This window comes from Trachurus trachurus, assembly GCF_905171665.1.
Source record: "Trachurus trachurus genome assembly, chromosome: 17".
NCBI classification, from domain to species: Eukaryota; Metazoa; Chordata; class Actinopteri; order Carangiformes; family Carangidae; genus Trachurus; species Trachurus trachurus.
In genome coordinates this window covers 29647273-29896243 of record NC_139900.1, presented here as the reverse complement: position 1 = coordinate 29896243, position 248971 = coordinate 29647273, and the positions used below count along the sequence as shown (strand labels likewise).

At 42.0% G+C, this 248971-nt stretch overlaps 5 protein-coding genes across 6 annotated transcripts; 2 read left to right on the top strand and 3 right to left on the bottom strand.

Moving 5' to 3' along the window:
* Positions 1–18446: 18446 nt before the first annotated feature.
* LOC311000922 (A-type potassium channel modulatory protein DPP6-like) lies at positions 18447–81341 on the top strand (the record flags this gene model as incomplete). The annotated part of the gene is made up of 26 exons (XM_083991827.1): positions 18447–18638; positions 55208–55322; positions 57588–57686; positions 63340–63434; positions 63556–63630; positions 63725–63777; positions 64261–64342; positions 68484–68604; positions 73339–73493; positions 73803–73900; positions 74025–74151; positions 74805–74843; positions 75028–75135; positions 75228–75319; positions 75412–75459; positions 75562–75674; positions 76553–76600; positions 76707–76805; positions 76921–76990; positions 77707–77901; positions 77985–78039; positions 78182–78284; positions 78393–78448; positions 78582–78660; positions 78766–78839; positions 81195–81341. The coding sequence occupies 26 exons, from the start codon at positions 18447–18449 to the stop codon at positions 81339–81341; spliced, it is 2538 nt and encodes an 845-aa protein (XP_083847953.1).
* A 1439-nt stretch (positions 81342–82780) lies between these two features.
* On the bottom strand, positions 82781–122749 carry arhgap21b (Rho GTPase activating protein 21b). Its single transcript, XM_083991074.1, has 24 exons — positions 122553–122749; positions 121287–121493; positions 114282–114464; positions 114086–114107; positions 108784–108876; positions 108180–108258; positions 108039–108093; positions 101961–103545; positions 94265–94411; positions 93928–94030; positions 93763–93808; positions 93258–93383; positions 92854–93153; positions 91250–91311; positions 90975–91120; positions 90751–90893; positions 90337–90495; positions 90119–90197; positions 89954–90027; positions 89776–89865; positions 89492–89659; positions 88846–88951; positions 85999–86030; positions 82781–85882 (listed from the first exon to the last, which is right to left on the bottom strand). The coding sequence occupies exons 2-24, from the start codon at positions 121356–121358 to the stop codon at positions 84305–84307; spliced, it is 5448 nt and encodes a 1815-aa protein (XP_083847200.1). The 5' UTR covers positions 121359–121493; positions 122553–122749; the 3' UTR covers positions 82781–84304.
* A 2309-nt stretch (positions 122750–125058) lies between these two features.
* prtfdc1b (phosphoribosyl transferase domain containing 1b) lies at positions 125059–131789 on the bottom strand. The gene is made up of 9 exons (XM_083990787.1): positions 131701–131789; positions 131331–131437; positions 130226–130409; positions 129650–129715; positions 127112–127129; positions 125959–126041; positions 125681–125727; positions 125466–125542; positions 125059–125321 (listed from the first exon to the last, which is right to left on the bottom strand). The coding sequence occupies exons 1-9, from the start codon at positions 131746–131748 to the stop codon at positions 125274–125276; spliced, it is 678 nt and encodes a 225-aa protein (XP_083846913.1). The 5' UTR covers positions 131749–131789; the 3' UTR covers positions 125059–125273.
* Positions 131790–134556: 2767 nt separating this feature from the next.
* pbx1a (pre-B-cell leukemia homeobox 1a) lies at positions 134557–188618 on the bottom strand. 2 transcript variants are annotated; one of them, XM_083991941.1, is made up of 9 exons: positions 187938–188618; positions 187052–187125; positions 145729–145973; positions 143689–143879; positions 143207–143342; positions 142142–142301; positions 141128–141240; positions 139820–139909; positions 134557–136469 (listed from the first exon to the last, which is right to left on the bottom strand). In XM_083991941.1, the coding sequence occupies exons 1-9, from the start codon at positions 188120–188122 to the stop codon at positions 136377–136379; spliced, it is 1287 nt and encodes a 428-aa protein (XP_083848067.1). In that variant the 5' UTR covers positions 188123–188618; the 3' UTR covers positions 134557–136376. The 2 variants fall into 2 exon arrangements, with proteins under 2 accessions (XP_083848067.1, XP_083848068.1); XM_083991942.1 differs by lacking the exon at positions 141128–141240.
* A 36816-nt stretch (positions 188619–225434) lies between these two features.
* glula (glutamate-ammonia ligase (glutamine synthase) a) lies at positions 225435–229257 on the top strand. Its single transcript, XM_083991943.1, has 7 exons — positions 225435–225568; positions 226309–226496; positions 226609–226770; positions 227336–227482; positions 227579–227706; positions 227828–228027; positions 228151–229257. Exons 2-7 carry the CDS (start codon positions 226331–226333, stop codon positions 228461–228463), a joined length of 1116 nt encoding a protein of 371 aa, XP_083848069.1. The 5' UTR covers positions 225435–225568; positions 226309–226330; the 3' UTR covers positions 228464–229257.
* The last annotated feature ends 19714 nt before the right edge of the window (positions 229258–248971 follow it).

The window sequence follows — 248971 nt, the reverse complement described above, 5'->3', positions numbered from 1 at the left end:
GGTGTGACTGCGGGGAGAGCGGAGGGCAGTACCAATGGGCATGTGGGGGAGAGAGGGGGGGGCGACTTAGTAAGTAATGTTGTAACATATTATATTATTACTTTTTAATAGGTATTGCTTTGCATTTAAATTAACGTGGGGTTATTTTTTGTATTAAGAAATAATAGTACCAACTAGTTATAAAAATCGTGAAAGTTACACTTTTTTTTCTTCCCATTTGTGGCGCTGGCGCCCCCTGGATGGACGGCGCCCTTAGCATTTGCCTATACGGCCTATGCCACGGGCCGGCCCTGTCTCAGGTTCACTGTCTTTATAGTTCCTAAACACATACCAATAGATAAAATATGGCACCTCCGGTGGTTCTGCCCAGTCTCACCACCAGGACACAACAACCCCTTGTAAATTTCCACAGGACACTCTGTCTAACCTCTAACCTGTCCTGAGTGCACTCTCTGGTGTATCTCACACTGGTGTCATCAAAGGGATTAACCAAGTACCACATATCACAAGGTGAAAATAAGTTCAATTACAACCATGATTATTCAACACTTGTAAAGCATAATATGGGTTGACATCAATTTTTTTCATTACATTCCACCCTTTTTAGCATTCTTATGCTAAACCACAATTTATGGAAAATTTTACATCTTACTACCTTATGCCCCACGAGTTCTGCCCGTACCAGCCAAACGCCAGTATAGATCTCCAACACGGGAGTTAAAGAACCTCAGGCAGAAGTCACAGGCCACAAGCACAGACGAGCCAAACGTCTGTGCCCCCCCCTCGTTTGGCCAAGGAGAGGTTAAAAGACTTCGAGTTGCAAAGCTGAGAATTAGTGTAGGTTAAGAGTTGGTTTGTCATTTGTCATTTACCCTAAATTAGTGTGTTTTTTTAATGTGAGTTAATCAGCTACAAAATGCCCCTTTGTCTCTGTCAGTAGAATTTGACTTGAAAGACGTTCAAGTGTGAAAATGTACTGCAGAGTTTAATGTGACTTAGGTTTGATACCTTCAAGAAAATAGTGCAGCACGCAGCTGTAAAATCACAAGTTGCCGTTTTTACATGTCGATGTGAAAATTGAATAAACAAGACGTAGAATATGAATTAACAAGCTTTTAGAGTTTTATTACTGTTCTACAAAGCCAGGCCATTTCCAGACTTTATGCTAAACTAAGATACACTTAATCTATGTAATTCCTTTGTGATATTGAGCTCTATTTTCATCTAGAAGCCATGAAAAGCATTAATGACTAGAGTGTCCAGCTGTTTTAGGAAATTATGCGGAGAAATATAGGCTACCCTCTTTTTTAAAAATAGATTAATGTCTTCAGAAGGAACAAATGGGCTTCTGCTGAGAGTGTTTATGGGGTGTTTTTGGTATTAGTCTTTCTGTGAGAGACGCTTTTTCTACTAGTACTGTAGAGAACATTTGAACTTTTACAGTATTATGGACCTTTTTTGTCTTTTTAGGTGTTCTGCCACACTGTTATGAGTAAGATTTTTGGAAAGTGGCTCACCCTGTAAGTGCTCTTCACCAAGTCAGGCACTACAAATGGATTTTTAGAGTCGACATATGACCCATGTTCCTACAGGCAAATGTATTAAGTAATTTCAGGCAGAGTGGAGGAGTGCAAATGAATGTCAGGGGCAGGGTTGTATGTACTGGTGCCTGTGTTCAGCCTCCTGTCAATCCAACCTCATGTAAGCCCTTCAGCAGCCCACACATCATTAAGTGGAGGAGCTTTTTAAGCTGATAGCGCTGCTTCCCCTGGTCATTCAGGTCATTATCACTATAGGGCCTGGTTTTCCACACGCCGCCAGTGATCCCCAAAACCTGCACTTCTAACCCCTGAGATCCTCAGGTCCATTAAATCGGTGGCGCTCAGAACAGAGATTTATGTATCGCCCCACAGCTCATGTGGCCAACTTGTTGATATTCTAATGAGGACAGGGCAAGGCCAACTGGGAGAAAAATGGATATCCAGCGAGAAGTCTATGATTCACTGTGTGTCTAGACTGCTGTTTCAGAGCTGATGATGGAATAAATAAGTCATATGCAAATCCGTGAAGCCCATTTTTAAAATAAACTCTCTAGCATACATTTTGGTTTCTTGTCTTGCCAGTATTAAAAACGTTATAAACTTTGGATATGTCTTCCAGATGAAATCCCAGAATATTGTTTATATGTCAAAGATTTTCATCTTATTAACTTTTTTGAGCTGAGCTCATCTTGTTTGTTTTTAATTCATTCCTCCGGATGACCTATATCTTGCTGCGCTAGAAGTCTTTTTTTTGTCCAAAGCATATTTAGCTTCATCAAGTGCTCGTAGACCAGAGGGACTGAAACAAGATCTGAAAATGCAGCCCAGGATCCACAGCACTCTGACAGGAAATGTCTTAGTGATAACAGGATCTTGGGAACACTGATACTTTGTAATAGTCATCTTATTTCTTGATGTAAAGATGTTATTCAATCCAGATAATCTTACAGCATGCTGGAGCAGGGAACAGAGACCACAGCCATTTTTTTAATGAAGTCTTCTAAGTGGATGTGGTGATTATTTCAATCATTATCACCTCAGTGCTGACCTATAATTTGGTTTATTTTGCAGGGGAAGCATGGAAATGAACAATGAATCTATGAATGGAGGGTTATTTATAAATTTAGCAAATTCATCTCGTAGAAAGAGAGTCATAAACTACCACATTTTACTCCAACCTTTTAGATATTACAGTAGATTACTAAAGTCCTTTTATGAGCATCCAAATTACTTACCCCAAGTTTAGATCACCATGGTAAAGCTCTGTTGAACATACTCTGAGCTTCATTCATACTGCTGGGTGGCAGTCTGTTGGTGATAAAAACGACAAAGCTCATCCGTAAACACAGATGAAACCAAAAAGAGAGGAGCATTCGTGAGGTGTGTTTCTCATGCAGATTTCCGTCATTCAGCCCCTCCACTCCCCCCCCGTTCTATTTCATTTGGCCGATTTCCAGTTTATCTGGGTTCATCTTGTAATTCACTACCTGGTCGAAAACATCCTCTTCACTCGAACATTTCCACAACAGTATAACAACTGTAATTGGTCTCCTGTGGCTTTAGAGCCCCTTGCCTGTTCTTCCATTAACACCACCACAGAGCTGCCTGGCTGCTGTCCATGGTGGTGATCTGTAAATGATGGCTTTGTGATGGAGGATGCCGCCATGCTGTTCAGCCCTCTGTCACACACACACTTCTTCTTCATACTTTCTTCTGTCTCATGTGGCATTGTCTGTTCTGTGGTTGCATGATTTCAATATTTGGATAGAAAAAGGCTTTAAATGTTGAGTTAATTTCACATGAAATTTAATTTTACATCTATTTGCAACTGGGACTGCATGGGACTTTACCTCTAAAAGGCCACATGAGTTCATTTTGTGTTGCCTTGATGCTATTTCGCCAACGCAGCCCAGTTGGGAATTGCCATACCTACTGCACACAGTGTCTTTGGGTATTATATACGACATTTCACTGTTCAATTATTTATGGTCCAACACCAGTGCAATGCGGCAAAGAAAAACAGAAAGAGAAAGAAAGTTGAGGGTTGCTGCACAGACTTTATTGTTCTCCCTACATTTCTTCAAAGCCCCACAGAGAGCAGAAGGTTGTCTTTACTGCCCACTCGCTTTAATCAGTCATGAGCCACTGTGTGATTTCAGCTCGGATATATGTGATGGCAGGCCTGTGTGGAGGGAGGAGGAAGACGGAAATTCAGGACTATCCTTTACTGGATTTGCACCGGCACCTTAACTAAATATCAATCTTATATTTCCTGTTAACAAAAGAAAACTCTGTCCTTTGTTCTTGCTAATTAGCTGCAGCAGAAGTTGGAGGAAATTCCCCAGCCCGAGATCATTAGTATTTGCAGAGTGCTCTGTCGCTTAGCTCCCTGTGGTTTCTCTAAATTCACACTTTACTCTCTATAATGAACCCCTTCGCATCCCCTTTCCTCACCAGGCCTTTGCAGGAAAAAAAAAAAAAAAGAACTGCTGAGGGGGCTAAAGAAGAGTGCCATACTATCTTCACCTCTGACCACCACCTACTGCTAAAAGCTTCTAATCCCCTGTGGAGGGCTGTGCAGAAGATGAGCAGGGTTTATATAGCTTCATAACCGGATCAGAGAGACCAACAATTCATAAACTAGATGTGAGAGCAGAGTCAGGACCTCTCCAGATAAGCAGCAGCTGTAGATGCTTGTCTGGACTGATTAAACCATTTGCCCCAGAGAAGATGTTCTGACAGTCCTAGATGGAGCATGAACGTCTCACGCAAGGTGGCGAAGACTTCTATTCAGCTAAGTGGATTCACGCTCCACACTTAAACGTGGATACTTTGAGGTTCGCAGCGGATCCCTTCATTCTTTGGAACAGAAACGCATGTGCAATTTGCCGATAAAGCGGCTGCCTTTCCTCTCATCTTCTCCCTTTTTTTTCTCTGTAAATGCATCTGGAGCACGGAAGAAGAAGAAAAAACTGGCCGTGGATCAGCTCATTTCGAGCAACACATCTGCACGAAAACTACAAAGGAAACTTCAGTTGCCGAATTGAAATCGCAGTGACTCGGTGTCATCGCGCGGAAACTTTCTGCTCATCTGCCCCAGTGTTCGCTGCATGCTGCAGGCAGACGGCTGCACTGTGTAGCCGCTGTACAGTGGGGCTGCGCCTGTAAAGCAGCTCTGATTACCCAGCGGACAACTCTTTCTTTCCTTTTTTTTTTTTTTTTTTTTTTAATAGCCCTACTACAGGTGGGTGGCGTTTAATCTGGATGGAATAGCTGGAGCTCGACTGCATGCAATTTTCAGTCAGCGACTGTCGCCACATGACGCGTTTCAACTTGCAGGTTGCGAGAAATGTAAGATGCAGATATTCTGGTGATTACTGACTGCTGTGCGTGCGTGTGTGTGTGTGCGCGTGCGAGAGAGAGAGAGAGAGAGAGAGAGAGAGAGAGAGAGAGAGAGAGAGAGAGAGAGAGAGAGAGAGAGAGAGAGAGAGAGAGAGAGAGAGAGAGAGAGAGAGAGAGATCAAAGTTGTTTGTTCGGGCGTCTTCAGGTGAATATTCTTGTATTGCAGACTATTGCTATATGGGACCATGAACTCATCAGCAGGTGCCGGAAACTACCGTAGGGGATCAGCCAAGGGAGAGAAGGTAATTCACATAACCTATATTTTAAACCTCCTCTTTGCACTTCTTGTTCACGTGCGCTTCTTTTCTTTGCCATCAGGCGTAAAATGGGCAAAACGGCAGTGTTGTTGGAGGACTAGTTCTGAAGGCGCACAGACTCTGTTGGCACCATGATCACAATCTCGGTGTGAGATGTGGAAGTTCACGTACTCTCTTGTCTTGATCTAAATATTAACTTTTCAGAGCAGAGTCAGAGTTTCCATGTTTCAAAGTGATCAAGTCTCACTCAACTGCGCAAATGTTGGAGTTATTTCAGTGTCACACTTGACACACATTTATTTCCATGGTAGGATCATTTCTACAACGAGTTTTCTGGAAACACACACACAAAAAAAAACAAAGCCCTCTGCTGTAATCAAGGCACAGACACTGGGGGTTTATATTGGTCTGACCTCACTGGTAATTTCCCATTTGGTTTTCAGTATTAGATATCATTCAATGAGAGACTTGTTTGTAAAGTTTGTGGCCTAAATGGAGTGACTGTTCACAGTTTCTCCATGTGCAAACAAAATTAGGTTGTCCTGATTAGAGTCTGCGTATCATTTCCTATTCCCTCACAGCTCTGGGTTGCTGTGTACATCTGCCAGATCGTGCTGCCTACTTTGTTTAGCAGAAGAGATTGCTCCTTTTTTTTATGTTCCCACAAAGAAAACATCACACCAACCAACACACTAGGGGGGCGGAGGGGGGGCATCTTTTGTCTGCTCAGTAATACCCCAGCAATAGCACTCCCATAATGCCATTTCCCAACAGCACTCATGCACAGAAACGATCCAAAGTTAACTTGAATTACACAGGGGGCTGGTTATCGATTGTGGTCGTCAATAAGGGACAAAAATATGTTGAGGCGTGAATCAGGTTTTCCCTATGTGTGACTTTTGAGGAGGAGCTGTGAAATATTAAAATTTGTGACATCTGTCTGCCTCTAGGGGGCATATCATCCCCCATAATGTTTTCTATTGCAGGCTATTTTTAGACATTTCTAAAAGATGAGTCAGACTTAACGTGCCACAAATAAGGCTTAATTTGTTTCAGGATGCAGTTTTTTGTTATAGCTTTACACACCTTTCCCTAACACGTCACTAATGTATATCAGTCCACATACAGTATACTAAATCAGTGTATTTATTTAATGTGATTGTAATGTAAAGAAAATTTTGCTTTACATTGTGTTATTATAGTGTGTCAGTCCGTCTGCAGGCTGATTTTTGTGGGCATGGACTCGTCTGTAAGTGCTGCTGGTTTGCCTATGGACTTTTAGATTGGCTGGTGTATGGTGTGTTCAGGTCAGGCCGTGCTGGAGTTAGTTTGCCCTCTGCTGGAAGCACAAAGTCACACATTCACTCAAAATCAAATTCCCATGCCCAAGCTTTTCCAATTTGTCGGCATCTTGACAGATTTCTTTTTTTCCTTATTGCTTTACAGGCTTTACAAGCCTCCAGTCAGTTTCTTTCAAACAAATTTCCACCACTCGGAAGAGAAGCCCCACCGCTGTATGCGACACATTTCCGCTGACACCATATACAGTACGGCTGAGTGTTATAAAAGCTTGCACCCTAAAGTCATGAAGTCTTAAGTTTCTGTGACCAAATTTTTTGACTCTTTATGGACTCCCAGGCACAGCCTATTAAATTCTGCCATAATCTGTGGTCAATTTGCATAGAAAAGAAATCATTAAGTCTGGCTGTGGATATCCAAGCTCCCTCCCCCTTCTCTGAGGGCAGAACAAATTTGGAGGAAATGCAGACATGTCTTCACTAAAACTCATTACGTCTGATGTGCTTGTTATGATCCTGCCCTGAGAACGAGGGAGCACTAACTTACAGAGACATACATAGTCGTAGTTTCCTTCTTGTTCTTTTCTTCTTGTGCCACATTTTTTTCCAACTCCCTTTGGTTTTGTTCTTTAATGGATGTGTTGAGTAATTGCAGCAATCATCAGTATTATAGCCACAGCCAGGAATAAACCTGCTGCAGGTCGTCAGTCACTGTGTTTCATGCTTATAACCCCACCGGTCCTTTATGTTGTTACCTATCACAACCTTTCACTAAAGACATCTGAGGGTTTCACTTAAAAGTTTAAAGGTTTTACAACATAAAAATTGGCCGGGATTTGAACCAAGCAGAAGAAAAATGTAATTATTTTTACTGTAACATTGCAATTAGTCGCTTTTATTATGTGTCATGTGCTAAAACGCATGTGTTCTCCATCAACCTATTTCCACTGCTGCATTTGGAGCCATTTGAATATCCCAAATTGCCTCCACACTGGGGTGTAAATTACTGTTGTTTATAACCACGTCGCATTAAGCTTTTTGCAGTGTTTGTTGTCAGTTTGTGAGCTGCTTCTGCAGTCAAGTGTTTTTGATGTTTTTTTCTGTGGAGATTATGTCCATGACAGCTTTTATAATGAAACGTCACCCAGGAGGATACAGAAATCCAAAATAGCCCCCAAAAAACATTGCTCTTGTGTGTATAAGCGAGGCTGTGACTGTCGCATGAATCGGTGGTTTCTACTATATTGTGGAGTTTTAGGACGTCGCACATTCAGTGGTGTTGTAACGCCACAGAATCCGATTAGCAACGTTCAAAGTGCATCTGCCTCAATTTTAAAATGCACTTGACTCACTACTCAGCATCATTTAATCACATTGAGACCTGGCCTTGATTGAATCATTGGCATTCATTTGTACTGCGGATGTCGTCTCGCTTCATACTTTGCCTCGCGGTGTCTGGGATCTCATCTGTTGTGCTGGCTGCTTCTGGTGTTGCCTGATGTTTTTCGAGGCCATTGCCTTTCTCCAGAGTCTAGACTTCCATCATTTGCATGTACTGCGAGAGACTGAGAGGCAGTCAGTCAGCTGACAGCTTGCTGTCTCCAAGATATGAATGACATTGTTTCTCTGTCTGCAAAAAAAACATTAGAGCTGCAGAACTGTTGCAATTGTTCAGGCGCACAGGAGTTCAGTTAAATATTTTCACAGGTTTTTTGGCAGATTTGCACAGTCATGTTTAGCTACGTGTTATTTATTCAAGTGTATTGTTTATATTGACGGTACAAACACGATCATACCTCGAATCTGTTTCATTTGGTTAGTTTGGAGTGAATCTGTATCGGAGCTGCTTAAGACTGTGTCAAGGATTTACTGATACCTTGAAGCTGAATGTTAAAGTTCCCTGGAGTAGAATCACATAGGCAAACTTTCCCAGAAACCATTTGTATGCAGCTGGAATATGTACGGATGAAATGCCTTTCAAAAGCATTCTGTATTCATCTAGTGAGCCCTCTGTATTTCTGCACTGAACCATTGCACTTTGAATCGCCTGCTTAAAATGTTTGTATTGCTGCCCACAGCCGCTATTAGCTGTTACAAAATGACTTTCATTTTCCTGATCTATTCTGCACATACACACACGTACGCTGTTCACATTTCGATACCATCTGTTTATTTTATCCAATGACCGTATTGAGAGTGATAATGCAGTGGCGAACAATAGCACATTGTTCAACGAAATGAAATTCGGAGACAGAGTAACAACCAGGGACGCCCGGCAGCCAGGGACAACACCATTCAACAGCAGTCATTTGTCACCGCTAACTGCTGTGCTGAGGTTTGGCTCTCCAGGGGAGGTTTGCTGTAGATGAGAACCATGTTTATGAAAGCTGTACAGGTTTTGCAGCTCCTGGCCACCCTTGAGCACCTAGAGCTCTTCATCCTGGACCCAATCATGCTCTTGCATCGCCCCCCCGCCCCCCTCCTCGGGGTGCAGGGTTCATCTTCACCTGTCACCTGTAACAGATGACCTGATACAGCTCTGTCTGTTGAAAACCCTTCGCTGATAAAGACGCATCGTCGCACCAATATACATGTATTCCCGGACTCATTCCTATTCTGACAAAACAGCGTTGTGTTCTCTATTCATATCCTTGCACCGCTGCCCTTCCCTGAGCTCAAAGACGAGACGTTCTGAGAGGCATACCAAGTGCAGCGGTGTGTACCTATGGGATCCACAGGGAGCAGCGATAGAGGAGGAACGGCGGGGCCCTCAGAGTCACTTCGCCGGGGACAGGTAGTGTGGCTCGGCTGAAGGTCAAGATCAGAGGTGGGGGTGAGGACATAAAGGTTTGATGCCATCACGGGACGAGGTTGTGAGCTGCGATCAGATTTCGCCCTCTTACTGCGCCGAAGCACACACAAAGAAGCACTAAGGCGCACCTGCACACACATACCCTCATGCACATAGTCACATAAATCCAGTAAATGTGTCCATTTGGGTTTAGACCTCTGGTCCATGAGATTGTCAAGTCTAATCTTTGCCGCAATGTGCTGCTCTCAGAGAAAAGGTATTAGGAGCACACTATCTGGGATTATTTGCCCTGTGCAATTCACATGGAGTTGTCTGATATTCACCAGCCTTTATTTATTGATCAGTTTATGATTGATCAATTTAATTCAGTAGATAGAGACACACACACAGGTTAGGCAGGCACTCTTAGATAAGCCAAAACCTAAGCTGATGCCTTCATTATCCCCTCCCTATTGAATAATAAATCCAACTTTCTCTATGCATCTGGAGAGCCATATATGCTTCAGGCATTTACCTTGAAAATGCTGATGTGCTTGATTTGTAAAGAACAAAAGGCACAATTATGATATGTTTCAGATTTGATATTAACAAATGCATCTCCTTCACCTTGTCTGTGACATCAATCAAGGGCTAAATTAATGATTTTGTTTTGACGTCAGCCCTTGAACTGCTTTAATGGCAGCTCACATTCTGCGAAATCAGCAGGAGGTGACAAATGGAGGAAATTAGTAAATGGGTGTAAACGCTGCTCTACAGGAAAGTAAATAAGTAAAGAAATTGGAGTCGTGCGTTGTTAATCTCCTGCCAGTGTGATAAAACACTGCGTCACCTCCGTGCTTTACAGCAATAACAGCGCTGACCTTTTTACACTAATTGCAATTACCATGACTTACTGTGAGCCAGCAATGTCCATGATCACAGGAGTGTACGTCATGGCTGTAAAATGTGACAAAAATGAATGCGGAAGATGACCAATCAGGGGCCTGTTTAAAAGACTCTCAGGGGAAATGTCATGGCACAGAATCAGCTTGTTAACAGCAGCAGCTATAACTACAACCAGCATGTACTGCATTAGCTCAAAAGACTTTATTATTCCCCGGTACAGTCACCCAAGCAATTACTCTTTCAGATGAAACCTTATCTCCTGTGGTGTGCATGCAAATATGTACTGTAGTTCATCTGTAACATCGTCGTGTATGCATATGGCTTCACATGTAGGCTATGGCGTGATTAACACAGGAAAAAACCCTGTAAATGCAGATGTTCTCGTTTTTGTTTGTGTGTGTTTTTTTAATTAGATTATATATTTTTTATCATCTCATGTTCCGTGACTTTATTGCCCACCTTTTAACGGAGTGTAGCTCTTTATCAACTCTCGGCTGTCACCCTGGGTTTGTTGTCTGCGTGCAAATCAAACATGTAATATATGAGCCGAAGCCAATGCAGCCATTAGTGATGAACGGCCGCAGCTGCAGGAGGCAGAAGACTTAGTTTAAACGGGTCCATGAGTCACAGTTGAAAAGAAATTCTGCTGACTTTAAATATAAGTATTTATGAAGCGCCGTGAAATCTCAAACCAGCTCCTTCCACAGGATATAAAACATACCGCTGTCCGTGGAATAATAGGCATCCCATCTTTACTTTCCCCATGAATAATTGGCAAGGTCATATTGAAATAGTGCACGTTTTGCTCATGAATGTTAAATTAAATCCCAACTTCCATAGCTGTGAAGAGTAAAAATGTGAGGCGCTGTTCTGCAATGTGATAGCGCCTTGATGACCTTGCACCGCATATGTCTTCCACGCTCACACGCCACCGCCCGAGCCGTCTTGATTTCACACACAAGCCAAAAAGCTGGACAGCAGCATCGATGCACGCCATGATTCAGCCCCCGAGTCCATAACTGACCGGGGATTGACTGCGGCTTGTCTCGTGATTCACCGCTCCTGGAGCCCCGCGCCAACCATTTTTAATGAATGAGTTATGAATGTTTTCCTCTGCATGTTGGCCTTCTGGAGGTGCGGTGCTTCTTTCCTCCGGTGTGTTTTGCATCCAGTTGAGGAGATGATATTAAGGAAGGAGAAATATCCCTACTCACATTTTTATTTTATTTTTTTTAAAGGCATTTCATTCTCTTTTTTCATATCTCTTTTTTCATATCTCCATGCTTTGGTTTGGTTAAACAAACTGGGGCTGAATACACACGGCACCAAAACCCTTCATCAATAAAGCTGCAGTGTTGCCTGTGCCAGGCTTCTGTCCTGTTAGCATGGCTTGATGGGCGTGTGTGTGTGTGTGTGTAGCAGAAGGGTTGTATTTTATGATGTGGAGGACAGAGACCATAAATATTACTTGTGCTTAATCACAACCCAGCTGCAAAGCCGACTTCAATTGATCCATTTCTTGGTAATATGTGCACACACTCAGATTGGGGGAAACACACACACACCTACTGTACTTACACACACTACTCACACTGGAAGGGAAAAATGCCTAATAGGCAGTATTGGTACTGATGTGCTGAGGAGCAATTTGTGTTTACTGTTGTTTATATAGTGTGTGTGTGTGTGTGTGTGTGTGTGTGTGTGTGTGTGTGTGTGTGTGTGTGTGTGTGTGTGTGTGTGTGTGTGTGTGTGTGTGTGTGTGTGTGTGTGTGTGTGTAAAATTTACTTACACTATGGACTCCCACCTTCGCTGAGAAAAGTCTTTTTGAGGAAGTTTACGTGTGTGAGAGAGAGAGGGAGTAAATGAGCAAAGGAATGAGCTGGGGAGGGAGGTAGGGATGAGGGGTGTTTGGAGCAGCTTGAGCGGAGGAGATGCACCCACACACACACCCCTTGCTCCTCATGCTCCCATCCCACCCTGCCGCCCCCTGCGGAGGTAATGCCCGTGTCTGTGTGATTGATTCGCCCTGGAGGAGAGAGGGGGAGGCGTTCTGGTCGGACCCCCAGTTCATCTTTTCTCATACAGTAGCTGTAGAGGAGGGAGGTAAGAGGAGAGGAGGAGGAGAAGGAGGAGGAGAAAGGGTGGAGGAGGTGGGAGGGGGTGGGGGGAAAACTTCTCAGACACCTCCAACCGCCCCCCAACTTCACATAACAGCACAAAGGTGCGAGCGCATGCAGCGAAAGGGGGGGAAAGGCAAGTGGCACTTTTCACCATGTCTGTCCTCATAGCCACCCAGCTGAAGATAGACACCAGCACTCCTTCCAGAAGGGTAAGGGGGCCCGTTTTAGCATGCACGGCACGCTGTGGGGGGATGTCTGTGTTTATGGGAGAGTCTCCTGCTCCTGACAGAAAAGGCTGCTGGCGCTCTCTGATAGCAGCTGGACAAGGCAGGAAGGGAGCGGCAGGTCCTGATGTCCCCTCTGAGGATCTTGATGGACAAACGCTTCGCCCGTTTAATTTTCTCTCAAGCGCTGACTTCTAATGAATGGTTGGTAACATATGCTGTGGAGAATGCTTAGTGGCTCATTGTAATTCTTTGTGATGTGTTGCCATCTAATGACTTCAGTGAGCACTGGCCATCCTGGGTGGGAGGGTGGAGAGAAGTACATACATATCATCATATGCATTGTTGTGTCAGAGATTCGGTTGTCTCTAAATGATTGGTTTGTGTTCCTCGCCCCGCATGATCTGAATTTCAACACTTTGTTTACTCTTTGTTCTTGTGGAAATCCATTTGATGGCTTTGAGGTCAGCTAATTGCTCAGCTTTGACTAAATGCTGACTTTATGCTGTTCTCATGCTTGCATGCAAATGGACTGCAAAGGAGACTGATGATGAATAGAAGTTTTTAGGACAACTTTTGTTTTTCGCCCAGCAATTAAAGTAATCGAAATGACAAAGGGGAACAACGATTTTATTTTATTTCTCGTTGTATTTAGATAAAAGAAAAGCTAAATCCATCTTCAGCAGAGAAACATTTGCACGTATAAAGTAATAACAATCGGGACGGTCAACGATGCACCGGGGATCACGGGAATGCCTGTGAATGATGAATGTATGAGCTGTAAGGATTAATAACTGCCAAGGGGATCTAACTGCACATTTGGAGGAAACTGAAAAACCGTGCGACCAATAACTTCCTCTACCTCGTCATCTGCTGCTGCACCCACAATCCCACAATTGTGGGTACGCTGCTCCCCTCAAACGTAGCCACGGTCTATTCTACCACATCAGCTGACATTAAACTCCATTTCCTCAGTGACTTATCTGCTGCCATTTCAATTACTGCTCACTACATGGCGCCCCTTCATCTGTAATGTACTGGAAGATTCAGCACTGATTCTCTGTAGAAGATGATAATATGCCAGCTCCAATTGACAACATGCTCAGCTAGTTTCAGTTGTTGGAGGCAGCTAACAAAGGTTGATTTTTACGCTGAGAGAAGTGAACTTCCAGATCTATCTATCTATCTATCTATCTATCTATCTATCTATCTATCTATCTATCTATCTATCTATCTATCTATCTATCTATCTATCTATCTATCTATCTATCTATCTATCTATCTATCTATCTCTCTATCTCCACGCGTCAACTTGAAAAGTTACCACCTTCTCTGCGTAAACAGTGTCACAGCTCTTTTCAATCGGATTCATTTGTCTTTTATGTATGGATAGATGGATAGATAGATAGATAGATAGATAGATAGATAGATAGATAGATAGATAGATATATGTAACTGTTGGAAGTATTCTCAGTTACCTCTAAACATCCCCACATCTACAGCCAACTACCACTGGACAAAATAAATCATGCTGATTCTCAGGGAAGTTTTGTAGTTATGAGGAGCATCTTTTTTTTCTATGATTTCTAAGTGGATCTGTTGACATTTCTTCAGACAATGGACACAGGAGATGTGGCTCATGTCTCTTTGTTCAGATTTGACCGAGTCCTGATTCTTTTTTTTTTGACAACCATGACTGGATGTAAAGTAAACTAACTGATTCCATGAATAATGTGTCACAGCCACTGCTGCTGGTGTTGGTAAGTGGGATGCATCAATGGGACAAACTGAAATACCTAAAATAACTTGCACATAGCATGCTTCGTCCTCTTTCACCACATGCGGTATCTTAAACTCAGATCCCCCCCCATTCAACTCAACCCTGCCCCCCTGAGGGAGCAGCCTCATATCTTTAAACGCCTCTGATCAAGAAGCACTATGATGATTTACATTGTGCAATTCCTGCTTGAAGACTAGTTCTGATAATTGGACAATTCAACGCACAAGAGTAATTTTTAACTTGACTTATAATTATTTCTATTCAGTGTGAGAGGAAAATACATACAGCCCAGTAATAGACTGACTGAAGATATGTGTCCACAGTCCACAGCAAAGCCGAGCATGTAATCCGACACAGGCAGCAGGGTGATAAAGAAACTTGTTGCCATGGTTGGCTATGCTCAGCATCAAGGGAAATCATTAATGTCTGGCTAATACCAAATGGAAAATTGTGCAAAAATGCGATTATGGCGGGCTGTAACTAAATCCATTTTGCTACATGCATGTAGAGAGGCGCAGTCATTACCTTGTTCAGCTGAGTGATGTTTGGGGGAAATTAGATATTACGGCGCTCCCCCTACATTGATTGATCTGTTTGCTCTTCCATCCAATTAATTTTGTTGTGGTGCGTAGCATGCTGATGGAAACAAGTTGGCTCGTAGTGACATTTCAGTTAATGCAAATGCATTAATGTGTGCATTTAAAGTAAATTACACTGTATATTATGAATCACGGACGTGTGGCTGCAATATGACACTGAGGTGCACGTCAAGCACCTTAATCCAGAGGTATTGTACTGTCTTCACAACGTGTGAAAATGGCTGGCAAAACATTAGAAAAAGCTTTGTTTGTTAAAACATAGGTTTTCAGTTTTACTCTCCATGTTGAATGACAGCAGTGCTGGCTACTTGTGTCTTACCTGCCAACAAAATTGACATAAAGGTTGGATTTTACCTGCAGGCTGCCTCAGAGTATTCCAGCTCTCCACGAAGCGCATGATCACCGGTATTTTGCCATTATTATTCATTTCAACAACGAGGGAAAAGTAAATGGCTTCCCTCTGGCCCCTTATATAATAAAAAATAACATCCCTGCATTTTCAGGTTGTAAATTCTCCGCTAACTTTTGAGCATAAATCCCCCACTGGAATCAAGAATAAACTCACCCACAGGAGTTTATTGCATAGCAGAGCCTAATGGCCATCGTGTCATTTGGATTAAAATGCATCTGCCATGTCCCACATCGCACCCAAAGTAAAGTTTTTACTTGTACTGGCTCCAGCAGCCCCATCAGTTTCCCGCAGAGGTATTATGCATGCTCCAGCTATCATCACCGTTATAGCTGTTATTACACGCCTCTCCAAATTTGTACCACCTATAATAATGCGAGGCTTGTCTGCAGCAGTGATGTTTGTGAGATGGGGGACGAGGGGTGGGGGGTGGTTGGGTATAGCTCCAGTCAGTCAGCTGTGTGGAGGCGATATGGGGGAATCAAGCTGAGCCCAGGCTCCCCGGCGTGGTCCTGGGGGGAGCGTTAAGAGCAGCTAGGCAGTTCACAATGGCTCCCCAACAAGGTGAGGGAGATTACAAAGCATCTATCAGAGGGGCTGAGATGGATGTCAAGTGACTAGGACCTATTTCCCCAGGGGTGCCAATACCCAGGAAAGGCATTTATGAACTACAGAAACAAATGATGACAGGGACCGAGGCGAAGCCACTGTGGAAGAGGAGGCTGCTGGAAGCCCAGATGTTCATCCCCCGCCATAAATCTGTGCTGGAACTCCAATTAACAAGCACGCGGCGGCATCAAACCAAGTTGGGATTCAATTAATTTATGAATCCTACTCACAGTGAAAGGAGGATTGATTTTAAAATGTGAAGCAAGAGAAGGATGGGGATTAACTTTAATTAGGCAAAGGCAGTGATGTCCTTATGTTTTTTGAATAAATGACCAAACCTTTGAAATCAATATTCTGTATTCCAAATACATATCCTTTTATAAAGGTTACATTCATAATTCAGGCCATGAATCAATGAGCCTCCGGCATCTCTTTCAGAGTTTGAGATGACTCACCATTCGGAAGAAAAATTTAATTGAAACCTACTCTTTGTTCAGAGTTGAATACAGAATATTTCCATCTCTGCTCTTATATTCGCCGTGCCGTGATTATTCTTACTCTGCAAAACCATTACGGTATGAACTTGATTGCGCCGAATGACAGATGCAAAGCAGTGGCACTCAACTCTGTGTGTGTGTGTAATGGGGAGGGGGGGGTTCTGTTTTGAGCTGTGCTTTAGTGCTGCTTTGAAGTTGTACCCCTGTGAAGATGACCTATTTCCCAGAAATACAGCTCGGGCCCAGGCGGAGTGATGGTTTTTGAGCTGTCACGGTGAGAAGCTGACTGGTGTTCGCCCCTGTGGCAATCATGACAGGGATGGTACTTTGACTCACGACTACCCCCCACCCCCCAAACACACACACACACACACACACACACACCCACAACACTATCACCACCACATATAAGCCAATATTCTGCATTTACCAGAGAGCGGCGTTGCTGTGGCCCCTGTGAAGACTTCAAGCTTGAAATCACTTGCAGTGTATAAGATGAATAGCACTTGAGAGTGTGAACTGACTGATAATGTTTGACAGAAGGAGGGAAACCGCATAAATTAAGGGGAGGAACAGACCCTGTGATGGTTTGGATTATTGCTGTTCGATGGGATTTGAAGAAAAGTATTTATCAGACTTCAAACTGCAGCAGGAGGGAGGCTCATGTCAGTTGGAATAAACACCAGAAGTACATTTCCTTTCTTCATTTTTTTTTTTTATCCTGTTGGAAGAGAAACGTTTTTCTTTTGAATAAGGGGAGAGTGTATACTTCCCGGATGTTTTAGAGAAATTGGAAGAATCTATAGAGGTATTCATTTCTTCTTTAGCTTCACATCAGTCACTCGATTTGTGAGAAAACAAGAAACAAGAGCGAAACGAAAAAATATTTGTTGTTTGACAAGTGGAGCAAACCTCTGTGGAGGTGTGTGTGTCCGCGCCTGTCCTAATACAGTGCGCCACGGAGAGGCACTCGAGATCCGTCCTGGGACCGTGTGCAATCATCTTGGGGGGGTGGAGAAGAAAATGTATGACCCCCCCCCCCGTTCCTCAAATCATAAATGAGTGCGATTTGTCAGTGTGAGGAGGGGGTGGGGGGCAGGGAGGTCATGAAGGTAAATCCAGGTGAATGTTATGCAGATGTGGCACACGTTTGTGCGTAAAAACGGCGCGCGCGCGCACACACACACACACACACACACACACACACACACACACACACAGGGAGAGGGGTGCTGCATGACAGTAAGCGCTACAGTAAAGCTGCACTCAGCGCTGGTCACTTCTCATGCAGAGCGCGTCTGCGGAGAGTACACACGCCGCCGGGCTCCCTGCGTCTTCACACACACACACACACACACACACACAAACGCGCGCACGCACACACACACGCATAGAGACGAAAGTGTGGACACCTTATCTTCCTCTTCTTCCTTCTCTTCTTCCTTTTTTTGTGGCTCTTTTTGTTTCGTGGACAATCGCTGCGGGAGGGAGGGAATCGAATATCTTGATCGGAAACTCAGCGCATCCGCTTCGTAATCTCGCTGTGGAGGAGGCATCAGGAAACTGAAGAGGGCAGACAACGTGTTGTGAATACAGAAGAGAGCAACTATTGACACCTACAGCCCACCAGTCTGCCGTGCGCCCGGACAAAGCCAAAAAAAAAAAGGAGCATCGGCAGCGAAGGATTCAGCTTTTATATCGGTCCATCACCTCCGGCTGTGACTCATCCACCATCTATAGAGGCTTATTTACTAATTGTCTACACCTTATCTTTTTTTCCCTTCTTTTTTTGGGCTCCATCCCGGAGGTGAAAACTGGCTGTCTGCCATCGGTTCTCTTCGAAGCGCACAGAAAAGCAATAGATCTTCCCAAATAAAACAAGACAGAAAGAAAGAAAAGAAGGACAAACGAGATCAGACGAGATCCGTCTGTGGCATCTGACATGCTGTAACTTGTTGTTTAATTTTTTTGTTTTTTTGTTTGTTTTTTTACCTGGACTGGATCTTTTATTATGGCTTCGCTGTATCAGAGATTTACCGGGAAGATCAATACGACCAATTCCTTCCCGCACCCACCTGAGGCCAGCCATCTCCTCGGTGGACAGGTCGCAGACGAGGAAAACGCAGCGAAGACCACTCAGCAACTCGTCGATGGCAGACCTCACGTCCAGTACCGCAAGAAATGCTTGCGAGAGGATGAGGATGTAAGACACTTTACGCTTTACTTGCCACCATAACCCTCCCCACCCCCACCCCTTACCCCCATGTGTTAAAATCTCCACATGCTACAGGCCTGTACACTGTGTATCCCTGGGGATGTTGAAGCTCTCCCATTGGTTTCACTTCTTACAGGCTGTCCGAGAAAGTTTTAAAAGGCTGGGTTTTTTTTTTAATTCCATGGCACAGGAGATGTTTGCACGCTTTTCTTGCTTATTCTTCAAATATTTGTGGGACAAAAACAAAAACACCTAACTAAGAGGGTGGCCTTGGTGTGGGGTCGCTTGTCTGTGCAGCCTGAAATCAAAACTGGTTGAAAGCCATCTGATTATTGCAGAGCTGGATGATGTTTAACTCCTCCCAGCCGCCTTGATGAGTCGCTGGAGTTTTGTCTGCAGAAGAGACTGTTGCTCTGGCGCTGTCTGTGGTGCTGAAATCACATTCACACATGCTGTGGTTGTACAAAACATGCAGGGATATGACATCTAGTAGTCACATCACGAAAGGATCTTTGTGTATTGCGTTGATCAGGGTTTGATGCTGAAGCCCAGAGAATCAAAACTAAGGGGAGGAAGCCTGTGGTAGAATGAGTCTGTTGGGCGATGATGAATCCAGAAGCCTTTGTCTTAATACTTCTGGGTGTCTGCTGTCTATTCTTTTGTTTTGTTTTATTTATATGGTGCTAGAAGTGATAATGAGAAGACTGTTAGTGTTTGGTGATTGTGTTTCGGCTTTGGTCCAGAGTGTTTTCGAGAATTAGTCACTGTTACATCATTGCTTGTTGTGGTTATTCTCTTGCTGAATGTGAACAATGAAAAATACTTTAAACTTTCATACTTTGCATCAGCCAGCTGAAGATTCGAACTCTCAAACAGCTGCCAAAGTGAAATCTGTTGCTCTTGTGTTTGTTTTCGCTTGAAAACTCTCAGGCTGTGCCCTGCAGGTCCTGTGAGGCTACTTGTTAACGCTTGTGCCGCCTTGTTGCAGGTGACACCAATTTCAGACCTCCAGCAAACACCGGTGCACTTCACTGGCCTTTTTTATCTTCAAATGGCTGCCAAATCGCTGCAATCATCCTCTGAATTATTGATATCTGCCACACCGAGAATCAAGCGATAACGTTGGCAGCAGCCTGAGCGCTGACACCGCACGGTTTGTCAACAACACCACCACCGAACCTCTGTCGTTCATTTTTTCTGAGACATTTGTCATGAGGGAAAAAATCGAAATCATGACAGTTAAACCCTGCAACCGCACTTTTTTTCTTTTTTTTTTTATACCTTTGTGACCTGTTGTTATTGTGCTGGTGGACTCCTAACATATTTATTAGCTTTGCACTGTTAACCTTGAGGTCACCTTTCGTCCAGATGTCCCCCTGAGTCGTGCTGAAGCATGAAATTGCCTTTCGCCTCAGGAGGAGGGTAGACCATTTGAAGGAGTGCTATTTCCAACCCCTCTCTCCCTCTGGTAAAAGTTTGAATGAGCTATTGTGGTTCCATTCATTCTGCAGAAGGAAAGTGTAAAAAACAAATAGACTTGGAAATGACATGTTTATCTTTATTTATCCAGATATTCACCTGCACAGTTGTTCAGTGTGTTTTCTATAATTCTGCAGGTCCAGGTGGAGGTTGGGTTGTGTGAGGCCCAAAGCTGGGAAGATGGGGGGGGGGCAAATAGAAAGATTTTTTTTTTGTTGTAAACAACTGTTTAATTTGTTTACTGCGGCATTTTTCTGAGTTCACAAAATGCAGGCACTGCATCTTTATTTGTAGGAGAGGTGAGCGCATTGTAGCATTGATTAATTGTTGCTGTGCTCTGTGTGCAAGCATCAGTATTTATTGTGTGGTTGAGTTTGAATCACAGAGGGAGATATCAGCGGCGGTCCTTTACTGCAAATAGAAACTTGGATCGTCTTAATTTATTACTGTTTCATGTAGATGTGAGTTACAGTGAGATTTGGAACCTTCAGACTGGCGCCCAGCGACACCTCCATGATCCCTCCTGTATTGAGTTTTCCAGCGCTGACGGATGACGGCAGAGAAAATGTAAACACCTCTGTTTGTGCTTCACGTTGTGGTGATAAAAGATGACACATGACTCTGCAGGAGTCACAGTCAGCACACTGTATGCCGAGTGACAACATGGCAGCGCAACACTTCCTCGTGAATGCCTGCGAACCTCCTGCTGAAATAGTCTGGTTCGATTCGTTCATGCTGTTGTGATTCTAGTTCTTATAGCAACTTTTCCTACAGACTGTGAAGCGACACCAGATGACATCTTACAGTAAAACAAACTTGTGTACACAGCACCTAATGTCATCATCATCATCATACAAATGAAACATGATACAAGAACAACAAATGAAGCAACAGGAACGTTAGCCTCTATTGCATTTACTTCTTTATTTCAGTGAAAAAAAATAGATCCAACTTGAAATTCCCTTTAAAATCATGAGAGTTTCTACACAGAAACTCAAAGAAGGCGATATCTCTTGTTTATTTTAACCACTCTGTGAAAAAAGTATTTGTCTGACAGAGAAAAATAAAGAAAATAATTATATAAAAAAAACTAAAAAAAAATCACACACACGCACAAAAAAAACCCATAATCTTTGTTCTCCTGTCAAACCTCCTTTATCTCAAAGAAATGTTCCTCGTTATCCTCCATTGTGGAGTTATATTTTTAGGATGTGGTGATTTGAACAGTTTCTCCTAAGGGAGACTGTGTTTTTAGACTTTTGGGATTTATGACCTTGTCAGTTTTTTAATGAGTTAAACATTCAGCTAATTAAGGCAAATCACAGATTCCTCTTTGGAGCTACATTTCAAAGCTTTTAACACCTTCTTTAGTTTTAATCACAGATTTCAGCTACAGGCTCGTATCAGTAGATACGTTTATATCTGATTACATTATATTGATTCTTACACCATCACAGACGTCAATTATACTGTATATTATAAACACACACACAAGCTTTTTTCTCAGGCTGCTGCCAGCTTATTCTGATGCATGTGAGGGGAAGTGTGTGTGAATTCATATACGCACTAGGCAGGAGAGAAAAGCTCATTTCCCACAGGGCTACCTTAATCTGAGACATGCATGCTGCTCTTTAATGCACTACTTATTTTTTTCTCTTCCTAGGCCACAGTTTTGATTAAAAGTGCAATCGAAAAGTGTTTTAATTTTACTGTTCATCAGCTGCTCCTGCGTAAAACAAAAAAAAAATCCTAACCCCATACACCAATGGCCCTGTAACACAGAGAAAGTGTGATATTCTCCCTGAGGATGCTGACGGCAAAGACGTGGTTTTGAAACGTCAAAGTTACACAAGCTTCATCTCTGGGGACACACACGTATACGATCTCTTTTTGGAGATGACGCTGTGAGTGTTGCAACCGTTGCATTTTTATGATGTATTTCTTTGCCTTTAAAACATTACTATTGTCATCCTTTAATTAACTTCATATTCAAGTTGGTAAAATTGTACTTCATCAAAGATAAATTTCCTGTCTGCATAATTTTTGTTATCCTGTTTTGGATCTCAGGGAATGAGTTCAAAAGAAGAAAACCATAAATCACCCAGACTGTGTGACTTAAGTGTAAAATTGAATTCACATGGGTTATTCTTCTGCCCAGGGCTGACACACACACACACACACATATGCACACACATATGCTCTGCCCATGCTCCTATGCTCTAACTGTGCCTTCTACTTAAAGATACTCCAGATCGGACTTGGACAGTTTGGCCCGGTTCCCAAGTCTCAGTTCAGCCCTCTGCCTCAGCCTGTGTCTGTAAGGTCTGGTGCTCGTATAAATCAGCCAGACGTAGCTCGACAAGACCAGCCAGATAAAAGAAAGAGAGCAGCGAGATGTTATAGTCTGTTCTCATTAGTCTCTCTCTCTCTCTCTCTCTCTCTCTCTCTCTCTCTCTCTCTCTCTCTCTCTCTCTCTCTCTCTCTCTCTCTCTCTGTGGCCACGCTAATTGTGTGCTTCAGGTGATGCTGTCTGCTTACTGAAGGCTGCCACTGGTTTTATTACCTGCTGCACTCATCCGAAAATAATGATATGATGACCCCCTCCTCTTATACAACACAGGCAGGGCCGAAAAGTCAGAACGTGCTTGTGTTCAGATTTTTCAGGGGGCAATTTCAGGGGATTTTCATGGCTTTGTTTGCAGTTGAGAGATATTACAGGAAATTATGGGAAAGAGAGATTAGGAATGACGTACAACAAATGTGCCTGGTAAGATACAAACCATTAGTGCAGCACAACAAGATGCGACACACACGCAGATGCAGCACGTAGCACTCGTGTGTTCAAAACAAACCAAATGAAATCACGCACACGATTCTGAAAACAAGCTGCCAGCTCACCATTAGCATGTCATCATGTGAAATTGATCCGATCTCGTTAGCAATCAGTTGCCTATTTACGTACCCAGCAATTACTGAGCAACATTAGAATTCATTTTGAGTTGAATTTGCATCTGTAAGACTCACATGAGTCTAATATTCTTCCTCCTTTTCTTTCCATTTCGGTCCATGGGGAAATATCTGGTTCTTCACCCTCTAAATGCTCCACTGTTTTCACCAGCTAGCTGCTAAGTGTGTTTGTGTGTGTGTGTGTGTGTGTGTGTGTGTGTGTGTGTGTGTGTGTGTGTGTGTGTGTGTGTGTGTGTGTGTGTGTGTGTGTGTGTGTGTGTGTGTGTGTGTGTGTGTGTGTGTGTGTGTGTGTGTGTGTGTGTGTGTGTGTGTGTGTGTGTGTGTATACTAATGGTTCTGGGCAGGTTGTGTGATGAGAGCTGCGAGACTGAACTATAACAGTAAAGCTGCAGGCCATAAAACCTAAGCAATCAGCCGAAAGACGGTGAAACACTTCATAGACCTGAGAGGAACTATAGAGTCAAGTGATGATTCTCTGTGGGTTCTTTTCTGTGAGTGAATCCTCTCCCATAACATACAGTCATCTGATTCATTGTTAATAAAAACATACAGACTGCAGCAGGGATGAACGGAACTGGATCTTAAAGCCCATCTCAAATCGTTATTGTTTGCAATAGAAGATACAAAATGATGCTATTAGATAAATAAAAGGCAAAATAGACAATATTAAAATATATTAAGTTGGAACTAATTATGAATTAGGAGAATTAAAGTAATTAAAGTAAAAATGCACCCCGGTACAAGGTCACTGACCATTCAAACCAGGAAACGGCAAAGGCCACGAGAGGCAAAATCTGCTGTCACCCAGTGCCGCTCCTCCCCTCAGGACAGCACAGCATCCTCAGCAGGACCTCTTCCCCGGCGTTGCCATGGTTGCAAAGGTGGAGAGGGTAAGGCTGTAAGCTCTGGGAAGGCACACACACACACACACACACACACACACATAAATACATACACACACACACACACTGCTGCTGCTGCTGCTGCTGCTGCTGCTTGCTGGTGGCTCTGACAGCCATCTGGAGATGACGCAGGTCTCGCACTGCACACTGTGCGTCCTCAGTCGCCTCGTGTCACGCCGCTCGCTGCGTCCGCCGTAACGAGCATGACGTGACGTGTTTATTCAATCTGAAAACAGTTGTTCTCCCCTCTGGCTTCCTGATGAATATGAGCCTCCACTCCTGTTTCGGAGGGTGGCTAGTGTTGACAGGCTTATTCACTATCGACTTTCTCCTGTTTTCCCAAAGGGCTTCTCCACAGGTCATCCATCCCCCTCCCCCCTAAGCCCCCCCCACCCCACCCCACCCCCCGCCCAGCACCTCAACCCTCTGCTGACACGCCATCGATCAGCCCTCTCGCCACACTGTCCAACCTCCACCACCACCACTACAGACCTGTCAACAGCACGTCAGCAGGCTGCTGCTCCGCCTCCGAGACTGTCCCTCTTTGCTCTTGATGATTTACTGTATTATTACACAAGCTGACAGTGGCATTAGTCAGTGCTTAAATACAGAGAGTCTTTATTACCCCGTGACGAGACCAGGATCCTGCTCGAACGCCTGATGCTGAGCTTCGGTCTCTTGTGGAAGCTTTATTTGCTCTGAAGATTCAAAGACATCTCCAGCTGTCATTAAGCCTCGGTTTGGGCATTTTGATTTTTTCAGTTTGATTCATACAGCTCTTTTAATCCTTTTCACGGTTATATTAATTTCAACACCAACTCTAATCTCTGTGGTCGAAATTTAGCTGATTAAATATACATGCGGCAAAAAAAAAAGAATAGATTTTTTTTTCTAAACACCCCTTTTTCTCAGCCTTTGTTTTTGATCATCTGCTTCTGGATGGCAGTCACATCCTCTCCAGCTCCACAGCAGCACTCCACAGACACAACTGAACTGTGGATCTTAAAGATTTCTGCTTCTTTTAAAACAACTGTATGAGTGTGAAGCTAAATATAACCGTCTTTTAACCCAGCTTGTTCCCATTTTCTCTTCTCCTCATGTTCATGGCTCTGTTTTTTTCTTATTTATAACTTCAGGCGATGTTCTCAGTGTTTTCCTTTTGAGAATTAGCTTTAGTAGTTGCGTGGTTGATTATCAGCAGTGCAGCTCCTTTTAAGATAGGAGGAAAGAGCAAGTGAGCCACATCAAGCATCGGTTTAGCTCTGTCTCCTGTTTGTTAAAGCTATAGAGTTTTTATTCAGTGTCATTTCATTGATGTTTTAAAAAACCCAATGATACAAGAACACATTTTTATCATTGTTTCTCATGCACTGTCTCTGTTTTGCCACTAGAGACTGATGTGTTCCAGTCATTGCACCAGCTCTACACTGCTCAGTCAGTACTCATAGGTGAGCTCAGGCTTCAGTTCCTGTGAGCATGTTGAATTAATGAAGGACTGTGCATCATTCAGTACCAATACAGTCAAAAAAAATCAGCTTGTACTGAAAAATAAAGAGGAAAAACAATGTAAAAGAAAACTCAGCCCGTGTAACTATAACCATAACCAACCAACTGGCACAGCTATAAATGTCTCATACACATCCAAGAGAAAGAAGATAATGTCACTTCTCAGTAGGATTGGAAAAGGTTATACGGTCACCTAGCAACATCAGCCACATTGAGGGATTGCTCTGACCTGTGAAGACCTTTTTCTGACAGAGAAAGATAAAGAAAAGAATCATCAGGAGCGTTTCTTAATTGCATTATTTAATTCAAGAGGGAGGAAAAGATCAAATGATCATATTAGTTGTAGACAGATGTTGTAAAAACCACAGGGTGCATCCTGCTCCACTGATGTGTCTCTGAGCAAGGCACTGGATCTTCCCCTTAACGTCTGCATGAGCTAAAACCGAGACTCTCATCTCATCAGCAGCACTTCACACACATTTAGAGATGTTCGTTCCTCCTCTAATCAAAAAAGAAAATCATTCGAAAAATAAATCATCAATAATGAAGACGGATCTTTAAAGCGAGTGAAGGAAACTTCTGCTACAACATTTCTGTCAGCTGGAATTAGAGCAGCAGCAGCGTGGAGCTACCATCTCTCCAGAGTCCTCTCACAGCCTTTTTTTCTGGGCTGAGACCAGGCAGCAGTAATCTGTTGTGTCACACAGGCAGATTCTCTTATCGACCCCGCCATGATACAGCAGTGACACACCCGCGGGAGACGCACAAAACCCCATCCCCCCACCTGTAGTTTAACGGCTACATTAAAAAAAAAACATGCAGAATTCAACGTTGCAACAACATTGGGTCATACTAAACCCTGTTGCAACAAGATCACTGCACAGAAAGATAAAGTTCATGGATCCTGTTGGATCTCTGTCCTGATGCAGCGGCTTTGTTCAAACACAAAAGCTTGAAGCTGGGGATGGGCTGGTCTGTGCTGTCATTGTTTGTTTTTTCTGCACACACCTATCTCCCCATTGCCTCATGCAGATAGATAGACGTACAGCAAGAAACCACAAGCTAAGCTGACAAGCTGCTGGTAGTAGTTTTATATTTACTATACGAACATGAGACTCGTCGTATTTCTCTTCTCGTCCAACTCTTGGCAAGAAAACAAAGACATACCCTTTCTGAAAATGCTCCAATATTCCTTTAAGCAAAGCTCTCTGAATGAATTAGGCGTAAAAATGTGGCACACACTTGTAGTGCAGCTCCAGTTGATATCTTTTTCACATCAGGCTCTTTGCCTTGTCACTACATAAAAGACACAGATGTGACTAATAACATTAGCAAGGGCGGCGCAGCATCAAGGCATGCCAGTGATCCATGCCACCGACTCAACATGCTCAACACCAGGCCCCTCGAGCTTTAACGCCCCAAATGAAACGCAGCCATTGTGAATGTAGTTAGTTACACCTGTGTTTGACAAGCCTAAACGTCTGCTGTGACAGAACTCTGCCGGCATTGGTTCACCCGCAAAATGATGCCGAAACTAAGCGGGCCTTCTCCCGCCTCGGGGCTCTGGTTTAGTCTTCTGATGAATAACACATGAGATTGGTTTTCAAGTTGCCTCCTCGCCAGACCTCTTGTGCACTTTCTAGTCTGGCAACAGGCGACGAGTGAGAAAAGTTTTGTCCCTCCAGTTATGAAGGTGGGTTTCAAGTTTGTTACTTCTGCTCAGAAGCTCGGCGTGAAGTTGGCTTCGGCTGGGAGTTACAAGTTGTTTGCTGCATCTCGGCTAGCGTGTTGTGTTTTGTTGTGTGAGGGTGTGTATCCGCTAGCTTACCTCCTGCGTACACGCACATGTAGGTCATTGTCACGCTGGAAGTTTTCTCTGTCAGGCGCATTCGGTGTTGTGGAGCTTTCCCTGCATGTACATCATCATCTCCAGTCAATATTTCTCTCCTGTTCCTCTAAGCCAGGAGTCGGGAGTCTGGATGAACCCGGAGCTCTTGGGAACGCGGGGAAGAACATTGCTTTTTCCCCGAGCTGGGAGTGGAGCGCGGACTTCTGTGATGATGTTCATCGTGTGGAGCTCACATGGAGCAGAACAGAATTGGGGGAGATAATGATTGTTTGATGTAGCAGAGGTGGAGAGAGCGGGAAGCGCTATTGAGTGATTCGCTATTCTGAAGCTGGCAGCCTGTCAAATCGTAGCTCACCAAAGATGGGGAAAGCCAGAGCGTGATGATTGATGTTGGTGCCCGCACCAGATTGGCTGTTGCATCATGGGAATAGAGAGGCTTCATTGCAGGATGTGTTTAGGAAAGCATCTTGCTGCGCCCACATTATGGTTTGTGTGTTGAGATGAACACACTCGCATTATTGGATTCAGCGGTTGATACTATTTTGGTATCGGATTTTGGACATTGACTGCGTTTACATAGACTTCAGTATCCCGGTTTTGATCTGGGTTTTTAAGTATAGCCTACCGTTTTTGTGTTTGAGCATGTAAACACCATATCCCAAATTTGATCAAAATCGGGATAACCATCAAAACCGGGATACTGAAGTCCATGTAAACGCAGTCATTGATTGTTTGGCCTCCTGATTCTCGAGTAAAAATAGTGTAGATAAAAATACAATTATACTGGCCTATTTATATCATCTACATTTTTCATCTACACGTTTTGGTCTCAACTGTCCCCTTAGGGACATGTCTGGTGCTTTAGCAGCTGAATGTTTAATTGTCTGTGACTTGGTCCATGTTGCATATTTATATTTTGCAGTGACTGGGGGAATTGAACTGAAACCGTGGACTGTACAGATGATACCATACAAAATACTTTATAAATCCCTCAATAAATCCGAAGAAATATTGATTTGTGCATCTTAAAGTTACAGGCATCACATCTGGGAAAGTAGAATCAGTTCATCCTAACACAGGTTGTTTTTTTTTAAGTTCACAGAATCCAGTATTTTTCTGCCTGCATTATTATTTTTTATCATTCACAAGTAAAAGAAGCTCATCATAGGGAGAGTACAGCAGCTGTCACATCTGACACCTCATTTAGCATTCCTGCGAAGCCTTGGGGGCACAGATAGTATGTGCACTTAATGACGCCTTGCTGGTGTTAGCTTAACTGGGTCATGGTCCTGGTCCATTTGATCTCCCCCAAAAACTTTTTTTTTTTTTTTTAAATTGTAGACCGCACCAGCCCGTAGCTGTATGAGCAGCACTTTTATCAACCCAGGGAGGTGGTGTTGTGGATAAATTGCTCCTGGGAGAAAAGAAGAAGGGAGACAGGATAAACAACTCAGGGTAAAAAGCGCTATAAAGTGGCCCAGCTCTGCATGCGGTGTGTAATGCTGATCTGTGCTGAACGGCAAGATTGCAGCTAATGGCCCAGGTAAGTGGTTCAGTGCTGATTGTTGTGAAGGGGGCCGATCGCTTCGGCTTCATCCCTTCTGTGGGGGTTGTTTTTCAGAGTGGCCGTCGGATGCCATGTCCTGCCCAAATCGCTCCCCCCTAAACAATGATCCGAGCTGACCTCCTCTGGTGTGACAGTGTCAGGTTCTTCTGGGGTCTCCTCGATGACATGGTGGTCCACTCCATACTTGAGAAAGCAGGGAAGTCTTTCAAGTTGGAAAACGTCGACTACAGGCACACACACCACTCACAGGGGCGCTCGCTGCCTACAACTTAATGTGAGGAACTTAGTGCCAAATTGCTGACCATGGGAATCTTCTTACTGAGAGCTGAGGTGTGTCTTGTTTATGGCCAGGTCATTATTCACCGTCTCTCACTGCAGCCACATCACTCCTCGCTCTCCGTCTCTCTCTAACATTGACACTCACATTGCAGCAGCTTCCGACACAATGAAAACACGCAAGTTGTCCCGCGTGGAGAGACTGTGGAAGGTGAGTGTGTCAACTCTTTCTCGGGGACACATGCATGTCTTGTGTTCCCATTTGATTTAGTCTTTGCCATGTGAGGCATGTTGGCGTTTCTCTTCTTTCTAATTATGCTTCTAATCAATGTGTTAGTGAGCACTTGAAAGACATTTTCAAAAGAAATTACAAGCTGTTTCCCAGGCTTGAGGAGGTGTCAGCGCCGTTTATTTATTTATTAAGCTTTCAAAGTGTCTGATGGGAACTTCAGATGACAGCCACTGTTGTAGGTTGTTGTTGTGTAAGGAGTTTGCAGCAAAATCACAGTCATTATATATAAAAACTTGTCAGCTGGTGCATTTAATCACCAGGCTGTCTCTGGAGACACGCTGAAGGGCAATTTGGTGTTATAAACATGTATTTAGTAGCACTGCATTATAGTCTATATAAAATTTTATGCAGTGAAATGAGTCTTTGATGGAGTCACTGTTAACACTCACTTTTTTTCTTTACTGCATATAAATCTCCATCTTAGTTTATAAATGGTATTTAATGTATCTTTTTCCTGAATGTCTTTCTTGACTGTTGCCGTCAGATGTAAGATGTGGAACAAGACAAGCGAGATCCAACCCAGAAACCCTTTAATGCACTTTCCTTCAAGGCATTAACTGTGGTTAAGCAAAGGTTGCTGTGTAATGCACAGAGTGCTTCCTCATTCTTATCATGCATCATCAGCTTTTTTTTGCTAAGATATATACCCCATGAGACAGAAATGGACCGCAACTTGACAAAGATGGATCGCAACCACACAAACAACAAGTATGAAACAACAGCTGATGGGAGGAGGTGATTGGATTTACTGCCGTTTCTGATAAAGATCAACTTTTCGCATACTGTTGAATCTTAAAGCATCGTGTACTTGTAGTGAATAGTTTCACCAAAACACAGTCCTTTGGCGCGTGAGTCCATGTTGTGTAGTGATTTAAGATGCTGATCTGCGATTACAACATTCCTGCTTTGTGGAGGGAACCTTTACAGCTTGATATTCTTTCTCCATTTGTCTCTCAGTCTGTGTTTACTCTCATTCCTGTGTTGTCCTCTCTCTTACAAAGGGGACAAATCTGCCCCTAATAATAGTAAAAAATGAAAACAAATGTCAAATTATTTTTGTAAGCAGACCAAATTTCTTTTTCTGCATTGCACCTGTGGTACATTTAGCATTGCTTGGTGTTGGTACACACTCTGGAGCTCAGCAGGGCACGGTGTTTCACTTGATGCTATCAGCGTCACACAGGGAGCGGGAGGCAATATAATGAAACACTGTCTGGCTTTGATAGACTCAGGCTACAGCTTAGCAGCTGATACTGATCTAGTTGGGCGTCGTGTCCCGGGGTTTTGTTTTTGTGACTGCCTTGATGCCTGAAATATGCATTCGCTTTGACATGATATGGGTTCGACACGAGTGTTTCAAAACTGCATCCAAATCCCCTGAGAGACGGAGCTCCGGCAGACAGCTCACGGTGCACAAGCTGTCACAATATTTTCTTATGTTATGTGTTTCAAGGATACAGCTATTACTATCACTATTGCTGCTACTACCACACCAACTGCTGCTGCCAAGAAAAATATAATGTGCATATTTACACTTTGTAACCACTTCAGTGGCCACTGAGATGACATTGTCAGCCTGTGGGTGTGCGACTTTTGTCCAGGCTGAAATATTTGAATAACTATCTGATAAAGTGCCATGAAATGTTGCACAGACACCCATGTCGCTGCAATCATAGTTCCTACTCCCCCGGCTTTTCCTCTTCTCCCCACCATAAGCTTGAAATTTTGTGGTTTCATGTGAAACGTCTCACCAGCCACTGCACGAATAGGTCCAATATGTTTTTGAATGGTGGCCCCTTGATTTAATATCTCCTCATCATCCTAAACCAACATGCATATTTGCATTGTCATGGTTAGCATGGTAGCATACTGATGTTAAAGCAGAAGTAAGCGGAATGTTTGTGTTAATATAAGTCTTAAATAGTTATATCTTCCGACAGCAATCACTTATATAGAGTGTTTGGTCCGAAACACGGGTCTGTCAGTCACTCTGCTCTGCTGTAAGCCAAGGAGAAAACTTTCCTTGTATCCTACAACCTTTATCCAATGAGGAGGAGGACGAGGGCGGGGACTGCTAACTCCATCAGCTGACAAGAAGTTAGCCAAAATGACCAGATCGCTTACTTCTGCTTTAACATTTAGTAAAGTCACAGACATGCTAATGATATATAAAGTAGCACCTAATATTTATCAAATTGTTAGCCCCCCACCCCCCAAATCCTTTTAGCCCTATATTTGAGGTGTGGGGGCAGAAATCTGAGCGGCAGAAATCTGAACACCTAAGCTAAGATCAAAATGTGCAACTAGCTTTTTTCCTCTCATCGGGGTGAAGCAGCAAAGCCAATGATGGCCAAATGACATTAATAACACAAGGGGACCTGGCATATTGCTAATTCTTGGTGGGATCTTATTGGATTTGGTTTTAATCACTGTAATTGCATTGTGTGAGAGACAAAGATACAGGTTTATGTGTGTGTGTATAAAATGCCTCATTTAGGGCTGAAACTCTAATAAAGAGAGATAGAGAGAATAATTAAACATAAACTAGATTGGAAAATTTTAGTTAGTTGCTGGGGGTCCTTGGAGACGTGGGGTAGCCTGATGATAAAAAACCTTTTCAAACCTGCACTGAATAGAGCACTATTCATTCAGATGCTTCTAATTTGCTTTTAATCACTCCCCTCGGTATCTGTATGACACCCATTCTCAAGAAGAACAGAAGAACAGCACTGATATATTAATTACCCTACATTGTATCTGATTTATTATCATTTTGTTCAGCCCACTAAATCACATTTTTTACACCTGTGACTTTTGTTTATTTGATGATTTATAACTCCTTCCTCTGAATATATACGGCACACGTTGCTGCTAATTCCTTCTTTATTGCCATTGTGGCTGTGTTTCAGCTCCAACAAATTTTCATAACTACTTGCAATGTTAACTTTTTTTTTTCTTCTTCTTCTTTTCATTTTATAATCCTCTTGTAAGTCATTGATGAGCACACATAAAGTTCATGGGGCTCATAAGTCTTCTTTATGAGGACTGGATCAGCAGATGGGTTAATGCTCTGTAAATGCATGCTGACTCACCCTGCTTGTATATATATAAATATATACCAGCTGCCTATGTGCTATATACTTAATGATCAACTTTAGTGTTTCCTTGTTGACATAATTTTCCCGCTGTTGTGTTTTATTACCTGAGCCGTAACCACTCAGGGAACCTGCACTCAACTTTTGTTTGCTCAATTTCTTTCAGTTTACATCAAGGTGCTTTTGGGTGTTTTTGTGAATTAGTGCAGTCTTTAAAACACACACTGATGAGAAGGACTCATGAAAGACACTAAGTTTTTTTTTTTTCAGTTGCTGTAATTTTCCCCACATTTGGTTTGGATGATTTACATGCAGGCTGATGTGCAGATTCGGAAGCTCGAAGGCTGTTTTCACATTCGTCTGCTGAATTAGCTTCTCTGTGCTCTCTGTAAATCTGAGTTTAACGCCTACACAAGAGCAGGATTTTGTGATACAACTTGTTCGGAAGAAAAGAAAAAGAAATGTGTTCAGTTTTAACTTTCTAAATTAAGCATTTCCATATTCACCGACTCCTTTTTAATGAGGGCCGGGAAGAAGTATTTTAGGAATAAAGAAACTCATGCAACGTGGAGCATTTTTCTGCCTTAAAACATTTCTTCTGGGGATCATAATGAAGAATTCATATAAACAAAGCATGTGTGCAATCAGCAGCCAGAATCGGGTTCTTTGAAAACTGGTGATAAATCCAATAAAACCTGTTGTAGGAGATAAAAAATAAGTAATCAAATAAGATTATCAGGGAAACCGATGTGACAGTAGTATTAAATGAAGAGTTTAGGGTCTGGATGTCCAGGACTGTTGACATCTGCTGTGGAGGCCAAACTGGGACCACAGTGTGAGCCTCTATTATTTGGCAACTGTAATACTGTTTCCTCTCACTCTTATTTTCTCCAGGGGTGCAGCTCTCCCCTGGCAGGGTCCCATTTTGATCCCCGAGGCTGCTGTTTTTGTCAGGCAGTGTGTATGGATCTTTTATTTCCGCTTGTGTTCGGAGCCATTCGCTGAAAAGCCGCCATGCAGCTCTGTGTCGTGTTGTGCAGACGGGATAATCTTGTTCCTCAGGAGAGAGTCGTAGGTTGAAAGTTGTGATGTGTGGGTTGCGCCGACAGAGCTGCTAGGATCGTGTTGTTGAGGTTCATAGGATCGAGATACTGAGGGTTACTGCATATGAGATTATTTCTAAGGGGCACTAGGCAACACAAGAGAAAGTGGAGTATTAAAAGAAAGGGTAAGTCATGAACCCGAGTCAGTCAAAGGAAGGGAATGTGAAGCTGACATAATGTAAACGCAACTGGAGGAAAAAAAAAATATATATATATATATATATATATATCATTTTATCTCCAGAATTATACAGAGCTTTTCAACAGGGGATATTCTGTGCACTGGGTCTTAAAAAAGCAGCTCTAACAGTGAATTAACATTTAGCACAGGGAATTTAAAGCGTTACCTGCCAAGTGCTTATAATTAAACTGGAAAAGACAAATTTTCAAACACAGGAATCCCTCTACCTATTGTGTAACATGCTCTGCTTTCTTGCATGATTTGGATCTTAACTTTTTTTTTTCTTTTTCTTTTTTACCATCAGATGGGAATCAGGGTAGAAGTGGGAGGATGTCGGATTTAGTGCAAATGTCAGACACCAACTGGGGAAGAGGAACATGTTGGTCTGCAGAGGAAATTACAAGATGGAGGGAATGAACAAACAAACATCATTTTTAAAATAACACCCATACAGTATTACTGTAACACATTTTAGAGTTGACGTTGCATGTTCAGCATAGCCTGGCAAATGAGTATAGAAACAAAGTTATTTGTACAGTGTGTTGTACCAAAGCCTTACAGGTTGCTCCTAGTCAGCTCTACTAACTGAACAGATTGTACCGACTACCTCCCAGAACCCAGGGCTCCAGAGTGCCCCTATATGGGGGCATTTATCCCCTAAAATTTGAGACAAATAAATATTTAATCTACTTGTGCATGTACAACCAGTAAAATTGCCTCTTTTTTTTAAACACTGGTGAAACATGGAATCTGGTATCTGTCATTACAGGTGGCAAATGTGAATATTTGCTTTGCAAGTCGATTTATGGTGTGCGCCCCTAAATTTTCTGCTTGCACTCCGAGTAAAAAAAGTTAGTCTGGAGCCCTGAAACCACACGTCAAAAAAAACCAAGCAGTCCCTTTAAGTATTGATAAGGGTGGAGGAGGGGGGAGGCTCAGAGCCTAAGGAACGATTCAAAATTAATGTAATCTTTTATAGTGCGTGTGCGTGCGTCTGTGTGTGTTTCCAAACAATCCAGACGAGACAACGGTAGATTAATTGTTTCCCCCTGAACATCCTCTCTTGGTAAAAGACCAATAATGAGTCTGATTAAAGACTTGTGCACTTGTTAATTACCCGGCTGTAATGTCCAGACAGTGAAGAACTGCCTCCGCCTACAGTCTGAAAACTTCTCTGCCTTTCATCACTCCGCGACATACGGAGGCGTGTTTTCTCAGGGCCCGGAGTGATGACCTTTAAGTACAGTAATGATCTGCGCTGACCCATAAAGCGTGTACAGGGGCCTCCATCCTTAACCTGTGATTTACAGCTGCAGCTGAGCAGACAGTGAGTGCAAGATGTGAACCAGCAGTATTTACATTCAGAGAGGCCGCTGCGCTGCCAGTTGGACAGCTGAGGGGAGTCACGGCAGGCCAGAGGGCGATGGGGACGTGACTGATGATTGAGTTGGCCCGGGCTGACAGCTGGCACCACGGCTGAATGGAAACAGCTTGTTCCTAAATCAGCAACTATTGTTGATGGATAGGATTGTATTGGCACTGCATTACAACAATTTAAACTTACACTAATGCTTATTTATTTATTTGCGTTTTAATAATGTATTCAGTTTTTTTTTTTTTTTTGCATTCAAGCAGATGTCAAAGGGTCACCGTGCTTCACAGAGCTGGCCGCCGGTCACTTTTAAAGTTTCACTGGCATCAGTGTCTGTGGTCCAAACTTTGACACAGTCCCTCCCCCTACACATACCCCACCCCTCCCAACCTCGTGAAAAGCTCTAAAATGTTTTATTTGTATTGTCCCCTCACTGAGGACTGTAAAATAAAAATGATTTTTAATGGCTGCAGATCCAGAGAAAGTCGTCCATGCCTTTATAACTTCTCGCATGTATTACTTTAATGCCCTTTACTCGGGCCTCGGCCATAAGTCTGTTTGCCACCCCCAGGCACACACAAATGACTGTCTGCAGCTATAGGCTTATAACAAACTCTAGGACAGCACAGCTCAGCGATCACATCCGTGCATCTTCACACTGACTCACAGTGTGTTTTACAGCTCCTTTCTTAAACCATTAAATCTTTGTATGGTCCAGAGCCTGGTTATATTTATGGCATGTTGTAGATATGAGCTGGAGTTCAGCCTGAGGTCGGTAACGGGCCATGAAATCTGTGGACTTCTCTTTTCTTGATTTCACTCAGCTTTTTTTTCCTTGTTTTTTTTATTTTCTGTTATACTCTTCAATTTGTCTCGTAATCTAATACTTTTTGAATTAATGCCATTCATTCTGTTTGTTTTCCTGTTACGCTCTTTGTTAATCTGTTTGGAAAAGTGATTTATTATATTATTATTTGTTGTGACCACATCATTTAGATAGATAAACAGCTTTAATTGTCACAGGAGGGAAATTTGTTGCCACGAACCCATTGATGAAATTTCTTAATGGCCTAGACAAACTTTAATATAAATATTATACTACATCTAAAAACACTGAGAAAATACAAGAAAAATACAGAGGATTTGACCTCAGTGGTAGCTGCAGCTGTGCTGAGAACAAAATATACTAAATACAGTGATGAAAAGATCCACTTTCAAAATACTAACTGTGGGTTCACTAAAAATGTGGGCTGCTGATCAATAATGTATGAAACATTAACACTACTTCTTCAGCCAAAAACTATCCCACAAATGATGTTTCTTGCAAAGCTGTTGCATTTTAATTGCACTATGTTGTACAGGTGATGATAATATAAGATGATGATAAAATCAACCCCCCCTCCCCGTCATGCGGTTGTACAAAAGCATGAGAGATAATGGTTTGTTGCCTGGTGTTGTCGATCTGAAGTGGCTGTGGCCGTGCGAGGCTTTTGGCTTTCTGCTGTTTGGTCTGTGGAGAGAGAGCACAGCTGATAACGATCGGTTATCAAACAAAACCCGCCCAGGCCTTTGTCAGGTGTCCTCATCTCGCTCTCGCTCTTGTTCTCCGCTCTCATTCTCCTTCTGGTCGGAGCTGACAGACTGATGGCCACGGGCATCAGGGATTCAGACTTTTATATCCTCTATTCACAATCACCATCATGAAAACACTTTTTCCTCCATTCATAAAGTGAAATGATTTGCATTTTTACTGACTGTATGGCCCTGCCAACCTGGGAGTTAGTGTCTTTATATACAGTAAAACCTCATTTGTGTCAGTCTTTCTGTAATAAAATAAACTCGTGCCCCAGGGAGAAAAAGAGGGCCTGTCCTGTATTTACTCATTTTTGACCATGCAGCATAAAGATGTCAGACAGCTAGTGATCACTGGGGGGAGCTAGCATGCAGTTGAAGACTTTTACACTGTTTACTGACAGTTGAATAAATAGCTGTTTGCTGGTCCCCCAAGAAAGAAAGAAAGAAAAAAGTAATTGCCAATAACTTCGACAACCCTTTGCATACATTGCTTGCATGCAGAGTGCTGGTTTTAGGCTGTGGAAGACGGTGTTTCTTTGACAAGTGCTGCCTGGAGATGTCGTCTTGGTCAGCACATAGGCCATTACATTATAAGGGGAATATAAATGAAAATGATGTCAATTACCTTCTATAAATGTGGTGTGATTGGTGAGCGCGTGTTGTAAAAAACAAAGTCTCTGCTGCTGCCTGGGAACTGACCCCACATGGCTGTGTTTTTCTTTTGCTGCTCCAATTAAGCCTGATTGTCTGTTGTTGCCAGGAACCTAAGTGTAATGTGTTGTGATGATCAGTCTTCATACCCCTCGCTGTGTCCAGGGTCCCTCCTCTTGTTTATTAGAGCTTGGCTGGTCGCCTGGTGCAGCTCTTAATACTGGCCTGTTAGCTTTCATCTCTCTTAAAAACTTTGTTCAAATGTTTGTGTGGCTAATTGTCGCTCGCTCGAAACCTCTGACAGCGAGGTGAGTTCAATCTTTCACCGGGCGAATTAGTACAAGCAAAAACAGATAACAAGTAGAAGGGGAAGGGGAAGGGGAAGGGGAGAGAGAGGTCTGCCACAGATCAGAGGATTAAACTGTAATCGTCAGTGGTGAAATTTATTTGATTCAGTGCAGTTTTCTGATGTATTGCGCTGTCTATGCAAAAGCAGACCCAATTACACGTGATTTATATCCGAATTAGATTATCTGAATGCAGTTTTTGGTGCGAGGTAAACAAACGTGCTTCCTTCCTGCTCACGTCTCAGTGGAGCTGTCCAAAGTCGTGGTGCTGAAATCAGTCTTGGCAGTGAGCTGGTTGAGCAGCTCCCTCAGGCCGCGTGTGTAGCTTCACAGTGACAGCACAGCCAAATGTTGTGCTTTGCTACGATACATGACCTTTTAGGGTTGACTGCCTGAACTCGTCCTGCCGTGAAACACGTTTCACCTGCAACATTTTTGACAATTCATCTTTGTATCCAACCTCAGTCTTAAGATTTGTTCCTCTACATTGACTGTCTTTGCACTTTTAGTAATTTTAATATTGTTGTGAATGATTTCTCGCATCTGCCATTATGTAACCTACAATTTTGTTATTCCTGACTTCTTGACTCTTTTCTGGATTATTTAGGATTACATACTTCCTTTTTTCCCCTCTGGTACTGATTTTGAAATCTGAACTCATGGTGTCTGATACCAGTGCTCTTGTTTTTAAATTTTAAAACTAATTGAGATCATTTTTATCTAAGAGGACAGGGATTTGTTCTGATTGTAAAAAAAAAAAAAAAAAACTCTGCCAGTCTCCCTCAGTGACTGAACAAATGTAACCGATAATGGAAACTGATTTTTTTTTTGACACGAGGCAGAAATTGTATTTAATGGGCATCATTCCCAGCAACACCTGATTCAGTGTTAGATTGGTGTATCACATGAACCTCTGCAGTCACATCATCTCCGTACATGTTGCTACTTTTACATAATTAGACATTGACCATTAGAGAGAAACATTACATTTCATTTACATTACAGCTGTATTGATGGTGTATGATTAAAGCACATGGTTCACTCAGCTTTGGTGCCAGATTATGTGATGATGATTGGAGCATGAAAGCGCAGCAATATTGAACACGTGAATCCTTATAAAGATTTTAGTCTCACCTTGTGAAGACATTATCTCTCAAAGACAAAGAACAAAATCTTCATAATAAACTTGCTTCTTTCCTCAGTAGTATAACCTCAGTCAATAGCAGATACTTTTTCCTAATCTGACTTTATGATCTGGCAGCACCTCGTATCCCTCATGTTCAGAATTCCCAAGTAAGTAATGAACCAAGATGTAATCGCGGACTGCACAGTTTAATTTCCTGGAGCAATGAAAAACATTTTGCGATTCCCTCTATCATATGTTATAATTGTCACGCACTTGTATGGGTTTAAGATAAATGGATCATTTCCTGTAACGTTTAGAGTTGGCTCTAGTTATTTCTGTCAACTTTTAGATCCACAAATGGCAAAGAGAAACTATACAACATCTCATCGCTGTCTGTGAAAACAATCATTAGCCCCTTCGGGTGATAATAAAGGCACTGCTACACATCACCACTGAAGACATTATGTTAACAAAGCCATCTTTCCTTCGCACTGAAACACATCCTCCTCTCAGACAGCGACACACATCACAGACTTCCCTTATTTTCTTCCTTATATGAAACTGTTCATTTCTTTTTCCTTCCAACAGATGACTAGTTCAAGAGGCCAGGAGCTGTGCAGAGACTGTGCATGACTTCTAATCTGAGGAAACACTCTCCAGCACCAGAGCGCTGGGTGTGTGTGTGTGTGTGTGTGTGTGTGTGTGTGTGTGTGTGTGTAGCACAAATAGGCAGACAAGCTGTGCTAACAAAAATGTGTGTGTGTGTACAGAGATGCAACGCACAGAGAGTAGCAACACAAACACGGTTTTGTTAGGAACTGGAACTATTTCTGCTCTATGTGGGAGGACGGTAGCACTGCTTCTCAAGAGCCAGGCCAGCAGCAACCCTTTGTTTTATTGGCAGACAATACCAAGAGCACTGGTACAATCTAGTGGAAATGAATATGATTTTTTGGGGTAGGGACACATGCAAATCTTTTCTCTTCTTACTCCCTAAAACTGCAGTGCACAGAACATTGTCAATCATGAGCATGGTCTATCTCCAGCAAGATTAAGACTTAAAAATCCCTTCGGAAAAGGAACTCCACTGGCACCTGAAAGTATTTTGTTCTTCTTGCATTGATTCCTGTTTCCATTTCCCGTGTAATGGACTTGCCAGTAATGAGTGCACACAGTGATCTGATCCAAACTGACGGGTCTCCATATTATCAGTTTCTGCGAGCTGCATGTGAGCTGAGCGGTGGAGCCTTGGAGCTGGCTAAACTAAATATAGGTGTCCAGGTGGAAGGACGAAAACCATGAGCTCTCCTTTAATGTTGTGGTATGGAAGGGGGGGAAAGCAAAGAGATGAATTGGTGAAGCTTTGCAGGTTCAGACCAGACTGCAGATAATGGCGAGGAGACTTATATACATTGCCTGGAGCTGCTAAGTTTTGTAAATTAAACTATTTGACCTTGGTTTATTTCAGTTTCCGGTTTGAATCTGATTTGTGTGGCTTCACCTTGCTGTAAAAATGGAGCACACCTTTTTGGTTGATAGTGATGACTAAGAAACTTGACATTTGATGTGCACTTGCCTTTGACATGTGTTTTTTTTTTTTTTTTTTTTTTTACTTCCGAGAGGATGTCTAATAGCCTATTTGCTGAGAAGTGTTTGCTACACCTCGCAATATCTCTCCACATGAACGCAACACTCAAGACTAAATGCTAAAACACAAAAGCATTAAAACGTACAGTTGGTTTATGGGAGGTGTGGGGGGAGACACTGTCACTCTGAAAGGTGATCTGAACCTCCCACATCGCAGCGGTGCACAGTTTCCTGCACATCAGCTGCTGATCCCCGCTGCTGTCTGCACACCCACCCACGATCTCTTCTTTATTTTAGCAAATCACTGGATACCCTTGAACACTTTGCACGCCTCTCTCTCTCTCTCTCTCTCTCTCTCTCTCTCTGCATCTCACTCCGCTTCATTATTCTGCACCTGTCAGCAGCAGCGGACGCCGGCGCGCGCTCCATCTCTCCTCTTCCTCTCTCTCTCCTCTTTATTTATCATCATGACTTCTGCCAAAGAGGCGAACGGGCCGGTGAAAGCAGCCCAGCAGCAGGAGCAGGTAGGACTTCAGGAGAAGAACTATCTCCTAATAACGTGTGTCCATATATTTTTCCCGTGTTGCGTTTCCCCCGCACGTTTTTCTCTCCGTCTACTGTGTTTTATTTGTTTTCCCACCTCCGTGTGCGAAGCAAACCGAGTGTGGCATGTGTTTCATCTTTCGCACCTTCATATTATAAGTCTTTATCTCAAGTGGAAATTAAACTATATTCATCACTATCCTCATGGAGCACTTGACGACTCGTGAAATGAATAAGTTATTGTTAACTGTGTTGATGCTATGTTGTAGCCATAGACTGTAAAAAGGATGTAGCTTAATTTTACAGTTATAAACAAAAACCTAAAGGCTATATAGCCTATAATTTCGTGACAGTGGAAGGGAGAAAAATTGCCAATGTTATCAACACAAAAGTAGTAGAAGAACTTATGTAGCCTAATTTAATTGAAGAAGCGAGTTTTGATAAAGTTGCCATTACCAAGATCACGGCTAGGTTAAGTTCAGTACAACTTGGAAACTCGAGACGCACCGCGCCAGAAAAAACAAAAACATGGGAAACTTTGCATCCAAAGTGCTTCACGTAAGGTATTAAAACATTACATAGGGCACAGACACTTTTTTTTAAAGAAGCATTTTAGAATAATGAAACAGATAATTTAAAATCGAAGAGAAATAATCACGATATGAATTTTGCGGTTACATGCTGTCATTCCGACATCCCACCATATAGACATACCTCTATTCCGACAGGCGAAGTCCCACCATTCCGACAAGGCTTTCAATATTAGGAAATGTGCGTTACTCAACAGGTGACTCTCTTTAAGACATGCTGCTAGAGGAATTCCCCACATGGTTGGTTGTGCGTAATTACGCAGCAGAGCGCAGACAGGCACTAGACTAGTCTGCCTGTCTAGCCTCTACCTGGTCTTTTTTTTTTTTTTTTTTTTACTAAACTTACGTAACCAACTCCTTTCTTCAATGCCTAAGCCCAACCAGTGCAAAATCTTTTTTGGGGAAAAATACACTATTAAAGGAATTGTAGGTAAGGCAGGATGTTTAAAAATAAAAGAAAAGAAAAGAATACGGTCATTCCGACCATAGAAGGCAAAAATTGTCGGAATGATGGGACATTTGATAGAAAATTAAGTGTTGCCATTTAGGTCTATGGACTGGTGGGATGTCGGAATGGCGGTTTCCTCCGGATTTTTGCGCGGGTGCGGATTGTTGCGTGACCTCTGACAACTGATTCTAGGAGAAGTCAGGTCGATTTTTTTCTACGACTTTCCGGAGTGGGAGCTCCGAGTTTCGACTTGCCTCGAAAGCAGCACATGGATGTACAGTAGCCTATATATTATAGTAGATCCATGAGGCAGCATAACATCCACAGGCTAACAACCTAGCTGCTGACATTATACGGAAGCCTCGGGAGGGGTCAAGACCATATGTCCATCTCAGTCTCTAAGCTGTTTTAACAAGCTAAACTTTGTCAGGATGCAACAAGGTGTCGTTAAAACTCTCTTTAATGGTTGTTGTGCTTTTATTTCTTTGTCTGGCAGTTACTGTATTTGGTGGAGTTGGTGCCTGTTTTCTCAGTGTTGGGGCTGCTTCCTGAAGGGAATATGCTGGGCCTCTGTGGGGAAAACTCAAAATCTATTCTCCCATAAACAGCCATATGTTGAAGCAGTGGAGCAAACAGCTGATTTTAACAAGATAAACTAAAGTAAGATATTTGAGAATATAGTGTTCCTCTTTAATTTTTCCGCTGGGAAATGGTTGAGTGCAGCTGTTTTGAATGTGTGCACCAACAAGGCACAACTACTAAACTTCTGCCTAAATATTTAATGACCTGCTATTGTAACCTCAGCCCACAGGTGAAGTCTCTATACCAATAACAGTTTGTGCGGTGTCTTGTTGTCATGAACAATTTGCCTTTTTGAAAACAGCTTCTAGTCCCAACAGTCGTGCACTTTGAATATTTTTTTTTGTTTTAGGGGCAAAACTAATATTTCTGGTCTGGAACTAAAGATAATGTTTCTGCACAGGAGAGAAATACTGTAGATGTAGAGAGGAGGAAAGACAGAGAGTGGGTGTTAATTGGTCTGTATTGTTTTGTCATCTCATTGAGTTTAGATTGTTGTGCTCTGTATGAGGCCATAGGGAAAGCTGTGAAGTGATGTAAAAACACGTAGACCCATGATCCTCCTCTGGGTTTATGTAACTGAGCTTCTAGCACTAATATCAGAAGTTGGGTTGAAAGGTGCTTCACTGAAATAAACTGATGTTTACTCTGCCGGAATGAGAACAACTTGACAATACATTTAGTTGCATAACAGGTGTTGATTCTCGCGTATTTGGCTCTCACAGTGCATTTTCAAAGGCTGCACTGAACATGTGAGAATCCAAAAAAGGTTCATTGGTTGAGGTGAAGACTCCCCGCTGAACACGGGCTGCTTGTTACCCTAATGGGATGTAATAAAGTTTTATATTTATCAAATTGGAAGAGGTTTTGCCACAACATTTTCAGAACCTCACTTGGATTGGCATTTTTTGCCTCTTAGTGCCCTAACCCAAGATGTGACTCCTCTGTCTTGAATGCAGTCAGCACCTTTAAATATTTTAAGTGTAAAGACTTTATTTTGTGTATTTATGAAAGCTGGAGCAGAGCTTCACCAGCAAAGAGGCAGATCTTTAACCATGTTCTGATTTCTTTTTCCGAAAGAAAAAAGAAAAAGAAAAAGTCGGGGAGCATGAGCTTTTGAGAGGAAATAGGATGTTGGACTAGCAGAGAGAGAAATGCACATAATGCTCAGAGGATACTGTAATACATAGTTAGTGTAATGCTCATGCAGCTATCATTTCACCTTTGTCAGTGAACGGAAGGATGCATTTTCAATTGCTCCAAGGGATTTTCGCAAGTGACCGACTTCAACTTCCTTTCCTCTCTCTTGTGTGTGAGCAGTTTGCACAAACAACACAATTTCCTGTTAGATTGGAAGTACAAACCCCCCCACACCACCCCCCCCCCTTATATACTGACACTGTAGCTTCAGTAATGCCCTTGCACAGTGGTAATATGAGTTTTAAATGCGAACAACCAGTCTGTGCTTCAGCTCTTTACTGATGCAGAGAGATGAAGATATCATAGCACAGGAAATACTATGCAGCTAAGACGCACATCTGAGAGTTGAACCCCTGCCCTCTGGACTGCAACATTCACTGCTGCTGCTGCTGGAGATGGAGGCTATAATGCATTCGGGCAGTGTATTGCATTTGTCGTATCCAGCTCTCATCTGAAATATAAGTAGACTGAAAATTCAAACCATCTTCGTCTCCATTTAAAACGCTGCTGTCTTCATTAGTGAAGTCATTACAGGCTCAGGAAATGCATCTCCATGTTCCTTATCTGATACGCCATCGCTGTCACACGCTTTTGTTGAGCACCACTGTAAACAGCTCTCGCATTGTTCCTGATCATGATGCTCAAAAAGTGTATAGAAATTGCCACCACACGCTTTGTTGCTGTACTCACCTCCCGGCGACTTCAGCTCGTTGTCTTGCTCAAGGTAGAATCCACTTTCCCTGCATTTCACCTCCAGCAGCAAGGTAGTCGTATGGGTTACAGCGCTGTCATTGAAAACAAAATCGGGACTGTTGAGAACGGAGGTGACTAATGCAGTATAAAGAGACCTGTTATGAAACGGATGAGATGAGTGCACCTACAGTACACCCAGGTTCTCGAAATTCAGCTGTGATTAAATTCAATTTCAATGTTTTGGGGGATTTATTTTCCTCTAAACTTTCATCCTGCTACGTCCATTTATTCTGCAAATAATTATTCTGAAAGGATGGTGAGTGTCTTATCTTTCATTTAGCTCAGAATGGATTTTAATTGTCAGGGAAATTTTCAGGGAAATGTTCAATTTAGAGAGAAAAAAGAGAAACAGCAAGGGTTACCTCAGATTGATCCATTCTTCAGTCGTGTTGTTGTGGACTATGGTTATTTGATGATTAAAAGATACTGTGTCAGTTTTGTCCAGAGGCAGGCAGTAATTCATATCCTCTGAGAAATCACTCCTTTTCCACAGTCCTGCCTTTTTCCTGTCAATGGAGTCAGCAGGAGCTGAACACCTCCTCATTTTGACTTTCTGTATTTCCATCCCAGTTTCACATAGACTCATTATGAAATGTTATTAATTCTTACAAACACCAGTGAAAAGCTTCAGCAAACCCAGAAAATATTTGCTCATATCTCAGTGTTTTGTTGTCTTTTGTTCAGAGCAATTTACATTTTCAACTTTTTGGCATCTCTTCCCCCCATCTTCTCACTTTTAATCTCTGAAGCATCCACTCAAATATTTATTTATTCTACACAGATTGGGTTGGATTTCATCCTGATCTGTTTAGTGGATTCTTTCAAGCCATTAACTCCAAGAAGGGTCACCAAGGAAATTTACACACTTTCAATTATAGCAACACACTCAGCCTCAGTACTTACTCTTACTCTACACCACTTTGCCATTGCTTTCTTTGTTGGAATAACATTACGGATGGAAAATTTGGTCGCACAGACTCATGACTGTTTGTTATATATGTGTGTTTGTGTGTTTACTCAACACTCGCCTACTGCAAAATGTTGGAGGACAGTGTCGCTACCCAAAAGAGCAACAGACTTTATGAACATTTTGTTCTAGTGCCAAAATAGAAAATGACTGAACAGTATTATTGTTGAATTTTATTAAATTATTTTCTCCAGAGCCCTTTGGACATTAACTAATGGTTTTTCCTGGCTCTCTGCTGTAAATGCAGGATTACCCCTGTTTTGACATTTTTAATGTCACGCACAAGTTTTTTCAGCTGCTGTTTTTTAATCATGATAGTATCACCTTATGCATGTTTGATTCACCGTAAGTTGCTTTGTATACAGTATGTGTCTGTTGCTGAAATTGATGTTAGTTAAAGGTGTCACAGGATTATTGTTCCCCACATGATGAATTGCAATGACTTTGATTGCCCCTGACTTTTTATCAGCGCCATCATCAGCTCAAAATTATGATCTGCAAAACATTTGGTGTTAATTAGCAAATGTTAGCACGTCGTGGACAAGCTGATGGTGAGCATGGTAAACACTGAACATGTTGAACATCAGCATCTTAGCTCAAACAAAGCACAGCTGTGCCTAAATGCAGGCACACAGAGCTGTAAGGGTGGATTTAGTCTCCTATTTACTTAATAATGGCTTTCACAATGCAATTATTACTGTTGTGTATGTTATGCCGTGTACTGTTATGTACATATTATAAAATGTGTTCCTGTTTTTAGCTGAAACACAATAACAAAATGGCAGCTTTTAAATCTCAAATACCAGGAATAATTCCAGCAATTTAGTAATTTACACACACTAGAGCAGCTGCCGTTGAGCGCCAGTCTAATAGGCTAATGTGTCCGTTCTGATAACAAGACGGCTGCTGCATTTATGGCGTTTTTAAATGAGACCTGCTTACACTGGGTGTAATTCAATTTAATGTTGTCAACATTCAGATTACTGAAGCTGACTGGAGGAATTAGAGTGTCTGAGCCTTGGAGGAGCAGAAAGCATCTCATCACACAGTGAATAATTTATTCCCAGGTGAAATCAGATAATGGTATAAAAGGCAGCGGTCTAAATCATTTAATATTATTTTGACTCATTGTGAAAGAACAACACAATGCACTTGTCTTCCTCTCACTTATCTCACCAGTGTATGAATTGAATCAGTCGTGGTACTGCTGCAACCACCACCACTACTACTACGTCTACTACTACCTCTACTACCATTCATCAAATAAAGTATACCCCACCTTTCAGGATATTATGTTTAAAAGCTAATCAATATTTTGTAAATTAACAGCAGGTCAGATGACGACATGTAAAGTAAAAGAAGTTGCTCGTAGAGACAACCCAACAGAGACGTATTATCCGACTCTGCAGTTTCTCTCTGCTCTATGAAGCGTCGACGACTTTTCCTGTCATCGCTTCGGTTTTATGGCAGTAACTTGACTTGTATTGGTTCACTCTCCCCGCTCTCATTAGTGCTGTTTCCAGCAGCTTTTCTCAGTTGATAAACCTCCAGTAAATCAAGCATACAGTACTCCTGGCTGTGCAGCACCAAACTGCAGACAGACAAAGTTAGCGACTAGCCGGCGAACGTAATGGGGGAATTTAGCAGCTAAAAGAGCTTGATATCTCCCTCAGTGCTCTGTGGACCTACATTTATCAGTGGAGACTCTCTCAACACGACCACTATGCCTCTCGAGCCGTGCAAGGTCAAGTTACAGATGGAGACGTGCTGAAGCTATTGGTAGGCTAACTTAATTTTCTTCAAACTTCAAAGGGAGAAACGCTGGAGAATGTCTGGAGTGTTTCGATTATTCTTTCACCTCTGTTTAGTTTTGATACTTTTGGATTCAAACAGAGCAACAATTTTTGAAAAGTAAAATGAATGATCTGGAGAGAGACAAACCAAATACTCATAGCGACACAACCTCCCTCCAAAGTATTACATTACACTCATAGCATACTTCAAGAAAATCAGATTTCGAAAGACACATTTAAGGATCCATTATTTCCCTATTCCTGTAATACAAATGTTAAATTTTCCCTTAAAGTGTGGGTCTGGAACCGAGCCAAACACTTTCACAATCAGTGCTGAATATCTGGAGAAATATCCTCAGCTCGGTGCCAAAAGAAACAAAAAGACATGCCATAGCTGAATTAGGAGATGAGGATTGTGCGATCCTTGTTTTGTCTTACAGTTTCACTCTTTATCAGATTATAGCTCAGTACTTAGCTTCTTGTTAGGTCGTGATGGAGCAGTGTAACAGTGTAAGAAGAAGTAATGGTAATGTTCCTCAGCTCTGAGATCGCTGTGCAGAAGACCACAAGTAAAGATGAGCTTTATGTAACTTCATGTACTCTCAACTTACACTTAACATGAGCAGCAGTGATTATTACACTGTCTCCTTTTCTCTGTACATCACTTTTTTCCTTTTCCTTCAGTGTCTCTATTACGGCAAAATGTAACAGAGAACGTAACGTCCCACAGCTTCTTTTTTTTTCCTCCACAATTTACCGTCTTGTATTACTTTTTCCTCGATGGTAATCATTTGGCAGATGTGTTTATCTAGTTGATGCGGTTTACAGCTACATCGCTTCAACTCCTTATTTTGTGCTTAGCTCTGCTTATCGGAGCTGATCCCTTATCAACGGATATATGTCTGCAGGTCACAGTATCTCATCCAGAGAACATTTAGTTTTTCTTTGTCTTGTCTCAGTTGAGTGTAACCCACACACTCCACGTTTTCCAGAGTGGACAAAGACCGGCTGGATAGACGGAGAGCGGTTGATGCTCGGCTATCTATGAACCAAAAGACAGTTGGCATGAATTCTTAATCTCACTCATGAATGCTCATGATTTATTGATGCCGTTCCAGAGGAAAAGTTTCCCCCCCGATGTCCAAAGGCTCCTACACATTCATTTGAGTTTGACTGCTCTTCGACAGCGACTACATTACAGTAGAGTCATATATCGTGTGTCGAGTGTCCGATGTCTTTACGCACCCAAAGTTTGCTTTCGTTTCAAATGTCTACATCCCCTCGTGTTGTCTTTGCGAGCCTCTTGTTTTCTGACTCCTGAGTTAATTTCTTGATACACCCCCAGGGCAATTCTCCCACAAGGCTCTTACAGCACTAGTATTAGTCCCCACCGTACTGTACTGTACAGCAGCCAGCACCGTCTTCACTGCAAATGTGACTCAAATGGCTCTCTTGGTTCCCTTGGAAACCAGGTGCTCAGAGATCAGGAAAGATCCATTTCACACTTCAGCTGCAAGCAAAGAGACAAAGAGATGGTTAGACAAAGGGAAAGTGGAAGGGAGAGAGGATTAGAGAGAGAGAGAGTGTGTGTTTGGAGGTGGGGGGCGAGGGATAAAGAAAGCTTGACCTTAAAAGATGCTTCATTCTTGCGGCCTAGAACAAAAATAGTAGCAAATGGATCGAAAAATAAATGTTGTTGCTTCCCCCTCTTGGGATTTTTCTACCATTTTTGAGTCGTCCGTGCTGAAATGCACAGGGTTTGTTTAGATTTGGGTGTCTGTGGAGGAGAGGGTGAAAATAGCAGCAGTTGTCATTTATTGATGCAGCTTTTATTGTTATCGGCTGTAAGGCATGCATGCCTGCTCTCCGCGCAGACTAACAGGAAGCGATGGCTAAATGCAAACCGCCAGTGACGTCTCGCCACGTCTGAAACTGTTGCCAAAGGCCGAGATCTCCTCTTGCACACAGACAAACACTTGTTTTTCTCTTTTTTTCCTACCTTGTTAAGAGCTCTCGAAGGAAGGTCAGCATCCAGAGAATTCTCAAGTTTACAGCAACACAGTTTGTGTTGTACAAAAACATGAGCTCAACGTCAGGAAAATCAAATCAGAGGTTAGATTTTGTGCGGGGTGTCTCTTTATTTGCTTGAAACAAGCAGGTGCTGATCATTTTCATATGTTTTATGAGAGTGAATTCAGCCCCAGTCTGGAGCTTTCTGTTCTTTTTTGCGGCTGAGTAGGTATATGAAAGGTTTCAGAGGGACAAAGCAGCCTGCAGGGATAAAGCAATCAGAGCTAAGACGCTTTAATAACAGTGGGTTGTACAGGAGAACTGATGTTTTAAAACAAATGGTATTACTTTTGAGGCTATGTTTAACACATTATGCTAGCGTCTTTAAAGGTCCAGTGTGTAATGCCGTAATTGGCAAGGTTTACTGACGGTTTCCGTAGCCTTATAATTATTCTTTTATATAGCAAGGGTCTTGCTTTAGAGAGTGTCGCCATCTTGCACCGCCATGTTTGTACGGCAGCCGAACGGAAAATCCAGCCAGCCAGAGAGCCTGTTTCGCCTTCATAAATAAACCAACGAAGATGAAGGCGGAAGGAAAGAAGAAGGAGTAGGAAACAACCGACATATCGTAAAGTGGTTTGGATCTTCAGCTTATCGCTCCATGCTCCTGAAATACTCTCAGTCGCCCCCAGTCGTGGTAAACAAGTTTTTTTGTCCTCGGAGGCCACCGTCACTTGGCCGATGGGAGGGGCGAGCGTGAGTGAGCGCTCCAATCTAGAATCTCAACGCTCGATTTTCCCCCCATTTTACACACTGGACCTTTAAGATACGTACATGCACCAAGACCTAAACTGAAGCTTTTACTTGACCAAAGCAACTAATTTATTTGTATCTCAATAAAGACAGCTTGATACTTGGATTTCATGTTTTTATATTCATATTCAGAAATGTTAGTCGCCATGAATTTCAGCAGCACATTCACTCCTGTGTGTCTGACACTGGGATATTTCTCCACTTTTCCAAGAGTCCGTGGTTCCTTCCCTCAAATTGGATTTCACTCCTCAGACAGTTCAACCATTTCTATCCAGCCCACTAATGGGGGTTTCAAACTGGCTGACTTAGCAGTGAAAGGGTCAGTGAGGAACCTAATCTGCCGCCGTTTTACTCGTAGAACATGGAAACTATTCTCAAACCTCTCCAGCAGCGATACTGATGGGAAATCTTCCTCCGACATTTTTAACCGTGTTATGTTTTCTTTTTTAAACACCATTATTGAATTTAGGTGGCGAGGCCGTCAACATAACTGAATGTCACATCTTTAAGGTTCAGCTGATGCTCAGTTTTAATGTTGTACAGCCACTCTACAGTAGCTTGTGTTAATGTAGGAGGTGGTTTAAGCAGCAGTGACAGCTGCTCTTACGGCTCTGTTGACCACTGCTTAGCCTGTCACGGGGAGGAACCATAAACATCGATCTCATCTTTCTCAAGGCGGTGTTACTATACACTACCCAAGACGTACTGACAGTGAAGGTTAATGGTTGTATCCATTTCAACCGGACGCTCTTTTATTCTGTGTTTTAGAGTGAGAAAAAGGCAGACGTCCCACAGCATTTGACTATTGATTTGAATTGTGGAAAAGCTCCTTGACTTCTGATTGAATAATTGGGCGTCTATTTATAGAAAATGCCAAGCACAGAAGGGAAGCTCATCAAGTTGTCTGCTTCCTACATTTCCACAGCTTGAATTAGCCCTCAGGGCCTGTGGGAGATGTATTTAAGATTCAAAAAGTTGGCTGTCTGATATCATTTTACCTTGTGCCTTTTGTGCTCTGGCACAATGAGTATGCTGGTTTTGTCATGGGTGGTAAAATGACTGGAACTAAATATTTACTCACTTGCCTCCCAGGCTGCGCATCAAAGTGCTGAGAGATACTCTTGCTCTGTCATGTGGCATGAATCCAGCTGTCACATTTATAGATCTGCATCTCTCAGTCGGGTACAGTCTGCACTGAACTGCATATGGGATATGCATTTAAATCACCTGCCTGTGCTAAATAATAATAATAATAATAAACTTTATTTATATAGCACTTTTCAAAACAAATGTTACAAAGTGCTTTCCAGTAAAAACAATTAAAATGACAACAAAGACAAATTAAGTGACATCAAATAAAATCAGGGAAGGCTTTTCGATAGAAATGGGTTTTGAGTAAGGATTTAAAACAAGCTACTGATGAAGCTGACCTGATGTCCTCTGGCAGATCATTCCAAAGTCTTGGGGCCCGGACTGAGAATGATTTTTCCCCTTTTGTCATCAGTCGGGCCCCAGGGACAGCTAAAAAACCTTTATTTGAGGATCGCAGAGGGCGGGCAGAAATGTGCAGAGATAAAAGGTCAGCAATGTATGCAGGACTAAAACCGTTGAGTGCTTTAAAAGTAATCAATAAAATTTTAAAATCAATTCTAAAACGTACTGGAAGCCAGTGCAGGGAGGCTAAAACAGGCGTGATATGCTCGCGTTTCCTGGTTCTAGTTAAAAGCCTGGCTGCAGAATTCTGCACTGACTGAAGCCTGTCCAGGGATTTTTGGTTAAGACAGGTAAAAAGGCTATTGCAGTAATCCAGACGTGATGAAATAAAAGCATGTAAAATCATTTCTGTGTCTTTAAAAGATAAAAACGATCTAATCTTTGAAATATTTCTGAGATGATAAAAACAAGACTGTACAAGTTTAGTCGTATGTTGTTCAAAGCTTAGATTGCCATCAAACCAAACCCCAAGGTTTCTAGCAGAGGGTTTGATGGCGTCCGCTAGCGGCCCAGCAGATGGCATTATTTGCTTGGTTATCTGCTGGGGGCCAAAAACGAGAACCTCGGTTTTGTTGTCGTTCAGCTGAAGAAAATTTTGCGACATCCAGTTTTTGACAGCGGTGATACAATCTAGTAAAGCACTCAACTTCCCAGGGTCAGTGGCGTTTACGGGCAGGTACAGCTGAGTGTCGTCAGCATAAAAATGGAAAGACACGTCATATTTTTGTATTATGTGCCCCAGGGGGAGCATGTATAATGAGAATAGAATTGGTCCTAGGACAGACCCCTGGGGCACGCCGTACTTTAGTGTGGTGAGGGAGGATGTGTAATTGTTTGCTGCGACACAGAACTTACGATCTGAAAAGTATGAATAAAACCATTTCAAAGCTGTACCTGAAACTCCTACCCAGTGCCTCAGACGATTTAAAAGGATCCCGTGGTCGATTGTGTCAAACGCCGCACTGAGATCTAGTGGTGATCTAAATGGTTTGCCATTTTCAGTGCAGGTAGATGCAACAAAAAAAAAAACAAGAGTAAGTGAGCAAAAGCAGACACCAGGCTGTTATCTGTGTGCCTGTCAAGACATCTGATTATTTTATTTCTGCCTCGGTCAGAGGTCTGAAGTGATTGCGGATATCAAAGGCAACTTCAACAGCGTCTTTCCTTTTAGAGTGTGATAAAGCACGGAGATTAATATCTTATGAATCCAGTACACAAGTCCGTACACGTTATCGTGAAAATCCGTACCTCTGCAGCAATAAATCAGCCTATTGATGCTCCTGCTGTTTTTCTACGTGTACTCGCTGCCTACACTATTGATTTGCTTTGTTGTGAGAGTCAAACTGTGAAGAGACAGTAGTTGCACAGATAACGTGGTTGCAGACACACACATACACCGGTGGTACATTTTAAACATTTGAATAGAAAGTAATTAGCAATCTGGCCATTTAAGGTCTTCAAGGATATAAAAAGCATCAACTGTGCCCGAGAGTTGAGCCGTCTGTTTCCCTCTCACATGCACATGCGCATGCATATTCACTCCCACAAACACACAAATGTACACTACACACACACACACCCCTCATTAACTTGTAGATGGTCCACTGAGCTGCTGCGTGCTGTATAGACCAAGTCTAATTGGTTACAAGGGTATCAACAGCTGGCCTGATACGGGTGGCTGGAGCTGCTCAGTCTCTTCACTGAATGTTACCAGAGATATTAATGTGTGTGTGTGTGTGTGTGTGTGTCTGTGCCCACACACACAGTCTGTGAGGATAAATTAGGCAAGAATGACACCTGATGCTAAATACTGAGTTTCTGAACTTAACTCCTTCAACCCCTTAAGGGCAAACTTCGTGAAATGTATCCCAACCGGGGGTTCACAGGTTGTACTTCTGCTGTCACCAGGAGGTGCATGGAGAGATAAAGATATAGAAAAACTATATCCACATCCTTAGTAAGCTGTAAATCTAAAACACCAAATCAAAACTGCACTAGAAAAAAATGATTGAAACATGGAAATAAGGAATTGACAGCAAAAATAGGTGTACATGTAGAGGATACATAGATAAAACAGATTTGAGAAGTATTAGACCGTAGGTAAGCAATGTACTGTATAAACTAAATAGAGAAGTCATACTGATGGGAACTGTAGAAACAGAAAGAACTGAATATTTTATAGCTGGACCTGGTTAAAGTAAACAAACAGCTTATGGCTAATAGTTGGCATTGTGAGTCAGAGATTGTGTATCTAGATAGATGCAGTTGAAAGAAATGGATAAATAGTTCAAACAGTGAATAGCATGGAAGTAAGACAGAAGGTATCGAAAAAGAGTAAATGCTAAAAAAAAAAAAAAGACCTAAAAGCATCAATAAGCAGCAGAAATGAAGAATCTAGCTAATGTCCTAATGTTAAATTATATAAAACCTGTACCAATGTACATTTTTCTCAGTAACAGGGTTTAATATCATAATGTTTATAACCAGTCGGAGTCACATGTGGACTGTGTATAAGCCAGGAGGTTCAAAGGATCAACAGGTGGTTCAGATGACGGTCCGTCTGTAGTGTCAATCAAAGCCGAGTGATCGCATTTCCGAGTCACCTAACCCGCCCCTGAACATAACAATATGACACGTGTGGCTGAGGAATGTAGTGACAAAGCCACAAGCCTCCGAATAAAGGAAACAATGTGATGTGATGTGTTGCTTTGATGCAGACGCAGAGCGTTTCGAGGAGTAGATGATGATAGTGGGGTGTTTGTGTGTGTGTTTATGCCAGAAAAAAATCACACAGTAAAAAACCCTAAAAGGGCTTTCGGATCACAAAGTTTAAGATAAGCATTTTCGAGCATCGGGCAGTCTTCAAGGGCACCTGATTGCTGCAACTTCTGTTTTGTATGTCCTGTGGATATTTGGAGTATATGTGTTTAGAGTGGCGCTGATTAGCCTTGTACCATCTGCCGGGCTGTTTGAGGAGAGCAGCTCATTATTCTGCCTTTTGTTGTCTGAATTGAAGCCATAGCTCCTCTTCAGCTCTCAGGCAAAGCTGCAGGGACTCTTCGTATGCGAGCAGCAGGGAGCAGCTAGAGGATGCAGCGTTACTGCACACGAGTGTCTGAGCTGTCGGCATCTGTCTGACGGAGAATGAGCTGTCCTCCGGCCACTCTCCGTCTCCAGCTGTGATAGTACAAAGTACATCTGTCTTATGTAGGATGAGATGAGCTCAGAAACCCTGTTGTATCCATTTTGAGATCAAGCTCACAAGAAGTGAAATCTATTCATCTATTACCACGGACAAGTGGATATTTTGTCCCCTGTGTGTGTGTGTGTGTGTGTGTGTGTGTGTGTGTGTGTGTGTGTGTGTGTGTGTGTGTGTGTGTGTGTGTGTGTGTGTGTGTGTGTGTGTGTGTGTGTGTGTGTGTGTGTGTGTGTGTGTGTGTGTGTGTGTGTGTCTGCACAGGTGTAATGTATATGATGTGTGTACTTTTTCAGGACCTGGTGGGCAGTGCTCCGCCTCAGAGGAACTGGAAGGGAATAGCCATCGCCCTGTTGGTCATCCTCATCATCTGTTCCCTGATTGTCACCTCCGTCATCCTGCTGACTCCTCGTACGTACAACACACACACACACACACACACACACACACACACACACACACACACACACACACACACACACACACACACACACACACTCACACACACTATGCCAGCAACAGGCTTGTATAATTTCTGGTGTGTATGAGGTGATTAAGAGGCATCAGGCATGTTGTGCATTCACTGTCCTTCACATACCTGCAATTCATGTTCACCTTCACATTATAAACACATAATCATTCTCTTAGTTAATCCAAGTGTTTTGATTACCTAACACCAAGTTTACTAAAGGTGCCCTGCTGCATGTATATTGTAGAAGGCAAGAATTTGAGAGTATTGGAGATAGAAATAATCTTGATAATCATGGGTTTTTGTTTGACAGCACCGTTGCCAAATATTGAAAGTAAGAGACTTTTTTTTTTTAATGTTGTTCCACTACCAGATTTTTTTTAATTTTTTTTCCCTTTGACTCATGGGAAAATAGTTGGCTAACAACTGTTATTATCCTGTAATGAAGGACAGAGATAAAAATATTCAACAGCAAATCATTGTTTCTCAGGTCGTGACCTTGTGTTCCATCAGATTTTACCACAGGTTTTGAGAGTTTTGTTCTGGGAGCAAATGAGAAACAAATCACGATTCCCCTGACGGAGCCATCAACACACACAGTATTGTCAACACACACAGTATTCAGTTGCTCTCACGTGGACTTGAGCCCGTGTGTACACTAGTTGACACAACCTTTACTTAAACAGCGTTTGTTAACAACTCTGCCAGGAATCTCAAGTGATTAATTTATTAGTGACAAAATGCTCAGTGTGTTTGAAACTGCGCATCTGGAATTGAACATGCATCAAAATAAACAACATGATTAACAGTCACAGGATACAGCGTGCCAGGTGTTACAAATGATGCAAAGAATTTGCAAAAAGAAAAACAGCTGGATTCTCGTCGTTGGGAGCTAATCGCTGATGCTCTTGGGTTATGGCCTAGCGTTGCACCAAATTCCATTAAAATGTGGGATGTTTTTAGATTCCCTGCTAAGTAACCAGGGCCAGCAGAGAGAAGAGTATTCACACACACCTGTTTGGATGTTTTCTGCCTCACTACCGCATATCCTACACACATGCTGGGCTTTAGATTGAGTATTGCAAACACACCATAGACAAATCCTTTTTTCTCTCTCCTCTTGGCAGCGGTATTCAGCTTTCTTTTCGCCGAGCAGGCAGCTATTTTAATTTGATAACCTTGTTTCAATGGGTTCAAGGTTTTACAGATGACATGGTTCTCCGGGTTGGTGATTGTATAACAGTTTTATATAGAGGCAGGGTCATCGTCTCACTAGGTAATGGGCCTTTTAATGTGTAATGCCATTCAGGCCTGTTTAATGGAGATGATTACGCTGTAATAGCTCCAGCCATTTGTCAGATGGAAGCATCACAGATACCATTTGCCTCGTGTTGGAAATTGGCTCCATCCCCTCGCCCTGCAGCTTCTTGCCAGACAAGAGAATTTCTCCCAAGTTTTCAAGTCGATAAACACTTGACAATGTCTGACATGGTATTTACACACTCAGATCCCTCCTCTCAGTCACACCGCGAAGCCTGCCGAAGAATCTGTCAACTTACCGTTTTATACAGTAAGACTGGGCTGTCAGCCGTCGTGACAACTTGTCTCTGACAGTTGTTTCCTCACTAAAAGGTGAGGTAGAAGAACAGTTAAAGGGCTCACACTCGCTGCGTCTCTTTCCTCACATCCACGCTAACTCATTTGCGTTCCCCTGGTGTCTGCTCCACCTGCAGTTCAGCCGTCAGCTTCAGATCTCATCTCCAGTTTTTAGGGATGGAAGGAGTTGCCCGCCTGCTGCTGAAAAATGAAGAAGGCAGATGTGATCTGATGCTCTCAGATCAATAGAGCAATACCAGGGGCCCCTTACTTGTTTGTGCCTTGTTCGAAATTGCTCTACCTATGGTGGGGAATAGCTGTTGGAGGTGCTATCTCCAGAGGTAGAGGAGTGTATTATAGTGAACTGGTGACAGTCTCTGGTATATCCTGAGTAAGGCAACTTACTGATAAATAAGTCAAAAGATTTTCTTACCTAGACACTAGTAAACTTACTTGCTTGAAATGCTAATAAATCTTACAATACTGAAAGACATCTTGACATTTCCTTCAAAATCCACAAGATGCTTTTGAATATACTATATGTGAGCCTCTCTGCGTATTCGTGTTTAATTTATGCTTGTTTATTTGTCTTTTCTTGATACACTTGACAGGTGAAGATGACAGCCTTGCCCTTAAGAAGAAAGTGACTGTAGAAGATGTTTTTGGTGCAGAGCTCCACATCCATGACCCAGATGCCAAATGGCTCAGCGGTGAGTGAACAGTTTGACTTTGACATTTAGGATCTGGCTCTCGTGTCAAAATACAGAACACCTCCAGACACATTGTGACAGGCATTGGTGTTGTCCATGATTCACAATATACAGTTTGCACAAGTTTGGGCTCTACTGGACAAATTTCTTGAAATGAAAGTAAAGAATTACACCCCCTTCAGCAAACAGGCATTAAAAATGTATATTTCCAGTGTTTTAATGAACTTTAAAAAAAAAAAAAAAAAAAACTGTTATTGAGGATTATGAAAAAGTTTGAGCACCATCTTCTCGTGAATCTCAGAGCTGTCATCAGGATTATCAGCTCGTGGTAAATTCTCTCACTCTTCAAACCTTCTGGTAACACTCAACAACCGCAGGCTGAGGATCTGAAGTGAAGCTAATTGATGCTACAAAGCAGCGACAGGCTATAAAGAGACTTCAGAGTGCTTCCAGCTTCTGCTGTCCAAAATGTCAGGAAGAAATAGCAGCTATGCGGGAAACCGTAGGAGTCAAAACAAGATCTGGAAGATGCAGAAAATGTTCAGATATTCAGCTGTGCAGAATAGATGCAGAACCATGCTCGCGACATCATGTCAAAAGTTAACATCAGTAGTATGTAGAGACACATCTGGATTTGGCCACTAATGGCATGGCTGTGTTTAAGTGGTCAAGTGTTAAGTATGAGGGTGCTGTGCTGTGTCTGTTTGTTGTAGGGGTTGTATGTATTTACAGCTTCTTTGTGTCAAAGTCAACTAAATATAGACCGACCCCAAGGATGCCCAGGCTCTTGTGCTGTACACTGATTCTGCACCTCTAAAAGTTCTTTCATGGTTTATCCACGCAGTAGGGGAGACTCGGGTAAGTTGAGCATAGGGGCAAGTTGAGCGTAGGGGCAAGTTGAGCCACCCCTTGTTGCTAGGAAACCATAAGAAAAATTGAGCATATGACCAAATATTTAGGAGGAAGGCATCATTACATGGAGTCAGTGACGGTAAGAACCACATGGGTAAAGTTGTTAGACATTTATGTCCAAAAAAACATTTTTCACTCTCGAAAGTGAATGTAGTCTATCATAAGATTTATGAGAATTGTGTTTTTAGACCAAAAGAGATAATTATAAATTTGTTTTATACATGAGTTGTGGTATCTGCACATGAGCTACAACATAAGGTAGTAAACAGCACCATTTTAGCTGTGGGGACTAATAAAGTCAGTAGCTCTGGGGTAAGTTGAGTCATACACTACAATACACTGAGTGTATTTTGTCTGTTAATGTCCTAATTATTAAATCAAGATTCTGGATGTTTATGAGAAGCAGATAGAGTACGTTCCTGAAAACAAGCAAAGCTGTTTATGGTGAGCCAACTAACTGTCAAAGAGAAAGATGTGGGATTCTTCCCAAGATGCGACGTAATCGCAAAACTCCCCAAACCTCACTGAATTATTGTCTCAGCAGCAGATCCCAGCAGTTTGTGTTATTCACCTGCAACTTGGACAGGTTGGATATTGAGTGAAGTGGGAGGTGGGAGATGGATGGAGGGGAAGGAGGGGGTGGCTCAACTTACTATACCCCATACACGGGGTAAGTTTTGCCATAAGACTTTTTTTTATGGACATGATATCATTTCAGAACAGTTTTGTTTACACTCATTCTGTTTGTTATTAGTTAGCAAGAAAACTATAATTGTCTTGATGTAGTGATCCTGAATATGAAAAGTGGCTCATCTTACCCCACTCTCCCCTACTTGTAGTACTGTAGTTAAAGGTTGTGTAAAGCACAGCCCACAGGAACTAATATGACACAGAGGAGCGATGCTGAATCACACAAAGAACCCGTCTCCTTCAAAATTCAACAGAAAAATAACTCACCTCCAAGAAAGGAGCTAGCTGAATAACACAAAAGTTTTTTTTTTTCTAATCATCCAACTTGATATAGGAATTTGAACAACAAAATAAGTTTGATAATGAAAAATAATGGGAAATAAAGCTTTAAAATCTCCAAGAGGAAGAAAAGAATCTGTCTCAAGGTTGTTCACAGTTGATTCCACATAAAAGGTGCACACAGTACCTGAAACTAGTTCAGCTGGAGTTTATGTAAAGACTCGATGGGATATCTAAGGATGAATAGCTGCTTGGCTCAAGATTTAAATCAGGGAAGAGATGTGAGATCATAGGAGATGAGAAAAAACATACATCTCAGTCTTCTTTCTCACTTAAATCACAAAACAAACAGCGCCTGTCCCCAGCAGGGAGATCATTAAGCCTGTCTGTTTCTGTAGCTAATGTAGGTATACCTGAGCTGAGCACACGCAGATCTGTGGCTGTTACTCTCTGTGTATCCTCGTAAAAAACATCACAGTAGCAGAACGAGAAAAAATAAATCACAGCTTTAAATTTTTTTTTTTTTTTACAGTAACTGTGATCCTCTTTCAAAAAGACACAGATGTTATGCAACATTATGTAGATTCACAGTAACTCTTCCTGGCTGTGATTTTTATCCCTCTCTACATCAACAACAATTGCACCAGTTTTCCAGCTCATTTAACGGCTTGCACAAATACAGCATGCTGTGCAGCAGGCGAACAGTAGGATGGTCTAAGATGAACAGATGTTTTGTAGAGCGGCTTTGCTCTGGCCTCTCTAACCTTGACGAGGTAGCAAGGAGGAAGCTCCTGGCCGGGCTCATAAATGTTGGATCAGCTGGCTCGGTGCCCCCTGGCGTTCGGCTGGAAAAGCACTTGAAATCATTTTCAGCCTCGGTGATCAGTGATGCTTTATTGTTCGAGGGATTATGAGATTTTACTGCGCGTTGGGATTAGTATAACTACTGCAATGAACAATATGTTCTTGTTAGCTGTATTTTTTTTAATAAGGGGTATTAGCAACTCAATTTGCTTGTAGAGTACCAGCAGTGTTTTAAATCAGCTCTAGGGCAACACTGACATTTGGTCTGGATGTCACAGTTCAGCACTCGCAGTTTAGGATCTGGGATATGAAGCATCTTTACAAATCAATGCTGAAGGAAAATTGAGTTAAAAAGTACATCATCGTCATCATCGTCAGAAATTTAGAAATTCAGAAAAATTAAAGATGCGAGTGAGCAGTTAGTGGCTGCCTGAAAATAATATTGATATATCTGTCAAGTGAAGAAATCAACTAAGTGGTTTTCGTGTTTTGAGTGTTAAAAATGGTCAATACAGGAGATGCTCATTTCAGCATCTCAATTTGACATACAGTATCGTTTGAGGCTCCAAGAATTCACATTAACGGAGCAGACATTGTAAACCAAGCACTCTTTGTCATCTGAATGGTGAATATTTTTTTATCATAGAAAAAAAGCACTGTCCACTTATTAGCTTTTCAAGAGTTTGAGCCTTTACTTTTTTTTGTAAACTCTCAGAAATAAAATGGTGAGAAAATCTTAAGTGAAGTTTTGTCAGTTTTGAAAGTTGAAAATTAACTTTCATGCTTAGTATTCTTTCAGACTAACCAATTTGGGCTTTGTCTTTCATCTTGGTAACAAGGACGGACTTAGTTTTAACGAATTCACATGATAGATTTTTTTTTTTAGTAATTCATTCCCTCCGGTCTGAATTACACAAATCTGATCTCAGAAGTTACTCAGTCTCAGGTTTAAACTGCTGCCTTCACATGTACAGCAGCTGATTTTAAAGATTTCTTTCATATTGTTTTCTGTAAAGCAAATTGCGTGATGTAACACTTTGTAAGTTTGAGAAGAAGAGGGCCAGACGTAGCATAAGTTAGCTGCATTATCAAACTGTTTAATCATGTTTCAGTGGACAAAAAAATTTAATTAAAATGAAATTAAAGCTTCATTGCCAAAATCAGATGGTTCAATAACCAGACTCACACATTCAGAGACAAACAGCTTGTGCATGAACACACTTGGCATCTCACATGTGTATGTTTGAATGTATCTGTGATAAAAATCACATTAGCACCTGCACATATGCTAACTCACAGCTCCTCGGTGCTGACAGACACATATTGACCTTACATCTGTCCTTCTGGTCTACGGAGCGGGCTGCTCCCCTGATTACTTACATTACAGGCTCATTAACATATAATTAGTTAAGTTCCAGTGTTCCTATCCCCTTCACTCACAGCAGTGATGAAAACGTCCTCAGCACCTGACGAAACCCTGGCAATCAATTGTGTGACATTGCATCTTGTCAGTTAAGTTAATGCAGTCGGCTCCCATTTGGTGCTAATGACCTTCTGATAAGAAGTCCAGTGGGACAGCTTCACACTTCAGTAGTCCTCATCAATATTTTGTGGGCTTCATTCACAGCAGTGCGTAATTGATCCCCGTTGCTCTTTGATCACCGTTTGCCTCTGTAGTCTTTGGACTCACCTCTGAGTTTCTCACACACACTCAGATCCAAAGACACAGGATTCGACCTTCAGACTGATCTGATGCATTCATGTTTTTGAGATGCAACAGAATATTATATTGCCTCACAATGAAAACAGGACATCAACATGGAGCATCTGTGGCTAAATCTACCAATGAAACAAAAGCACCAACTTAGGCAACAGTGAATAACCGTCACTTCTCGTTATGACTCCCCAGCTCAGATCTTAGGAAATTGGTTTGGCTTAATTACAGATCCCATCACAGGCCCAGTTTGCACCAACATTATAAACTCTTGTTTGGTAATCAAGTTAAGGTTCATCTGCCGGATGGAAATTTCCACCGTCACCAACAGCCGACACCAGATTCGTTTGGCCAGCGTGTCGCGGCCTGAGCCAGGCACTTTAACAGTCTCATTGGTTGAATTTCTCTCCCTGAGTGCCTGTGTTTCATCACAACACCACAAATCTGAGAAATTTCTGGGAAAATCAATCTGTGAAGGAAAACGTAATTAAAAAGAGAATTTGTGTTCCAGAAAGTTTAGTTTGAGCCCAAGCTTTAATGAGAGCAAAACATGCACAACTGTGTTTAACAGTGTTTAATCTTGTGCCTTCATTTCCAAAGCACTGTTGTTGTTGTTGTTGTTGTTGTTGTTGTTGTGCTAAAGTAACCAGAGAGAGCGTGACTGACATTTACCGCCTCTTCTTCTCCCATCTTAACTGTTTTTAGCTCTGTGAAGCACTTTGTGACTCATGTCTGTGAAGTGCTATATAAATAAACTTTACTTACTTAACTTTACTTCTCATAAAGGATGAGACAGTTTTGTTGTGTACAGAGCAGGATGCTGAGGATAGCAGCATTACACTGAGTGCTTAGGAGGATCACACACTCACAGCTTGTTTAGGGTCTGTCTTCAGATTGGAGTGGTTTTAGATTAAAAAGAAAAGTATGTTATGTATGCTTCCTGTCCAGCTGTAGAAAAACAAAGTGGAGCATTTAGCAGAGATATTTACTCTGCGAGTCGGTGGAGACCAATATTAGAGCTAAAAAAAAAAAGTGCTGAATATTGTACTCGGATTTTCAAGGTGGTTAAAAATGCGTCTCTGAATAAATGATGATGTTGCTTTATGACTGTTGGTTCAGTAAATGAGCAACTGTTTGCTAACAAATTAGCCAACAGGGATTTTGATGAAGGTCCAGGAGGACAAGACACTATAAATAGAGAAGTGGGAGAAGTTCCTATACCTAACACTTGTTTTTTTTATTTGCTGTTTACAGACAATGAGCTGCTGTATCGTACAAGGGACGGGGACGTTGTCAAGCTCAACGCTGACACAAACGAGAGAACGCTTATCGTGCCGAACCAGTTCTTTGTGAGTATAACGATATACTTGAACAGCAGTGAGTGTACTTTCTGCTGCCACTGAGCTGTGTGTGTCACTATGATGAGTGTGTGTGTGTTTGTTTTTTTTTGTTTTTTTTCATCCCATCCAGGACAGATCCAGAGCCGCCAAGTACCAAGTGTCTCCAGACATGGAACATGTGTTGTTTGCCTTTGAAGTGAAACCGGTGGGAAACAGTCTGCTCCACTACCTCGCACTGCACCATATCATTTCCCCCAGAATTTGTCCTTCTTTGACTGTGATGCTGTTTGTTTCCACAGATCTATCAACACTCCTATGTGGCCAAGTACATTATTTACAGCCTCACGACGCAGTAAGACTCATCTCTGTTGTGCCCTTTTTGATTGTCTGCTGTGTTTTGGCGCTTTGTGTGTCGTCTTCCCCTCACCCATCAATTTCTACCGGACAATTTGTCCTCAGTCTGAACTCACGCAGACAGTCCACTCATGCCGGCCCCATTTACCTGTTTTGGCCGCGCCGCGCTGTGGGAATGCATTTAAGTTCAATTTAGTTTTGTGTGCTGCATTCAGCCTGGCCTGTTTTTAGCCTTTCATCCATCTATGTCTGCTTATTTCCCCACTGTTCTGTATTTGCAGTGAGCCAAGCAAAGTCAGCTTGTGCTAAAACAGGGACATGGATGATTGATGAAGCCCACAGTGAGGGAACAAGGCAAAAAAAACACACATCTTCCTTGCTCTGACTGTGCATTTGTATCGACTTAACACATCATACATTGTAGTCGGAGCGAACGTACAGACAAAAATTGAACTTATTGTTTAATATGTCGTCTCCACAGGGAAACTTGGCCTCTGAACCCCCCCGAGGTGCATGAAGCCGCCCTGCAGTTTGCTGGATGGGGACCCCGCGGCCAGCAGCTGGTAAGGAGGCCGTACCCTTGAGATTACACTCACTAAATGCTGGCACACTAGTGGACATCTGTCAGGCATGGCGGAGGAGGCTGAGCAGTGATTTATGGGTTGTCACAGCAGAACAGACAAATGTCTTGGCGATAAGAGGCGTACGTACACTGTAATGACTCCATTAAGGGTCCTAGGGGTGAACTGTCCTTACTTTGACCTCCATCAGTGCCAACATGAAGCCAAAATGTTTGGTGGTTTTGTTTGCATTTAATTTCACCGCTTCACGACAAACACATGAGCTGATGAGAGCCACAGTGGCAGATGGCTTCTCGGCGGCACAAACCGTGGCTTGGACAGTCTGGGGTTTCTGAGAGGGAGCAAACACATGGCACTGAGAAGGAACAGGGAGACTTTGCAATGCCAGTTGATTGGAGACAGTTTATCCAATTGTGCAAACAAAATGGGTCCCTTGAATTCGATTTTCCATTCGTTCGTTTTTTGTTTTTTTTTCACTGTGCCATTGGTATTAAGAAATAAAATGTTTTTGTTGCTTCGAAAAGTTTAAAGAGGGCAGAAATATTTCGAGGAGAATGCCTGACAAACAGTTTGGCTGCCGTCCTTGGATTCAACATAACTGGCCTCTCTCCATCAAAAAAAGTGACTACTACTTGTTTATTTTCAAACCCTCATCGCTGACTGTGTTTGTAACGAGCCGCACAGGAAGCCTATTTGAAATAATGCAAGCTATTATAAACTCAACAGCAGCGGTAGAAAGCGTCTTTGGTAAACTCAATAAAACATGATTTCATGAGGTTTTTCAAGAACTTCAGAGAAGGTCATTTACATGGAGATGATGTAATGTAATTCTTTGGTGAGGTAGGAGGAGCACTAGGTGTTCACACAGGTCCTCAGTCACAGATTTAAAAAGGCAGTTTTGCAACGTAAACATGAAAATGTTTCACTGCTTTCCTTAAAGGTTTGGTATTATTAGATGAATTAAGGACATGTCAGTCAGTCTGGACGTGAAAGCAGTTTTCCAGTTTTCTAAAATCTAAATTCTGGTCAGTTCGACTGATGTTTCCTCCAAAGCAAAGCAACAGCATCTGTAGCTAGCAAATGTACACCAGTGACATTTGCTTATGATCCAGTGACGACATGTAGCAGCCACTGGAATAAGACTCTTGTTCATCAGCAGCAAAGGAGGAAGCGTAGTTACCTCACTGAGGAGAAGTAGGTCTGGATGGATGTGAAGATCAATGAAATGTGACAGCTTCTGTTAATCATGGTTTTAATACAGCGGTTATTCAAACCCAGACCACCTCCCTCGCCACGTCGTTTTTGTGCCTGACCTGACTAAACCTTAACCACATCATTGTCAGATCACAGAACTGTTTCAATTTTAAAACAATTACGGTTCTTATGACGGTTTGAGATATCACTGACTAATTATCATTCAGAAGCAAAGGCTGTCAGATCAAAAACATGTGCGTACAGTATGTGGCTCCGAAGGGACGTTACAAATTATGTATTTTATTGTCTCGGTTTGAGGATGTATTTGTTCAAGAACTCATTGATGTGATCTCCATTGTGTTATTCTTTATTTGTTATTTTTGGCAACAAATCCAAAGAAATGACGAAAAATCAATCAGTTGTTCTTCTTAAAAAAAACACATCAGTCAACAACTCTACTGCATCAGTGACACATTTCTTAGAATAGTCAGATACTCAACAGCACACCACAAAAATAGCCCCAAAAATGTATTATTTACTCCCGTCTGAATGAGGCTGGCTAATATCCACAGTGCCCGGTTGTTTTAAGAAATGCCCCTATTTTAAAAGACACATACTCAGGGGTAGAAGTAGCAAAGTATTGAGATATAACGAGAGATGAGACACATTGTTGGTTTTTGTTCATGTGATTTGTTGACGGTAAGAAAAAGACAGACTTATGCTTATCCTTTAACAAAGTGGATTTGTGGATTTATTCTCCCGCCTAATCAGATGTTCAGCTTTAGTTTTACTTTGTTGACTTGAGTAGTTTCTCTTTGGATTTCTTTGCTTAGACAACAGTTTCATCAGCTGTTACTTAAAAGCTTTCCCTGCCTCCGTAATTGCTCTTACAGTACTGTATCATTTTCTTAAATTACAGATGCACTTCGGCGAGAAAATATTAACATTTTAAGTATGTGATGATGCTTTCCTGGGGAAGAAAGCAGATTCATTTGCATATGGTAATATTGTACCTGATTGTTCCTTTCACAACGCTGTTACTGTAGCTCAGCGTTTGATTTAATGAACAGCAGAGGTTAGGCGAAAAAAAAAAGAAAAGAAAAGAAAAGCAATGAGCTCTCGTCTTTTGTCTTTGTCTGACCTGGCAATGTCGGACATGTTTTCTTTTTTTTTCTTCTCAGGGTTTGTGAATATAATGATTTCCCATTAAGTTTTAGCAGAATTGGAGCAATTTATCATCAAGTGTTTCATCAGTACGTATAACTGAAAGGTGTGTGTGGGTGTGTGTGTGTGTGTGTGTGTGAGAGAGAGTATTTGTAGCAGTGTGGCTGTGTGCAGCGAAGCATCCGATGTACAGTGAGAGGAGCGGGGAGATGGATCCTGCGACGCTCCCCTCATTAAACCGCAAGCAATTACTCTACTGTGACAGAGCAATCAGTGAGGCTGGGTCAACACACACACACGCACACACACACACACTTGAGGAAAAGGTTTTATTGAGACAAAAAGGGAGGAAAGAGAGAGAAGTGGATTTAGGGAAGAAAAAAAAAATTAAAACAAACGAAGGTATCATTGTATTTCACATAAAAAAACACCCACACACATGGAGATGCAATGAAATCCCAATAAGCAACCCTGCTCTTTGAGCTCCACAGGTATCTTTGATGTTGCTACTTTCATTTCGCCCCCCTTTGGAAATGGCTCTTTTTTTCTTTTCTTTTTTTTTTTTAGCCTTTTGCTCATTCTTCTTTTCTCTCTTGTTTGAATTGCTTGAAAATTTTAAAGTCAAGCAATCACCACCTACTTCACAAATTATTCCACTTTTCAGGGGCCATTCAGGATAATTTACAACTAAATACTGTGGGTTCTGTGCTGACAATGAGTTCTTTTGAACCTGAAGTCTTGAGGCAGCTCTTGCCAAAGTGTAATTTATAATAATTAAAATACTAAGAATTGAATTTTTATGTAGCTCTTTGAAAGCCGCCTATGCTTTTCATTATGTCCCATGGCGGTACTGCAACATTCGCCACCCACCAGCTTCCCTTGCTTTACACAGCTCTGCATTGATCTGTTTTCCTCAGATGTTGATCCCACAATATAAAACTTTGATTTTCTCAACAGCAGCCATAGATCAGAGTGAAGGGAATCACATCTTTCGCTTTTCTGACTCTCGTGATGGCGATTTGAGGCTTAGATTTGAACCGAAGAGGTTTCAGCTGACAACCCAGTCACACCAAAAGAAACAACCACAGCTTCAGATACCAATCAATCCCACATTCATCTCCCTCTTAATGGCACCAGACGAAGCAGCGAAAAACACTGGAGTGGATTGACAGAGGGTTTCTTTAAGCATCACACACCCATCTGCCAGCGGTGTGTCTTCATTCTTTCAGCTGATGCCATCTTTTGGTGCTGAGGGCTTAAATCAGCAGCCTTAACCCGCTGTTTAGCTCAGACGTCGTCCACCCCAGAAGACAGCATAATGTCTCAATAAACACAGGGGGAAAATGGTGTGTTTGTGCTTGGATATGTTTTCAGTTATTCGTCTGTGCCTGCAGGGTCTCAGCCAGCTCCAGCGCCTCGATTAACAACAGAGCAAGTTTCATACTGCTTCGGAGAGGAATCCAGCTTGAACCGTAGTGACGCAGACATTCATTAATACAGCGCTTAAGGCAGATGTTGACTGAGACTATATTAGCTTGTAAGTGTTGTTGAGTGGGAAGCTGTGTTTCCATCCGGATTAGGTCACGCCGTGAAAAGAGCCACAAGTGAATTGGCACAAAGGTTCGTACAGTACACAACAAATATGTGAGCTGCAGAGCCTGAGGAAAAATGCACCCAGCTTTGCCCTGCAAGGAAATCAAAGTTTAGGTGTGAGTTAACAGAGCAAACACTAATGACAGCCACTGCTCTGCATTCCTCTGTCCAGCTCTTCATATTCGAAAACAACATCTACTACAAAACGACGATAGAGAGTCGAGCAATCCGCCTCGTGTCCATTGGCCAAGAGGGAGTTGTCTTCAACGGCCTGGCTGACTGGCTGTATGAGGGTAAGACACATACAAACCTTCACACCAAAATACAACAGGATGATGTCTGTCATTTCTAATGTTGCAGAGACAGAGTATAGATTTCTGTCACTACCAGGATTAATAAAAATGAAGACACAGATTAAAATTGGGTCAAATACTTGAGTCTAAAAATACATTAAATGGTTTAAAAGATGTGCACATCCATTATCATTTGATTACTGAGCATATCATTTCAAACTCATGTGCATGCATGCAGAGGTGTTGGAACAGGGTGGGCAACCCAAGCAAGTACCTAGGGCCCCGCACTGGAAGGGCCCCTCCCCCGAGACGGCAGACATTGGTTCATATCATATGACAACATGACGTTGCCAATGGCTGTGTTCATACATAGTATTCACAATGTTATAACAGTAAGTTAGTGCTACCGACACCAATGTTAATTTCTCCCATAAGCAATAGAATAATGCATATGTTGTCAAAGGCTACTATTGATACAAACATCAATTCTTGCGCTTTCTGTCCAAACTGTTACTAATTTGTATTTGCAAGAGGAAGTAATCATATATCTCCTTGCATTTTCTGGTATAAATGTTAACATGAAGCATTCTTACTGCAAAATTGAATAATCAGTGGTTTGGGATTTATAAACAGTTAATGTTTGTGGCCTTCGGGGTGGGTGGTGGTGGTGGGTGGTGGTGGTGGTGGGGGGGTGCCTCTTGCCTGGGGTCTCCAGATTGTCTAGAAACGTCCCTGCATGCATGTACCGACAGAACAGCCTCCACTCCTATGAGAAAGTTTTCTTCTAGAGTTTGCACGCTGGCTGCGGGGATTTGCTCGCTTTCAGCAACAAGAGTATTAGTGAGGTCAGGGACTGATGTGGGGAGATGAGGCCTGGCTCACAGTCTGCATTTTAACTCATCTCAAGGTTGCTGGATGGGGTTTAGGTCAGGGCTCTTTGCAGGCCAGTCAAGTTCTTCCACATCAAACTGGGAAAACGGTTAACTTTTTTTTTTTTTTCCACGGGAGCGTCACTATGTTGAAATATTGAAACACTTAATATGGCAAACAAATGTATGTATATCCAGCAGAATAGAACAAAATTAAAATGTATGTGGGGTCATGTTTTCTGCCACCTAGTAATTGTAAATCCAATATTCAGTCTTCTTTTAGCCGTTGTTGTTTCCTACCCGCCCACCAACAAGATATATGGCTCCATTATGTTCTCAAGTTAGTTGCAAAGTTTGTCTGCTATTCAGTGGAGAGCAGGTCACCTATAATTTGTTTTTCCAGCGATTTTAAAGAATGCTAAATATTGAAAGCAAATCGCAGCGTAAATCAGGACACCCAGAAAACCAAAACAATGAGCTAAAAGATGCAACATCTGTGGATTCATCACTACACATGACATCTGTAACATAGAATGTGATGTTTTCCATCGGTCAAATAGAAATATAAATTAATGCAGCTTTAATTAGAATCCACATGCCGAGACCGAACCATGAAAGACGGATACAGAGCACAAGGGTGCGCATTTCCTACTGGTGGGACGTGTCCACGAACATTTGGACACGTACTGTAGTGTAGTTAACTACATTTGAAGACTATTTTAACTCAGTCTGTGACACCTTCCTCCTCCCTGAAGCGTGGCGTTTGTTTGTGTGCATGATTCCATCTGAAAGAGCACAGCTGGCTACGTTTCAGTGCTCCTCCTCCACGAGACTTCCCATCCTTGTCTTTGTGTTCAGGCAGTTTTTAATTAATTCATGTCTGCGGTGCTGCAATCTCACTCAGCAGATGTTCAAGTTTGCTTGTAATTGAGTATGAAACATTTTTCTGCATATGTGAGACTGACATTCCAATTACATACCACTTGAATATGGCTTTGTTTACGCCGCCACCGCCTTATTTGCGCTGTCGTTTGTGATGCAGTTTCTAGGTGTCTTGTTTAGTAAGTGAAGGCCTCAATTTCTGTTATTATTTGATTCAGTCTGCATGTATTCAGAGGGCGGTTTGAGATAATAATTGCAGCGTAATTGTATAATGTAATTGTAAAATGCCAGTTATTATGAGAGAAATTCTGTTACAGAGCATGAACTGCTTCAGGGTTGCCTCTAATCGGTTTTTCATTAATGGGATTATTTCTTTGTTGCAGACACAGAACATGACATGAAAGAAGTAATCCATTTTCAATGCTAAAGAAAGATTTGCCTTGCTATATTTTCCCACCATATTTCATGGATTTATCAGTGGATAACAGACTGTCTCGCAAAAAAAAACAGAGATCACGCAGCACATAGCTGTTACACACAACGCTTACAGTGTGAGCTGTACAAAGTGTATTGTTCTGGCGAGACAGATTTTGCAAAAGTTGTTTGAATGTGGTTCAAGGTGAGGCTGCCTCCTTTTCTCTCAGGTATTTAGTGCAGTTCAGCCAAACATCCTCATTCTTGACTGAGAAAAGTTTAACTTGGATAAAGCAGACGATTTCAAGTCATCCACGCTTTTCATTAAAACAAATGTTTTTCAATCCTATCTCTCTGCCTCCAAAACTGTGTTGTATATAAACTCAACAATCCACTTGTTCCACGGTTCATTGAAGTTACTGTACAGCATATCTTACTATATCCAGTGAAATATTCAAACTAATAGTGCCATTGTTAGAGCTGCACCATCAAATAGAATATCTTAGATGACTGACGGCTTCTGAATCAAATGATTCATATTTTTTATGAAATATTTAGCTGCTAACAAAACTTTCAAGTCCAGCCCTGTGTGTCTGAACAGTGCTTTGTACATCTGCAACTAGGCTTTGAAGTTCATCAGTATTGATAATTATATCCTCGCTGATAATAAAGCATCACCAAACACACACTGGCTCTGGCTTTGATCAAGAAGAGTGAAGATAGGGAATTCATGGGAAGGTCTCCTGATGGATGAGATGAGATGAGCTGAGATGAGCTCGCCCAAGAATCCAATGTGTAGCTTTGTCTTTCCAGTGCAGTCATCCGTTCCTACAGTGTGGAGCTCTGGAGCTTTTGTTCTGTGCATGTGGTCCGTCTCCTGCAGAGGGACGGCTTAGACAACCGTCGGCCTCCGCAGAATACACAAGAGTGTCACATCAAACTCACGGCCGATCGCCACAGCACGAGCAACACAAAACCACCCCCGTCTTTCTGTGGAGTCCTGACATGAAATTGAAGAGTTTTTTTTTTTTTTCAATCTTGTACTCTGCGTGTCCTGTGTCAACAAAGGCAGCCTCTTATAAGAGCAGCATACCAGGGGCCTTGCTTAACACACCAACCTTCAGATAATAATGAATGAAATTTTATTTTGTGCTGCTCCTACAGGAGAATAAGAAGGTTAGTTATCGAAGAACAAGTAAAGGCTTATGTTCCTAGGACGTGGGCCTTGAAATCCTTTGGTACTGCAAGTAAAGAGCTAAATCACCTGTTGAGAATGCAGCTCTCAATAGTCTCTCATTTGTCCATTTCGGCCCTGTTATAACACACTTCACCTTCACTGTAAAAAAAGAAAAAATGAAGTCCTTCTAAAACATTATTGCCTGACATCATCAGTGACAAGAAAATAGCAAAGTCCTCAGTGAGGCAGAGAAGATCAGGAAGAGGCTTTTGTTTGGATCTCCTCATGTCGGGTGCAGTGAGGCGTCGACTGCGGCTGCTTTTCATAGAGCTCTTCTGCCCCCTGCTGGATATAAAAGTAACTCATTAGGAATCTGCTGGAAAAACAAACTAATCATTGTATTGAGGGAAAGTGGTTTGACACTAAAATGCCAAGCGCAGCCTCTTCCAAAAAATAATCCAGTTTTCCTTTTGAGTAGACGTTTCTGCACCTTTTGTCTTGGTTTCTTCCAAAAATGTTGACTCCCTCAGTTACAGTTCGTTGATCAATCGATCAGAGTCCAGTTGTGTTTTCCACCTCCACAAACAAAACCTTAAAAACTAGAATTAGGCAGCAAGGAAATATTTATTTATATAGCGTGATTACTGATTATGAATGGAAGAAAGAAAAGGGGAAAAGTGCTGCTGTGGGGTAGTTTTGATAATCATGACATAGCAGGTGTAGTAATTATATATTTATGGTTATTCCTATTGATTTGTCAGGCTTTACATCTACATCAAAATATATTGTGTGACATCCAGTCTCCTTTTTTTCAAGTGTTTGGATTTGGAGCTGTCAAAATTTGATATGAGTCTTTTTTATTTCTCTTACTCAGTGTCAACACAGGGATGGGGCATCATAAATCACACAGGCTGAAAATATTAAAGTGGTGTCTGCTCAAATGGTGACATATTGGAAATATCTTTATCAGTGTCACACTATTAAGTACATAAACACAAACTGATAGACAACCAGCAGACAGAGCAAAGTAAACTTTTTATCTAAGGCATTGCACTGCAGTGTCTTGGCAGCAGTAGCAACCTGAGGCAAACATTGCATTTTTTAAATGGATTGTCACATGGATTTGACTTTTTCTAAAGTGGATTCTTATCTACCTGTCTGAAAACATTAAGTCAGGGCCAAGGTAGGATTCATTGTCATTCTCTTCATGTACAGCACTCAATACAACAGTGGAGCCAAATTGCATTCCTTCAGCTCAGTATTGTTCATTATATAGAAATAAACAGGTTTTCCGGGTAGAAAAGATGGTGGCGTTTTGTTCCACATCTGGTCTCCAGTTTCATGCATTCTTCACTGTGTGTGTGTGTGTTATCTGGTTGTTCTGTATTTCAGAGGAGATCCTGCAGACCCAAATAGCCCACTGGTGGTCTCCAGATGGGCTGCGGCTGGCCTACATGACCATCAACGACTCGCTGGTGCCGAAGATGGAGGTCCCGTTTTTCACAGGAACGCCATATCCTACCAACCTGGAGTATCACTATCCGAAGGCAGGTTGAATTCAGCCGCACTCTCACTCCTACTCTCCTTTTAATGTCAACATGTTGGTAGAATATCTGTCAGAAAGCGGTGGAAGACGTGCTGTACAGTAGCAAGAAAAGAAATACTCCATTACAAATACAAGTGGTACATTCAAAATCTTCCAGAAGTATTTGCAGCGAAGTGTACTTCAAGTATAAAAGTTACATTTTATCCAAGTTCACACACTTTTATGGAGCTTGTTAACGTCAGAAAGACAATGCCTCTATCTTGAACTGAAATTCAGTCTGACATATCTCATTTCCTCTTGGCCCTTGCAGGCTGGGGAGGAAAACCCTGTAGTGCATCTGTCTGTGGTGAGCCTCAATGGTCCCCTGCACACAGTGGTGATGAAGAAACCTGATGACCCCCGAATAGGGTGAGTGACAGCCCGAAGGCGCCTCATTGAAAGCACTAAAAATAGCCGCAGTGCATTTTCTTAAGGTAGCTGAGGCCGAGGTGGTCAGTGGAGGTGATGTGTCCCCGCCCTCTGCTTTTTCCAGAAGGGAGTATTATATCACCATGGTGAAGTGGGCCACCAGCACCAAACTGGCTGTGAACTGGCTGAACAGAGCCCAGAACAACTCCATCCTGACGCTGTGTGAGGCTACGACTGGAGTCTGCATAAAGGTGAAACTCTCGGCCAAGAGAAATTGAAATCTGCTGCCAGTGATTGGTCTGTTGTTATTCGGTTTTTTACGTTCTGTCAACAAATCCCATGAAAAGACCAAACCAATGACGATTTCAACAAACAGGAACTTGTGCAGCCTTATTATGGCATATTCCTCTGTCATTGAAAAACCTTAGCCCATTAGTTTGCCACGTTTTTTCACGCTGGGGTGACATCTTCCTTCATTCTGCTGAACAGCTCCATAACAAGTTCTCTATTTGGTCCTGCCTGTGTAATATTTGCTTTAAAAAAAAAGTGTAATATTTGCTACTTTTTATAATTGTTCTGCATTTCGGGTAATAGCTTCAGGCTCTTTGTGCTGAAGAGTACGAGAAAAGATTGATACCACTTTCATACTGTCCATTAAATAGTGTGGCACAAAACCACTTATTTCACAGACACAAATAAAGTCCTAATCTTCTCATCAAACTCTCTGCCAGAAAGTGAACAAGCATATTTATTTAAGTGTCAAAGAGACGGACTAGCAGACCTTTTTTGGGGATCTTTTCATGATTATTTGTTGACAGTAACGAAAAAATAAAGAATCTTGACAGATTTGTCATTTTTAAAGAGATTTCATGACTTTCAACTCATGCCCTCTTATTATTTTCAGAAACATGAGGACGAGAGTGACAGTTGGTTGCACAGACAGGTATGTGATCAAAACGCTGCCACCCCGTTGCTATGCAGTTGGCTCAAAAAAAAAGAAAAAGGCAACAGTGTTTGGTCTGTGTGTCTGAGTTGGAGCAATTAGATGCAACAAAAGACGCCCTGCAGGAACATTTTGGAGACAAACTTTGTCTATTTATTTTTTCTCTTTTTGTCCTCTCCTGCAGAATGAAGTGCCACTCTTCTCCCAAGACGGACACAAGTTCTTCTTCACCCGAGCGATACCTCAGGGTGGGAGAGGAAAGTTTTTCCACATTTCCATGTCCACCTCCATGGTAGGTAAATGGCAGATTATCCCCATAAGATGTGTCCTTTGAGGCTCGGTACAGAGTGTTTATTGGTCTCCCCTGTGTGTTTTACGGCCCAGCCCAACACCAGCACAGACATACTTCAGTCCCTGACGTCTGGGGACTGGGACATCACCAGCATCTTGGCGTACAATCATCAAAGGAACCTCATGTAAGGACATTTTGATATCTTTGCATATTTCTAACAGCTGCTTCTGCTGCAGTTGTTGTTTGATGATGATGTTTGTCTGTTTTTTTTTCCAGATACTTCCTGAGCACAGAGGACAACCCCAAACGACGGCACTTATACAGGTAGGATGTTAATGAAAGTTCAATCGGCTGCTATGTTTTCTGAGTGTTTTATTTTATTTTATTGAGTTTATACAATGATACTCACCCGGTGCCATCCCACAGTGCCGACACAATCCCTCCATTCAACCGCTGCTGCCTGTCTTGCGAGTTCAAGTGTGGCTATGTGGACGTTTCATTCAGCCACAATATGCAGTACTTTTTACTCAACTGTAAAGGTGAGCATCATCGACCTTGAATCACTTCAGTCAAGGATCTTTTTTTTTTATTTTTTTTTTTTTAATAGCAGCAGAGTGAGAGTGTTTTACATCCCAGCGCTCCTGTGAAAGGAAGTCAGTCCTCTGAGGGGCGGGAGGGGGCCGCAGAGAGCCGTGATCGGTGGAAGGTATAATTGAATTAGTGCTCTGTGTCAGGTTGAGAGCTTATATCGAACTGGACATTAGCAGATAACCTCAAACCACTGCTGGATCCCTCTGATTAGCCACAGAAATAAATGTCTTGTCTGACTGCGTGCCAGCGGTGATGTGAGCTCTGCTGAGCTGCTGGCGAACACAGCATGGCTTTCTGCTTTTAGGATTTGATAAATGGAAAGGAGACGGAGCCCAGTGGTTAGCGCCGTGTCGTTGTTTACCAGATGTATTCCTCGTAGTCCTCCGAGACATTCTGTTATTGTGGGGTTTTTTTTTGTTTTGTTGTGTTTTCACCCTTGTGGCTTCAACTCTGGGGCACAACAACACAGTTTCCATGGAAGCTGATTTGTTTAGGGCGCTCACTCCGGAGAGGAAAAGTGCCAGTGGCTGTCTGCATTAATTGGATCTTTGGAGAGTAGCTCCGCTGTGAAATAATAAGCTACTTCCTCATGGGACGGAAGTGGATTAACTGTGGAGCTGGCTGAGAGGCCTGTTTGTGAAGTCTGTTTAAGATAAGAGATGATTCCTGTGCAGCGGAGGCTACTTTCACTTCATCATTACTGGTTTGTTGGAGTCTGTTCAGCCTTTATTCTGGGTCTTCTTAGATGATACTGTATCATGCTAATCAAATTATCTTCTATTATTATGTTCTTACTAATTGTTTTTCCCTTAATTGTTCTCGATAGGCCCAGATATACCAAGTGTGGCCATTTATAGGACTGAGGACAAACAGAGTGAGTGTGGCCATTCTGCGTCATCACGTACAGTAACCTGAACTGAATTCACCGTAGAGATGTTTCCATGGACAAATTTGTCACGGAGTTTCATCTTTTGCTGCAGAGGTGTTCGACGTGGAGACGAATGAGAGCGTGAACAAAACGTACAACAATATGCAGATGCCCAGGGTGGAGTACAAGACCATCACCATAGACGACTACAGTACGTGCTGGGGCTTTACCAAATATATATACTGTATATATATATATATACTGTATATATCTTTACCAGGTACAGTTACACGTTTGTGCTCAACCCCCCCTGCTGTGTGTTGCAGCTCTGACGATGCAGATCCTGAAGCCAGCTGCATTCGTGGACACCGCCCACTACCCCTTACTGCTGCTGGTGTATGTATGAACACACGTGACTGTGAATACCATTGACTTTCATGGTTGTTTAAAGGGACTACACCAGAATTCACTACTGTACATTTGGGGTCAGATTAAAAACAGAAAAACCAAAAAAAGTTATTAGTATGACTTAAACTGTGCATTTCCCATAATGCAACGCAATAGTGTGTTTCGATGGGTCATTAGAAATAATTTCAGGTCACTTGACTAATGAAATCAGGTATACTTTGAGTACTACGATATAATAGTACTACTTCTTTTTATTGTTATTTACATATTTTGATCTTTTATCTCTTTGTGACATTTCCCTATTATTATTGTTCTTTTATTATTATTTATACATTTCTGATTGTTCATTTGTATGTTCTGTTTTCTTTTTGTACATTATATTTAATTGTTAACCTTAGGTGGAGGCATCTAATAAGCTCTTTGAGTTTTCTCCTCTTCCAACATTGTAAATGATCAATTTTGTGTATTTTTAACTGTGCAAAATAAATCAAATCGTATAACATATGCTAAACTTTGTGATGGGACAATTATGAAAAGTACAGTAGAACATGTAAGCACTTAACAGATTTATTTGCATGATGTTCTTGTTATTTTATCAAGTATTTTTATAAATCCTGACCTGAGGTGTTAAAAGCCCACTTGACTAGCTGTAATCAGCAAAAAGCGAGTCGTCCCTCATCATCATCCTGTGGTGTTTTCCACAGCGACGGTACGCCCGGTGGCCAGATGGTGACGGAGCAGTTCCAGGTGGACTGGGCCACGGTCCTGGTCAGCAGCTTCAGCACCATCGTGATCCGCTTCGATGGCCACGGCAGCGGCTTCAGAGGAACCAACCTTCTGCACAAAGTCAGGAGGAAGCTGGGGAAGCTGGAGGAGAGGGACCAGCTGGAGGCCCTCAGGTCAGACTGCTCCTCCTGGAACAGCGAGCATCACCAAGTAGCAAGGCAGTTTTGAGTTTGACACGTTTTCCTCCTATTTTCAGGTTCATATCCAAAGAGCCGTACATCGATAAGAGTCGAATGGGAGTTTACGGACGGGTAAGGAGGAGGAACATGTGGACAATGAGAGGGCTACATGTCTTCATGGAGATACAGCAGCTGCCTGATATGTGCAGTTATTTTCATATTGTGTTAATTATCAGATTTCTTGATTTGTTTTGTATCCTCATCCTTTCTTCAGGCCTATGGAGGATATTTAGCCACGATGCTTTTGAGCTCTGCAGAGTTCACCCAGCTAAAATGTGGAACAGCAGTCTCGCCCATCACAGACTTTGAGCTATACGGTACCACAGCCTCGATGTTATTCCTTTAAGGACACCATGGGACAGTGTCTAAAGACTCCTGATCTTTCTAAACCTGTATTATTGTTTTTTTCTTCTTCCAAATTGCAGCATCTGCATTTTCAGAACGATACCTCGGCTTAAAGACAGATTCCCGAGTTTATTCGGTAAAATCTCGCCACTTCTGTCTCTTTATCCACATCACGCAACATTATGTTTTTCTGGGGCTGGATGAGAGGGTTGTTATCAAGAGAAGATGTTGATGACATGGGGGATTTTCTGCTTCCTCTTTTCCTTCAGATGACAAATTTAGCACACGGAAATTTTGCGGATCAGCTTAAGGACAAACAGTACTTGATAATTCACCCGACTGCAGACGGTAAGGGACACAGCATCGGATGCATTTGTTTCTCAGTAATATAGAGTGAAATTATTCTGAGAGGTTGGTCACTAATGTGCCTCGTCTTCTCCACTATCTCCACAGAAAAAGTTCACTTCCAGCACACGGCCAAGTTTATCAACTATTTAATCAGCCAGAGGGCCAACTACACTCTACAGGTGAGCCACAGAGTCTGAGAGCACAGGTTCATGTTCAGTGAAATTTGGGGGTCCAAACTATTCCACAAAGGGCCGAGTGGCTGCAGGTTTTCTTTCCAACCAAGCAGCAGGAGCACCAGACTTGACTCATTTAATCAACTGATCTCAGTCTTCAGGAAGTTGATTGGTCAAACTGTGTGCTCTTGACTGGTTGGAACAAAAACCTGCAGCCACACAGCCCTTTGAGGAATAGTTTGGCCATGCTGCACTAAATAAATATAAATATATGATGGCAAAGATTAGGTTTCAGTGCACAGGTATTATGTCAAGTTGGAAGTTCGGAAAAAATGAACCACTACCATGGGCATCAGGTCAAGATGCATGGGAAGTAAAAAAAAAAAAAGAAAAAAAAGTAACACTAACCCTCAGTTTAGTTCAGCTCAATGTAGGTCATTTTTTGTTTTGTTTTTTACTAATAATTGTACCAGTGGAGACAACAATTAAGTTAAACACGACAACTCAAACTAGCGTCATTATGTGCTTGATAAAAGTTCTCAGAGACCAACAGACAAATTATAAGAAAAAAAGAGTACCGGCGGTAACTAACTTACTCTTTAGGTGAACACACTCAGGTGAATGAGGAGTGGTGAGGGAGAACAAGAGTCAGTGGAGAGGAAATGAGGGAAAGTGAGGAACACAAACCTACACAAGAGATGGGGGGACAAAATAACATGTTTTGGCCACTTGGGGGCAGCAAAAACAAGCAATTCAATATTTATATTACTAGCTGTTAAGTTGATATGAGAAACCTGCAGCAAACTTTTGCTTAATTAAACATTCAATATATGTGGAATTACATTAGCATTGATGTATCACGCTTCTGCACGTATTGAAAATCCATGAAGGTCACGATTGATCACATTGACATTGATCCACGAACTTGAGGGAAATAGTTTAAAACATCTTGCTGAAAACAGCGCTACACTAGCACTGAACCAGAACAGTCAGCATTCAGCCATAAGGTGTAAAACTAAAACAATACGCAGTAGGAGGAGCTGCTGTGGTTGTCACAGCCACATGAAATTTAATTTCGTTCCAGGATGAAATTCTGTTTTTGTTACAGTTCGTTCCCTCTGCTGCAGCTCAGCAAGTGAACCGAGTGAATATTTCATTAAAAAAAATAAACATAAAAAGAAAAAGACACCAGACTGGATTGTCTACTTCAAACTGCTGAAATCTCAGTTGGCGTCTTCACTTTTTCCACGAACCAAAAACTTACTCCAACGCAGGGCCGGCCCTAGGATTTTGGTGGCCCTAAACAAGATTTTTGTTTGTGGCCCACTCTAAGCGCAAACACCAAATCACTGGTTAAGACTGAATACAGACATGTTTATGCCCTCTGAGGTTTGAGGCCATTTTCTCGACTTTTACATATTTTCTTAAATTTATCTTTTTAAGATACTTGCAGATGTAGCAATACTCAAGTGTTTTATGTCTAAATATTAGAACCTCCGCTGTAAGCACACTGAGGCCAATTTGCCCTAGAACAGTAAAGAAATAATTTAGTTCTGCTTTAGGTCTGCTTTTTGAAAAATTTCAAATCCCTTGTGAAAACACACCTTCAGTCATGAGAATGAACTGTTTTGGTGCTTGAAATAGGATATGAATACAGTAATATATAAGTGTAGAAAACAAGTCTAAAATGAAATTTTGTAAGATTGCTTTTTGAGCACAAATGTTGTCATTCTGCCGTTCTATTTTCACCAAATGTCTCAAATGTGAGATAAAAGAAGCTGAATATTGACTTCAAATTATAAAGCTCATAGCGTGCGTGCCCACCTCAGGATGTTTAAATGACTTGAATGAACCCCGGTACTTTTCTGATCATGTGGCCCCCCACCTAACGGCTGTGGCCCTAAACAACCGCATAGAGTGTTTATGCCAGGGGCCGGCCCTGCTCCAACGTATATTGTATTAGGATGTTTCAGTGGACAAGAGCTGGAAAACCAATACAACCACAAGGTCCATAAACTTGAGACTGTGTGATTCAGTCGAAAGCTCCACAACAGTTTGTGGTGAGAGATTGTTTTACCGTCTGCTGAAGGTAGTATGAAATAAGAAATATATGAATCTATTCTTTTTTTGTATAAGTTTATGACAGTGATTTACTATACATAGATTCATATATTTTTTTATTTTGTCCTTTATATTACTACAAAATTAACAGCTTTGGGTTTTAAACAAAGTATTTTATTTATTATTTGTTATTTTAATCTCACTTTTACAGACTACACCAGTAAAAGAAAAGAAAATCAAAAGATGAAGTGATTTTGAAAGACTAAGGAAGTTAATTAGTGTAAATCTGTGTATTTCCAGATCTATCCAGATGAAGGACACTTCCTACACAACGATGAGACGCAGCAGCACCTCAGCCAGTCGCTGGTCAACTTCTTTGCCGAGTGCTTCCGGGTGATCGAGGTACCGACGGACGACCAGCAGGAGGAGGACGAGGACGACAGTTAGGCCTGCTCCACTGTGAGCAGCCTCCCTTCCTCCTCCTCCTCCTCCTCCTCCTCCTCCTCCTCCTCCTCCTCCTCCTCCACCACCCCAAACCCCCTCACCCCTCCAACTCCTCCTCCTCGGCCAGCTACTACAGCACAATATGCAACAGATCTTTCAACCCCAGTCAATCCACGACGCCCTGCACCTGTTTCCAATCTGATTTTAGCTCTACTCTGAAGCGCAGCACCCGCATGAGCAACAAGGGGCCTCGGCCTGTCTGTACCCCCCCCCCCTCCCACCACCACCCCCACCGTGCTGAGCAGGAAACCAGTCTGAAGGACATTGAATAAATCTCAGATGTGAACCAGTCTTATTGGATCAAACGGACTAGCACTCCCTCTGGTGGACAAATAGAGGATCAGCATCACGTCTACTGAGCAACAACAATGTGTCTCCAGGTTCAGTAACCGAGCGCTTTGCAGCACAAATTCTCCCCCCACGTGAAGAAGATCAACTCATTATGTTGAGGTTTCACTTTTGAAAGGCTGCCACTTTCTGATAACCTTTGCCAACCGACTTACTGACTATTGTGTTCATGAGTATGATTACTGCTACTTGTTTCCAGAAATTTCTCTGTTCAGTGTCTTACGATAGTACCGTTGTCTATGAGTGGATGTCCGGCTGCATCAGTCCTTAGTTGCTTTAACGAAAAATGAGGGCACAATGTTTAAACTTTGTGTTGTACTCCAGAAGAAAAAGAAAAAAAATGAGTTGTCTATACAAACATGAGATGAAATCACATTTTCCCCTCCTCATATATCTGGATCAAACTCTTCTTTTTAGTCACTGTGCCTTACTGTGGGTGGAAATGTTCATGTTAGGAGCCCACATGATGCTGAAAATGAGTAAATATGAGTAGGCCTTGTCTGAACTGTGCATTCCTTTGAAAACTCAAACACAGATTGTGATTTAATTTTTCCTGAGCGGATGACAAAATTACAAAAAAAAAAGATCATGGCACATTTGAATTCAGAACAGGGAAAGATTTGAATACTGAATAAGTTGGCTACTGATGGAAATGTAAAGAATATTTAGTTGCAAATGCAGTTCTTGATATTTACCCTCCAAACTGGTGAGTTTACTATGCTGATTTTATTTTTTATTTTTTTCATTATTTTGTGAACTTCTTTGTGTGTTTAAATGGCTTGACTCTCTCCCCCATGTCACTTCTGTTAGTATTGTCAGTGGTTTCTAGTCAGCTGATGTACAAAGTGTATAAATCTTATATTGTTTAAGTCTTTATGTTGTACGTGCAACTTGTATATAAAGCATTTTGAAATGTATCGTTTGTCGGCTCTGTTTGTATCCAGTGTTGTATCCATCTACCGGCCTTTTTTTTTGTGTGTGTGTGAAGTAACAACATACACTGAGAGTTTGCCATTGACAAAATTTATTTCCAGTGTTTCAGGAGTCTGTGCACACCCCTCTCACAATCAGAGGAACACAGCATTGGTACAAATGGTCCAGCTCAATGAAGTGTTTTCCTCCTGCGGCGGCGACGACCTCTCTCCACAGAGAAGCGACCCGGCTGCCCACAACACCCACACACACACAGGCCTCATGAGCATCCTCCTCTCACAATACTGTACTTAATCCCGCAAATCTGATGGAAATGTAAAGCAGCTAAAACATGGCATTTATGTACATTTAACTTACTTATTTTACAAGGAATATTTAAAATTCAAGTTCTGTTAAAATCAAAAACATGAGGAAAAAAAAACCAGGAGGAGAGAAAAAAAAAATGTATAAAACATGTTAAGACCAGAGTGGAATGCCTAAGGAATGGAAGCTCGGCATTTTGTTACGTAACCTGTAGAATGACTGAGGGTCGACAATAAAAATGTCATTCACAGTAACATCTTCATGTGTATCAACAAACACAATATGGCACCCTTAACATTTCATTGTGAGGCACTTCCTATTGTGAAGAAACATGATTTTTTTTTTTTCCTGATGTGATTACCCATTTTTCTTTTTCTTCCTCTTCGCCTGTCACTGACAGATGTGTGAACCACAAACACTAAAAACACAGCATAACACTTTGCATCAGAGGGATGTTGTTCACTGCTCTTTAAACCACATAGCTGGGATGTATAATAACTTGGTTTTTTTTTTGTTTAGTTTTTTCTCTTTTGCATAACTCCAGTGTCTCCTTGTCACCTCTTGTACCTTTGGAAAGGCCCCTTTGACAGCAGAGAGCTTGTAAGCAGTCCACACACAGGCTGTACCAAAAAAAAAACACTATTCAAGTACACAGAAAAATAGGGATATGTACACTTTAGAATGAAACACAAGCATCTAAAGCTTTTAGTCAGTATTACAGCAAGCATGTCTGTACATTCTTCATTTGGTTACTGAGAGACTCACTGACTTTGAACATCATAACTTTCTTTACACAAAAATAGTTCCTCTGCAATACTAAAAATCTTTTTTCACTACTTCCTACTCATCCTAGAAGTCAGTTCATCCTTAAAGCCACTTTGCTAAACCTTTTTATAACAATCTTAACTGTGTTCCACGCTTCCTTGCACGTACTTCACAGACTCATTGTGTCACGAGCGACAGGTCCTCTCTCAATCCTCAGCATAACAGGGATTTGTACTAGGAGGGAGGAAGTCCTCCTGCTGACCCATCCCAAAGTCATTTGTCATTAAAAAATAAAAGAAATAAAAAAAAAATGGTATAAACAACATTTTGTTCCATGCCGTATATGTGAGCAAGATCAACAATCCCTGTGTGCAGTAATTCTCTTTTCACAAGCACACACACCACTTACAGACGCACACTTCAGACTATTTTTTTTTGTTTTGTTTGTGCAACATGCTCATTCACTAACATTGGTCACACAACAGACATTATACTGACAGACTCCCAAGTAGGTACACATCTCACAGACGAGGAACACACACAGTCACACACACTTCTCACAGGTACTGATAGAATCGTGAATGGACCACCTGGGAACTGGCGAGTTTATGTGGGTGAGCGGTGGCCGACAGGCTCAGGTTTTTGCTCGGGGGGGCGTCGCCGTTCAGCGCCTCAGCTGGATGATGCGGGAGTTCAGAAGAGGACGAGGCTCCGAAGTTTTGGGAGTTGGGGCTGCACGGCCCCCCCTGCTGTTCTGGAAAGTCCAGGCTGACCTCGGGGTTGCTGGTGCGGTGGCGCTCGCGGGCGATCCAGTCCCCGATGGAGAAGTCCTGAGAGCTGCATTTGGGCTTCAGCCGGTCCACGGCCGACAGCTCCGACCGGGAGCCCGAGCCGATGCCGATCTGCTGCGGCCAGTCTCCCAGGACGGACAGCTCCGCAAAGTCCCTCTGCCCGCCCATGGTGTGTCTGCGCCGGATGTTCTTCTTCTTGCTGCGGCCCTCCGGGGAGCGGCTCCTCTGGCTGCCCACGCCGAACATGTCGTCCACGGACACTCGCAGACGCACCTTCAGCCGGTCGGTGATCTTCAGTTTCCACGCCGGCTCCGTCTTGTCCAGCTCGCTGCGGGACGAGGAGCTGAGGCTGCCGGTCGAACGGCCTTTGACCGACCCCAGGACACGCGACAGTCTGTTGGAATCTTTGTCGCTGCGAGCTCCGTCCAGCGAGGACTCGCTGTCGGTCTTCTGCTGGGCAGCTTTCTTTCTGGACAGCGTGTCGCATTCGATGAGCCTGTGGGAGGCGAGGGGCCGCGGAGCTTCCTGCAGATCCCTGTGGTCGGCCCTCCCGACAGTAAACACAGACATGTCGCTCTCGCTGTCCGTCTCCATCGGCCTTCCCTCGCTGATGAGCTCGCTCCTCTCGTCGTCCGCGTCGTCCCCCCCTCGGCTCTCGGCCACGGACTGCACCTCGGGGCTGAGCGTGCTGAGCTCGGCTCCGGTCAGGAACGTCATGGAGGAGGTGGTGGAGTAGTCGGAGGTGATGGAGCAGACCTCGGCCCCCAGCCCGCTGGGCCCCGCCTCCGGCCCCTGAGCCGCCGTCCGGCTGCGCCGCGCCCTGGGCACCGAGGCCTGAGAGCTGGTGCTGTTCATCGTACCGAGGTCGGACACCGTGTCGTCGTAGTTGGAGGGCGGGTCGGACAGAGAGGACTGGTGGGCCATCGGCATGCGGTAGCCGAGGTTGGGGGAGTGCGGCGGCGAGGCGTACGGGGAGCCGGTCCGGAGGGCGGAGGACATGCGCTGTGGAGGCAGCGGGGGGGAGGGCGCCGACATCCGACCGCTGGAGAGAGACTCCTTCCTGTCGGTTTGGTCCAGCTGCTCCTCCGAGCCGTTTCTGTGCTTCTCTTTCCCACCGGCCTCGTCCGTCTCCTCCTCCTCCTCCTCGGTCCGGCTGTCCGGGGACCACAGAGGCTGCTGCTGAGTCTCCTCCGGGAGCTCCTTCTTGGGGAACACGGCGTCCAGGTCGTCGTCCGAGCTGCTTGGATGAGCTTTGTCCTTGGGCTTCTTGCGTTTACGATTGACAAAGAAGGAGGAGCGCAGCATCTCTTTGCTACACTGATCCTTCCCCGACCCCCACAAGCCCTGATGAGACAGAACCAAGACAGTTTTTTAACAAACACACTCATCAAGACAAAGACAGAAGAATGAGAATGAAACAAAAACAGAAAAAATGGAGGAATGGAGGATTTATTTATTACCTTTGATTTGGAGGAGTCACTACATGCTGAATCTGAATTAAAGAGAAGAGAGTCATTAGTAAAAGTCTGTCACCTCTGTGACTTGCTGCAAACAGACAACAAGAGATAAAGAAGGAGAAGAGGCAGATTAAAGGTTCACAGTGAAACTGACGGACATGATGAGAATAATGAGCAGCTCGATGAAGGCAGATGACACTTTTTCAGCTCAGAGAGAAAGAGATAGAGAGAGAGAGAGAGAGACAGGAGGACAAGTAACCACACTAAGCAGTATATGGAGAAGTGGACAAAGCAGCAGAAGAGGCCTGAGATGAAGGATGATGAGGGAGTGAAAACCCGGCAGTAAACCAAGACACAAGAAGCGGCTCATGCTCATGTTTCGATGGGACGACGGCACATCACAGACAAACACGCCAGTCACAGAGCAACACATGTAGCCACCAACCAGCTGTAGGCATTCTTTCCCAACTCAAAGACGTCACAGAGGAGAGGGAGTGATGACTGACTGGGAGACTGAGAGAGAGGGGCCTGAGCTGAACAGATCAGTGAGTGTGTGTTGCGGTGGATACAGCTGGCGCAGGCGAGCCGACAGATTTCTCTTACTCCGAGCTAAACTCCCGCGGAAGCCCCCTTTAACATGTAGCCCGTCACTCTCTCTCAGCAACATAAAAGAAAAAGCAAAACAAAGGAGTTCACAAAACCTTCTCGGCTTACTGTTCGAAAGACGAAAACACGCAAAACCTGCGGCTAATAAAAAAATAAAGCAGACAGATAAAGCCACTTTCCCAACAAGTTGTTCCAGCAAATATGGAACCACAGGAACTAAATTCAGGAACTCAGAGTTGCCTTCGGCCGCTTGTGTTCTGTTTCTCCACAGCAGCAACTGGGAAGATTAGGCTAATTACACGGGTAACCAATTGCAATATGACAGCCGTGTTTGAGGAGCAATTTTCACACTTGAAAAAACAACAGAGTTATTGTGTTGCTGTTTGTCTTTACTGCGGCTCAGGAGGAGTAGGCTCAAATGTTTAATGGTTGTATCTTAACGTTTTCAAATGTGACTATGATAAACAATCAGCATCTTTCATTTTCAACCTGACAAACAAATGTAGCAAATTTTTCTGACACAACAAATGTCCAAACCTCAACCTAACGCTGTTAGAAACATTTAGACACTGGCTCCTCTGTCCTGAACTTCCTGGGCTCCTGAATGAGTTCCTGCAGTGGAAGTGGGCTACTGAGGATCTGAAGTCAAAGTGTGTGTCCGTCAGTGTGTGTGTGTGTGTGTGTGTGTGTGTGTGTACAGTGTAGCTCTGGGTTGGGTTAGGGAGACTGTGAGAGACATCAGTGAATCGATGTAGGTGCTGTACATTATGTGACAGTAGGAGATGATGAATGTGTTTGTGTGTCGTTGACAATGTGATGTTTTATAATGTTGAATGGCGACAAAGGACGTCACAGACAACAAACCAAACAAAAACACACAAGGAGGAGGCACTTGAAATTAAAAAATAATAAATAAATAACGACCTGTTGCGGCAAACACTAGCACAGCTCCCTGCTCCTCTGCTATATGTGCCTCTGCATCAGTCACTACACACTTGTCGGTCTGGGACCTGGTTGTTGTGTGTGGGGGGGTTTCGCTGTTGTGTAAACGCATGTGTGCTGGGGGGAACATCCAGCTCAGTCCCCACCACTACAACCCCCTCCCCTCCCCTCCCCCCACCCCACCCTCAGACATCATGACACATTATGCCACATGACCGGGAGAGAACCTGAGGTTGACCGTACCATGCTACTTGTCCTTGCGATCAGCTTAAGAGACAACAAGAGACAGCAGAAGGGCTTTCAGAGAAAGTACAGCAGCATCGCTCTGTATCCCCTCAATTTAGGGTATTGGTTTAAATATGAGACGTGCACACCACAGGAAAAATGACAAACATCGACTTCTCTTTCTTTCTTTTTTATCTTTTTTCCTCCTTTTCGCCCAAATTTAAAAGAGCTGCGGGTTTCTGCAGACTAGGCAGCTACACTGGGCACAACACTCGTCCTTCTTCCTACAGTCCCAGCTGTCCATCACTGACAAAACAGAGTCCATCAGTGACATCATCGAGTGATAGACGCCGCCCACTTGGCCTGTGTCAAGATTGGGTAATGTGTGAGTGCTGGACAGGGATAAGGGAGAAAAACAACACACTACACACAGAAGGGCAGAGGTCAGAAGGGTTAAAACTTCCATCGTTTCTTTTTGTTCGTTAGGTTTTCTTTGGGAAAGAACATGCCGGGATTATGTGAGAGACGAGGAGGAGGGGAAGAAAAGAACTGAAAGAAAAGGAGTCGTCGTCTCAACACAGGTAAAGCACAGGGAGAAAAAAATGACTTGAGCAAAAGGAAATAAAGAGTAAAGCAAAGAAAGGAACGGAAATAAAACTTGGACAATTTTATCTCGTTGGGCAAAAAAAACGTCAACATCAAAACAAAACAGACTTTTATCCAAAAATAGATAAACAAAAAATAAAATAAAAATATAAAAGGCAGAACATACTGCAAAGTATTTTTCAACAATTTTCCAACGGTTAAAAATGTTTTGGTTGAAAAATGACTGAAAAAGCTTGCTGTAACAGAAACACAAATAAAACTTGGCAGACTTGTTTTTTTTGCTCCAAGCATTTCAAATCAAGGAAAACAGGCATGATGCTCTTCATCTTAGCATAAACGACTGAGACACGGCTAACACTTAGTCTTATATAAGTCTACATATATAGCACATGTTTTCTATTGTAATAATGGCAGTTAAATACAGTATTGCTGTCAAGACTGAGTCCTGAGAGAAAAATTCCAGTGAGTTACCTGAGACTTCGCCCGGTGATGCCGCCGTCCGTCCAATGTTGGAGAGCAGGTGGTCGATATTGGGCACAGGCTGAGACTGCACTGTGCTCTCCTGCTCAGCTGTGGTCTGGAGCCACACATGCAGAGAATAACAAAGAGACCAGAGAGAGGATGAATGACTGAACACTACACATAACTGTGGGGGGAAAGGAGAGAATCACCACAAACAGGGAATATAGATGCATCGAATTCAAAGCTGCATTAATCGATAAACTGAAAAAGATTCATTTAATGGTTTGGCTCAGTCATGAGGGAAATATCTGGCTGTTTAGGTCTCTGCTAGTTAAATGTGTCTGTCTGGAGTCTGGCACTGGGGATGTAGTATACACTGGGTTTATCAGAGCTTTGTCCCTGAAATGAAGGGAAATAAAAGAAGAACCTAAACAGTAAAGTTGTGACATGAAAATCTAAAATCACGAGCTCAATGATGCTAAAATGTTTAAGTCTCATAATTTCATCATCATCATCTGAATCACCGTTCATACGAAAATACAGATTAATGCAGCTTTTAATACCCACATGTATAGAATAAACATCTTGATTTCAGGTATCTATGATAAACATGATGGAGAAAATGAAAAAAGAAAGAAAGTGAACGGCCACATACAACAGGGTCCTCATCACCGTCATCAGTGAAGAACCAGTCATATTGCTGGATAAGGTTCTCAACTATCTTGCACTGGTCCGGCATGTGATTGACCATGTTGGTCATGTTGTCCTCGGAGGTCCGGACCAGCGTGGGACCAAACACTATGGCCAGGTTTCGAGGCTCCATCTGAACAGAGGTGAAAATGAATCAGATGTAAAGAACTAATCCTCAAAGGGATCCTGGATTTACACAGGAGTGGAGGTAACGACATCAGCGCTGACGGATCCTGTTAACATTAATACCTTGTTCTTTTCACAGTTGTCAGAAACCCTCTTGAGATGAGCACAGAGGAACTTCAGAGTTTCAAAGTGATGATCAGGTAACTCGTAGATCTGCAAGAATCGACGGTAACAAAGTTTCAGGGTTAATTGAATGCCGAACTGTAAAGCTATAAATCCTTCATATTAGATTTTTACTCACCAGCTTCTTAAGCTCCTTTAATCTGTCCACCGAGTCTTCTGCTCTGTTAGCTTCTATGAAATCAGCGTACTTTTCTGTTAAATAAAACAGAGTTACTTTTTAAATGCTCACGTCTTTGCTGGGAATTTTTTTGTTATCATTTTCAACAACATTAAAAGATCCTACCGTTTGTAAAAAGAGGTTCTGGAAGTTTTCGGAAAAAAGACTTCAGTAGGCTGCTGATGACATTAAGGTCCCTCCATTTCTGCAGAGGAGTAAAAGGGTGGAAGACGGCATCATAAGCACAGTCCTTACAGTCTGAAATCAATCACTGCTTAAAGCTGCTGTCAGTCAGTATGGTCGATGGTGCACTGCACTGTGCAACCCAACCGTCAGTCACTCACGTCTTCCTGGATGTCGATGTCAGTCATGCCTTTGCTGTTGAGCTCCTCCTGCATGCTGGAGATGGCGGCGTTGTTCCCAGGGACCCTGTAGATGCCCGTGTACTCCAGACCGCGCTCCTCCACCACGTTGCAGCACACCTCCACGATCAGAGGAACAAACTGCGCAGCACAAAGCATCGACGGTCACATATGACAAATCACTAGTTACATCCCAGTCATTTCAACAGAAACCTTCATATTATGTGGACAGTTATTTTGCAGTTAGGTTTCACACACGTCAATGTGAGCTGCTCTGGCAAGAAACAACCACCACTGTGGCTGACGAGTTGATACAAAAATCTATATTTCAGCAACATGCTAACCTGAGCTGAATGCTAAACCATACAGAGTTTTCTGTGAAATGCATAAACTCACCCTGTTGTTCTGCGCAGGTGGACAGTCGTCAAGCCGCACGCCGAACGTGACGCCAGCTGGAGTCTTCTTTTCGAAGGGCTTCCTCATGATCCCCGCGATACCGATCTTCCAAGCCGCTCTGTCCCTCGGTGGACTGGAGTCATCTGACAGGACACGTGTATAAATTAGCCAGGTGAGATTAGACGCGTGCTAGTCTAACCACACGATAAGGAACTGGTAACTACCTTTCAGCGCCCTTCGATCCTCTCCGGTTTTAGGTGAATGGGGGCTGTGGATCTTGCCGTCCGCTTTACCTCCTAGGAAGGCTTGTTTGATGCTGAGGGACTGACGGGAGGTTTTCGGGGAAGGCTCAGACCTGCTGCTTGGTGCGCTGATCAACACAATTTACAAAAATACACACAGACAAATATCAACATGAGTTTGCTGTTGAATTAAATTAGGTGGATATGTGGCTGATGACGGTGGATGAGCCCCGAGGGACAATGTGGAGTCAGCATACCTCATCATATTATATTCTTTGATCTTTCGACTGATCAGGTCCTGGCTTGTTACAGTAGCGTTCTGCAATGACAGAGAAATATAGTTAGTCTGAGAAAGCCTGAGTCAATGATTTAAGGTAAAACGATGATTCATCAAAGGAAATCCAATTTAATTACATTCATATTCCTATTGCAACACATCAAATTCATCAGTTTCTTGAGATACACAAACACAAATGCTGTAATATTCCAGCAATAACTGGATATTCAAAAACATGCATTGTGTGGCCAGCAGGAAGTAGCCACAGACAAACAGACCGGGACCAAGCCCAAAGATAAAAGCAGAAGGCAAACTGCAGACAGGCTAACAATTGTACAAATGACATCAGTTTGGCTTCAGGGCCAAGCGTCCAGCTCTTCTGATCCCATGAGAAAATAAACCAGCATCAACTTGACAAACTTGACAAATGTCCAAAGAAGACAAGTCTGCCTGTACTGTACAGCCTCACAGCAGACTTAAATATGCCATCATCTGATTGGATTTCAATATTATTTTTCTATCAGTCGTCTTAGCTGATAGTGCCATGTCAATACTATCAGTGGTTCTACCATGTATCTGCAAATCTTTAAACTGTTTAACTATTTCTTCCAATATCTGAATAATTGTAGCGTGGTTTTAGTTTGTTTTTACTCTCTATGTTTTTACTGTACTAGCCATTGCTCATATAATGAAGTCATGGCTAATGGGGATCCTAATAAATAAACTCATGTACACTACATTTCCAATCCTACCTAACCACATGCTGCCAGGCCTCCATCTCAGATACCACAGTGAATTATTGCCAGAAGATATCAGCTAACGAGGTCTCACTGAAAGGCAGCTCACTGATTGGCTCTCAGTGTAACATGGAATTTTCCCCTCACATGCCAAGAAGTGCCACCTGCTTTTTTCTGCTCTGTCAGTGACACCTTATTGTACCTTTTGTTAGGCTGTATGTAAATAAAGGCTATAATCCACATCACTGTATTTCATTCACAAACAGACTCTGGTTCCTTCTGTTTTTAACCTGATGGGAGTGCCTCTTTTTTTCTTTTAAACTATAGTGGGAGTCTGGTTTAAACGTTCTTGTTTTTCCTGTCACTATAGGCAAATGATCTCAAGCGCTAAGCCCCGCCCTGATGACAGTTTACTGGCTGGAGTGATGATGTCAGCCCGAGGGGTCACCGTGCTTTTGAGATTTAAGGATTTCTTTTTTTTTTTTTTTTTTTTTTTTAAAGTATATTTTTTTCAGCTTTTTGCCTTTATTTGATAGTGATGACAGTAGAGATAGACAGGAAATGGGGAGGCAGAGAGAGGGGGAATGACACGCAGGAAAGGTCTGCCCGACGCGGGATTCGAACCGGGGACGCCTGCGGTGAGGACTGTAGCCTCTACATGGGGCGGCCGCTCTACCCACTGCGCCACGCACCGCCCCAGATTTAAGGATTTCTGACAAACGTCTTTAAATATCTGCTTGCCGTATCCGTTTGAAACTGAAGGTGACCTGGAGGTGTGGCGGAGGCAGTAGTGATGTTGACTCGGCTACTCGGTTAAGCACACATCATGAGTCTTACTGGAACACACCTCTTCATCTGGGTTACTGTTTTCCTGAATGACTCTGATCCAGGTCAGCATGTCGTCCCTCCCTTCTGCCTGAAACAAATACTCGCAGTCCGAGGTGGTCAGTCGCAGCACGTTCTTGCGCCTTGTATCGCTGTAGGAGATGTCAATCAGACAGGCCTTGATGCTGATTTGCAGCGGGTCCTCGTCAGATTGTGACGTAGCATGAGAGTGAGCATCCTTTCTGTCTTTGTACAGGGTCAGGGTGTGACCTTGTAAAACACCGTACATCTGCTTCCATGATCTCATTCCTCCACTTACACGCTGCAGGGAGAGAGAGAGAGGCAAGGGAAGAGAAATACTTAAACACAGCAGAACACTGAGGGTATGTATGACTGTTAAATGAAGGCAGGACTGGACATGTTTACCTTATTTTTATCTGTATTAAGCTGCCTAAAGTTAAGGAACCCTTCTTTGGAAGAATTAGCAAAGATCTCTGAAGAGGAATCCCTCCGAGATCCAGAGTCTCCAGATGATTTATGTCCATCCAGAGCCTGCAAATCGTGAATACATGTATTATTTCTGGCATTAACAGCTGACAGTGGGGTGAGACATGAAAAGTAGGGAGAGCGAAAGACAAGAACTCAAAGATCTCCAGGTGGACTCTCACATGTTGCGACTACATGTTTTTCAGCAATATAGAAATAACTCCAAACATCTGTGTCTCAAAACACATTCCCAGGAAGCAAGTGAAGGTTAATTGAGGATCAAAGTTGGAGAAAGTTCAAATTGAAATATTTCTGTTTACATTCGGCTGTCTTCTGGCTTTTATATTTAGGACAATTTTCTGGTGTTGCATCCAGGTTTTTAGACAGGTTTCTATAGAGATGCATTTCAAAGCCAGGTAAGGTCGGCACATTGTTAGTTTCTCACCTTTCTCAGGCCCCTGAAACTGGGCATATGCTTACTGGAAGATCTCCTAAATATAAGGGAGAATAATAGACAAAAGCAGATTTTAAGTCAGAAAAACATGTTTCAGACAAATTCAGAACTCAATGTAAAAGACTCAAAAAAAGAGAAGTGGACTAATGCACTCACCCTCTGCCCTCCTCCTGATAGTTATCCAGACCTTCATCGTAGGATTTGGACCGCTCAGTTCTGCTGCCAGTATCAGACTCCAGTAAAGCACTTCTCAGGGACTCTACAGGGATAAGAAGTAGGAAATTATAACCTGATGTATGAGTGCCAATAAGGGTCAAATTAAGCACCTAGAGGTGGCTCCGCTCACCACACACTGAGTTAAGATGATTCATCTGTATTTACTGAGCATGTGAAGGTGGGAGTGCCCCAAATAAAAAAAAATTGAAAACAACACAACACTAAAGCCAAAAAAATGACATAAAACCCTTCATCCAGCCAACCCAATAATGTTCACCTTGGTCATGTGATAGCTGACGTCGAATGGTGGGGCAAGATGAGCCTGGACTGGAGGGACCTGTAATTATGGATGGTGCGACCGATATCACGGCAGAAGGTGGAATAGAGGCGGCCTCCCGGTCGACGCTGGGGCTGACTGGCTCATCTAAGGAGAGGAAAACATTCAGCTTTAGCCAAGAGGTGATATACAAAGATGTAACTTTTATACATTTATGACAGTAGTGTTTCTTAAACTCAGCAATACTGTATTTCCATGAGTGACTCAGAAAGAGAAGAAATGCAGGCCTGCTGTAGTAGGAAAATCTTTGATCTTTCGTCTGTGGGAACAATTAAAAGAGTCTTTATGTGACTCCCATGGCTGACATGCCACAACACAGCTGAGAGTGGGAACAGATCGTCTTCTGACATGATTTTTTTTTTTTGAGTGAGAGTAAGAGAGAGAGGGGGAAGTTCTTTACTCTAGAGTACCGCCCACTCCTGGCTCTTCAAGCCAGAAACAGCTCAGAGTACAAAGCTGCTCTCTGCAGCCGAAGGGCTTTTGGAGCTAAATTTGAAAGCAACTGTCCTAATTCCAGCCTGTACCCAACTTTGAAATGGGGCAAAGGAAACGATGTCACCAACTCCCTAAAAGGCGCACGAGGTTCGTCCATGACTCACAAACATTATTTAGTAGTTACAACTTCAAAGTCGTCCATCTTTATCCGCTCTCCAGAAATATAAGATGAGCAGTTTCCTCTGCTGTCAAGTCAATAACATACCCGAAGGATCTAAACTCAAATACACTTTTACATAAGAGGCACAAGTTTATCATGAAGAAAAAACACCGGTTTCTTCAGCTGCAGGTCTGATGTTCACACTCCCCCTGACAGGCCTGATATCAGGCAGCTTGGCACAGCAACACCTCAGGCCCAGACTGGCCATCACTAACACTTCTTCAAGCGTTCAAGACATGCTCACTTTCCTTTTCTGTGAAGTGAATCTAAAATGAGAATGTGTAACTACAAAATTTCATTTCCAAGCAAGGGCCATATTCCAGGTACACTGCAAAATAGAGGAACCGTGTCTGTAGATTAGCTGAATAAAAAGTGATAATTTGGGTTGAAGGAACAAATGACCTCACACGATTAAGGCCCAGACCAGTGGGTAATTTCAAACAGGTCATTGATGGGGGCCTGGGGATCTGCTCAATCAGGGCACTGTTCTCCTGGGCCAGGGCACCAGTCCCAGAGTGGTGGTGTAGCGGCATCATCGTTGTCACTGACTGCTTTGTCTGCACCTGTTCAGCCTCCTCAACAACCAACATCACACAGACCGCCACAGGAACAACGGAAACCCTGTTACTTAACCACAAAGTGTGGTGACCTCACTGACACTACATATACTGACAAAAATCGCGCGCGCGCAAATGAGATCCGCGTGCGCGGAAATCAAACACCCCCACGCGCATTTTCCCCCCGAGCACTTCTAATTTTTACTGTTTAAAGGTGTACAGAAATGGCCGTTTGTCCTGTTTGTCGCGCCGAGTTGTCACGAGCTGCAACACGAGTTTACCCGAGTGAGGAAAACGAATTTGATTGGTCGTTATCGAGCGGGCGAGATATTCAAAGCTTGGGGCGAGACCGAGCTCCGTGTGTGTGTGCGTGTCTCAGACGTTTGAATGACGGATGACGGATCCAATATCAGTGGCTGGTGAATCGTGTACAGGCTGACGTATAATCCATGCGCCTGCATTATCCAATGCGAAAAAAAAAATACACACTTTCATCCCGGATTTACTCAAAAATAGAATTTTGCACAAAGTTTGGCCTACATCGTCTGAAAGATGAGTTATCCCATTAATTTTATGACCCAAAGTGGGCTCAAATTCAATTTTCTTTTCTGTACACCTTTAAAAGAGTAATAGAGGGATCTGGAGCACACATTCATTTAAGTTAACTAGTGATTCAATTTCTAAATAAATGTGTTGCTCCGGCCACAGAGCTCTTGATGGTCAGGCCGAACAACACTGTCCGGACGTGCTAAGTTTGGAATCTAAAACATTAATAACCTCTGGTCAGATCGGAACCACGGCCTTCTTCTTATTTTTATTTTTTTTTGCTGCAATCTGTATGCACAACTCCGCCACTTAAAGGAGTCATCACCCGGAAATCGCATTTTTCCTTGTTAAAACATGTATGCTGGTGTTGGACCTCAGTGGAAACTTGCCTGAAAACCTGGGGTTTGAAAGTGGCTGAGTTTTTTTCGTTTGGGCTCTTTGTTTAAGCCAGAGTAGTTCATGAGGCTGCACACCACAAACTTACGAGATTTTGATTCTGCTCCTACGGTGACGTCACTGTGGAGACTGCTTTCATAAACACACCTCTCTTCCACCACTCCGACTTCCGCAGCGCCGCCATTACGTATTATTTTATTTCCCACTGTAGCGCTGTTATTTCGTCACTTTATTAAGTTTTAATAATTTTTCATGCGAGAAAGTAAGGGTTTAGATCCCCAATGTGCGGTTAGTTTATCCAAATGACGGCTGTTTAGAAGTTTTCTCCGCGTTGGGAGAAGTGAGGTGCAGCGAGCCGAAGCGAGCCGAGCACCAGACAGGAGCGGAGGAGTGACTCCTCAACCCGCCTGCAGCGCTCGTTTAGCCGGCCGAACGACATCGTCATGCCGCCGGAGGAAACGGTCGTTAATTTATTAAGTTTTAATATTTTTTCGTGCGAGAAAGTAAGGGTTTAGATCCCCAATGTGCGGTTAGTTTATCCAAATGACGGCTTAGAAGTTTGCTTCGCGTTGGGAGACGTGAAGTTCCAGCGAGCCCCAGCGAGGCAGAGGAGCGGAGAGGGACTCGTCAGCAACCCGCCTGCAGCTGCTCGTTACCCGGTCAAACTACGTTGTCATGCCCGCGGAGGAAACGGTCGTTAATTAACTTACCCGCAGGTTTGTAGAGGTTTACCGCCGACTTGTTACATTCTCTTTAGGAGATAAATGTTGGTCTCATTGATGAAATCTAACAGTTGTGGCAGTCGTATTAGTTTTTTGGAATGAAAAGTGAAGCTTCACAGAGCAGCAGCAGCTTTGCCCCGGGGCTCTGTAGCCTACGTACAGAAATCACCACATTTGCATCAATAAATGCATGTTTTACAATGAACCGATAAAATGTTGTTTTATTTTATGAAGTTATAACATGGTTACGGTACGCGACAGAGAGCAGCATAGTATGCGGTTTCCAATACAGCCTGCATGTAGCCCACTGGGCCAGCCACCATTCTGGCTCTGTCCTTCCTGCGTCCAATCAATGCGCGCCTCATTACATATTAATACAATGAACATCCGGACTAGTCAAAACCTCGTGCTTACTCTCACGAGAGAAAATTGCCATATGAAAAAGTGTCAGAACAAGCTCTGTGTTTGAATTAAAAAAAAAAAAATGTTTCCAATAAATTTTAAGAGCTGATTAAAAGCAATTTAAGGGGGATTGGATACATAAAAAACCAGGTGATGACTCCTTTAATGAACTTAATCCAGCTTCTTTCAAGTTTCAAGTCAAGACACGAAATCACAATGTCATTCAGGGCTGTGTGGTTTGTCCCGTTTGTCCTAGTGATGTTGCCGTACAATTGGCCAATATCCCCAACCAATTATATTGGGGGATACAATGGTGATTGGCATGCCCCCAGGCCCGCCCCCCCTTACTGACAAAAACCGCCCCCTAAAAATAATCACTGGCGCGCGAGCAGGGGACAGTTTTCCGCAAGGGGGTAGATCTGACTACACGCAGGCGTAGCTCACAGTCGGCCATATGAGGACGGGCAACTTGCTCTGACTCTGGCTGCAGTTACAGTGCAGTAGATAGGTGATCCACTCATCTTCACTAAAAAAACGATTCATAACTCAGTGAAAAATAAATCAGTATGTAGCTATTACTTTAACTATTTGCATAATGTCACTATAATGTTACGTTTACAAAAAAAAGTACATGATTAAAATGATCCGTGATTTTAAAGGATCATAGGGCAGGATTTGTGAGAAAATACCGGAAAATACCCATGCGTTTTACGTTTTTTAAATAATAATGGGTGAGGAAGCGTTCAAAACCAAAAAGAACGAGCCCATCCGCGTATCTCTCCATTGCCCTGAACGGGGTCTGTGCTGCAAAATGCGCTGCAATTCAGGGGGTGAATTTCGCGCGCTGGCCGGCGGACCTGACGTCAGCGCGTCCACGACTGCCTTCGAATGGAGACATGAAGAGGGCAACCGCGGCAGAGCGACTGATATAGTAACAGAGTGGCGATACTCCCCGTTATATCAATCGCTCTGAACCACGGTGGATCAAAATTACTGTTACTGCCAGCAAACGACCCAGCACAACTGAAAGCCCTGTTAAAAGCCCCCCCCCCCCCCCACCGCCACTCTCTCTCCCCCTCCCTTCACACACGCACACAGCAGCAGGCAGGTCACTGACTTACACACCCTCTCCCTCATCACTAACGCAGCTAGCGGCTAAAAGCCGACGTTATAACTTTAACAACGTTATCAGGCAGGTGGACAAACGTCCTCTTTTGCCCGGACACGTCCACTTTTCACGTCCTGGCCGGCGTGTCCGCGACGCGTCCGTTTTTTTTTTTTTTTTTTATGAAATCATGAATGTGTCCGGTGTTTATTGGTTTTCATGGGACCGCGGACCCTGACAGATGCGGTCCGACCATGGATGTATTGGGTCCGACACCCGGACCCGGCACGTTAATTCTCAGTACCGGCCTGTAGGAGCCCATACAGATCCATGCAGAGGAGCTCAGAGGAACGGACAGCAGCCCCCTGCTGCAGCACAGTGAAGAGGCAGGTGGTGTGTGTGTGTGTGTGTGTGTGTGTGTGTGTGTGTGTGTGTGTCTGTCTGTCTGTCTGTCTGTCTGTGTGTGAGAGAGAGAGAGAGAGAGAGAGAGAGAACCTACAGAAAAAATTTCTCCTCACAGGCTACAATATTGCTCCAGGGGGCAGAGATGCAGGATACAAAATAGCTCGCGAGTGCTTGGAAAAGTGCTCGGGGGAAAAAAATGCGCGTGGGGGTGTTTGATTTCCGCACGCACGGATCTCATTTGCGCGCACGCGCGATTTATGTCAGTATTCTAATCCCATGATACTGTACATCCAACTTCAAACTGTCTTATGTCCTTTATTTCAATTAAAGCAGATATCAGCTTCACGGCCGTTTCGGCTAATGCTGCGTTCAAGGCAGGCTTTTGAAACCGTAAGTTACAGCTTCAAGTCACAACTACGACTTGGTAGCGTTCCAGGTAACCCGTAGCTCGTGTTTTTACCATCCTGTTGTCTGTGAAAGTTCCCTATAACGGCCACTCGTAACTTCCGACCCGTGAACTCGTACCAGATCGAACTGGTATGACTTCACAGGAAGGAAAAACACAAAGTACGAGTTTCTTTGAACGCACCATGAGTTAGCAGCCCCCGCCCTTGTCAGGCATCAATTGGTCCTCGTGCTACGTCACCACATTCACGCGCATCCCTTGGCTGCACACACAGCCCTTCATGCCGTTCTCTCTCCTCATTGGATAACACTTGTATCCCACAAGGAAAATTTTCTCCTCGGGTTACAGCAGAGCAGAGTGACGGAGAGACTCGTGTTTAGGCTGAAATACTTCATGTAAGTGATTGCTGACGGAAAATAGGACTATTTAGGACTTATATTAACAAAAACATTCCACTGATATCTGCTTTAACATTAACACTGGTCATAACTTTTGTGATCTGTCAATGCCCACGGAGTCTAGAGAAGTGTAACAGAACAAGAGTAACATCTAAATGATTAATGAAGGCTCAGTTTATTAAGATGCTCACACTTAAACACCGGCACAAGGTATTCCTCCTCCTTGAACTTCATAAATGGGAGTAATACCTTCAATGAAGGTATTACTCCCATTTATATGAATAAATCAGTCAAAAATTAAAGAACAGATACAAATCAAACATCAGAGCAAATTAACAACAAACAAGGTAAATCTCTACTTTGTAAATCCCTCAAGTGCGTCTGATGGTGCAGGTTTAAATTGTCTTTAAGCTCAAGACAATATGCAATAAGGCCATAATCAATCCAACCTCTAAACCTGCTGCCATATTTACTGGGTATAAAGTCTGGGTCACAGGAAAACCATTTGAAGATTTCAACCTCGCCCTTCAGGCGTTGCCCTTTAATTATGTCATTCCATATCTTTAGGGAGCTGGTATCATAAGGTTGTTGGGATCTGACAGCAGACTGTATAACTAAGATGCTGACTGTAGATTAAAGGTCTAGAAGTATGAGAACTCGGCAGATCTACCTGAGATTTGTGAATTAGAAATACTCTCAGAAGAAATTTGAACAACAACATTGAATAGATGTAAAAAGAAAAGCTGAACTTGGAAACAAACTTCTCTCCCGTAGGTCAACCTAAAACTTGCAGGACTGTCGCTGCTTGTGACCTAGTTCCTAAATACAGTCTACCTGCAAAGTACAAAATGTTTCCTTGTGTCCTTTCCAAAACAAAGTAGATCAGCTATCAGAGACAGTTTACTTAAGTTAGAACCACAGCAGTATGCTGACTTCGGACTTTTAGTTTAAAAGTTTCTTTGTGCAATCTGGGACTGACTGCATCTCTGAAAAAAAAAAAAATCAGCTTACGCATGCAGAGGTAACACAAACATTTAAAACAAATATAAAAATAGCTTTGAATAACTCTTATAAAGCTCTCCTTCTCTATTTTTCTATTAAGTGGTTTCGTAGTCGGGGAGATCAGTGGATGTAACATCCATCCATAATACATATAATGAAGAAAGGAAAATGGAGATAGAGTAAAGACAACACAGAGGCATCTAAACATAAAATGTTTCATACTTTTCTGACAATAGATTTAAAACATTTAGGAAATCTGCAGAACTCCTCATCTAATATTCAGTTTAGCCTCCAGCAATGTAACTATAGCAATGTTCTCATCAGGGCAGGCCAATAAACACACAGTTCCTATTAATTATGAATATTTCTCACTGCTGAACAGATTCTCTCTAAGAAGCATACATTTGCTGAAAATCTGAGCAGTAAAAGGCAGACAACATTTTGAAACTTGTGTGCTGCTGTCTCAAAAACCTGCTAGAAAGCAACTACAGACTAAACATTCTGATAACCTCACAAAGGGTGGGATATTTTTGAATCTGCACTGCAAAAACGGGCGGAATGTGGATGATGAAACTGTCGTTTTTGAGATGACAACTAATTAATCACCAGGAAATGCATTATGGGACTACTGAAGCATAATGCAATCCATTCAAAATTCAATATATTCCAAAAGGCTTAAGCCATCCTTTACTCTGCCCCAGTTAAGCCAAACATCCCACAAACCCTCCCTGAATGCCACATAACCCAATTAATAACATCTTCCCAGGAAGATTAGTTTATTTGTGAACATCTCTGCAGCACTATATACACGCCAGTGATGAGCTGAATCAGATTAACCATGAAACTATGTGGTCTACAGGCTCAGTCACAGTCATTTTTCCATCCATCTATTTTAAACTGATTTCATTTTGCATCTATGGTGGAAGCCCTTTAATTAGCTCCAGCGTTAGCTCTATCCAGTCTGCCTCATGTTACTACTGCCTTTTGCCGTTGCCATGACAACGTGGGCCGGCAAAAGGCTTACAACTGATTATTTTCTTACCGATGAATGGAATGGAGTCCAGAGACTCGTCCAGGTTGCTGGAGCAGGAGGTGTGACGTTGCTCCCCGAGGCGACGTATGTGTATCTCTCGACGCGCATCGTTGGGGAGCCAGCACGCCACCACATCTGCTGAGGAATCTGCTGTGTCGTCGTTCACAGCCAGGATGTAGGAGGGGTGACGCAAAGGGCTGGGGTTCTTTCCAGAGGGGGGTTTCTCCCGTAGCACCACGCCGGTCTCCGTGGGGCTGCGCCCGTTGACCTGACTCTGGGAGTCTGGGTGCGGGGGTTTGAGGATGCTCGGCCTCGGAGGCATCTGTTTTGAGGCAGAGCATGAAGAAGACCTGTGTGCCGCCAGCGCTGCTTCTCTCTTCGCCTCGGCAGGCAGCGTGGTTTCTGCCCGCATCCTGTTCTGGCCTTGCTGTTGGGTCGGGTGGCCTGAGAGGTTTCCTTTGGCCGAAACTCTCGGCTCGGCGAAAGAGTGTTCAGCACTTGTGCTCTTTCCAAAATGCGAGGGTCTGTCTGAGAGCATGGGTGAGGAGCGGGTCTGAGGAGAATCTTGTCCTTTGGAGTAGAGCGAAGGGTTGGGCGGCCCCCTCATGCCGCCGCTGTATCCAGCCGACGGCCTGTGGAGCATCATGGCGTGTCTGGGGACGGCCTGCCTGCTGGGTCTTGTACCTTGGTCTGCCCTTCCATACCCCCTACCCCTTTCGCTGATTCGAGCCAGCTCTGCGGTCTCAACGTAGTCCATGGAGTGTGTCCGAGCTTTGTGCACGAGGCCGTCTTGGGATACGCTTCGAGGGGCCCAGTTCCTGGCGTGGCCCATCCTCTCTGTGCCGCTCATTCGGTCCTGCGAGGCACTGCGTGGAGCAATCTGAAAGTGGGGTGGAGGTCCTTGGTATGATCGTTCATGCGACGTACTCCTCCGTCGTATCCCCTTAGGACCCCAGTCTCCCCGGGGAATGTGATGAGCAGCGTTAAAGGCAGTCTGACCGGTAGCTCGCAAACTGTCCAGCCTCTCCTGGATAGTCCGACTGGCGTGGGAATGGATTCCTTTGTTGTCGATGTACTCCCTGTAGGTCTGGTAAGTGCGCCAATCGATGTTTTGGTGGTTGCCTGGGAAGTGAGGCGGCTGACCTCCGTACGGACCCATCCCTGGACCACCCGGGTAGACGTCAGCTTTCCGAGGGTGAGGATACTGGGCCAGCGACCCGGGTCTCGCCCCTCTGACGAAGACGGGGTCCACGTAATCGATCCTGTGCGCTGGACCCATGCGTCCCAGGTGGGATGCGTCGGGAGGAACCACCACAGTCCTCACGCCGTCGTTGCGCATGCACACTGCCATCTGGCTTTTTGGATACGACTGAGGTGGAGGAGGAGACGGGGGCACGGTGATCTCCTTGCGGTACCCATGGTCAGGAGGCGCTGCTGGCGCTCGGCAGACCTGCCCCGCCGAGTCCGTCGCCTGGGCCATGGCCGGAGGCTTACAGTCTACTCTGGGGTAGCATACTTGGGGTGGGTCAGGAATGTGACGGGCATTTCCGCTGTAGCTGCTTTGGCCGCGGATGTAGGCATCCTGGGAGTAGGCCTGGAGACAGAGCGACAAAGCGGTGTTACAATGGATATAGTACAAACTGCATTTGCAAGTGTGTGTAAAATTCAGCATTGTGCTACTAGATGCTTGAAGAGAAGTCAAGCGTGATATTACAAATGCTACTGGATGCATGTGTGTGGGCAGTGCATGTTGCGGAAGAGCGTACGGAGGCGGTTGCAGTTTAGGTGTCAGTGGTCTTCATCTGCTCCTTATTTAGAGTTCTCATGGCTACGTTCACAGTGAAACTACACTAAACAACCCAAAGTACATCATATTTTTCACTAACAGAGACCTAAGGTGGTCCCTCAGTGAAACTCTTTGTGGTACGACAGTCGTTCTCCAATATTTCTACCTGTGCTCTCCAAAGAACATTTTGTTACAACCCAACAGCTGTGAAGGAAAAAAAAACCCTCATCTCTGACAAATGCCTACAACCAGGACCAGATGATGACAAGACGATAGATACAAGTGAAAAGGTGATGATTTGTACCAAATTCATCTGTAGGCTGTACAGTGACAGTTTCTGCTAAAATTGTGTAACATTCAATACATATGTTAGAAATCAACATATCCAAATAAAACATTATAACATCAAAATGTAGATAATAAACGGTATAAATGTGGACAGGTACTCAGTGTTTCCATTTACCCACCTGACCAGGCCAACGGGCTGTTACCATTTTTCTTTGAGTAATCATAAAATCCTTTTTGATGTATAAAAAATTAAAACTAGAGCTTCTTCCACTCCATGAGATGTGCTCTTCTACAGCTCACACTACATGTACCTGCTTTCCTCATAATCGACTGTACCGGTACAAACTAAAAGCAAGGAGCGTGTAAAGGTATGAGGACTTTGATCCTTCCACAACCCAGTGTCATATTACAATCTTACATAAAGCTGTGTGAGCACCTGTGATTACACCCGCCAGACGCTGTCCCTCCCTTTGTAAGCATGAGGAAGAGTTCAGAGGTCACCGGCCTTTATCATACTAATGACATATGGCACGGAGGATGAAGAGGGGCGAGGCTTCACCGAGATGCCAGCTGGATGCCAGCTCCAGTGCTCAATCTAACAGGTACTGCAGGCACGGCCATTTCTAGTCTATTTGATTCACCAACACAGGGCTGACCATTAAACATTAATCCAAGGCAAGTCAATGGCAATGATGTAAAACAAGATGACCACATCTCACAATGACGGTTCTGACATGCATGACATATGCAAAAATGAGACGGCAAACACAACATGTCAACGTCAAGTGGCTACCCAGTCTGCTGTTTGCTTACCAGATTAGTAGTTTCCAGAGAAAAAGGCTGCCGTTACAGCAAGTGAAAAACGGGAGCGTTTAGAAATTGAGGGAGAGAGGGTGGAAGAGAAAAGGATGCCAGCAGAGAAAAATCCACACATTGCAAAAAACAGAGCAGATTCAGAGAGGACACAACGTTTAACAGCCACAGCATTGCCTGGGCTTGACATGCTAAAAATACACTGGAGCTGCAGCAGCAGTACAGAGGGATGAAGAAGCAGAGATGTAGCAGGGGTTGCCACGTTACAACCTGCCTGTGCCAGTCTCTTCTGTGTGAGGTGGCAAGAGCAGAGGCTCGCCTCCCGTGCTGCTGTTATATCTCCATGGTTTTATCCATCTTCAGCCAGAATATTACGCTAACTGAACAAGGTGCCTCCAGTCTATGTCTCTCCCTCTCCCTCCCTCTGCTATTGCTCACATGACAGAAGCAGCAGCTGCTGATTATACATTCAGCTGTGATGGTACCGCTCCCCCTCCCACTCCTTCCTCCTCTCTCCCTTCCCCTCAGCATCAACCTGTTCTAAACACAGGGCGGTCAGCTGATTTTATCTACCGGTTTCAGCTCATCATTCATGCTGTTCCCTTGTTTTTCCCCTGCTCAGTATTTCCTCTGCTTTTCTAGCGTACGGTTCCCTCCCTTTTCTGCTCCATGAATTCACACTCCCTCTCTCCGTCTCTCTGCCAAGCAACTGCCGCCTGTCTCCAAGCAGCCAGTGTGTGCTGCCTCCTACAGTGTAAAGTCATCCTGTTAGCATCTCTCATAATCCTCTTGTTCATGTGAAAAGCATTCATCAGTCTGTCTGTCCCCCTGCCTACATTAATAGATAATTGTGTGTGGCTGCTGGACATTTACTATGCAATACCGTCACCAGTGTTATCACTGCACACTTGTAAGATGCAGTACTGTAGATTGGGTACAATGGGAAAAACAGTCAGAGAGAGGGAGGACCCAACTGGGCAGAGAGGTGGAGTAACAGTCAACTGGTTATCACATAGCAGAATATTCACTGATATTAAGGCCTCAATCGGAAATCATAATATTTTATTTTTCTGTTAAATGACGTGTCATTTAATTAAAGAAACTAAGCTAAATAATCAAGAAAAATGGCATGTCATGTTTTGAATAAATCACTGCTTGTATATATTTAGAAGGATGTTATGTTTACACAGAGAGATGACTTGTCTGTTACAACTTAACATACTGATATATAATGCAGTGCTGGATGCCGTACTCCATATTCAATTGTATTAGTTAGCAGATTAACAGCGAGGACTCATCGCAGCCATAAAGAATCCACAAGGGAAAATTTCAGGTAAAGCAAACAGCCTGGCTCTTTTATTACATAATTCATAAACATGCTGTCAAATAACAAGAAGCCCTTGGGAGAGGATCCCAGAGAAGCCCGACAAAGCACTTACTGTGATTTGCTATAGATATGGAACAGATGAGTGCACCCTCACTTTGTCCTGAATGTGCAGAATTTATAGGAGCTGCCAACAGCTGCCGGCATGTTCATTAAAGGTTAATGGTGAGATGTTATGCGCACACATGTGTGAGGGGCTTCTATCTGCACCTGTCTTCGTTTTGGGGACATGCGATGCTCACAATAGTTTTATAAAAGAGACAAATATAGGGACCAGGAAAGATGACCAACTTCTTGGGCCATCGATATACAATAGACTATTAATGCCAAATATCTGAATACCAACTTGTATGGATGAATGTTGACATTTGTAATTTGACATTTGATGTAAGGATAATTATTTAAAAACATTTTATTTATTGTGGCATAACCACATTAAAACCCTTTTACTGGCTAGACTAAACAACTAGAAATGACACATTTGTGCAAACTTCACACCAGAATTTGAAGCTTAATGGTGCATTGCAATGACTTTGTATAGAGGAAGGTAAGGTAATTTAATTTGTATAGCCCGTTTATACGAGCAGTTTGTCTCAAAGGGCTTTACACAGCATCATGTCAACATCCTCTGCCCTTAGACCCTCACATCGACTGAGGAAAAACTCCCAAGAAACCCCTTAACAGGGATAAAACGGGATAAACCTCAGGGTGAGCAACAGAGGAGGTGTGTGATATGGGAAAAGTTGGAGATGGTTAACTAGAGCTGATGAAGGCAGCTTCTGGTGGGATTTTACTGCACTGGCAAACTGTCTTCTTATAAGTAGAATTTGATTTAATTTGACATAAAAAGGATATCTATGTATGACAAAATTCCCAGTTGGGTTTTAATTTAGATTATGAAACTTGGACCACAGCACACATATTGTACATACTGACCAATGGACAAGCATAAACAAAAAATGTAGTTTGCTCTTATTATCACTTGAAGTAATCATGTTTTTTCTGACACCTGACATGCAATATTAATTGTTTTCTTTGACATTTAAGTAATCATGGAGAATGGGGATTCAGATTTAGCAATACTGAATCATCGCTTTAACAATCGGGATGTAGAAACATTGTGAGGAAACATGACAAGAAAGAGGTCACAGCCGTGGGAAAGTTGGTTTCATCCTTCATCAGGACATCATGCCCGTAAACTGTGTTTTTTTTACCTGAGAAAAGATTTGCAGTACTTTACCACTCTCTTTATTCACCTGACCTGACACTGCGTGGCTTTTTTCATTTCCCCAAAAATTAGATCTCCCTCAAAGTCTGCTCCAGAAGAGAAGAACGACAGAGCTTCTGAGACAACTAATAGACCTGCTGCACTGCTTTGATCAGTGAAAGACCAGAACACAGTGGTGTGTAGTTGGAGAAGGGAAATATACTAAAAGGGGAAAGAAACTGAAATGTGAGTTTTCTTCAACAAATTGAATTACAGCTTTTGTATCCTTATCTAATAGTCATGCCTCATTTGTTGCCCGATACGTCTGTATATGAATTTCTGGTGGCTTTTACTACTTCAATTAGGCCATTTCAGCAGCAGTGTCAGCAGCAGTTTTGGAGGACAGAGATGCTGCTCTGGCCTGATTAGGAGGCCTAGATAGAGAGAGCTCTGATGGGATAGGCAGGCTGCCTGCATCTTATGACTACTGTCCCAACATGAACACCTTAAAACTAGAGCAGCTCCAGTTTAAAGCACCAGGCTCAGCACGGGTGGTAAAAGTATAAAGTTTAATCTCCTTGAAAAACAGGAGAGTGAAGAGAAACTTACCAGCTGAAGTATATCCTCATCTTTTGGCATCACGCAAAGTTCTAGAAAGTCACCGCTGTTAGGAAACAAAGGACAAACTTAAAAAAGGAAACAAAACACCAACCGACCAAGAATCAAATCAAAAATCACACTAAAACTCACCTGTCTTGAATCAAGGATATAACCTCACAATAGGCTTTCCCAATGATGCTTGCTCCATTCACCTTTACTATGCGATCACCTGATAGGCAATAAAGAAAAAAACAGTAGTAATGATGTTGGTGGTGACAGTGAGAGGCAGCAAAAGACTGTAAGCTATTTGTCTTTGTAAAAAAAAAAAAAAAAAAAAAAAGATTCCATGCTCATGACAAAAAAAGGAAGTGCGCCATCAGACAGATGGTGAAATTGATCAAATAGCCTGAAGTCAGTCACCTAATGTTGAGGTTTCCAGTAATTATATTAAAAGCTTAGCAGGTATCAAATAAAGGAGCAGGAAGAAAGAGATTTTCCCTACAACCACGTGTCTGTGCTAATGTTTTGTTTAACAACAAGAATAGTTTCAGGCCACTGGTGAAAACTGCTCCTCGCAACACTCAAACATGAGTGAAGCAACTCAGGGGGGAAGTTTTCTGTCCTGTATGATATCATTTACAGGAATAGGACTGCATGGTCATAATATTATGACATCTGAATTCTTAGGCTCCCAGTCAGTCGCAAATAGGTTTTAGTTAATGAAGGAGACTGATGGTTGTTTTAGTTTTATTACCTGTGCAAAGCCCAGCTCCATGAGCAGGGCCTCCTTCTTTGACTTGCTTCACGAAAATGGTGTCCATCGGTTCTAGCCTATTCCGCGGTCTCCCTGATAGTAGAGACAGAAATATCAGTTACAACCAGAACACAATGTCACACATCACAGTCAGTCTTTTCTGTTTTGTTTTTTTCCTGGTTTCCAACATACCAAATAAAGACTTACTTTGGCAAAGTGCCATCGCTTAATTTACAAAATATCCCAAGGCCCAAGCTCCTAAACCTATCATTGAGTACCAGACAGTAAATTGTTTCATGACATTCATGTGAGAGGAGAGAATGGCTATGTATGAAAATGAAAAAGAAACTGGGAGGTTTGTCACAAGATTTGGAGGCAGAGTGAATCAACATTATGACAGCAGAGCAGGATGTGTCCTGGCCAGTGCTTGCCCACATTGCAACAGTTTTGAATAGTCATGATCATTAATTGGCTCAGAGAAGAAGAAAAAACTCAATAGGGGGAAATTGTGTGGTTTTGGAAAGGAGGATAAAAGCAGCTAAAGAAAGGAAAACCTGTTTGCTCATGCTGCTCTTGTCTCCTAGCAGCTGCATGGCTGCAGAAAAAAGAAGGAAAGAAAAGAAAAGGGGAGGGTGCGAGAGAGAAAGAGACTAAGAGAAGGTAGAGTGACAGTGTGCTCAGCTGCACAACTCCCACTCTTTCCTTATAAACTGAGAAATAGCTCTGGGCATAGCCAAAGAGCAGCTGAAACGCTCCCCTAGTAGTTAACATCCTGGTTGTGAGTCAGTGCACGATGGCTCGCAATCTACACTGGTCAGCATGAGAACAGGCGTGATGGTTGAAAAGTAGTTCAAGTTGTTTAAAAACCCCTGGCTTGGTCAGTGGAAGAGGTTAAGTATTTTAGCTGTCACCAAAACATAAGCATTATTGAGAAACTTGACTTTAGGCCCAGTGGCAGTCACAATATCACCAGTTACTTTTAACTGTTATGTGTACTGGGAAAAAAAACTACTTGATGTCATTGATTGTTAAATCTCTTGAATACATCATATCAAAGACCTTTTAAATGTTATGATCTCAAACACACTTGTGCTTCGATTTCTTTCTTCCACACATGAGATTTCTCATTCAGAATCACAATCTGGAGACTCACATTACATAACACTGCAACTGGAGTCCAGTACAGCTTCAGCCCAGAGAAAGGCTCCCTCTGGTGGTTTACTATGGTACACTACATCTCCTTTTTCACTATGGAGCCGTTCATGAATTTTTATGAGCCACCTTATTTATTTAAATGTATGCATACTTATCAACTTAACAAGAAATAACTGTACATCGTGTGCAATTGTCCTTTGTGTTGTTACAGTTGTATATATCACTTGAACCAGATTTATCTTTGCTCTGCCACACTGCTCTGGGCAATAAAAATGTCTTCACTCTTTACACTTATTAAGCGCCACCCAACCATAGAAATCAAACTTACTCACACTGTTGGCACTTGGCACATTACAATCTTTGCACAAACACTCCCCAATAGCTTGGGAAATGTCTGCTTACCAAAGGTTAGAGGTGTAGATTAAGACCAACTTCACCTCTTTATGCTCAGCACTGACACCTTGTTTCATTTGCACATTTTTATTCACTTGGTAAATGAAAAAAAAAAGGGATTTAATGGAGAACATGATTTACCTAAACTTCCTATAGCTGGCTCATGTTTATTCCCATTCCCTGTAAAGCTAATGCACGCATCAAACAAATATTGTAGAATAATTTGTGAGTCAAAACCAAATTTACATCAGCAAACAACGCCTATATGTGATGCCACCACTTACAGCAAACGACAAACTGAATAACAGCTGCGATCGAGGTAAAGGACAGTTTTTCAAATTGTGAAAAAGAAAAGGCGTTTAGAGTTGACAAGGGAACATTAGATCACAAGTTCACCTAAACTTGACCCAGGAGTTTTGACAGAAGAGCTTAGTCTTGGGAAGCACCGGACTCTAATACAATAAGTGAATTGATGGTGGTATGACACTGAGGAGGGACAGGGGTGGTTTACTCATAACTCTGATGCAATGTTTCCATGCTTAAATCCATATTTTAGCACATATCACTGTATTCAAACAAATATTCAAACCCAGCCTCGCCTCCGAATGATTAGTTGCGTCGGTGGGGAATCAGCACGATGACATCATTGACCTTTCTAGCAAAGCAGGAGGTCTAAATTTTGCTCCCTTTTTTCATGACTAACACTGTAGATTATACAATACATACGGGACTGTTCGAAGTTGTTCATTGAATAGAATATTTTCTTTGGGGATCTTCTTGGATGTGTTTTCGATTACAGCTATGAATTTATACCAATCCCAACACGCCACCTGGGGATCGCATAGGTGCCGCCTTTATATCCTGTTTGAAAATCTGACTCATCGTATGAAAAATCCTTTGATACATTTTTCCAAGTCTTCAGTCTTCAAAATAATCAAATTCTCAGACGCACACTTAAGACACCCATGGATCGTATGTTTATTACTTTTTAGATGGTATGTAAAGTGTATTTTTATTGTGTTGATTTACTTTATGAATAAACAAAACTGCATTAGAAGTATTAAGGGTATGAGAGTGCAGCTCACTTATTCCTCATTTTGCTTTCTGCCTGTTGTAAACAGTGTGGTATTGTGACCAGTCTATCTTAGCCCGGACTGAAATCGAACCAGGTTGTCTTTTTCTTTTTCTTCAGTTCTGGTCTCATGCCTTCAAGCTCCTGTGTCCAGCATTATGCAACAGCCAGGACGTTTTAATATTCTCTCTGCTTGCTCAGTCCGAACGGCAGGGTTCCTCACAAAAAAAAAAAAAAAGTCTGTCTTCTTCAGTGTTTCTGTTTTTGGATGAAACATAAACGGTGACTACTTTATTAGGAGCTGGCTCTTGTATACTGTTTATGAAGGTTAAACTGTGACCGGTGAGCAATCTCTGTGTAGGCTTTCCAGCACTTCCTTGTTGATGCATGACTCAGAAAGGGGATCACAGAATGAGGATTAAAAAACTGGAGTCGAGTCAAGACATTAAAGTCATCTGCTATTCAGAGCAGTCACTATCAGGAGAGACAGCTATGTGTATCCAGTGATATTTAACTGCATTTCAGTGCGTCTGTGTGCATCTATCTACACCACTCAGCGGGTACATGCATCACATACGGTCCATTCAGGATTTTAATTGGATGAAAGCAATAATTATCATTAGCACAGCACTGGAAACTAATTCGAGCATGTGTTGGCGAGTATGTGCACGTGACTGTGCACTCTGCTTTCTAATGAATGGCATCTCCGTGTCATACTACATGATCTGCTGCACCGTTCCACTTCATTAACCCACATCTATAGCAGTGTTGCATCAATACTGTGCTGTAACACAATATGACTTCATTTAGTATTTTAGTTATAGTATTTTTGTGTTTGTTGTTAAAACATAATAGTGAGCGGAGACAGTAACCACAGTTCTCCGTCTGTGAGAACAGTTTTTATCAAGCTACTATGAGGCCGCCTCAGCAGTATCAGTTAATTCAATCAAGTGAGTATTTCTAAAAGTTTGACTCTTTTTAGTATGAAATTTACTCCGTGCTACCGTCCCGTTAGCCTCGTAAACCAGCCTCTCGCGGAAATGCATTTCATTTAATTTCTCGGGAGAGTCTGGCCTCATTCCCCCAGTAAGCGTTTGGGGTGGGCGGGAGCTGGGCTGGAGTAGTAGCGTTGACAGACAACCCCATTCAGCCAATCAGCAAGTTGGTGTAGTGACGGGGCTTTGCACCAGTCGGTCCCTGATTGGCCAACGTGCTGTGTCAATCACAGCGACGACACTGATTGGCTCGGCCTTCTGAGGGTTTCAGGCCAAACGGTTACAGCGGGGATGAGGCCAGACTCTCCCTCAGAAATGAAATGAATTGCATTTCCGGGAGAGGCTGGTTTACGAGGCTACCGTCCCGTCCCTTCAGTAAAGCTCACAAAGCCAACACCGTCTAGTGAAACTTTTCTGATATAGTCAAATCAAGTTGATGTCTTCCACAGTTTATCTGCTGGACTTTGTTTACTTCTGATAAACTTTGGGATGTTTTTCGCAAAGACCACGAACCTTCACTTTTATTGGAGGCACATAAAGAAAGGATCTTGAAAGGGAGCCAGAGCAATGATTACAGTGTAAGTGATTAAACTGTCTCAGTCTAAACACAGGCACCTGACTGTCCCTTTAAGAGAAAGTTGAACAAACTGTAATCACTACTCCCTAGTCATTTATATAGGCAGTTAAAAATCTTGTCCTACTAGACAAGCACTTTCAAAACCCAACCAGGTTAGGAATGTTGAAAGTTGATTTATAGGATGTTTAGTTGTCCCTACTGCATATCAATTACTTCCTCAATATGTGTGGGATGAAGCATCATGTTGCTTTTCTACCATAACTATCCTTTCTGAGGAATCCTCTAATGGAATTACTGATTTCCATCTGGACAATTTCCAGTCACAGCAACCTCCTCATGGTCAACACACGGCAGCAGACAAAACAGAGAGTCGAACTCACAAACAAGCTGCTGAGATACCACCTCACAGTCATCACATCGGGGGATGGGGTAGGCGGCCACACGGCTAACTCAATCAAGGAATGGAGAAATTATAAATGAAGTATGTCTACATGGGGAAACCCAAACAAGTGCATGACATCTTTTGCTTCTTTCATGAAGAATCTCATGCAAAACTTCAAATGTCTTAATTGCTTTCTTGGCAACAATACAGGGTTAGAAATTCAATTCAAATAACTGAAACTGAGTTACATAGTATGAGTAATGGCTTACATGATAAATAGCTTACATGATAATAAAACAGCTTCTCCCAAACGTTTAATATTAGGTGTCTACCCGAGAAGATCTCTTATTTGAAGTGAGAAAAACAGAAAGTTAAATATTGAGGCTAACATGAAGAAAGAGGGCCAGACTCACATAACCGGGTAAAAACTGAGGCTGTCTCTTTCTGACAGCTTTCTAATGGTGAGACTGAAAACCAACAAGTCCAACAAAGTGAAACAATATGAAGAGGTGGGTCAGTGCAGGACAGAAACAGGTGGTGCTGACCAAACCTTTCATGCCTCCACAAAGGTCAGTGACACACAGGCGCTACATTGTTCTCATCGCATAAGGAAGCAAAAACAGCCAGAGTGGATGGATTAAGAGTCATTAGGAGTCAGAGGCACTGCTCTGACTCAGCAGTGTTGAAGGGCAAGCGTGAAGAAGAAAAGGTGAATTTTTTCTGCTTACCTCTGAGGCCATAATCTTCCTCCTGTAAAAACACAAAAACATCCATGTGACTTCGATGCTTATAATCGCAGCAATGGGGTATAAGGCTTTTTGTTGATTCAGTGTTGTATCTTGCACGACAAACGAACAATACTCAGGTGTATGAAACCCATGACAGCTTCTGACAAGTTTAATAATAACAAAACTGAAGTTTTACCGGGAACAAGTGCATGGTTGATTCTGGTGGGTATACGATGAAGTGCCGCAGGGTGAAGCCGAACCCCTGGGAAGTTCGACGTAGGCGCACGGTTTTAGGTCTTGGCCATGAGAACGGCTCCTCCTCTGTTTGGTTTTGCGCCGCAGGAGAATCAGCCAAGTTTCTCCACTCTGGACAGTCATTCTGCAGGAAAAGGAAGGTGGGAGAACAATTTCAGCTACTCCTAATTTCACTTTTACACACCCACACAGAGAGATTTCTGCTAAAAGTGTAGCTATGAAATCTTGAAATTGAAAGTAAAGATTCTGGAAAACCCCAAATGCTACAATACAAAAACAATGTTACTGTTTCTGAACCTCATGTGAAAGCCATCAATCTAGAAATATCAACAAATTACCTTTTCATTAAAGTTACTGCACATTATCATGAAACATCAATCAATCATTCATTTAGGACAAGGTTTTTAAAAACATTAGGGGCTGTCCAGTGTTTACAGTCAGGAGGTGGTTCCCATTTTCACAGCTGGAGAGCATGCCAGGCTTCAGGCCTTTGGACACCCACTCCTGTGTTTACTGACTATTTATAGCCTGACACCTTTGTGGTATCATGTGTGCAGTAACACCCCCTCCTTTATTCAGATCGCCTCATATCAGATTTCTTGTCCCAGTACAAATTTCAGGAATGCCTCTCTTCAAATAATCTAGTATTTCAACACTGTAGAACAAATTTCACTGCATCCTGTCTCAAACAGAATCCTCCCCCTTCCCCCGAAGCACAGACTTTCCCCCACAACGTGAGGAATTTGATGAGCATGCATTTGTACTATCTCTGCCTGGGCAAATATGTTGAGCAAAACGTCAGAAGATCTGAGTGAATTATCTGCGTGCTATCACATTAATACAAGCAACATAATAAAACAAGCATTTGTAAGAGTTTTGTCCACTTGTGAAAATAAAAACTCTGTATATCTGACTCGCTTCTTTTATCTAAACAAAAGAGAAAGACAGAAATATTCTGAACAGCTGTCTAGCTTCGTACAGCTGTTAAAGTACTAAAAGAGCCAAACAATATACACATATATAACATAAACAATAGTTTGTTCACACAAACTTAAAACAGCACCATCCCATTAAGTTCTTTAGAGTGTTTCCCTCTATGAACACACTGTATACAGTAGCTATGTACTCAGTGGCTCATTATAAATATACTGTGTGCCTGGAGGTCAGTACCAAGTTAAAGCATGTTTCACTGTGCTCTTTACAGAGTGTTTTGCTGCTTCTCAGCTACCAGGGCTTTTCAGCTTCTCAACTATATATTTCTGAAAGAGACAATAACATAAACCACTGGAATCAAAGCACATTTTAAGTGGGAACCTGAGCTGATGAACTCATAAAAGGAGCTTAATGGGCTTACTGTAGAGGGTAAGGACCCACAGCACTACTTTGGCTCGCTGGGAAACAGAGCTGCAGGTGCAGCTGACACGCATGTATTTTGATGCAACTAGCAGAACAGGTTTTACCGAGTATAACCAAGCTCCGGCTGTGCTCTGATACCTGCACTTTCATGTTGGTGTCTGCGTCTGTATGCGCCTTTAGGTGCCTTCACGTAACTAGACAACATGCAAATCTATAGCCAGAGAAGTGCTTGTGGTGATGACAATAGATCAACCGAATGTTTGAAATGCCAGCGTTGCTCCCCCTTATGTCTCCAGAGCGAGCCAAATCCAGTCTACTGGATCTGATTTAGCAGCCAGCGCACAAGGCAATCTCCAAGCCGCTGATCTTTAGATGTAGACGGCAGACGGGGGCGTGGGCCTCCTGACAGACACATGCCAAGCAGTGTTATCATTGCCACTTGCATAGTTAATACTGCTGTGACATTCCAAGTCAATAAATACCAGACCCCCATATGCCCCCGAGGTTTCCCTTTCCTCTTGTTTGAAAGCAGCAACGTGCATGTCTTGCTGTTGCTGTTGATACTAGTGAACGTTAGCATTAAAAGCCGACAGTTCAGCATCAAACTTCAGTTCCTTTGTTTGTCAATAACTGTCTCCAGTTTTGCTTCCACATAATATCACTTACTTTCTTACTAATCAGCAGGCCAAAACCGTCCCTTCACTTCCCGATAACAAGTCACTGTGACATACAGGCTGTTTTTGAAAAGCTATTATAAAGAAGATAGAACAAAACAAGAACCGTATGAACCCTAGATCAGATTAATAATAATGCTTTTAAATAATCATTACAGGTAGTAAAACGAGAATCGTCACAAAGGGGATGAAATTATGAGATTACGTGTAATAAAAAAGAGGCTAAACAAAAAAACCACATGACAAGAACACCCACATCATGCCTGTGCTCTCCCGGGCCACAAATGAATGACTGCCACCTATTTATGAATCACTGGGATGCCAAGCTGATATTTGTACTGGGTGAGGCAGCTGGGAGAGAGGCTCCAGCAGGCATTTGCTTCTCTGCTGGATTGCTCTTGGATTTAAACAGCGACTTTGCTTTTGTCTTCAAACAGCGACACTGATTTCAACCGCTAGATCACAGTTAGTCTCATTATCACCACTAAATCCCACATAAACACCCAAACCAGAAATAAACTCATTGCTACCATACAAAAGCCAAGCGTTGTTGTCAGCCATGGAGCTGTGGTTATTATTATAACCCATAGGAAGCTCCTCAAATTCCTTTTCTTTCCCTAAACAAAAAGGTACTGTTTGTTTCTGTGTGCTTGTGGTCATTTTCAGAGAAGCTGTAAAGTGAGACTACATCAGTGGTTCCACGGAGATTAAAGGGCAGAGCGACCGATACCACCCACCAACATCAGAAACTTTAAGGGATGCACTGTACGTGCACAGCTGTTTACACACCACAAAGGCTGCTGTCTGCAGGCGAGCAACACACTGAAAAAAAAAAACTGGAATTTCCACCTTGCTCATTTTAACAAATATTATGAAACCAAACTGTACGGCCTATATGTTTAAAGAAAACCTCTGCTGACATCACTAAATGACACATTACAGGGACCACATGACATCAGCTCTAAAAACATCAGACAAGTACAGAGGCTTAAAATGTGAGGAAACCTCGTTCTCTGCGGGCTGCTAAATTCTACACCACATCCCGTCCAAACCAAGCACTTAACTGTGAAAAGCCTAAGATAATGATACAGAGGGCCACTGGTGAGCTCTGGGCGTTACAGTCATCTAATGCGGGAAGCTAGTAGGTTAGCAGTATTATTATTACTCCCCCTATAGATAGATATATAGACGTTATTCATGACTCAAGGTCCATACAAAAACACCAACGTAAACACGTGCTGTGTTTTACATGATCTTCTACCTGGGACATAAACAGGTTTCCCGCCGGTATCATCTTGGTCACACTTTATGACACCATTGGAATTTTTTTATTACATGTATTTCTAAATACCAAGCAAAAACATGACTGTTAAACATAGTGGCTCTGTAACACTGGAGAGCGACATGTATTTTGCCACTTGAGTTAAGCAATAAACACATTTCATAATAAAAAATACATATTTTTATTCATGAAATGTTTTTTTTTAATGTTGCTAAGAAAGTAAACCGTAATATCTTCAATGACAGAAGCTGATTATGATCTATCTGCCCAATACTGTGTCATTCAATGCATTTGCCCTGAAATACTACCTTTGCGAAGCTAATAATGTACCTTTATACTATTAGAAACACTGATTCAATTCAATAAGCGAGCATGTACATGATGGTGACGCTGTACTAAACAAAAACGTACAGTATCTCCAAACTGCCCATTTTCACAGTCACCAGACAAATATGGAAAGTACATTTTCAAGAGTAACCAGGAAGGACAAACCAGAAACTAACGAATAAAACATATGGATGCCACATGGCAGGTCTTGGATGAAGTATCACTGAAAAAAATTCAGGCTGTGCATCACCCTCGCAAAAGTCTAAACGCAGAGTAAAAACAGGCCGACAACTTTGCCTCCTTTAAGAGCATTAGTGCTGTAGACAAATCTGTTGTCTATAGCAGAATTTAGCGATCGGACTGGACTGCTGATACATCCCACTCTCCTCTGTGGGATGAAATAACTATTTCCTGATGGGACTGATTTCAAAAACACAGTTATCGAGCTTTTTCTCTCACAGAGCTTTGCCAAAGCTGTACACTGACTGAACACATACTTTTTGTCTATTATGTATATATTCATGTAGCCTACATGTTGTTTTTGCCTACACCACCTTTATCTAATGTGTCCTTTATTTGTAAGAAACTGATTAAGTGTGCAGTTGTTCTGACTAAAGTTACACTGCTGTCAGCTCACTAGAATATGGTGAGCTACTGAAACAAGACATTAGGAGACGTCACAGTGGCTTTTCTACCTAAGATGACATGGATCTTCTCACCAAGCACTGCACAGAAATCAGGGGGAAAAACTGAATCACATAGCCCATCTCTTATGCCCTCCCCTGAGACACAGCAGACAGACACAACCATAAGGCAACAGGAAGTAACAGACTTCTTCTATCCAATTTAAGACCAATTTTCCCTTCCGATTGCCATCAGTCAGCCATATGATGCCTGCGCATGGCTCTGTAAAAGGCAGGCGGCCTAAATGAGATAAACACTGAGCTTTAATGAAGACTGTGCGGCCAGGGGGGTCTGTTTGTCAATAGCTCCCTACAGTGCTAAATATGGATCATGCTTCAGCATCAATAATAAATATCACCCACTCTCATTTCTGTTGTTTTACTGGAGCATAACAAGCAGAAATGCAGGTGGAAATATTAACTGCCAGTACTTATCACGGTGATGAAATTTGCGCAGTAGTAATGATGTAGTTTGACACAATACGTCTGAGCAGAATGATCAGCACACTAAAATCTAAAACCTGCCCTGTGAACTCAGTGTCTAACCAGAGGAATCCACACAGAGACAGAAGAAATTAAGCCAACTCTGCCTGTCATTTAGATTTACATACAATGTTTGAATACCGTGCACTATTCAGCTGAGCAGACAGACACTGCAGTGTGCAAAACCCAAAGACAAAAGTCCTAATTCAAATAGCAAATTATTACTCTATTAAGCTGTTAAGTTATTTCCAGCTCCAGAATAATTTACTGGGTTTATGGTCTTCATGGTTGTGAAAAGGTCAGAAGAGGAGAAAAAAAAGAAAAACAGCATGAAAACACCCATTAAATCTTATGTTCTGTGGTGCAGCACAGTGAAGTTGTGGTTATTAAAGATCTCTTCTTTATTTGTTTAAGCTGTTAAGTTAATTACTGCAGGTCTTAAAATGCGCTTCACTTTGTCTGTCTGAGACAGTAATCCATCCTTTTTTTTTTATAATCCCTACTACTTGTTTACAGCAGCAACAGGGCTATGCTTTCTCCGCATCTAAACAAAAGCCACACACCCGTTTATCATCTACATCCTTTGACAATTCTTTGTCAGCACAGACCATCGAAAGCTGCTTTTGTACAAATTACACATTTAGAAAGAGATTTTTTTTTTTTAAACATCCACTTTAGAAACTTTTTCAGTCATTAGATCGGTGGTGTCATCATTCCCAGAAAATCCCAGGACCAGAGACTCCGGGGGGTTTCCGGCTCAAAATTAGCACATGAATTGGTTTGTGTGGTAGCCTTATTAGATGGTCTGCTAAAAGAAGGATTTCCACTGCTTGCAGTTTACCCAGGCTTTCCCTCACCCCCTTCTGGCGTTTTTGCAACAACAAAATACTTTTTTCTTGTTTATTATGTGATAATTCTATTTTGAAAATACAAGTTAATTCAAAAAACATTTCCCACAATAACAGGCACTTCTAAATTGACAGCAGTGATAAATGATCTGTATCAGAATTGTTATGTGCCATTTGATTCACTCATTACGCTCATGTAAAAGTGCATGAAAGTCAGACTCTATATCCAGATGGTCATAATGACCAAGGTAAGCACATCATCTTAGTTTTTTTTTTTTTTAGCTGTGACAGTGAAAAAGGCTGTGTGTGGTTTAGTGTGTGTTGTTTGCACAGGGCTATGTTCAAATATCATGGTGCTTGTTTTCTGCTGTTTCTATGTGAAGGGTGTTATTTTTATTTTATGCTTTTCGTTGCTTTCTTACAGGTAATATTACAAAACATATGACAGCAAATAAATTGAGAGGAAGCCGTGTACCATTATGCCTGTTATCGGCTTACAGAGGGTCCTTTACCCCTATGTGCTTTGTCTAATGACCTAAAAATCCAATTCAGTACATCTAGCCTGTTAGAGGTGAGAACATAAGGGGCTTTACAGCTCTCATTTACAGACTATTCACTCAGAAGCAGGGAAATTTAAGTGAGGAATGAATATTAGATTAAAGCCAGTGGAGGAAAATGAAAGAAAACTACAGATTCTATAAATAGGTGGCCTTCCATTTCAAAGAGTACGAGGTTGCTACTTCATTCACCACGGAGGTCTTCATTGAGGCACCAGGCTTTCAGAGGAGCAGATGGTGTCCTGTCTGGTATTATAGGGGTCACAGCTTAAAAATCTAGGAGACGGGGCTTCAATAAACTACTTCAAGGCCATTGTCCACCAAGTCCACCAGTGATAAGTTTGAGTAAAATTTCAAATTGAACCAAGTGCTGTTCTGCAGTCAAAACCTGTTGTTTCATCTATGATGATCAAACCTTGCACTCATGTGGGGGGGAAAAAAAAAGCACTGAGACAACCTTGTGACATAAATCTAATGATGGCAATTATCAAAACAACCAAAATAATGACACACTGGTGAGTTAAAGAGCAAAACAGCCCAAGAAGAGCTGTTACAAGCACAAACAGCTGGGCAGAGTGTCAAACATATTACTCCCCCTCCACACCAGACTGAAGGGGGCTGGGTGGGCATTGAAACCAGAGTCTGTTGTCCCCTCCACTCCCCAACCCCCAAAGCCACTTTCCTGATCACCATTTTTTTTTTTTTTTAAATCTGAGGTTTGCTGTGGTTTCTTTACCTCACAGAAAGAGGATCTTGCTTGTTGTCTCTCATCATCTTCACAAGAATTAACCCAACGTGATGCCATCATTCAACTTGACTTAAAATCCTGTTATCCGTGAACGCCCACATCGAAAAACGCAGCTCCAGCAGGATGCAAGAAAATGTATTATGTTCCACTCTGTCCAATTTACACCTCCATCCTAGCTTGATTTTTTTAGTCCATCTGTAGGAGAGAGAGAGGGACAGGGATATAGATGTTATTACAACATTTGGTTTTGGTTAATAACAGGCACATTTGTGAATTAACAGCTCAGATACAGCACCTCACACTGCCAAACAACATGGCTCAATACCTCAGTTGTTTAAGGCATATAATAGTGAGCCATCCGTGGTTAATTTTGGACAATCAACATTATGCAACAGGTCCTAATGCTATTTTCTACCTGGTGTTCGTGTGCCTCGTCTTTTACAAAGTTGACTTTGTTATAACCGTGGTTGGTTTGCTCAAATACTAGTCAACAAAGCTGTTACACACAGTTTCACACAGGACTGAGTTAGTTTCAACAGATGTAGATGACAGAGAAGTGACACACAACATCGTTGCCGCATTATTCATGCAGCAGCAATTTGGCCTTGTTGTTGTCACCAGCTTGAAAAAACAACAACAACAACGTGGATACTCAACACTGCATAATGAATGACCAGCAACAAGTGAACTACAGACGGGGAAGGCAGGGCAAAAATAAACGTCCGTCACACTTGGAAATTGTGTTTCAATAAAAAATCAGTGGACTGAGGTTAAGCAGTTCAAGGCGCTTAAGTTCACTGTTTGGTTTTTTTTATTTCAACAATGAAACCACAGAGTTTGTGACTTCGAGTGAATTTTAATTCCTCTTTTTTTTTTCTTTTTTTTTCCAGACCGACGGTCAAACTGAGGCACGATCAGACCACAGCAGCGTGTCGGGCTGTTGTTCTCCACCACCGACCAAATAAAAGTATCTTCTCTTGTGTAATTCTAATGAAACACCAGCACAAATAGACACAAAAGTCGAAAGAGTACCACGGCACCCCTGTGGGCATTTTCCCATGTTATACACTTTGTAAACGTCGGCTGTAATAAATAAATAATAAATTAAAAAAAAAACACGTTTTACACACGTTTAAGTTTGGCCATCAAAAAAAGGCTTGAACCACGGAGCCGACTGCGGCAACAGGCTGCTGCTGCTGCCGCTAGCGCCGCGGTTAGCCTCGGTGCTAACGGCTGGAGTTTAAACAAAGTTACCTGTGTAGTTGAGCAGTGTCGGTACGGGCGGGCAACGGCGGCGGCGGTGGTCCGTAAAAGCGAGTAGACAAAGTAAAAACATAGCGTGGGAGCTCCCACGGTAGTCAGGCCGTTGTCATAATTTAATATATTTTGAGTACAAGCGGCTTCCCGGTGATTATTTCCGAGCCCTCTCTCGGGGGTGGCGCATGGTGCAGTTTGGTAGCTGGAATTTTTTTTTTTTTTTTTTGCTTCCAGCGTTCCCGACTCTCTGGGAGTCCACCTTCGGGCAACTGGACACTCTGAGCCAATCAGAAGCGACGTTCTATTTGAGCGGACCAATCAGGTGCGAGTTTACAAAAAGTCGTGGCTTCTCTAGTAAAAAAAAAAGAAAAGGTGGCTTTTTTTTCATCTTTTTTTAAACGTTTCACATTAGATGGATCATTTTAGTCATCCTCGGGAGTACAAAGTAGAAATGACACAAACACACATACACACACACACATGAGGTGATGTTTTCAATTGTAGAAGTTTTCACCACTACTACAACCACTTTAGTTTCACAACAACAACGCTGAACTGGGGGGGGTCACATGTCCTGGTTCAGTGCGAGGTCGAGCAGGGCTGGCTGGCATGCATGTGGATGGCGGTGGATGAGGAATGCGAGTTCACACATACCACACACGGCATATAATCTGTGCTCTCTCGTGGTGCTGCCATTATATACCCATCAGAGCAGATAATTCAAATTACATGCTCAGACGTAGATACACCTGTACTGTGCCTGTAGTGTGAAACAGATTGGAGCAGTAGTCTAAGATAAGTGCTCATTCTCAGGGCCTCTAACAAATGTCCCCTTTATTCCTCTGGAAACATAAGGGGCCACCTGTTCTTGGGATTGGCAGCTTTTGTTGCAGAGGTCAGTTCAGGGAGGAGACTTTCACAAAGCTGTCCTGTCCTGCCTGTTCTACTTTCAGTGGCTCTAACTGTGGATATAAGCCTGGAAAAATAAACAAAGTAGCCTACGTTTTTATCACTGTACCTTTTTGTACAATTTTAAGGTACTTGGACTTGGCTGGGGTCTCCCCATTTGGGCTTCTATAGGTTCAGATTTTGCAGACAAAACATAAAAATGATAAATCAAACTACCTAATATTGTTAAAAGTGAATGAAATTATCCAGGTACAACAGTAAAATGGTACTTGCACAGTGTGAGGAATAAGAATCAAATAGCAGGATATATAATAGATTTGGAGAGGACGATTTTCTGCCTACCTTATTATAATTTTTATATTTTCTTTTACTCAAATGTAATGTTTTTTTTTATACGTTTCCTGCCTACTTAAGTCAGGTATTGTATAAAATGGTTACTATGCAGTCCTCTTGTAATAGTTCATCCAGACATTATTCTTGAAGCTAAGTTATGTAAAAAGTCAGATTGTCAAGTCACTGTGCAGACCTTGGAGCCAGAAGAAAAACGGTTTTGCCACATATAAAGACTCAGAGTCATATGTCAGGTGTACAAAGAGCGCAGCAGCTCAGCGCAACAAACCCTCTTTTGTACTTTCTACCTGTTCATTTGCACATAAGCGCTTTTTTTTAAACCTAACAATGGTAACCTGATGTTTCAGGATGTGGCTTTGGCCTTAAAATCAAACAGAAACAATCATAAACCAGTTGATAAAGAGTTTTTTTTTGTGGGGACAATTGGGGAGTGTACTAGGAGCCAATTTTTTTCAACAACAGGATCATCTATACAAAATCCCAGCAGCGTAACATCCGGTGATACCATAAAACATGCTATACATAAAAACAAATGACTGAAACCCTCTATTCAACATGTTTTAATAACCCAAAGCCCTCCTTTGTATGTCACAGCTCTGAGAAAAACATTAGGTACACATTAGTTGTTTTTTTTTGTCTTGTGAACTAGGCAAAGAAATGACTTTAATCAATTTAATTTACATAAGGAAGAAATGTGAAAATGTGTTGTGAATCAAGATAAGATAAAAAATAACAGTGATAGAAAACACTTAGATCGGACAGAGAAATATTTAAATTACTTTATTGTGTGTTAAATTAAAAAATGAACTGACCCAAGCACACTTCTACACCTCAAATACTACAGAGACAGAGGTAGTTAATGCACTTAGTATTTAGAGCTCTACTTTGTTTGCCCCTGAGCATTAGAAGTAACAGCAGGAGACCTACCTAAATAAATGTCAAAAAAGGCAGTGTGAAAAAAAGTAAAATTATATCACTAACTAGGAAGAAAAAAAACTCCTTTCATTTCACAAGAATGTAACAATGAGTTTTCCCTGTTGACCTATCATACAGTGACCTAAGAACCTGTATGAATCTCATCACATTCATACAGGTGATTATCAAGTCCTTTGCATTGCATACAAAAAGAAGTCAGACAGTGACGGCATTTTCATTGGAAAAAAAACACACTAACTATAGCATCACACAATCTTACACGAGAATCAGTGTTGTAAACCTAAAAAAATGAGGTGGCAGCTTTAAAACATGGTAAGACATGTAGTTCCTTGCTAAAATCAGTTAAATACTGTTGTCTAAACCCGATAAACATTTCAGAGGAGGAATGTTCTAACAAAACAGGGATGCTTGAGATCAAATGTCACAGATAGCAGCTGTAAGTGAGCGGCATCTCTAGGAAAATGTTCAGGCTTGCTGCGAGAGGACATCTGTGTGACAGTCGCCTCTTTCGCCGTCCACTCCTTAAACCTTGTATTTCATCTTCCCATTTTCGCTGATCACACAGATATGCTAAAGAAATGGGGACAAAAAAAATCAACAGTCATCAGTCAAAATGGTGAATAAGAGGGAATTCTACTGCATTCAAAAATATATACTGTATGTATGTATAGTACTTCAGACACTTATTGTTAGTCACAAAAAACACGGACTTACATCGAGGTCTCTAAAATACTCATTGTAGTCTAGGGCATATCCAACCACGAAACGATCGGGTATCTCAAAGCCGACATCTGAAATCACAAACAGTAACATTACTTACAAGTATTTTCCACAGCCCACTGACTCACAGACTGACAAGCTGCAACGATTGTTTTAAATGTGAACCAACTGACTCATAAAAAACATAAAAGGGGCGGTCAAGTACATACAGTCAGGAAGACACGCCGAGTTGTGTGGCAGTCTCTTCACAAGCAGTCTGGGGGAAAACACAAGCAGACATTATTACATGATATCCATTTCTACCTGTTGTGTTGCGTCAAGGGGGCAGCATTCATTTTAAAACAATTCCATCTGAAACCTGCATCGTTTTCTTTTTTCTTCTTTGTCTCTCTTTCTCTGTCTAGACCGGGAGGTGGAAATAAGAGTGATTCACAAAGCCGGACAACTGGGCTGGTTTTCTTCTGATGCCTTCACAGCCATAACTTACCCCGCTACTTTGATCATTTTGGGCCCGAAGGCTCCAACGTGCTTCAGGAGAGTTTTCATCGTCTTTCCGGTTCCTACGATGGCCTGTAAAAAGAAAAGGCAGAAAAAATGAAATGACTAAGAAAGCACAAGAATAGATTCATCTACTGTAGCACTGGAGAAGTGAAAAGTGAAAAGGAAGAAGTTGGTCACACTGGACTCAAAATACATAACCGAGTTGGAATGGTTAAAATGAAACAGGGAACTTAAAACCAACATGTTGAGGTTTCACACAAAATGACTTTTTGCATCAGGAAGAGGGAAACCTGTTGTTGGAATGGACAGAAATATGCCTTGTCATGTTTGTCACATACAGGTCAACATATCCTATATATTTCTTATAAGGGAAAAAGTGTTTCATAAAGGCATCCCAATTTTGACGTGTATTTTCTTACCCATTCAGATAGGATTAATGCATCCATCAAAGGTGATTGAGTGTTTAGTGCTAATATCAGCCCCCTCCTGATACTGTGAATGATGCTATGTAATGATGCTGTGAGAGAGTGAACCAAAACAGGCCAGCTGCAAGACTGCTGAAAGATGCTAAAAAGCTCAATGGCAGGATCGAGTTTAAAATTACATGTGGGTTCATCACTATCAGAAACTGCTTTTACATTAAATAGTAGTTGTTGTGATTGAAGATATTATCCAATCTTAAAGATTTTTGTGTTACTGAATTAAAAAAATCAAAGAAACACTCGATTCACTTAAAAAAATAACATTTCTTGTAACAATAGGGGCTCAAGACAAAAATGACTACGAAGACAAACATCTGAGCACTCAGTTATGACTGCAGTTTTAAAGTGCCGTGTTTGCATTCAAATTGTAAGTGACTGAACAATTTCCCTTCCTGTAAATGTCATTTTTCCCCTGTGTACCTATTACCACTACAGGACTGAAGTTTATGATCATATTGGAAAAAAAACTGCTCTTATTCCCCAAATATAGGTCAGCCAATTAAGTTTGCTCATGTTGAACTCAGGTCCCACTAGAAGAAAAATGAAAAAACTTTTAAATGGCTCCTTCTGACCTGGATAACTGACCACAGCAAGTAATATAATCAGCCCATTTGGAGAAGAGGGGAAAATAGAGAAGCAAAAACATGCTTGACTCACCTCCACAATCAGTACGTTCTTAGCAGAGTAATGTTGGGTCAGGGAGAGGGGAGGAAGAAAACAATCATTCTTGGTTAGAAACAGATAACAAAGTTACAGTGTCTTCTATAGTCTTCAACAACACACACTTCACTATACAAATGTAAAAATAAAAAAAGAGAACAATGGAGTTTATGGTCTGAACAGCAACAAATTATATGTGAAGTAAAAAATAAAAACATGTTCTGAAAACTTTGTATTGTCGAGCAACAGAGAAGTAAATGAAAAACAAGTGAACGCCTGACTGTGAGCATCTTACTTTGGAGTTATGTGAGTGGAGGAGTGTCGAAACACGGGCTATCAACAGTGCCGTACCCAGCTACATTTATTAAACCAAGAGCTGTATCAGGAAGGCTTTTATTACATTTCATGATATCAGTGATTACGCAAGGAAATGAACACAGCAGAAAAATGTCCGTCTCACCCAGACTGGAAATCTGTGTTCCTTCAGTTCTGCGTTGAATGTCACACTAAAATAGCTGAAATTCTGCAAATGTTTGCCTAATCAACTGCAGACAACTGGGCACTATTTATACAATGAGCCACAATCTAAGCTTCACTGGTCAGGATAATAATAATAATAATAATAATAATAATAAAAAAAAAACTTTAACTGCCATGTAACTGTACGAACTTTACTCCACTTTTCAAACAAAGGATTCATCCAAGCATGTAGTCATGCTTTGTTTCGACCTCATTATTCATACACATTTATTCAAGTGCAGTAAAAAAAAAACCCTGGAGAGATATGAGAAAGAATGAACTTTAAATTAATGTCCAAGAAAGGGGATGCTACTCTCTTTTGACAAGACTGAGGGGAGGGAGGGGAAGGCGTAACGTGGACTGTGTAATATTTTCCCCGTCACACAATTAGTTCACTTCTTCCAGCAAAACATCGCAACATTCAGTTCCACACAGGCGACTAAATTTAGTCGTACATCACATCACAGGGAGCTCAGGGATTTCACAAGCACACTTAAAATACTGGGAGAAAAGCAGCCGGCAATGACTCAGGCTTACTACCTCACATCCTATTCATGTTTCAGGCATGCCACGCCCAGCTACAGGGTGGATTAGAGTGTGTGTTTGTGTGTGTGTGCGCGTGTGTGGGTGCTATACTGTGAGTGTCCAGATCAGCTGATTTATATTAGCTACAAATACACTCACTGACTTATGACTTCTGTAGTAGCGGTTGAGTAATTAATCTCTGTGCAACACAGACATACACATACACATGCACAGATGTGCGGAGTAAAAAACATACACGCTGGGCAAACAAGTTGTTTTTTTACTGATTAGCTGAACACACACACATACACACACTGTGATCATAAGAAAGGAAAAACTGTATTCATTTGTAAGGGGGCTGTTGTTACGAGTTTTATTGAATAGGCTGCTGTTGTATGTGTAAAAAGAAATAGTTACAAAAAAACGAATTGATTATTCATACATTTGTTGATTATTTAAGTCTCATTTATTTCCAGCCCAAATATTTCCCTCAAATCTTAGTATTAGCTGTTTTTATACTGAGATGTCACTTTTCGTCTACAGGATGTGGAATTGGGAGTTTCTCCACAATTCTTTTAACATTTAATGTCCCTGGATTTCAGTATTTCATCATTTTATATATAATTATCTTATATACAACCATTAATTGATAAAACACATGACAAATTCATTAATGATAAAAAAAAGAACCCATCCATCCTGCCACAGTGTTTAGGATCTTGTGCTGTGCAAATGTTGGGCTTCACTTTCAGTATTTGTTTTTGTGTCATGTTTGTTTTTGTACTGTGTGTTTGTTTTTGTTGTCGTTTGTTTTCCTTGTTTTTGTGACTCCTTAACATGAAGCAAAGCCTGTTTTCTACTTCCTGTAACAGTTAGGAGAGGTTTAGCTCTTCTTTATTTGACTGACTTGTAGTGGCCCAAAGAAAAAAAAGCAAAAGCATTGAGTTTTGTTGAGACTCGTTCAGTAAATAATACACATCCTCCTAGGAAACAGCCACCAAACCCTTACACACACACACACACACACACACACACACACACACACACTTTTCACTTCACTGAGGTCTGGATTTTGATGACATGATAACAGGCCAAGCAGATGAATAGTGAGCCTGTGAGAAAGAGGCCGCTGTCATCACCCCGATCTGCTCTGATAGCAAATCGGCAAATCCTCCCGTTTAGATTTTACATTTGGTCTTCCCTTGACAATAAAGTGGAAAAAGCCTTAAAACAATTATATGACAACATTTGGTATCTGATCAGCGCTGCCATCTTTGATCTCCTTCACGGAAGCACTGAGCCAGAGAGATAGCAGACTAGAGGGAAGGCCGCCCTCTTGAGGCTGCCACCTATCAGTGCCCACCATCTCTCTGCTGTTTGTGTGCGTTTGTTTTACAGTAATGAAGCTGAATGATGATGTTTTATTGGACTGAGATGGTGTCGTTTATGTATGTTTATGTTTCCAATGATGCAGAGAAGAAGAGCTGTTACCTTTCCTGCTAGAAAAGACAAGTCCTCTGCTCCAACTATGTGAAGATCCTCCGTCGACTGGTCGTTCTGCAAAAACAATGATCCCAGATAAGAAACATGTTTTCTTTTCCTTACTGTTGTTGATGTGTCAGATGAAGCTGCAAAATTATCAGTGAAAATGTAAAAGAAGTGTTTTCTGCTTTGATGTCAGGGCGAAAAGTAAATCACATTATTTAACGAGACTTTTCCTCATATTTCTCATAAATAATTCCTAATTTATAGACAGAAATCATCTCTATGCATGAAATAAATTATGATTTTCAGGTCAAAGTGTATTTTATATCTTCAGAGTGCCCATTTTATAGTCGGTGGCTTTGCTGTGAACATGAAAACAACATGTTCAAGGCACAGTTGCACAAAGATACCAGTGTAGTAATGCTATATGAAATATAACCAACACGCATGTCTTCTGACTAGATCATGGGACTCGTCATGACTGATAATCTCAAGCATGAAGAGTGCCTCTCCATTCTCACACCAGGCGAGGCGGTCACAGCATCTTGAGCGCTCTCTACGTAGCCGCGGGCTGAGACTCACCAGGTAGCTCTTCAGACGGATGAAGTGGACCCTCATGGGGATGGTGCGGCTGGAGTTGCGGCTGAGAGCCTTGATCCTGTCCACCAGGTCGGCGCAGAACTGGTATCCTCCTTTAAGCACGCACAGCACCACGATGTCATGGTCCCCCAGGTCGTCCATGATGTTTCGAGCGAGACGTTCTGTCCTGCAAAGATATAAAAACGTGAATTTTGGTGGGAGGTTATAAGTTGGTTCATAAGTTGAAAACATGTGAAAACAGTCTAGATTTAGACAATTTAGAGGATTTTATACCATTTTTTCCACGCAAGAAACTGTATGTTTGAACCTTTTTACTTCACTACAAGCTGCCATAGTTGTAGATTTACTTAACTACGTTATTTTTAAAAAATATTTTGGCCTGATGAATGATTCTCAGTAGACCGACAGCAACTAGCAGTTCAACAAGAAAATGTATCAGCAATTTTCATTTCTTACATGTGAAGATGTAGGCTAATATTTGATTTGTCAGAAAAACAAGACGTTTGAGGTGTAATAGATACATTTCATAGTCAAAACAACTAATCAATTAAACCAAAGAACAATCAAGAGACTGATCAATAAGGAAAATAAGAAATTTAATGTTTTGTTTGACTGGTTGTTCCTTCAAGGTTTAGTGCTTTGGACTTTGACTCGATTGCATGTGACTTGGCAAAGCATGTCCATGATAGGCACAGTATTGATATTTTCATATTGATTCTCAGTGTTATCACTAAGCCCTATACAGCATTTGATTGAATGCCAGTGTTTACAGTGTCTATTAGAGATGTCGATCACGATTGATTCAGATTCCCTTTAACATTTCTGTGCATTTTCTCCAATCAAGATTACATAAGAAGTTATAGGGATCTTGTGACACATAGCTCTCTCAGAATTATTGTTTATCACGTGGGTTTGTTTCCTCTTCCTAACAATCATTCAACGAAGGAGTCAGGACAGACCAAACCCCACCTGCACACTTCCTGAATCTCTGCACAAACAGCTACAGCTCATTCAGTGTTGTTTTGTTAGACAGCATGGGTTTGTGACACGAAGATTAATCTCGGTTAGTTTCTTGTTGTACCGGTACCTGTCCATAATCACGCCATGAGGAATGATGACACAGTCTAAGTCTCCGGTGTAGTGAGCTGGGTAGCTGAAGAGGTCTAAACTGTAGCCTGGCCAGTCATCGTTAATCTGGGAGGGAGGGAACACATAAACGCAAGCATTACACATAGCACGACTTTATTGCTGAGTTGCACACTTCTTGGCTGCACGAGATCAGCCTGAGAGACACATGTGGCGCTGAAGTGAATCCAGCTGCGAGGTGTGCTGCTGCTGCTGCTGCTAAAAGTTGGCTGATTGCGCAACAGCCGCCGAGCTCGTGCAGCCACGAACCAGACAAACTTTGCAGACACTTGTCTTCTCCTCCTCCTCCTTCTCTCCCTTTATTTAATTACCACGATCCGGCCGGTTCCTCCCTCGGACTGCACGGCATGGGCTGCCATGTTGTTTTCCGTCGACGCACACTCACGCACAAAAAGGCTCTTGTCTCAGAAAAAAAAAAAAAAAAAGTGGTCAGGCAAGTTTTGAGGAGGAGCAGGCACCGAGAAGAGAGTGATGGGAGGAGGAGGAGGAGGAGAGGAGGAGGAGCATCGTGGTGGAGGAATGTCCCCTGGAAACACCAAACTGTTTGCACCCCTCTTTGTGCTGTGTTGTACAGCGCTGCCGCCGCCAGGGGCGCCATAACACAACACACCACTTACATGTTACTTCACACAGGGCTGCTGCTGTGAGGAGGAGGGCCATCCCCACTTTAATGGTCAGTCAGTCAGGGGCCACTGGGACTTGAGGGGGGCTGGGTCTCTAAATCAATTCATAATCCACCCTTTAATTTATATAATAAATATAATAAATAGATAATAGATAGATAAATAGAAATTTGATTTTTTTTTAAATATATATAAATGATGTGTTTTATATCTATAACCAGACTTATACATACAGATATCATCCATTTGAAACATAGTACTAGGCTACTACTATAATAAATATATAAAAAGACTATAATAATGATGAGAATAATAATAAGAACAACAACAACAACAACAGATAATTTCTAATAATCATGATAATAATAATAGCCATTATGTATTGCATTGCATCTATCTATCTATCTATCTATCTATCTATCTATCTATCTATCTATCTATCTATCTATCTATCTATCTATCTATCTATCTATCTATCTATCTATCTATCTATCTATCTATCTATCTATCTATCTCTCACTCACTCTGACTCACTCACTCATTCACTCACTGTTGGCCTACATCACCATGACCACCAGACAGATACACAGAAGAAGCATATGCACAATAGCTGGTTTCTTTGCCAGCGAAAGTGATTGCTAAACTCCCAGTGAACATATTTGATATTTGCACTTTACACTGATTTACAGTAAATAATGTAACATCTTGTAAGAAGTTTTTTTTTTTCACAGATGTGTTAACATTGCCATCTTGTGGAGAGAGACAGACACATCTGGCTCTTCACTGCCTTTGTTCTAATCATTTTGAGCCTAATCCAGTTTTGACCCCCCTGAACATTGTCTCATCGTGTTGTCTAAACAAAGTGAGAAAAACTCTCACAGGCCTGTAATTTAGTAAAATCTTGATGCCACACACCGTCTCACATGCACAACATAATCTGCGTCTGCGTGACAGTGTGTGAATGAGTAAATTTGGGATGAACCACCCAGGGACTCGTGTGGTCAGTTAGTGCGGCTGCAGCAGCAGCAGCAGGGTCTGGGCTGTTGTGTCACTGCACATTAGAGCAGTCTGCCGGGCTCTGCTGAGAGGGGGAGACAAGGTGTCTGGGCCACCCACCCATGCTCCTCCTCGGCAGCTGTAATTATAAACAGTGGTACAATGACAGCTGGGGAGGCAGATGTCAACAGCAACATTAGATTTCAATCAGCCTGCACAGTGCCATCACCTCAGAGGAACGAGGAGGTGTTGTAACTACGCTGCGTGATTGCTGTTGTTATTTTTCTTTTTTTTTCTAAAAGCATGTTATCATTCCGTGTGCAACTTATTTTAAAACGACGGTTTTGTTTTGCATGATAACGTGGCAGGCCTGATGCTGGGAGAATCAGTGAGAAATGCTCCACAAGCCAAAAGATGTTTTTAGATGAAGTCTTGTCAGATTGTTTTTGATGCCCTCTCTGTTGGTGAGAGCAGGCTGGCTCCTTCGCTGCCCTCAGGGCGCAGGGGAGCAGTCTGGCTTTGGCATTTCACACTCGCTCAACAGTCAAGGCCTGTGACCGTCCGCAGACTTTACCGCCAACTGCTCCCTTATACCCTCGCCCCTGTTGTTTGTCCAATTATGAATATTCACTTGCTGTGAAAGTAATTCTGTCAGACATGTAACTGTCCAGCCAGATAACGTCAGGGGTGTCGTTTGCAGTATTTGAGGGGAGGATCTCAGAGGGACGTGACAATTCTTCTTCTTTTCCTGCAGATTTTGAAATTAAAAAAAAAAAAAAAAAAAAAAAGCCAACAGAAAGTGTGTGCACACCTAAATTATTTGTTCTTTCTTTCTTTCTTGTGCCCCATCATAAACCTCCAATATTGACAATACATTTATTAATGCCTGTATCAATAGTAATAGCAGTCCCATACACCACCATGCTCCAACATGAGCATCGAATGAATTATTGATGTTTTTTGCTCAAGAATGCAACTTTATATTTGTGACCGGTTCTTATAGGTTTGTTATGAGTGCAACTGGAGTGAACAGGCTTAGGTCTGAGGGAAAATCTGAAAGTGTTGAGAGACAGAATAGTGCAATTATCTTTTAATCAAAACGAATAGTTGGGGGAATACACCTACCACCGTTTTTAAGTGATTTTCTATGCTTTGCCTTGTTTTGGGCGATGGTGAAGTTGCAAAAGACTAGAATAACCTTTCCACCCTTTCAACACAGTGTGCATGTGTGTGTCTCGGTGTGTTTTTGTCTCAGTGCAGATACACTATTACACTGGACAGGAGCCATTGTGCAAGGAAGGAACATGCACAGCCGGAAAAGGAGGCGATGTCTGCTGGCTGTCACTAACCTTGGTTGACTTTCACCTATCACTACAGTGGCGGCAACGTCGTGCCACTGATGCGTTCGTGTGATGGTGAATTTTTGCTCTCTTGTAAACTCCACAATAAAAAAGAAAAACTCTGCTGATGTATGGTCTCGCTGTATGACATATCATTTTTAATGTGTTGAAAACCCTTTCCAACAAAGCAAGTCAAGCACAATGGTGCACATAAACACATGTTGAAAGTTCATGAGCTAATTCACGAGAATAGGAAAGCAAAAAGTAATAGCCTACATTAAGCATAACAATAATAATAATAAAAAAAAAAAAATACAAAAAAACAAATAGGCCACACAACATAAAAAGTGTCTATAAACAAGGTTAGGCTGCTCAGAAAACACATTATTTGACATGATGACTTGTCCCTTTTTTAGTGCTTAATGGTTAACATTTACAATCTTCATAAATGTTTGGTACTGAAAAAAAATCAGTTTGATAGTACGGAGACAAGCATGAGTTCAAATGTCTACATTTGTTTTGGTGTCAAGTCTAGGGTAACTAAAGCAGTACCAGCAGAGTAACATATTGATTTATATGTAAATAAACGCCCAGAAGGAGGACACCATTCACCAAAATGTGGAACGTAACATTATCTTTACATTTACATGCGTCCTCGGCTGAGCAGCAGTTCAGGTGCATCCAGATGCTTCTTTCATGGCGATGATCAGTGGCTCCGCGCTACAGGATCCACTGTGTAAGCACGTAAAACTCTATTAACATAATGACTTCCCTGTTTAAGTGGATTGTGGTTCATGTACTGAAAAACAAACTCAGTTACAGACGTCCTTGACAAACTTTCTTTTGTGTAGAAAGTGATATTTCTTCTCATATTTCTTTCAGTGAGACAGTATCATTCACTTGATTGTAGCACCAGAGCTCAATGAAAAAGGATGGTGATTTAAATTAGAGGGGAGGTGGGGGGAGAAAAAAAAAGAAAAGAAATAATGTTGTACATACGTGCTAAAATAATATATTAAAACTGGTTTCATGTTGATGCACTTTTCATGACAGACTTGTTTTGGTTACATCAGCATTTTGGCATTGTCAAAAACTTTTTCTCTGCAGTGGTGACGGTGGAGAAACAATGAAAAGGATTCAAGTAAATTAAAAACAGAAAAAATATTTTTTAAAATCCTGTTTTTCTCATTGCAAATCGATGACTGTCACTACCAATATGCTGCAGAACCAAAACTCGAGGTGTAAAAATAATTTGTTTATATCCTACGTCTCAATGAATGATGTCAAGCTTGTCCGATTTGATGACAAGTATTTATTTATTGTTTTACAGATAACATACTTCACAGGGTTACCTTAGAGGTAAAATCTCCTGACAGAACTCTGTTTTGACTCGTCAGAGACAGAGGGGAAGATGAACATACTTTTATCAAGCACACATTGTAAACAACTGAGCAATATTTAAGTCTAAATGGCGTACCATAGAATAGGTGAGAGACAACGAAATGTAAGTAAGAAGATGTGCCTCTTGCTTGCAAAGACAAAAGTTTCATTTTTACAAAACAAATGATGGTCGCTGAAATTTTTTCTACTTTTTTTAGTGGCTGAGAGGTAGAATGAAGTATTTTCAGTTAAAACCAATGATTTGATTTTCATTACTTTATCATATCATTTCATCATAATGAGTGAAAACATTACGAGTGAATAAGTAACCCCAGCCCTCTGAATATAATGTGAAATCTGTACAAATGTCGACATTCCCCACATAACCCCATTCGCGGTATTGTTTTGACTTTTATTGTGAAACTCTTTGTTTGTATCCCAAATGTCCAACGTTATAAGCAGAGGAAATATCTTTCTTTTTTTTTAGTTAGGATTTCACAGTAACTCTCCAAACCGTGAGACAGTGAATTCCTTTGTTTAATACTGTGAATAGCAAGGTCAGTCCATGTTTTTGTGTTTGTGTGTGTCTGTGTGTGCATGTGTGTGTGTGCGTGTGTGTGTGTGGATGAGGTGTAGAGATGGATATATTCAGTTGGAAGTATCCGAATGAACGCTTCCGGGTCCTTCTGTGGGCGATGTCACTGACGAAGGAGTCGGAGCATCTTGCCAGCCACCATTTGTCTGTGGATGTAAGACAGAAAATAGTTAGCTTAATGCTAACAAAGTCACACAAAGCACACAGAGAAGTATATTTAATGAGTAGGCATCAATACTATTTCATCACAAGAAAAAGAAAAAACAAATCCAACAATCAAAGTGTTGTCTGTGCCACTGAAGTCTACTATAGCTCACTCCTCTGTGCCACTGCTGTCCCAAAAAACTATTAAAAATACATCAATGAGCCGCGCTGTTCCTTCATTATGATAAACACAGGCACTGTAGTTTATCCAAACCAATCGAATGTCCACCGTCCTGCAGCTGTAAATCCTCACTAGAGCACCAAATGTCCAATCCATGCCCGAAGACAGTCCCCAACAAGATGTCCAGTTTGCTCTTATTTAAGCAACATTTGCTGTAAACGTCAGTGTCCGGCTGTTTTAGGACAATGCTGAATTTATTTTTAAGAGTATCACCATAAACTGAAGCAGGAGCTCCTTTTGGGAAATACAATTATTCACTTTTGTGCAGAGAGGGAGTTTGACGTCACCTCAGAGTCTGTAACCCAAATATGAAGCTGGAGCCCAGAGATGTTTAGCCTGGACTGACTGAAGACTGCTGGTCTGGCTCCGTGTGTAATCTACTCACCAGCACCTCTGCAGTTCACTAATTAGCACTGTATAGCTTCTTTGTTTAACCAAAACCTCGTAGTGATGACAAGACTCTTTTGTGTGAATAAAACAAACAAGATATTAATGATGTTTAGTGAAGTTTGGTGTGCACATTTTTTTCCATTGTGGACAGAGCCAAGATAACGCCCCTGCTTCATATTTGATATACGGGAGTGGCATTAAGCCTCTCAATGTGTTCTCAAGAATATGAAAAAGCTAATAACATATCAAAATCTCACAATAGTCCTTTAAAATTAGAGTAGATATACAGCATCACATGTGGTAATAATGTAGAAAAATAGCTTCGAAATCACATTGAGGGTCAGACTCAGTCTTTAAAGTAAAGGGAGAGCACATAGATCCTGAGTTCAACATTCAAAAAATGAAAACTACCAGACATCTTCTCCAATAGAAGTTATGTCCAACGGCTACTTTGACAGTCAACACTAAAAACTGACAAAACACTCCTTTTTCATGAGGCTGTTCATTAGAAAATATTCTTGTGCCACTTCCCTCACTTCTCCTTCCAAACGGCTGACATAATGTGAGATAAACAGAAGAGATGAAACACAGAACATGCAGACCTTTCATATATCTCAGAATATACCCCAGGGATGGTTGATAAAAGAATAAATTATCAAAATGAAAAAAAATAGCTCTTTAAAATGGAAGCCTTCTCAAATCATGATAAAAGGTTGACTAAAGACCATTAAGGCCATTAATTGCAATTTCCACGCTATTAGTGAGAGCTGGGAATGTGCTTTGGCAGCCTCTTATTTCCAAACCCTGTTATTTCGTGTAAAGACTGTCTGTCATCTTATTCTTATTCAAACATTTCCAGCCTCTGAGAGAGACAACACCCACCAGCAATTTGAGGGGTGTAATTGCTGTTCAGTGATAAAGAAGGAGAGGTGAACCACGAGAGTTCAGTCAGTAGATCTTAGAAAGAAAGAAAGAAAGGAAGAAAAAAACATCATCTGGCCTCCTTGAAATTTTAGTTTTGAGTGGGTTATTACTATAAAAACACTTTAAGAGCCTCATCATCAACAATATCCTCTGTACTTGTTTTTATTGTTACTTTCATTGTTTATATTAAAATTGAATCATGAAATGTTAAGTGTTCATACTGGGTGTGACTGAAAATCTATTCACAATCAAACTGTCACGTTTTATAGCACAAAGATAAGTGTAAAGTATTTTTAAAGCATCACTCCCTGATATTTTAATTTCTCTCAACAGTTCATTTCATTTCTTTAGTTTTACATTAAAATGACTAAGAGACCTGGACTGAACTTGAGGCATCTGGCTGTATAACACTAATTGTTGTGCCCATTTTTAGTTTAATTACAGAAATTTAGACAATTTAATGGTTAATGGTGGACTGGTAGAAAATTCATTAGCTCTATTTTCACTGGTCTTTCATGCAAAACAAATACATTTGAGTCCACAAGGACTCGTCCAGTTATCTGAATCAAAAAGTATTCTTTCAACATATTTTTGAAGTTGCAGCTATATTCGTCAATATTTGTATAATATATAATTTAATAATAATGAGTGTAAGTTTAGGATGAAAAAATAAAAAAAATCAATGCGAATCAATATAAAAATAAACAGCAAGACATACTGTACTGTATGTGTTTTCATATTGATCATTTTTCATTGCATAGCCAGATAATTACAAGTGTTCCTAAAGTGTTCTTAAAGCTCTCACTTTTTTTTATTATTATTTGGAAAACTGGTTGCTTACAGTAGTTCTGTAATTCAAGACATTTGGTTTAGTGCTAGGACCAAATCACTAGCACTGCTCCTGGAACTTTAGTCTTGACTTTTGCACATTTCATAAAATAAAAAAACCTTGCTCTGCTACACCAGCACCATGTATTGAACACCTATGTCCAGTTGAGCCTGTTGAATGCTGTAACTGGCCGCATGCATCCTTTCTTATTTTAGCACAAGGGGTGTTGCAGGCTTGGCTGTCAGTGTTGCTGTTCCTGTGGATGAATGATCTGACCAATGTGCTTGGACTGTTAGCCCAGAGCCCCGCTCTTTCTGTCCCTGTGACTGTCGTATTGATTCTGTTCAGCCCTGCGCAGCCTGTCGCTGTGGATCTACATGCTAACACACCGCCTCCAGTGTTGCCTGTCCCATCCTGCCCAGCCCCAGCCCGAGCAAGGAGACCTAGAAAACTGGCCTAGGCTTTGACAGGCTAGCTAAAGAGTTATTTTAAGAATTAGCAACTGGGAACTTTTTTTTTTGTGTATGTGTGTGTGTGTGTGTGTGTGTGAAGCCGCTCTTGGAGGGGACGGGAGGTATGACTTGTCCTATGGTGCCAATGTGAGAGCAGCATTTGGAGGGAGGATGACACCTGTGTCCTTGTTCCTGTCGACTGCAGGTGCCCCGCTAACGCTAATATCCTCCGACAGACTAGGAGCGTGTCCAGCTACTCAGCCTGGTAGCTGCCTCATTGCCTGCCACCTAGGGCACGACTGGAGCAGGGGGGGGGGGGGGGGGGGGGGGGGGGGGGGGGGGGGCAACTGGCTGGACAACAGCCCAACCCCGGCAAACTCTGCTAAGTGGCATCCCAGCATGCATACAGAATGACACAATATTATACACATCCTGCAACTGGGGAGTGGTTGGAAAAGTAAGACAGCAAAGACAAGACGCCGAGAAGGACAGAAGGAGATTGTTTACAGGTCTTACGTTGATGCCCTGTGGACTGTACATCTGGCTGGCTGCGAGGCTGTCACTGTATCCTCCGGTCTGGCTGATAACATGGCGAAGGGTATCCACCTGGAACAGCGGGGACACACAGACAAAAGGCCTGGTCAGACAAAAGCTCTGGATAACAAAGACAGCCATGCACAAAGGAAAGGTCAGTCTGATAGTAAAAGGGTACCATAAACAAGAAAAGGTTACAAACAGCGAATGAGAATGATGGGACTGCTACTACAAGCTTGATAACAGACATTGCAAAAGGACAAAAATAAAAGAAAAAGGACAGGAACTAATTATGAATGCATTTGTAGTTATAGTGAAATAATACATCAAAATCAGACACTGAGCACAACGCTCTGCAGCTCATTGTCCAAAAACGTAGCAGTGCACTTCTGACAGGATGACACTGTGATGAAGCTTCGCATCCAAACACGTTGAACCTGACATGGCTGCCAATGAAAACACGGTGTAACTGAGGACACATTGTACATTATTTGGCTATGAAAGTTATTACTGGAGTACAGCCATTCTAATCTTCTTCATGGATTCAACAGAAACCGCTTTGTAGTTTTTGGCAGAGCAGTCAGGCCAGGTGAAGGTTGCAGACACGCCTGCCACATGGATTACACAACAACTCAGACGACTCCACTCAAAGCCGTACTTCTTCTCTTCTCAGTTCTGCCTTCTTTTAATCGTACACCGTTGAGAGCTCTGACATGATCAGAAAAATAACCCTTTTAAAGGAACATGAATTTCAATAATTTAAGGCCAACCCTAAAGACCTTTTTACCTCCTATAATGGTTGTCTCATTTGCATATTCATTAACAACCTAAAGCATTCGGGGTGCTGATGTGACTAGGAGAGCAAGGGGATGGAAAGATAAAGAAACGATGCCGAAAGCACTAAAACTAAATGAAAATATAACTGCGGGTGGTGATTTCTTAATCTATGGTGCGAGTTATAACACGAAGTTGGACATCACTGTCCACTGGGGCAAGGTCAGGGAGCTACAGTGCACCAGTGGCTATGTGAACTCTTGTCAGGAGCACTGATGAGTGTTGCACCGTTTCCAAAACTGTCTGCAGTCGTCTACTCAGCTGCGGGTTGACAATGGCTCCTACATTAATGTAAAGCTTCAGGCTAAGTATAACCTCTGTTTCACTGTGTAGGGCAAGTCATTGTGTGCATCTGCGCTCACAGACCGGTCAGTGGTCGAACAATAGCATAAGTGAGCGCAAGAGCTTGTGCGGACTCACGTCACGTCAGATGCTAAATTTAAGAGAGGCGCCTACCTGGGATTGTATGTTGGCCCCAACCTGCCCCCCTTGGTACGAGTCCCCATTGAGGGACTGCACACTCATGAACAAGTCTCCGGAGTTTGACATGTTAAAAGAGCCAGCAGAACCTGAGAATACATAGAGGCAGAGGAGAAGAAAGAGAGCAGAGAGAGAAAAGGAATAGGGAAGAAGATAGGGACAGAAAAGGAGTTAAAATGATCATGCATTAGCCAAAGTGCATTAAGTGGGTTAGTTTGAGGGGGCGGCAGGCAACATGAAAACATCTTTTTCTGCAAACCTGCATGCTACAGATGCTGCATGTGCACGTCTTAATGTCACTGAAGCATAATTTAAAAGGACAAATCCACCAACAAAAAGCACAAGACAGAAAATCATCATAAAACTGTTTAAGTCCTGTTAAAACGGGCCTTATGGATTATATTGTTGTTAAATGTCCGTGCTGCTAGTGTTTCATTAAGGAAGTAATAATTGATCTGCAGGAAGACCCAAAGAATTGTCTTCGTCCTTTAATGGACCCCAGCTCCCCAGATGTAAAGAGACCATCGCGTAACTTGATTTCAACACCCGGTCCTAATCCAATACAGTTGCGAAGTCTCTATATGACAAAAGACTCCGCTTGCCCTCCGAGCAGCTTAATGGCATGCACGAGGTCAACCGGACAAGAGGCAGGAAAAATTAACGTCCACAAGACCAAGAGGTCAATAACAGAGAGAGGGAGAAAAGGAGAGAGAGAGAGAAAATGAGTGAGAGACAGACAAGCAAAGGAAAAGAAAGAAAAAAAAGGGAACAAGAAGAAGCGAGAACAGCCATACCATACAAAACTGGGTTAGTTGAGGAGAAGAGGAGCTTTGTGTTAGTCTAAATGAAACAGCACCAGAGACTGAATCCTTGAGTTGCGTCTCTAATGTGTTGTGCTTCTACCTGTTTCTAACACTCTTCATTGAGTCTTTATGGAGTTCGTGATGATGTTGCACCCAAAATGATTTCCAGCCAGGGTGTGATGCTCACCTGCTGAATTGGGAGTTGATGGGGAGTTTGCCTGGCTGCCGTGAGCAGACACGCTGGTTGCATTGACCGCGGTCCTCGCCGCGTACATGTTGGCCTCTTCTTGAAACTTGCCGATGTTTTTCTTGTATCGAATTCTCTTGTTCCCAAACCAGTTTGATACCTGACAAGAAAAAAAATGGTGACAAGACACAGGAGATTAATTGTAACTTAATTAAAGCTGATACCTACACTTTCATCACATCTCTGGAAGGGTGTCAAATACCAACACCCGGCCTATACCTGGATTGTGATTCAATTAGCACACCAGTTAGCACGCCACCTTTTAGTGCCATCTTTTGTGACTGCTATGACATATTTGAACTTGCACACAGACACAGTTTGTGCCTAGTAAACTCAGAATTATTGCAGTTTGTATACCCACATTCTGCACATGCCTAATTATTATTAGTTTATATGGTGTACTATGCAAATTTGGCTCCTTAAAAATGCCTTATTAGACGTGTAGTATAATATTCCTGTTGCTCAAGCACAAAAAATACAATGGATATCACTCTCACATGCATCTTGTGCTCTGCATGCTTTTATTTATTTCCTCTCTGGTTATTTAATCTTACACAGATAACCTCTCCAGTCATTTTTATGAGCAGGATTTATATTCATCTCTGTCAGGATGACAATTATCACACACATATGGTAAGACTTTATGTGAGCTGCTGCTTGGAATGAATCCGTAATCAAACTTACAAAAATAAACATCCATAATAATTTGAAACATTATTAAAGGATTCATGTTTCAAAAAATAAAAGATCAGGCTGTGAAAACTAACTTGCATAAATATAAAAATACACATAAAGCATATAGCCTGGTTTGACATCACATGATCATAAGAGCTCCATAGTACAAAGATATTACTAGTTCAGTCTATAACCCAGTGTGGTCTCAAGATGGCCTTACCCAGCTAATACTAAATGATAATGTGTGGATACTATTACCACATCCAACCTAAACTGATCTATAGATGTTTTTATTATTATTATTTTTTGACATTTCTTTATTCTGGTCACCTGTGACACTGTGATGCTGCATTTCTTGGCCAGCTCTTCTTTGGCCTCCTCGCTGGGATAGGGGTTACTGAGGTGGGAGTAAAAGTACTCGTTCAGGATCTCTGTCGCCTGTTTGTTGAAGTTCCTCCTCTTTCGTCTGCACAGAGAGGATAAAATATACTTAATAAATATACTTCTTAAACAAATAAATGTAATAATATTATATATTCATCCAACCAAGCTTAGTATGACTTAGTGCATAAAAGGTTGATGGAAAATAATAAGAATAAAAACCAAAAAACGAATAAAAATTGAAAATGAAAAGACACAATTGGATCTGTCTGACCTATGACAATGAAAATGAAAATAACGAAAAACTTTTGATGAAAATAGAGAACACTTTGGAGCAAAATGCATTAAAACAGAGGGATTGGATTTGTTGCAGGCAGTCACATGAACACACACACACACACACACACACACACACACACACACACACAGACCTGGCATCGAGAAAGCGTGAGCGCAGGATCATGACGGCCTCGCAGGTGCTCTGTTTCAGCTGCATCTGGATGGAGCTGAACTTGCGGTGGATGATGCTGACCATGCGCTCGATCTCTTTGGGCGAGATGGGTCGTGTTCGAGACTGCTCCCTCAGCAGGTTCATCACATGGGTGGTGAACTCATTGCACGCCTGGACGCACAGACAGACAGGATTCATAAAAAGAATAACTATCACAGAGGCTCGACAGCTTCAGACAGAACAAAAGGATGAAATTGGATTCTGGAGAGGCTGCACCTTTTGTCGGTGCATGGGCCTCGGCCTCGCAGGAGAAGCGCTGACAGTATAACAGCGGCGGTGTTAGAGGTAATAAGAACAGTCTAAATTAAAGCGGCAGAAGCAGCACAATGTTTCACGCCAAACAAATATAGTCGTACAGTGGAGGCAGTGAGACTCACAGCGCTGTGAATATTAAAAAGACTTCTCTTCAATGGAAGAGAAAATGTGACAAGTGAGGAGAAATTTAAAATGACAGCAGGCTTTCAGTCCCGTTCACGTTCAAGAGGTTTAAACTGTCTCCCTCTCTTTTCACTCCATCTTTCAGTCTACCTCGTTCTCTCTCTGTCTGAATCAGTCACTGGATATGACTGCATTCAGAGTCAAGGTGTCTGTTGCTTGTCAACACCAGGGTTACGTCAGTCAAAGTGATGCACCGAGCAGCCGTTCTGCTTGCACACACACGCCAGACACTACTCACTCATACGCGCGCGAGGTGTACGTAGCGTGGTGACACAAAAATGCTCAGGTGTATATTGACTGTGACAGTTAGTGATGACTAGCCTTCCTCGGAGAAGATGACAAACCAAGAACGTTTTGACTTCCCAGCGAATGACAAGAAGTTACAGTCTTTGGATAAGAGCTGGTGTGTGACTGGTATAATGGCTGCTTGCCTGCTGGAGGTAACATCTCTGAAAGCTTGGCTTGTCATGAGTTGGCCTACAAGAGATGATTTCAAGAGCATTATACTTATAGTTAAAAAGATATCTCATTCATCTCTTGGACCAGCTTGTTCCTGTTTAAGGTTCGAACACAAAGTGGTGAAGTATTGACTACTTTTGTTTTGTTTCTTTCACCATGAGAGGAAACACTTCGGACAATACATTAAGTCACAAGCCATGTCTCAAACCTTCATTCCTCTAACTGCAGTTATTCTTTTGTCTTTCTGTGTGATTGATGGAGTCCTCATCAAAAACACTAGTGTCACGTATCAAAACATTATATAAAATATAATCTTAAGTCATACTTTACTTTTATTAATTTAAACTTTTTCCTCTACCTTTATTCACCATCAGTCAAGATAATGATCGATGTTTTCAGCTGCTTCGACCACTTCAATAAATAAACAAGTAACGCAATTGGCTCGATTTGGCACCTGACCAGGCTCCATTAGCGGGAGGCCGTGGAGCAGAGAGAACACTAATATGAACTTTCTGTAGTGAAATAGAAAGTAAATAGACCATTGCTGGGACTCGGCGGCCTAGAGGGGAACTGCGATTGCCCCCGGTTCGACTCCAGCCTGAGACTTGTATTGCACGTCTCTCTGTGTCCTTCTCTCCATCATTTCTCTGCTGTGTTTTTCTGATAAACGTATGAAAACGTGCCTCAGTTCTAGGTGCAGAGGATTCCCTTGGGTGTGGATGGTTAAGGTTTGGTCCAAGCACTATGATGCTTATGGATTTGATAACAGAGCAGATGCCTCCAATAGTAGGGACCTTTTTTTTATAGTCGGGACTTTTTCCAAGTGATAAAAAATGCCCTGTAGGGTTTTTTTTTTATCACCCTGCTGGCCAAAATATGTGGCAGGCTGTAATTTTGCCATTGCACTTTGGCATTCACTGATAAAATACATTTCAAATAAAATGACAAAATAAATATCTGTTACAAGTGCAGGAACTGAGCAGAGCGATGCACTATGATATACTGTAACCGAGGAGAAGCTGGTGTAGAGCCAATGTTACAAAAACAATATTCCTCAGCACACCTGTTCATACTTCTCCAGCTCCGTGTGGTAAATTTGTCGGATCTGCGACAGCTTGGCCCGGTAGTCGGAGTGTTCTGCTGAGTTGTCTGCACCGACGCCACCAGTGGCGGCTGCAGCGGCTGCCGCAGCTGCCGACCCGCCGCCCTTCTCCGGCCCGGCCACGCCCTCCGCCAGCAGCATGTTGTCCAGTCGCATCAGCTGGGGATCTGGAGGCTCCTCCTCCTGGGCACCGCGGATACTGAGCACTGTGGAGGAGAGGAGGACATGACATCAATACAACGGCGCTGAACAGTCTAATTTGTGTTCTTAATGATTCACTTTTAAGGTGAAGCAAGTGACTGAATAACAAGGCAGGGGAATTTAACAATGACTGAAAGAGAGCCTTAACCATTTCTTCCGCTCCAGCCTGAAATATGGCCGTCGTTTTAATAGTTCAAGTCTGCGCCATAAAAACCTGCAGCCTCATAGAGGCTGGCAGCTACGGAGGACCATAAAACTATAATTTCATCGATTTTGACTATCATTTCATGTGAAAAAAATTAACACAGCCTTCCACCACAGTTCATCTTTCATTGCTCTCCTTATGCTCAGACTATGTTTAGTTTCTGGCTGATGGCTTTATTATCTTGTCAGATGTTGTCTACAAAGCAAACGAAGCTAATGGCACAAAGCGTGACACAGGATATTTATGCAAAGATATGTTGGCTTTAAATGGACGAGTTACAGAGATTAAAGAATTTGAGCTAAATCAAATAGTTCTGCTTCATGAAGAGAGACATATTGGAAATATAATGACTACTTATATAAAAATATTAAATAATAGAAAAGCTCAAAAGGCTCAAATCATTATGGAATCATTATGATTAACGACACTTGTAAAACACTGAGCTTTAATATTTTTTCTCATTTTAGAGTAAAACTGGATTTGCAGGATTTCGGATTTGTTTCTCCACATTTCATACAAACAACTGAATCTGCTACCACATCTGTAGTCCCAAAGCGGCCTTCACACTGTTGTAATCTTAAATTCAACAGGACTAAGGATGTTTTTACAACTGATACTAAGGTGTGTTTACACACTTGTTTGGGGATTTGAACCTACACAGAGTCTTCACAGTCCTACAGGCGATCAGCTCCCATGGTGTAAAGAGGGAAGTGTAAACACAACAGACAGGGCTGCTGAGATGGACATGCACAGAGTAAACAGATTAATTTGTGCACACATTCACACAAATGAGGCCCAGGCTCCACTCATGCTGCTGCTGCTTTACGCTGCTGATGCTGACTTTAAATAATACTGTTTCAACTATATATAACATACAGACGGCACCGTGTTGCTTTTTTTCTCTCCTTTCTGTCATATGAGCTGTAGTGCCCTGCCTCTTTCTGCCACCAGAAGGCTCCCTCGGTAAGGCAGCAGAGCGTCCTGCTTTTCTCAGAGGTGCTGAAAACAGCCGACCAGGTGCAGCCCTCCAATCCATCCCACTGTCTTCAAGGACAAAGGCAAAGCTCACGCTGCCACCACATTTTTCACACACGTTTTAATCTAAGCGTCCATCCAAATGTTTCAGGAGGACGATCTAATACCGCATTAGTGTGTGTGTCTCCTCCGTGATGACTGTAGACAGTGAGGGTAAATGACAGGTTGTGTGACAGAGCAGTAAAGCCATATTGCAGCCCCACAGTCTCCGGTCACGGCGACGGCTCTTTTGTAATGAGGATGTAAGGCTGAGTCGCCCTGTGACCTTTCTGGTGAGCGGGGGGTCCAGATGGATTCCTGGGGCAGCGTGGGGAGCTTGTCTACCCTAGTCCTCCCCTTTTCTGCCCCAGCACCCCCACCCCCACCCCTTTTTCCTTTCCTCTCTTTTTCTCCTCCTGCAATAACATCATCCATTCCCATCAGCTCCAACACGTGAGCAAGCTCAGCTCAAGAGGCAAATGTCAATGGCTATCAGACGGCTGGAAAAGGTCAGGAGTTCAGATGAGGAGCAGATGCATGTGTGTGTGTGGGTGTGTGTGTGCATGCACATGTGCAGGTAGATGAATATGTGGATATTTGTCATGTGAATCACACCAGCGGGAAATTATAACACTCACCAATTTGATTCTGACAAAATAGTGGCACATCCCAACCAGAGGGGGAATCTAATGAGCCTAAGAGTGATTTATTCATTCCCTCCAAGTCCCCGAGTGCACAACTAAAAGCATGAAATGGATTAAATAAATACAATTAATAAGGAAAATCAAACAAATTCACTGTGCTGTGGCATAATTACCCTAACCACAGCCATCAGCTTTATTTATTTCTCTTCAGTAATAGCAATGAAATTGATTAGACCTCAATGCCAGTCGTTGTGAACTCTGCAACCATGCACTATACATTAACATAATCACCTGACAGAGGGAAGTGCCCTCTATTACAATAGATCACATGCTCCCAACACTTGTACAATAACACCAAAAACCTTTCACACACACTCTCCATTCCATTGTCGGCACAAAGGCATGGAGTCCATACTGCTCTGCGATTCTCTTATTCCGTGGACAGTCACAGATTAGTATCTATAAAAGGAAGATGGCCATCATCTCATCTTGATCATTACCGACAGACTTAATTGAACAATGAGAGGACACAATTCCCCTCTCTGTCGCTTCCTCCCTCCCTCCTTCCCTCCCTCCCTCCCTCCTCTCTTCTCCTTTCCTTCCCTTTGTGCACACTCTTGTATAATTCCTTCCCTGAGATGTGGGCCACTAAACCCAAAAAGGCAAGGCATAAAAAATGAGCACGTATCATAAACAATTCTGGAGCCGTTTCCTGAATAATAAATGGGATTCTAAGAATAAGCCTTTGTTTTGGTTATTGACAAAATTAATTTCTGCTGTTTTACTTCCTTAAGAGCTGGCTCATGCCCATCGCCACACTGCCTGCTGTTTGCAGACAACTGCAGTGTAAATAAACACGACGATTAAGCCACCCACTCATACAGGGAAAATCAAGGTGCGTGCACACACACACACACAGCACAAGCATGCGTTTTGTGCACAAATGTAAGCACTCATATAGGCACACACAAACACACACACACACCGGCGTGCACATAGGAAAAATACACAGCTATGCACATTGGCAGACTACCCTGAGCACCCAGCCTGGCGCCCTGCGAGTGCTTTTAAATGAAAACATGTTTAATTAATGATGTTGAAGTATTCTGTCACAATTAGGAAGATTTACGGTCAAACAAGGCAGCAGTGATGTCCCTGACAGCCATGATGAAAGTTTACCCCTCTTGCCTCTGACTGGCAGCTAGCAGCCAACGCTGGACTGGATCCATTTCCCATCAATACAGTAATGCAATACACTCCGCAGCACCGTGGTGGATATATACGGGTTTGTGTGTGTGTGTGTGTGTGTGTGTGTGTGTGTGTGTGTGTGTGTGTGTGTGTGTGTGTGTGTGTGTGTGTCCTTCCTTGCTTTGCTCTTGTCCACATCACATGACCCAAGAGAGGGTCTGGCAGTGGCTGTGCTCTCTATTGATTGTGTGGGCACACGTCATCTAGGGTTTCAGCAGTTAATAAATCAGGCCTGCTCCTGACACAACCATGGATGTGTGTATACATCTGTGTGTGTGTGTGTGTGTGTGAGTGTGTGGGCCTGTCACAGACCAGTCAGCAGGAGTGAAAGCGACAGCCACATGATAATGTAACATCACCACCATTCATCCCTGCCACACAGCATTCTGAGACAAAACAACAACAACCAGGAACCTGAAAAAAGCAGCGTGATTTACAGCAGACATGACAAGTATCACTAATACAAATCCTCCCCTCCCCGCTCCTTCAAGGAGTTCAGCATCCAGCTCTCATCTGCATTTGATACAAGCCCAATAAAGCAGTCCTCATCAGACGCAGCGCTGCTCCATATCTCACACTGACCCACACAGTAGGAGTAAACTACAGCACTAAGCAACGCTATCATCATTACTGAGAGCACTAAATGAATATTATGTTGCATTACATCCAGTTTACTGTATATCCGCTCATTTCTACTGAATTAAATCAGGTCTTCAATAAAGAGAGAACAAACACTCTGAAATTACCAATTAAATAATTGCTATATTCTAAATAGTGAGTTATTTTTTTAAAGTGTTAAAATGGTCCTTGGTGTCTTTTGTACCTAAATGCAGCAGAAAGCTTGTGGTGTATCCATGAACTCATTCTCTCAATCACCAAGTAATGAAAAGCTGTTAGAGGACTCAGCAACGCCACCATCAGCCCAACAGTTCACACAGATTCAAGTTTTAATGCGCTAGTATAGTATAGTAGCAGCTAAAGTAACGGCAGACATGAGGACTTGTCTGTGAAGCTCATTTCATTAAAACTCCACATCCAGATTTTTTATAGCCCCAAAAAGCACTGAATCATGTGACGCCACTTGAGTCAATTCATATCAGCTTTCACTCAGCTCTTATGCAGTAGTTCTCCCCAGTAAACAATGACTGAAATATTACATTGGCTGAAATTTCTCTTAAAACGCAGACACAAGCAGCCAAACGAGAACTTTATCTAAATAAATGGCGAAAATGCTTTGCACATGTACAGTAAACAACACACTCTCAGGTGATGACCAGCATTAGCCTTAATGTAAGCCCGCCATAATTACGTAAAAATATAATCCAGAAACAGTCTATTCAACGAGAATATGGCTTCAGCTAATGATTATTTTAATATTAATTAATCAGTCAATTAATTTCTTCATTAATCCCTCAATTGTTTGGTCTGTAAAATGGTGAGAAATGTACGTCATCATCACATAAAACACAAACTGGTTTCATTAAATTGTTATAACTATTTTTTTTTACAAAGACCAGAAACATACCTGAGCATATAACACACAGTGATGTGAGAAGTTGGAACGAGGCATTGTTTGTTTTAAAAATGACAATTACTGAGTAAATAGGAGTCTGGATATTTGCATCTCAGGTTTTGATGTTTATGTCACGGACACATTTTGGTTGGAGCTCAAAACTCAGTCCGACCAAAGAAGCAATCATCACAATGCAGCACTGTGCCGTATTTCATGCTGACCCACACGGTCGGGGTAAACGACAGCGCTAAACAACGCTATCATCATCATTACTGAGAACGCTCAATGACCATTACGTTGCATTATATCCAATATACTGTATACCTGCTCATTTCAACTGAATTGAATTCGAGCTTTAATAAAGAAAGTACAATAATTAGGAAATTGCTCATCGTGGCTCACTATGAAATCTATGCCACGAAGACCATTATTATATTCTTAACATTGTGTAGTTCACATCGTCTTTAAGTGTTCTGTACTGTGAGCTGAGAGCTAAATTTGTGGTCTGTCTATGAACTCATGGGAAACTTTCTCAGGCCCAAAATGTTCTCTCCATCACCAGATAATGGGAAGCTGTACAGCCTCAGTACACAAGGGCATAGTCATAAAGTACCTCTAAAACAGCTTTATGTTTTATCAGCCATCTCGAGTATCATGTGCAGAAAAGGGGGCAGAGCAGGAGTGTTGTATCTGACACTGGGTGGGGGGATGGGGGATACCAAGGACAAGGAAAAACACCAAAGAAATACTGGAGGGACAGGCTGAGACAAGGAGATGTGGATGGTACAGGCAAGGAGGGAAGAGAGTGATGGAGGAGGAATGAAAGGCGAAAAATAGAAATGGAATAGGAAAGCGAGGTGTCAATTAAAAAAATGAACCCCAGTGCATTTGGAAGGTGACAGCTGGTGGGAGACGAGCTGACAGGCGTCACATTAGGCGGATTTGGTGGCCGCTCCCCTCGTCCCCTCCTTTTTTTTTTTTTTTTTTTTTTCCTCCTCGTCTCCCCCTGTCTCTCTCTCTCTCCCTCTCTGGCTTTCTCCACTGGCGATCGGTAGTTTCTCATGCGGCAGTGGTGGTGGCGGTGGCGGCGGCAGCAAGCGAGGCAAGAACTCAGCTTGGTGTTTTTCAGAACAAGTTCCCCCTGCAGCTACTCCTAATAACGGTAATTATCGTCATCATCTGAGGCTTAAGCAGGCCAGTTTGAGGCCTGAGGGGCTGGCCTGATAATGAGGCAGCCAGCGCCAGAGGAGAAGACCATTCAGAGCACCGCCCTGCCACCAATGCAGAGAACTCCCATTTAAAGAAGCCTTCATTAAAATAATTCATTATTCAAAACAGACAATACATTAGCCCCCTGGCTGTCAGTCTTTCTTAAGGTGTCTTAAAATATATATCGTCTTGATTGAATCAACCTCGCGCTCAGCCCATGCAGTTCTAACGGCTCCAGGCTGCATCTGAAACCACGTTGACGGAATAGCTGAGGAGAAGTCACGAGCTTGTGGAGCAGCGAGCCGCTCAGTCGGGCCTGCTCGCAGAGAGAGACAAAGACAGCTCTATGGAGACAGAGACGGAGAGAGAGAGACAGCCCTGCCTGGGAAAACACAAAGTACACAAATGACCAAACACACAAACTTTTAGATAAAGTTTAGGCAGTTGACAGGGAACAGGTGACAGGAAGATCACCAGGACTGGAATCAGGGATGTCGCAGTTACATCTGGTCTGGATCTTATGCGGCTCGTAGAAGTAAACAGTCAAATGTTTTGTGGGAAAAAAAGTTGTCATTGTGCTTAACAATTGCTGCCAGACTTTGAGCTTCATTTGATTTTGTGAAAGTGGTCAAATAACTGGCCAATCATGGCCAAATCTTGTCCCCCGCCCCAAAAAAGAGTCTAGATCCATCCAGCTGGTGTGTGTACATGTGTATGTGTGATTGCACACTCATCATTGCTATTCAAAAAGTGTAATCCATGACAATATACTCCACCCTGTTCACACAGGAATCTCTCTTTAAAGTTATGATTTGGATCTGGAAACATTTAACGAGAGATTAGGCAAATAAGATGAAAAACTGAACATCCAATATCCAGTCCAACGCTCGGGAGGTTGGTATTTCATCATTTGCCACGAGAAAGTCCACATTATTACAGATAATATTGCCAAGACTTCCTAAGTGTAACATATTTGTCATCTACTTTCCCCACAAATAAATGCCAGCCTCTAATGATCAGATGACAGCGAGCGTAGTGATGCTGTCCCGGGCACCAGTTGGTGAGGAGGTGACGTGTGAAGCCTTCGGAGTCAGGAGGAGATGGTCCGTGACAGTGAGCGTCCTGCCCTAACTGTTACCCTACAAGCCCTCCCCACGCACCAGGACAAGACATGAAACAAGAGGTCCGTTAACACAATCCTCCTCAAGTCCCCGTGGTGTGTACTCCTGTGCATGGCACATTTCATAAGGCTCCGCTCTTTGACTGGTGATGAGTTTATGCGAAGGTAATTAACAGTAATTAATCCTTAATTACAGCAATTAGCAGAGTCGCAGTAAATTAAGCCACATCTGGAGGCACGGAGCAGGGATAGACTGGAAGCAGGGGTGGGTTTTTTGACAAGGAGGGGGTGTGGGGTGGGGTGGGGGGGATGCAGAGACCATGTGACTGCGCTTGTTTAGGTCTACCTGGGATGTCCAGGTTGCCATCCGTGCTCCGGGCGGTCTGCCGGGAGCTGTGACACACTGTGTGATCTCAGAGGTGGGTGATGGGGCAGGGTCTGATGAACACAGCAGCCTGAGAGAGGAGGTTCATTTCTGAGCAAAATTGTTTCATCTCGGGGAGAAAAGGGTCCCTTAAGCTACCATGCAAGGACACCCACCATATGGCCACTCATAGACAGTAGTGCTTGTGGTTCTGCTTCACCGTGCTCGGCTTCGCTCGACAACATGTGAACATGCTTTTTACACAAAATCCCTCGAAAAAGAAAAAAGCTCTGGCTTGCGGTTTGCCTCTGTGGAGGAGCAAAAACTACACACAGAGCAGAAACACACACAGATGTTACTGGTACATTATTATCATCATCCTGTACAGAGTCCATTCAGTCATGTGCTTCAGTCTGCACTGTCCTCTACTACTAAGAAAAAAAAGAAAGAGATTCAGAGTGGTTACTTAGATTATCCCAAGATGCATGTCATCTCCACTGGGACCAGTATCTTCCATTATGACAATGCTCCTCTCCATAAAACACAAGTGGTCACTATGAATGACATGATAATAATGTTAGCCATATGCCAGCCACTCTTCTGTAAATAGATATGATCCTGTTGTCTTTTCTATATTTAGACATGATGCAAACTAAGCATCTATGTGTATATAACAGCATCCTTCGTCAGAGACAGTAAATATCCTACATACGAGGACCCAGATTGAATTGACAGGTAGAATGTCAGCGGTGGTGAATGCTGATGGTGTGCTCTTCTCAACTGCTCTGGCACTAATTGGTTGAGCTGTGATTTTCCTGCATCATTATGTTTCCAACCTTCCCCTCTTTTTTTTTTTTCCTTTTCATCCTCTCTCGTGTCTAAGTTTTTTCATTTTGACTTGAACTTAGACATCTCTGATGCCTGAGCCCTGAAGCTCAACCACAAGTTCAGATCACACGTCCACCAGACTACAGATCACACTGGAGTTGTCCCATGACAAACCAAGGCCAAGCTAAAACTATCAGAGCACTGTCAACATGCTGGGATATAAGGGGACTTCTGACTACTTTGATTATTGATTGATTGAGGACTGCAACTTGCAGATATTTCTATTCAATCGAGTTGTCGATTTTCCTCACAATCAGTTAATTGTTATGTCTATAACATGTCATAGAATAATAAATGCTCATTATAATTTTCCAGAGCCCAAAGTGTTGTGTATGCTGGGTTAGAGTTATTGGTTTTAGTTTATCATTATGGAGAAGTATCAAATCCTCACATCGGAGAAACTGGAAGCAGTGAATATAGGGCAAAACGATGATTAATTTTCACTCTATAAACTGAAAGATTAATTGGCTAATAATTTCAGCTCTAGCTTAGAGCTGAATGTCAGAAAAAAAAGAAAAAAAGAAAAAAAAAAAAAAAGAGAGAGCCACCACAATCTCCCAGAGCCAAGCATGGCTGCAAATCGCCTGTTCTGTTCAAAAATGCAAAACCCAAAGATATTCAGTTTGTAATGATACCGAGCAGATAAGCAAGAAATTCTCACATTTTAAGGATCTGAAACCTCCAAATGTTTTGCATCTTTACTCGATCATTAACAGTTAATCAATAAACTCTGCATACAGTTTTTAAACCAGTGATTTACCAGTCCTGCTTTAGTCATCAAAACACAAGTCAAAAGCGCCTCTCACTTCTGCACAAACTTGCAGAATGTAGAATCTGGGAGGTGGACCGGTGCCATCCGAATGTTTGATAGGCTTCCAGGTGCCATTAATATTGTAACACTTGAGAGATTTGCTCCAGCAGGAAATATGGTCTCTCCCTGCATTCATCAGGGAGCTTCCCATCAAGGCAGAATAAGTCAAACCGGCTTTGTTTTGCTGCGTGTGCACTTTTGTTTGGACGCTGTCACAACTACGGAAATCCCTGTGAGGTTTTACTGTTTTGCCAGGCCTGGTGTTCAAAAGACTAGTGATGCTTAGTCTGCCCCTAGCTGTCAGGAGAGAAAAACAATGTGAGGGATCACTGTCCATTTGAGAGAGCAGCTCCATTTCATACAGACATATTTCTTTGTCCAACATCTTTGTTAACATCTACTTGTAACCTGCTGCTTCGACTATCAGATAAGTGACGTGTTGTTTGGGTAAGAAAATAATGAAGAAAAAACTAACTAAATAACCTGGTGCCAGAAATTTTGCATAAACAAAACAAAGCATGTAAAATACAAACAAATTATACTTCACCTGACACTAACCAGAACTGTCCTAAAGCAGAAATGATACGAATAATATTTGACTAATGCTCGCTATGAGAAACTGCAGGTTCTTATTCATTGAGGACAAAAGCAAAATAATAATACCACATAAAAAAAAGTTAATGATGATTCTATAAGTGTGTGTGTGTATTTGTGTTTGTGCATGTGTGTGTGTGAGTTTGATAGAGAGGGTCAACTCGGGACAAAGGTTTAGAGCCGCAACGATGAATATGACGATGCAGTGCCTGTAGGCAGAGAGAGAGCGAGCGAGCTAGAGAAACACAGCGGCAGAGAGAGAGAGAGAGAGAGTGTGTTTACAGCAGAGGTAGTGGTCCAGGCAGTCTAAGTGGCCTGGTTGGCAGGGCTACCACACCACTAGTGGATAAAGCCTAGTCATTAATCACAGGCCTGTGGGATCGTCCCACTGTAGCAGAATAGTGGGTCAGAGGGAGCTCCTGCTGTCAATCAGCACTATGTATGTGTGTGTGCGTGTGTGTGTGTGTGTGTGTGTGTGGTGGGACTGTAAGCGGGGGAGTGTGTTTTTGATGAGAATGTGTCATTTTTCCTCCAGCTACAAAAAGCATGCAGCACTGAGGAATTAATGCATTAATGCAAACACCAGCGTGCAAGTGCTAGACGTCATTTACATGAAAAGCATATCAAGTCATCCATTGGGAATGAAAGCAACATTTTCTGCCCTAAAAGCTGAGGTTTGATTTTAAAAAATAAAGACAATACCGCACTCCGTTAAAAAAGGAGCACAAACCAATATAAAATGCAGACAGCCCCGTGGCATCGGCAGCACACGCCAGGAACGCTAATATCCATTTCAAATGAGACACACATGTATGACATCGGTCGGCTAAATGCATGTTGACCCAATTTTTTTTTTCTTCATGCTGCTGCTACATTATCTTCAGTGTTCACAAACACTCGAGTGTGCAGCTGTAGTTGTATCGACTTTTACCTCCCGAACGCTCATGCTGCTGACCCGTTCAGATCCAAAGACCAGTGTGGGTTTAACCTGGGTCACCGTGTCAGTCTGAGCGGCCGGTGAGGGAACTGTCATCTGCCAGAGTGCACTACAAATGTAGTCGTCACACAAAAATGTTTGAGCACAAACTATATGAAAAACCACAACAACAACAACCGAAGCTGCTGAAACAGCTCGAACTCAGAGAAGGCTGAACTCTGTGTGTCTTCGATGACATACTGTGCATGAGAAATGCAGCTGTGCAGTGTGTTTTTTAAATCCTGGGATACTTCTAGCTTGTTGACATTTTGTTGATCCGACTTGAGGACCTGCACTCGTCTCCACTGAAGCACATGCAGCACTTTCACTGACGCTGTGGTCAGCTCTTCCAAAACAGTGATATGTTTTTTGTTTTGTTTTTTTAATCATAAAAACAAATGAATCAAGTAAAACCTTTAACAAAATCCAGCTGTAACACGATTGTAATCATCTTGAATGTACAAGTCTATACATGTTCATACAGCTGCTTTTCGTTGCCTAAATCCAGACAAAGTTAGTGTTGTCATAATAACCCATATTTTTTCCATATCGCTGCTTACTGATTTGAATACGACGGTGAATATTTTCACCGACTTTGTTCCACGAGCTGAAACTCAAAATGTTGCCTTCAGGGGTTGAACCTGTGCAGATGGCACCGAGACACTGAAAAGAGGGAGGAGGAGGAGGAGGAGGAGGAGGAGGAGGAGGAGGAGGAGGACTGGTACAGTCAGAGTCAGAGTCACAGTCTGCAGCTGAACATCCAACAGTCAGACAGCTGTAACCATGGCAACGTGGTGTCAAACGTTTTATCAGGATCCCATCCAGCTAATTTCTACCAGTTCACCAAACTGGTGCAGAGAGCATAACACACAACTAAAGACTGCACCGCTGTGTCAAAAATGATCAAACAACTCTTTGTCTGTGCAGCATCTTTTCTTTTGGCGTTTTGCCTTTATTTGACAGTCAGCAGAGACCAGACTCCAGAGTCAGGGTTAGAGGGGGGTGATACGCTACAAACGCTCCCAGCGGGGATAACAACATAATTGTATTTCTAAAATACCTCTTGTATCATGTACATTATGTACCCATCAATTCAATCAAGTGGTGGAAAGTCATTGAAGAAAAAAAAAAAAGTATGTCATTTCTTCTTTTAAACACTCAAGGCAAATCCATATTAAATAGCCTAACACCTCTACTTGAATGTCACCATCTCTTTAAATATCAAATAGCTAATAATAACTAAATCATGCTCTGACGTTCAGGCAGAGTGTTTCTTTCTGTAACACTGAGCAGACCACAGACCAACTTGGAATAAATACTAAATATAATAAATCTACATACACACCTATAAATAGGAGTGTGTTTTGTCTGCATGTATCTGTACAAGTGTGGTATCACTAACTAAACAACTGACCCTGAAAAAAAGGTGTATCATACATTTTTTAGTGAATATAACACTTTATATCTATATAAAGAAATATAATATACAATATTAAAATATATTAAGAGGGTCAGGTCAGCTGTTTAGCTAGTGATGACCCTCACTTATATGACCTTTATTGCCATACAAATAGTGTCAATTGGTTTGATTTATAAGCTGTTTAGAATAAAAGCAAATGTAGATACTGGTTGTTGTTATTTTTTAAAATATATATACGTATATGTATGTTTTTGGGGTGTTTTTGCCTTTATTTGATAGGACAGTGTAGAGACGCAGGAAAGCATCAGGAGTCGAACCGCTCTCTCACCACTCGACCACCAAGCCCCTTCCCCCAGTGGACACTACTGTCTGTTGTTTTTCCAAACTTTTTGTTTCCAGTATCATGATAGATTTATATTCTGTGTTTTCCACTGGAGCTACCTCTTCCTCTGGTTTCATTTTCATCTCCTCAACTGGAAACAGTCAACCATTTAAAATCAGTCCTGAGATAAGTTTTTTAGTCACACTGTTTAAAAAATAAAAAATAAAGGATTTTAACATACACACAGCTACATCATAACATACATAAAAGTAATTGCCAATCTCTAATTTCCCAGTAAGTCTTTAGCTTATTAGTGACAAAAAATGTGACTATTCAAAGGTGATAACACTAGTGGCTATTTTACTTCCTTTGTATTTCACTACGACTGTATAAACAATGCAGGGATTTAACGTGGTAATAATATATTGTTGTTCTCTACTCCTCAAATTGGACAGAGTTGCAGCTCCACAGCCTCTCCTCCCTCCAGCCCCCCTGGGTGAGACAGCAGTGGTATTCTGTCGGTCAGCCTCTACACACCTGCATCCCCAGCTGGACCTCTAATCCACCACACCACCACCCCTCTGCACACCACCACCACCCCCCCACCTCCCCCCTTCTCCTCTACAGTGTTCGACTCCCAGCTGCCTGGGCTATTTATAGGCCCGGTTTCATTTCCACACCTGCAGGGAGGCAGAGTTGTCACAGTGGGCCCACAGAGCCTCTCTGGAATACTGCATGGGAATGAAAATGCACCTTGCTGATGCAGGAACTTATTCTTGTCACTCTCTCTCCCCGCGGACTCGCATGATACTGTTTTGTTGTGGATGTGCAGTGCAGTGCAAAGATAACGCATAAAAAGGAATCTGTGTAAATAAGATTCCCGTGTGAGGAGTGTGAGGTATATTGACATGGATTACACTTTTTGAATTATCACACGTGTGCAGTCTCTCTCTCTCTCACACACACACACATACCAGTCTCTTTCTTTCTTTCTCTCTCTCTCACACACACACACACACACACACACACACGTTCTGGATACATTGCATTTCGTCACAACAGGCTGCACGGACATTGCTCCTTCGTAAACTTCATTAACGGGAGCAGGCGAGGTAATGCTAAGTAAGTGCAACAACACATAGAAGTTCCTATTTTCCTCCTACATTTCCGTTTTTTTTTCCTGTCATGCTTTTCTCTCTGGATGTAGTGGGCTGAGGATCCAGTCAGCGGATTACATTATCAGTCTGACCTAGTTGCCAGCTATCTCCTGAGACCTGAGGAGCCAGGCTTTCTGCACAGCCTTCCGCTGCTACAACACGCACACTGTGTAACTTTAATTTATCAGGGGGAAGAGGAGGGAGAAATGTGACAGGTTGACAGTTCTCTTTGCCTGCCACTCCGAGCACTCCCTCTCCCTGCAGTGTGCCGGTTAAGGGTCCTTGCTATAGAACAGTGCATTACTGAGAGCGACTTTTATTCAGCGCGCTGGAAACTCATCAGCAAGGTTGGAACCTTCTTATTAACATGAACATTTAGGGCAAGGATAGCAGATAATTATGTGATTCAGGACGTGGGCAAGCACCTGAATTTCAAAGTATTTTCCTCCCCTCTGATTTAAAATGCCACAGAAAAAAGAAAAAGAAGAAAGAAAAAAAAGGCTCATATTCATCTCAGTCATCTCCAGTGAAGGAAGAAGGATCCAGGCTTACAAAATTAAAATACCACAATGTTAAATCTCTAAAAACAAATGTCCTCAACATTTCACTATAATATATCGCAGAAATATTAGACACATATTTCAGGCTATTTAATATATTAAAAGGCCCTTGTCAGCTTTATGATATTAATGTATATTACTACTGATGCATTACCATGTGATGTTGTAATGGAGAATCTTAATATTGTTGGATGATTTAATCTATAAGAATGCATCATATTTAATAAAACAGTCGTATATAATGAATTTTAAATCCACAGCTATTGAATGAATGTGAATGAGTAAGAAATGCAGGATTTCTATCTGAAGTGTGGCAAAGAGGAGCACAAAGGATTGTACAATAAAAGTACAATACCTTAGAAAAGGCACTTTCCATCACTGGTCATGTCTTATTGAAAAAAGGCTCCAGTACCTTGTCGTATTGATTTAAGCATGTATCAGCAGGATTTTCTCATATTTTTCTTAAGAATATAGCCTCCATACTGGGCAACTGGTGTTAAATTACTTCCATGAAAATCAATCATGTAGCAATTATTAAAGGACAGACATAATTTAGGCATTCAACAGAAACTATTTGGGGCTGTTTTGTTGAAAAGCACAAAGGACTTAAAATCACAAAGCGGTTTGCAGGAGCAGAATTAAAATCGTGACACCCTCAGTCGTGTGAAAGGCAGTGCAGTGGCAATATGCTCCAAGAACAAAAGACCGAACTAATCAGCCTGCAGAATAGAAAATGAAAATGGAGTTTGCAACAAAGAGAGCATGGATGTCCGGGAAAAGAAAAGAAAAGAAAAGAATGTGTTCATGTGTAGAGCTGATTCTGTGCAACTTCAGTGAAAATGAAAGACTAAATGCACTCGAAGAAAACGGTACCCATGCTCCCGGCTGGCGTGTTGGCCAATAGGTGATCAGCCGAAATACTGTAGCAAGAAGAGCTGGAATAATTTTACACCTGTTAACTCTCACAATCTCAACGATCTTAAATCTGACATTTTAGGACTAAATATCAACATTTCACACAATATTTAAGCTCCGCAGAAACATATATATGTACGTAATAGATATAGGTGAGACACTTGAGTCTTTCTGGGTCAACGCTGTGTTCCCCCCCAATTGGAGCGAAAAAGAAAAAAAAATAGCCAATATGGTTTTTCTGTGAAAATTTAAGGGGTTGGTGGAGGTGGTGGGGGTGGTGGGGCTGGGGTGGGGAGATGTGCTGCTGCCAGATTAGGCTCCAGCCTGTGCCAAGGTTATAAACAGGCTGTTATCAGGCTTCCAAACAGAATAATCCTCCCTGTATCAGCGCCCAAACATATGGGGCCACACAAAGCAGCAGCAGCCCCTGACAGACACCCCCTTTTAATTACACAGAGGAGGGGGGCAGGACCTTTCTCCCCGTGCCTTTCCCTTCTCTGCTTTAGTTTGTCTCTGTCTGGCTGTCTAGGAAATACATTCATCCTCTGAGAAGGAAGTTCATGTATCGTGATATACTATAAAGCTTCAGGACGAACCTCTCTGACCTTGTATCACATTCAAATTTTTGGATATTGAACATCAGACCTGAAACAAGTAATGAATCGATCTGTTAGTTGATCAACAGGAGAGAAAAAAAATCCAGAGTTGAAAAAATCTGCACCATTTTTTCCCATGTTGTTGAGTTGTTATTGTCATTTTCATGTCCAAATGGTCAACATCTTCCAATTCTACATCTATTACTATTTTCTGGTATTTTATAAATTAAAAATCCAGCAGGTTTAATCAACAATAAAAATAAACCACACAATCCCAACATCTTAAGTTTTGGACAGCAACAACAATCAATGTGAAGATGTCAACATGTGGTGGCCATTTTCATTATTTGTCAAATAAACAATTAACTGATTCATCAATAATATAAATAAATTGCCCCTATTTTACTTCTTGGGTGTTATTATGTAAAACCTGTCACATTCAGTGGGAAAGTGACTTAAAGAAACTGTGATGGACTCTTTCCACTGTTTTTATTAAGAAAATATGTAGCAAGCTAATGGTAGTGGAAATAGTGGATGATTTCCGGACTGTTTTAGATTTAAAATAAATTTACTGTATAAAAAACACTTGAGCTATTCTAAAACATAGTTTTGTTTACAAATGATTCGCTCGAACAAAACCGTGTCAATCTGTTCTGGTCAGGTCTCAACTGTTGAGGGACTCTCCTCCCCATCTGAAAGAAATAAATTCCTCGATCTTTTATATACTGCCTACAGATTTTAAAGTCTTGTTCAATAAAGTTTAAATGTCACAGAGGTGTAATAACGGGGATCATATAAACGCTGGGCTTGGAAAAGCTATGCAAAAATGACGCCGTCCCTTTCCGCTTGTGCTATAAAATTTTATTTGGCTGAATCGGCCAATAAAAATGGGCTTTGAAGGTTGTCAATGGGGAGTAATTGGTCCATTTTACAGGAGCGATCATATTTCTCTGAAGCTTTTTTTCATACGGCGTGAATGGGTCTTGACAGCGACAAAAGGAGAATCTTCGTCTTAGAGGCTTCCACACCAACCTTCAACTAAAACAGAAGGGCAAGTAAAAACTGGAGGAAGAAAACATCTGGAAAACCAATATGCTGCAGGTAAACGACACTGCAAAGATGAATACGCAGCTCTGGTCGTGTGTGCTGCAAATCCGTCTTTGAGATTTCACATGAACGATGGAGATACACAGTAACAGTCCACGCTTTTGGCAGCAGCAGAGCCCATTTCACACACCCCCAGACAGCGGAAAGAGTGTAGACCTTAATGACGTCCAATCTTCTCTGTCACGCCGGGCTGGAGGCTCACCGGGGCAAAAATCGACCGACAGCTCAAAGTGCTGTTAACCGGTTTTGAGAACTCCTCGGTGATGCACAAAGCACACCTTTATTTCAAACACAAGTCACAAAAAGCTTGCCATCACTGTCTTTCCCCACAATTAAAGTTGAGACATTCATGCTCCATATATAAAAACAAATATGGAGTCTAAAAAATTCACCCATACTGTGGGTGTGAAGCCTGAAACGCTGTTTTTTCTAAACAAGATCTGAAGTCTATTAGGCGTTTGATGAAAGCCTGCAGTTATAATGTGCTTCATCCTAACTACTGTAGAAAGACATAAATGTCAACCACCGTAATGATTTGTAAACACAGACCAAAGATGATGATAGCCTCCAACAAAATTAAAGGAGGTATCTTTATTTTGCTATAGACAATCACTTTGAGATCTGAAGGCCTTTTTGTCTATGTGTTTTTCAAACTCTCCGTCTGAAGTGAATTTCTCTTTTGATTAAGACTGGAGTTTTGAACTATAAAGATGTGTATTGCGCTGTAGCTTGTAACACATTAAATTTATGACAACTGCTGTGATCTTTTTAATTGATCAAAGCCAAACGTTGCCTTGAAGAGACAAAGTAGCAGTCACTTTAAATCACGTTAAGATCTAAAGGGTTTTTAATCCTGTTTTTTTTTTTTTTTTTGGAGAGACAACACTTTTGTGCCCAATAACTGAATTGCTTGTGGAAAAGTAGTGCTCAGCTGTGTAACAGCAAAGGAGAAGTCAAGGAGTTTTGTTTTTGTCATCAGGTCTGGACTGGCTCTTTGATTTGATTTCACAGCTGGAGAAGCATTTGCTAAGGAAATATCAGAGTGCAGCTGTAAGCTAAAGTGTCAGTGTCTATCCATCCCAGTAAGAAAGGCCCAAAATAATAATCAAACACTCTTGCCTCTTTGGAGCATTGCTGCCAGCACCACAGAAAAACAGACAGACAAACACAATGAGTGTCTCCACATCCCTGCTCTGACAGGAGACGCTGGCAGAGTCGGGGTAAACGGACGGCGCGGTGCGGCACGGCAGCCCCTAATGATCTCCCCTCTGTTTCAGCGGACTGAGAAAAGCCATTACCTCCCGCCACATTACCCTGCCATCCCTCACATGGTGGATGGCCCCTCTCTCTCCCATGAGCACCTTGCTCCAGTCATGGCTGGCAGTGCTCACCTCCTTACCGCCTCCTCCTCAAACCCTTCCACCCTCCTCCCTCTGAAACCCCCAGCTCTATACATCACATTTAACACTTTGACACTAACAGTCTATAATGTTTCTATTCTACAAAATCACTCTGCCAACTCCAGCATCGCAGAGGAGAGTCTGAGGAAAATAAATACCACTCTAGGCCGCTGGCAGTAAATTCTAAAGGAAAAAGAAAAGTACAAAAAGAGCCTCTTATACACTCTGCCTCTTTGGCCGGCATCTGAGAGGTCCTCTGGCTGCAGTGGAAGTGAGGGATAATTTCAATCGATGCACATTACAGCCTCTAGTGACAGCAACAGCTCACACTTTACATGGAGGATTGTCTGAGGCGCATGAAGAAGCGATATAACCATATTTTCAGAGACGTCAACACTCCTTACGAGCACTTTATTGCCGTATGAAAGAAACATTTCACTGCATTAAATTATTAAAATCAAAAAGTGGCATGAATAAATAAAACCAGCCTGAATAAGTGATGTGACAAGACAGACTTGAGGCATGACCTTTGAAAGTGTCTCAATGTGTCAGCAGACGAAAAGAGAGGGACATACTTTAAGTGTGTGACAAAAACAAAAGATATGGATATTTTATACCCTATAAAATATCAAAAAAACAAAACAAACAAAAACCTAAATGGTGGAAAAAGGGAAATAAAATAAAAAAAAAAGGCGGCATAAATGAAACATGTCAGGGAAGATTAGTCTACTCAAAAACAAAGAAGAAACAATAACCATAGAAAGCGTCCACACCTCATTGCATTACAATTTGTTTCTTTTGTCTCTCTCTTTAATATAAGTGTTTACTTGGGCAAAATCCAATCATTTCATTCTCTCGCAGTGTATTTCATGTATATAAACAAACATTTGCTCGACCTCACTGGAGTATTAGCTTTAATGTATTGTCAGCAAGCCTGGCTTTGAGAGGGCATTAATTTCAATTCGCCGATTTAAACACTCCAGTTTGTCGCAATCCTTCATCGCAGTACGCCACCAAGTCAACACACACAATGGGCCTATTTTTCAATCTAATGGCGGAGCTTACTTGCCATTAGTGAAAAAAACTGCTTTTGCCTTAGAACAAGCCACTCAAAATGTAACCCTGCATTTCAAAATGAATTTGAATAATTAATTGCAAGTTAAAACAGACATGAACCCCAAGATGTGGGCCGGGGACGGGAGCTCGGAAATATATTTTTTTGCCCCGAGGCCAGAAGATCTCTCATCTTAGAAAGCTGGAAAATCTCGTCTATGAGGATAGAGTGTGTAATCTCCAGTGAATCTAATGAAACAAAGTAAAAGATAACGCCACATTTCATCACATCGGAGACAGAGTGCTTCCTCTGGCTTGCCCTTGAGGTGGCAGGAATCCATAATCTGAGGAAATCAGTCTTTTTATGTAGTTGAGGTATCACAAGCCCCTGTTTGACCCAACTCTCAAGACAATTGATTTATGAGCAGATCTGAGACTGGAAGCCAAAAGTCTACACCTCTCCCTCAGATGATTTATTTTTTAAGAAAAGGGCTTACTAGAAAAAAAATAAAAAATTATGAGACTAACCACTGTCAGGAAGCAATTTAGATGGAATATGGCCGTTCTTTTAATAGACAATATAAAAATAGTGGCAAAACAAGCTACAAGTACATGGTGCGTTAACCATCCATGTAAATTTGATGACTGATACGACATTTTGGTCGTCAAATATTATTGCAATATTGCATATTTACAGGCTTGCTTCCTCATATATGTCAAATTTAGACATTTAAAGGAGCCACCTCTCCTCCTGACTTGTCCTTGGACCATTCCTTTGCAGGGAGCTTGTCTTTATTATTTAATTAAGCCAATACGGCCGTTACATTAATAATTGAGTGTGAGAGGAGACCCAGGGCAGCCGCAGGCTCTGGCGCATTGGGCTTCCTGGTGAAGAGTGTATTAAAAATGTGTGTGTTTATGTCTCCAGGGCGTCTGTCCTGGCTGCATAAAATTGAATTGGTTATATCTAATATATCATCCCCTAAGGGTGGCCGGGTGGGTGGGGAGGAGCAGGGGTGGGGGGGGGGGGGCTGAGATGGTCGCATCCTGCCAGCAGGGAATGAGTCCAGTCTTAGAGATTCAGAGAGACGCATGAGGCCGTGACGTTAATGTCCCTCAGAATCAAATCGATCGCTGTCCGAATTCTCAATGTGCATGGCCTTAAGCTAGGAGCACAAGACAAGCCCAGAACCAGATTAAACCCACTCGTTACCGCAGTCTTTGTTCACTTCTGGTGTCTGATGATGCATTCAGTGCATCAGTGAGAATGGGTGGAGGATTTCTTATGAAAACGGATTACAACCAGATACCAAATACAGGCAAGGAAAAAAAAAAAAAAAGCTTATGGCATTCATATAGATACTAAGAGGATGAATGTTGGTGACAATGTGAGAGTCTGAATGTAGAAGCAGGAAAAACATCACTCATGATCCCTCCTTTCACAGACTCAGGGGCTGACTGCAAATACACTCTCCCTCTCTGTGTCTTTCTCCACCTCTTCTCTTATCTGCTTCTCCCACCATCCCCCACTCCACCTCCACATCCAGCCAGCTCCGTGGCTTTATCCAACTCTGCACCTTTAAGGCCTCCAGACTCCAGAGGAATGAGCGTTTTAACACCACCATTAAGGTCAGGGCCTAAATTATTGATCTGCCACCTCTATCAGCATAACGGTCACGTAGCCAGTATCACAATCTAACCCTGCCGCCCTCGGCCAGCTCGCTGCGGCTCCCTCAATTAGAGAGAGATTCTCATTACAAAGAGAGACAGCGAGAGCGAGAGAGAGAGCAAGGTGGAGGGAGAAAAAAAAAGAAAAGAAAGAGAGGTCCATTTCAGATGGGGGGGAAAGAGGAGGGGAGGGGAGGGGGGGCAGCAGGCATTCTTTACACCCACCCTCCTCCCTCCCTCCCTCGCTCCCATCCGCTTCCACCTCCCCCTTGAAGTCTCCCATCATCTCCCCAGACAAGACCCAAAGATGACAGGTCTTATCCTCACCAAAATGCGGGCGATAAGGCAGCTGTAAAAGAATAATAAAAGAATAATGCATGGAGGATGAAAGAGGAAGGCAGACAGGGAGTGAAGCAGGGAGAGAGAAAGAGAGAAAGAGAGGGAGAGAGGGAGAGCAGGCGGGCCAGGGAGGGGGCAGCAACATAAATAAAGATGCGGCACTGTTGGGCTGGATCTGCTAATGAATTCGGAAGGTCCTGGATCAATAACATCAGCGCGCTGACGACACATCACAAATGCCAAAGGAGCTCTCTCTGCTTTGAGCCTGGCCTGAAGAAAAACAGACATTTACTGCCCCCCCCCCCCCCCCCCCCCCCTCAGTGAAACTGACCAAAAGATGACCGAACGCATCGACAATCGCCTTTCTCAGACTGCCCCAAAACGTCCCCCCCAAAAAAAGAGCGTGTTTGTGTGTGTGATGCTATGGCGGCGATGACGGCGACGGCGACGGCGACGGAAGCATCAGGAAGCAGGAAGCGGCCTTGATGCTTGGTAATGGAGATGATTTCCACCTAGGAGATGCTGTGATAGTGGCCGTGCTATCAGTGCTATTAGTGATGCTGATGACAGATGGCTTCTTTGTCTCTATTCAGATTTATTTTCACAGCTGTCAGAGGGGAAAAACACACAGAGTACATTATTACCCAGTACAAACAGCCTGAAAATGAAACAACTCCTGACATGACGGTCAAACTGTTTGCTGTACTGAAGATCTATGGGTGGAAAAAACTGCAGAATATGTTAGAGAATGTTTTGGCAAAGAGTCTCCTAGAAGTGGATCAAAGCAGACGTTGACTTGGGTCTCTGAAAACGTGCCCTCTCTCCCGATTCGCTCATACACAATCATGGCCTAATGGCATTCTATTAACATAATTGCCAACATAACTAGTGTTCCGTGTCTGAGAGCCATTCCCCGACTACACGGAAAAAAACAGAGAGATGAGAGGAGATGAAATTGAGCCAAACTGGGACCATCCCCAAAAACATATTGTGGGTGTTCAAGCTGGATCCCCCTCCTCCTCCTCCTCCCTTCTCCTCCTCACCCGCTTTTCAAAGCTACACCGCTTTGTGGAGACCCCCTGGGATGGCTCTGGCATCTCAAGGAATGTGATGCCAGAGAGTGTGTGTCTGTGTGTGTGTGTGTGTGTGTGTGAGGGAGAGGGCACATGTTTGTATGCAGCACAGACACCGGGTGGAAGAGCAGAGCTTCCTTCACATGTTGGTCGCTGCCTCGGCGTTCAAAGATTGGGCCCCGACACACGCTTCACAACAAACACAACCTGCCAGGCAAAATGAAATTCCCATTATTTTTAATTAATCCCTAATTAAAATATATTACTCCACAGATTCCACAAATCTCTCTTAATATGCAAATGTGGCCAATTCAAGGATATTTACATATCATTAATTAAGGCAGGCACATTCTCTTACTCTAATGAGCTGTGGCCTGGGTCTGCCAGGGAAAACTAAACGCTAGGCTCAGGAGTGAGTAAGCACAGCCACAGGGGGATGCCGGCTCTCTGTTGAGTCAGAACTATCAACCGTTAACGCCGGGGTGAAGTCGACAAAAACAACTCTCCTAAGCTCACAGGAGAAATCCACCCTGAAACACTTAAACATTGTTAGAAACTGCTACCAGCGATGCAGCTCGCATCCTTGCACGTATTCGGCTGCGCTTGTGTGTTTTTCTTATTGCTGAGTATCACCGGTCAAAATGTGGGGGGGAGATATGACCCCATGTAGAGGTGTTTCCAGCAGAGCCACGGAGGAGCCGGGTGTGTTATCACTGTCACTGTCACTATTACTCAGTCCGAATACATGCAGGGAATGCAACAAGTTCATGCCCTCCTCTCTGGAGTCTGTCGAAAGGACTCATGTGGACAGAGGGAAGTCACGAACTGAAACAAAGTTAAGCAAGGTAAAGCTCAGGTTAAACCCTTAACGTCACTTTTACCCTTTTATTTCCCCTGACATACTGTTAATATTAGAAAAAGAATAATCTAAATTCACACTGACAGCATCCCATATATTCTCTACCCGTTTGTTCCGACTCCTCAGTAAAGCTTTATATATATTTTATTTACATTGAGAGAAATATGGACTTCCGGATGTGCTTCGCCGTGTGAAGACGTGCGTGCGGAGGCTCCGTGTAAAAGTAGTCAAAAAATAGTAATATCGCCAGTTTACTACCATTTTGAGGAAGCTCGTTTAATACGATTCGTGCTTTGGAGTGAACGAGTGTGCTCACGGGGCAATTTATGACCGAAAATGTCCAACCGACAGACCCGAGCCGGCGTAGAAAAGTTGCACGCGGATAGCAACCCTGCCGCCACAGCTAGCAAAGCTAATGCTAGCCCAGCACACGCCGACAACATGCCTCAGTGGGCTCAAGACATGATGTCCGAGATCAAAAAAACGAATGCTGGGATTACAAAATACAGAGAGGAAACAAAAACCGAGATCATGAGATGCAAAGAAGAAATAGAAAAAGGAAGAAAAGAGTCGAAAGCCGAGATGGAAAAGTGGGCTAAGAGTTTGGAAGACAACACTAAAGCTCAGTTCGAGTTGCTACGTGAGGAGGTGAGGCTGATAAGCGAGACAACCATCAGTCTGGCTAACGAGATGGAAGCGCGGAAAAAAGAAGTGGATGACACGCTGAACGACCAGTCTGACAGTATAACCAGCATGGAGACGAAACTGAAAGAAATGGAGAAGGAGATACTGAAGCTGAGGGGACGGAGTGAAGACCTCGAGGCGAGATCACGACGCAACAACATACGCATCGTGGGGGTAAGAGAAGGGGCTGAGACAGGCAAGAAGCCGTCGGAGTTCATAGCTGGACTGCTGAAAGAAAAACTGGGGCTATCAGTGACACCGACGCTTGACCGAGCACACCGAGCACTCGGCGCGAGACGAGACGGAGCCGGAGCTCCACCGAGAGCGTTCGTGGTGAGATGCCACTACTACACAGAGAAGGAGGAGATACTGAAGAAGGCGAGGGAAATGGAGAGAACACCAGAGGGTCGGAATGGACGGATTCACATCTTCCCAGACTACACCCAGGAAGTAAACAACAAGAGAGCAGCCTTCAAAGAAGCAAGAAGCCTCCTGCGCACCTGCGGGGGGGTCAGATATGGGCTCCGTTACCCGGCAACGCTGGTGATTACACCAGAAGGAGGACAAACGAAGACCTTCGAGAGCCCAAAAGACGCCATGGAGTTCATCAAGAAGACACTGAATCCCGGGTGAAGTAAATGGGCTGGTCTGAGTTTGGCTAAGTATAAGGGCTACACTGGTGTAAGGACTTAAATGTCTCAGGAAGGATATTGTTGATTAGATTTTACGATATTGACAAAGTAATATCTAATTTTATTGATTTATATTTGAATATTTTATTTAATACTGTGGCCCTGCTTTATAATGCTTACACATTATTGTTTTTTATTTTTTATTTTTTACAATTTAAGAATTGATTATCTCCTTGATCATTGTTGACTACTCTCGGGGTACTGTATTTTATTTTCAAAGATCTTTTTGCTACAAGCTCCCCCTACTGTTTTTTTTCCCCCTCCTTTCAGGAGATGAGTAGATTAAAGGGGTGATATTATATTTTTAGAACCATGGGATATTTTGCACGGAGCCACACACGGTAGGCTTGGTGTGTAGGAGATGGTGGACCGGTTGGCCATGAGAGTGCTTGTTAAAGAGCACTGTGTTTGGGTTCATGTTCATATATGCAATGTGTTATGTGTTACTTGTGTATGTGTGTGTGTTGCTTCCCCGTTTTTTCCCAGACACTGCCCCTTTATTTTTTCTGTTTTTGCTGCCAGATCTTCAGGGTGTGATCCAGATAGTGGACGGCACAGGAGCATAGTGGGCATATTGGGCTGCGGACTCCTGGCATGGCACCAAACATGGATGGGAGCAGAATGGGCACAAATTTGATGAGCTGGAACGTAAGGGCGATCAATAAACCGGCTAAACGGAGTAAGATCTTTTCACACTTAAGAGACCAGGGAGCAGAGATAGTATATTTGCAAGAGACACATTTGTTAAACAAGGACCACCTCAAACTGTGTAGGGGGGGATTCAACCAGATCTATCATTCAAATTTTGATAGTAAGAGTCGAGGAGTGGCCATCCTTATACACAGGAATGTACAATTCATAGAAACAACTGCCATAAAAGACAAACATGGTCGATACGTTGTTGTAGTTGGGAAATTATTCAATATGCCAGTAGTGTTGGCAAATATATACGCACCCAATTGGGATAATGTTCAATTTTTTAAGGATTTGTTTTCATTACTACCTAATTTGGACACACATAATTTGATTTTGGGGGGAGACTTGAATTGTGTCCTAGATTTAACTCTGGACCGCTCTAGCCCAACACCTAGTGTGCTAAGTAAATCTGCTCAATGCATTAACTCCTTTTGTAAAATATATGGTATATTCGATCCATGGAGATATGCAAATCCGACTATCAGACAGTACTCCTTTTATTCCCCGCCACACCAAACTTATACTAGAATTGATTATCTTTTGTTAGACAATAAATTGACCCCTATGGTAATGAATGTAGAATACCCTGGTATAGTAATATCTGACCATAGCCCGGTCACACTAAAACTTAAATTCCCTGAGTATACACCACCTCAGAGGATGTGGCGTCTTAATAGTAGATTATTGGCTGATGATGATTTTAAAGAATTCATTAATTCGCAAATAGTTTTTTTCTTGGATCTTAATGATACTCCTGATATAAGCAGTGGCACTTTATGGGAATCATTAAAAGCGTATATACGCGGACAAATCATTTCATACAGTGCTGGTGTAAGGAAAAGAAAAACGAAACGTACCACAGAATTAATGAAAGCAATAAAAGAAGTTGACCTGGCAAATTCTATGACTCCATCTGAGGAGCTGCATAGAAAAAGGGTTTTGCTCCAGACTGAATATGACATCCTGACAAGTCAGCGTGAGGAAGATTTATATCTTAGGTCAAGACAAGATCTCTATGAGCATGGTGAGCGCGCTGGTAAACTCCTGAGCCACCAGCTAAAACAATCAGCAGCTGCTGGTATGATAGTAGAGATAGGAGATAATGTGGGTAATAAAATTATAGATCAGAAGGGTATTAACAATCAATTCAAATCTTTTTATGAGGACTTATATACCTCAGAAATAAATGATAGGGACCGAGTGAAGAATTCTTTTGAAAACCTTGAAATACCATCGCTAGAGGCAGCAGATAGAGATAGATTAGAGGGACCTATATCTGCCACGGAGATAGACAAGGCAATTCGGAATATGAAGACAGGAAAAGCGCCGGGCCCTGATGGGTACCCAAGTGAGTTTTATAAAACATTTGCTCCCAAACTGATACCCTTGCTTTGCAGAGTATTTAAAGAAGTTCTTGATAAAAAAGCTCTGCCCCAAACAATGTCACAGGCCTTGATCTCTGTACTCCTTAAGAAGAATAAGGACCCACTTAATTGTGAGTCATACCGCCCAGTAAGTTTACTTGGATGTGATTATAAAATACTGACCAAAGTACTGGCAGCTAGAATTGAGCTTGTTATAAGTAAGATAATACATCCTGATCAGACAGGGTTTGTTGCAGGTAGACAACTCTCCAGCAATCTCCGCCGTCTGTTCAATGTAGTATATACTGCTGAAGATAACATTATGCCAGAGATTGTGATATCCCTAGATGCCCATAAAGCCTTCGATAGAATAGAGTATTACTATCTATTTACGGCCCTCGAGAGATTCGGCTTTGGTCCTACATTTTGCTCGTGGATTAAAATAATTTATGCGAGCCCCCAGGCTATGGTAAGAACAAATAATATCATATCTGAACCCTTCTCTCTATTCCGCGGAACAAGACAGGGGTGCCCTTTGTCGCCCCTGCTCTTTGATGTGGCAATTGAACCCCTTGCAATAATGCTGAGACAGGCTGCTGAATTGGTAGGAATACAAAGGGGGACACAAAACCATAGGCTGTCCTTATATGCTGACGATCTCCTCCTTTTCCTGTCAAACCCGGCCATTAGTATCCCGGTGGCCCTTGGTATTATCAAAGATTTTGGGAAGGTGTCGGGCTATAAAATTAATTTAGAAAAAAGTGTTCTTTTCCCCATTAATAAACAGGCGAGGAAACTTTCTTTCCAGGCCTATCCCTTTGCAACACATAAGGATAAATTCACATATTTAGGTGTTAATGTAACTAGTAAATATAAAGATTTAATGGACAATAACTTTAAAGTAACACTGGATAAAGCAAAATTAGATATGGAAAGGTGGGCATCGCTCCCTTTATCATTAGCAGGGAAGATAAATTCTGTTAAAATGAATATAATGCCACGGTTCCTCTATTTATTCCAGACTATACCAATTTTCATTCCTAAATCTTTTTTTAAGGAATTGAACAAATGTACATCTGCCTTTATTTGGAAAAAAACAGTCCCCAGGATAAGAAGAGAGTTTCTTGAGAGACAGAAAGAAGAGGGAGGCCTGGCTCTGCCGAACTATATGCACTATTATTTTGCCGCTAATATACATAAGTTGTTGTTTTGGGTCAAAGAGTTAGATGAGGATGAAACCCCAATATGGGTTCATATGGAAAGTTATGTCTCTAGCCCAGTGTCCTTGCGCTCCCTGGTCTGCGCTCCTCTACCCTTGAGCAAACATCTATACACAAACAACCCAGTGGTATCTAATACTTTGAAAATTTGGGTTCAATTCAGATCGCATTTTAAAAACAGAAACGCCCTCCTATCTGCTCCCATCTATGGAAATCACTTGTTTTCCCCAGCCCTCGGGGGAACAGCCTTTAGGGAATGGCAAAGAGCTGGGGTGGAATGTGTCAAGCATCTTTTTAAAAATGGTACTTTTATGTCTGCTGCTCAACTGGAAAAGGACTATGGAATCTCCTCCAAGACTAATTACTTTAGATATTTCCAGGTTCGGGACTTTGTGAAAAAGACATTCAGCCCCTCCCTCGAGCTTCCACAAAGCGGATGGATAGACGAGCTGATGGACACAGATCCGACGGCTAAAGGGACAATCTCCACGCTATATGCGAATATTCAGAATGTGGCTTCCCCCTCCCTGGACAATGTAAGAAGGAAATGGGAGGAAGAATTGGGGTTGGACATATCAGAGGTTGACTGGGGAGGGGCAGTAGACTTAGTCCACTCTACTTCTGTATGTGTAAGACACGGATTGATACAGTTCAAGGTGTTACACAGACTCCACTTGTCAAGGGAGAAGCTGGCAAGAATGTACCAGGGGGCCGATCCTACCTGCCCCAGATGTAAACAGGTGCCAGCCAACTTATGCCACATGTTCTGGTCTTGTTCCAGGCTGAAAGACTTTTGGGCTAACATTTTTAGAACATTCTCATTCGTTTATAATAAAGATATGGAACCAATGCCTCTGACAGCCATCTTTGGTGTGGCACCGAGGGAAATTCAACTAACAGCCTCTCAGAGGAAGGCAATAGCATTCACCTCATTGTTGGCTAGGAGACTGATTCTATTTAACTGGATAAAGGCAACACCACCATCCCATAAACGCTGGGTTGAAGAGGTGATGGCACACCTCAAATTAGAACATCTTAGATTTACTATACAGGGCAACACCAAGAAATTCTTCAAGGTCTGGCAGCCTTTTATTTACTATTTTGAAAAAGAGTTTCCGTCTACCCCGTAACTGGCAGCTTTTTACCCCCCCCCCCCCCCCCTTTTTTTTTTTTTTTTTTATTATTATTATTTTTTTCTTTCTTTCTTTTTTCTCTCTCTTTATTTCTCTAATCTTCTAATTTGTTAATCTGTTTGTATAATAATTTTCGTTCAAGACTATCTGTCTGTCTGAATGATATGCTTTTTGGAAAATCAATAAAAACACTTTGATTATTATTACATTGAGAGAAATATTCGATTTTCCTCTGCCACATTTTATACATGCCCCCCCCCCCAAAAAAAAAGTCTGGCACGTTTGGTATCTTTGGAAAGTTTGGGACCTCAAAAATAAAGTTGTTGTGGTTTGAACAACGATTGGCTGCACCTTTGAGGAGGGGATGTAAAATTATATTACGTTTATATTTGGGTACTACTTCGGGTATTTCCAAGCTATTTCTGTGACATGTGAGTATTTTACTCTAATCACGTCAATATATCTAATGCACTGAATCTCTGAGGTGAAATGGGTTTGCTCCAGTTATTTAACAGATATACAGTATGTATAATTTAATTTTATAGACTAGTGGTTTCCTACATAAGCACTGGCGCCTCTGCAGTGGGTCACTGAATAAGCCTGAGGGGTCACAAGACGATTGACGTGACAGGAAAGAAGAAAGACACTCATTCTTCCGTTTCATATTTACATTTTTTTCTTTTGCTCTTTTTCTTATTTGAGATGTTTGTACAAGGCTATAAGTCCTGAAAATGCTCACGACTCACCAAAGAATGTAACATGTGCACTGCTACATTATAAAAAAGCCTTTGATCCACTACAGTAGATTACACTAATCAACAGTATATAAAATATACAGAATTAACAAATGAATTTAATACATCTAGTAATACAATATGTATATTCTAGTATATTGCTGACATGGGCTATTCTGTTAGATATACTTGTGTTTATTTAAATGCATTTTGCTTATACTTATGCATTTTAAAAATGTAGAGTGACAGATTGTTATTTGTAATAAAGTGGGTTTTTCTTTTTACAATGGTTGTATTACGTTTATTTAAGTAGAGGCTCTGCAGACTGATGATGCTGTATAACAGTTACCTGATGGTGAATTCATCCTTTAACTGTATCTTCAGTGCACAGAAACGTGTTATTAACTCCACCACTCGCTCTTTAATCATTAAAGTGAACATGTGAAGTGCATCCACCCACTTTTGCATAGGTGTTACATGGATACTATTCATGAATATCATGTTGTATTAGGTGATTTGAAGGAGAGTGAGGAAATGAGGTGGGGTGAGATGTACCTTGCCCATCTCCTTGTTCTCCCCTTTTCCAGCTGCTCTAATTTGACACCTTGAGCATTGGAGGGGGGTAGGGTTAACTAGGTGGGGGAGTGCAAAGACACAGCGGAATTCATTAAGAATAGCAACCCCTCTCTCCCCTCAACCTCCCTCCAACGCTAATGACATCAGAGGTTAGCAGAGTAGCTAAGAGACGGGAGGAGAGGAGAGAAAAGGCAGAGGGAGAAACCAAGACAGAGGGGAGATCCGTGAAATTCGAAATATTTAAAATAAATATACATCTAGTGGAAGCACAAAAAAAGAGAGCGAATGGCATCACGAGGTGCTTTGACCGAACAATCTCTCTGTGGCCTTGTTTTTTCTCGCTCGGCCCGAGTGTATTTCTGCATCCTTTTAACATTCACACAAAACGAAAGAGGTTTCAAAAACTGCCATTTTGCCTCTGACAGTCTTAATGCACTATGATGACACACCAACAACCAACTGCAGACCCTTCGAAAAACCCATTTATGCCACACTTTGTAGGTTGGATGGAGTGCAATCAGACCTTTTTCAACATTGTGATTACCACGTACTGGCACAGTAATCTGTGGCTGAGGAATTGGCTGGCTAATGGCAGTTTCACATCAGCCATCCATAGGGACCTTGCAGACAGGTAAAGTGGTAGTTGCACGATATTGAAATGGTCAGTGCCACCTTGGATGAAAGGTCTTTAAAAAAAAAAGTATTAAGAACTTATTTTTTTTCTCTTGAAGCTGCAGCACTGTATGTAAGATGAGCAGCTTTATCTTTGCAGTCACTTAAAACATCAAACACCTTGCTTTCCTTCACAGCCACTCTGAAGCTGCTGCTTGATTTTAGAGCTGGAAGGAAGAAATGATTGAGGGGTAAGAGAAAGAAATGTTTCCAAGCTGAGCTGAAATCCTTGCTGAAACAGTGTCCCAAGACCTTTCAAATGCTCATTTCCATTTATCTACCAGTGACACTTTTCATGACGTACTCTCTGGCAAACTATCTGACTCATAAATCCAATTCAAGCCTATTACTGAAGAACTTTTAAAGCTATCCTTCATTAATGTTAATGGGTTTTTTTAGTGGAGGCCAGTGGTGGTTAGGACTACATGGCTGCTTTCCCAAGCTTGTTTAACAGGCTCCAGACAGAGATGGATGCTTCTTGCAGTCCGATAGGCTCTCCGAGCCATCTATCACCCAGAGGACCCACCCACAGAGCTGGCGTTCCATAACAAAGGGCAGGCAGGAAAGCTCCTGATTGACAGCTTTATGTGTGTGGTGGCTAGTCAGACAGCAGAGAGGAGACATGGTATCTGTTTCTGGCCTCAGTGCTGGCCCCCTCTCTGAAAATGAGTTGTGAAGAACAGAACAAAATAATGAGTGAGCGGGGGAATCAATCAATATGCCGGCACATGAGATAAATGAGAGAATCAAACACACACACACAGACACACACACACACACGAGAAAAAAAATATCCCTAATGCTGCTGAGTAGGTACAAAACTAATCAGGCAAATGAAGCTGCCCAAGCAACGTAAACTGTGAATGGAGAGCAGTGTTAAAGCATAAACAGTTATTATCATAAAGATTATTACCCTTACACCTCCAGACTTACTAATTAGCGCAATAAACAGGCATATTCTAAAATGTATGGCTGGAGAATGCAATAAAACCCGCCGCAACATGTAAATACAGATACGGCGCGCACAAAGACACAAATAAAGGGATAACACACTGTTCTGGAGGCACTGCATTCCAGCTCAAAAAACATTAAAATCTATAATAATATAAAACATACAAGCGTAAACCGCTTTGCTGCTGCCACGGCTGTAATCATTTTACGAGAGGCCACAGTTCCTCTCAGGGCTGCTGTATATATTCTTGAAATGCTGACAAAAAGGAAAGGGGTGGGGGTGGAGGGGGGGAGGTGGTGGATGGGTGCTGCCGGTGATGGGAGAGTGGTGGTGGTGGCGGTGGTGGTGGTGGGGTGGGGGGTTTCAGAAGAGACACACTAAATTTGGACAGTAAGTAGTATCACCCCGTCGGCGCGGTACACCGCACATTCGCAACGCCCCATTTAACCGCACACGGCGCTTCCCTCTACTGCCTTCATTTGCATACTTCAGCGGGGCCCTGACAGATGAAGACGGATGGGGCAAAATCAGCCTCACTGAAACAACTGTTTTATCAAGGTTAAACTATCCAAGAAGCTCTTAACCCCCACGCCTTTATCACACTACAGCTCTCCCAATATCAATCTATCAATATGATCTTATTGGCAGGGAGGGGGGTGAAGACGCTCTTCATAAACTCAAGTAATAGGAACATAAAGGAATTTTATGTGTTTAGGGGAGGAGACTGCTAAACACGGTGCTGAAGGACATGTCCAATAAAACAGGCTACAAGGTGGGTGCCAGCAAGCCAAATAAAATATAATAGAAGAAGAAGAAGAAGAGCCACTCGCCTCGAGGCGTGTGCGTGGAGTCACATGCAGGGTCGTCGATTCAGGTTTCGTGAAAGCACGAGCGAAGACACGACAGCAGCCAGGCTCAACGTGAACTTAAACGTGGCCCTGACACCCACACACACCCTGCTCTGTGACGGCGCCGTTTGACTGAGAGCCGGCTACATTTGTCCAATTACATGTTATCAGGTCGTGTGAAGCAGCTTCAATGTAGAAGGAGCACTCTGGTCTTTAGTCGTCTAAATCAACGCACTAGACTTCCTGTGGTGAAACAGTAAAACACAGCAGTTCTGAAGATGTCAGTTGTTGTTGTTGTTGTTGTATTTACAACAGTTCAGAAGGTCGCACAGTGTAGCTAATGCACGCTGTGTTCATACAGTGTTTGTGTGTGTACACTGTGATTGCATGCATACCTGTGTGTGTGTTTGGTCATTTACACAAATGCAAATTCTAAGATCCCTTGAGAAGCCCTTAAGCAAAATTCACCATTAAACTGGGCTATTTTCATATCATACAACTCATTTAGTTATTTTGATTTTATTGGTATGTTACTGTCTATTATGTATGCACATACAGGTGACAAATGGGCCGATTGCATAAAAAAAACTGTCGCTTTACAAGAGAGCATAAAGTGACAATAATAACATTATAAGCACTATATCATTTATATAAATAATTAAATAAAAAAGTAAGACCACACAACAACAACAACAACAACAAAAAAAACTACCATCGACCTCACATAGAATCAATAACAACAGATTAAGGTTTTCTATATTTTCATAAAACATGTTTCAGGTCTTCATTGTGTTCAATCCTTTGCTATTGATACATTTTAATGGACAGTCAATGTGCCAATACACTGTGGTACTTTTATGTCAAATTTATGTGTTTACCACTTCAGAAACTTTTTATGGCGTTGCACATCAAGTAGAATGACAGACTTAACCCAAAACGACAAATTGCTGATACCACAAATAAACCCTCGTGTATACACAAATCATAAGAGCAAACTACCTCCTAACTTTTTGGTCTTTGAAGGGTAAAAGCTCCGTTAGAAGTGGCTTGGTAATAAATGAACAGAAGTATATAATTTGCTGATTATGCTCAAGTAGAAAAAAGAAAATGACAGCAATTAACATAATTTCAGTAGGAGTTAACTGTCCAGAACTAACACCGCCAAAGGCAAGCTGGCAGACAGAAGGCACTGAGGAAACCCACAGCTTTCACTCTTTGGGTTGGGATACAGATATCTACAGTACAGGGAGCCAGCAAGGAGGCATCGCTGCATTATCAATCCTCATTGCTGCTACTGGAGAAAAAAAAACTGTTTACATATTTTACCTTGTTTGACGTCAGAACTAAGAGTAGGCTATGCATTTTAAAGTTTGGCTGCATAAGGCACTAGAAATGTAACAGTCTGATCATTACACATTTAATATAGGGTATGTATGCCTCCCATAATAACTTATTATCTAATAACATGTAAAGTTAACAGGCTGGTGGAAAATCTATTGTTTCTGATGCAAAATTGAGTTAAATGAGATTAAAAAGAAAAGAAAAAAACAATTAGATTTGCATGGGAAACAAGCAAAATCACCCTGATGGCAGATCTGGCTTAATTGTAAGTCTTCCACCACTTTAATGGAGCACTGCAGATAAAACCTATGAGAAGTGTCGTGCTGTATATCGTGGATATTTTGTTGATTCATACATCCTGAGGGTGTTTTAGCTTTTTGCCTAACAGCCCACACTACTTCAGAAGCAGATTTTAAGTGCCCTTATCAGTCTCTCTGAGATGGTCTTTCCACTGCCAGGCAGCCAGGCCAAGTGCTGACCTCTGCTAACACTCGTGCTCTCTTCCCACTGTGCTAAATGCTACCTGTGGTGTCACATCTGCCCCGGGAAGTGATCCAAAACTACAGCACCCCGTGTCTCTGTAGGTCCCACAGAATTAGCAGCAACAATCCCAAGAGACTGCCTGCCTGCCTGCCTGCCTATTCCTGCCCCTCTAACACACACTCTTGTCACACACACAGAAATAGTAGACACCACACACCACACTGAAGATTGCCAGCATGAGGCTGTTTGATTTTGCAGCCACAAAAACAACTCTTTGTGTGGCTAAATTTATCATCGCTCTCCGCGACAGTATTTGTGTCTTTCTCTGCAGTTCAATATCTCTTCTTTTTCTCTCTGAGGGTGTGCGTGTCTGTCTATGTGTGTGTGTGTGTGTGTGTGTGTGTGTGTGTGTGTATGTGTGTGTGTGTCTGCATTGTTCTTTGTCTGTGCCTTTTCCTTCCAGTGAAGGTGCTGAGGTTACCAAGGCTCATCTGTGGCCTCTTTGTCTCTCACGGCAACGGCAAGGTTTATTAACATAAATTAGAATAGCTCACCGAGAGAGTACCTTGTCGCTATGCGTTACCCACGGCAACCTCTCCTCCACTCTAAATCCACCTGATCATGTGTGTATATGAGTGTGTGTGTGTCTGTGTTTGTGTGCGAAAAAAAAAAAAAAGACAGAGATAGAGTAAAAGAGAGAGAGAGTGCACACACTCCCCTGCATCTAAATGTGAAACTACTCTGAAACGAGGGAGACACATCCACACCCATCTCTCCCCTGTCCTGATTAAAATAAATGGTGCTATCTGCACTGCATGACTCACTACACCATGGCATTACTATCAGTAATTGAAACATCCAATCACTACTGAGCCATCAGCCTCGCTGCTCTTCCCCATCTGACTTTGTGGCACCTGATTGAACATCCCACTGTATGGGAAGTAATACAGGATATGCCTTTGAGTTTATATGGAGAGGACGAGAGGAGCAGGGGAGAGGGAGAGAGGAGCAAAAATATTGTGTCAATGAGGCTGCAATTCATCTATTCCCCCCCCCCCTATGTGTCTAAATGTGCCTGCATGTACAGTATATATTCAGATGTTTGTGTGTGTGCGTGCGTGCGTGTGTGTGTGTCCCACTCAACATCCTAAGCAGATATCCAGGGAGAGTCGGGCAGCCTCATTGATTGGTGTTGATTCCATCTGGGCAGCGAGCAGCAACTGACAGTGGATCTAAGCCGCTGCGAAAGGCAACCATTAATCTTGGTCCTGTTTAAGCAGCATGTATTAATTTATGTCATTTTTACTAAGTCAGCCAGGGAAGAGCGCTTGCCATTTTATGTTTGACTGTTCATCGAAGTCTAGTGGGGGTGGGGGCGGGTGGAGTGTGTATGTGGGGTGGGGGGGTCCTTTGTACAAATCCAGCACAGTGCCAACATGCCACTTACATCGTAGTGGCAGGGTGCCAGAGAAATGAGATCCTGCACCTCGAATTAAAGGTTATCAACCACCGGGGCAACCACGACCATCAAAGTGCCAAAGAAAGTCTGAATGTACAAGTAATATTTTTGATATAAGAAAGGACATGTCTCCGTGGTCAAACAGAGGAGGGAGGGAGGGGGTGGCGATGCGTGGATGTAACCACACAGATTTTAACTCCTCGTGAAAAACGATAAACTAAACAGTCGTAATATTCAGCAGTAGTTGGAGTACACAGTAGGAGCCCCATGAACATATCAGTAATAAGATCTGCAGGTGTTTCAACTCCAACAATATGAGGATATACGCATCCACCAGTCCTGCTGCGTGAAGCAATTCCATAAGACTGTGGAAAATCCAATCAAATCCAAACAGCACCAATAAGAAAAACAATGGCTGAGGCAATTGCAACTGCAATAATGTCACCGGAGCTGTTTTGTAGACAGTAAAAGCTGCTCCAGAGACAAACATCTGATAAAAAAGAAACTCCACTCTGCCATAGAGCAAATTTCCTCTCTAAAGCAATTTTATATTCGATAAGTGGGAAGGCATTCTTAGCGTAATGGATCAGAATATGATCTCTGTCAGAAAACTAAGAACACAGCCTTGTATAAAAGCCCAGCGTGCAGAATGACCAGTGCTGCTCCATCAGATAACTAAATTGAGAAGTGCAGGGAAGAAACTATAGATAGAGATGCAATGCCTTCATGTTTTATTTGAATAGGTTAACTGATAGATCTCCAATTCTCTGTCTTCCTTGCAGTTTTCATGAAGGTGACTTGTGAAAAATGTATGCGCAGGGAAAAAATGTTGTCAGAAGAAGTAAACAAACATAGATGCACACTCGTCGTATGCAAAAGAAGGGCAACAGGAAGTGAAATACAAAGTTTAAAGGCAGAAAATAGCTGCTCTCCCTGCCAAAAAGCAAGCAAAAACAAACACAAGACTACACCTAGCGACCTGCCTGTGCCTCTCAAACACATGCGCACACACTCGTACGCACGCTCGTGCATGCACACACACACTCCCTCGCCATACGTCGACACACAGAATATGACCATTCTACAGCCAGATCCGTTATCACGGCTAATTACTACTCCCACCTCAGATATACAGGGCTGTAATTAGCCTCTTAAAACATGATTAACATGTCTCAATTAAGCCAGTCAACATTTGCATAATATATTAGCTGTCCTAATTGCAAGTGAGTTTATATCAGAGGACAGGGAACAGCAAAAATACTTGCTGTTGCTTCTGAAGTGCGCTGATAGTGCAGGAAATATAAATATGAATAAAGAGGAAATGTCAGTGGATAAAAAGAGAACCCAGTCCATTTATGTTATAGATATAACTCACTTTAAAAGCAAAGATAAACTCACAATCAGCACATACCCGCTCCGACTACTTATAAAAATATATTACATGTTTATTCTTATTCACTTAGATGAACATTTCTGGTAAGTGCAGGAAGAGTTTCCTATAAACTCACAAATCAAAGGCCAGCAACATTTTCTCAGGAAAAACTTCGCACTCGTTTTGAAGTTATTTATTTGAAGTTATTTATGAGAGAACAGACAGGGTCCTGTTCAGCCTTATTTCCGTGGAAACTAAAACATGGGGGGATAAACTGCTGCTTCGGCACTTCCAAGCTGGGGACAGATATACAGTCTCCCGGCTAGTGCGGGGAAACCAAGGACATAGCCATTAGTTTCAGGACAGCGCCACATTGGAGACTAATGCCTCCATCTGTCACTGGAGATGAGAGGAGGGTAACAAAGAGAGGCAACACTAACCCCTGAACTCATCATGGACAGCCATGTCAATTAAATACTGAAAAACAGCAGCACTGGGAGCCATAGTGACCAGTCTATCCACCGCTTCATGGGAGCTCAACTAGTACCTCCATCAACGTTTAATGTTAATGGCACAGAAAATAACATAAATAGCTATTTGACACTTTTACATTTACCTCAAGTGCACTAATTAGAGCTCAAAGGAGAATTTGATTCATCAGAAAGTGCTTTTGAAAGATTGTAAATCTAGTCAGTGTTTTAAACTAGAGCTTGACACATGTGAGCATTAGCTGCTTTTCTCTTTCATATGATTTTAAATTGAAGTAAACTGATGATCTTTGGGTTTTGGACAGTTGTTTTGATAACAGTGATGTCCATTTGCTTTTTGCATTTCTTAGTAGTAGAGAATTTATCATTAAATCTAAAAAAAAGAAATCATTAGACTAGTCAATAATGAAAATAAGCTGTAGCTCTATACCAACAAGGCAGCACTCGACAGAAATGTCTTTTCATTCACGAGGCCTGACAAGGACCTTGAGAGTGACCAGATCACAACTGTTATTATGTAAAAATATGTGTACATGTCTAATTAGCAGCACAAGGCTTCAGGGAGGGAGGGGAGCGTTAGCACAGTTAGCGGGACCGACTGATTCAGCAAGTCTCCAGCTTTGATAAGTTCAAGCGGTGTAATGCATTATCCGTCTGATCACATTAGTCATGCAGGAGCTCTCCATCTAACCCGAGCCTGCATGGGGGTAATGTGAGGCTGTTGACACAGAGTGGCCTGACGAAACAGTCCCAGGCCCACAGATAGAGAGACACAGAGCGAGAGGGAGAGAGAGAGAGAGGAAGAGAGAGGAAGAGAGAGGAGAGTAGGCCTGAAATCTGACACCCAGAAACACTGACTTGGTGTCTGGCTTCTCTTACTTAGTCAACCTGTACGTGCCAGCTTCCCTCGCCGTAATGGTTCCACACAAACAAAGACGCCGTCCAACTCTCTTCACAGGATGTGAAGCAAGCACAGGAAAACAAATTCTTAAGTGCTCTGCAGGAACTGTAGAAACAATGATGATAGTTTGAAAAAAAAAAAAAAAAAAAAAGTGGCGAGGGGGGGGGGGGGGGGGGGGGCGGGGGGGCGGTAGACAGGGTAAACGTTTTCGTGAAATACAACACTGGCGACCGAGAGGAACGTCTGTGAGTGGTAACACAAGCCTCTGTCCCTGGTTCCTCCATAAGCCGGCGTGCGAATCTGAGCTTGTTTAAGCTTGCTAAATACTCTCTCCCGCCGTGACACGGGCCCGACCCCGACACAAATATACAGGGAGTGGGGTGGGGTGGGGTCATCAGTTAACTTGTGCTCTATCCACTATTGGCATGCGCTCCCGCCTTGTTTGTCAGCTGCTTGCCAATGGACACCTCACTGCTGCAATGTCCCATATTGCTGCTGTCAACACTCACACACCACTGATATACCATGGAGGGGAGGGGTGAGGGGTGGGAGTAACATGCAACATGCAACCTGCATGTGAATAACTAACATGCAACAAATGATATACGATCTAAAGAAATGTTTCCTCTCTTCAGCGAAAGGTCGAAGAGAAGGGGCTGCTTCAAATCTGAACAGCTGTACTTGTCTCCCTCCTGCTTGCACTTCTTCCCAAAGACACTCTGACTGCAACAATGTAAAAAAGCAAGGAGAAGCTGACTCTTTATAAAGAATATAAAAAAGACCTGACAAATTACAGGCTGTACTCCACTCGCATACACTGCACTCAGCACATTTGGCTGTAAATGCCATGGTGAAGGTTTGAGTCATTTTCTCTGTCACTGCAGTGAAAGGATTTTCAGTTTCGTCTGCACAAGCCTCCTATGGGCGAAGATGAACCGCAGCTCAGCTCTTCAAACGCAGACAGGGAGGACACAGTGAGGCAGCCATTAAGTCGTGAGTCTCTCGCAAATTGTTTGGGTTATTCTTAACTTTAAAAAGCTTTTCTGTCTTCACAAAAACAGACCTGGTATTTATTTGTTGCCGATTTGTGGTTCAGAGCATGTTTTTTTTATTTTTTATTTCAGCTACGCTTGTAGGGAAAAATAACCGATTCAATAAATGAAACAGGAGAAAACATAAACTAGGTTGAAATATGTTCATTTCCAAACTTGGTCCTAAACAGAGGGGGAGAGAATTTGCAGGCTGAGGGGAGCCTCTCTCATCAGAAGCTCTGTGAAGCCCTGGTTGCCAAGAACGGTGGGAAGAGAAGAGAGGCAGGGGGAAAAGCCAGGAAAAGGTCCAAGTCACTTTGTTCTTCTTTTTGGAAACGAACTCTGGTTGAACCCAGGGAGACGCCAGACAGTTTACAAAGAGCCAGGCATTACTCTCTCACTTTTCACTTTCCAAGGCTTGCAATTTAGAAACAGGGCCCCATACCTACTATAGCTTCCTCCTCACAGACTGCACTCTTTAACCTTTATAAATCTGGTGAAAATCCCAAAGCGTCTGCTTTTTTTGGGAGGGGGGTTTAGGGGGGGGGCTGGGAAACCTGTGCCAATTTCTGACTCACAAGAATAAAATGTCAGTGGATAAGAGTTTGTGTTAAATTAAAGGAAATGGTATTGCCTTCACACGAGCCCTGTGTTTATTTTCAACTGTCTACATGACTGCAGTGCAACAACACCAGCAGACAAAGTGACAAGGCTCTCTCAATAATCTCAGCGACTGCTTCAAAGTTGTGTTCACAGATAAGGTTATATTGGATATTTTGTTTTATTTCCTCCCTTGAAAAGCAGCGCTCCGCCACATCCCTCTGAGAATATTCACAGGCTTTCGTCATGTGAGCTGCTCTTCTTTTAATCTGCTGTTAAGCGACTAATAATTCACACATTCCTTTTCATGACTTTGACCCTGGTTGCAAACATAAACAGAAAAATCCCTCTGACCTGCCTCTGCATGTAAAACAGCTCACTTAGCAAACACCATCGAACTCGGCCAAGGAAAACAAGAGACAAGAGAAAGGGTGGGGGGGAGGGAGGGAAGGGGAGGGGGGGCAGCCCCAGAAAGGCCCAAATGTCGACATGAAAACACTCCTGTCCAATGACAGCACCTCTTCTGGGGCCAGAGCGGTTCACATGCATGCTGTGTGACGTTTGTTAACGTGTTGTAAATCACAGAGAAAAGAAATACTAAAATTTACAGTGGCTCACGAGAGGAATATCTAGATGGCCGTGACCTGTTTTCACAATTTAGAAAAATCCACCAATTACCAAGGGCAGATTTTGAATTCTCTCATCAGTCCTGTGAGTAAATGCAAGTAAGAGAAGAAAAGAACAAATCCAGCACACAAAGGAAAGTGTGAAACATAACTTACCTGTTTTCTCCTTTATTTCACACAAGACATTGAAGAGAGCAGGTTTCATTCTGTGGCAATTCAGTGCATGTTTCCTAAAAAGAGGACAGGACACCGCTTTCCAGATCAATATTCAAACAAGTGGCAACAGTGATCAAGCTACTTATAAGACTGGTCCAATCTGAAATCACCAAGTATGAACATTCAGTATCCCCAGATTTTTGTCTCTACTGTCAGAAACAGCTGGATATTGTATAAACCTTTCAGGAGCCAATGCATAGAAGATGGTTTATAGGAATAGTCTTTAACTTTAATTATTTCTCCTTATTCATACTCAATGGGAGACTTTAAAACAAGACTTTTCTTACAACATAACATGAAACTAAAATCCACACAGCCACACTACAACTGCACAACAAGCCTCAGATTTACTTTGCATCACATAGTGGGTCATTATTAATAGTGCAGTGGGTTAAAACTAAAGGAAATGATCTGCAACATGTTCTTGTAGCCCAGGATTATAATGTAAGCTCCTCTGTAAGGAGGCAGAAGAGTCTCAGTGAAACTGAGCTGCCAACTGCTCCGGAGTTTAAAAGAAAAACCATCCACACAGATGATCTTAATCTCAATTAATCAACCGATAATTAATGGGTTTGATTAAAAATATTAACACAAAAGTTGTTGGAAATAATCAAATCTGAATCGTGACAAGTTTCTAGGTTTTTTTTTTAATATTATTATTCGCTTTCGCGCAGTCACGGCACTTCAGTGGGCGTAATTGCCTTCATTTAGAGACAGTCTTGATGCAAACCACAGTGTTATCTCCCCTCTCCATCCCCAACAACATTGCTGAATATTTCCTCTCTTCGATTAATAATACAAGTATTTTCTTTTAGCGTATTCTCACCTGGCCTGTGCTTCGTCTAGGCTTTGGTCTGTGATGGTCATTATTTGCTGTAATATGTCTCCGATGTCCTGCTTTCTTCCCTCTCCGTCCGTACCCGCCGTGCCATCCTGCATATGCTGCGCCAGGCCGGGGTGTCCGGCCATGCCTACCCCGTGGGAGTGCATCAACCGCGGCTGGTCGTCCATCCTTGACCACGGTCCCTGCTGCCTCGCCTCCAACTTTTTTTAAATTTTAATATCAAGAGGAGGGGGGGGAAAGGGAAGAGAAAAATATCCTCGGAAATTCCTCTGGATTCCTCTGCGTCTCTCTCTCTCTCAGCCCCGACACTCCTCCTTTTTCCTTGGTAAGCTTTTCTGGATTTGGGAGGAGGGAGACTGACACAAACCCTCTCTCTGCTTGCTCTCTCTTCGGGCTCTCTCCCAGCTGGTTTAGGTGAAATCTGATCTGAATCGCTGCTTTTGGCTTTGGCCACTCCTGCACCGCTACTGTAGGGAAGGAAAAAAAAAACAGGATTGAACATTAAAGGCTCCTAATCTGATTAAAAGTGGAGCGCGTTGTGCTCTTCTCATAAAACCTCCGATGTAGTCGACAGCTTGATGCGCCAAAACGCGCTTAAGACTCAACTTGCCAGTGAAGGTTTTGGACACAAAGTAACCACCAACTGTTATTGTTTCGCTTATGTCTGGTAACTGACTCATAATCAGAGTATGGATGAAAAGCCTCCGCCCCTCGAGCCACGATTGGAGAAGAAGGAGCGCGCAAGTCCCACCTCGGTCCTCTCCGAAAACGTCAATCATCCTCCTCGGGAAGGTGGGACACTGTAATAAACATAAAGAGATGTGACCGGGCCGGGTGGCGATACTGTGATGGATAGAGAGTGAATATGTAGCCTAATAAATAATTGTGAGTGGCAGTGGAGCTCTGACCCTACAGGACAGCATGGTGGCGCTTGGAAAAGATACTCTGTCACCCAGACAATATATTTTCCTGCTGAATATTTACATTCATGCAATCAGTCAAAGGGATAAATAAATCAAGATGAATTTATTGGAACACACAGCACTTTGAGGGAAGCTTTTTTTTTTTTTTTTTTTTTACTAGCCTTATGTTGCACACAGGACCACAACAGTTGTCATGAATGTAAACCAGACTTTGTATTAAGACATCCTGACATTCTTGGCATCAAACAAGGCATATTAGTAATCTGACTTGTAATTTGGTAATTGAGCTACAACCACTTGATTGATTAAAGGCGAAGTCCACCAACAAACCATCAGAGTCTACGGGTTTACAGGTCTTGGGGGGCACGACTACTGCATATGTGAAAACATATAAAGTCTTTTATGGCTCCAGAGGGAGCTGTGAAAAAAATGACGGATTTCTTCAAGCGATGTCATTTTAGTCGACGCTGACTGCGTTTGAAGACTACAGCCTTGAAAATAGGAAACAAGGCCACATATGTACAATGTGTGAAACTGATGTAACAACCTATGTTGCATTTGCATTCTGCCTATAGTGTCAGCCAGGTTGTTTTTACTGCAAAGGTTTACATTCAATGGAACAAGTATAAAACAGTCATCAAAACGTGCAGATTACGTTAACCTCCAAGCTGCTGCTCTGCACCGCTAAGATCCAGATTTTACAGCCACAAAGTCATCGGACAAAATCAAGTGTCACATAACAGGCTAATGTAACACTGTGTTGTGATGCTGTGTTGCGATTTCTGCTATATTTACTTCACAGAGAAAGTTAGAAGCAACACAAGATCTTATTGTGTCTAGACTTGTTGCTAGGTCCTCCTTCTCCTTCACCTCGGCCTCTGAATTTGCCGACAAAGGCGGCAACACTGAAGGCTGTAACTTCCTCCAATAGAAAACTGTTTACACCAATTCATTTTTGAAGGATCAACAGTCAATGGGGAAACTGCACCACACAGTCACAAGTCGGTCAGTATTAAAATCTGGGGGTGCAGAGTTAGAAAAGATGTGAACTCCATAGCCTGCTGCTCATCTCCGCTTGAGGCAAGTAACTGGAGACTACATTAGCCGCTACCAGAATAATAACACACCTGAATTTCCAAGCCGAACTGTTGCATACTGAGCTGTACTGGGGCTAATATTAGGCACCAAGTATTGGAAAGGAAGGAGAATAAAACATGGTACACTCTGCTGCATTGGCTTTGATCCATTTTTAAAAGGTCTATCATTAGTCTTATAGTGTTATAGGAGGGAAAAATCTGTAGTCAATTCTTTTCCACTTGTTCCAGCATCAGCTAAAATGTGAATGTTTGTTTTAGTCTTTTGTGGGACTGATTATTGGTCAGTCAAAACATGCAATATGAATGTGTCACTTGGGCTTTCAGAAACTGTGATGTGACATTCCACAGACTAAATGATTCATAACTTAACTGAAAGATTTATCAATAATGAAAATAACTGTTAGTTGCTGCTCTAATTCCTGTAATCACAAAATCCTCTCCCATTAACACTCAACATTTAAAAAAAAAAAGAAAAAAAAGAAGCTAAATAACTTTATAGATCTGCTGCAGTTGTACGCCTCCGAGTCTGGTCTGCACTATATCCAAATGCCTCCTTCCCTTCTTTTACTGGCCGGACAGAAATCGATCAGTCAGTTTTCTCATTACGTGCTGAATAGGGAGGTAGGGCAGTAATTGTCACAAGGGGCAGGGTGAGGTTGAGGGTAGTGGCGGTGATAATGTCTGACACTCAGGAGCTGCAAGACTGCACAGCACAGCCCTGAGATGAAAGTCTGCAGTCCAACAGCCGTCCTGCTTTATTTTATTCCTGTTTTAACAGGGTCATAATGATGGAGGATTATCTTCGCGTTGTGTCGTTCTGACAGAGAAGGTGGTGGTGGCTCAGCTGTAAACATAGCTCACGGTGCTCATCAGCAGACACGACGGATATTTTTCTTCTTATTTTTTTCACCCAAACAGTGAATAACAAAACACATTCTGGTGTGAGGTTGGCTCTACAGATCCTCATCTATAGCTCACACACATTAGTCTTCTTAGTTTGATTTGAAAATCAAGGTTGCATTGATTAGTGTGAAATATGATTTAATGAGCTCTTTATTTTTGCTCAAAGCTCCACTGTGAACCAACAGACAAAAATTGACCTTATTGCTTGGATGATTTTGGGTATGTAAACTCTGAATAGAATAAATAAAACCTTATTTATGGCTTTGGTTTCTGTATTTCAGAAAAATCAGCATTTGCAGCCTTAATGAAAGGGGGCAAAAAAAATCATCTGACATCGCATTTTTCCTTCAATTTAAACCAAATGTGTTGTTGCAGCATTAATAATCCCACAAAAAAAGAATAAATGGGATTTGATTATAATTGCAAATGAATTTTGATGTAAAAATATTCTTATAAATAGAAGATGTTTTTCTCCAGAAGTTGCAGAGTTGTTTTTCAGAGACTTAAAATGTTAATGCCAAACATGTCAGTATTCCCAACAGAGATGTGAACTAGTTGGGTTTGTTGAGTTGTGTTGTGTTTACCATTATCCAGTGAGGCTGCTCTGATAAATATGGAAGAAGGCAGAGTTTACCAAAGTATATAATGCATTTATGATTGGAAAATGACAGGCTTTTTGAATCACATAAACTGAAGCAATATGAGGTCTCATGCCAGGTGTCTGGATGGTGTTTGTGAAAAATAAAGATAAAGACACTTTATAAGCAGCATAACCATTTGGAAAATGGTCTATAAATGTAGTTGTAATCAAATATGAGGACATTTTAAACATGTATTGGTTAACTATTTAAACTCCTCTTTTGAAGCATCTATTACATATGTATTGACTAGGGGTGGGACGATATGGGTAACTCACGATTCGATACTGTGGCAATATTTGGCCCGCGATAATGATAATATCACGATACACGATATCTGCGATATTCGATATATTGCAAGAAATTTCATCAACGATATATCACGATATATGTGAATGAAAAAAAAACATAAAAAGGAAAAAGTCTCATGCATTTATTCCAAAACTTCGTACAATGTGCAAATGAATAAACACTGTACAGCTGGAGACATTAAAGTGCATGAACATTAATAACATGTCTTATGTAAACCAGGACAGTGCTTTATGATACTGAAAAGTCAGTAGCAACTTGTTTTATGTAATTTTCCATTCATGGTATTTATGCAAAAAGGGAGCTGCCGCTTCACCCGGCTGGCTCTCTGCCAAGGTGCTGGAGGTATCAAAAAGTGTCCAAACTGAAGAGAAAGATCTCCGCACACTTGGATCTATGCAATTTCACTTTATTAAAGGCTAAGCTTTCGGTCTCAAACGACCTTCATCAGAGCAATACCTTCATTCATGGTATTTAAAAATCAGCTGTCAGAGAGAGAGCAGCCTCTTTGGTGATAAGAAGAACAAGTTCTCTAGTGTAGGACATGAGGAGAAAAAACATGCAGGTTTTCTGTAACATTACAAGACAGCGCCCCACCCCCACCCCCCCCCTCACCAGGCTGAATGAACGGGCGATTGGGAAAAAAAAAAAAAAAAACTCGCTAGTGGAAGCGGCAGCTCTACGTCGTGCACAACGGCAACAACAGCAACTACAACTTCCTCCTACAAATGTACGACCGCCGGTGTGACGTGCAGACGCAGTGGGACGACTCCTGTCTCAGACCGGATCATGTGAATCCAGCTGCAGAAATGTCCGGGGGACGGGAGCGCCGCGGTAACCGTAGTAACTCACACACAGAGAGACACATACGCCTGTCTGTGTGGTTGCTGTATATTTTACCTTCGCAAAACAGTTCTTGCAGATTATATTCTTTATCCAGTGTTCTCCTGTCATCTGTTTCGTAAAAGCCAAAGTGGGTGCACACCATGGATGTATTATATTAACGGTCCACACTTTAGAGTGGAAACTCTGGTGGAAACTTGCGGGTGGGTCTGTCAGTGCCCGATCCGTACCCGGAACACGATCCGTTCCAGCGCTTCTGCGCATGCGCCGTTTTACGGCATTAGCTTCAAAGCTATGCTAACTGATAGCCTAGCAGTAGAGCAGCTAAAAGTCCGCCGTAGCGTTGTTAAAACGTCACTTTATTAATTTTAAATATTTTTTCATGCGAGAAAGTCACAGTAAGTCCTAATCTGTGGTCAGTTTATCCAACTGACGTCTGTTTGGAAGTTTGCTCCGGTTTTGGGAGAAGTGCAGAGCTAGCTGGGAGCAGAGCTGGGAGTAGCCACCGGGAGCTAACGTTAGCTCGCTGCTCGGCTCATCCAGAGGCAGCAGCCGGCCGGCTGAGGTGATCGACCGGTCACCCAGACGTCGTCATGCCGGTGGAGAAAGCGAGCAGATTAATTTATGGTCTCATTGATTAGTTTGTGTAAATGAAAAGTGAAGCTTCAGGAGGAGCTGGTCAGAGGAGCAGTGCTGACTTGCTGCTGTCTGTATGTGCAGAAATCACCACATTTACATCAATAAATAAATGTTTTATAATTAACTGATCGGTCTACATTACATTTAATTTAATCAGAAATAGAACAGAGGGGAATTCGTTGCGACGTGCTTGTGTTTTTCCTCATAGAACGTCTCTGTTTTCATCATAATACATCCATGGTTTTCATGCATATCCGCGGTGTCTGCCGTAAACTAAAAGAAGGGGGAAGTGCGCATGTGCGTGCGCATGCGCAGAAGCGTCCTGGAACGGATCGTGTTCCGGGTACGGATCGGGCACTGACAGGGTCTTCTTCTTCTGTTGTTGTTCTGTTGTTCTGCTGTTGTCTTCTTCACCGGCCGCTACTCACGCCTACTTTACCCTCATTTACCGGATTAGCGCCCCCACAAAGAGGACAGGAGAGATTAAGTACTGACGGTGAAAAAAAAAACTACTGACGGTGACAACGGGGTAAATCCATAACGTGTGTTGTAACAAAATATCGATATTTGCCGTCAGTGTATCGATTATTTATTGCGACAGAGAGCACAACAATATATTGCAATATCGATTTTTTTCCCCACCCCTAGTATTGACTGTTAATTACAGTTTAATTATCTATTTAATGTATGATTCATTTTAAAATTCTCAGTGTGTTACAACTATGTTACTAAATTATCATCATTTTTTGTTGGGGATTCAAGAAATGTAGTTAAACACGTTGTCACTAATATTATGTTTGCTGCCTATAACTACAACATGTTGTTATAAAGTGTTAATAAACTGCTTATACACGGATGGCTTAAAATGAAGTGAAAACAAACCATGAAACGTAAACCTCAATATCTCAAGCTTCATAACAAACTCATGCTGACTCCACGGCACACGTTCTCCGGTCTGGACCAGGGTCAAACAAGTCCTCCCAGAGAGAGCAGCAGGTCAAAGCAGGGTAAGTTATGTATGAGGTAGGAACACACCGAGGGAGCGAGCAGCAGCTGCATGGCACATCTCTCCAGGAAGTAACCTTGATGAAAAATTCAGTTGTTTGCAGCTCCTGGCGTCCCTCAGGCATGAATAAAGTGAGGCCCAGCCAGAGAGAAAAGACCTGGGCTCAGCTCGGAACTACTCACCGACCCGCTGCTGAGGAACACACTCACTGGCTAGCATTAGGAGATGGGCACGAATTAAACTTTAATCACGCCTCAAATAGATTAAGCGACAGGAGCCGAGTCAGCATTTTGCAAGCCCTTGCTCTGCCTCAGTTGACCATCCTCCTTTGAACCTCTGCTAAATTAAATACCCACAAGTTTCAGTTTCTTTGCACTTCAGATTAGCTTGAAGGCAAAAGAGGCACTTGAAATAAACCTGGGGTAGAAAACAAAAGCTGCACAGCAGCCCAGTCATTAATGAGGTATAAGTCATCTCATTAAATGGCTGCTCCACTGGGTGAGTGGTGCATTTCCATAAAGTTTTGAGGAATTGTAAGAGAGAGATTTTTAAAAGAACTGTCGAAAATCAGCTCAGGAGATATTCACTCACTTTTACTTCATACAATGTATCAAGCTCAAAAAACACTAGGATACCAGCAGGTAACCTACCGACTATAACATTTCTTCAACCACCACAATATTAATATTAGATCACTACACAGACTCAAACGGCGTCTTTGTAACGAACCTTGCCACCGCATCTGATATTTTCAGCCAGGGAATATTTTCACAATTCGGCCTTAATTTGTTGTGGTACAGTTACAATTTATTACACGTTTTTATCACCTGCAGCACAGCTCAGGTCAAAGTTCAACAAATCTGAACGATCAGAATATCCTCGGCTCAGCTCCGGCGCCACCGCAGGTACATCACAGCTCGAGAAACAATGTTTTTTTCCGTGATAATATGAGTATAGGAATAGAAAGCTCCTTCCAGAGACACTAAATAGTAACCCCTCATGGTAAGTAAAGTGATCGCTGAGTGAGACAAACTGTTGTAATGTCCCTTCAATTCAGTCTCGGCACCATGATGATAGCTTTCACACTTAAAACTGTTGCTTTCTTCTTTTTGAAACCTGATCCTTGAAATCGTGTTTACATAAGAATATTTATCCTGCATACAGGTGAGCTAATGTTGCCCCTATTTTCGTGCCTTTGTTTAGGAAAGTACGATTTGAGGGCTTGAGAACAGGCTGATTAGGATGGAGATTTTATGCAGCGTTACCTTGTTAGTTGAAGTAAACAGATCCCTGCCTTTAACCCTGCAGGATTCGCCTGCATCTTGGAGCTAATGATCATTTTTAGTGTGGATGGGTCTTTGTGCAGCTGAGGCTGGGTCAGGGTGAAGGATGACTGATATGGAGGGGTTGACCTGTCACATAGCATTTGACTTACTATCCTTGGAACAGGATAAAAGGAGAGCCAAATGTCAAGTGATACAAGTGACGCATCCTCACACACACACATATCCACAGAGAGAAGCACGGGGAGATGAATGTTTTATAATAAAACCTCAAACCCGGCAGCCATTCTGTGGACGGCATGTAAAAACAGTAAGCTTATCATTTTCATGAAAATAATAGTGACTGGTGGCACTCGCAGTGCGTGTCAGCCACAGGATTTCCATGCCCTTTTCCATGAGTGTGTCTGTTCTTGCTGTAGGGCCCCTGTAAGCCCTCAGACCTCTTGGCAAAGCGTGGGTTGTGCCTGGTAGGGGGAGATGTGACGGATGCCGGAGCCTTGGAGCCCGCTAGCTGCTCTGTGAATTTTCCCAGACTCATTTGCATTCATAAAGAGCCTACTCCTTGTCACAGAGTGTTTTCTTTTTTAGTCTGCCTCCAAAAATCCCGTGCGACTCCTGGTGGGAGTGCGCCGGGAAAATCCAACTGTCAAAGACGACAAGATGAATGAATCCCTGTGTCAGACGCGTGTGGCTTCAACGATGACAGATGGAGGAGAGCTGTCCCTCTGTCGATCGGCAGGCTTCATTTTGGAATAAATAAATCTGAATTTCATCCCCTCCCATAATTACAAGTGGTGCTTTATTTGACAGCTCTCTGTGTTTGTTGATGGGAGTGAGTGTGTTTTGGTGGGTGGTGGCACTGACCAGGTGACAGCTTGATTTAATTTGACGTGGGCACGGCTGCATTGTGGTGCAGCGGTTGTTCAATTCTGACTTTTCATTCTAGCTTTCTAATGAAGCACCAATGTCCACCTGGAACAGCAGGTGGGTGTAAACATGCAATTAAACACAATTAATTTCCAAATCCTCCTCTCCCATCACACACATCTGCTCTGCTGAAGTGTCCTCAAGCAAAACGCTGCATCCAATCCAACATTAGAGAAGCTGCTCTGTATGCAACCATGCACTCTGACCTCATGTGGAAGAAGGGCAGGGACGCCACAAGGAGGAAGGAAGAAGGGATATTATCCTGGGTCCCCTGTAAATTAGTCCTATAGTCCTAATAGTTGTTTATTTACACATCCACCAGTCTTTCTGGTACGATATTCAGTCTTTTAGCTCGTTTGGTCTCTACCAGCTCCCTAAAGGAAACATCTGGCTCCTGAGCTGCTAATACTCAACTATCTTCACCAGCTTGTCTCTAACTGTGTCTGTCTGTTGGTTGGTGAACATCATTGTTTCAGACATTCCTTCATATTAGTATTTTGATGATGACAGTAGTGCACAGGCAGCACTATTTAACATGTCGGTCCAAAATATCATTTAAGTGTTCAGCTGGTCATTGTCATCTTGGACGTGACCACTCCCATTTGAAGATAATTTTCTTTGTCATATGATAAAGGTGATAACTCACGAATTGAGTTTGAATTTGAATTGATTTGAATTGATTTGCAAGGGACAAGTCAAACTAAAACATACCTGCTAAATGTCCTCAGCATTACAGCTAAATGTCCTGCAGTAGGACCCTGTACCGTTCTTCATGTACACCACACATGCGTTCGCCCACCTGTGAAAAAAGTGGTGAATTACTCACCTGACCATATCCCTTTTTTCCAGATCACTGTCTCTCTCTGTCCTAAAAATATCTCTCTCTACATAACCGTCAACCGACTGTTCTTGTTGACACAGTCTGATCACATCCTGCATTGACGTACTCAGTCACCTGAAAAGGTTCTTCTATTTTTCTTACATAACGCACTACCACACATGCATCATGATCATTAAATATGCTTTGGACCACAATTTCTTACCCTATTCACTGATTTTATTCCCATAGATCTAAGACGTCACTTTATTCTCTGCTCCAATTGAAAATGCAGCTAGTTGAGCACCTTTGTGACTGAAGCTCCTGTCGTCCGTGTCCAAACAGTGAAACTAACCCTCTTACAAAGTCACTTAAATCTTTGTCTTGCCATCTTGATACAAAATTATCAACTGGACCTGATCAGCATTTCAATACCTGCCACAGAGCATGACTGGATGTTAACGGCTTAATTGTACCATGCAGTGCACCTGCGTGAAGGCATCTGCATTCGTTATGTTTTCCTATAATTTGTCACCTGTCTCTCCATTACATTACAGAGGATAAATACACTCTAACTTCCATTTCACTAAGACATTAAACATATTACCCAATGTTCTGTTCAATGTATTGCATCTAATGTACTTGGTTTTTGTTATATATATGCGTTAAGTGGAGTTGAGTGGAGATTTGCATTATTAACCGTATCATTTATTCTGTATGCAGTGTAATTTATTTATTTTACCCCATGAAGAGTAGCTGCTGCCAGGGTAATTACTGACGGGTATCCAATTAAGCTATAAAACATACATATATCCAGTTTATACCAGTGACGGTGCTCACAATAAGAATAAATGGATTAATAAACAAAATAACCCAAACTGCAACCATATCATAATTTTCAAAACTAAAAAGGCAATAAATTGCTGCTACCAGAAGACCTCAAACATTAATTTCACTGATGTTTTAATGTAGAAATGAAAAAAAGAGCTTGTCGTTTTTTTTCTCAAAACAGTACAAAACAACAGAGTGTGAATGTGAGCGGCACAGATTCCCTAAACCTCAAAGAACACGGTGCAAGAGGAGGATGATAAAAAAGGAGAACATCTGGTGAGCTGAGCTTGGTGCCAGGACAAGACAAAGCCATGTGTCTGGCAAACACATACCTACACACGTACCTAAACACACACACACACACACACACACGCACGCACGCACCCAAACATTTATTCATGCGTGCACACTCAAACCTGCCTGCCCCCGAACTTGCAAACAAGCAAAAAAAATCCCCCCTACACACACACTTACAATCACACAGACACACGCACATCACATTCATTGTGCCCGCGCTCACGCACAGCAGGGTGCATTTGGAGAGAAAGAAAAAAAGAAGCAAAAGTAGGATGTGATTGGAGAGTCCACTGTTCAGACAAGACTAATCTGCATACTCAGAGGCTTAGAAGTGAATATGCATGAGAGAATAAAAACGATATGCCTTCAAGCAGACCACCCGCTCTCTTTGGATTACTGTACCCACCTCCGAGCCTTTTATCTTCTTGTTGGCATGCAATCAAGCTGATTTCGTGTGCACTGGCTGATGGTTTCACACAATGAATTGGACTTAAGAGATGTTAACCTGTTGAGAAAGAAGAAGAAAAAAAGAACACTGTCACAAAAGCAAAAGGAAAAGCTCAAAAGGGCGATTTATGTTTAAAATTTCACCAGGATATGTTCCCGAATTATCTTGGAAGGTGTTCTTCGTGCATATTTTTTTAAAACCCAATTTGGTTTGGTCTCAGCAGATCTAACCAGCTGTGTATGGTGAAGCAAAACAGCGAAAGAATGAATATTTGGAGGAACTGTGCAGTATTAGACACAGAGCTCTGATGACCCATCAAATATTGAAGAAATGTCTGCTAGGACCATGAATTCACATTTCAGACAGACTTCCTCTAAGACTGTCCTCGCCAATGAATGAATATTTCATTTCAGAAAATAGAGTGGCCCTGAAAGGAACCATTACCAAACCCTAATGTCACGGGGAAAACATTCTGCACATTTAGTTGAAAGTTAGGGTGGAATGATAAGACCCGCCCATGCGTAACACAGTCTGATGGGGTAATGCATTGGCATCACATTAGCATGACTGTATTCGAGTGCATGGCAGTGTGTGTATGTGTGTAGGTTTTCCCAAATGACGAAAATGAGAAACTCGGGGACTTGGAGCACAAAGGTTTTCAATTTATCATCTTGCTCATCTGGTGAGAAGAAACAAAAGTCAAAGATGTTTAAAAACTCAACTCGCACACAGTGTAGGCCTGTTTACATAGAAAAGGAGCATTTATCTAATAATCTAATGGCGCTAATGCTAATCTAAGATCATTTTTAAGATAAATGTAAGACTCCTTGAAGGGTAGAATAAACCTCACTTTACAGAGTCATTAGTGACACTGCTCCAGAGTTGGAGGGGGTCTAAAGAGGAACTAAAGCAGGTTATTGTATTGTGTAGTTAAAGCAGATATCAGCTTCACGGCCGTTTCGGCTAATGCTGCGTTCAAGGCAGGCTTTTGAAACCGTAAGTTACAGCTTCAAGTCACAACTACGACTTGGTAGCGTTCCAGGTAACCCGTAGCTCGTGTTTTTACCATCCTGTTGTCTGTGAAAGTTCCCTATAACGGCCACTCGTAACTTCCGACCCGTGAACTCGTACCAGATCGAACTGGTATGACTTCACAGGAAGGAAAAACACAAAGTACGAGTTTCTTTGAACGCACCATGAGTTAGCAGCCCCCGCCCTTGTCAGGCATCAATTGGTCCTCGTGCTACGTCACCACATTCACGTGCATCCCTTGGCTGCACACACAGCCCTTCATGCCGTTCTCTCTCCTCATTGGATAACACTTGTATCCCACAAGGAAAATTTTCTCCTCGGGTTACAGCAGAGCAGAGTGACGGAGAGACTCGTGTTTAGGCTGAAATACTTCATGTAAGTGATTGCTGACGGAAAATAGGACTATTTAGGACTTATATTAACAAAAACATTCCACTGATATCTGCTTTAATAGTTGCAATGTAATTTACCTGCTGTTGTCATCAAAGGTGTCAAAAAGATTCATTGCACAATATCTTTCAACACAACGGAGAGTTTTCCCCCTTTTGGTTAAGCTAGGCTGCTGAAAGTTATGCTAGTAGCCATGGCAATGGTTCGGTTACCATACATGCAAATGTTAGCTGACTCTAAATGATGCCATGTTGTTGTCTGATGCTATGTTCAAACTACACATCAAGATCAAGATATAACAAAAAAAGAAACCTATATCATAACCTCGCAACAACGTAGCAACTATGCAACAGAAAGACCCCTGTGCTTATAATAGGCAACGGAAAGCAGGTTTCAGTTCGGATGAAACCCATAACACCCATAACACAGTTTGCGAGCTAGCCACAGCTAACATATTAATGTGGGAGAAAACAAAAAAACAAGATTGTGAACCACTTTTTCACAGATTCAATTTATAACAATATTTTCTGCCATGTTTCTTTCTGGGTTTAGTGATCGAAAATTAGCTTTATTAAATTTTGTACCAAAACATTTCTTGATCCATGACCGTGTCTCCATCATCTGTGGTCAGATTTGTAAACTAGGCAGCTAACACAAAAGATATAATAATAATTCATGGCACTTTTCACAGCAAAAAGTCACAAAGTGCTTTACAAAAACAATAAAACAGAAAACAAAAACAATATGTTAAACCAAGAAAAAGTGTGATGTGATAGTGAATGACTCATTTATGTCCTTTTGCAGTGAGTTTGCTCCACTGCAAACTTTTGTTCGATTTTCTTTAATGTGTTAATTTTTTTTCAGGGTGAATTCAAACAGTTATCGACTCGTACCACATACGATGTACCAAAGGGAGAAGAGCAGGTCATCCCTGAGTAACAACACCTGCAGAAATCTCTGCTTCTCTTCCACTCTTGAATTACTTCTGCACAAAAGGAAAGACAAAGAGAGGATGAGAGCCACCGACAGAGATGTCCGTGGTGTGGAAATAGTTAAAGCCATAAAGACGTACAGTACCTCAGCCCTGACCCCGTGCCCTCGTAGGTATCCCCCTGCGCAGAATTCTTATTCCCTACCAAACTGACAAAGTGTTTTTAATCTTTTCTTTCCCTCTCTCCTGGAGATTGGGGAAACAAAAATCAATAGCTCCTGGCAGGCGATCTAGCAGGCTGGTGAATTACAGGGTCTGCGCTGCAACCAGAGCGCTGCATCACAGGGGCCTTGGAATGAGAGACCTTGGAAGAGGCATCAGAGACACGGAGGTTGCGGGGTCACTCTGGGTCCGCAGTCTGAGGAGCAGGGTATTTACTGCCTCGGCCATCTCGCCGCGATGAAAAATAACTGCCACACAGCACAGAGAGAAGGATGGCCTGGGTGAGAGAGATGGCGAGGGAGACAGAGAGGGAGAGAGTGAGACAGAGAGGCTGGTGGTGTGTGTTCGAGCAGCTAAAGTCTTGGGAGAGTTTGCTTTGATTTGTGTATACTCCCGTCATGTGCTGTGTGCAGTACAGGTATGATGTCAAGCTGAAGACTAATGCTTTTTTCCTTCTCTCTCCCAAATGGGAAATGATTCATTAGCGTTTGGTGATTTAGAACGTGGCAGTGCTGGCCGATCAATATGCATGGGCCCATCTGTCAATATGTGATTTCTGCTGGTAATTAGCTGATGTGGGCCAGTGGTTGTGAATATTGCCTGGCAACTGACAGCCTGGTTGTTTCTGTCATCACTGGGGGGGTGCACAGGTGGTAGTAGCTCACTGTTGATCCATAAAATACTCTGCTTCAAGGCCCAGACCAGGTTCATAAAGACATCGTCAACGATGAAATACGGTGCTAAGAGGCAATTAAAAAATTTCATTCATTTAGATTTGAAGAAGAATTTAGATTTATACTCAAAAAACAAACTCACTCCATCATGAGTCATAAATAATAAGAATGAAAAACATAGTTTCACATAAACTTGAGCAGCCCTTTCTTTGGATTCAGAGGTGGAGACTGCATCTCAGGCACTACTGAGAAAATGTGTCAGATCACTCAATTATAACTCGAGACAGCTGGCAGCGAGACAATTAGGGGTGTGAAAATGATAATGATGATTATGATGAACAAAATTTTTAATTGCTTTGTTTTCTGGTAGATATTTACAGGCTTTAGTGTGCAACCTCTGGTCTGCCTCGAACTCCAGCTTTCATTCAGATGTCGACAATTAAATAGAGTTCAAGATCTTTAGGATTAACTGTGAAAGATGAATTGTTGTTTTATGGTTTGAGAGGATTATCCTACTTCTTAACCAAAACAAACCATTTAAAAACCAGACTATAAAAAATGTATCACCATTTCAGAGGCTCTTGCAGACGAACAAAAAAAATGACCACAGAGAGTCTGTGACATAGAGGCTAACAACTGCAAAGCAAAAATGATCACAAAAAGACACAAAATGATCATGAAGAGATGCAAAATGACATCAAAGGGACCGAAAAACAGCCACAAACAGACATAACTACTGGAACGATATGTGGAACAGGTTGCAGCTTCATTTGGCATGTAGTTTTATTTGTGCATCGCTATACACTGCCTGGAGAATATCTTGACAATCAAGCAGCTAAAATGCTTTACCCATCCGTTCTGGGTCTGGATTAGAAGGATGGTTATAATGATATAATGAAACAACTACAAACTACAACTTCAGCAAAAAGAAACACAAAATGAACGAAGCTGGAAAAAATGTCCACAAACATTTTCTCCATTCATTCTGGTGACACTAAATTTACACATTTTCATTTCAGAAACTACAGAAACAATCACTATCATCCAGACAGATCAGAAACACTGGAATATTTTGAGCTCCTTACACTTAATCAACTAAATCTATCTGCCAATTTATATGCAATGACTTTGTTTTGGTTTCTATTTGCTCCATTACACTGGAGTGTGGTTTTCTTTTTTTAAACTGTAGTGTTTCGTGTCAATAAAACGTGTCCATTCATTGAACTGTGCTTGCTTTTTACTCTTAAACTATGTTTTGTTTTTGTTTTTTAAGTGACCCCAGAGCTGTAACATCTAACATTTACTATTTTTATATATATGCACATGTACATTTAGTATATATGCATTCATTATATCCTCACAGTATGTGTCCAAGTTCATAAGTTCATTGAGATAGAGCACTGAGCAGCCAGCAAAGCAGAGGTGGTGCAGAGCCCTGCAGAAGGATGCCTCTCTGTCTCTCATTGGCATTTGCATATTAGAGTGTTTTCTGGGGAAAATGAGCTGTAGAAATTAATTCAGGATTAATTGGTGCCTTTATCTCGTTAGGACAATCTAATTTAGGGGATGATGGAATTGTTTAGACTCCCTTTTGCATAATTGGATTGCGGTGAATGGCTGTCATTACCGTCTTTTTAGCATCGTCTGTGGGCCCCCTCTCTCTCTTGCAGGCCCCAGCCTCATAAAGAGCGATCATGTGTTACGCCAGTGTTTTGCTAACCCCTGGAACACACCAACCGTGCTGCAAGAGGCAAGCATGTGGCTAACCGCGCAGCAGTGATTAACTCTCTTTTCAGAGCCATTAGCATTACGGCGAGCAGCACGCTGTTGAGGAGATTTCATATGAACACATAAGCATGTGGCTAACAACACAGTGATCATCGGCTGTTAGAGGCAGCAATTAGTTTTTAGTCCTGTCAGGCTTTGTGGTTTCTACTTCTGACAGATTTACCTGGCCGCCCCCCCACCACCCCCTCCGTACCCCGGCCCTCCCGCGGACTTGACATCTCAAAATCTCTCAGTGCTTTTTGAGAGGCTTTTCCTTTCTTTCCTTGTCCAGCACATTTCCGACATATTTTCACCCTTTCATTACTTCCTCAATATCTCTGAGACAGTTTGCAGTGGGCTGTTTTTTTGTTTTTTTTCCCCTCAATGTGGGATGAAAATCAATAGGAGAGAAGCAAAGCTCATGTTAAGGATCACTCACTGGAATACCTGATCTTCTCACTTCAACAACATTGATGTAACTATGGAAACAAGTTCCCCAGATGAACAGGGATATGCCTATCTCCTAACAAAAGGCTTTTTTTTATATCTCTCCCAGCCAGTTACCCTATACCACAACACAGGAGGAGCTTATATCTACTGCTCCCCCACTATGATACCATCATCATTTTTCTGAAAGCACAAATTGTATAGATATTATTCTGTGGGCCGCTCTCTGGTAAACAAGGCAGAGTGAAATCTAATCTATGGTGCTGATACTCAGGCTGTGCCAGGCTAATTGAGTTGATGTAGTCTGTCCCTGGAGGAGCTGGACATACAGTAAAGACAGACTCTATCAAGTCATATAGCTCATATACTGTACTTACTAGAAGTGACTTGTTGTGTTTATAGTGTCACAGTTGTCAGCGGTCACCATGCACCAGAAACCACTGCTTTTCTATTAGACTGAAATCGGATTATTTGCATGCTATTACGGGGAATAAACTGCAAAACAGAAACAACGTGCTACTCTGTCTTTCCTTACGTCTGCTGTCACTCTCTAGCCCCCTCACCCTCTGAATCCACACCCCCCCCTCCCCTTTTCGTGATGCATACTGTGTCATGCTTTTGATGCATTTCAGCCCCCCTACTCCTTGTCTAGTGCCATTTCCATTCTTTGCATAAATGCAGTCTAACAGTATTAAGTATTCATGCATGTTGGGGAAGGTGGTGCCTGTCCTTCAGGGTAAGTGTCAGGCCTGCGTGCGGCACAAGAAAAGCCCCGGGGAGAGGAGAACATTAGGATCCATCAGCCTGACAGACAAATCATTCTCTCATGTAAACATAAATATGAGGGTATGTTTCCACCGCCATCCCACTATCTGTTGCTAGGCTACCTTGCATTAAGCAGTGTAGCTGTCCCTGTTCATTTTGCTCCAGGGATTCCAGCAATACCATCATATAACCTGCTGAGTCTTAATGAGAAGGCCTGCTCATATGAGTGGATATGAACATGGTGAGATGTGAAATTTATTCAAAACACAGGAATTCAGCTGTCTTTCAGCGTAGCAGCAGCACAGAAGTGTTTATGAATTTGAAGTGTTTTGGAAAAAAAAAAGAAGCTTTGAGGGAAATATTTCTCCGTCTCTGCACAAACACACCTGACACAAGAAAAGGTCACAATAGATCAACAAACACACACACACACACACACACACACAGATGCATGCATGCACTGATGCAACGTACACAAGCTTGCACACTTGCACACGCTCACACACATGCACAATAAACAATATGTGACGCTGAGCTCCATAAAGGTCATTTGTTGTTGAGAAATCACTGATCCCCAAATGCATTAACAAAGTCAATTAACTATTCTCCGACAAAGAAGAAAGGAACCCATCTCCAATAAAAATAGAGCGCCGAGCAGCGTCCAAGCACCCCCACAATTACAACAACTGTGCGTCCCCCAGATAATTATGTGAGCCATAAATGGGGAGAGAAAGACAGTAGAAGGCAATGGTCACTGAGAAGAAAGAGCGGGGAGATGAGGGAAACGAGCGCCAACAGCTGGTTTGAATAGATTGTGTGTGGGATGAATTAAAAAGTTGAACCTTTCCCTGGCCGTATTCAGATGTCTGCCTCTGGGTGATTAATCATGGCCGTCAGGACCTGTAATCCTTTTCAATGGGAAACAAATGCAGCCACTGTCCTCTCTTCTCCAAAGAGCCCAGGGCCCAGGGCCACCAGCCCGCCTGCCTGGTCACAATACCTGAACCACAGAGAAGGCACCCTGGGGAGCAGGGATGTGTGGACACACTGTAATCTGCTCCAAACATGATGGGATGAACAAAAACGCTGGATTTCAACAAAATTGTATGGCACCCTTTTTATTGGGTTGTGTGCATCCTTTTTGTAACTTGCAGTCAATAGTTAGGTCCAACTGGTGAAAGGTAAATGTAGCAGCTACACACACACACACACACACACACCTTTGAAGCTGCGGAAGAAGGGACTTGAAGAACCCTGTGACTGGATTTCGGATGACAGGGGAGTTTTCTCTCTGACTGATATCAGTCCTTTCCGCTTGCAGCTGCTTTAGTCAGTGAACTTCATGTCACGTTCCTACATGGTGGTAAACAGCTGATCTAGTTTAGAAAAGACAGTGAGAAAGTCAAGAGCCAGCAACATTGAGAGCCCGGGAGAAGAAAGTGTGTCATCAGCATAAAAATAGAAGCCCACTAACGAATTCCTAATCATATCCCCCATTTCCTCGAGGGGCTATGCTAAAGAGGTTAAAACACCAGCCGGTAGATGAGAATATGTGGCGCATTAACTCTAGAGATTATTTCTTGGCATTCCAAAGGTTTTCAGCGTTATTGATTGTTAAAGTCACCATTACTTCCCCATACCTCCACCGCATGACTACTCTCTGTGCAGCCATCTAGCCTTTGTGCAAATGTCAAAAGTGCAATAATGGAGAGCAACTTCTCATTGTCCAACACTGGTGTAGGTATCAGGGTATCAATCAAGTGAAAATAATTTCTTAAAAGGGAAAATACACCACTGTCTTTGCCACTGTCTTTACACATCAAAGCCAGCGGAGCTCAATCTTGACTTAAGCTCAGCTGAATCACGTAATGCCTGTGTGGCTTTTTACAAGTGAATGAAATGAATGCCCTTCAAAAAAAGGGGCCCCCACACTGTTTCTAATGGAGTATATGACCTCGGCGTAATCACCTAAAAAAAACTTAGTATTAAAAAATCCTTTGTAGCCAACAAAAGACAAATGTCAGTGTTCCCGCTGGGTGAAAGAGCGCCTTTCTATGTGTGAAAGGTTGTGAGGGTAGTAATTCAGCGAGGCTGCAGAAGGTGGTGTATGTTGGCAGCATGGCAGACTGTGGAGAATGGGCCACGGCCAGCCGTTTCCAGAGCCTTTGTGTGTCTCTGTTTGACCAGGCGTCTCCTGGTCCACAGGAGCACAGCTTCAACACCATCTAGCAAAGGAACAAAGCAGCCATTATCAGCCCTATCTCATCCCCACCCTGCCTCGGCTCACTGACACCCTGGGACAAACAGTGGCAGCGCCCGGCCGTTCAGCTTTGCTGGGGGACTCTGAAGCGGACACTGAAGCGGACTGGGAGGTCCATTAAACACACAGGCGACACCTTAGCTGTGGACAAACATCAACACAATAGCATGCGGCGCTGGTTGCCACGGAGATGGGAGAAAACAGAGTACAGCGCCAGTGGTGACAAAGAAAGGGAGGGGTCAGGCATCGTGGGCCACTGGCAACTGAAAAGCCTCTGCAAACTGCCCTGAGAAACACAACAACACCCTTTATAAGTAGTGTCACAAACACCGTGCACTTAAAGCATCCATTCAGCGACATTCAGAGAATAACCTTAGGAAGAAGTCTGCTATGTGCAGGTTCTTAATGACAGGAAAATTTGCAGTTTGAAATTTAGTAATTAAAAGTAAAGGTAAAATCTTATTATCTGAATTTACTCTTTTACTACATCCTTAAAATATCAGCTGCTCTATTTGCTAATCAACTTTCCATCAGTGAATTAAATCCTGCCATGCTGCGTAGCGGACCTGCTGTAAACCAGTCGACCTCTCATTCAAATAATTTAGAGCTATTTTCAAAACATTTAATATCCGTCCATGTGTGTTGATAAAAGTGAATGAAGCTACATTTGTGCATTTGGTCACTTTGTCAGAGCGTGATGTTTGAGAGAAAGCCTAGACAGACAGTAAATTAGGTTTTTTGCAATAGCAGTTCATAAATAGATGCTTTGATTTTTTTTTTCTTTTTCTCCTTAGGCTAATAAACTCCCTCTTGTCTAAAGAAATGCATTGTTATCAAAAAGCTTCAAACAAGGCTGCACTTCTTTTCTTACTTCATGAAAAGCTGACACTCTGGAAACACATGGCTTTCATAGAGCAGCAACAAAAACATATGTGCTAAAAGGCTGTGCTATCAATCTGTTAACGGGAGTTGTTTTTGTTTATTAATGATGGATGTCCCATATTGCCAACTGGTCTGACTTTGTCATGACCTTGAGTGTGTGTGTCGGTGTGTCGGTGTGTGACATGGACCTTGTTTCTAATTTTCTGCAGAAATTGTGACAACAAATGAGCACGGGTGGAGAGAGGGAGATGAGTGAGGAAGTCAAGGCTTTCACGGATGCGAAGACGAGTTCACATTTTTCTGTCAGCACCTTTAGTGGATGTTTATGTGAATGCAGTAAATTCAGGTCACTGAATTAACAAAGTCTGTTATTTTCACAAACCCCAAGGAAACTAAATAAATTAAAGCCTCTGTCCATTCAGCTGCAGAGCACATCACAGTGTCACGTCCCTGCTGCCGTGAAGTTTACAACTAATGTACATTTAGTATCTATTAATGTATATTAAATGCTATGGGTCAAGTGTTTGTCTAAATTTGGTCATGCCAATCATGATTGCCATAAATCCCAATCATGAAGGGGTTCAAACTGAATGGAGTTGTGGTTTTGCCTTTAGATAATGATTCCAAGTGTAAATCCAATTCAAAACTGTATGAGCCAAATTAAAATGGACATGTTCGCTGCTGACTGTACAAATACACTCGAATTTATTGAGGTTATTATGAAAATTGGCCACATATTCAACAGCTATTCTTGCGTTGATTCAGTTTCCATCCAGCCCAAACTGTATATGGTGATTCATAGCACTTTTCTGCATCACAAGCTTTTACTGTTGGAGCCTGCTTTCTGTCTCTCTTTCAGTTATGACTGCCGAATAAAACCTGTCGATACAATCATCCCCTCTGACCTCTGAATCTGACAGCATGTCTGCTAAACACCTCAAGTATAAGACTCAGAGCCGCAAGTCAGTTTTCTCCCCTCTCCCTCCCTCTTCCTTACCCTCTCCTCTTCTCTTGTATTTATTGTGTGCGCAGCTCTTCTTCTCTCCACCTGCCTGAGCTGCTGTGGCCTTGTCTGAATCCTCTGAATTCCCAGTCCACTGCGGTGTATCCGCCTGGAAACACCACAGATGCCAGCACTTGGTAAGTTGCAAAAAAAAAAAAAAGAGAGAGAGAGAGAAAAAAAAACAAGGAAAATGATGGGATGAAGATGTCAGTTATGGCAAATAAAACTCTGTCACACTCTTATAACATCTCTGTCACTGATTATCAGAGCAGAGAGTCAAACACACACACTCATGCACATACACAAACAACATTGGTGTGATAAACAGAGGCACAAGCTCTAATAACAACTACGGCACCACACAACACATATTTGGGAATTAAATAGGTTGCCTTAGTGAAGCGACAGCGGCGTCTATTTCTTGTGTCTATATTGGAGCAAGTTATTATTTCATGTAGCTCCTTGATTTTAAGACCAATCAATCAGTTTGAGACTAATCGTTGGTTCTTAATCCTTTGTTTTCACTTTTAATAATGGGGATTTTTAAAAAAGGGGGGAAAACATTCAGAGTTGCCCTCCTCTTACTTTACCACACTCACAATAGATTATGTAAAAGAAAATTGGATCCCAATTGATGCTGCAGAACCAGGGGTATCGACTTTTTTATTCCACGCATTCTCGTTCCTTGTCAAAAACCTGGCACCTATGTTACCCACAATGCAGTGCAACCATTAACAATTCAGTCTGAGATTCAGGGGTGTTATTTTAGTATCTGGCTAAGGTAGCCTCACTCGGTTAGCTTGCAGCCGAGAAGAGGAGTGAGCTTCGTGAGATCTATCTTCTCTTTAACTCGTAGTCTTCACACCCAACAGATTTATCAGATTTTGTGCCGCTCCCCCTGGAGCAATGAAAGGCTCTATACTATTTTTTCCCCACATATGCAGTGTGCTCCTCAAGACCTGTAAACAGACTTTGATGACTGTCGACAGATTCTTTTCTTCTGATAAATTCAATGTTTCAACGTGGATGAAATGTTTAATACATTGTCAAGAATTGTTTGACTTCATCTCCAATTGTATTTCATTGTCACTTGTAAAGCACTTTCAAGTTTGATTCGCCCTTGTTCCATGCTGCTTAATCACCATGGCTCTTTGTCGTGTCCTCAATAACTTAATTTAAACATGATTCAGTGGCTCATGGTTTGAAATCTGTGGTTGAAATGTGTTGTTGGAGCACAGGCAAGGACCCAGCATTGATTTCAAATCTAATTCATTTCTGTACAGACAGCGCTCTGAGTAAAAGGGAGGGTCTCAAGCACTTGGGTTGTTTTTCTTGGGTCTTGTGGGGTGGGGAGAGAAGGATCATGGGGTGAGGAGTCAAGGGGAGGACAAGGTGACTGATTGTGCCGAGGCATTAGGTCAGCGTCGGGCAGCTGAATCAAACCACACCAAGACCCTCCTCACAACTAACTACGATCAAATACATCATCCGGCTCTGTCAACACATGTGTCCAGCTGGACGCTATATCACTTCCACATGTGCATACGGGCCTGCCTACGCAGCAACACACATTAACGGGCTTATCAGCACGCAGCTCACAGAGGAGGGCTGACAAAAGCAGCGTTTAGGTGGAATAATGGATGCATGAAATCAATCTGCGAGTTTCAAAAGGTCATCATGTGCAAAGGAAACCATATCATCTCTAAAAGGGTCCGCAGAAAGAGCCTCAACAACAGGACATTAATTGAAAACGGGTGAACACGAGTTGAAGTTGTTTTAAAATTCAAAACGTTTGTGCTTTATGCATTAGCCAGATAATTAATGCAGCAATCATCACTAGTCACCACTGGGATGAGAATTAATCTACACCGCTCGCGCTATTTCAAAGAAATGTATCACAAAGTACATGATTCTTTTCAGTATTCCTCCAACATTCATCTACGGTATTTTCAATACAGAATTCAATTATGCGGAACACCTGAACAAACAATATCTCACAGCCAATTATTCAGCGCCTTGGAAACCATTGGCAAACAAATTAGCAATGTTAATGTGAGAGAGTGTCTTGATATTTTTGGCTGTGTGTGCTTGTGCTTACAAAGGCAGCAAAGCTCCCCCTGTTAAACAGATTGGACTTGATTTGGAGATAAGAAAAAAAGAGAGAGAGAAGAAAAGAAAACCTCAGGTGTCAGTCTGCCCCCTCTTCCTCAGACCAGAGTCGTCTTCAGACTGCTGATTTCTATGTTCATTATTGTCAGAGGCGTCTAGATCGTAAAAAGCGATGTTTTTGACTACAGACAGCCATATTTCAGCTCAGGTTTGAGCACTACTACTCTGGTTTGACATTTCAGCTTCCAGATAGAACAATGAAAAGCTACCATGAGATATCTTGGCAAGGCTACTGCCCTGTGTATTGATTGGGCAAAGGCCCAACATCCCCTCACTAAAAAGAGATTAAAATATCAGACTTGTCTAAGACATTTATGGAGTCTGTGACCTCAGCCAATGCTAAAGTGGAGTACATACATCATAGTCCATCTCTGTGAGCTGCACTGAGTCTTGAGTAGCGCTGACAGAGAAAGGAAAGAGGCTGAACATTCAACTGCACCGTCATGGGCTGATGCAGAAGGGATTTAGCTACAAGTCGTGGGTGTAAATCAACTTAGTTGCTGTTTCATTAAAAATTCACACCACGTCGTTGCATGTAAATGTTTAACACTGTGAGTGAAGTCTACGATGCTTCTCTTACAACTTCTTTTTTTTTTTTTTTGGAGGGGTTAAAATTGATGAGATAGATTCTGTGGGAAAGGCAGAGAGACAAAAGCGTGAAAGATGTGTGTATCCATTCACAGCTCCAGAGGACCTTCATTACAGAGCGAGCAGGTCCTGTCAACGTCTTTTCATTACATGGTCCCATATATCCACCCCTGGTGTCCAAACGGTCCGCTCTGTCGCCTGTCAAGAAAAGGCACTCTCGGGGAAAGTCCTCCTATCTCCCCGATCCCCCTCACCACGCCTGATTCCAGACTGCGAGGCGGGAGAGGCCAGGCAGAAAGGGAGGAATCGTGTTTGCCATCAACAGCTCAAGAGAGTAGCATGGCAGCAAGATTGATGACACCCTCCCTGAAAGTAACAAAAGAACTCCTGTGCACGAGGGCCCGCTTATGGGGCTTGATAGAGTTGTCATCCTCTTAATAAACAGCTCTGATATGTCAGTGGCAGTGGCAGCAGGGACTGCACACACTCACCCACCACGACATGGGCAGGACCACCTACTGGCATCACAGCACACACACCCGAGGGCGATCGCTCCATATGGAGGCCCCCGTGGGCGTCAGCAGGGCAATTACTGGAGACGAATAAATAAGCGACAAAAACATTCCTGCCTTTTCATTTCATTGTTGTGCAAAAGAGAGTGGAGGTAAATTATGCAATAACGTTTGTGAAAAATACTGGAATTCATCCTGATACTGTTGTGGCTTATGTATCCGTGTGACAGAAACATAAAGTAAATAATAAAGTCGAATTTCTCGATTTTAAGGAGAACGGGGTCGGCGAGAGAACAAATGACGTGGGAAAGCAGTAGGTTTTCACTGAATGGTTGATGTGTGCTGACAATAAAACCCATATTTCTCTCTGTTTACAGCAGGTATGCATGTAAGAGGGCAACTTCTACTACTACTACTACTACTACTACATGTCTGACAAGAACAAACCAGAAAGTAAACTACAAGTCAAATACCTTGTAATTTTCATGTGACGTGTTTCTCTACAACTAACCTGCAAGAGCAAATACACTGACTGTGTACAAGACAAACAGATTATTAACATAATGAGGATGTGATGTCAACAACAATGTCAACCTGCAGTGAATATAGGATTATAAAGGTTTCTTTGGTTACGTCTAGGCACTTACAACACTTGTTCAGAATCGGTATGATACAGAAAAAGTAACCTCTGACCTCTGACACAACGTGATCATTCATTCATACATTTATCAAAGACCACAACCTTCCTTTAAACATAACCAAAGTGCCTTTGTTGTCCAAACCACAGACAGCTCTCTCTCTGAATGAAAACCTGTAGTCTCTAGTGTTAGTCGTTTGGTTTTCACATCGGCCATCCACATCAGACACCTGCTGGCGACTCAAGTGGCATTAATAAATGCAGCACTTCATTCATGCAAAAAAACACACTGATTCTGAACATGATCCAGTCAGCTAATACATTTGCTCCTCAACATATTTCCTGTTACAGTTTGGTTGAGTAGAACATGATTTCTATGACAGGCAGATGTCATACTGAAATACTTGTGCTAAAGAAACAGTGGCAGCTCTAAACAATTCTGCATTTAGGGAAATCTCTTGGGTCAGTGTGGAGATTGTTATAATTTACTTTTTTTTAAAAGACCAACAACAGGTAGATTGAGAAAAAAAAGTTTGTTAATTTACTGCTCCCAGCTAAACTGCAAGTTGCCTTTAAAGTCATACTGTCATAAACTGTTTTCACCCTTTGTGCATGCACTGTTTTACAGCTTCATACTTATTCCTGGGAAGCAAGTGAAAATGCATGGTTACCAAAATGTTAAACTATTCCTATAATTTGGGTGTGATAAGAAGTGAGGTAATAACAGCTGCAGTATGTCAAAATCCAAACACTTCACACAGCCCTGCTCCACTGTTCAATGTTTTAACACCAGTCAATTCAGCTACCTCGACTTCACCACAGTGGTGCCTGAGGTTGTATCTGGTTTCCTTAGTTACACTAAAACAACTGGTCATGTCAACTATAATCCCCCTCATTATTGAGCATAAAAAAGTTGACACCTGTCTGAGTTAGAAAGAAAAACATTACTTTCCTGCAACCTCTGAGGGCTAAAATGCTATTAATGTTATCATGACAAAGATGATATTAGAATTTGTGGAACAATCTGTAAAATTTAAGATTGTTTCATTTCATGCTGCAATTGTTTTAAACTGGAAATTGGAGTGGACAATGGTAGTAGATAAAATTGAGGAAATAAAAACGTAGAATATGAGCTTTTTAAAAAGGTAGGCCATGAACTCTTGTGTTCTCTATTCTTTGTATAAGGACTGAATTTTAAAAAAAAAGAAAGAAAGAAAGAAAGAAAGAAGGGAAAACTAAAAAGGTAAGTCAAATTTTATCAGCTGTGGACATCCCACATGCATTTGAGAGACCAGAATGACAAACACACAAATTCATGCCAAGAAAATGGAGCAAAAAATCATTTTATATAGTCTGCCACTTACAATATTCACTTATTTTTCACCAGAAACGTTGTTGTCTCTGTCACGATTCAATCTGCAGCACACTCCCCACACGCTGTATAATACCTAGTTAAAGCCAGCAGGGTGTGAAATGGTATTTGGAAATAAATGAAACTGACTATGAAACAGTGGAGTTGGGAGATATTGCCATGTCAAGATGACAGACAAGTCCTGGAATGGAGCAAAAAAGTTATTATCCCAAGGAAGAGCAAGGCTGGATTAAATATAACCCATGATGCCTCACGCTGCTCTACCTTCATCCTCGCCAAAACCAGAGAGAGAATATAGACAACAGGCAACAATCTCAGCTGCAGCGAGTGCTCCTGCTGATTTTCATTTGAACAATCAATAGTATTTCGTGCTGCTGTGCCAATAAGTGTTATTGCAAAGTGTTTGGATATTGATGCTCCATATAGAGTGTTTTGAAGGAGCTTTAGAGGAACACAGTCCCTCGGGGCTGCTCCTGGCCTGATTTACAGCTGAACTGATGAGTCACAGAGGACATGCTGGGCATTGAAATAGCGACAAGTATGTTGTCAGCCTTATTAATTTTTAAGGTAGTGTTGTCCTGTGGTTTGTAGAGGACATGATGATATATGATGTACAAGGGATCGCAGAGGTTAGGGCCTAATTGTTAAAAGGTTGAATGTGGTGAAGGTGTAAGATGTGTGGTGAGGTTGTTCATCAACCTCTGCGCTGACTGACAAACCTGAAAAATTAGGAGGTGACTTTTACAGTCTGGATAGAAAGTTTGAGGTGCATTTTACTCAAAATCAATTCTCTGAAAATGTACACTTGTATAAAACATCTCAGGTGTTGGAGTGACATGGTCAAAAACATCTTTCATGTGTATCCAAAATGATCCCCTACAGAAATTATATTGTTCTAAATGCTAAAAATAGCACCTCTACACCCTGCCCTCTGTCTGTTCAGCCTTCTTCACAGAGCCCACTGTTGTATTTTGACAACCAGTTCACATTACATCATGCAATATCTGACATGTAGTAATTTTCACATTTAAAAAAAAAGAAAAGAAAAAAGGTGAATGTCTTCACCATTGTCAAGAAGAACAGAATTACACTGTAAAGGTTGGTTTTGTATTGCTTTCTCTGCTGAACGCATGAGTAACCGCGATAGAAAAATCTACAGGTTAAGGTTACATTGTGCTCAGTGATTCAAAAGTGAAACCTTGGATCACAGTCCCGCTGCATGAGCTCCTGTATTAGTAGCTGCTGCCCTCTGCTGGTATATCAAGTGACTCTCCAAAGGGAAGACATTTTTGTTTTATCTCACTAATGTATGTTGCTGTTGTTTTATATTCACTATCAAATATTAAGCTGGTTTAAAGAATTATGAAGCTGTAAGCAACAGTAGGGAGGAACCCAGAGAAGGTGGTTTCACATTAAACAACAACACGGCATCAGAGTTGTTTACTGAAAGGAATCATTATGAGTGAATGATATGCAACATTAATGTAGGTAAAACAGGCAATTCCCTCAGCACATTAATTTTTGATTTCCTTGTCTTATGCCAAACACAGTTCATTCATGAACACAGCTGATAATAACTGCATCTGCTAAAACACTTAGTCAGTAGGGCTGGGTCGCTACTGATTTACTATACCGATTCAATTCCAATTCACAAGGTCCCAATCGATGTCCGATTCGATCGATTTCTTTTTTTATTTAGAGGTATTTCAGTTTTAATATCAATTTTGCTTGGTTATGAAAGATATTTTCACAGACCTAATGCTCCAAATTGTACAAAGATGGGACACTCTAACCCAGTGCATTATTAAAAATATTAATGTTTACATTAAAAATTAACCCAAATGCTGTGACATTAATGCACATTTATTTAGCATGGCCCACTCCAGAAGTGCAGTACAGTCGAGGGTGATAATAAGTAGGCCCTACTGCAATCAATGTACATTTTAGCAGTGAATGGACACAACGAAATGTAAACAGCAGTGCAACGCTCTGAGATTTCGTCCGTGATCGTGCAAGACTAACAAACAGGAATATACATTGAAAGATTGTTCAAATTTTAGCTACTTGTACAATACTTAGAGGTTCAATTTTACATTGTTACCACCACACAACATTTCAGAGGCAAACGGAAAACCTGTCACCAAACATGAAATGATACATCCCTGTAACTTCACTTTCCCAGCAGAAAAAAATAAAATTGAATGCAGCATATGAATATGAGTAGCCTAATGCATACTTTTGATTCTTTGAATTTACTTCAGAAATAATGCAATGTTTGAATCGTTTAAGAGACTCTATATCCAATCTAATTATTTCTTGTATAAATAATTGTTGTTGAGTAATTATATTAAATTCTCGATGATCTTGCAGCCAAGTGTCATCGTGTGACATTGTGACATACTTTCAACTTTGACAGAGTAAAACAAAAGACTATGCCAAAACCTTTGGCATGGCATGTCCTGTATAGTCGGTGAGTGAAACGGACAACTTTGATTCAAATTCAGTTTCAAACTAGATCGCATTTCCATTCTGCCAAGTGTCAGCCTGTTACAGCCTGCTTTATCTGTTTGCTTCTATTCTCCATGCTAATAGACAGTATTTTAATGAAGCCCCATTTCCCAATAATGCTGTTCTCATTTACACATTTTTCTGTTTGTGTTATCGGGAAAACATTGAAATCGTGACTGAAACGTGGCCCATTAAAACTAGGCTATTGTTGATTTCCAAGCCATTTCCAAGCTGCTGCTCTGCACTGCTAAAATCCTGATTCTATATCCATAACAAGGTCTGACCAAATCACCAAACACAAATTAAATACCATGACTGTGCTGTATTTACTTACAAAATGGTCACTCAGAGAGGAAGTAAGAGACATACTTTCCTCACTCTTTCTCTGACACAGGTAACAACCTCCATCACAAGTAACTCTCTTCTAGCCTAGCCATTGGTCCAGAAAGTTTATGCCTATATATATATATATATATATATATATATATATATATATATATATATATATATATATATATATATATATATATATATATATATATATATTTCTTTATTTCGGACTCTGGCTCCATAGCAAAAACACAACACAAGACATAATACAACACACAGAACAGACACACAACACAGTTTGTAGATCTGTCAAGGTCTTTTGACAAAAACAACAACGAAAAAGTTCAAATCAGGCAACAAATGCACTAAACTGGCAACACTGCAAGCTAGTAAAACAAACAAAAACTGAAATTGTGTCATTTTGAAAGAGCAACAGCCAATATGGCAATTCTCTTGCAGCATCTGACTGGAGGTGGAGCTACGATCACTCAACTCTATCACTCACTCAGTCAGTCATTGACACCCCCAGTTGTGAAATCTGTAACTTTTCACAAGTTGGTTGCCAATTGGTAATTAAAAACATGTCCCGTATTGAGCTGCCTACTAGACCTTCTTGCCCTGCAATTTTTTTAGGGAACCATGAATTCTTTTTTCTTTTCTTTTTTTTTTCTTTTTTTTGGGGGGGGGGGGGGGGGGGTAGTGCCGAAGCGGAAGCAGGAAGTAACGTCGCCATGGGTCCTCGATTCGGAAAAGGTAAGTGAACGGGAGTCAAATTTTTATTTCAGCGGGAGTTAGTATTTACAGAGAATTTCATTTAGTTAATTGGCTAACAAAACAGAGAGGGCTAGCCTACGTTTCGCGGCAATCATCCTGGCCGGTGACAGAGGGAGCTGAGCCGTTTCGGTTTACAGCGTTTGTAAAGTTGTAAAATTAAGCTCAGAGAGACCTCCTCCTTTACAGCCTGTTACCATGACAACAAAAGTCAAATTTACCTGCATCGTAGAACGAGTAAACGGCGACACCATAATACATCCATGGGCGACACCAATCCAAAGCCACTCTAGAGATATTTAGCTAATCGCTCTGCACCGATCCACAGGTCGAAAAACCAAAAGGTTTTTTCCTCAAACTGTCCCAGGCAGTGCTTGAACTCCATCGGACTGTCGAGAAACTTCTTCGTCCTTCTTTTCCACAAACATAGGCTAACGTATCTTGTTTTTACGTACCCGCCTTACCGCTAGGTGGCTTTGAGTTTCCGTTTCCGTTCGTTGTAAAGAAATAGAAGAAAAAGAAAAAGAAAAAAAATGTTTTCTCATCAGTAGCTATGATGACAGCTAGGCTATCTATTTGAAAATCTGATAGTTCTGTTTTTCAGGACAAATTTTAAAACTGAGTGGTCTTAAATTGAAATAAAATAACCAAAAGACTGTGTTATATAGTCACCTGACAATTCAAACACAACTGTCTAGGCATTTTAATAAAACACTTGAACTAGACACCATAATCTTGCCGACTTAACAATTTTAATTGCGTTGTAAAAAAAAAAAAAAAAAAAAGTGAGTTTTTCTAAGCTTTGAAGCAACTTCAAGAGTACCTTCCTGCAGTTACAATGGCCGACCAGGGCGCCGCCATACATCCAATCCATCCAATCCATACCGGAAGTCTCAAGCGGAAGTTAAACACCGCTCCGAGCTAAAACAAAATAAAAGCATGTACGTTTACACATAATTCTATGGATTTTTAACATGTTTATCGTAACGGTATGATTGACTGGTTAATTAACTCTGCAAGTTTATAGGCTACTGTAAAACTCAGAAGCTAGAACTAAACTATTGAAATGTTAACTTTTCATGGATATCATATAACTTAAATATCAACGTTATCACAAACGTTTGTGTGGTGGTGGTGGTGGGGGGTTCACACACACACACACACACACACACACACACACACACACACACACACACACAGTAGGACTGAATAATGATTAAGATTGAATAGACTGAATTGTCATGTTAAATAAACCTAGGATTAATCGATCGTTAAATTGTTTTGACAGTTAATTAATATGCGAGTAATAAACGAGTTAGTCCGAACCTGTAGTTTAAATCACAATGGAAAATAAATCATCTGTATTTTGTGCGTTTTAATGAGAACTGAATGTTAAACATGACAGATGACCCCAGAACACCTCAGATAATGTTATCATGGCTTCTTACGTTTTTATATTTTAGTTTTCAATATAAAAGAAGTTGATGTGTAATATACTCTTCAATTTGAAGAGTATACACATCAACTTCTTTGCTGCACAGTTCCCAGTTGTCTTTACAGGATGTTATCATAAACTCAGTCACACGTGGTTTGTTTTTATCAGTCACACTGTGTGATTGAAGTGAATAAGAGCTCTTTGGAAAATGTATCTTCTTTTTAATAATTGTCTTACTGGTTGTGTTCATAGTTTCATCAAGCCTTCAGATGGATGAGACTCTTTGTTATACAGTTTAGCCTTACAATATTTCCACAACACGCAGAATATCAGTGTCCACTGCTGTTACAGAACCAGGTATTTTTCATTATATGCCCCAGACACAGTTGCAGATGTTGGATTTAGTTGGGAGAAGAAGAAAAAAGTCACAAGCATGTTTGTTTTTTCAAACAATTTAATAATATGATTATGAGTTTAAGTGATCATTTAGCATACTGACATTGAACAAACACACACTGACGACGGTGAGGAGGAGGAGGAGGAGGAGGAGGAGGATGTCCACGGTTCTTCCTCCGGCCCCGGTGAAGACGGGGAGCAGCTGCACCGTCAGGACACACACACCGACCATGGAGGAGTGTGGAGAAGTCTCGGTTTACATTTTACCACCGTGGCATTAATTAAACCGTAAAAATAAATTAACGTGGACGTTGTGAACGGAGCAACAGGTGTTGGACATCAGCCGCGACGAGACACTGTTGACACACACAAACACATACAGCATAAATGACTTATCAAGCTAAAATTACTGAAAAATATGAGTTTTACGGGAGCAGTAATGTAAAACAGTCCGGTTTCACGTCAGTAAATGCAGTCACTACGAGGCGATCTCATCAATTAAAACGTTACGTTTAAGAATACGAGTTGACAAGAGACTAATAACAGACATTAAATATCGTAAAGTTAAATTAACTCGATGTGACCAAACGAAAACTCACCCTTGAGCCGTGTTTTCCACTTTTCTTGTTACAGATCCATGCTTGGGACTTCTCTTCTTCTTCTTCTTTTTGTTTTACGGCGGTTTCCGCTTAGGACTTCCGGTATGGATTGGATGTATGGCGGCGCCCTGGTCGGCCATTGTATCTGCAGTTGGGTCCCTCTCAGCAACTTCGGGGCATGCCTGTGTTTTGAAAAGACATTGACTGTCCACTATTATTCATGTTATTTTACCTATTTTTAGCTAAATTTATGACATTTAATTTGACTATAGCTCTGCTTTTTGTTATGATACAGAGTTGAAAGATAAGCATTGACTGTATAAAGGCTAATTGGCATATTGGTCTAGCAGTTGACAGTAATGGGGAAAATAAAACCCTGAAACAGAGACAGAATTATACTCTTTATACCAGAAAAATATTCATTTTTATTCTGTGGTAACATCCCCGTTTTCTAACCCCTCAAACAACCCAATGATTTTTGCACTGTCCTTTTCCTGCACTGTCCTTTTCCTGCTTTAAATAGGCCTATCTGTGTCAAACAGGACATCAGGACAAACATGAAATAGCCTTTGTGTCCAGTTTGCAGGCTGTGGTGATGCAGGAGAAAAAGAGTCCAGCAATTTAGGCTACCTTTCTTTCCCTATAAGTCCTATTTTGATTTCACATACAATAAACAAGATCGAACTAGAAGAACAAGGACACAGAAAAGTCAACAGATGTCACTTTGATGTTGTTCTCAAAAGTGAGGTGTAATTCAATTGTTGACCCAGAACACAACCTAAACCTTTAATAATGTATTTCACCATATTATGGAAACTGTTAGTGGCAGACTAGAACTAATCTAAACAATACATTTTGCAATTATGGCATAGTTAAAGCAGAAGTAAGCGATCCGGTCGTTTTGGCTCTAACTTCTTGTCAGCCGATGGAGTTAGCAGTCCCCGCCCTCGTCCCTACGTCACCACATGCACGCACATCCCTTGGCTGCACACACAGAGAGGACCGCCCCTTTATGCCGTTCTCTCTCCTCATTGGATAAAGGTTGTAGGGTGCAAGGAAAGTTTTCTCCTCGGCTTACAGCAGAGCAGAGTGACTGACAGACCCGTGTTTCGGACCAAACACTCTATAGAAGTGATTGCTGTCGGAAGATATAACTATTTAAGACTTATATTAACACAAACATTCCGCTTACTTCTGCTTTAAAACCTACTGGCACAATCCAAATGAACAATTTCATGCAAAGAAGTGAGTTATCAAGTTTTTGTCTAAATGTGTGAAGACTTATCTGATGTTGTGTTCCTTCCATCAATTGAATTTTGACGTAACACTTGACTCAATTAACATCCTAACATTTCCCAGTGCTTTAAGCTGCCATAGCTTTGGTCAGATGATAACAGGTGATCCGATGGAGGGGAGACATGTAATTCCTGTCTCTGCTCAAGGTTGGTCTTTTTTTCATCACCATTATAGCTGAGCAACCTCTATGGCTTGGATAAAAGCTCTGGGGAAAAACAATAAGTTACCTTTGAATCACAAGAATTTCACAAACTACATCAAGAATAAATATTTGCTTAATATGATAATAAAGGCAATTGGAAGATTGCCGTGAAAGTATCAGGACACAAAAGATTAAGTTAAGCTGCACAAAAATATTTTTGTTTTCTCAAAATTAAAATTGTCATAATTATTTTCTGAGTAGGCCTAATAGTCTAATTTCTCTCTTTTGTCCATCTTGGGAGTCTTCTACATCTTTCAGGATCTTTAGTGGATGTGAAGGAACTACTTCCCTCTGATTGGACTGTCAATGTCAAGAATCAACTATTCTACTTGTAACTTAAGTGTCCCACACTGTGTGTTACACACAGTTTGTCACTGTGTCTTTGTGCTATACTTTAGCCATGATATCATGTGTTGTGAATGAAGGAAACCCAGGTCTCTCATGGCCACAGTGAGCCTTCATCCTCTGCTCTGTAACTCGGAGTCCATCAGGTGGTGCTGTGTGCTCAGTGAACTGGACAACTAAACACAAAAACAAAGCAGTGCATTTCCTATGATGATCATTTCATAATGTTATATATATTTTTCAATAGATTACTGTTGCAGGTTTGATTGAAAATGACATGAGAAAACCTCTGCCTCTGTTATCTGACCTAAATTTAAAAGGAAGCCTGAAGCTGTTGAATTAAGGAGCAAACATCCAAAGCGCATTGGAAAAAAGATGTACTCGGTGAATATCAAAGGAAGGGAATGTCAACATTTATTCATGATTAGAAGAGTATGTTAATATTGAAATAGTTTTTGTTACTAAATTCACTCGGCACACATCATTTTCACTGATTTGAATCCAGAGCATCATATTGCTTGAGGGCTGCAGGCTGATAAGATGCATGTTTGCAGACATAGTGTATTTCCGCCTCTAATGACAACACAGGGATACACTGCAGTGACATTCATGGCAGAACCTGCTGCGGGGCTTTGGTGGGGACACGCTCTGTGTTTAGAAGCATCTTCAAAGAAGTGTCCAGCTGTTTCCACAGTCCCAGCTGCTGCAGCTGTATTTTTGCCCCCATGAAGTCTTCGTGAGAACCCTGAACCGTTGTGAGAACAGACTAGCCATGAGGGAAAGTGTTACCGCAGTGACACAACAGTGAGCAACAGTAATCAAACTTGAGGCGGGTTTTACTTTCAGCAAGACTTGACAACGTTTGGGGTATTAGGATATAGCGATTTTCTGACCACCATTTAATCCATCAGATGTTTTGAGAAGGCTGCTTTACTGCTTATTTCTTACTGTGACGGATTGTGACATGCATGTACACCGTATCACCATCCCTGCCCGAGATTAACAGAAGACCTGTTCATTTTCTGCCCTCCTACAGTGCTTCCCTTTCTTACCTCGAAAGGTCAAACCTATTTTAATGCCACAGGGTTTGGAGGTTTCTTAAGAAACGAGATCAAAGATGACATCTTCATGCTCTTTGGCAATGAAGGAACTATCATGTCATGCTGCTTTTATTTTAGGGTCTGGCTCTTGAGATTGAGATTGAGATTGCCTTTATTGTCATTGAAAGAATTCAACGAAATTTACATTGCTGCCCCGCTGTGGTACTACATCATCTGAGCTTTAGGTCTCGTTTGTGTCAGACTCCTCCCTGGCTGATATCGTCAGACACTTGGAAAAATGGAACGTGCATATTGGTATATTGCTACTGCTCTGTGATCAAATGAACAGCTTTCTTGTACCAGCAGCAACACTCCTACCTTAGTTTAGGGAGCAGAAAGTTTTAGTTTTTTTCCTACATCAATATGATTTCTAAATGAGAGTTACTTTGTTTATCTTTCTTGAACAGTTTGGTTAACAAGAACTTCTCCTTCCCTGAAGGGCAGGTAAAACATTTTTACAATCATTTCCCTAAGTAGGCAGTGCCCTAGTAGGAAGGTGAAGTTATGAAGTTATGTCATGCTGGTGAATTTTGGAATAACAGGCCGAAATTCACAGGGAAAACTTGTTAGAAGTAGACAAGCCGGCAGTTTGAATGTGATTGATTTGTGTTCTTTCTAGGAAACATTATCTCCTTACACATTACCAGCTGGGAATAACAGGCTGAAATTTGCAGGGTTTACTTGTTACAAGTCAGCAATGTGAACTGATTTTTGTATCATACTTAACATAAGGGGGACAATAGGCTACTAAAATGACTCCTGAGAGACAAGTGAAAAAATATGGTGGGGGTGATTGTTTCTTTCCCCCCTAAAAATAATATTTGCCTTTTGGGGCACCGTTTTTGGAGATGTAAACACCACAAAATGGATGTGAGTGAGACACTGTACCTAACTGTAATTGATTCCAGTACTAATAATGTCATCTCTATCTTTGTCCATTTTCTACAACTAGTGCTTTCACTTTCATTATCTAAAACTGAGCTGATAACACCTCTGTACTTTCAGTTACCTAGGATTTTGAATGCAAGAATTTTACTTGCGTATTGTTTGATTATTTTTACACAATAGTATTTCTACTGTAAAGTATCCAAGTCGCCCAACCACTCAGTGCTAGGCAATTATATAAGACCAATGAACTGTGGTGATTACAAAGCATCAACATCTTGCAAACACACCAATCAAAAAATAAATCACCTTGATTTAATACAGAGAAGGGGAAAGAAGTCATTTGCAGTCATAAAAACAGCCTGCAGTGTTATGGGTTGTTTAACAGACCGTCTTTATGAATGCATTTTACATGTTTTTCTCACGTGGGAATCCAGTGCAGAACCAGAATGAACCAACGCCAGAGGATTTCTCTCGGCAGCGTTACATAATCTCTCCCATTAAAACCAGTAAGCCGTGCAGTAACTGTTTTATACCACGCGGTGGCGTCTTGGACCGAGACCGAGACCCACCTCGTGGGTTTGTGCTGAGGCAAAAAGGATGTACCGGCAGCCCAGTTGTAGTACATTTTGTTCCACACGGTCGAGCCCGCCTCAAACAATGAAGCACGTTAAGTTTCACAAAAGGCGCTCAGCCTCAATCTGAAACTTGCTCACACTTTCATTTATCAAAACCACAATGACAGGGATGAGGAAGATGCGCACGGGAAAGCATACAGATACAAATACACGCACGCACGCACGCACACTCAAACGCGCGCGCACGGACGCACGCGCACGGTTGAGGGTCACGCATTGTGACACGCGGCTGAGTTCCTGCTAGAGGGCGTTGCGGCTCCGCTTGCAGCCTGTCCAATGACCGAGCTGCATGTGCCTTCCATCACCTTGGAGTAAACACACGGCTGACTCCCCCGACCAATCAAAGACGCGACGTCCCAGTTCCTGGTCTTATAAATGCGGCCGGACCCGGAGCATCGGTACCGGAGAATGAGACAGACACTAGCGAGACATCACACGACAAGACACTGGACCTGTCAGTCCTTTAGTTTTTATTTCAATTTCCTCGTTTGTCCAGGTAATTAACTTGTTTTCTTGATGCCTCAAGCTCTTTCGCTCTGCGTAGGTGGAGCGGGAGATGCTTGTTCCAGACTTTGTGTTTTTGTTGTTGTTACTCACTTTAGACAATGGGCTTTTATTTTGTTATGTGCATTTATTTCATTCAGGGGTCGTGGTTTAGTCTTTTTGACTGTTTTCATGTGTTTAGTTGAGGCTACTATGTGTAGGTGGGTGATGTCTTACAAAGAGGATGTGTATGATGTAATATTACCCTGGTTGTAGCCATGACTACAATAACAAGCCTACTGGCGACATAGTGGAAAGTAGAGATGCGTGTTTTTTTTTTCTTGTGTATGCGTGTTTTTTGTGTTTTTTTGTGTGTGTATGTCTCGGGTTTCGTGATTATTGTGGGTTGCGGGTGGGGGTGGGGGTTGCCGTGTTTTTCCATGAGCCAGTGTCTGTGAGCTGGCATGTCTCGTTAAATTCAGTGAAGTGCTCGTGCACAGGTGTAAAGGGGCTTTTCTCTTTGTTTTCAAAGTGGAGAGGGAGGAAAATGCTAGAAATGTACGTGTCGCCTTTTTTTACATCCTCAATGCGTTTTTTGAACCCCTTCTCCTTTCTGGAAGACGAGACAATGGTGGTGTGTTTTGTTTTTTGCGCCCCCAAACCTCGTTACGCAACATGTGATCCAGAGCGCACCCCGATCTGACGCCTGTCCCCCCCTCTTCTTCTCCTTCTCCTTCTCCTTCCTCTCCTCAGGTGTGTTATAGTAGGAAATAAGATGGCTACGTCGGACAGCGCCAGCTTGAGTAAAGCTGTCAAGCAGCAGTACATGGAGCTCCCTCAGGGGGATAAAGTCCAAGCCATGTACATTTGGATTGATGGAACTGGAGAGGGACTCCGATGCAAAACCAGGACGCTGGACTTTGAGCCCAAAAGCATCGAAGGTAAGCAACCCCAGCTTTCTCCAAAGCGTGTAAACTAATAAAGATAGTTATGCATTGTAATATATAATATATATATATATATATATATAATTGCTCCATCCTCCTCTTGTAGATCTCCCTGAGTGGAACTTCGATGGCTCCAGTACTTACCAGTCTGAGGGCTCAAACAGCGACATGTATCTGATTCCTTCTGCCATCTTCCGTGATCCATTCCGCAAAGACCCCAACAAGCTGGTCCTGTGTGAAGTGATGAAATACAATCGCAAACCTGCAGGTAACAAAATGAGCTCAAATCTTGTGACATCTTTATTTAGGAATAATCTGCAATAAAATGGTGTCTGTTGCTGAATAACTTAAATATATAAGGGCACAAATGCTGTAACTTAAAACTGTTTGAGATGGCATTTACTGTAGAACAGTGTCACACTCCTGAACAGGTGTGCACACACCCCCATAATCAAACACACATGCACTCATTACGTTTGCATGCACCCATTCATTCTCATGTGCATGCACAGTGATGCATGGTGACGTTGAGGCTGTGGTTTGTAGATTGAAATGACTGAATCAAGTGAAGTCGTCTGAAATCAGCAAAATGGCTGCACGATTATGGCAAAATGAGTGGATGAAATTGTATAGTTTTACAGTTTCAATGTCAATCTTGCATAATCTTGCACAAAGTGGCCCATTGAACTTTTTGTCTCAAGGGGACAGTCCCTGGTTTTGCTTTTCTATTTTGGACAGTAATTTTCAAAACCATCACAGGTAACTAGAAGTGACTGGCTACACTGGTGCTGGTCTTCTGATCTGATTTTCCTTCTCTCTCTCTCTCGCTGCAGAAACCAACCTTCGACTGACATGCAAGAAGGTGATGGACATGGTGGACGAGCAGCATCCTTGGTTTGGCATGGAGCAGGAGTACACCATTCTGGGCACAGATGGACATCCTTTTGGCTGGCCGTCCAATGGTTTCCCTGGACCACAGGGTAAGCAGGTCATCCAAAGTTCACATACAAATGCATTCCCTTAATGGGAACACAACTTATTATCTGGGTGGCGGCTAACATTTGTCTAATTTACAGGTCCATACTATTGCGGTGTGGGAGCCGACAAAGCCTACGGCAGAGACATAGTGGAGGCCCATTACAGAGCTTGTCTGTATGCTGGAGTCCAGATTTGTGGTACAAACGCAGAAGTGATGCCTGCTCAGGTAATGACCTTAAAAGCCTATTATATCAGAGCTATGCATCTGTCTTTTTATTGTTTCAAAAGTCCATTTAAAAGAAAAAGTAACTTATAATGAACTTGTGTACATTGTTGTTGTTTTTCAGTGGGAGTTCCAGGTTGGACCATGTGAAGGGATCAATATGGGTGATCATCTCTGGGCGGCACGTTTCATCCTGCACCGTGTCTGTGAAGATTTTGGCGTTGTTGCCTCATTTGACCCCAAGCCAATCCCTGGAAACTGGAACGGTGCTGGCTGCCATACAAACTTTAGCACAAAGGAGATGAGGGAAGACGGTGGATTAAAGTGAGTGAAGCTTTTTTTTTTTCCTGAGGGGAGGGCTTGACTTGACAGCTATGTTAATGTGGTGTGTGTGTGTGTGTATATTGCATGAATGGTGTTAACATTTCTTGTGATTTCTGCTTTCAGAGCCATTGAAGAATCCATCGAGAAACTTGCGAAGAGGCACCGCTATCACATTCGTGCCTACGACCCCAAAGGGGGGCTCGACAACGCCCGCCGTCTCACTGGCCACCATGAAACCTCAAACATCGACGAATTCTCCGCAGGTGTGGCCAACCGCGGCGCCAGCATCCGCATCCCTCGTAACGTCGGCCAGGAGAAGAAAGGCTACTTTGAGGATCGCCGCCCATCAGCCAACTGCGACCCGTACGGTGTGATCGAGGCCCTCGTCCGTACCTGTTTGCTGAGCGAGGAGGGAGACGAACCTGCGGATTACTAAATACAACTTGTGGACTGACTCACTGCCCTCCTGACTTTATCTTTTCTTTTAAACTAGTACTGTATTTTTTTTATTATTATTTCTCTCTCTCTTTCTCTCTCTCTCTCCCACTGAGATGATTTTAACCTGCATTTTAATGGCTTAAAGTTGGCTGGTCAACTTAAAACATGACAAGGTAATGAGATCCTTGGTAGTTTGAGCTGGTAATGGCAGGGTATGTCCATCCCCTCTGCTTTTGAAGGGATTGGCTTTTGTAACACTGTTTTATAGCCCATGTCATCTTTCCCTTTTTTGTCTGTAACTAAAAGAACTAAAGCACATGGACACTGAAGAGTAGAGCTGCTAAGGCTGGACAGCATGTCTAACTTAATAAATCTGACTAGTTCATGTACTGTTAATATATGTTGACCTGCCTTTTCAACTATCCAGTCGTCGATGTTACTAATTCTTTGATTTTATGAAGTGTCTATTTTTAAATGGCAACATTTGATGTCGTCAGATTTTGACACACTGGGTCAACTTGTATGGTACACTTTGTAGATGTCTATACCCAGACGTATGTTGTTCAAATGTGGATCTGTCCATAATGCCATTTGTAGATTTCCTCAAGGAGTTTTATCCTTTTGTTAACTGCGATATTGTAATGCACCTGATTTGGTAAAACATCAAGTTACTGAACCTGGTGTTTTTTATTGATACATTTAAAACTTTTATTTTTATCACAACATGGCTGTATGACTCGTGACTTTGAAAAAAAAAAAAAGCAGAAGAATTAAAGGAATAGTTCAACATTTCTGGAAATAAGCTGTTTTGCTGTCTTGCGAAGAGTTGGAGGTGAAACTTGTGCGGTACGGCTAGCGGTACGGCTAGCAGCAAGTTAGCTTAGCACAAAGCGTGGCAATGCCGGAACCTCAAGTGTGGATCTGTCCAAAGGCCCCTAAAGCTTACAAAAGCATTGGAAGATTAGCTTTTGTTACCTCTGAGCCAGTAGCCTTTGACGCAAAGCAAACCTGCAGCTAGCTGCAGCCTTATTTCTAACACACAGACGGAGCAGAGTAGATCTAATTCTTAGCAGGAAGTCAAAAAAGCTTATTTCCCAAAATGTTCAACACTGCAACCAGATGGGACTGTGCTTTGCTTTTCTATCTGCAAAGTGAAAACATGAGCTGTTTCTCAAAACAAACCGGACGCTACAGAAAACAGAACAATCCCAGTGATAACAGAGCAGACGTACCATAAAACTGGTGTTGAGGTCATCCTGTGGACACTAAAAAGAACACAGCTGCATCTTCAAGTTGACGCAAGCCTGCAGTCTTAAAATATCTCACATTTTTAAAAAACAGTTTAAACAGCTGGAAGCACAGTGAGCGGTAAACGGAAAAAGTAAAACAAAGTGTCCCTAAAGGTAACTCTAGTAAAAGCTCTCTGGCTGCGCTTTGTTTTGCCGAAGGTTCTGATGTTTCAGCCTGGCTGATATCTTGGCTGGAGCTCAACAGCGGCTTTGTGCTAGTCGGTGTTTTTTAGGACCGTGTGGGAAGTAACTGGAAACTGATGTACTCACGAGACAGTTATTAGACTCCTTCACTGCTGCAGCCCGAGGTCAGTATTCCCAGAAGTGCTGTGTCACAAACAACTACACAGCACAAGACAAGACTGTTGTGGCTGACGGCAGACTATGTTTACTAAAAAACAAGAGCAATTGTTTAGTTACAGCTGTAAGGTCAGTCTTATTTAAGCAGGATTGATTTATCTTTATTATCCAAATATAGGTTAAGTACAGCTTTTAAGATTTCCTAAATATTTCTGCATATGTTTGTGGTGAGTGCAGAACATTCCTGCCAAGTCAGCAGTATTCAAGACAAAGTTTTCTGTAGTAGAGCGTCTGGAGCGAGAACTTCACAGATGTAAACAGCATCTGTAGTAAAGGAACTCTTTGTTACCGTCACAACAGGAAACGGTTCAACCACACATTTTAGAAAGAACACAACGTCTTCGTGTCACGGGACATAAACATTTACTTCTGATGTCCTCTCTCTACTTCGGGGGAAGGGCCACAACAAAGTTTGCTTTGAGACCTTTCCCCTACATCCCAGCTGCCCTCACAACAGCACTTAGTCAGCTTTCTGATTGGCTTTGTCAGGAACAAGTTAACCAATCATAAAACGGAGGGCAGGTTCAATCCTGTTTCAGAGGATGTTGCTTGGCTTGAAGCCAACACATGTACTCAAACTTTGTTTTGGTCGTTTTTTTCCCCTCAAAGTCTGAAACCTCTCCGCCCCGAAACGTTTTTTTGTGTGTGTGGGTGCATGCCGTTGCAAGTTTCTGAGAGTTGATGTCCTCGGTAAAAACTTGGGTCATAGAGTACAAAGTTAAGAAACAGAAACAGCTGAACCTGCACATTGGGGCAACAAGGCTTTAATACTTTATATGGAACAAACATGATTCCAAAGTAATTAATAAGCACACAAAGAGGATAATGTGGCCGAAAAATATTTCTATTTTTGTCTACGATCATGTTGTACTGCTGTGCAGAACTGCAGGAAAACAGTGGAGGAACAGAGAGGGGGAAATGTTCAAGTCCCTCCCACACACGTGCACTCATTCCTGCCACAATGACGCAAACCTAAACTCAAAACACTGACACATACATACAGGGGAACATAACTGACCCACATACTGCAGTCCATTCTCTCAGCAAAACTTTATACATTCCCAAAGACAAACAAAGACTTTTCCCCAATCAACTCACTCGTACCACCTGATCCAATATTTATTTTATATCCTTATGACTTGTGGGTAGTCAGAACATATATAAACCCATATATTTGCCACAAAACTGTACGGTCCAGCTCAAGTGTCTGTGTGGTGGACGTCCACTTCCTCATAGTCATCATCACCCCAGGAAGATTAGCTTTTTATTATAACGCAGCAGCTAAAGGGGAGAGGACATAACTACAAGTCACTCTTACTTAACACTTGAAATTTGTGATGCCATCTCTGCGGGGAGTTCACCACCTCGCCACATCGTGTGAAAGCCACTTAATGACATTCACCATCATCTAAAAACCTCCTCTTCCACTTCCCCGCCTCGAGGCTCAATTAGAAGAACGAAGGGGCTTCGATTTGCATGCAGAATCCAATCCACCTTCTGCCTGGGAAGCTCGAACGATGCGGGAGACACTGGACAAAGGATGGGGAGGGATGCTGCCCTGTTGCTATGACGACCACCGGAATGTACAGGCTGGATCATGGTGGTTCTTGTGTGGAGCGGGAGAGAGAGAAAAAAAAGAAACACATCCATGTTATGTAAGGAAGGGAAGAAAAAAAACATGAAACGGGGTCTCATAAATGGAGCTGCACAATAGCCCCCCGGCCAAACACAACTTTAAGATGCCAGTCGGTTAGCATGCACTCACACTATGGCATCGAAGAAATGCAACTACACAGCCATTATAATTTCTACATAACGATGTGACTGTGACTGACATTCTGGTAATCTAACATATAACGACACATGGGCGTGCAAAGAAAACAGCACCGCGCATTCATCTTTAAAAAAAAAAATGGTATGGATTTGCTGTCAGAGCGTGTGCATGATTGTCCTCACTTGGGCTGTGTTGTTGTGTAACACACCATACTAGTTCAAACCAGTACTAGCTCATCTTACCACAATGTGCAAGAGAAAAGGGGAACTGCATTAAAGCCATGGCTGAGAAAAGGATGAGACAAAGATGAAATGTGCAGAACGGATTAGGAAGAAAAAGTGAAGCTTGTTTTTTTGTGTAAAAGGAATCTGCAAGAGATGGAGAGGAAATGTCTCTGGAGGACAACGTCGTCTCAGGGCTCATTTTTTTTGGCAAGAAAGCATGTATAATCCAGTTATAGAGAAATGAAACATGCAGGATGGGTTTTGTAATATCTGAGGGAATTTTTAGGTTGTTTTTTAAAGATAACAGCAGCAACGTTTTTATGGGGATTCGTCAATAGATAATAAGTCTAATTTTCTGGGAAAAGGTTCAGCCTTTCTTGCACATCCTTCTCCCACACATGAACACATTATTCACCCTCACACGCATTTCCACAAATAACCACATGTGCTCATAATACAGTAACAGTCCGACGCACGTGTTAAATCAGCCCTGTCAGTCTGCAAAGGGCGGAGGACAACGAGCCGCCGCCTGTTTACATCCACAGTCACACATTCACACAGTTTGGTATTTTCACACAGACAGATGCTGTGCACTCACTAGAAGCATCCTGACTGGCTGAGGGCTCTGGTGTGATTGGGCTGTTGCTAGAGCCGACTCAGCCACTCAAGCCTATACCTGCTCCCTGATTGGTCACGTCATTATGTATGACACAGTGACACAGTTTTGCCTGTGCTGCTGCAGCACAGACACAGCTCATCTGCCCTTACTTCTTTCTGATAGAAGAGAGATAGTAAAGATCCTTTCAAGATCTACTCAAATCTACTCAAATGTATTGTTGTTGTTTTTTCAAATATAAGAAAGTATGAGAGAAACATTGATTCAGATGTGATTTCACTTTGCACTCTGCTTTATTGAGTAACAACACTGTAAATGTGGAATAAACAGGCTAATGTTGAGTTTTTATTATCCAAATTAATTTCCTAATTTAGATAATTAAAGATTACAATCCTGTGGTTATAAAAGGTTGCGCCTAGTCGTGCACATTCTTCAGTATGCTCTTGACCTACTTGGATTGCTGCACACAATCTGCATTTAAATTCTTTGCACTTGAGTAAACATTTCTTTTGCACAACCACCCAGCAATGCTTTAAAATGCTCCTTTGTTTCAAGTTGTTGCTTTGAGTTTATGTGTCTATGTGCTACACTTCTGTGAGATAAAGCAAGTGGGGAATTATTAATTAACTAAATGTAGCTCAGGTGGTTAAGTTCACAAACTGTTCCTGTTGCAAGCAGTTGCTCGCTGTGTGAACTTGTTTCGTTAAGGTTCAAACAGTCCACACCTTCATGATCCCAATAGTTGGCCAGATGCCAGTACTTTTCCAACTCAAATTCACAAGAAGTGCTCCCCTCCTCCGAAAGCCTCCTGCTGATTTATCCTCGGGGGTTGGACGTTCAGTAACACGCCGAACAATGGCTGACCTCACACCCCCACAGGACCACTTTTTGTCTAAAGGCAGAGACGCAAAAACCCCAGTGTTTTCAGACATTTGAAGATAGTGACAAAAGCTTTTGCAAGTACCTTTAGTTCTCATGATTGTCCAGTAAAACTGCGTCATGCCATCGTTAAAAACAGACTTGAATGAAACTTTGTTTCTTAGTGTGGAGAACTCTCAGCCACTGCAGAAAAAAACAAAAACAAAGACCAGAGAGAGGAAACGGTCAACCAGGGTTCAGACGGATTCACAGCTGAACTAAAATGTTCAAAATATGAGAATCCAATCCAATAACACATTTCAAAACTATATAAATATGTTTTTAAATTTGTATCGTATTTACTGGTTCATCGAAACAGTCACAACACAAATGACAAGAGTTTGTAATCACAACTAAATAAGTAGTTAAGGAATGAGTATTTTACCAGCATTAAAACATTGAAGGAAGAAATTTACTACTATGATCCCATAGTATTTATCAATGGGGAGGACACAATACATTACACACATATGTGATTTTCAAATGCTGTGTTTATGGTGTGTGACAGCTGCCTCTCACATGGCAGTCGTTATACTGAGCCTGTTTGTTTAAAACACTCGTGCACAAACAGGTCAGCGCTCCAGGTCGGCCTCACCAGTGAATGGACACTACATGATAAACAGATGCTCAGTGAACAACACTTCCTACCTCAAAATGACTCAGTCATTCCTGCGCACCTAAAGCCCCCGGTCACACCAATCTCAGCATTAGTCACACATGTTCACTCCTACAATGAATTAAACGTTGAAAGACGTCACACTGATAACTGAGTATTTCTGTTGTATTTGTATATGATTTAAAATCCGATAACTATACAATGGTCAGATAAATAAAATGTAGTAAAGAATAAAATATGCAACTCAACTTAAGTACAATACGGGTAAGTGGAAGAAGATGGATGGATGGAACTCTAATGTACATAATGTACTTAATAATTATGTTCATAAGTAGTCTACAATACACAAGTAAATCAAATTTTATTTGAAGAAGGGACATTCCTTGAACTACAAAAGTATGAATGCCTTGCGTCATCAGGTACAACCTGTAGTGGCTGGGTGAGGCAGAGCGGACAATCAGGAACCAAGTAAAACTTTATCAAAAGATCCGATGTCATGCCAAAAGGAACCGGTAAAATCTAGTTGTTTGTGCAGAGGAAGCAATTTAGTAGCAGAAGTGAACAAGTGAAATCATTAAATAGACAAACTTCTGTATTTGTCATAATCTGCATATTTCCACATTTTAGGTCAGGTGTTGTGTGGTGAATATAAAATGATACTGTTTTAGCCTGTTTATGTGTCACTATATCTGATAAAATGTTATGTGACTCAGCTTTTCTTTCTCGCTATACACTGGCGCTCTTCTTTTCTCCACAGTCACTATATACGTCAACAATTAAAATCATCTGGAGGAGCAGATGATAACTATCTACATGGATTTTTTTTCCCATGACCTTGACATTTGCTTTAGCACGATCTTGTTTGCCTTTGACTGGCTGCATAATCCTGTCTGTCAGTATGTGACGCTGTGTACTGTAATAAGCGCAATCATGCCATGACTAATAACTTCAAGAAAAAAAAGAACAAGGGAGTGTGTGTAACAGTAGATGATTTATGAATGCCAACTGGTTTTTGTGTAATCACTAGGAAAAAAACAAGTTCCTTAAGTGAAATATTGGACAAGATTTGGGCACTGTCTGTATCTGTAACTGGTCTGGATGTGCATGTCACAAGAAGAAAAGAAAACTGTGGATTTTCCACTTCCATTGTTCAAGATCACATGCTGACTCAGTATATCTGCCTTTCATATTTCATATTTCTCTATGCCTGCTCAGCCGGAGATCTTCTCTCTCTTCCTGCTTGCTATCTTTAGCTTCCATCATCAGTAACGTGACTACACTGAGTGAGTTCAGACAAGATATTGTCATGAGTCTACGTATAATTTAATAATTTCTTAGTAAATTGCTGATTTGTGATGTGTGGTGCATGGTGAGAGTTAGGCATGAGATCCTTTTCATAAGCTTTAACTATACTGCACTGCACAGCTGATTACACGTCCTCAGGAAATTAAGACAGGCTTGAACTCGGCATAAGGCAAACACACTGGGTAAAGTCCGTCACTGGTCACGGTTAACAGGGACAACCTAAGGTCCAGAGAATGACAGTGGGACAGAGAGTAAAAAACACAACTGCTTTGTCTTTGTTTGTTCATCCACGTGGTTCTAGTCCTGACCAGCTAAGACAGGAGAAGCCCGTCAGTGTCTCTATTGAACACCTCTGGCTATTGTTAATAAGCATCACAAAGAAAATGCTTATTCTTCCAGGATTCATGTTGACCTGTTTTTCTGCTCCCTTTAAACACAGACATAAACATAATGTGATGTTAGGTCCCCACACATGTCTCTAGAGGCCTGAACGTAGTGGGGTGTGTTTAAGTCAACTGATTAAAGGTATTCACTATTCTGCAGGGACACACCACAATGTCAAAATGTTTCTTCATTATCCAGTGGGCCTGACCTGAGTCTTGATAAGGCACATAGCACTTAGACAGAAAACAAGCAATATTATGTACATTATATCTTGATTCTGTTTGCTCTTGCTTAAAGACGGCGATATGACAAGCTGAGTGAGAGACGTCTGACGTGAATGTGTAATTTTAAAAGGATTAAACTTTCCTAATTGCAAGCCACTGGCAAGGAGGAGCTCGTAAATGTCAGACTTTTCAAGGCTGTTGACACACTTGGCACACGTGGCTTTAAAGAAAACTTTTAATGTTCTTGTTTGGTCTAATTTCTCGTTTTTTTAGTTGTTTCCCTCTTTTCCTTCCCTTCTGCTTTACTGTACATTGATTTTATTTTATTTTATTTTTTTATCACTGATTTTTACACAATGAGGAGCTTTTATTATTTTTTAACTCTGGTGGTGTAAGATGTGATCTTTATCAAAGTAAAAAGTAAAGGTGCCACAATGTTTTTTAATCAAGTATTTTATTTGAGTAATTTATAAGTATTACCAACACAAAACCAGAAAATGAATGACTGGAAAATGATCCACATTATATAGTATACCTATTTTTAGTCATATTAGCAGCAACTATACTATTTGTCAAATGCCATGAAATCAGATGTTCATGGTCCCCGGAGGATGACTGCTCATGAAAATTTTTTGTCATGTCAGTTATATACAGTAGCTACAACCTTTAACTGTATACGACCGCCTTTTACAGTAACTCACATGACTTACAGAAACCTTAGTTTCCCACAGCCAAATCAAGTTTCTTATTTAAGCATGATAGCATGGTAGCAATTAAACCTCAACAACAAACCTCATGTCAAATTCTTAATTGCCAGCACGCAAGAACTGCTGACATGCTAACATACTGACGTAAGTAGGGCAAACATGATTTAAACATTTTAATACCTGCTAAACACCAGTTTGCCTTTGGCTTTGAACATGTTAACATTTGTCAGCTGCTAGCGTGGCTACAGTCTTGTTTAGAAATGAATGGATTAGCTGTAGTCTCTCAGAGCTGCCAAATACACGTAGTACAGAAGAAAACTGACCAGTATTTCCTTCAGTAATAAAGACGTATAAAATGCTCCATTGCAAAAGAACAGTTAGTCCTTGAGTGACTAACCTACATGTGTTCTCACCTCAGGCTATTCAAAGACACAACTATGTACGTTAAGCCTCGTTCTACGTACGTAATACAACACCCAATAGTATCTCAAAAAAGTTTCTCATTCCTCCATTGGACAAACATAGAGCAGAGCGGTTGAACCAACGTGACAGAGGACTGACAGGGTTCCTCCCCAGTTAGTCACGGTTGTTTTAGGACACCTGACTCATGCCATCCGGCTCGACAAGACTAGTAATGAACACAGGTGATGTGAGGACAGCCCACAGAAGCACATGAAAGACAAAGGCTCAAACCTCAGATAAACCACTGTGGTGTAAATATGTGGCGATAGGAAGGAAATCTGTAATGGTTAGATCACCAATGATTACAGGAATAAACCGAGATATTTTGAAACATGTTCGTTCCACTTAGTTTGCACCTGCGCTAACTCATTGTCCTCCATGAGAAAATGGTGACAAGGGATTGCATAATCTCCAGGATGTATGGCCTGCGTGTGTGTGAGTGTGTGTGTGTAATACAACACATGAGCAGATTTTACACACATGATTAGGCATGTAAAACACACTGACCCTCTGTGTAAAACTGCTGTCTTTCGTACCCACTCACATAATTGCCATTCATGTTTGCATTATATAAAAGCAAAACTCAACTGCTTTCATCAACAGAAAAAGACAACGCTCACATCATGGGTACAATTACAGTAAATTATTACACAACATCTACATTGTGACGTAAACCTAAATAGTTCCTTAGTTACTGTGTGTGTATATATTTTACATTTCCTGTGTTTTGGGCGTTTGTCAATGTTGTAAATGTTTCACAAACCCAAGTTTCTGTTCGATACAGCTTACATCTTCTACATCTTGATGTCGAATAAAGTCAGTTAACCACTCATAAAAAGCATTAGTCAGCCTTTCTCAGTAGTTGCGTGAACACACTGCTGAACGTCTTGCTATTTTTATTTCCCTACACATGTGATGACAGGTGACACTTGTCTTTCACCCAGAGTGATGACAGGCCAGTTCACTATTTTTCACAAGCCATGGATACATGCCTGGCCAAAACAGCTGATAGTCATACTGATAACATACCAACAATGCAGGATAAAACTTACACCTATAGTTGTCTCTGTGTCGGCTAAATCTCAAAACATGTTATTTCATAATTTTAGCAACATTTCAGCCTATAACATGTACATTTGCATTTACTGTACAGCCATGTTTGTTTGTTTGTGTATTTTTGTGGGTTTTTGATTGAAAACAGGTAAAGTAGAAACAGAATTTATACTTTATTTTTTTGGTGTGTGTTTTCTTACTTATCTGTACTCATTTGCACTCAGAGTTTTGATTTTGTTGGTGTGAAAATATGTCACCGTCAGTCTCTAATCTTTGTCCTCATCCAGTGCTGATTCAAATCACAGAGACAGACGGGTTGCTGTTGTTGCATAATTGCCAACAGCATGTCAGGGTTTCACAGACAGACAAAAGCTCCACACATACACAAACACAGAGAGAGAGAGAGACATGCACACAAACATGCTTGCGTGTCAGTGGCCGTCATGCAAGTGTCTGCATCTTTTGTTGGATTCCTGGAATCTGCCGGCTCTGTATTTGTGTCATTTTTTACTTGAAAATGAAAATGTAAAGATGACGACAACAGCAGCAGATGAATGTCTGTTGAAGAAGGCTCGAGGCCTCTTTCTAACCCAGAGATTTAAAAATGATTACACGAGAGCAGTGCCCTTTCCAACCCCCACACCCCTCTGAGCTCCAGTGAGATTAAAGGCTGATCATGTATCTGATGGTGCCACAGCAAGTTTCTTACTGCCATTAGTCTGTTGCAAGGGCCTAATCCCAGCAAATCCGTTATTTTCCTCAGTACATCCAACACACACACTAGTGCCAGCCTTAACAGAGCCACAACAACAAGTAGGAGCAAAGAAGGAAAACTGCTGTGTTGCTACTCAAAGGATTGTCATCAGTTTCGAATCAGTTTTTCGTCTAATCCACGGTCAGTAATCAAAATAGAACGACGCACAGTAGACGAGAATGACGCATTTTCCCATAAGGTTGAGTTCTGGGTGTCCGTCTGCAACCTGTTCAGAGTAATAGGATCACTTCAGTGGAGGGCAGAGGTTTGAGGGAGGTCATGAAACAGTAGGGGTGCAGCAGGCTGCTGAGAGACTAGCGATTGGACAGATGCATATCTAGTCCTCTCTGAAGCCAAATAACATGTGTCCAAGCATGTGTGCAGAGAATAGTAAGGAAATGATGCTGCTACAAAGCTGCCTTTTGGTATTTTGATATTGTACTAAATTAACATAAATCTGCAAATGATAATGACTAATTGTATTGGAAATATAGGTAATTTTATTGGTGTCACTTATATTCAACCACTTTTAGATCATGTGAGAAAAGTAGAAAATAATGCAAACAAATAAACAAGTGAGCTAAGAAACTTATTTGACATTTTGAAACTGCATTATGTAGGGTAACCAGATCCCCCCAAAAAACAAATGTGGGACAAGCACTGACAATGAGAAGCAGAGAAGAGATCCTATCTAAATTTTAAACACAGACTGAAGGTTTTAATTATACTGTTGCTTTCATCTTCCAAATGCAAGATTTCGGTTCGCAAGGCCGTGGATTTGAATCCCAGTTATGGCTGATATGTTGCAGAAGAAGAACTTGCTTTCCTAAAATTAATAGATGTGACAAGTATTTGTAGAACATTTTCACTTGTGTAAGTGTCAGTATTCGTAAGTAATACTGTGTCTCCAAGTACAGCACTAACCTTGAGGGCTCCTCCGGACGGACGTGCTGTACAGATTCAGGGCGAGTCTTTACAAAGTAAATAAAGAAAGTACATATCACTTTGATAATCTAACTCGTGAACAGCCAGGCAGTGCAGCTGTAACACAACCTTTGTCAGCAGCAAGGTGAGACAAGTGATAGTACAAGGTGGGCAATCTTACCCACAGATGTTTGAATTTTTTTTTTTTTTTACCAGATAAAGCAATGCAGCCCAGTGAGACCTGCAGCTTTTCCCTATAGATACACATCTGTTTATTTGTTTTAAATAGGCTTTGTGATTATTAGTCATTAAAGGCTGGTTCATAATTAGAAGTACAGCACCGCACCCCAGAGAGTCCATAGTAACCCAACACTACCAAATTTGTTCATGTAATATCAAAAGGCCGAGAGCTCTCGTCTCTCTGAGTGCTCTTCACAGGCTCTGGACTGATAAAAATGAAGCATGAGGACTTGTTGAATCTTTTATTTTCTCCCTCAGAGGTGGTCATGTTTTTGCACCTGCTATTTTGTTGCACTCTCACCAGGGAATCTTGAAAACTTTCCATAACACTGGCTGGACGGAGAGACCTTGTACTGGGAAACAAAGGCGGACTTTTTGGAAGTGATTTGCATTTCCGTCATCATTAAAACTTTTTTCTTTTCTTTTTTTTTTCCTGATATTGCCTCGTGAGGTGGACGTGTGCGGACATGACTGTACGTCCATGGTCTGGAACGTCCTGAATACAAATGGACACTGGGACAGGACATCATGCTGCAGGAGTTGTATAAAGAGTTTCCTACTGTACGACATGATGGCATTAGTGTCAATGTAACAACCTCTGCTCTCCATGAGAGACAAAAATACAAAAAGCTTTTAAAAGCTTTTCACATCTGAGTTTCACTTCAGCTTCATAAACACTGATTCATTTGTCTGGATGCTGGGGGTCTCTGCAGTGTGTCCCAGGGTCATGACCTCCACCAGTACATGACTGAACTTGTAGTATTTATTACACCAAGTGGAAAAGAACATGTTCACATCACTATTTAACACTTGGTCTGCCAGTAGAATAAACAACATGGAGTTCATTTCTGTTAAAGTCTTTACTTTGAGTCCCTATATTCAGTTTTCCAAATTACAAAATGCAATTATATACATTTACTGTACAATTCTTGTCTACAATTCTTTTTAGTATATTGTATCATTACAACTGTTTTACTTTTTTTTTAGTAGTTGAAATTATACATATGACTACATTATTGTGTGCTTTGATAAAAATGTATTACATGTGTGCATATACTGCTTAAGAGAGATAAGTAGAGGTACTTTAAGGAAGTAGTTGCCTCATCATGGTGTCTGGCTGCATGTTAACAGCATAATTAGATGAGAAATAATTAATGAGGTTGGGGAGAAATTGTAAACGTTGAGTGATCATTTAACTTGGCTGCATCACAATGGTCCCGTTATGCTGTAAACTTGGCGTGTTCTCTAATTGGAGTAAAAGTAGGTTCACAAGGCAACTTTTCGTTCCAGAACGTAAACGTATTTATCTTGTTCAGCTCTTTTTTTTCCAAGGTTCACAACTCTAGGTCGAAAGAGTCAAAACGGGTGAAACCACAGTGAACACTGAAAGTAGGGATTGCCCTCCAGTGGCCAGAGGAGAGGGGATTAAGAGGAGCAGAATTGGTTATTAACATTATTTTTCAACGTTGTATTATCAGTATATCCTCCAATGACAGCACTTACATAACCTTTTGAATTTTAGAAACAGTCATATAGAGCAGATATGTTGGTGTAAGTCTTATTAAGAGGTGAGTAGCCTTTGAATTCATATCTAACTTTTATCGGTAATATCTGTTTTTTTTTTTTTTACACCTGTGTGGTCAAAGGTCAAAGGTCAAGGTCACAGTGACCTCACAAAAAGCAGTTCTTGCCCTAAAGTATGATATCTTGAGACCTGAAGTGTGATATCTTGAGGGCTCTTTAAAGGAGTCATTCACATTTGGCACAAATGTCCACTACACACCTGTAAAGTTTTGTGTATCTTGTGATGTTATCACAGTAATGAAGTCACACAGGTACACAGGTGTGGGACCACATTCTTCTGTGACAACACATACACACAAATACACATTCAGGTTCGCATGGTAAAAACAATATCAGCCATTATGAACTGAAATAAGAGCATTAGCATGAAAGCACGAGTTCTTCTCCGAAATGAAAGTTGCCTAACAGGAACATTTTTCAAACCCAAAGGACCTGGAAGCATATGTCTGGAGAAACATACACCTTCATTTTACTGTCTCTCTCTTTTTTCCATGTCTGGGTCAACTTCCTCTGTTGCATTTTCACATCTTCTTTGTCATTGTAGTTCCCCAAACAAAGCTTTTGTGTGCCAAAATCCTCCTCTGCACTCCTTTTTTATAAAAGCTTCATCCATCTTTTGATCTCTGACGGTGACGTTTTAAAAAGGATGTTATCGTTTGCATTTATTTTTCCCACATCCTTGTTCCCTGTGCGTTATTTAATCAGCATTCTTACTATGCCAAGCGGCTGAACAGACACTCAGGTGAACACACACTGGTGCTCGCTTACACCACTTACCATGTAGTTTGTCCCAGGTTGCCCACCATACCGTGGGAACTGTATCTGTGGAGAGCGGTGCATTGTGGCACAGGAGCTGTCAAGAGGGACCGCGAGATAAAACAGGAATTGTCCTCCAGCATGGACCCGATTCATCCAGCTGGCACACAGCGGCCTGTTCGTGTAACATCACCCGACTCGACCCAGGCCCAGTCGGGCTAGAGGCATCTGATTGTTCCTCTCTGGGGTGCAACAGTGAGTACAGACTGAAGGCGCTATTATTCAACTTAGCCCGCTACAGTGCAGCACATGCACACACTGGCAGAGCCATTTAGCTGAGCCATCTTAATTAAAGCTTAAACACAAAGACAACAAATGGCCTCTTCATGTTTCCAAAGCGGTGAGAGAAAATCTCCTGAACCGGAGCCACGATCATATGAAAGTTTACAGTGACTCTGACACCTGCCCTCTGTGTCTCATTGATGGTTTCACTCTGCGGTGAATGAGCCTCCACATCAGAGCTCTGGACTCACCTTGTTTTTAGTTTCCTTCTTCACTGTCAGCTGACTTTTCTCAGCAGGTTATGATGATAATAAACCCAGTGGAAAATTACAGTAAACTAACTGTGTAATCAGTAACAAAGTGTCAGGTTAAGATTTCTAAAAAATCCATACATTTTAGATTATTCAGCAGCGATGTTAAATCAATCAAAAATGTTTATGGCATTCCCACGCTGTTTATGGCATTCCCATTTTGTATTTATTGTGATTTTTCGGGATTATTCTTACGTTTTAATTTGATCAAAGGAATTGTTGCTTACTGATATTAAATTGCTCGACTAATTTGTCAATTTACTTCTGAGTGAAATTAAACAATATGGAGGAAAAATATACAAAGTGTTTTGAACCACTGGTTTATATTTCTGTCACAACCCTTACAGTAGCTGTAATTGTGGAGAAACCTTTGTGCACCCTGGTTGATGTGTTATGGGGTCAGGGTGAGGTCAAGGACAACATAAAGAAAACCCTAATCAATAACCCCGATCCTGGACTTATGGCCTGACTGTTACTTGTGGGAGGAATGACCAAAGATGACCTGCTCGCTCGGAGAAACAGGATGAATAATGACCTTGTGGCCATTGTACTGTACCACAGCACGAGGAGGTGCAGGTACATGTATGAGCCTTAAAACCACTTGCAATCGGAAATGCTTTGAAATCAGATCAATACCTTTTAATCCCTTGGTTACCTTTTAAACACTGGTTGCACAGCGTATGTGCTTCAATATCATTTGCAGCTTTGATTTTACAGTTCGATCACGCTGCAGTGAAAGATGGGGAGACGTCGCTAAATGTCCAAACCCATCAGGAGACAAAGTCCAAACCAATCCTGACACCATGAAATTTGACTCGGAAACCCATTGTTTGTGGCTGTATGATAATTAGAGCTGGCCTTGGCTAGCTGTTTATGTAAGAGGGGCTTGTTTATTCATAGTGAGTTCAGTTTGTGCGAAAGCCCCTTCGGATCTCAATGGCTCCATTATTAGGAGAGTGGTTAAAGCCTCTTTGAAACTTCAAACATAAGAAGCCTCCTCCTTCTTGCTTGGCGATATGCAAAAACTGAAATGTAATCACTCTGCATATACAATGTGCAACAACAGTGAGGGAATCTGAATCCATGAGGCCTTTATTACGTTACGTTCTTTCCTGGTGTCAGTCTGTGCAGCAACGTATCATGCAGCCGTGATACATCTGTGGCCATAATGCAACATTAATGTACATACGAACGGCTGAGGACTCATTGCGTTTTCACTGACCTGTAAACAGAGCTTCCCATATGTTCCACGATAGCAAGGAGAACACGGCCGCACACAGCTGGGTCATTGTTCGTAGTGGGAGGGGGGGGGGGGGGGGGGGGGGGTGTAGTGTGCAAAGCCTCATTAAGAGTGGATGGTTATAAGCCTCTTTGAGTGTGCTCTCTGCACCGACAGACACCAAACCAGTGAGCTCAATAAGCTACACGGTAAAAACCAGTAAACTGCATGTTCAAATCCTGGTTTAAGGAGAAAACAAGCTCCATACGGATGTGACGACTGAAATCTGTGGCACTGCTCAGCAGCTCAGCACCACGTCGTTATACAGCGCAGGCTTTATTGCTCCCGCTGTGCACGGACTCAGAGAGGTCAACACCTATCAGTCAACACCTTTCGCCATGGTGAAAAGCTGGAGGAGAATTAGCTCACTGAGGAAACTGAGCTCTTCCTTGGGCACACTCCTCTCCTCAAAGGCCACTTCCATTCTTCACTTCCCTGTGTTTAGGGACGCTGGCTCTCAGTGGAGTCAACTCAGAGCCAAAAAAAGGACATAATCCTCATTTGCTGACCTGCTCAGAAATCCCCTTGTTCTGGCGGTTTCATTTTCTTTGCACAGAACAGGGGAATATCTGGCTCTCTCTGGAATAGCAAAGGGTGTGACTCTCTTTCTATTAATTCCTGGTGTAATAAATGAAATCTTTTTTTGTCTTTTAATTAAGTCGCTTGTTTTCTAATGTTTTATTAGCTTGCCAGAGCAGCCACAGATCTGAAGCTAAAACGACAGCAGCCACTCATTAAGTCATTCATTCTGTGAGAGTAGTGTCTCTTTATGGCTTCTTGATTACGCTGATCTCACCATCATGCTGGCCGCGTCACATGGCCAACCATATGCCAACCACTGGGTAAGTGACACTGATACCGGGCACAGACATCTGACAAAGCCTCTGTGCTCAGTGCTCAGAGGTTAACACAGCTCTGAATGACAAACTCATACAAAGGTAAAAAAAAAAAAAAAAGAGCTAAAACTCAATCAATAGATCACATATTTGAATAACTTGAATTATTTCTCTAATCATTGGTTTTTTATATATATATATATTTTTTTATATATAGGCCTATATTTTTTTGTTTTTTGTTGTTGTTGTTCACTGTTGAACTCCAGCATCTACAAACCAGGTTTAAGATGTTACATTATGATAAAAAAAAAAAAAAAATAAATAAAAAAAAAAGTTATTTTCAGGTCAGTAAAGTCTGTAAAAGTTTTTTTTTCTCATGATTTTGTTTCCTGATTCAAATACAACTGCTCAAACTAGCACCAATCTTCTGTTCCCCTTTTTGTAAAGTCTGCACTTCTATAGTAATGACATGTACGTCAGGGTAAAAACCACCAGTGTCCTCACGGTGTCGGACTTCTAAGTAAGCAGTAAGTGAGTGTTACACAAGGGAGGTGACTTGGCTTTTCATGAGTCAGCTGTGTCGAGTCTTGAGTCAGGAAAAGCCAAGGAAACAGCTGTTTCCTAGTGGCGCCTGACTTTTTATTTCCACTGTGAGCCACTAAACTTGATGGCCTTTTATTGCGGTTGTGAAGCTGTAAGTAGTTACTGCTTAGTCTGACGTAAAATACTTTACCCTGCATCATCTGACGAGGTTTTTTTTAGAGGAAGTCAGGTCTCCAAAACAAGACGTGAAGAGTTTAGCCTGTCCTCTGAATGACCACCAGGTGTTTCAACAATAGACTCTTTAAGTTGTCTATGTGAATTTTGATTTGTTTTCTTTCTCCATCTCAGTTACACGTCCTAATGTCTGGTTTTCAGTTTCATGCACTTCTTTCTTTCTTTCTTTCTTTCTTTCTTTCTTTCTTTCTTTTTTCAGCCTTTGCACAATACAGACACCAGCATGTGAATATGTGTAATCAGATCGGGATGAGAGGAGGAGTTGTTCAGTCTCAGGTGGGTAACTGCCCACTGCAAACACCTATTCAATACAAATTTGAACAGGGAGACGAGGGCAGATTTCACAGCCTGTTGTTGAAAGTTGAACTTATCAGCTCTCAAGTTCAATTCTTCTTTAGTCCTCCTTATTGTTTACGTTCCCTTGAGAATGGATAACTATGGCAGTTACAGAAAGGCCACCAACTAATGAGCTGAAATGCATAGCTGTTGCTTTTAAAGTTACAATATGTGAGTTTTCCCTCATTAAAATGTTTTGGACTTATGTTGTATTTTGTGAATTGTGTACTTGCATTATCCTAAATGTTTGCATCAATTCTCAAACCTAAAGAAACCTGTGATTTTAATCATGGAAATGTTCATCTGGTTATGAAACTGTCCTTCGGTCATGAAGAGGAGGACACTGACAATGACATTGACACACCTCTGTAGATAATTCAGCTGCTGGTAAGAACCGGCTGAACGTCTGGTTTATAAGTTATTAAAGAAACAAAGGTAATCAGTCTCAGTCTCGAACCACATGCATTCGCCAAAAAGTGTCAGTGAATAACTGACTTTTTAAAAGATATGTGTACTCTGCTTTTTTTTTCAGTCAACAGGTCGGATTGTAACCCCAGTTATCATTAAAACAAAGATTAGCAGCCATTTTATCTCCCAGCTCTTCCCGGATGAGTCCGATCTGTCATACAGCCTCAGTGAAACACTGGGTACGTTTACATGGACAGTTTCAAACGGTTCGTTCGTGACCATTGATATGAAACTGGTTTATTCACTATCTTTAATCGTTATAGTCACTGGGTCAGTTTGATTCCCTGGATGACTGACACTTGAGGAAACCAAACAAAGAGAAGCTTATGGTAATGGCGGTGAGGACAACCACTCCCATGTCCCCATGTTTCATGACGTCACCTAAATGCCATCTTTTGTTATTGTTTTGACAGAGAAATCCTGAAAAGCAAGTAACATACTCTGTGTCTATGACATATTCAAGTCCAATATTAGCATGCTGACAATCTCACAACAACAACAGTGCTAACATGTTGACGTGTAGCAGGGATGAAGTTCACATTAGTTCCCATAGCTGACTTGATATTGTTCAGTCATAAATTAAAGTCTTAGACAATGGTGAAGCGGTTAGATGAGAACTTAGGCACCTTCCACCCGAAGGCGGACAAATATCATGACGTTAGACTTCATGCTGATCCATCCAACTCCTGTTACGATATTTCAGTGTAGGACAAAGCGGGGGACTGAATAATCACCTCTGTGACTAAAAAACGCAGCAATATTCATGACACACTGATAGATTTATTCTTTAGTTGAACATATTAAATGGTTTTCAGTTATTTCCAACTCTTAATAAGAATATGAATTATGTATGTAGATAATGATTCCAGCAAACTACTGTTAATTCATGTTCCTACTCCTATTCTTACTTATTCAGGGCGAAAGCAGAGCTGCAGCCTTTATAGGCAACAGGGAGATAACAGAGCAATATTCTGGACAGGTCACCTGGCCATCGCAGGTGTTTAGGTAATAGATTTAAAGGACCAAGTTACGTAGCAGTAGCCTATAGTATTTAATTTTCTGTATCTGAATACAACTCTAGAAATGGTGTCACTATTGTTTCGTATAAAAGTGTCATCAGCGCACATACTTGACATACTTACCCTCATGATTGGTTATAACATGCGCAGACACACACACACAACTGACTCAGTGAGGATTTACAGCTACAGAGGGGATTATGTTTTATTACACATGCCATCACCAGCTGTAATCCATTTTAACAGCGCCTGTTTGCTGACATGTTGCAGATAGGACGTACGACCGAGTCAAGGAATTATTTACACTCGCAGAAATTTGCATTGTTGCCTTGACCGCTGCCTCAGCTTTGACGACAATTACTGCAGTGACAATAATGTGGATTTTTTTATGCACAATCACAGCCAGTGCACCTGCAGGAGCTGTCATATCTTAAAACAAGAGTTTAACAGCTGAACCCAACTCTTGCATCCTATTTGGTCTCAAAATCCAAAACTTGCTGATTCCAAGTTGTACTAAACTTGAATGACTAAATGATTTTGTATACAGATAAATTGACCTGATTAATGAATGGCTTTTCTTATTTTCAAAATGATATGGAAATATTTCTGGATCTTGTTTGCCAGGTTTGTGTGATTCCAAGAACATGTGTCACATTTCAATAAAGATAATATCCCCATGCAGCAGGGTGGTAATCTTTCCTCATAAAGTCTCTGGAGATTAAAGTTAGACGAAGAAACCAACCAAGCCCAGTATACTCCACTTTATACATCTCTCTGGTTGCATAACTGGCTTTGAAGGCAACATTTGTCTTGGCTGTCATGTGGATCACGAGTTTAATGTTAATTTTGGAGCAGCTATTGTTGATATAACTTTGCTGTTTCCATTTAATGGAAATGTGTACATGAGGTTGTTTGCAGCCTTACACCAGCAGTGGTAATCGTCCATTTGTTCCTCTGTCAACACTCAACTTCAACAAAACAGAAATGCTTCTTGAAAGGATTTTCTGG

Excerpts from the sequence above, each read along its gene's own strand:
- arhgap21b (XM_083991074.1), bottom strand. The coding sequence starts at position 121,358 with ATGATGGCATCACGTTGGGTTAATTCTTGTGAAGATGATGAGAGACAA. Across the intron at positions 108,877-114,085 it reads GGAAGATTATGGCCTCAGAG|GGAGACCGCGGAATAGGCTA; the intron begins GTAAGCAGAAAA and ends CTCTACTATCAG. Across the intron at positions 108,094-108,179 it reads ATATCCTTGATTCAAGACAG|CGGTGACTTTCTAGAACTTT; the intron begins GTGAGTTTTAGT and ends GTTTCCTAACAG.
- prtfdc1b (XM_083990787.1), bottom strand. The coding sequence starts at position 131,748 with ATGGCAGCCCATGCCGTGCAGTCCGAGGGAGGAACCGGCCGGATCGTG. Across the intron at positions 131,438-131,700 it reads GAGGAACCGGCCGGATCGTG|ATTAACGATGACTGGCCAGG; the intron begins GTAATTAAATAA and ends CCTCCCTCCCAG. Across the intron at positions 125,322-125,465 it reads AGTATTTTAGAGACCTCGAT|CATATCTGTGTGATCAGCGA; the intron begins GTAAGTCCGTGT and ends CCATTTCTTTAG.
- pbx1a (XM_083991941.1), bottom strand. The coding sequence starts at position 188,122 with ATGGACGACCAGCCGCGGTTGATGCACTCCCACGGGGTAGGCATGGCC. Across the intron at positions 145,974-187,051 it reads TGAAATAAAGGAGAAAACAG|TGCTCAGTATCCGCGGTGCC; the intron begins GTAAGTTATGTT and ends TCTCCTCCACAG. Across the intron at positions 141,241-142,141 it reads ATCAACTCCCAATTCAGCAG|GTTCTGCTGGCTCTTTTAAC; the intron begins GTGAGCATCACA and ends ATGTATTCTCAG.
- glula (XM_083991943.1), top strand. The coding sequence starts at position 226,331 with ATGGCTACGTCGGACAGCGCCAGCTTGAGTAAAGCTGTCAAGCAGCAG. Across the intron at positions 226,771-227,335 it reads ATACAATCGCAAACCTGCAG|AAACCAACCTTCGACTGACA; the intron begins GTAACAAAATGA and ends CTCTCGCTGCAG. Across the intron at positions 228,028-228,150 it reads AGGGAAGACGGTGGATTAAA|AGCCATTGAAGAATCCATCG; the intron begins GTGAGTGAAGCT and ends TTCTGCTTTCAG.